Below are 288,358 nucleotides of genomic sequence, written 5' to 3' on the forward strand. Positions count from 1 at the left end.
TGAACGCCGTCTTCCATTCGTCCCCCTCCCTGATTCGGATGCGATAGTACGCCTCGCGCAGGTCCAATTTGGAAAAGACTTTGCCCGTGGACAGGTGGGCGAGCATGTCCTTCACCAGGGGTAAGGGGTATTTGTTGGACAGGGAAGCCGCGTTTAGGCCCCGGTAGTCGGTACAGAGCCGTAGGGTCCCGTCTTTCTTCTCCCGGAATAGGACGGGGGCTCCGACCGGAGAGCATGCTGGCTCTATAAATCCCCTGTCTAGGTTTTTATCGATGAACTCCCGGAGGGTTGCCATCTCCTTCGGGGTCATCGAATAGATCTTTGGTCTAGGTAGGGGGACGTCGGGCAGTAGGTCGATTCGGCAATCCGTCTTGCGGTGGGGGGGTAGTTGGTCTGCCTCTGCTTCTCCGAAGACCTCGGAGAAGTCGGCGTATTGTTCCGGTAGGTCTGCAGTGGTAGCGGCGTTGTCTTGTGTGGTCGCCTCCGCTCGTCCTACCGTGGGGTTGCTTTTGCCAGCTGGTACTGGTGCTCGATACTCGCCGTCGCCGAATGTGAAGGTGCGGGTCGCCCAGTTGATCCGCGGGTTGTTTTTCGCGAGCCATGGCATCCCCAGGACTGCAATGGGCCGTCCGATGGGCGTGACTACGAACGATGTGCGCTCGGTGTGAGTGCCCATTTGCAGGGTGACCGGCTCGGTTTGTAGCGTGGCTGGTTTCCCCCCCGCTGTGGAGCCGTCCAGCTGGTGGAATGCCAGCGGCGTGGGGAGGGGGAAGCAGCGGAGTTCGAGTTTGGCGACTAGGTCGGGGTGGATAAGGTTTTTTGAGCACCCCGAGTCCACTAGTGCCGCGGCCGTGGTGGCTCCGTTGCCGGCAGAGAGTTGAATTGCTGCCAATATTACGGAGCTTTTGTCGTTTCGTTGAGGTGGTTCGCGTTGCTGTCCCGCCGCCTGCCTCGCCACGCGTTTCAGGGCAAGCGGGGAGCATTTCCCGCCGGCTGGTCGGGGTCGGTATTGTCCTCTTCTCCCCAGTAAGCGTCCCAGCCCTCTTCCGGTGTCGCTGTGGCCACGGTCATTCGGCGGTGAGGGGGCGGCCCCGGGTTGGGTGGTTTGGGGCTAATTTTCGGGGCGGGCTTGGGCGCGCTGGTCGGCGGTCGGTTGGCGAAGCAGTCCGCCGTCTTGTGCCCTAATTTGCCACACCTCCCGCAGGGCTCCCGGTTGAACTTCTTTTTTGGGTATATGGGGCCGGCCATCCCCCCGTGTGGTGCGGGTACCTTTTTCCCGACGTAGTTTGTGTCTTCCGTGGTTGTCATAAGGAAGGTGCGGTGCGCGTGTTCGGCTTTCCCCGCGAGGTGGATCCACCCGTGTAACGTTTCTGGGTCGTCGCGGTAGAGGGCCCATTGGAGAACGTCGCGGTTGAGCCCCTTTTTGAAGATTTCCAGCAGGGTGGTCTCAGACCAGTCGCAGACCTTTCCCGCGAGGGCTTTGAACTCCAGGGCGTAGTCAGGGACCGTGCGTGCGCCCTGTTTAAGTCTCTGGAGTGCGCTTTTCGCCCGTACTTTAGCTAGGGGGTCTTCGAAATAGTTTTTCATCTCGTTGATGAAAGCAGGGAAGGTGGCGAGGGCGGGGGAGCTGGACTCGTACAGTTGGACGTACCAGTCCGCCGCCCTGTCTTGGAGTTTGATCGCCACGGCGCCGATCTTGTCGGCCTCGGAGTCATAGGAGTGTCCGTGCCTCCCCATGAACTCCCTAGCGTTGGTGACGAAAAACGAGAGTTTTGAGGGGGTCCCATCGAAGAAGATGGGGAAGTCCTTTGGGGCCCGGGCGTTTTGCGCGGCCCCGCCTCTCGCTTCCCGGGATGTGGTGTCGGCCGCCTGTGCCGTCTGCTGGCTCTCCGCTGGCTCGTGTGGGTTCGGTGCTTCGCTCGGGGTGTAGGCTTGTGCGGGGACGTCATTGGGTGGCGCGGGGGGCATAAGCGCCTGGAGCATGGTCCGGAGTTCCGTCAGCTGAGCCCGCATGGCCGCGAGTTCAGCTCGTGCCTCCTCGTCCACAGCCCGCACCGCCGCTGGGGCCGGTTCCGTTGGCGCGTCCTCGGGGGGGGGGGGTTCATCGTCCCTCCGCCGCGGGTCCGCTTCCTCCTCCGTCTGATGGGTGTCTCCGTCGTCCTCCTCCGTGTCGAGCACCGTGGGGCTGTCGCTCCACACCCGTTGCTGGGGTGCGATGTGGGGCGCGGGGTCCTCCGCTGGTTTCGGAAGTCGTGCTGCTCCCTCCCGCGGTCGGGTTGCCTCCGTCGCCATCTCCCCTTGGGGTTGGAGCTGAGGCTCGGGTCGGGTGGGGTGGGCGTCCATGGCTCCGGGAGTCCGCGGTGCCTCTGGCCTCGGTCGGTCCTCCTCTGTCTCTTGCCGCGCGGCTCGCCCTCCTTGCCCGCGCCGTTCCGGCCTCATCTTGCTGGTCTTCTCGCCGTCTACTCCTCCCGCGGCTCGTTGTCGTCCGGTGGGGCTCGGCGAGGCTGAGTTTATGACTCTCAGCTTTATGTCATGCGCTGCCTACCTCTGAATAACGTTCAGACACTGGGTTGCAAAGCAGGCTCTGGTTTATTTCAGGATAGGTACAACGTTGTTAGAAAAAAGCTGAGAGTGACAGGAGCGCGCCGGTGCGGGGTTTAAATACCCCGCGCCGGTCAGCGCCCCCTCGCTCTCGGTGACGTCACCCCCCTTTGTCCCATGCGTTGCCCTGCCATTGGTTGAGGGTTTCCAGGATCGCCCATCCTCAGGTTTTCATTCTTCTGCTGATTGCTTTCAGCTGGGCGATCCCCGTGGTATTGCTGCTGATGGCTTGGGTGGCTCCGTGATCCGTTTATCTATTGTTTGTTAGCCGTTAGTCGTTGTGGGTTGATGGCTACTTAACTTGTACCCCTTCACCTATTTCCTTGTCATTGTCATGAGTGCCATTGCGCTGATTACTTTAGCTCAACGGCACTCATGACACCAGGGCACATGCAGAGCTCAGAAGAATTCTGAATTTTATGCATGAGGTTTTGCTTTTCAGTATGCTAGTTTGGCATTAAAAAAAGAAGAAGAATTAGAAGATTGAAATAAAATAGATCGGGGTATTTAACTTAAGGGACACCATGGGAGGTGCACGTGAATTCAATGCTACTGACATGAGTTTTTGGTCTGATCTTCTTTTGCAGCTTAAGCTGCATTTTAAGACATTTGCAGCCATGTGGCTTTGCTAATAAAAAGTTTCTGAGATATGTCAGAGTCAGTAAATTTTCGGTGAATTACCAATATTTGATGCATTTAAAATCCTACAGGGACAGGATTTTCTGGGGAAGCCAAGGGTAACTCTGTACTTGATTATAACTCTAGCATCTGCTATAAAAATGTATATAATGTATAGTTTGGGTTGCAAGCCTAAAACCTCAAAAACTTCATACCATGAATAGATTTACTTTCTTCTTTCTTGCTAGCTTTTTTTTTCAATCTTTTTCTCTATATAATTTATGGAGAAGAGATCTGTTGAAACTTGTTTTTTTTTTCTGCTGACACCATTGTGGATTTAAAACAAAAAGATAACCACCATTCTTCACTATTTCTTAGCATAAAGGAAAGAGAATCCACTGAACCAAAAAATAGATCATTTTATAGCAGATAATTTATATACCATTGTTCTTCTCAAACAAGGCTGTGCTACCCACATTACAGTTGGTCAAAACTTGTTTGACACACTCTTTCCCTTTTCACGTGTCCTGCCTTTCAGGGATTATCTCAGAATGCTTCTTACAGGGCCTTTAATCTCCCTGAAGGGAATGCTAAGATAGCAGCTTTGAAAGATCCCACAGGTAAGTATCTTCCATGGCAGATGCTGTGCTTTGGATTTGCTTTCAGTTAATGGCATAGAGCTAAGCATTCCACTAAAGACTGTTTAAAACCAGTAGAGCTCAGGCACTATCTGGATAGAGATATACATATACATACTGCAGAGATATAGAGTTTGCAATGTGCTTTGTTTGCAGAGTAAATAGAGGAGAAGGCCTGACTTGATATGATGTCATTGGTTCCAGTCCTCTTGAAAGAAAAGACTGTTTTAATCTTTGGTGTGTATGGTTAGGGTATAAAATGGCTTTGAGGTGATTGGAATGCCCAAGGCACTTGATATATAAACTGCATATCATACAGCTGTTCTTATTTTTTACTTACTCTACTGTATTTGCCTGTTGATTTGATCCAGCTCAGGATCACTTCCACCCATTTTTATTCTTGAAACTTTTGCATATACTTGTTCATACAGGTGGGTGCAAGGTCTCCACTCCTCCACCAGAACAAAGGTCTGGGAGAAAAATTAGATCTTTGCCTGGATTGGGCCATCATATGCTTACAGTATACATTGCATTGTACTTGCTCACTGTGACCTTAGTGATGTCTCTTAATTAGGATTTTGATCTGATCACACCACTGTCTTGATTGTCAAATGAGATGTCTGGTAGCCAAGGCACAACACTTGTCCTCCCAGCTGTCTAAATTTATCAGCCATGTTTGATACTCTTGACCATCAGATATTTTTGTCCTGGTTGTGGTGTCTGGTTGTCACTGGTACAGCTTTCTCCAGTTCTCCCCCTTTTCTGTATTCTCATTCTTTTTCTCCTTCCTTTAACAACTGTGTTTCATATAGGTTCCCCCTCACTGTTGGTGCTTCCCAAGGTTCAGTCCTGGAGACTGTTCTCTTTATGCTTTATACTTTTCCCTTGGGTGACTTCATCTGTACCAGTGAGTTGATAATGGAATTCCACAAGTGGCTTTCTATAGCAAATGTCATCATCAATGATTGCCTACCACTTCAAACTCAACCTGAATAAAAACAGGTTTAGTGTTTCATTCTGTTTGCCCTTTTCCTCATCTTTCTGTCTTCTGTATCTGTTTCCAGGGTCATGAGATTGCCTGTATCTTGGATGCTAGGAATTTGGGCTTACAGGTGGATAACAGACTGTCCCTGCACTCATTCGTTGCAGCTACTGTGAGGGCCTGCTATTTTCATCTGCATAACATTGAACTGATTCACCAATTCTTGCCACCTGATACAGCAATGCTTCTTGTTCATGCTTTGGTTGTTTCATGTTTAGATTACCACAACAACTTACTGGCAGACTTCCCCTCTTCTAACCTTGCTTTGTTGATGTGGGATCAAAATACTGTGGTCCAGGTTATTTTGAAATTTCCCTCTTTTTCTCATGCTTCTATATAATATAGAGCCCTGCACTGCCTACTAATTAGGCCCAGATGCCACTATAAAATTTTAATATTAGCCTTTGGAGCACTGCAGTGTTACATTCCTTTTTATCATTCGTCATTATTGAGCAGGCACATGAGCACAACATCTATTCATTCAGCCTCTTTGGCATTTTTAGCTATTCCAGCTATTCAGACAGCAAATTCAAGATCGAGGGTCTTTTAGAACCTAGTCCCACAGCTTTGGAATCAACTCCCCCATACTGTTCAGATGACTGACAACTTTTTTATTTTTAAATCTGGGCTTAAAGCTTTCTTGTTTGACTCTGAGCAGTAGGGGTAGTCTTTTGATTGAGGCCTTGTGGCTTCTGAACTGGCCCCAGTGACAGTGTTCCTTGGCTTTTATGTTGCACATTGCTTATTTTATTGATTAGTTACATGTTGCTGATAGTATTATAGGGTTTAGTTTATTCTTTTTCTTGTAAAGTGGTTTCCGGTTTGGAATTCCACTATTTTGTTAGAGTTAGAGCTAGGTAAAGGTAAAGGTTTCCCTTGACGTAAAGTCCAGTTGTGTCCGACTCTAGGGGGCGGTGCTCATCTCTGTTTCAAAGCCAAAGAGCCGGCGTTTATCCGTTGACACTTCCATGGTCATGTGGCCGGCATGACTACATGGAATGCCGTTACCTGCCCGCCAAAGCGGTACCTATTAATCTACTCATATTTGCATGTTTTCGAACTGCTAGGTTGGCAGGAGCTGGGACTAGCAACGGGAGCTCACCCCGTCACGCAGATTCAAACCGCCGACCTCCCGATCGGCAGCTCAGCGGTTTAACTCGCAGCACCACCGCATCCCTTACCAGAGTTAGAGCCACATAGGTTTTAATTTTTAATTTTGTATATTCTAATTTAATTTCTTTATTTTTGTTTCATGCTTAGTTTATAAGTGTAATAATAAGAATAAGAATAAATAAGAATAAGAATAAATAATAATTAGAAATGTAGCTGCAAGATATGCATTTTAAGTATCACATAGTTTGTATACTGCTAGTAGTTTTATAGGGTCCAGTTTATTTATTTATTTTTTTGTATGGTAGTTTCCTGTTTGGTATTTCACTGTATCAGTTAGAGTTGGAGCTGCCTAGTTTTTAATGTTTCTGCTTTGTAATTTTGTATATTCTAATTTGACCTTCCTTTATTTCTGTTCCACACTTAGTTTTTTAGCACAATATAAATTGCTGCTGCTGCTGCTACTACTACTACAGTAAAATATAAAAGGATGTGTAGCTGCAAGATATACATTTTAAATATTACATACTTCTTCCTGTGATTTAGTTTTCCCCAGTCTTGCAAACTCAGATAATGGCATGGTGACTTCCTTTAACTATCCTCTGTTGTTTACCACAATAACAGTGTTTTGTATCTGCTAAATGCACAGTAGTCCTATTTATACTACTATAATAGTGGAGTGAGAGCATTTCTTAACTCATGGTGATAATATAACATCCTAGCCCACAATACTGGACCCATATAGTTGTGGTCTCCCCTTATATTCAGCAAGTCCATCTTTGGATTGTCTAACCAATAAGAGGCTGGTTACAAATATTATAAATAAAATAAATAATTCAACCCCTCAGAAGTGCAGTGGGCTATTGTACAAATATGTTTACATTTAGAATTTCCACAAACTGTATCCTTCTATTCTAATTTACATTTGAGGAATCCCTGCAGATCTGAAAACCTGAATACAGGAAATTTGACTAGTCATGTTTTTTGAGAAGAAACTGTTTTTGGAAAGGCTTCCATGTGAAGGAAATGTACAAGTGACTCATGCTGGAAACATGGGGTATTATTCAATAACATGGAGTACATATGATCGGATGTCAAATATTTTTGCCTATTAATTACTGATTCATTATATTGTTCCAAAAATACCCCTCGCATTTTGCGTTGCTTACCTTTTCACTTATCAGAAAAAGAAGCAACAATATAGAATAAACTGAACTCAAATTGTTAATTATATTATCTTAGCGGAATCAATGGAGCTTAATTTAGTAATGATCTACTTATTGCACTGATTTGAAAGAATTAATGGATGACTTATCTGTTCTGGATCCAAGTCTATTTTGTTCAAGGCCAGTACTTCAGTAAAGTACTGAATTTGGACTACGATCCATGTTCAACTTCACCTTCACCTGTGAAAACGTATTGGGTTCCTGGACAAGGTCCTGTAGTTTTCTTGGCAAGATATCAGAAGTGGTTTGGCCTTGCCTTCTTCCTAGGGCTGAGAGATAGCTACTGGCTCAAAGTCATCCAGATGGCTTCTTGCCCAGGGTGGGACTAGAACTCACAGTCTCCTGGTTTCTAGCCTGGTGCTTTAACCACTACACCACACTGGCTCTCTTAACCACTCCATCTATCATTTTATTTTATTGTATTCCATTGCATATTGGATTGGATTAACTTATCACATGTGGCATTCATAGTGACAAAGCATATTTAAAAAGTTAACTATTATTTTAGATTTTTAAACACTTTGGTCTGTAATACACAGTTTTGTTTGCCAATGGGTCATATAAAGCTTTGCATGGCATATTAAAGTCTGCATTCAAAAAGTGGATAGAACTAAAAATCTAACTGGACCTGAATTTTTTGAGGGTCAAGGGCTTTTGTGACATAACATGGATGTCTTAAATGTCTCTAAGGGATAAAATATCTACTTTGCCCCAAAATATGCAATACTGAACTAGACTGATTTTTTTTCTGTCATACCTACTCAGGTACTCAGGTTTCTCGGTAGCTGGCTCAGGTCGACTCAGCCTTCCATCCTTCCGAGGTCGGTAAAATGAGTACCCAGCTTTCTGGGGAAGGTGACAACTGGGGAAGGCAATGGCAAACCACTCCGCTATAGTCTTCCAAGGAAATGTTGCGAAAGTGGCATCCCCCTAAAGTGTCAGACATGACTCAGTGCTTGCACAGGGGACCTATCACACCTCACACCTACTCAGGAAAGGAAATCTTGGAGTCATAGATCATATCTTTTTGGACCCCTAATCTAAAACCTCTATAATAATTTAATGTCATTTAATGTATTCAAATAGCTTTTATATTTGGATTTCTTCATAGCTAGCACTTCACATAAAAAAATTTAAAAGATCAAAATACAAATAACAAATTCATTTTCCCACTATTTACAATACAGTATCATGGTTCTACTGTTTTTCTGCAATGAAATTTAGAAGGGCAGAGATGTTCATATATTTGATTCAATGGTGATGTGATCAAATTATCCCTTTGCATCAAATTTCTGAATTGATTTGATTTGTTGAATTGAGTGCTTTTGAGTTGATTTGACAACTGATCATAAGCTTGTGCATACAGAAAAAAAATACTTTTAATTGACATAGTTCAGACTGGATTTGGGGTATTTGCAGACCCATAAAAGCTTTTGAATGATTTTAAATAGAACAATTTCATTTATTTATAAGTTTTCTAATCCACTTTTCATGGAAAATAGTTCTATTTGTTTTATAATTGATAAATAACTTATAATAGGTTCTATCCTTAAATATATATTACTTTCTTATGAGAGAAAGGGGAATCCTCTTCCAAGAAGTGCATTATCATGACAATTTTTTTTTAAAGATTGTGTTTGCCCTTAAGAATTATGTTTTCCTTAACAAGCATTTTAATGGGGACCATATTTTTCATCAAAATAATCAAATAAGCCTTCTTAATTGGTTAGTTGCCCTAGAAATTAGTGATAAATTCCTTTTGGTCTGATTTGGAATCAGCTCAATAATTAGGAATTCCTTTCAGGCAGAGTGTTTTATTTCTTGGAGTTTTCAGTTGACTTTATTTCATGTATATAGATTGATATTATCACATAAAATATGTGTCTTATCATTCCACCTTCTTGGAGTTCCCAGGATTGACCACTTTGAAAACTACAACTCCTTCCTTTTCCCTAAAGGAAATCAAGAAAGGGCTATACTGTAGATAGGACAGGGAATGGCAACTATGGAAAACACTTGCCAGAAACAGTCATGAAAACCTCACCAGTAAAAATTATTTCTAATCTAACTTCCGTTTTTAAGCATATTAGGATGATACCTGCATACTCAAAAATATGCATTATTGTCAATATTAGGTAGGTGGAGTTCATTCTTTTACATATCTTGTAAATGACTCATATAAAGAAGCATTTAATGCTCCAAGGAGACTTTGGCAATATAAAATGCTGCCTAAAAGCTTAGGATAGTTGTTTGTTTATTTATATAAAATGTTGCATTTTATAGCAGCCTGTCTTAATTTAAAATGAAACATTTAACTGCAGAGTAATGAATTCCCTGCAGAGGTATGGTATAGTTCATTATTTAGGTAGTCCTCCATTTGTTGGCATGACCACGTCAGTCAGTGGGAATACAATGTGTCTTTAATGCTCCAACTTAAATAAAGCAGTCATCTATAATATTAAAAGCTAAATCCCAGCATCTTTTATCAGGGGCAAGAAGTGAAATAAAAGGTTATGCATTTCAAGAGGCAGCCCAGCGCAAGTAGAAGCTGGTTTGATTTTCAAAGCCTGGGTGCTCAGAGTATAAATGAGGACAAGAACTTTAGAACTTCTGCTAATGCAAATGAATGGCGGCAATTTATTGTTAACGTGAAAAATAGCGACGTTGTTTACACAAGAGGAAATCTGCCCCTATGCTCCTAACACTGCAGTATCCAGTCTCAACTAGTATAAATTCTATGGGCAAAAAAAATCAGTTATTTTGTAAACAGAGAACACTATTAGATGGAATTTTTCATTCGGTATATCATCAGCAGGTATTGGTGATCTTTTGTTATAACAAGTTCTGCTATCATATCAATGTTTAAATTTGAATTTGTTTTCATTCTGATGGCTTCAGTTTTTCATCATTTACTTCAGCTAAATTCCTCATAAAGTATAAAAGTTATCTTTTTACACAAACTTTGAACCAAGTATTTAAGACAGGGATAAATAGTAGCATTTGTTCTTTCTCTGGGTACACAATAGGCTCTTATACGGTATTAGTCTTGTTACTCACTCAAACATTTCCAGATCTGTTTTCCTTCTCTCCGTCATTTGAACTGCACGCCCTTTCAAACAGCGGGCAACATGACCCTGGGCAATTCACTTTCAATGGTATTCTAGCAGAAGGACAAATGTGATTGTGTTAAACAGAATAGATATTGTGAGAAATGCCAACCCTTGGAGAAAAGCAAGGATATAAACATGAATACAAACATTTTTAGCCATTTGACTTATGGCCAAATTAATAAGGAAGCTTGCCACATTTGTTCTTAAGTGAAAAACTTTACTATCATAAGCAGTTAAGATGAAGAGGCCTAGACTGGCTTTGGCTGTAATCGCAAAAGAAGGGGAATTTCTCTGGGGGCAGGACAAGTGTTCTTGCAATGACTGTATGGACGAGGAATTCTGCCTGGGATCACAGTGAGACAAGGCTTAAAACCTTTTTGCTATCAGCTTGCACGGAAAGAAAAACTACCTAAAAGTGCCTAGTTTTGCCTTGAAAGAACATTCATTCCCACAGCAGCCTGAAGAATGATTAAGTTTTGGCATGTTTTTGAACCACAATCCTATTAATAGATATAATTTAAAACTTGATATCTGAACTTTTATAAGGATCTTTTTAATGACTGCATAAATGTTATCCCACTATATATAGTAAAATGTCTAATGCGCTGAATATGAGCATTTTTATTAATTTTGTAAGGGGAAATCTCTGGAGGGATTTTCATGACATAATCAGTTCTTAATTTTATGTTGTATGGTTTTGCCTTAGCTTACTTTTCATTAGCATGACTTTAAAACTTTATACATCATAGAAAATTGCATGTTTGCATGTACTTCATTTTGGAAACTACAAAACCCCATAATGCATGCTCATAATGAATTTAGATATTTCGTATGTTAAATTCCTAAAACTTAATAGCTTTACCATGTTTTTATTTAACAACGTCAGTGTATAAAGATGAAACATCTTGAAGGGAGATATTCTAAGTTACCATTTTCCCATTTAGCCATTGAACTCCATGGACCTCTCGTTACAAACATTTGCCTCTATTCTGAAGAGTGAATATAATTCTAAAAAAATGTAATGGAGACAGAAGATTTAGAAGACTTACCCAGAATTTCCACACATCACTACAAGTTTACCTGGCAAATTAAAAGAATGATCCTCAAACACTAATAGATTATACTGTAGATAAATTTTCATACTGGGATATCCAAAGGACTTAAATTTCTGCTGTAGCTCAAATGAAGAAGGAATCAAAGCATTTGAAAGAGGTTGTCAGATTCTTCTGTGATAACTACAAGGATAACATCAGAAACAGAGTTCTTCTGCTATAATTTCTACCATCAAAATATATATAATTTGTTTAGTTTTATATAGTCAATTAGTTAATCAATGCAATAATAAAAATGAATTATTATTATTATCCCACCTTTTTATATATGACTCAAGGCGGTGAACATACCTAATACTCCTGCCTCCTATTTTCCCCACAACAAAATTTTATGTCAGCTGTAAACTCTGTTTATTTACTGATATTTTATTTCCTGTCCACTATGTCTTTTTTTTCATTTTCTTCTTTTTTCTTTTGTGTAGTGATTTACTTTTATTTTTGAAACGTATTATTTTTAAAAAATGGCACCAAGATCAGCAGAAATTTAGACTTGAAAACCATTTCCTTATCAAGGAATAGAATTATCAACAACCATACATCAATACTAATAACTATACAGCATCATGTGAATGCCTCAGGCAAGCCTCACCCCATAGTGATGTCATTTTCCTATAATCATTCGGAGGTTCAATATGAATCTCTGCAAACAAACCTTGCAGAGAAGACGCTTATGCATGTGTACATGGAAAGTGTTGTGACAATGTGCACATATATTAAAGAGATTGAGATCCAGGCAGTCAGAAATTGGTTCTGGGTGTTTGCATTATTTCACCCTGTAAGATGCAGAAATGTGCTGCACATTTTCATCTATTGTTCTCTGCTCTGCCTAGCCCATAGGTACTAGGCTTGCGTAAGATATCAGCAATCATATAATTAACAATGTAACAATGTAACAATGGTCCATGGGGTGTTTGATATACATATTTAGTAGCTGATAGTAAAGCTTACTATCATAATTTTTCATGAAGCTTACCTTTGAAATGGGCCTGGATAGCTAAATAGTAAAAATAAGAAGAAAGAATTATTTTCTTTCAGCACTTCCACTGTAATATCTTTACTACCTCTCATCTCCAAATGTGTTCTCCCCTTCCCCCTCCCTCCCTTCCTAATATCATTTGGTCTTTGAGTATAATTTTAACATGTCAGAAATGCAGATTACAATGTTAAAATGAGCTATTTATGCCACCAATTCCAACCCCATTTTCTTTGCTTACTGAGTCATTTAGTTTAGAGTTTCTTCAATTATAATTCAATTTAAAGCATTCCTATTTCAGTTTTTTTGGATGAAATATATATAAATGTTTATATAAATAAATAGATATAAAAAATGAAAAATGTTCATTTATTTAATTGCTTTGAACTTCCCAATAGCCAAAGCTCTTTGGGCAGTATATAATAAAACACATTAAAATATGCAATACGAGTAAAACATATCTTCTCAAATAAAATGCAAAAATGAAAGCACCATTTAATGAAACATTCTAGCAGTGTTCAGGCACAGTGGAACCAGAATGTTCACCATGTGACCTGCCTCCATCTGAGCTCATACAAATGACATCTACAGGATGAAAGCCTAGCAGATAGATATTTTGCAGATATCATAGGAATAGTGTTCGCAGGGGCAAGAGGGGTACGATGAGCAGTCCAGACCCTGGACATGTCAAACAGGGCTCTAGTGGAATCAGTACCTAACAGCAATCAGCCAAGGATCATATCTGCACTTGAAAATGTTACAGTGCTATTTGTGAGAATCAAGCCTGCCTCTGACTCAGAAATCGAAACTCCTTCTGAGTCAGAGGAGGAAATAGAAACTTACCAGGCTGAAACTGGGAAAGCAAAACTTGAAGATGAGTCAGCAGCACGGGAAGAACCTAAGGGTCTGATTGGCCAAGATTCGGTGGAAGATTTGAATCCTCCAATCAGCGCGCGCCAATGACAGGCAGAAAAGTGTGCAAAGGAGAAGGCAGCCCAGTTGGCTGCTGGAGGGTCCAGGCACATGAAGGTTTGGCATAAAAGGCAGATGTGCCAAGAGCAAGCTGCTGGAGACAACTGATCCTACAAGTCTGTACAGTCTGCAGAAGTGTCCTTACCAGCATCAGAGACAGCATCTGTTGCCAAAGAGGAATCAGTGCCTCTGCTGTCCACTGAAGAGGACTCAAATCTTACTCCTGCTGCTATCAAGGATCCTCTTATTGCTGAGCCCAGCAACCTTAATCTTGCATCCAGCCTTGGTTCTCCGCATTCATCTTGTGCACGTTCCAGCTGTGCTTCGTGCCCTGTTTTGGGATTTCAGCCGAGTCCAGGGTTTCCAGTTCAGCCTAGTGCTACATCCAGCCCACAGTTCCAACCCAAGGCTTCAGTGCAGCCTTGCAATATTTCCAGATTGTCGGTTAGTTCCCGTTCTTCCATGCAGCCTCAGTGTGCCTTCGATCTTCAGCCTTGCAGTGAATCTTCAGTCCAGTCTACCTGCCCTTCGGTTGTTCAACCTTGCTCAGGAGCTTCACATCTATCTTGTTGTGAAACCAAATTGCTGCCTAGTCCAGAGCTTCCAGCCACGTCTAGCCTTGCTCCAAGTTTCCAGCCTTGTTCCAAGTTCCTAGCCCAGAGAATCCAGTCTAGTCCAGAGCTTCCAGCTGAGTCTAGCCTTGCTCCGAGTCTCCAGCCTTGTTCCGAGTTCCTAGCCCAGAGAGTCCAGTCTAGTCCAGATCCTCCAGCCGAGTCCAGTCTCATTCCAAGTTCTCAGCCTGGCTTGGAATCTCCAGTTTCCAGTACCCAGTCCAGCTTGGGTCCTCCAGTTCAGTCCAGTTTGATCTGCAGTCCTCAGAAGAGTCCAAGGGGCTCTGGTCAGCCCCAGTCAGCATTCCAGCATCAGCTTAATTTGAGTTTTGTTCGAGATCTGTTATTCTCAGCTCCAGTAAATGATTGCACCCCAGCCCCTTCCAGTCTTCCAGTCTCCATTGGAGAGTTCTGCTCTGCTGCCTTGTTGCTGCTTCCTCCTGCATTCTTGCTGGTTGCCTTGTCACTGCCCAGTTGGTCTTGATTGAACTAAGTTCTTCCTTGATTCAAAGGACTTATTTATTGTAAATAGTTATTTAATAAAGAGTATTTTTGATATTTAATCTCCCAGGTCACCTCTAGTCAGAACAGGACACTATTTCAGTTTTCTGGTCTGTTCACCAGTGCTCAGATATGGAAAATAAACAAGTTAAGGAAGGCAATTATCATACTGTAGGTATAATGGAGTCATGCTGGGATCAATTTCAAATCTGGAATATTCTAATCAGGAAACTACTTAAATGTGGACTGGATGGCATGACAGTTAAGAGGCTAATAGCTGGCTGAAATATCATGCTCAAAAAGTATTCATCAATCATTTTTCATTTAACTGGCTAAATTATTGACAGGAGTGCCAAATGTTGAGCCTTGATCCTTTTGTTTTTCAATTATTTTATTAACTACTTGGATGAAAACTTGGAGGAATGCTTATCAAATATGCCGAAGATACACAGTAGAATGGGACAGAAATACAATACAAAATTATGTTGATGGTTAAGACAAATGGGCTGAAAAAATTAATGCAGAGAAATGAACAGTTATGCATTTAGGAAATAGAAACCAAATAGGCAAGTAATGGGGAATACCTGGCTTGGCAAGAGTACTTACAAAATTATCTTGGATCCGTAACTGATTGCCAACTGATTATGAGTCAGCAGTGCAATCTGGCTGTAAAAAAAAAGGCATATGCAATTTTAGACTGAATTGATAGTATAGTTCTGAAATCTCAGAAAATAATAGCTCTTATTTTATTTTGTATTAGTCTGACCACTTTAGGAAAAAGGCAAACTGGAACAGTTGAGAGTAGGGCAACAAAGATGATTAGGAAAAAAGACACAAAATTCTTTGAAGAGAGGTTTTAGGAACTGGAAATGTTAGGTTTTGAAAAAAAAGCCAGAGATACACAGATAGACAGACAGGCAGAGATAAGAAGGCCAAGACCTATTCTCTATCATTCCAAAGTGAGGGATTTAAGTTACAGGAAGACAGATTTTGATTGAAAGCTAGGAAAAATTTCCTAACAGTAAGAACAGAATAATTAGCTGGAGGAATGATTGGCTCCTTTTTTACTGGATGTGTTAACTGGGGGTACTTTAATTCACTGGGGACACTAATTTGAATTCCCACATTGAGCAATGAGCATCTTTTCACTCTATGATTCTAAGAAAAAATATTTTTCGTTAAAATGGGTTCAGCACTATATTTGTGTTGATAAGAGAGTTCTCTTTGAACTCTCTCTTAGAACTCTGTCAGCTAAGAGAGTTGCACTTAAAATACCATTTTAATGTAAACCAACAAATTATACAATTAAGGCTTAAAATATGATATTCGGATACACAGACACACAGACACACACACACACACAAAGTCATCTACAAAATTTTCTATAGACAGTAACTGGTTACATATTTCAAATGAAACTGTGAAACTCATGACCTTTCAAATACCTGAGAAACTGAATAAGCAGTGATTTCCAAATTCTGTTCCAAGGGACTTAGAATTCCTCTTTAAAAAAAAAAAAAAGCAATGGTTCACAGCAATGTCAGACATTCAAGACACATAAATTTCCCTGAAGGGTACTTTCCCCATCGTTAGCCCTATAATCTGTGGTTCTTGTGAGATAACAGTAGGGATCAAGAACCCTTAGTAACACTCCCCATATAAATGACGTATTCAGTTTAGAACATTCTCCCATCTCTGGAATCTTCTACAATGCACTGGGGAGCTATTTGATATGTTCAGGACTGGACAACAGACAAGTTGTTGTGAAAAAGATTATTTTAAACTGTGAAGTCGAAAACCATGAGAAAAAGAATTCCTAAATAACAAGCATTCATTTTAAACTTGTACAACAAAGGAAACATTATGCATAAGCATATGTCTTTAATGAAGGTATAGCATCTGGCATGCTACACATTTTTAGAATCTGAATTCACATTTCTAAGGATTCATTTTCTCTATATTGTTCTTTATGCAATATATAAGCATATATCCCACCATTGTACCATGGGTATACATATGTGATAATATATGTGCATTATTGTTTTCTCAGCTCAAAGATATTCTCTTTAAAAGAACTCTCTCATCCTGTTTTCACTGTTTTGAGGTGAAAAATATAATTTGTTGAAGGCCATTAGACTCAAACTTCATTCACTCAATAATGATTTTTGTAATTATGTCTAGAAAAGATTGCAAAACCCTTACAATGAACTGCTAATTATTCTGAGCCTTCAAAAAGAACAATAGGTTAAATAATTTGTCTTTTAAAGCTTACTGTGCTGTATGCAGGAGATATAATGCTTGATAAGGAAAATACTTTTAAAAGCAAAATCATGTAGTATTTAATGCTTCTTTGAAGATTGTTGTCTGCATGTTAATTAAAATGAATCTCTACAATGTGGATTATGTTAGAGAATTTCAAGGATGAATGTACTGAAAGCATACTGATACTATATAAGAATTAAATTATTATTATACAGTAAATGGTCAGTAGGGTTTGATTCATCTAACATTAACAATTCCCCAAAATTATATATATATTTATCTTTTGTCATAAGCATTAAAAGTTCTTTTTGAAACTTATTGTCATTTTTTAATGACAAAAATGGCAGCGTTCCCAAAATCTGAGATTTTCAAATGGATGTAGGAACATGCAATATATGCATTTCTTCCTTTTTAATATAGTAGGGGACGTGGTGGCGCTGCGGGTTAAACCGCTGAGCTGTCGATCGGAAGGTCGGCGGTTCGAAACCGCACGGCGGGGTGAGCTCCCGTTGTTAATCCCAGCTCCTGCTCACCTAGCAGTTCGAAAACATGCAAATGTGAGTAGATCAATAGGTACCGCTTCGGCGGGAAGGTAACGGCGTTCCGAGTCGTCATGCTGGCCACATGACCCGGAAGTGTCTATGACAACGCCGGCTCCAAGGCTTAGAAACGGAGATGAGCACCGCCCCCTAGAGTCGGATTCGACTGGACTTTACGTCAAGGGAAACCTTTACCTTTACTAATATAGTATTTACTAATCAATTGATAACTATAGCCACATTGCATTTTACAACTGAAAGTATTTTTGTCCTTACATTTTGACTTGTTACTATAGCTCTGCGTGACCAACAAAATCTGTAATGTTTCTTTTCAGTGATGTTGCCCACTTCCTTTATTTTCTGTATTTATTGAATGTTTAGATAATATTGAGGTTGCACAGCATATTGCAATGCAATAGATGAGAAAAGTTTAGTGGTAGTTAAAATTTCAAACTTCTTTTGTTCTTCATGAAGATGAAATAAAGCTCATCGTCACAGTTAGAGTATATTCCAAAGTTAAATCAGAACTATGAAATTGTAAAGTTTAGATTTGGAAGACATTAAAATAGTGAATATGATGTCTGTTGCCCTCTACTAGTTAATAATAATAATAATAATAATGTGCTTGTATCATTTCTACTTAATGAAATAATTATTTAATGTACCAATTTCAATTACATAAGCAAATGTTATTTTAAGCAGTATACTGATGAAACTTTAATTGCTTTAAAAGAATATTTATTGCCTTCTTTAAAATTGTCAACTATTGGACGTTTAAGAGGAGACATTCATGGAGAGTAAAATATAGTATACAATATTACAACATGTAATATGGCTGGACACTATGATATCTGGAAAATAAAAAGGCAAATGTTATCTTATGGTCCTATATAAATCAAAACAGTATAACTTTTGACATTGCTTTCAGAATAGCATTATTTGTCAGAGATTTAGAATATTATATAGTCAGTATATAATCACAGTCTGTTAAGAGTAGAAATTATGTTACCCAAACTGGTTATATTATCACAAAAAGATTTGGTCCTATGACTTTGTGTTTTTTTTTTAAAAAAGCTAATCACACTGGACATTGGAACACTCAGAATAATGGACTGCAAAACCCATTTTGCCCAAGCTGTGAAATAAGTATTTTGTTCCACACTTAGAGCACTCAACATGACTATCTGAGCTTCCAACAATGTTGTGTGTATCTCTAGTTTTGACTTCTGTAATATATATTTTATATATACTGTATACTGTGTATATATATCAATATATCAAGATCAAGATAGATAGATAGATAGATAGATAGATAGATAGATAGATAGATAGATAGATAGATAGATAGATAGCATTAAAATCCCATTGCTTCCTTGGGAACTAATATCACTTCCAGATGTCTGATAATTAGATCTGAGAAGCCAAAATACATGTAACCTATAACACTAACTGAATTTATGAAGGTGATGCAGGCACATGTTCATCAAGTTGTGGGATTGCTATATGCTGTTGAAAATGGACAGCTCTGAATTTAATAGAAATAGCACTGATTTAGTAAGAAATATCTTTTCTGAAATCCATAGGGGAAGATGTTTTCCTAATCTTATCTCTGTTGGGCCAAACTCCAAGTTTCCATACAGCAATCTTGGATTGTTTGCTAGTTTGCTTTTCAATTAATTTAAATTTTAAATGGCATCTGCAAACTCCAAGATCTGGTCTTTCTCTCTCCCTTTTGCGTTTGCCTCTTAGACCATTAATCTGATTTGCTGATATTGTTGATACACTACAGTGCAACGGAGGGAAATAAAAACAAAACCATATGCAATGCTTGATGGAATAATTCAGTGAGGTATAGAATTAGACTAAATGTCTTTCAGTGCCAGGGAAACACTTCTCGCAGAAGATCGGCTTTGTGCTACTTTTTCCATTCCTTCCCTTTAACTTTCTAATCACAGTTACAGAATGGAAGAGAGAAGATATGCCTCCCCCCACCCCCACCCCCAACCCCCACTAATCCAGGTTTTTTTTAATTATTATTTTCCTGCTACATAAATATTCATTTACAAATTGCTGTCTCTCTCTCTCTCTGTGTTCACTCTTCGAAACTTGCATAACATTTAGATGAGCCAACAGTGGAATCCGGACTATAGAGAGTTCTGTGTTGCTTTCAGCGCAGCAGAAAACAGATAGTATAGTATGACTTTCAATCCTTTTCATTTTTTATAGTATATTTAATTTGGAATGTATAAATGGACATTAAATTAACTATAGCCTACAGCAATAAGCATTTATTTTAATTTGTAAAGGCCCAGACAGTATTTGGCTGTCTTCTTAATACTAAGTTGCCTGATCATTTCATTACAAAAATATTGTTTGATTATGTTTTGTTACATTCCTCACAGTTCAATCCATTTCTCTGTCTCCTTTCTTGCTTCCCTTACTGTGCTTCAAGCCCTTCCTGAGTAAAAGAACAAGGTAGTAACAAACCTCATTCTCATTTGAAAATGTAATCTCTAAATCAAAGTTGACCAGTTTTATTTTATTTAACAAAAGTACTGCTACTCATTTGACTATTCAGCTTCCTTATGGTAAATCCTTTCCTCTCCTTTCTACTTTATTAGATCTGGCAAGTCTGATTTTAAGTTGTGGGGCATCTGATTGATATTCCACTTAAAATAACCAACAGCAAAGTAGTCATGATTTATCCAGTTTAGAACAGAAAGCAAATGTATTTGGCAATCCAAGAAACAGGGATCATGTTGTAAAGCTGTGAAGTTTTGCTCTTTCTATAGTTAATACATTTACCTAAGACTAGATACAGTATGGAATCTTAGCACTGAAAGGAGCCATTTCAGTCACCAAGTCTAACCGCTGCTCAGTGCAGGAATTCAAATTAAAGCATCTTCAGTAAGATGCTATCTGCTCTTACTGTGAGGAAGTTTTACCTAATATTTAATTGGATTTAAGTCACAAAAATCTGTGACTTAAATCCATTATACCATGCAATGTGCTCTGGAATGGTAGGAAACAGGTCTTGTGTGTCATGTTTCTTCAGATATTTGAACAGTCCTATTGACCTTCAATTTTTTTTCCTAGGAATTTGTTCTAGTCAACTCATCTTTTGCCCTTCTCCAAACCTGTATCAATTTCCCTCCATTCTTTTTAAAACAAGTCCATGATACTCAAGATAACCTAAAGCAGGACCAAGTGGAATGATTTGAAGTTATTTTCTAATTGGTGCAAAATTGGGTTTGCCTTTTGTGCAGCCACACCATGGTGCTGACTCATTTAGTATGCAGCCAACTACACTATTAGAACTTTTAAAAAAAAAACTTTTTTTGCATTTGTTTCTATTACATTTTATTTTATCAATCTTAGCCCATTTCTTTTTGTAACAAATTTTATTAGATTTAAGAAGAAAAATAAAAACTACAAAAACAAAACAAAAACTACAAAGAAGAAAAAACTTTAAAAAGTGCAAAAACACAAAAGAGAATTTTTTTTCTATTTTACAAAGATGTGGCTTCTGACTTTAAACAGCAAGGATATACAAACATTTCAGTTATCAATTTCTTACTCTATATTCAACCCAAAACACCACATTACTTCTATAAATCATTCCACTTTAACACTTAATAAAAATCACTAAGTACAGTTACTCCTCCCCGTTATATTAAATTAAATTTAAAAAATCATATAAACCTTAACCCTCTTTCTCCCCTCCAAAAAATAAAACATATTTAATTAATCAATTCCTACCACTATTCTACACATTTCTATCTACTATAATAAGAATCAAATTTAAAAGTTTAAGTTCTCATATTTAATACTGCATCAATTTTAATAATAATAGCCAAATAAACATTCTTTAACCCTAATACAACAGTTTTAGTAATTTTAATCTTGATAAACCCATAAAAAGCAATTCAAAACAGTAAATCTAAGTCTTTAAAGGCAAATAACATCAGTCAAATCCTTAAGGCAAACCAAATAAAAATTTTCCAACCGTTATCCCACTTCATAATAAACCAAAGCAATTACATATCTCCACAGTATGCACAAAACTTTCCTTTTAGAAGAATCAGCCAGTCCAACTGCCCCCCTCAAAAATTCACAGTTCTGTTCATGGCATTCCACCAGGAGATCAATTTTACATAAGGCTTGCAGATCACTCTCTCCTTTGGTTTTCTCCAAGTCCTTTATCCTGTCCTTATCTAGCATCTTGATAATAATTCCAATCTCAGTCTTAGAAAAAAACATTTCTATCACTCTTAAATTCTTCAATATCATCCACCACATCAGCAACCTGAAGGCACATTTTAGATCTCATATTTTCCACAATATTCTGGATGTCTTGCATAAAAGCACAGTAAAAGTCAGAAGAAATCTGCTTGAAGTCCTGGTGAAAATTAGAAAAGATCTGTTTGAAATCCTCCATGTTTCACACAGTAGATTCCCTAGAAGCTTAACCAGTGAGAGTTGAAAGTCAGCAGCTTGTTTACACAGAGTGGGAGTGAAATCTGAGATGCTTTCAAGGGAAAGTGAGCAGAAAACTGAAGGTTCAGATCAGCCAATTTAACATGTGAGTAAATGCTAATACCTTCAAATTTGACACAAAAATACTAACAGGAAGACAATTATTTGGTCTCAATCTTAATTTCCTTTGGAAGGAGAATAAAGTCCAAAACTTAAAATATTTTTTTTTATTAAGAAGTAAACCCAAAAATAATGTTAGGCACCAAGAGCGCCAGCTTCTCCTCACTGTAGAAAGCCTCTCTTGGGGTACATATGCTTAAACAAACAAACAAAAAAAAGCAAATTGGTGTTTAAGAAATGGGGTGGCTGGACTTAGTGTCTCTTTAAGGCTACAGTGCAGCTTGGAAAATGGTGAAATCCTGTGCCTCCCAGCTGATCTTACCAGGCAAACAAGAAGCTCAGTTTGCAATCTTCTGGCTACAGTCAGCCATTTTGGAAGACAGGTGGTATGATTCCTGGAATTCTCCTTGATCCGGAGAATGTTTTGGGGCTTCAGGGAAACCTGCCTGAGCCCAAAAAGTCACCGCAGTGTTAGTTCCACCTGCCAAACCAGCAGGTGCAGCTGTTCAGTCCACCATTCCCACTGGAAGCCCATTCTCAGCCCATTTCTCTTTGTTCTGAATTTTATTTCTTTGTTCTAGGGTTACATCCAGTTTTGTGTAATCAATACAGTAAGCATTCTTTGTTGATGACACCTTTTCATTTGTGTCAATAGTGATGATGATGATGAAGAAGAAGATATCTTTAAGATCTGTTATTTAATCTTCCCAGGTATTAGTGTCAGTTATATAATGTCACTGAGAGTTATTAGTTCCTTGGATCCTTCCTCCCGCCCCCCAATTTTTTGATAATTTGAGTCATTTCTCTTCCATTAACATTTCTCAAAGATATTACATAACGTTTTGGCCAAACCATTAGCTAATTCTTTCAGTACCCAAAGGGTAATTAATTTAAATTCATTCAGAATAAAGATATGTTGAAGTTTCTGTTAGTCTTGGATTTCAAGCTTGCCTTTTCACAGTTTTCTGATAGAACACATACTTTTGGTTGAACCAAAATAGGAATTAAGTGGCTTAGCCTTATTACACATTAGTATTTTGCCATCTTCACTGACAGTGGCATATCAACTGTTTTATTTCCTTTAATTTTTAACACATTTAATGGAACACGTATTGTTATTTTTAGCTTCCTCCACTAACCTCAATCTATTCTGAGGCAGAGTATTTTTTTCCCAACAGATGTTGCATATAATTAAAGTCACCCATTGCTATTGCCTCACATGTTTTTAAAAGATTCTCCATTTGCTTTTGGAAGGCATCATCTACATTTTCTTCTTGACTGAGCAGGCTATAGTATTCCCCCAACAACAGTATTGCTATTATTTGTCCCTCTACCTATTTTAATCTAGATGCTGTCTCTACTACTGCCATGTTCATTCACTTGGATTTTTGAGCAGAGTGGATACTTTCAACATACAGTGTAATTCCTCCTACCTTTCTATTTGTTCCTTTTGAACAAAATACCTTTCAATAGTCCAGTTACCTAATAATTCAGAAATGTCACAAACAAATAGCTTAAATGGATATGTGCCTTGCTTCAGGTTTATAGGTTTGATCCAGACATATATCACAACTGTTAGTAAGAAAATAATTGTGCTAAGTATTGCTAGCAGTGGTTATATCAAAATTGTTAATTCTCTGATCTCAAAGCAATACAGTTTGTAATGAATTCTTAAGGATAGAAAACCTGGAAATATTTTATAAAAAATAATCAGTTAATTGGGGACATAAATGAGAGACACAAAGAAGTCTGGGAAAGTGATGTTTAGAAAATGAATGAGCAATCTGCTTTAGTTCCTGTCTAAACAAACAAGATAATTGATATTACCGAGGCAAGATGATGAAATAATGTGAAATAAAATTGGAGTAGCAATGTCAAATTAAAAATGTTCAGAAGGGAGTGAAGAATTCGTAACAGATGTCAGAAAAGGCCATGCTGCAGTCACACAATCATTCCAGACAGTGCTATAAAGATGAAGCAGTTTCTGCAGAGCGTCCCTGTGAGGTTGTGACACATTTTTCTTTAAACATTTAAAAAACGGTCAAAAACTCCAGGGAAATCATTTTTTTTTAAAGTGAATTGGATTTTGTGGAGGGGAAAGAAAAACTCTAAGAAGATTTCATTTCTACATGTTGCTGTGGATCCACCAGATCCACTCGTGCATCTGCATTCATTAGGATCTATGGCAGAAGATTGTGTGAGCTTTTATCTGACCTCTTCCTTCTTCCCTCATTCATGAGCAGAAATGCTTTTTCCATTTATGCCTGGGTCAAGTTGGAACTCAGTATGAATATTTGAAAAACAACTTGTGTTTCTACCATGCATGATTTTCACGTGAATGTAAAATAAAATAATATAATTTCAGCCCCTAGAAAGCTCCACCATTCATATTATGTCATATTACTGTAACTGTGCAACCTCACATTTAGGTCACCCAATGTCTTCTTGGCTCTCTCTTCCCCATGGGTATAAGCATCTCGCTAGAGATGAGAATAAAACAGAAAAAGTGCTTTGTTCAGAATTTGGAACAAAGCAGTTCCATTTGGAATATTTTGTTGCATATCCCAAGAGCTCTCTGGACAGGGCAACGTCAAAACTCGGTGAGTGTTCTGTATTCTGATAGAATAAGAATTGAAACGTTCTGAAAGTTCTCTGTTCTGGCAGAAAAGCTGAGATAATTTGAGAGCTTTGCTATAGGGAAAAATGGGAGTGCGAAAGAAGTTCCTTGCTCCCTCTGCTTTTGTCCTATGGCTAAAAAATGTAGATGCAGTGCTTTTCAGTACCGGGCATCCAGCCTGAACATAAATTTTACATGGGATTATTTTTTAAAGCCCTTACAAATTATCAAAGCAAACAGTAGAACTGACAGTGAAATACATTGTTTTGCAGTGCAGAAATAGAGCTGAACCCAGCGAAGGAAGCGTTACCTAGACCTTTCCCCCGCCCCCATTGGCCAATTTGCCTGTTCAGCTTACAGAACAACACCCTTTTTGCACCTGCAACCTGAAAGCTGAATAGCACAACAACATCTGCAATGTATATGCATTGCACAGTGCACATTTTTGCATCTGGCCCCACTATTCTACTTAATTGCAGTCAATGGCAGCAAGTATGGTACCACTGTTTATTTTTCATTGGCTTCATGGTTTGGATGCATTTTTTTAAAAAATACCACATGCTGATTGTGGAATGTCAAAACACTCGAAACAATGCTGAAATAAAGTTTAGAACAAGCACAGACTCTTTTGTTTCATGCATGGGATAAAACATGAAACGTTCACCAAACATTCAAAGCAGCTATTTTAAGCTTGGAATGCTTAGCACAGGTATAGTATCCATCCTTGGAAAAGAATTAGGAGAAAAATCAAAATGTTAATCTTTCTTTGGGACTAGTATAAGGTGGAGAGCCAGTTTGGTGTAGTGGTTAAGGCACCAGGTTGGAAACCGAGAGACCGGGAGTTCCAGTCCTGCCCTAGGCACAAAGCCAGCTGGGTGACCTTGGGCCAGTCACTCTCTCTCAGCCCTGGGAAGGAGCCAATGGCAAACCACTTCTGAAAAACCTTGCCAAGAAAACTGCAGGGACTAGTCCAGGCAGTCTCCAGGAGTCAACACTGACCTGAAAGCACACACAAAAAAGTATTAAGTTGACTTAATACTCTCCCCTTGTTGGAGAGCTGATGTTAATACATCAAACTTTGTAGAAATAGTGATAGCTAACCATTTTGTTCTTTAGAATTCATCTGGCCAGTGTGTTATGGCACCACATAGCTCCAGTGGCATTTCATAGCCTTCAAACATTTCCCTTTTCATGATAAAATTGTTTTTTTTTCAGTGTTCTTATGCAGGGTGGGGCATATAATTGAAATACAACTGTACTGTGACAAATTTAATCATATGACAGAATTGTTGCAGAGCAGGAAATTGAAGCAAGTTGGTTTTTTTGGCAGGTCAGCTAATCAGGACAGATTTGACAGCCTAGCTATGACAGCACAGGTAATTTCATAGACTGGATATTAACCAATTTGGGAAAGTGGATGGCAGGAGCCAGTCTTTGTGATGCCACTCTAAGGCCACTGATCCTTAGGAATTCCCAGGGCAGAATCTCTTTGGCTCCACCTAATATAAAAACACAGAAGTGGTTACCTCCAGAGGTAGATGGCAGTCCACTATATAGAAATTACTCCTCTCTCCTCCACCCTGATGGAAGTTTGTTGTGCTTACCACTTAAACTAGGTAGACAATTAAAACATGTTAGAAAGACAGTAATATTTATTTCTTTATTCATTTCAATTTTTTATATCTTTTTCATTTTTTAAATAGTCCAGGCTGGATTGCCTCTGGTAATAAAAATGCTATATTCATTTAAGACATAATATATCTATCTTCTAGCATGCCTCTTTGTGCATGTTTGCTTGTTTGTTTGTTGGATTTATTCAGGCCAACCCAACTCCAAGAAGACTCTGGGCAGCATACAATAGGTCCAATACATATATTAAAAGCACATTAAAAACACATTAAAAACCACATAATTGCCCATATGTATTTGCCAAATGTATAGTCTTTTTTTTTATTGATTGATTGATTGATGAAGCTTCTTTCATGTTGAATAATTTCTCATCCAACAACATAACCTAGTATGCCTGTCCTTACCGTGAAGTAATTACTTCATTTTTTTAACACACACACATCAAGTCACATACTTCTTACAATGCACTAATCTATTGAGTTTGAGCAACTTGCAGTGTCTTCTTTTAAATCCTTATGAAACAGCTAATCATCCTCCCATACGAAATCCAATTCCAACTTTTCTGTCAGTGCCCAAAGCAGCAGGTCATCTTACATTAGGATCTAGATTTGATGCCATAAAGCTGACAAGAATTAGAGTATTGCTTCCTATTTATTTGCCAATAAACAATATCCATCTTCAATATCCAATATCCAGCTAGTCACATCTATTTGTAGATTTCATCTGCTTTAATTTTATGAATGGACCTCAAGCAACGTATTTATTCTATATATTGTACCTAGACTTGTATTGTCTAGCATATAGTTCATGTGAATTAAAATCTCTGCCATCTGTCTCTTCACCCCCCTGTATTCTCTGTTATTATCAGGATGAACAATTGGTTCATGTAGCTATGACTATAATTGCACATTAGAACTTCTTCTGTATCTTAGCAGCTAGCTGTCTGTTGATTTAATATTTGAGAGTAAGGTTGAATTTTGAAAGAGCTACATACTTGCATTCCAATCATAACATTGGTTCAGCTTGTTTTCATCACAGTAGATGCCAATTAAGTTACTGATTTCATAATTATAATTTAGCACATTAGAATTGATAATAAATGTCTCATCAAAGCTAAATAATTATTATATAGAAACACAGATCTTCTTTCTGTTGATGTATTAATTCAGGAGTTTGTAAATACTGTTTTAGCATTTTTTTAACCATTGTAGCAACTTGTTTTAATATGCTTCCAACCACTTACAGAATTCTTTGTGGATCAAATAAGCTAAAGAATGTTGGAATGTTTATTGTTTCTATTTCTGTCTTATCAAATACATAAACACCATACATGCACTAAAGGGTGAATGCTTCTGTCAGTTACTTCCTGCTTCAAAAGGGTGGTGCAGGGTCCTACAACTTTACTGCTAGTCTTCATTGATGCTTTAACTCATTAAACATTTTCCCTTTATAAATACCTAAATGTAATTAGTACTGTGTTCTCAAATTAGTGAGATGTTTAGTTTAATATGTAGTCAATGAAGATTCCAGGGATCCCATGAAGAATGAATAGCCACATGAGAGATTGGTGGGAAAGAGAGAAAAGATAAAGAAGAAAAATAAAATGGAGGCTGAGAAGTCAGTCTTTTAGGAAAAAAATGAGGGGAGAGAAGAAGTACTCTTTGTTGCAGTCTCCTAATTCTTGAGGACTGGTAGTAGACAGGGAAAGAAGGTGGGGGGCCCTATCAATAGCTGCTCAGCAGTGGGTTTTTGTTGGATCCAGTTAGCAAGCTCCTGAAGCCCAGGCCTCCTGGAGCTGGAAATTCACCAGTTCATAGAATGTGCATTGTATCCCCATTTCTGGCACCAGCTGGTTAAGTGAAGCTGGCTGGCTCCTCCAGACTGTGAAGCCCAAACCAGCAGAGGCTGCCACAGTGAATCAGGAAGGCTCTGCTTCTAAGATCTAAGGAGGTTACATGCTAGAATGGTTAATGCATTTCCTGGAAAGCCCAGTAATTTCCCTGGGACTGTAACTGCAAGTCCAGCTCAGTGCATGACCCTGATAGGCCTTGCCTGCCTCAGGTCCATTCTGTTAATGGGACCTGACCTCGAGTAGCTCAAAGCAGTTTTTCTGTAGAGCAAGCAAAGGCTTGCAGGGAGGAGGAATGCTCAGCTAATAAACTTTCCCATATTCATAAGTTTCTCAATGATTCAGTGATGAGCAAACATTTGCCTTCATACTCCCTAAAAATATAAAATCATACTGTACTTCCCAAATTTTGTTCTTTATCTAACTTTCAACTAGAATTCAAATACATACTCCAGCATACTTAATAAACTTAATCCCTTGTAGTTTTGACATTCTTGCTATCTTTTCCATTCTATGGGGAAGGGAAGCATTCTTCCAATCATCCGGCACAGATACTGTCTTCACACACATGTTGAACAAGATGCACAGCCATTCCACAGGCAAACTACATCGATATTTTAGCATTTCTCCAGTTAGCACTATCTACACTTTCAGCTTTATCATGTTTCAGCATTGTCACAGCATTTATCTGCCCTAAAGTCTTTGGAACTGGACATGATAGAAATAAATTTATTATTTTCTTTTCATTCTTCTTTTTTTTGGGGGGGAGGGGAGGAAGCTAACATCGATAGCATTTGTTTCAATTCTACTCCTCATCATATCACTATCATTAAATTACAAATCTCTAAAAAGTTCCTTCTGATGTTTCCCCACTTTTATTTCCATTTTTTACCAGGTCCATTTTTCTAAAGATTCACTATTAAAAGATTGGTCTATCCCACATTCAGAACCACTCGTTACTGCTATATCCTTCACTAATTCTTGTATTCTTCTACCATAAACAATCAAATCAATCATGCTTTTTATTCTTTATTTTCTCTGTATATGCATTCAAAACAAAGAGACCATTTTTTTAGCTGATCTCCACCAGTCACTATTCTCATTCACTGTTGTATCAGATCTCTCTCTCTCATCCCATTCCCACCCAGCTCTTCATGTCACCTAATGGAACAGTTTTCCCCTTGGATCTCATTAATTTAAAATGTTGCATCATTTTCCCCAAAGCTTATTAACATTCACTGGAGTGTAACACGCAGCAATCATCAAACTATGGACTCTTACTTTCATACACACCTGCAACAACCTAGATGATACCAGCTCATACTTTCAGACATACACTACATTTTAGCCTTTTCATTCATAATGAAACCCACACTTCACCGCATACATTCATCAACTCCATTCCACGAGATCAGAGTCTTATATTCCTCAATCCTTGGGATGCATTTCTTAGGCAGAGATTTTCCTATCAATGTAGACAGTTTTGATTGAATTACCCTGCATCTCAACTTAAAAGTAGAGCTATTTATTCATGTAGTTTGAGCTAAAAATATTCTTGAAAAGAGTTTCTTTAAAAAAAAAAATCCATCTACTTTTCATTTAGCTTAGTTTGCCTCTTAAATACTAAGTTCAAGATTTCATTGGAAGGAAACATTTGAGAAAAGCCTCTTTTGTAAAGCACTGATAATATTTTAAATGTAACGGCAGCCTTTTCAGAAGAAAGGATAATAAATGTGCAAGGCAAAGCATACTTTTAAAAAAAAAAAAAGAGTTTGTATTTTAGCAGCAACTCATTTTTACCTAATCACCATCCCCATTTTTAAACTAAAGGGGAAGAGCAGATTTTACACAAATTTCTGTACCAAAGCGCTGAAAGTGCTGAAATGAAGCATTTAGAAAAGGAAGACTGCTTATCCCTTAATTACTTCCCTCCCTGGTCCCTAGTTTGGCATTTCAAATACATGTGTACCAGAATGATGTTGCTGAGTAGTTGAAAGATATGCCTAAAATCTGAGACAAATTGAAGAGATTGTGCAATTTTTCAGAGGGATTTAAAAATAAGAACCAGTCACTTTAGCAGACTTACCCTGGATGCTATCTGCTGCTAATAGATTCTATAGTTTCTAATAGAAAAATTGTAATAGAAACTCCAAAGCAGGCTCATCATCATTCTAATTTTATACAATAGGAAACTTGAAGGCTGTTTTGTTGCAAAAATTCAAGAATAGAGATTGTTATAAAAGCTCCACCCTTTTGTACATACTGCTGATATCTACACATGTACAAAAGGGGTGGGAATTCAACCACAAGTCCACAACCACCAACTTGCCTCTTTTGACTCCAGTGGATGCCACTGCTAATCAGCCTTCCCAGGTCTGTGTGTCCTCCAGATGGGTGGACTTCAATTCCCAGGATTCTCAGCAATAGACATGCTGGTTGGGAAATCCGGGGAGGTGAAAGGTACATATTCCTTTCCTCCTTAACCAGCATATTAATGTAACATTTCTAAAATGGTTTATAAATTAGATTCCACATTCCATATTCACAATTTATAAAATACAATAAAATTAATGAACAACTATGTTTTAAACAAAGGATTAAAGGATCATTACCTTGTCGTGGTGCTGGAGCTTGAGCACCTCAATGATGCCATGAGCTAAACCGTGAAGGGCCACCCAAGACGGGAAGGTCATGACAGAGAGGTCAGACTAAATGCGATCCCTGGGGAAGGTAATGGCAACCCACCCCAATATTCTTGCCGTGAAAACTAAATGGATCGGTACAACCAGAGATATGTCAGTATACCATCAGAAGATGAGACCCCCAGGTCGGAAGATGGTCAAAATACTACTGGGGAGGAACAGAGGAGGAGTTCATCTAGCCCCAGATGTGATGACGCAGCTAGCTCAAAGCCGAAAGGACAGCTAGCGGCCAACGGTGCTGGTGGTGAACGGCGAATCTGATGTTCTAAGGATCAACACACCATTGGAACCTGGAATGTAAGATCTATGAGCCAGGGCAAATTGGATGTGGTTATTGGTGAGATGTCAAGATTAAAGATAGACATTTTGGGCGTCAGTGAACTGAAATGGACTGGAATGGGCCACTTCACATCAAATGACCACCAGATCTACTACTGTGGACAAGAGGACCACAGAAGAAATGGAGTAGCCTTCATAATTAATAGTAAAGTGGCTAAAGCAGTGCTTGGATACAATCCAAAAAACGATAGAATGATCTCAATTCGAATTCAGGGAAGCCATCTAACATCACAGTGATCCAAATATATGCCCCAACCACAGATGCTGAAGAAGCTGAAGTAGAACAGTTCTATGAGGATCTGCAGCACCTACTGGACAACACGCCTAAAAGAGATGTTATTTTCATCACAGGAGACTGGAATGCTAAGGTAGGCAGTCAAATGACACCTGGAATTACAGGTAAGCATGGCCTGGGAGAACAAAACGAAGCAGGACATAGGCTGATAGAATTTTGCCAAGACAACTCACTCTGCATAACAAACTCTCTCTTCCAACAACCTAAGAGACAGCTTTATACATCGACTTCCCCAGATGGACAACATCGAAATCAGATTGACTACATCCTTTGCAGCCAAAGGTGGCGGACATCTATACAGTTGGTAAAAACAAGACCTGGAGCTGACTGTAGTTCAGATCACGAACTTCTTCTTGCACAATTTAGGATCAGACTAAAGAGATTAGGGAAGACCCACAAATCAGCTAGATATGAGCTCGCTAATATTCCTAAGGAATATGCAGTGGAGGTGAAGAATCGATTTAAGGGACTGGACTTAGTAGATAGGGTCCCGGAAGAACTCTGGACAGACGTTTGCAACATTGTTCAGGAGGTGGCAACAAAATACATCCCAAAGAAAGAGAAAACCAAGAAGGCAAAATGACTGTCTGCTGAGACACTAGAAGTAGCCCAAGAAAGAAGGAAAGCAAAAGGCAACAGTGATAGGGGGAGATATGCCCAATTAAATGCAAAATTCCAGAGGTTAGCCAGAAGAGATAAGGAATTATTTTTAAACAAGCAATGCGCAGAAGTGGAAGAAGACAATAGAATAGGAAGGACAAGAGACCTCTTCCAGAAAATTAGAAACATTGGAGGTAAATTCCAGGCCAAAATGGGTATGATCAAAAACAAAGATGGCAAGGACCTAACAGAAGAAGAAGAGATCAAGAAAAGGTGGCAAGAATATACAGAAGACCTGTATAAGAAGAATAACAATATTGGGGATAGCTTTGACGGTGTGGTCAGTGAGCTAGAGCCAGACATCCTGAAGAATGAGGTTGAATGGGCCTTAAGAAGCATTGCTAATAACAAGGCAGCAGGAGATGACGGCATCCCAGCTGAACTGTTCAAAATCTTGCAAGATGATGCTGTCAAGGTAATGCATGCTATATGCCAGCAAATTTGGAAAACACAAGAATGGCCATCAGATTGGAAAAAATCAACTTATATCCCCATACCAAAAAAGGGAAACACTAAAGAATGTTCAAACTATCGAACAGTGGCACTCATTTCACATGCCAGTGAGGTAATGCTCAAGATCCTGCAAGGTAGACTTCAACAATTCATGGAGCGAGAATTGCCAGATGTACAAGCCGGGTTTAGAAAAGGCAGAGGAACTAGGGACCAAATTGCCAATATCCGCTGGATAATGGAAAAAGACAGGGAGTTTCAGAAAAACATATATTTCTGTTTTATTGATTATTCTAAAGCCTTTGACTGTGTGGACCATAACAAATTGTGGCAAGTTCTTAGCGATATGGGGATACCAAGTCATCTTGTATGCCTCCTGAAGAATCTGTATAACGACCAAGTAGCAACAGTAAGAACAGACCACAGAACAATGGACTGGTTTAAGATTGGGAAAGGAGTACGGCAGGGCTGTATACTCTCACCCTACCTATTCAACTTGTATGCAGAACACATCATGCGACATGCTGGGCTTGAGGAATCCAAGGCTGGAGTTAAAATCTCTGGAAGAAACATTAACAATCTCAGATATACAGATGATACCACTTTGATGGCTGAAAGCAAAGAGGAACTGAGGAGCCTTATGATGAAGGTGAAAGAAGAAAGTGCAAAAGCTGGCTTGCAGCTAAACCTCAAAAAAACCAAGATTATGGCAACCAGCTTGATTGATAACTGGCAAATAGAGGGAGAAAATGTAGAAGCAGTGAAAAACTTTGTATTCCTAGGTGCAAAGATTACTGCAGATGCTGACTGCAGTCAGGAAATCAGAAGACACTTAATCCTTGGGAGAAGAGCAATGACAATTCTCGATAAAATAGTTAAGAGCAGAGACATCACACTGACAACAAAGGCCCGCATAGTTAAAGCAATTGTGTTCCCCGCAGTAACATATGGCTGCGAGAGCTGGACCATAAGGAAGGCTGAACGAAGGAAGATAGATGCTTTTGAACTGTGGTGTTGGAGGAAAATCCTGAGAGTGCCTTGGACTGCAAGAAGATCAAACCAGTCCATCCTCCAGGAAATAAAGCCAGACTGCTCACTTGAGGGAATGATATTAAAGGCCAAACTGAAATACTTTGGCCACATAATGAGAAGACAGGACACCCTGGAGAAGATGCTGATGCTAGGGAGAGTGGAGGGCAAAAGAAAGAGGGGCCGACCAAGGGCAAGGTGGATGGATGATATTCTAGAGGTGACGGACTCGTCCCTGGGGGAGCTGGGGGTGTTGACGACTGACAGGAAGCTCTGGCATGGGCTGGTCCATGAAGTCACGAAGAGTCAGAAGCGACTAAACGAATAAACAACAACAACATGTTTTAAACTATGGAGTTTCTTTGTATGCTTTACATTTATAACTTCAATTAATGCATTAGTGTTAGTTTGGTTAGCATGCTTGATTTCATTATTTCAGTGTTTATATCATTATTAAAATAGTTTCTTTTACATTTATTGTAGCCTCAGTAGGATTTATTACTGTGTTGAGTAGCAGAGGACACTGATAATCGAAAGGGAATAAACTCTAACAGAAAAGGTGATAATAAGGAATCAGCAGGAGCAGCATCATATGGCAAAAAAAGGGAAACAGTAAGAACTTTAACAAGAACTTTAAATACAGTTGAAACAACAAAAACATCCAGGAAGTGATTGGGGCATTTAAATGAGAAGGGAGGGAAAGGGTTGCTGAGGAAGACTATAGGAACAGCAGAGAGAGAAAAAAAAGAATTATTTGCATCTCCCTTTAATTACAAAAACTATAAGGTACCCTAGCCTACATTAGGTATAAGCCTTTCTCAGAGGAGGAATCAGAACAACTAAAGGTAACAAGAGAAGATAGTCTAGAACAGTGATTCCCAACCAAAGCAACTTCCAGATCTGTGTACTTCAACTCCCACAGTTCTCAGCAACAGCCATGCTAGCTGGGGATTCTGGGAGTTCATTTCCACACATTTGGAAGTTGCTAAGCTTGGGAAATATTATTCCAGGATATCTTGAGCGTATGCAACAAATTACAGAGTCCTGGTGGTGTCCATTCAAGAATGTTTAAACAACTGAAATGTGAAATTGCTGTTCCCCTAGCAAAAATCTCGCTCCTCAAATAAGGCTCAGCGCTAGAAGACTGGAAAATAGCCAATATGACCCCAATTTTTAAAAAGGGACCCAAGGGAATCTGAGAAATTATAGTGTGGTCAGTTTAAAGTATTTTATGGAGAAATTGGTAGAAATGATAAAGAAATGAAACTAAGCATATAGTGATACAAGCCTTGCTGAAGGCAAATCTGCATAGATTCTGTGAAAGTGAGATTTGCCTTGCCAGTCTTCTGGAGCTAAAGTTTAGGAGATAAATTAGAGATTTTTCTCAATGGAAGAAAATAAGAAGTCCTTAAAGGATCTGAGTCAGGACTAATGCTTAATTTGTGCTTTTTCAATGTTTTAATAAATTATCTTGATCAGGTGGTAAGTAGTGAGCAGGCTAAATTTACAGATGATACCAGATCATTCAGAGTGGTAAAAACCAAATATGATTGTGAAGAGCTCTGAAAGGATTCTGGTGAATGGTCAGCTGAATGGCTAATCCAGTTCAGTGTAAGTATGTGTCAAGTGATGCAAACCCCATTTCACATGTATCTTGGTGGGATATGAGTTATCTTCCACTAATCTGGAAAAAGATCTTGAGTTTACGGTGGATAGCTCTATCAACCCAGTGTGCCACAGCTATGAAAAAGACAAATGCTAGAGATCAGTAGGAAAGGGATTGAAAATAAAACTGCAAACATTGCAATGCCTTTTTTGAAATGTATGGAATGGGCATATCTGGAAAACTGTACAGTTTTGGTCGCCACATATGAGAGAAGACGTAGTAGAGCCCAAAAAGTACAGAAGGGAGTAACCTAAGGGATCAGAGGGCTTGAATGCTTGTTTTATGAGAAAAGTCTAGAACATTTGGGATCTAGCTGAGCAAAAAGGCAACCAGTGGAGAACATGATGAAGATATGTAAAATCATGCATGGAGAAAGTGGATAGGGATGTATATAGGCTGGGATATTTGAAAATGCTAGTGGAAATAGTGGAAATGTTGCAGTAATATCTGACAATGATTTCATTATCTCCAGATGATCTTCTTCTGCCTCTTCCATTTTGAAAGAGATATCTTGAAACCACCATGTAAGGGTATCAGTAATGTCAGTAGTGGTGTGAAGAGAATGGGGTGAAGTAAAAGTAAGATAATCTGATGGTTAGCGCAGTGGTATCAATGGGGGCGTCAAAACAGGAAAGATGGCAAACTCCACCCTTTAGTACAGGTGTCCATCTTGTGCACATATGTAAAGGAGCAGGTCTTCATTAAGATGGCATGATTTACATCTTGCTTGTTTTGACCCTCTCTGCAGATGCCACTGGGTTAGAAATTCTAGTATGGATTGATCTTAAGTCCTATAGCTGCTGAACACTGATTCAAAGAGCCATTTTAGCCATATATCTAATACTTCTATCCTATTTGGATTTAATTATCCTGGATCTTGACCTTCTGCATATATTTAAAACATCATTATGAAAACAGTAACAGTCAAATTTTCAAAGTTGTTAGTTGAATATGGGCTGAATATCATCATAAATAGAATATTTTCTTTTAATTGAGTTTTTTTTTTAAAAAAAATCTGGTTCCCTCAGGTGCATGACTTTCTATTTGCATTGTAATCATGTCATTGTGGGTTTTGTTGTTGTTGTTGTTGTTGTTGTTGTAGAAGCACTCAATCTAAAACCACTAATATAATATTAGTAACAATTCTTTTCAGGAAGATGCAATTAAACACATATACTAAATACATTATATTTATCAGGAATAAGTTACCAGGAACCAGCTATTATAGACATGTCTTTAAGTTATAGACACCTGTTTAAGTATTATGTGTAATGTAGATAAAGCAGTTTAAACAAGTTGGGTCACCACAGATGAAAACAGAGGAATAGGTTTTAATGTTCTGTATTTCCTTCATCCGAACATCTATTTCCAAATTCACCCTGGAAAGTTTCTGCGCAAGGTATAGAACTTTCAGTATTATTATGACTCATACATACTTTCCTTTATGAATTGCATTTATTAGGGCTTTTCCAAGCTCTTGAAGGGACAATTCAAGGGAGTTCAGCAGACACTAGGTTTCAATGAAAAATGCATATTGGTTTAATGTTAAAATATAAGCAAATCGTTTTTTAAAAGAACAGCCCAATTTTTCAGACGTGGTATGGAGAAAATTATCAGTAATCTAATACTGTTTTTTAAAAAAATCCACTTAGCAATTTAGAAGCAGTCCACAGGAGTTGGGCGGCCAATAAATTTAAATAAATAATAATAATAAGCAGACAGCAAAGAATGGCATTATTAACTAAATACAGGTAGTCCTCAGTTAACATCCATAATTGGGACTGGCAACGCCATTGCTAAGCAATGTGGTCCTAAAGCAAAAAATCTCGTGACTGTGCTGACTTACAATGGCAGTTCCAGCAGTTCCAGTTGCAGTCGTTTCACACGATGTCATATGACCATGACTTGTGACTTCCTGCCAGCTTCCCCATTGGCTTTGCTTGTCAGAAGCTGGCAGTGAAGGTTGCAAATGGTGATCACATGACTGTGGGATGCTGTGACTGTCATAATTGCAAGCTAGTTGCCAAACACTCAAATCACGATCACGTGACTGCGGGGACACTAAGACGGCTGCAACTTCAAGGACTGGTCATAAGTCTCCTTGTTCAGTGCTGTCGTAACTTTGAATGGTCACTGAACAAGTGGTTGCTAAGTGAGGACTACCTATAATGATGATAGTTCCAATGAATTCTGTGGAACTTATATCTGAAGGAAGAAATATAAGATGATGTTATATTTAATGCTAAAGTGTTTACCTGGAGTGAGTTTAGTAGTAGCCACTCTGCATGTTTGTTTTGGTGTAAATCAGAAGAAATGTGCTCTACGTTTTCAACCCAGAAATAAACACATATGGGAATGGGTTTCAAGATCTAAGTATCTGTGAATATCCAAGTTGCCCAACAATTTTCATTCCTAGCTTTTGAAATCTCTGTCAAATCTGAATGAAATCAGGTAGTGGAATGAATCAGCTGTGATCTTCAATGCTGATAGGCTGTATGAAAAAAATCTCAACATTTGTTCAGTGCTGTGTATGTGCCTACTAAATTGTTCTTTGGAACTCTGTATGCAGTCTTCAATGCAGACCTCCACCTCTTGGAATGAAACTAATAACAGATTGCGGTACAGTACCAATTTATCATAAGGGGCAGAAACAGAGGTCTGGTCCACATAAGAATTCATTCAACTAAAGCAGTCCGTATGGCTGCAAACCTACTCCTGATGGTTTTTCAATTTTATTGTAGAATGAGATTTTATGTGGAATGTTTTATTCATTCTTTCATTTATTTGTTTGCTTATTGGATTTATTGCCTGCTGCAATCCCAGGACTCATGGTGGTTTACAGTAAAAAAGACATAAAGATAAAAGGTACATGGTAAAAATTAACATTACATCATTGTAAATCATAAAAGCATAGTTCTAATCCTCCATCCTAGAAGTCATGCATCATGGCCATCTGGAACAACTCTGTTTTCAATAGTTTCCAGAAGGCTAAAACTATAGGGGCTGGCCAAGCAAGAGGCCATTCCAGAGTATAGGCACTGCTATAGAAAAGTAGCACCTACAAGCCTCCATAGTAGGCTCATTGTGGAAGCTACCAGCAGATTCACCTGGGACAAATGAGTTGGGCAGAGGATGTCTTGGAGATGGTGTGATGCCAATCTATATTGTTAGACTTAAGAGACAAAATTAAACCAAGAATAAAGTCACAGAAGCTGAATGCTATCACCAAGTACATACAGTATCTGTAGCTCAGATATATGGTCAATGCATTTTCATTATTGTTATATATGTATGGAATTGCATTACTCAGAAGTACCTTTTTCCTCTTCTTTTCTACAGCCTTAAGAAGTCAGAACACAATTAAGAAGAAGTATCTATGTATCCTTTCTGTTTCTGGACACCCTTTAACACGTCACTGGTCCCTTACATAAATGCTGAAGGCTTTTAAGCACTGAAGACTTGGAGACATAAATTTTGCTTTGAATATTTGTGGTCAGAAGTAGATGTACCAGATCTTTTGGATGAGCAAAAGGATAAAAAGGTTAGTGATTCTTTGAAAGCCTACACTTTCAACTTTTTGTATTTCTGCACATAACTTCCCAGTACTTTCATGTACACTGTAACATTTTCTGAGCTGTAGGAAGGAAAACCCTGTAGTACCTGTTTTCCTTATTCTGGAATATCATGGAGGTAAATTTCCTGCTGGAAACACATCCAGTAATTTATTTTTATTTCATCTGTTTTTTTCATATCCTGAGCCTGATTGAATATGTGTTATAGGGGATGCTGGTCCACTTAGGAAAAAAAAAAATAGCTAATCCTCATACTGAATGTGAATATTTGATAACCGATTAGGAATTGCAGTATTTTGGTTAGAAATTATATTATTGAAGGAAAAAAAAATGGATGCAATATGAAAGGTCAGTGATTGGATCCCCCAGCTGCTTTTTTGACTATGCGTGTGGACGAATATATTGGGATCTGGCATTAAGTAAAAGGGGTTTAACCTTTTCCCTACTCCGTCTTACTTCCCTGATAAATATTTCACCCTATAAAATTGTTGTTAGTCACAGGAAGGAAAAAAAATTGGTTGCCTGATTGATTACATGGTAGATTGCTATGGCTATTTCCACTTCTGGACGAAGAAGCTACATTTCAGAAACATACTTTAACTTCTCACCCATCCATCCTTTGTTAATCTCTTGACATAACACCCAAATACAAAAGATTCAACCCAGTCTTTGGTTTTTTACATCATAAATAATTTTACCCTAAGAGGTTAATTATTGATTGTCATTTAAATTTATATGAGTACTATCAAAATCCTATCCTATCCTATCCTATTCCTGTGCTGCTGTGTTCCTGCAGACTCTGAGCAGCATACAATAGTCAGAAAAGAGATTTAAAACACCATAAAATTCCAGCCATGTAAACTAGCAGGAAAAAAAGCAGGACCATCCACCTGGATGGGTTAGAATCTGATTTAATGAGAAGAAGACTTGATCTCGGAGAGAGGAAAAGGCATTGAAGCAGCCTGCTGTCCTTGCAGTGCATTAATCTTATGGACTTTGCTTTTTTCCTAGCTCCTCCCTCCCTCCCTCCCTCCCTCCCTCCCTCCCTCCCTCCCTCCCTCCCTCTCAATGTTCTGTTTCCAGTCACTCTTTCCTTGTAGATCTTCCTATATTCCTTTACGCTGCCTGTATTTTTCAATTGAAAATTAGTATTTCAAGCACAAATAGGATGTTACCATGATGCTAAGTGTCTCCACTGCGTACAAAATTATTTAAGTTCAAGATTCACTTACCTGAAAAAGCTTATTTATCTGATTTTTTAAAAATTGCATTTGCACTTCAAGGTTTTTTTTTACACTGAAGCTTGTACTGAATAGTGACAATAATGATGAATGGATTTTAAAAAAAAACAAATCCTAAATCGCATCTGATTAACTTCTTTGTACACCAACCTGATCTAACTGAAGGAAGGCAAGGATTGAGAAGTGATAAGTCTATAAAGCAATAGATTGCAAATAGTAGTTTTGCAAATTATCATTTTGCCCATAAGAGTTAAACTGTGTGGTTTTCTCCACCTCTTTTTTAACTTTTAAAGTTTTATGTACAACTGTTCTTGGGCTTTAATAGTAGTTCATTAAATGGAAACACAACACAAGTGTGCCCATGCCTTCTTTGCTGGATCTGCTCCTATTTAAAACATTGCTTAATTCTTGTAAAGGGACATTGGATGATCAGGATCAGCAGAGATAAAGTAGCAAATAGAGGGAAGCAGTAAATGAAATTATGGAGGTTTCGTAATGAAATACAGTCTCCTAAGCTGGCTGTGCGGGGAGGCAGTGGTGTGGTAGCAGAGCCATTTTTCAGTCTATACATATTCATTTAAAGGTCTTTGCACAGACGGGTTTACATATCTTGGAGTCTTTTCTCATGTTACAAGGCATGCATATAGTGCAGAAATTATTTATGTGTTTTGCATACTGCTTTATATTATTTAAATTGGGGTGGGGACCCACAAAAGAGCAAAAAGTACTGAAAACTGATGATACACTAACACATATTAGGTAACCAAGAACAGTGAACATATGTTGATGATGTAGTGAATAAAGAGGCTGTCCTTGAAGGACAGAGGGAAGATCCGCTGCCAAGGCAATGATCAGATAAATGAAAGCTGAACTCAGGCCAAGAAAGTGGTTTGCAAAGATGCCTCAGACAACTCCCCCACCCCCAGTTCTCATGAAGATAAAAGAGGGAGGAAAGGAAACACATCAGATATGCAAGATTCTGTTACTAAAGCTGTTCTAATCAAAGTAGTGTTAGGTCTGCATGGTGTCTGTTTCTTACTCTGGTCTACCATATAGGGCTGACAGATGATCAATGGTTTATTTCAGAGTTTAGCTCTTCCACCCTGAGATTATGTCGGACATCTTTGGTCTACTCATAACCTCCATTTTAGAGTCAGAATCATCTGATTCAGCACTATAGGAACTGGGTTCCCTTTCTCTAAAGTTGCTTTGACCAATTCTCTGAAAGCAGTGTTTGAGAAACAAATGCACACTTAGAGAGATGTTTCCCTGGTTATTCCCCCTCTTTTGTGTGTGTATGAAGCACAATGGCTATCCATGCACACATCTGCAGAGACAGCTGGGAGCAGCTCACAAAAGCAGCTTGAAAAAAGATGTGGCTGCTTTATTGATTGGAAGATAAATGCTTCATATGCACTCTGGAGCTTTGCATAGAAATTCTTTAGGAGGATTTGCACAATTTTGAGAGCAGTAGATAATGCCTCTTCTGTTAAATGTTGTCCAAAGCATTTGCCAAAGGATGAACTGGGTGAAAGGAAAACTCAGTTCTCTTAGCAAATATTTGTTTTGCTTCTTTTTAACATAGAGGTGAAGAAAGCACTTCCTCAATTTAGTTTTTAATTTGGTTGTGGGAACATCTCAGGTATATTGGAAAGCCTTGGCCCTGAGCAGGAATCTATTGTATTGGGAGTTGAGAGTAAGTTCCATCACCGAATTGGCACACATAGGATTACTCAGCACACATTTATTATCAGTCACTGAACTACCTCTGCTGAAAAAGCATTGTGTATGAATGGTATGAAAGAACTGACAGGGGGTTTGAACCTGCAGTCTAACATACAATATGCAGTTTAACTTAACATATGTTAAACCACTACTTCCATTTATACTTTGCAAGCAATGAAAACATCATCTCTGCTTTTTAAAGTTACTAATAATTCTTATAAGATAGAGAATGGACCATGTGGAATATAGATTAAAAGCTAAACGAAGATGAAAAGTTGGAAAGCCTGCTGAATTGAAAATGTGCAACCTTTATTTTCAAATGCTCCCTGTCAGATTCCCCAATCAAAGGTTTCACAGAAACCCTTATCGGGGCATCTCCCATCGTTTCCTTCTCCCATGTTGCCAGATGGGAGGGGTGTGTGAAGTTGGAGTGTAAAGTGGTTTATTATGGCTATGGAGCACATCAAGGACGCGAGGTTGAGATATGCCAGGAATACCATCTGGATGGGAGGGGGAGTGACATGGTTTCATGGGAAAGGGGACTAACTAAGTGAATGTAGTTTTTAAGTTAGGTTTGAGCGGGAAATCTTTATTCGCAGCTTGCCTTCTGTACCGTTCATTATGCTTCATTAAAACAGTTAAAGGAATCCCAGCCTCCTGACTGTGATTGTGTGAATGCTCAAATCATCAGGTGCTGACATTAAGCTGTGAATCCATAATTTCAAAAACTCTTCCTAAGCAAGTAATCAGCTGAAAGTTGACGAACCATGCCTAAACACGGAGAGTCCCGGGCTAAGCAGCCATCGCTTCTACCGTCATCAGAGAGGACCATGCTATAGGCCAAAGTGGAAGAAGAAAAAATTGAGATGGAGGAGAGCTCAGGGAGTGGAGACAGTGAGTGCTAGATGGAACCCTGGCTCAACACGACGGAGTTGGAAAGTGCCCTCCACTCCCTCAATTTCACGAGAGAGCCTCAAACGCCGAGCATTATTATCGAAGAACCACAGATGGGTCCTTCCCAGATCAGTGCCAGAGAAGAAGAGGGGAGGGCCCCTCCACCCATGGAGGCATAAGTAAGGGTGCAGAGTCCGGGGTCACATGGGACCATTCCAGACCCCAATGGAACTCTGCAAGAAATGTGGAATTTGGAGGCAAGGATGTCTGCCATGGAAGTGGTGTTGCAGCAGGTATCGAGAACCCTGGAGACCATGGTGTACCCCTTGGCAGAAATCTCAACTCAGCTATCCAGGGTGGCGTCGCCAGACTCACGAGGAAGGCGGCATACCCTAAACCCAACCCGGAATTTTGAATCCCCAGTGAGGCGCCGGCGGAGTGGAGGCCACCCAGAGAGCCAAGGTGACTGGGGGAAAGCTCTGCCCAGCAGGGTGACACAGGGTGCAACCCCAAAGGACATACAAGTTAAGTTTGATGAAGACCCACGACGGTTGGCATTCTTCTTGACAAACGTGTCCATATACATGAAGGAATATGGATCTTGCTTCCCCACTGAGTACAAGAAAGTGAGCCAGATCGGTGCCAGACTCCAGGGACCTGCTGCTGAGTGGTTTGTGCAATTGCACGATGCCATGGCTCCAGAGCTGGGCAGCCTGTGCAAATTCATGAGGGCACTGAGAGACCAGTTCGAGGACCCACTGGACAAGATGAGAGCAAAGACAGGTATCCAGCAACTTAGGCAAGGGGGAAGAACTGTGTCAGAGTATGCCATGGAGTTCAAGGCTCTTGCCGGAAAAGTTATGGACTGGTCAGAAACCACTAAGATTGATTACTTCAAAGGGGGATTGCAGCCAGAAATTCTGAGATGGGCACTCTGCTGCAGAGATCTCCCCCTCTGAAGGACTGGATCTGCCTTGTAGGGGAGGTAGAGAATACCCAGTACCAGTTCCATCGGCAGCTCCGAGCACAAACGATGGGAAGAAATACAGTAGCCCCAAGTCAATTTCCCTTCACCCAACAAAGACAATTGCCTGACAAGGATGATTGGAAAGAATGGCCAGGGAAAAAAGCCAGCTGTTTCAAATGCGAGGACACCCACAGAGCAGCAGAATGCCCAGAAGCACTGAAAGGAGCAACCAAATCCCGCCGACCAGATGCAAGGCAGCAGCTGCATCAGTGCTGGCCTAAAAGGATCCAGACGTGAAGTCTCTAATTGACTCCAGCAAAGACTCCAAACAGGAGGAACTGGAGCCAGTGGGAAACAAATTTCACCTGTTCTAAATTGCACCCACGAGCAGGTGGAAACTCCAGGGTGCAACATGCCTTTGGACATAGACGACAAAGAAGACCCTTTTGTGAGTGATGATTGCCCCACCTTGCGTAGAATTAAAAAACTTAAGGACCCGGCACAAAGCCATTTTGACAGCAATGTTAGACTCAGGGTACACAAAATGCTTAATACACCCTGCCCTCATTGACACACTGAGCCTTAAAACCAAGAGACTTAAAAATCCCATTATTTTCACTCAGATGGATGGCTCAGTCACCCATGGGGGTCCCATGGAATTCTGGACTGAGACTTTGGCCATGAGGTTGGGAGGGCATAAAGAAACCTTGCAATTTATTGTAGCCCCTATTGCCAACTATTCTATCATCCTGGGACTCCTGTGGCTAAAGAGTAGAAAGCCACAGATCGATTGGGACTCAGGTGCCTTATTGTTTAACAATAGAGTTGGCAACCTCTTTACTGTACTATAACCAGGGGGGAAGGTAGCTGGCACCCTCCTCAACCACACCCCTGTGGTGAAACCTTTGGCACAACCCGACATTCCACCTGAATATACAGACTTTCTTGATGTCTTCGATGAGAAAGAGTGCGACCAGTTGCCTCCTCTCAGAAAAACAGACTGTGCCATTGAAATAGACCCGAAGGCTAAACTACCTAAGCCTAAAATGTATGCCATGTCAGAAACTGAGAAACAAGTTCTCAGAGAATTTATTGACAAAAACTTATCGCGGGGGTTCATTGCGCCTGCCAATTCACCTTTGGCAGCCCCGGTGCTCTTCTGGGCAAATAAAGATGGGTCTCTGAGACTCTGCACAGATTACCGTGGAATAAATGCCATCTCAATAAACAATCAGTACCCTCTTCCCTTAATGAAAGACATGCTATCACACCTATTGAAGGGAAAGGTGTTTACCAAACTTGACCTCAAAGAAGCCTACTTTAGGATTTGAATTCGGGAGTGGGTTGAATGGAAAACAGCATTTAACTGCCCTCTCAGTTCCTATCAGTACAAAGTCCTTCTGTTTGGGTTGGCAGGGGCCCCTGGAGTGTTCATGCAATATATCAATGAGGTCCTCCATGAGCATTTGTACAAAGGGGTCCTGGTTTACTTAGATGACATTTTAATTTATTCTGACAACTTCAAAGACCACGTTCACCTTGTCAAAAAAGTCTTATGCAAGCTGAGAAATACTAAACTGTATGCCAAGTTCTCTAAATGCAAGTTCCACAAGTCTCAGCTGGACTATTTGGGCTATCGTATTTCCTCTAAGGGGGTGGAAATGGATCCTGCCAAAGTATAAGACATCATGGTGTGGGAACCCCCTCACACCAGATGCCAACTTCAAAGTTTTCTAGGTTTCACGAATTTTTACAGAAATTTCATACCCCAATTTGCTCAAATTGCTTTGCCTCTCACTGACTTGTTAAAAACTAGAGGGAGGGGGGAAACCCAGAAAGTTGCCTCCCCTGGGGCCAAACTTGCCTGGACGTCTGAATGTCAAGCAGCTTTTGACAGTTTAAAACTGCTTTTTACTAGGGAACCCATTCTAACCCACCCAGGCCCAACTCGCCCCTTTATTGTACAAGCAGATGCTTCTGACTCAGCTGTGGGGGCAGTTTCAGTTCAAAAGGATGAAACAGGTTTCCCCCGCCCCTGCGCTTACCTCTCCTGCAAGTTTTCTGACTCTGAGCGCAACTGGCCCATTTGGGAAAAAGAGGCTTTTGCTGTAAAAACTGCTCTCACACACTGGAGGCATTTACTTGAGGGTGCTCTCTACCCCTTTGAGGTTTGGACTGATCATAAAAACCTCCAAGCTTTGCAAACTCCCAGGAAACTGAATGGCAAACAAATTCGTTGGGCTCAATTTTTTTAACCGTTTTAATTTTACCCTTAACTTCCTTCCGGGAAAGAGGAATTTTCTTGCTGATGCGCTTTCTCGCCTCCCGCAGTATCACACTGCCCAAACTCAAATTGTAGACACAGTTTTCTCTCAGAAGCAGCTTGGAATGGCTTGCGTAATGCGCAAACAAGCAGTAGCCAGGAAAGTGAAAGTGCAGGCTGATCTAAAAGAGGAACTGCTTCAGGTGTTGCCTAACATTCCTGGCTACAATGTAGCAAAGCCCAATTAACTGAAATTGACAATGTCTGGTATTGTAACAAAATCTACGTGCCTGAGTCTTTTTGCCAGATGATTTTGCACCATTCCCATGATATTAAATCTGCAGGTCATTTTGCCTTCATAAAAACTCTCCACTTGGTGAGGCGCCAATTTTGGTGGCCCTCCCTTCGTGCTGATGTACAGTCCTACGTCACATCATGCCACGTCTGTGCCCAAGCAAAGAGGAAGGGGGGGGGGAACCGCAAGGACTTTTACAAGCCGTAGCCTCCCCCAAGGCTCCATGGAAGGAAATAGCCATGGATGTTATTGTCGATTTACCTGAGAGTAAAAACAAGACTGTAATTTGGACTGTCATTGACTTGTTTTCCAAGCAGGCTCCTTTTATACCTTGTACTAAAATCCCAACTGCTCAGCAATTAGCCAAGCTCTTTCTCACGCATATCTATAAAATTCTAACCGTTTATTTTAGGGAGTCCTGCTAGAAGTGCACTTTGAAAACAGCGGGTGTGAAATAACAATTGGAGAATTGTTTCTTGTGAAAGTTTTTATACCATGATGATAAGGTTGGAGTGATCAATAAAGACAGAACTCAAGTTAGTAAGCTCCACTTTCTAATTTGCAAATGACACCACACAAATCCCTCAGCATTGCCATCATTCCACCTGGTAATCCATCTGTCTTCCTTTTAGTAGGTTTGTAGCTCATTGTAGCCTTTCTCCAGCTACCAATAATAAGCAAGAGGAAGAAATCATGGGGAAAAGACATATATCCCAGTGGCACCAATTAGCTATTACAAGTAGAAGAAAAACACTTTTTTTAAGGAATATGAGCATTAGGAAAAGAATGAAGCATCATTGTTCACAAAACAAGTAAGAATGTGTCAGTGTTTGGGGTTGGTCTCTATTTGAGCCACAGTATTAGATCTCCTAATCAATTCCAATTTAAACTGTTTTGGAATGAAACCAGGATTTCTCCTGTTCAAAGATGGTCACTTTGTTCAAAGATGGTCACATACATCACAAAAGGCTTTGGATGAACAAAAATATCCCTAGCCCACAATCACTTCTCTTTTCATTTGTAGAGTTAGTTTCATTTCTGTGCCCAGTGCTGCCAAATAAACTTTATATTATTTGATAAATACTTCTATATCTGTAGAGGTATACTGTTTTACACACTACAGTTTTGAGGATTTGTTGAAGTGGCTATTATCTGCTGTCCAAATCCTGTAAATTGTTATAATGCAAGCTCTCTTTTTTCTTCAGAAAATATATGTTGGCTATTGAATTCATTGCAGATCTATAGAAGTAAGTATAAAGACTATATTTTCTGTACAAGACACAATTCCGATGGGGCAAAACTTTGACTGGGCTCAGAAGCTAAGGGTTGTTCCTGGTTAGTATTTGGATAGGATATCACTAGGGAATCCCAAGGCTATAAGGTAGCACAGGAAGTCAAAACTCACATCCCCGAGAAAGCAGTATCAAATTATGTCTGTCTCTTCCAAGAAAACTACATGATTATGTGCATGTAGTCAGGAAGATTTGAACTGAACTTGAAAACATCTTCACCTTTGTCTTCTATTGATAATGGCACTTATGTATTACTCTTTACCTATTTTATTATCTGTAAAAGAAAATATGCAGGATTCTCTTTGTGCATGTATTGTTTGTCTTCTTACCATGTTATAAATTAACCAAAAAGTTGTCTTAGGTGGCATATCATATTTAAAGGATGCCTTGTTATGGGACTAGTTCGTAAAGAAAAGTTTAGAAGTCAGAAAAAATAATCTGAACTAGGCCTAGTGAACTTCCAACCACAGATTATTAACCATAGTTTAGGGATTGGTTGACATAGCAAAATAATAAACCAGGACTCTAGAACATGGGTTACATAGGCTTCATAGTTTCATTAACAAGTTCAAGGATCCAGCTGAATCCTTGACCTGTTTAATTTTTTAAATCTTATCCTGACTGGAGCATTAACATAATTGGCATGTGACTGTAGATCACATGGCTCTTTAGCTGCTTTCCAGGTTGGGCAACCTTCCAATGGTTCAGAGACCTGGATGCATTACATGAACAGCTCTTTGCATTTCACTGTCCAGTTGCATATGGGTTATTTATTTATCACAGAAGCTTTGTATTTTTCCATTCAACATTCCTTCCTATAAGGCAAGGGTTTTTTAAATTCATGTACAGTAGGCTATTTATTTACTTATTTTTCAAATTTTATTATCAACCATCTCCCCCAAAAGAGGGACTCTGGGCAGCTATTTAGTGAGGTAACAAAACCTAAGTTTAAAAAATGTGGATTTCTCTCTTTAAATAATTGACACATTTATCTACAAAAATAACTTCTTAAGTAGGTCCAGAGCCAAAGGAAATTATCTCATGCTTCAAATGCTATTTGGTAGCACTTCAAATATATGTTATCAGTTCCAATACAGTAAAATCATCGCACTGTTTCTTAAAGGTGTTTAATTGCAAATGCTTTTAAATTAATAATTCAATGAGAAATTATTAAAATAATGACAATCACATTCTATTTTCCCTTACCTCTGTTGATGGATAATACTAGTTCAAGTGGAAATTATCACTTTGGCTGAAATAGTTGGTGAATTTCTCTGCAAATGAATATGCATAGATATAGATAATGCTGGACCTACAAGATAATTCCTGATGAACAGATTATGTGTAGTTTAGCAATTCTGCACTAAAACTGTCCTCCTGCCAAAACATCCATTGCTCTCTCTTAAAAGGGCATATGAATTATTCTTCATGTTGTCAGAGCCTGAGTTATATTTTGTCCATATTTTGTTTAAGGACATCATTGGTTTTCTCTTTCATAGCTGCTGTTACTTCTCTGCTTTTATTAATAAATAAAAGTTTTGCTGTCTCTCCTTTATGCACACAAGTGGTCGCTATAGAACATTATTCCTTTATTTATTTATTTGTTTGCTTATATATTTCAGTCATCAGCCAGGTATACATTGTGCTAGAATACAGCCCAGTTCACAGAATCCACTCACCTGCCATCTTGCCAATTTTGACCCCCTTCCATGGAAACCTATGAATCTATCTGCATTTCCTTGTCAAGTAGCTTTTCCTAGGTCCTGAAAAAGTTTACTAGGTTCTTGAAAGCAGGAAAGAACATTGGATTTCTCCATGGTAGGCACAGATGTGATCCCGTTTTATCATAGTGCTTGAATGTGTTACTATACAGTAGACTTAAAGTACACTGAGTATGAAGCCATATAGGGATTGCCATCCCATATGTCCTGAGTTGTAAACTAGAAGGACAGAAATTAGGTGATTGGGCCAGCATACTTCATTTGTACATAATTTCTCTTTTGTAAGGAACACTGGGACAGTTGGAGTAATCTTCTAAATACATAAAGAAATATATACCCCAATGCTGAGTTCATTTATCTGCACCATATTTCTTTTGATTATACATTTGCATGATATAACTATATATAAGTTGTATTTTTAAGCAAGATTTTTGCTAAAATGGGGCAAGTTATGTTTAGTATCTCACCAGGAGGCAGTATCTGGCCAATCTTGGCTACACTTGGAAGCTAAGTAAGATTGTATCCGATTAGAATTTGAATGGGAGATTATCAGTGAATATCAAGATTGTAGACTAGAGTGGGAAGTTGAAAAAAACATCCTGGAAGGAAGCAATGGAAACCTTCGTCTTTTGTCTAGGAAATGCCAATAGCCATGGCATTTTCTCTGTAAAGGACACTTACATGATATAATTACCTCTTAGTCAGTAGAATGGATACTTGCTTTCACAAAGGTTAGACTCAAAGAGAGCTAACAGGCTATATACACTGATTCAAGTATGCATGAACTTGGGTGTGATTTTTTTCCCCTTAAATTATACAGTTTTACGCTGGGTTGTGCCAAGTATGGCAGCAAAAGAGTTGTTGCAGTCTTTTTAACCAATCGTTTAGCCACATGCTTGTCACAATTTTCTCCTGGACTCAACACAGGCATTCAGTTTTATTTGTTAACGTAGCAGAACGTTATTTATTAATGAGTTCTTCATGCTTTATTAAGTCTAATGTCAAAATACCTCTGTGGGACTGTAGTCATGTTCTGTCTCTCTCTCTAAAGCCTTCTCAAGAAAATGAAAAATTACACAGTAAAGCTGCACCCAGTAGATATCGGTTCAATTACTTCTGATCCTGGCAGATGATGTTTCTGAGTAGTCTTGAAAGAGCTACATCAGATAATATAAGCTGTCTGAAATGAAAGAATTCTGAACTCGCAAATGTGCATAATTAGGAAGGCTTAGAAACTTAACAAAGCCATTCTGTTCCCAAATGCTGAGTGGTATATTCAGCTGTTGAGAACTGACAAGTTCAGTAAGGAAATACAATGCTTGCCTAGTTTCATTTATTTTTTTATTCAGATCTTTTATGTTGGGGAGGGAAGCCTCTATTTCAGAACATTAAAATGATGGAGTGTTTCAATACTCCAGGGATTAACTGAAGTTTTCTTAATTCAATACAATTAATTCTGTTTGGGAAGCCAATATTGGAGTTCAATAATTTTTTCCTGTCTCTTTCCTTGCTTCCTCTATAGCATTATTCTGGAATCTCAAATCTCTAGTACTGACATGCAAATTACATTTATTTTAGGGACTGTCTGGTATTCTGAAGTTTGTCCAGTTCTGCTTATGCTTTTTATAAGAGAAACATCATTCAGTATTGGCTGAGTAGATTACATCTTAAACAAACACACACACACACTCATGCACAGACTGGAAAGGTGAGTTCTCAGGCTGATAAGGGTTCAGGCGATGGTGTTGTGAATAGATACCTACATTCTTACCAGTTCACAGAAAAGCCATTAGAAAGAAATTCACCCTAATGTTTTAGGAAATAAATTAGTCATAAGTGGGAAATAGTTCAGTTGCCGAAATTCTTGCAATCCTATCCCTTTCACTTCAATAAATCTTATTAAGAAAACTCTGTCATTCATACTATGAACAGGACTATTTTTGGAGCCTGACACATACATAGACATTGCTATAAAGAATTTTACCAAGGGCCAGTGAAGGAAAATATAAAACACTTAAGCAACTTTTATAAATTGATTTTTGGGGAGGGATGGCTTTGAATCAGTTTTTGACTCCTGGCATTTGCCTGGATACATCCCTGCAGTTTTCTTGGCAAGGTTTTTCAGAAATGGTTTGCCATTGCCTCCTTCCTAAGGCTGAGAGAGAGTGACTGGCCCAGGGTCACCCAGCTGGCTTTGTACCTAAGACAGGACTAGAACTTACAGATTCCCAGTTTTTAGGCTGGTGCCTTAAAGCACTACCCAAAACTGGTTCTTGTAAACTAATATCTAGCTAGTTTCAATTAAATGTAATAATTCAGCATGATCTTACATCCCACATCAACATATAAAATATATATGCCAGTTCAGACATTTTTACCCTCATACACAGACTGGAAGAGTCAGGGCAATTATTTATTGTCACATCCATTTCAACTACAGGTATTATTTTCCTCAAAGTATAATAAATATTTACCTATGTACAGTGATTGTTACACTTGTATATATGAATGTGTCCTCAGACATGTAGCTCCCATGCTTTTTGCAGCATCTTTTAAAAATAATTTATTACAAGATTTTGTATGATGCCCTTCAAAACCAATTTTTCCCAGAGGAATTTTCATATCTTGATCATTGTTTGTGCATGCTTATGCCTTTGTGGGGTCAGCTCCACAAAAGCAGTACTTTAAAAGAATAGTGTATGTAGCAAGGAATAGGAGGTCTGCAGATAGCTGTAACCACTTGGTATCACTTCATTATGGCATTCGTCTGAATAGATATGCTTTATGTGTTAGGCTTTATCATGGCAGGCTTTGGGGCACCCAGCTTTGAAGAGAGCCAGTTTGGTCTAGGGGTTAAGGCACCAGGCTAGAAACCAGGAGATGGAGAGTTCTAGTCCCGCCTTAGGCACGAAGGCTGGCTGGTTGACCTTGGGCCAGTCACTCTCTCTCAGCCCAACTCACCTCACAGGGTTGTTATTGTGGGGAAAATAGGAGGAGGAAGGAGTAATACGTATGTTCGCCGCCTTGAATTATTTATAAAAATAATAAAGGCATGATTAAAATAAAATAAATAAATAAAATAAAATAAAATAAAATGCCAGCATTCTGGCTGGGGACTTCTGGGAGTTGAAGTCCACACATCTGAAAGTTGCCAAGTTGGAAAAACACTGGCTTAGAGTAATCAGAAATATAGTTTATTACAGAAACATAAGAATTAAATATTTATATGTGAAGTATTTGAATGGAACAACATATTTTTGGTTAAATCAATAGAGATTTAGAGATGATGTGAGACCATGAGAAAGAAGAGCAAAATGGAATTAACAGGACATTAAGGCAAAGTGACCACATAACATTGGAACTGAGCATAGTCAAACACTTACCTTTGTCTTCAAAAAAGAAGATTTTAATAAATTCAGAGCAATGATGAATAGCTGCCTGGAGCAACTAAAGGCAGAAGGAGCTGAAGATGACTAAAGAAGTACCTAAAGAGAATAAAAGCATAGTTGCAATGACAAGACAAGACAAGCTATACAGTCTCGCCATAGTCATATCACTATATTACAATCATAGACCAGCTCAAAAAAGAAACAGTTGCAAACAATTCCAATGGGAAGAAAAAATGGAGGAAGAAGCCCTTTGTTGTTGCTAAACAAAAGGTTTAGTGATAGTCTGACAACAAAAAAAGGACACAAACAGGAAAAGAAAAGAGGCCCCAGTCACAAAGGAGTATGAATGAAAATCTTTATTGTGGTCAAAAACCAGTACATAATAAAACTACATAGCCTGAAAAAAGGATACACATATATGGAAAGGTACAAATCATAAAATTAAGTGGACATATCAGTCAATCAACTGCACATTTTGCATATAACATAACAGAATTTAGCTATACTTAGCATGATAAGGGAATGCATATCTGAGAGTAAAAAGGAGAAGGAGGAGTCCATAAGTGTAAACCAGAACTGAAGAGCAGATGTCAGGAAAGGGAAAGCTCAGGATGCAATGAGATTAGCAAAGGATCCCAAGATCGATTGCAAATTGAACAGAGCCTACAGTACGATGAGGGTCCCGAAAATGTTCTGAAAGTCAAAGGCAGTTTTAGGCTATGTCAACAGAAGCATAATTTCCAAATCATGGAAGTTGTTCCACTCTATTCTGCATTGATCAGACCCCAACGGTAGTACTGTTTTCAGCGCTGGGTACCTCACTTTAAGAATGATTCTGAGAAATTAAAACGGGGTCAGAGAAAAGCAAAAATGATGACAGACAAACTAGAAGCTATGCCCTCTGGAGAGATTTTGAAGGACTGCATATATTCAGCCTTGAGAAAAGATTACTGCAGAGGTGATATGATAACAGCCTTCAAATACCAGAAAGGGTGTCATATAGATAAAAGGTCTGCGCTCTCTGTTCCAGAGTACATGCAGGGAGTAAGGGAAATGACCTCGTCAGAAATATGCAAGAACCATTATATAAGCAAAGAAGGCTAAAGCCTTATTTAAGTCCAGAGAAGCAAAGTAGTATTCAGAAGTGACTCAGGCAGACTCCTCTTTGATTCATTGGGGTATAAGAAGATTGCAAGATTCTGTTAGTATACCCTGTCTCAATAAAGTATAGTTCTAGTCTTCCTGTGGAGTTGATTTTCTGGTCTGGTTTACTTAGAGGGGCTAACAGTCCAAGACATGAAATAATGACAAACAAAGGCAAATTTTATTTTAATGTTAGGATTTTTTTTCCTAACAGTGAGCCATTCAACAGTTGAACCAATTGTACAGAGAGGTGGTAGACTCCTATTTGTTGGATGTGTTCATATTGAAGCTAGACAGCTATCTATTGGGAATGCTTTGATATGGATTCCTGTACTGAGCAAGAGATTGAACTTGATGATATCAATAGCTCCCTTCTAAATTTGAATCTGTGATTGTTCCTTATGGATTAAATTTTATTTTGAAACTCAACTTTGAGATAACAGAATTATCTTTTGATAAAAGAAACAACAGCAGCTAAGATAGGAACCAGTGGTAGGTGATACTCCTTGTAAATGACTCTGAACTCCTCAGAGCATTTAATTTAAAACCAAATAAAAGGCTAGGTTCTCCTTCATCTCTCCATGCATATTGTGGCAAAAAGAAAAATGTAGACAAAGAAATCACACAGAGATGGATTAGGCAAATGATAGATGTTGTGTACCCATTGGTGCAAAGTGCAAAAGAAAGATGTGTATATGTTTTGAGGACAGACTCTAACTGGGATAGATACAAATGTGTGATGATGGACAACTGTTAATCTATAATGCTTTTCCTACATGGACTGGGCTGGGCTGTTGAAAGTCAATTTGTTTATCAAGACTGCATTAAGAATCTGGAAAAGGATAAATCAGATAGGTGTAGCTGTAGGTGTAGGTATACATACAGAGAGAGAGAGAGAGAGAGAGAAACTCATACCCAACAGAGAAGCATATTAACTGAAAACAGCTATTTTGCTTTTTTATTCCACATACTGTAGTCTGCCCTTCCAACTAAAATGAAAAGCAATATTATAATGGCAGAGAGGTTACTTCCTATTAGATTACTCTGGATCTGTATTATTGCCCAGACTTCTTTCCATGTTGGATAAGGAGCCAGTCATTTATTCTTCAGATGTTCAGTAGCAGTTTTGTTGGTAAGTGGTAGCAATCTCTTTGCCCCACAGTTGACCCTATGCTGCATTTTAGAGAGGTTCCTGCTTTATTCATTCTACTCCTTTAGAGAAAGAGAGTTTTCAGCTCTGAAAGGTACAAAACTGTAGAAGAAATATTATCACTTTAGAAAAGTGATGTCCTCTTATCAATTCCTTTGGCTATATGAGTCTGATGGAAAACCTCTTCACAATCTCATCAAATAGCACCTACTGTGTTTTTCATAATGACTTGTACCATGAACAGCTCATTCCAGTTGCATTATCAAGATCATATTATCGGTCTATAAAAATATTCTGTTTGTATCGAGATAAAAAGAAAGTAGAGAATCATTTCCTTCTGGAGTTTGGGAGGATAAATTATGTGGTACTGGATTTGCTACTTGTAATTTAATAGGCTCCTTCATATGGACTCAAAACATCAGATGGGAGAGCTGGAGTGTCAAATATGACATGTCAACATTGTGTCAGTTTGGCCTTTCCAATCCCATCCATATCTCACAGTGGCTTACCCAGTTATAATTTCCTTATATTCTGCCACTCTGTAAGTTTTATACATAACTCAAAATTTGCTATGATTATTTCCTATTTTTAGTAGGTTTTTTAAAAAGTTAACTGGAAATTAAGTGGAATGTTGGAACACAGGCACAGCCACTGAGTCCCTCATAAGCATAAGCAACATTTTCACACTTCTGATGTCCAGTCAAGGACCAAATATGCACATAGACATTTTCACATCCTTTCATCTTATCCTTTCATCTCCCATTGATTTTCTGAGTGGAAAACAGAAGGGAGGAAGAGGGGGATTTCCCAGTCCCAATGATCCTGTTTAAAATCTCTGCTTCTCATTTGATGCTGTCAAGGTAAATTTGTGCTGTATCATTACCCCTGTTCATTTAATAATTTTTGAATATTAGTGTTATTAGTTAATATTTTATTCCAAGTCTTTTATGATTTTCTTTCATCTCAAGCCTTTTCTCTGAGACATTTATGCAGTTGACCAAGCAAAGGCATAACTACCCTGTAAAGTTTCTATCTTACAATAAACTTCAATGGCCATATCCCAGCTAAATAGATCATAATTAGACTGTTGAGTATGCTGTTTATCAGGGTAGCTTGGAAATAAATTAACTGATAGTATTATATCAGCTTGAACCCTGCTAAACATGGGTAAATATGAATCTTCTCCTTCAAGACAGCTTACCTAGTGTTGATATAAAAATGTGTACAGGAATGACTTGTACTATCCATTTCCAACTGTAGATTAAAGGCATAAATTTTATTCTTTCAATGCTAGTTATGTGTGTACAACCAGTATACCTATGAGGCTTTTTGAGCAACCTTGTTCCTTCACCACCTGCTTCTGTTTTTCAATAAGTTAAAATTAAATGTTAATGTTATGAAGTCTAGATAAAACAGGAAATTAATCTATGGTGGAATTGCAGAAAAATATGGATTTTATTTTAGCCATGGTCACTTTGGACTTTGAAGAAGCAAGGTAGGAAGAGTATTGGCACCTTGGAACTTTGGTGTTGGAGAAAACTTCTGAGAATACCATGTACAGCCAAGAAAACAAACTGATGAATCATCGAACAAATCAACCCAGAGTTGTTCCTCAATGCACAAATGACCAGGCTCAAATTATCCTACTTTGGACACATTATGCAAATACCCAGCTCTCTGGAGAAGGTTCTAATGGTGGGGAAAGTGGGAAAGAAAAGAAGAGGATGATCAGCAGCAAAGTGGATGGACTGAGTTACAGTAGCAATGAGTGTACCAGTGGAAAATCTGAAAGAATAGGTTAGGGATAGATTGGCATGGAGAAAATCTATATATGTGGTTGCTAGGAGTTGAAAAGAACTTGATGGCACATAATCAATCAATCATGGTCACTTTCTGTGATATTTATTCTGGTCATGTCCCACACATATGTACCCTTTACTTTTCCAAAGTTGAATACTTGAGATTCTTACTTGCTTGCTTTGACATTGGGCAAGAAAAGTTAACTTTCTTTAGTTTTAACTTCCTTTATTTTTGATTAGTTTGATAATCAAGACTTTTTGATATTATCATGCCTTTTTCAGGAGTGCACTATTATTTTTTTGTTAATTGCCTCATCTTACAAATATGGTTGTGTAGCTTCTGAAAGGAAAGCAAACTCCTCTAGAAACTCAAGAATTACAACAATTTCACTTCAGCATTTCACTTCAGCTAAAGGAGAGTTACAAGAGTTGTGAAGATTTAATAAAATATCCAGAATGAAAAAGTCAAGGAGGAGAGAAAGTCACTAAGTCAGCTTTTGATCTAACTGGTATTGGCTGATCTCAAAAAACTAAACCCACCTGCTGAGAGACCAATAGGAAATGAAGGCTGACTGCTAGATTTTGAAGTTGAAAAAATAGGCCTGAAGAAGGCAATGGCAAACCACTGCTATAATGTTGTCAAGAAAATTTAATGACGTTACTAGGAGATTTCAACTCAAAAGATACTCTAACATTTTGCCTCTTGGCTGAGTATCCCTGCCATCTTAAACAGAAAGGTTTGCCAATATTTCAAAGGTCTATCCATTATAGGGTCAGTGGCCAAAGGCAAAGCATTTTAATTCTGTCCTCTGAATTTGATTGAAATACTATTGGCTAGAACATATCTCTGCCTGGTTGTGATTATTCCGCTGCTATTGCAGTGTAAAACATAAAATTTATTTCTCACTTGCAACCTTGAAAACAATTTTCTGTTCTTCCCAAGCAAAATGGTAGGCAAAAGCTGTGACCAACTCTATGATTAAAATTTGATAGAAGCATTGCAGGGAGATACAATTGCTTTAGCATTCAGGTCCACATCATAAGTTATTCTGTTTTGTATCTGAAGACATTTCACTTTAAAATCATAGGTGGCCATGCCATATAAGCCTAGAGACTCCGAACTGGGCTGGTTTCTTTCATTTAATTACTATTTGCTAGGGCTCAGTACAGGGCCCGATTAGGGCCAACTGACGTCCTAAGCACAGCCCAACAATGGTGTCCCTTGGCTCTTCCACTGCTTAATTGACAAGACATTAAGACTCAATAAGTGCTGAAAACTAGAGTGTGGCAGTGAACGAGTTGAAGGAATGAAAGGGGGAAAAAACTCTGTGGTGCCCAAAGCACATGCTTCTTTTTCAATGGTTAATCCAGAGCTTGCTCAGTAGCATGAAATATTTCCCAGACTTACAGATACCTTGGATGTGAGTCCTTATGATTCTCATAAAGCAGTTAAGAAAATTAAACTGTCCTTAGTTCCTCTTTGTCATATTTTTTTCTTTAAATACTGAAAGAGCTTTCCACAGTGTCATAATTATTAAAGTGCTTGTTTGCTGTATAAACTTCCTCAAGATAAAGGGCCAATTCATGCCTGATTAGCCCCTCTGGCTAATTTGACTTTGTTAAGTATCAGTTGAAACTGTAGGGCTCTGGAAGCCAGAGCCAGGAATATTACAGTGTTCGGTTTTCAGTTGAATACTCTTTAACCAGTGTTTTTTCATCACTCTATCTACTGTGTGGTTATTCATCTTCTGACCTTCAGACTTCTTCGCCTGCCCTTCTTGGTATACACTGGGGACTGTTGGTCCTGCTTCAACTCCCTTTTGCTTGCTAACCTTTGGCATGGCTACTGGACTTCTTGATTGGCTATTACTATGTCATGGGACACTCAATACTGTTTCTTGACAAAGTCTTTGTGCTTACTAGCCTGAACTGCTTTAGAACAGGATGCAGTCTCAATTATGGTTCTGCAGTGCCTCTCCAATTATTGCCTTGCTATAATGACTTTTACATTTCTTTTGAAAATAAACTTCTTTTTTCCCCTCCTACCTTCCAATACACTTTATTGAATGTTGTCCTACAGAGTGGAGTAACTACTTCGTTGTGAGTAGTGCAGTACTTAATAGTTAATTAAAATCCCCACTGAATTTGCTCAGTGGGTTCAGGAACTTTAAAAGATTGTGTGTGTCTGTGTGTGTGCATTATTTAAATATACACACACATACTGAAGGGCTGAACAGTTTAGTCATTAATGATGCACTCTTCAAAAGTGCTTTAGAAAATGCAATCTCATTAGAAGAGGAAAAAAACCCAGGAAATTGTTTTGAAAATACTGTATTCTTTCTTCTATAACTCTGTTCTTTTTCCTTCTTCTGCATTATTCACTCCAAACCTTAAACTTCACATGGGTTTTGCCCTAATTTGTTAGGTTCTTTATTAAGACTTTATATAGCAGTAAATGCTGAAAGTAGCATCTAGGAGAATAAGCTTCTTTTTTTTTTTTACAAATGACAACATTGACATGTTTTTTATTATTGAAAAATCATGTGGCAATCATTCATGTCAAGCAGAAACCTTCTGGATTATGCAAAAGAAGGTACAATTAGGCATATAAGAAGGAGAGAAAATGTGTAGGAGAGAAAGTCCAAGATCAGAGCCCACAGGTAGAAAAGCAGATGTGGAAGCCCATCTATAAAATAGGTAGCCTGAGTAAGAAAGATTAAAATAGGTTAAGTGGCCAAAGTCTAATAAAGTGATGTTATTTGGACAGCCACAGAAGAGTAATTTTAATTGCCAAGGATACTAGATGTAACAGTTTTCTGGTTTATCACAGAACCAAGCTATATGATCAGAAGTAAGCGGTACTTTTTGCCTATCTTCTCCCTAACAAGCTAGAAATACATATTCAATTGGGTTTTTTTTAATGTCCACCTAATGTCTCAGAGATAGCTTTTTATCTGGTCAGATTATTTATCCATCTATCTTAGAATCCTTTGATCTGACTGGTAGCAGCTTTCCTGACATACAGTTTAAAGTGAAGATACTAGGGACTGCTCCTATTACCCTCATTATGGGAATCTTATTCTCTATTTTTATTTTTTTATTTTATCCTGCCTTTATTATTTTTTTTAATAACTCAAGGCAAGGAACATACCTAATACTCCTTCCTCCTCCTATTTTCCCCAGAACAACAACCCTGTGAGATGAGTTGGGCTGAGAGAGAGTGACTGGCCCAAGATCACCCAGCCGGCTTTCATGCCTAAGGTGGGACTAGAACTCACAGTCTCCTGGTTTTTAGCCTGGGGCTTCAACCATTAGACCAAACTGGCATGCTATCATCCTTCTTCCTTCCTAATAATCTTCACTGATGCAGTCCAGCGGGACATGGGTCATGGCATGGCTACTAGTAATAATTATGAAATACATAGTAATCAGACCTAGCATGATGTACTATAGACAATACTGTAGCAGGGGTTTTCTTCTATATGCCCCTGAGAATTTATTTAGTTGTGATGAACATTCTTATTCTATATGTTGACATATTCTATCTTCAGAATCAGTCAGATCAGGATAATATGTTTAAATAAATAAATATTTGAATGAAAGTAGTCATCCAATAAAATGTTTGCATGAATCCTTGTTGTCCACAAAAAGGAACGATACTGGATAATTTGACAGATGTGGAGGATATTTAGTAGCAAATGCTCTATAACTATACTATTATGTCATGGCTTTTCCTATATTTCAAATGATTCTGTAAAATAATGTAAGGAAATCTATAGTTGTCCTTTCTCAGTTTTATCAAATGTTGCTATTTATATACATACATACATACATACATACATACATACATACTAATCATTACACTATCCAGCCACTCGGAGGCAAGGAAGACAGCAACATCCTGAAGAGACAGCTCAATGGGAAGAACAAGATTCATGCCATCAACACATATGCCCTGCCAGTCATCAGATACTTGCCGGTATAGTGAGCTGGCCAAAGGCAGATATGGAGGATGCCAATGTGAAGACCCAGAGGCTCCTCACAATGTACGGAGGTTTCCATCCCAAGTCCAACACCCAGAGACTGTACACCAGCCAGAAAGAGGGCGGGTGGGGCCTGGTGAGTGTCAAAGCCACTGTCCTGGATGAGACCAGAGCATCCAGGAGTACATCAGTAAGATGGCACCCAAAGATGAGCTGCTGAGAGAATGCCCAAGGCAGCAGCAGACACAGGAGGAAGATCAAGCAGAAGTGCCATGGCAAGACAAGACCCTGCAAGGGATGTACCATCAACAGATAGCTGAGGTGGCTGATACAGGGAAATCCTACCAGTGGCTGCAAAGGGCTGGACTAAAAGACAGCACTGAGGTACTGATCATAGCAGCACAAGCACGGCACTAAGCACCAGATACTGTATATAGAAGCAGGGGTCTACCACACAAGACAGGACCTGAGGTGCAGACTGTGCAGAGAGGCCTCAGAGACAGGCCAACACATAGAGGCTGGGTGCAAGATGCAGGCAGGAACAGCATACATTGAATGGCACAACCAAGTAGCTGGCATTGTGTACAGGAACATCTGCACAGTGTATGGGCTAGACCCTCCCAAGTCCAGATGGGAGATTCCACAGAAGGTCATGGAGAACGACAGGGCTAAGATCCTGTGGGACTTCCAGATCCAGACGGACAGGCAGGTACTGGACAATCAACCAGACATTGTGGTAGTAGACAAGGACCAGAAAACAGCAGTGGTAATAGATATAGCGGTGCCACGTGACAGCAACATCAAGAAGAAGGGGTATGAGAAGTTGGAGAAGAAAGAGGAAATAGAGAGGATGTAGAAAGAAAAGGCCAAAGTGGTCCTAGTGGTGGTAGGATCCTCAGGCTGTGACTCCTAAGCTGGGTGTAATGATTGCCTACTCTAATAGACTCAGACTCACAAGCAGGAACTTAATGATATCAGAGCTCTCTGTCTGGAAGAGTGTAATGCTAGGAACAGCTAAGATCCTGCACAGAACCCTAAAACTCCCAGGCCTCTGGTGGAGGACACAAGGTTGAGGAAGAGACATACCACCCATAGCAGTGAGAAGGGAAATATATATATATATATATATATATATATATATATATATATATATATATATATATATATTGTGTGTGTGTGTGTGTGTGTATTGTTTACATATATTGCATAAAAAGTATAATTCCATTGATGTTAGGCAGAGACACTCTGGATAAGGGCAGAAAGAATCTGAATTATAAAAATGCAATTTAATGAAAAAAAAGTTTTGAATTATTAAAATACCATCAAATTTCTTAGTTGGCCTATACTATACATTTCTGGACCGTTTTTTAAAGTAATATCATAATTTCAGTTCTATATCAAAATGTGTGATATATTTCAGAAGACATAAGAGGTCAAAATAATTATAACCATGGAAAAGTGGCCACAACATGATGGGGTCCAGGAGATGATCTGGAAAAGTCAACAAAGCTGCTTCATATTCCTTCTTGCAAAGCTGTTAAAACTGTCCTACAAATCAGGTTTAAGTTGTCAACAGAATTATGTTTATCTAAATCTTTATTTATTTATCTCTCTGGACATGTACATAAAGGAAGTATTTCCCAGAATGCTCCTCAACCGAATTCCTATCCTTGCCAGCCCCAACCCCCCTTGGGAGTGATTCTAGTCAAGAGCTAGAAAGTGTAGTTAAGAGATAAACTTCTTAACATATAAAAATAATGCCCAAGTCCTCCTTATTTCATGCATTGCAAATCTTTTCTGATATGTATTATTAAATACTCCATGCAGCTCTATACTGGAGGCTTAATCGTTATAAAGCAAGACAGCCTTTTATTTCCAATATCTAACTGCAGCTTGGATTTCTCTCTTTTTTTCTTCCTTCTTCCTCTAACAAATCATTTCAGCACCCATGGGTGTCATTTGTCAGAATTGGCTGCACTGGATGAGTCTAATGTGGCCAAATATGCTCCAATGAGCTTTTTGCTTTCCCTGACCTTTCTTGAGCACTGCTATGAAAGTGCCTGGAGACCTCCAAGCTGGATCTATTATTTACCGCAGGTGGCTTTGAAAACCACCAAAGTTCAGGCGCCTTTTTCAGCTTCACCAAAATGAGGGAATGCACCTTTCAAGCAGTTCTAGTATTGGAGGCCAACATGATAAAGGAACTACATGAGATCAGAGAATTTGGTTACCAGAACAAGAACTTAGCTTAACTTAATTAAGTCAAGACACAGCGGGGATTATTTTAGTAGCACAGATATTGCCGTGCTTAGCAAAACAGACTGTTAATTCACCTGTCAGTGTTAAACATGTATATTGTTTATCATTTGATATGATTTAATGTAATTATATGCACAGACTACAAGTCACTACATTAAATATATACTTATATTTAATTCTCAAATATTTATAATGAAAGCATCTTAAAATAGCTGATGTTAAAAAGGGGGGAACAAGAAATGTATGTATCAGTAATATAGGTGTCTGATACATGACATCAGGCCAGACTGGATAAAATACAGGTTAACAAAGGAGAAGTAAAAATGGCCAGGTTTAGTGGTGTATGACTGTACCATCATTCCATAAGTATATCAGTGGAAATAGAGGGCTACCAGAGCACTAGAGGCAACTGAGTCCTAACAGTTGTCAGCAGAGGATAAACTCATGTATTGTCATGGTAAAGGTGTTGGACTAGGAGCATGGAGAGCAGATTCAAGTCCACCTTTAGTACGGAAACTTATTGGGTGTCTTGGGACCAATTGCTAACTCTCTGTACAACCTACCTCACAAGATTGATGCTGGGGTAGTAAAATAAAAGGACTCAATAAAATTCTGACTCATGCATCCAGATGAAATGCAGATTTCAGATTTATTGATGATGTGTACAGATGTTAAGCAAAAAGCCACGACTAAAAAACTTCTCACACAGCTACCTGATAAAAGACACATAGGCACATCAAAACCTCTTCCACACTCCCCCCATTTTCCCTTAACAGTCCAGCATTCCACTCCTGGCTGGCTGGTACAACCTTGGGTCTCTTCTCACTCTCAACAACTCCCCCACTCCCCAATCCCCAATCCGGAGCTTGAGATTTGTTGCTTCAATGGCAGTGAACACAATCAACAGATCTAACAACTCTTTGATTGTGGGTTCTGACACCATGTAAGCTACTTTGAGCTCCTGAAGGAAAGATGGGATATAAATCTAATAACTAGATACATAAATGCAAATATGTTATATTCAGCTATAAATCTGCTTTTCTCTCTTCTGCCTTTATTACAGATGAGGTAAGTAAAAATGGTATGTCTGTGCATATTATCAAAAGTACACAAATGTATTTTCTCTTCATATCCTTTTAAAGTACAGGTAGTCCTTGACCTACAACCATTCAGTCAGTGACCAATCCAAGTTATGACAGTGCTGAATAAATGGTGCTTACAACTGGTCTTTGGAGTTCTGCCCATCCCATTACCCCCACAGTTATGTGATTGTGATCTGGGTGCCTGGCAACCCATTTACACTTACAACTGGTTGCCAAGTACCCCACAATCACGTGATCGCCATTTGCAACCTTCCCTGCTAGCTTCCCCAGAAAGTCAGTGGGGAAGCTGGCAGGAAAGGCCACAAGTTGCTGGGGTAAGTCTCCCCCACACACACACCATCCCCAAGCCACTCTGACCTTGCGCTGCACTGGCCACTCATGCACCCTTGCGCACCCTCACTGACCCAAACAGTGCCTCTCACACACCCTTGCATACCCTCCTGTGTCTGGAATAGTGTCTCTATTTTGTGTTTACATCTTTTATATATATATTTTGCTTGTAACTCCTGTAACAGCAAACTCAGTTGATAAGTACTAGCAAAGTTGAAGTCAATAGAAAGGAAGAGGGAAATAATGGGGGCAGTGTTTTCTGAACTCATATAGTGTGTCCTAATTGGAAAACAGACGGTTTTTAAAAAGGGTTGGAGGGGAACAGCATTTGTCACTTGACTCCCAGTGACTCTGAGTGGTTCACAAGTAAAAAATAAAAATAAAAAAACACACAACAAAACAATACAAGAATGAAAAAGAATGAAAGATGGCATGATGGCAAAACTGGACAGGAGCAAAAAAAATTGGACCTGCACAACCCAAAACATGGCTTCTTCTTCAAGGCCAGTCTAGTCTCACCAACTTTCCAGGTTTTGGGAGAGTGACAACAAACTTGTAGACATGGGCATACTTGAAATGTCAAAATGCCCTTGACAAAGTCACTACCTTAGCTAAGCAGTCCTGGGATAAGGGAATACGGGCCCTCATAGATTGGTAACTGGTTGAAGAAGAGAAAGCAGAGAGTAAGAATAAAGACAGAATTTTCACATTAGGAAAACATTTCTGGGTAATCCCCCAGAAATCAGTGTTGGGATTAGTACTTTTAAATTTGTTTATAAATAATCTGTGGTTAGGAATTGGCAATGATATAACCAAGTGTACCGATAATATTAAATTCAGACTAATAAAATAAAAAAGGATTGGAAAATGCTCCAAAGGTATTCTTCCAAACTGGGCAAATGCAGACTACCCAAAAATGCAAATACAGCTCACTGTCAAGTAAGTAGAAACCCAAGCCCAAATTATATTAATAAAACCTGAACCCAAAGTTCAGGAAAGGAACTGGTGCCATAGTACATAGCCTAAAAAAGCTTCAATCCACTGTGTTCCTGCTAAGAAAAAAAGCAAATCCCATAATAGGAACAAAATGGAAAATAAAATTGCCCATACACCTATATTCTTGCCTCAGTCTAAAATGCCTTTGGATCTGAAGTGCAGCGTACGTTTTTGAACACTGTTCTCAAAAAAAGATATTGAAGTCCTGAAAAAGTTGTAGCAAAGGGCACACAAATGATTAGGAGGCCATAGCAGCTGCCTAAGAGGAAAGGTTACAACATTCAAGTCTACTTAGTTTGAATGATGGCAGATTAGGGATGACATGAAAGAGGTAAGAAAAATCAAGCACAGTCTGGAAAATGTAGCCAAAGCCATATTATTCTTCCTCTCTTGTTCAAGTGACTGACAGAATATGTTTTTGCACAAGAGATAGTTAAACAATGAAGTTTGCTGCTAAGAAATGTGGTGATGGCCATCAATTTAGATGGTTTTGAAAGGGGTTGTGCAGCCAATAGCAACAAGTAGAAAACAGCTTGTCTTTTGTACTTCTGTATGTGCTTGTATATGTCCCAAGAGTAGTGGTGGTCACTGTGGAACTGAATGCTGGCCTAGATGGGGTCTTTGTCTGATTCAGAAGGCCTTTTCTTCTTATGTTCCTAACACCAAGAATTACGGAGATGCAAAAATAAATAATGAGGTTTATTCCATTGAATTTGAAATAGCAAAGTTGGTTGATGGTCCTAATGAATTTCTGGGTCATTTACTCAGTCAGTATTCAATGTCTGGCTGTCACTGCTCAGTTCTGGTGGCACCGGGCCCCCATCAGATGATTGTCCCATATCTAAAGTAGGAACTGGCTACAGTTGCAGACAAACATAATAAAAGAGATCATGAAGGCAGAATCCTATTTACTGGAGAACTCTTTCTCTCTTCTCTGCAATAATATATAATCAGAGTACTGGACTTGTAATAATTCAATGTCTCTAGGAGGAGTTGATGCCATTAAGTCCTCCCAGGGATATGAGCAGCTCCATTTTCTAAGTGTACAATAGATAGATTACTGGAGGCACACTTAATGAAGCTACAACTTTAATTTTTTAAAAAAGAAAAACAAACCTTGGACTACTTCTTAATACAAATCAGATATATTAATTACCCTCCTGAAAAGTTTTGTGTTTCCTGCTTTAGAAGAAAGCTATGTAGAAGTATGGCTCTAGATTGGCCTTAACATGGTTCTTCTCTTGCTGAAATTTTCAAAGTAAAATTCTCTGCTTTTATACCAAAGCCAAAGAGAATACTCCTTTTCCTGAAATTTCTAATTAGAAATAACATTAAAGGGCCATCTGTTAAATTTTCAGATTTTACACAGATTAATTTTAGATGTAAACTGAGTAGTAAATCTGTGCTCACATAAAATTGAATGTCAGAATAAAGCTGTCCATCATAAGTGAAATAAGCTTGAAATAGATGTTCACTGTGGGAAGTATCTAAACAAGGTTTGTTTCAAAACAAATAATTTCTCCTGGAATTGTCCTCCTTTGAATCATTTTGAAAGGGAGGGAAAACCAAGAATGAGCCTTTGTTAATCTTAAAGGCTTTGTCTGATACATAGAGAGAAAGAAACACAGGCATGTGCGCACATATACACACTGTATGAGCAAGTGGGGGGCAAGACAGTTAAAAGATGCTGGAGGGAAATGAAATATAGGGAGCCCATACAGTGAAAAGTACAGATATGGATTCTGTCTATTTACAGAATAGTTATTGGCTGTTGATTAACACATGCACTCTGACTAATCCATATGAATTAGTGTTAAATCTAATGAACTTTTAGAGAGAATCTAGGGAACATAGTTGTTAAATTGTTGTCATTGTTTATTTGCTCTGTACTTTTTTCAGAATTGATGTCTGGCATTTAATATCATTCAGAGAATCATACAACGTAAGAGTTAGAAGGAACCTTTGTTTATTTTTGCAACTTCGGCATCAGACCATGCACTGTACACAGCAAATATTTTGAGTTTTGTTTTACTTTAACATTCCATTTGTAAATCCTATGAGAGAGAGAGAGAGAGAGAAAGAGAGAGAGAGATGGATTCCAACTTCTGGGCAATATCCAGATTAGAGAAGGCTATTGTATAGGATTACACTGCTTTGCTTCAATCCTACATTTATCTGTAGGGTATCAGTTTTATGTTCAGACGAATAGCAATTTTTTTGCGGTGCAGGGAGGGGGAAAAAAAGGCAAATTCATGAAAGCCATTAGTCATTCCCCTCTTCCCAAGGCAAATAAACATGTTCATCATAATTTCCCAGCTGCAGTCAAGCAGAGTCCTGCAAACGTTAGAAAGGTCTTTTGTAAAGTGGAATTTACTTATGAGAAACCAGGGGTCAGATCCCATTGTGTCATTAAGATGGTAGAAACCACTCCATCTGCAAAGCAAATCCGTCATCTTCTCCTCACATGCATCTCAACTTGCTCCAGAGATTTGGGGCTAATATGTGTCACCTAGAGGAGGTTGCAAAATCACTCTTTATTTTAAGAATATATATGAAGAATTCAAATTACAAAAGGGATGTTTTCATGAATGGAAGGTATCCTTTCTGAACAAAATTATTGGAAGCATTCCTCTTCGGGCAATATTCTTTCCATTAGCTCTATAACTGAGGGATAAAACCCAAAATGGTGCTTTTAGGGGTGGTAGGATTTGTGATTAAGCAGACTTATATCTTCAGTATAAACTGTTCCTCTTTTTACGGAAGTTTGTTTGTTTGTTTGTTTTTAAAGAATTTAGATGGCCACACAACTCAAACAATGCAACTCTGGGTGACTTACCCAGAAAAACAATGTAACTCTGGGTGACTTACCCCACCCCACCCAAAAAGACCAACCAAAATAAAACCACAAAAAATAAGAATAATAATCACTACTACACAAGCTGGTTCACATTGCTACCCTCTTCCAATGAGAACTTACTCATCCTGGACCCGATACTTGGGGAAACAATCACTTTTTAAAGTGTTCCTAAAGCCAGCAGGATGGTGGTGGGATATCATCTCAAAAGGCAGCCATACTACTCAAAAGGCACACCACCTGGGTCCCATCAGATGGCACTGTTTCCAGAAGAGGACCCAAAGTGTGCCTGCCCTGTTATAGTGAGTAGGACAGGCAGATGCCCTTAGGCAGTGACGGTCCTGCAAAACCTGGTCCTGTGGTATGTTGTACTGTATATCATATTGTATTTAATACACAGCTTGTTGAAAGAAAGAAATAGCTACTGTGAAATTTTAAAAAATTATTTTGAGGCACATAAACATACAAAGTTCTAAAACTTTACAGCATTTCATAATCAGGACATTCCAGGGTTTTTTTTCCCCTTTGGCTTTTTGGATTGTGATCTAAGACTGCACATTAGACATCACTTTTGATTTTGTTTTGTTTTATTCAGCAACCAAAGCACACAAGCCTTTAGTTTTGATTCTGGGCAGCATTCTTTTTTCCTTGCTCTCCTGTTTCTTTCCTGATAAGCTGCAGGAAAATGGTCCTAAAGTCTTCAAGCCTAGTGAAATCAGCAGAGGCAGGGCTGATATATAGCTATCATATATTCTTAGTTTACATTTCTAAACTAAGTACTTCGCTACTAGCTAAGTAAAGTCAACCTTGTAAAGTTTACCTCTTCCTAGTAAAGTCTATCTTGTGTGTGAGCTAAATTATTTTCTATACCTACTTCTTTCTTAGAGACATAACTGGAATTATTTCATGGACTCTCCCTTTCCCCTCAGTTGTCCCCACAGTGACCATCTGCATGGGGTTGAATTGTCCTACAGAAGCCCCTCCTCTTCTTCAATGTTCTTCTCTGGATCACACCCAACTTTACTTCTCAGAATTTTGCCCAAACCAGCAACAAACCTTCAACACCAGCACTACCTATCTCCATCTTGGTTTGCTAGCTGTTACATCTCCATCTTTCCTCCCTTCTTCCTCCAAGAGTCCTTTTTGCTTTAGGTTTCTCTCTCTTCCTTGCCAGCTTGGCATAGCCCACCCACCCCCTTTCCTATAGGAAAATAAGCTGTCTATTCTACCCTCAGAGGGCTGTTATCATGAAGATCTATATATTTATTTGGGTGCTTGGGTATATACATAACAGGATGCTAATGAGCCATGGCCAACTATAGACTATCACATAAGAACATGTTTCATTGTGCATAAGTATCTGTTTTCATTGGTAGTCATAATGTCTACTAGACTTGTATTTCAGATTTAACCAAATATGGATAAATGGATCAAGGTTAAACTGTGGATCTTAACATTAGAATAATTGGTGATTTTAAAATATTATACATTCTGGTTCTACATGTGACAGAAAGAAATAGGAAAGCATTTCCTTTCCTTTGGTCTTGTTACTTTTATTGCATCATGCCAGTCTAGGCAAAATCCTTGTTAGCATTCACAGGGCAAAGATATGCTCTTGCTGGTGATGTCAATGCCTGGACTGGAGAGGGAAGGGATTCCAGACATTTGTTCCATTTTCCTAATAGATGGTCAGCGTTTCCAAGGTTGACTATGCTAATGACACATCAGAGAGAGAGAGAGAATTGTTCCTGCAGAGCAGCAGGTGCAAGTATGTGTCTACAGGCAAGGATTTCTGGATCAGAACTGCTGTAAAAATCAACAGCCTTTGATTGTTGTCTGTTATGGAAATTGAAAAGATTTCCTTTTGTACTTATTAAGCCATAAGGAGATAGCTATTACACCTTGTTCCTTCCACAAATTATTTTTTCTTCCAGTTAAGCCTTAGTTATATGAATAAAAATGCATTTAAAAATTATCATCATGGTCTTTATATAAGCTATTAGCAAAAAAATGTGGTAATTCTGATTTCAGGAATCAACCTGGAGGTTGCTGATTTCACAACCAGGGTCATCACTTTTCATACTGTCATTATTATTGTTATACTATTTTCTACACAAAAGCATTTCAGATCAGTATATTATTGTTATTGTTATTGTTGTTGTTGTTATTATTATTATTATTTTATACCACTTCATATGCAAAAGCATCTTAAAGCAGTTTACCAAATACAAAATACACAATAAAACAAGAAATTAAAAACTGTATGAAAATTATACAGTAAAAAAGAGTGGAGAAGAAAACAAAAACAGAAACCAAAACCATTCATCTAACACTGATGCAGAGAAGACCTGGGGGAAGAGATGGAACTTTTTTATGCCTTTGAAAAATAGTAGGGAACTCACACATGAAAGAACCATCTCTGTCCAGGAAAAGGGATAGTTGATATATCAGGTAAGGCTGTTAATAGGTGTTACCTAATCATTTTCAGGTCACTTGAGCTCCAATGACTACAGTGATTTTAGGACCATCCCCAACTACATGAATACCTCAGAATTATCTACATTAACATCAGCATTCAAGCTAGCATAAAGACAAATGACTTTATTCTCAAAATGACTCACACATTTGTCGCAGTCAGCTTTTTTGAGGTTCCAGTATTGGGTTATCTGCAGCAGATTAGGAATCCTATATGACCCTAAAGTTCTGCTAGATGGCTACTATAGAATGCAGTGGAAGCCACAAATTAAGACTTCTTCCCCGCTTTTATTGCTATGTGGTAGGCATGATTATTAATGGATGCAAACATTGGAACAGGCAGGCACATGGCACAAGACCGAACAGCATTTCGTTCTGTTATACACAGGGTCGCCATGAGTCGTAAACGACTCGACGGCAACTAACAAGAACAACAAGCAGGATTATAGGCACTAAGATGTTTCTGGTCTTTCTAAATGCAAGTTGTGCTCCAGCATTGCCTTTGTATGTTTCATCATCCAGAGCTCCACAGAAAAAGAGGGAGAAGCCCAGGGTCCACACCCTTAAAGACAGCACTTACGACAATCATGTCATGACCTGTTTTGTTTCTATATTCTATAAGTTAATCAAGGCATCAACACGATCACCATCTCTGGCTTCCACAAAATCCTCAAGAATCAGTCAGATTCTGTAAGTATCCATGGGCAAACCATCTTAATGGCCCCCCTTATCTGCTGAATAATAATGCCATGGGACCAAATTCCACTAGATGGTGCTTTGATCATGACAACAGAATAACTGCAAATTCCCTCATTATCCAGGCCACCCCTCTCTTGACCCAAGCAAAAACAAAATCAAGGATGTGTCTTACACTATCCATTAGGATAACCTAAGGTCAATTTGAGGCAGATCAATAGCTAATATGGAGGCTGTGAAATCCCTGAGTATCTCTGCTAACATAACTTGAATATGAATCCCCTATGACTTCTATTCTGGTGATCTTCACACTGGAGGTTAATAGCCAATTCATTTAAAGAGGACATTGCACAGAAAATTGAGTGGCACACCAACAGTATCCCTAATCCATCTGATTGACACAGTACCATCTAAAGGCCTTTATAGCCAGCCCTAGTTTGGAGCTGTTTTCCAGAGAGAGGGAAGGTATTCTTTCGAACCGCCACAAGTGCCACCCCTCCCATTCCCACAGACTTGGCTGACGCTAAATTTAGTACAGTAGACTCTCAGTTAACCAGAACTCAAGCAACAGGCACTCTCAAGCAACCGGCAAAAAAATCTGTATCTCTCTGCTGCCATCTAGTGGGTATTAGGGTTTAATAGTAACTCTCAAGCAACCAGAAACTACATTTATCCAGCATCTACCAATCCCCATGGGTGCTGGTTAACTGAGAGTCTACTGTAACTAGGACAGCAGAGCTGGGTCAAGTCCTTATCATCCGACTCAGTTACCCAGACTTCAGTAATACATATCAACTTATCTCTTCCACCCACGATCAAGTCATAAATGAATAAGGGTTAATGTCAGACTGATCCAACATATAACAGCAACACCACCGGAGATAACAGAGCTAAATCATCCTATGGTTTCTTCTTTTATTCCCTCCTTTGCTCAATTTTTTTTTCCTATTCTCAGGACTGCTAGAAAAACCTTTATTAGATTGAATATGATTATATGGCTATCTATAATCCAGGAGAACATGCAGGTTTCCTAATAAAGTCATGCTTCTGTTGGGACCTGGTCTTGTTTTCAGGTCATTGCTGCACACTTGCTCACTGGAGGCATTGTCGGGGATCCCAGACATGACACATTATTTCTGTAATTTATGAATTAAATTAATTAAACGTATAACACAAATAATTGTTGCTGTATGAGACTGTTTTCATTTAGACCTATATGGGTTCATACGGAATTATTATGAATGCTAAATATCCTTATTTCCTCCCTGATATTATTACTTTAATTTCTGGCTTCAGACCTGCTTGCATCTTTTGGCTTTACCAAAGTTTTTACATGCAACTTTAGATCCTCTGCATTTCTGTACAGTGAGTTACTGTTAAATCTGTTTTTGAATGGTCATAATTATGTACAATAATATTGATTTGTCTCTGGGGGAACATCCAAGCTGATTATCATTATATTTTAGAAGTAGATGCTTTGATACCTAATTTTTTTTAAATAAAAAAAAACATGACTGCATAATGTAGTGGAGTTCTGTAGAATATAGTGTTTTACAGTTTTATATTTTGATTTATGTTTTATTGTAAACCACCCAGAGTCCCTTTTGGGAGATGGGCAGTGATAAAGTTGATCAGTAAAATAAAATAAATAAATAAATATCCCTTCTCATTCATGAAGCTCTCAGTGACTGAATAGGGAGACAAAATATGATGACCTGAGCTCCATGGAGCACAGATGGATAACTTGTGGTTTGTGGGCAATATCAGTGTGAACCATTCTGGTCTCTCAGTCCTGGTTTCATAATCTTCCAGACAATCCTACCACCCTTAAAACCACCATTCTGGGGATTGTCCATCAACAAGTAACCTCATGGAAGAAACATTGCACAAACTGGGGCAGGAGAATGTCTAGATACAAAATGCGTCTTTCATTTCTGTTTCTGATTTAAGCAAATAAATAAGCACTGAATCCATAATTCTGCCTGTTGTAGACAGACGCAGTTTTGGTTCTGGAAGCAGCCATTCTGGAATGCAGAAACCAACATTTTTTTCTGGCTGAAGTTAATGTGGACTTCAACAAGAAAGCATTAACTCTTACCCATCTTAGAGGAGAATAGGATGGTAAAAAATATAAATAAAACTTTCTTTTCAAAGTGAGCTAGTTGGTTAGATTATGCATTTTACCTATGAGGCTTTTAATTGCTTATAATAGCACACTGCCAATTATATGATTTTATTTGTATATTAATCTCATCAGTGCTTTTGCAACATAAACTCCAATTAGTGTTGCTTCACAGAGGCAATATGGCAAAAGATGTTCTTTGTTCTGCCACAAAGCCAAAATGATTTAGTTTGAGATTCTGAGATCTGAGAGATAAACTGTTTGAATTGCTCCATATTATACATTTTTCATACATCATTAAAATGGTAGTAAATTCCTGCAGCAACTTTCACAATTACATATATATGAAAAACTCATTGATTCACAGCAGTTCATAGTTGGTTTTCCTGTATCTATTCCACATATAAATAACATTCCAAGGAGAAGCTAATTCAGAAGTCTAATCAGCTGTCAGAAACCAATGAAATTCGGAAGTCAGCAGTGTGCTAAAAACAACAATTATGTAGAAATGAAATTAAATATTTCTTCTTTTGCTGGGTTTCAACAAATATTGCAAAACTGTTGCCATTTCAAAATTTTTGATGGAGCCTCAATCAATCAGCCTGCAGCTGATATTCCCTAGATGTATTGAATTCCAGCCCGTATGGTCAATAGTTGAGAATTCTAGAAGTTGTAGTTCCATTATATCTGGAAGAACCCAGGCTGGGAAAGCCTGGTTTAAATGTACATCTTTGCAGGCCTCCTAGTATCTATAAATAAGGACCCAAATAAAAATGGTTGGTGCTAGGCATGACAGACAACAATACTGGTTAATACCACCTTACTTATTTACAAATAAAATAGGGTAGGATGTAGGTGGGGAAAAACTAAATCCTTTTTCTTTGTGGCCTCCTTATATTTGATCTTGGATTTCTCACATCTTAGTTTAGTTATTTAATGATGCTAGAAAAAGGAGGGATTTCACTACCCTTGCCTGTATGTTCTATAAACCCTCATCCTTTTTATTTGTGAACATATATACAAACACAAGAGTAAACATCCTTGGATTCCCGTCCTGTCTCATATAGCTATGTGAGTTATAAATTAGATATGTTCACATGTAAGGCTGAGTACTGGCCAGTCATCAAATCTGATCAAATGTATTTGAAGGTGCTTCTTTAGAAGCTAGTCCTGTCCACTTTGATGGACTTTATTGTCAAATAAGAGAGTTTAAGATTATAGTGGAGAATTATATTAAGTTGATCATTAGAATGCAGGAAACTTTAGTGGAGGCAAAATTGTTTTGGCAAATTCCAAAGCTGTAAGCCCTAACACTGGAAAAAACAGATATTGACAACCAGAGGTTAACAGTTTCATCTTGATCTCTATCTTTTATATGTTATTTTACACAAGGTAACCTATGTAGAAAGCACATATATGGTCATAGCTTAAACTTATAGTGAAAAACCATGGTTTCCAGCTATGTCTAAGCTGTCTTCCAAACCTGAGTATCTGTCGTAGTGAGCTCAGACAAGGAGACCAACAATGAACAGCCTGCTCCAAAGTTACAAGATGAACCACTGCCTGAGGACCTGCAGGCAGCTGAGGTGGGTCCATCTGGTAATCCACAGGAGCAGCTGCCATCGGTCTCTGAAGATGAAGAGTCTGAGCTGCTGCTTCCCCCCAGGGAAGGGCTCACCACCACCACATGGAAAAGGGAGCAGAGCAACGGCGCACTGCAAGGCTCCTCACAAGAAAGGAGCTGCACCCACCTCTAACCCAAGCAGCAAATCCAAGTCTCTCCATTAGAAACAACCCTTCACTAACCCAGACGCTCTGTGCCTCGAATCTTGACTTTTGAATCCCATGACTTTGACAGGACCCCCGACCAGCTGCCAAACCTTCTGTGATCCTTTGACCCTCGGACCTCATGCTGACTACTCTTTCACTGCTGCTTTGGACTTGGTAACTTTGGGGCTCTATTAAGGCAAGCTTGCTTGACTTTTGGAATTTCTAGAGGACAGTATCCATACATGCTTAATGTCAGGTATAAAGTGATAGGCTTTCGCTTCCACAAAATCACAATAACTATTTCCTATCATGGAAAGATCAAATCAAGGCTAGTCTAGTGACATCAATTTATCTTGAAAGTTCATAGGGACTTACTTATTTATTTACTTTCTGTCTCATCTTGACCAGCCAATGGACATTACTTTTTTTCTAAAATGCCTGAATGAAATACTGTTATGAAGTAGTAGGGAAGAGATCCAAGAATGTCCATTGAGGGGAGCTCTACCAAACTAAAAATGGCTTGAAGTATAGTCCCAAACCAGCCAATATTAAATAGTGACACCTCTAAGTCTTTAATCCCAAACACAAGAAAAAGCCTTCTCACAAATAAGTGACACATTGGAGAGTGGAGGTTGTATCAGCTCTAGAAACCCTACTGAGTATTTCTGAATAAAAAGGAAATAAATAGCGCAGCACCACAGTAACATTGTTGTTTTAATATTACAGTTTGTAAAATTGTATAAAAATCACCAGCTATCATCAGGCTGTCAGGTCAGTTTCTAAAACAGTTGAAGATCAAAGCTGTAAATATTGTTTAGATGTCGTTTCTTAAATAATGTTCAGTAACTGGTAATAAACAGAAGCCACACAAGGTAATTATGTTAAAATTAAACATAAGCAAAGTTAGCTAAAATAACTGTTTTCATTGGCTATATGACTCTAGAAGCAGTCAGCCACAAAAAGTAGTAGGAACTAGGATGACATTAATCATGTTTAGGTCACCTTGGTAGCAGATGCATAATGAATCTTGGTGCAAAATCAAAATAGTTAATGTTAAGTGTCAATCAGCAAAGTAAAATTATTACTTTGCTGATACTTTGCTCATATGTTTGGGCAGTTTGTTGATGAAATTCTGCCAACTGTGGTAGGTATATTCTCACAGTATTCATAAAAGCCAAAATGGAAGGCCACATTCCTGTTTGTTCCAAGTGTATATAGGCTTTCAGCTCAGTGGAAGATTGCACGCTTCACATGCATAAGATCTCAGGTCCAATCCCTGGCAACTGAAGGGTGAAAAAAAAATGATTTGGGAGATGATACTCTAGTCACTGTCAGTACTGAGCTAAACAGACCCACTGGTTTTAGATGATATAAAGCACCTTCTCATATTCTTTCCATCTAATATGCAAAGTTTATAATGGAGCTATATGAGACATTGGGAGTACAGCCAGTGAATGTAGGCCCACTGTCCTTCAATATTTTCTTTAACATGTAGGAAGTAACTTCAGAAAGCCTTCTTGGATGGTTTTGAAAGGGATTTGTCAAACTCACAACAGTTTCTGATGGCATTTAGAAAGGGAATATGATAGAACTCTTCATGCAGAAGAAGGACAAGGCATGTTCTCCACTGTTCCAGAATTGAAAACATGGGATAATGGATTTAAGCTATAGGAAACCAGATTTAATTAAATGTTAGGGGGGGAACCCCGCATTATAATATTAAGAGCAGCTTAGCAGTGGAACCCATTACCCAAGGAAGTAGTAGTTTTTCATACATTGGATAAGTTCAAGCAGAGGCTAGACAGCCATTCATTGGAGATAACGTTAATTTGGTTTTCTGTACTAAGCATAACTTAACTCAGTGGCTGAACTGATCTCTACCTACTTGGATTCTACAATTCTGTGATCAACAGCTATTAACCATTCATTAGCAGCATATCACCTGATGAAAAAGTTAGTGGAATATGATGAATCTTTGATATGAGTTTTTTATGGTCTTATGAGTCATGCTAATCCCAGCTCCTCCATGCCAAAATACCTTGTCTCTTCTGTACTGATGCAGTCCTGTTACAGCCAGGCCTTCAGCAGAATCTCTTTCTTTCTCATATATGTTCACAACTGAAAGGCAAGACATAGAATGCATTAATTGGATTATCCAGCATATTATTCATCTCCAAACTCCTGGTGTGCTAATTACTTTCCCCAGATAAAGCAGTTAAGTTACATATAAATTCCAGCAGGGAATAGTCCTATATTATATTCCAGAACAAAACAAAAACAGCCCCTTCTGTTTAAAGAGCCTTGCTGTTAGGAAGCATAAAAACCATAAAGTCAGCAGTCTTTGACATTACATTGAAAATGATATATGAATCCAGTATATTTAAAATCTTGTGACTTTTTTCAGAAGAATTAGCTTACTCCATTCAGGGATTCTGTGAGAGATTAAAGAAGAATCTCACCGGGCATTACAGGGTGGAAAGGAAGCATTTCCTAATACTTTGGAGGGTTTTGCTAAAATCCCTAAAAGTTTGACTGTTGGAAGAGAAGAAAAAGAGAGCAAGATTTAGCCTTGAAACTTACTTGGTCCCAATTAGCCTGAGTAAAATATAGAGAACTAAGCAATTATATTAATTGAAGGATGACCCTTCTACATGGATATCTCATGTTTATTGTACTCTAGCTATGACACTCTACTGATTATTTTTCCTCCAAAATAAGTTTAAGGTATTGTGTATAAAATATTTATGTGAAAAAAAACAGTGAAAATGCATCAATGGGCTGTTTTCATGAAAATTAAGAAAAGAAGAACAACAAGCACGATAGTACTGTTAAGAAATGTATGTGAAAGAGTCATTTAGATTAATTGTTTTTGCAACAATGATAAATCAATCAATCAATCAATCAATCAATCAGTGTTTTAGCCTTCTAAAATTCAGAATTATAAGAAACCTCAATCTTCCAGAAATCTTGATGCAGCTTTTGCTTTAACAATAATACTATCAATATATTTACCTTTTCTATGTAACACAAGGAAGACTTGTGTTTAAAAACATGGAATAATGCAATTTTTTGAAAATCTTTTCTATCTGACATTTGTATTGATCAACTCTGCAGCTGAAATAACAGTAATGGCTTTGATTTAGGTTGCTCTTTTTCTTTATTTGAGGGAGCAAATTCCTACCAATTCTCCCTTCCTAGCCTGTTCCATACAGATTTCAGCAGTATCAGCTGGGCTTCTCTTCAGTGAGTCAATTCAGGTTGAAACTGGTCAAATGAGACATTAGGCTTTGTCAGATCAAAGAAGACAAAGCCTGGTCAAATGTAGTTGCTTAAAACAGTTGCCAGGGAAATCAAGCCCCTGGACTCCACAGATGTGCTGTGAAGTTCAACTACAAAATAACTTTCTATAAGCTGGTTCTCTCTGGAATTTTGGAAGAGAACTTTTTTACAATGACTATTGTACCCAGCCATCATGATGAAGATGTTGGACATCAGGTTGGAGAAGGATGTTGTAAGGTCTACAGCTGCACTGGGTGCAGAAAACGCCCAGAAAGAGGGTGGGGGGCTCTGCTTATTTACTGCACTCTGCCTGTTTTTTGAAAAGTGAAAGTCAGGTTTTAGAATCATTGTGATTTCCAAGGAAATCTTTGTTGTTGTTCAGCTGTTAAGTCATGTCTGACCCTTTGTGACCCCATGGACCATAGCACGCCAGGCCTTCCTGTCCTCCATTGTCCCCCAGAGTTTACTCAGATTCATGTTCATTGCATCAATGATGCTATCTAACCTTCTCATCCTCTGCCGTCCCCTTCTCCTTTTGCCTTCAGTCTTTCCTAGCATCACAGTCTTTTCCAGTGAGTCCTCTCTTCACATTAGGTGGCCAAAGTATTTGAGCTTCAGCTTCAGTATCTGCCCTTCCAATGAGCAGTCAGGGTTGATTATCCTGTAGGATTGACTGATTCGACCTCCTTGCATCCAAGGGACTCTTAAGATTCTTCTCCAGCACCACAGTTTGAAAGCATCAACCTTAGGCCTCCCTATACACCTCCAAACCTTTCTTAGCAAATAAAAACTAGTGAACTGCAGGCCCCTGCTTTGTTTGGAAATGTTCTTACAGTATGTGCCCAGAAAAAGAAGATAAAAGGATGGTAGGGAAATTCCTGAGCAGCTAGAGAGTCACAGAGAACATTTTTAATGGTTTTCCTTCAGATAAAGGGGGCCTTTATGGTTAACCAACTTGCTAGTTAACGGCAAGGTCTCCTCATTACAGCCACCTCTACAGGACATTTCAAATGTGCCTACTGGCCCCCAAACATTGGACATCCAACCCTAAACATTTTGAAGCCATATTTTAAAAATCATAAATGTGTGTTTTTTAATCACTCAGTGTAGTTTAATCAGAAGAATCAATATTTTAACTTGCCATTCATGGAAAGTGCATTCTTGTCACTATAAATATAGTCACTCTCTGCTTTTATTCCTGTGCACGTGAAACATGATACTGTATGAACATTCTTAATCTTGGAAGTACTTCACGAGAGAGGAACTTAAACCACCTCACCTCTCTAATACGCAAACTTAGTCCATTTATTCTGTTTTAGCTGCTCCTCCACATTTTTGTACACTATTTAACACAACACTTTCCTAATACACTCATCCATGTCGATAATTCATCAGATTTACTACTTTTGAAACTGGAGATGTACTTATGCAACAGATCCAAATCATGAGCCAATTTGCTCTGATGTGTAGCATTTTTAGTTTTGCAGCCATTAAGGTTGTTTTTTTTCCACTTGTTATTTTTCCTCTATGCTTTTTGAGATGTGCACTCAAAGATTCTTTCTTCTTCCCCTGATTTATCTATCAAGCATTCTGAAGGCCTCCACTGAGAAGGACAAACGACAGCAGCATTTTTTCCTTCTTGTTTGCAGGGCAGTCAACCTGGAAAATCTGTTCCGCATGCTCATTTCCCATCGTTCATGCCTTTTCATGGACAGATGAGCATAAACAAATTATATAATTCCATTGTTCCTGCTGCACTTTTAAAATTTCATCAGTCTGTTGCTGATGAAGGAACAATGAAAGCTGTATTTAATAGGGAAAGCATGCAGAATGTGGCTTCTGGGATTCTTTTCAACCCCTTTACCAACAGGACCCATAGGAGGCTTCTGTATTTTTTACAGTATAATGAAGTCACAGGTATTGTGTATGTGTATGTGTGTGTGCATGTGTGGGTCTGTTTTCGTCTCGTGTTGTGTCTCTGGGGTTTCTAGGCATTGGGAAGACCAGGACGAGCTGCATGCATCCTGCTCTGGGTCACGTGGCCAGAAGGAAAAGAACCTGGACTGGAGGTATTGGCAGCATTCTGAATTGCTGCCCCGCTGTCTCTCCCAGAGTGATGTGTTGGGGAATTTTTTTCTGGAATGTTTTCTTCTGCAGCCCTGCTGTGACTCAGCCATTTTAAAGCTCGTCTTTCTTTTGCTGATTTCTCCTCCCATACCAAAATGGTTCTCATTCTGTTCAGCTTTCAGAGACCAATCCTGTGGATAGGCAGACAGAGTTCTGAGACCCTTCCCCTAATTTTTTATTTTTCTGGGTTGGAATGGATGAAAAGGAAATGTAACTATATTATTTACATGACATCTTTATATGTTGCCCCTCCAACCAGTAGGTGCCTAAAGAGTACAAAATCCAGATTAAAAATGAAACAAGAACAGCATTAAAAGCATAATGGAACAATGTAGCTTTTAAACAGCATCTAAAGAATAATAAAAGGGGGGTCTTTTGGCATAATCTAGATACAGCAATTGTGAGGGGCATTTTTTCAATCTCATAGGTGGTGGATCTATAATGGAAAGTCCCATTGCAAATTACAGGTAGGTACATTTAGGAGGGAGCAGGCTTTAAGATATCCTTGCCCCTAAACTATTCACAGAATTTTAAGAAAAGCGAGCAGTTTGAATTGTTCTTGAAAGCAAACGCAAAGCCAGTAAATCTGATCCAGGACCTCTGTTGCATGGAATGCAAATTCACCCTGGTCAGTTTGGAATATTGCCTTACAGATGTGAGCAAATATCAAATATCAAACACAATACATGGAAATATGGCATAAAAAGATCCCAGACACATTTTTTTAAAAATAGGGTATATACTGTATATGTTTTCAAGTCAGTCTTGACTCCTGAGGACTGTCTCTATAGATTTGCTGGCAACTTTTTTCAGAAGTGGTTTGCCCTTGCCTCCTTCTTCCTAGGGCAGAGAGTGACTGGCCCAAGGTCACCCAGCTGGCTTTGTCCCCATGGCAGAACTAGAACTCATGGTCACCCAGTGACCTAGAACTCATGGTCACCCAGTAAAGGCCTGATGCCTTTAACCACTACATGAAACTGGCTCCCAACAATAGGATTATAAAATGTGGAATACAAACATCCCCTAAAAAAGCAAGAGGACTTTGTCTTGTTTTCTATGTTATGCAGGTTCAACATACTAGAACATATGTTTCATATGCAGTAATGAAGGTAAAAATCCCCATCACCCCTATATCTCCTTGGGGTCATGGAGATATGATGAGTCATCAGTATGTTAGCATTTCCTCATCCTGGTGCAGTTCATTCATTGACTGCTGACTGGAGAGACAAAGAAATGCTAATACAGGTAATCCTCACTTACCAATGGTAATTGGGACTGGGAACTCCGTTGCTAAGCAACGTGGTCATAAAGTGCAACATCACGTGACCACGCTGACTTACGATGGCAGTTCCGGCAGTCCCAGTTGCCATCGTTAGGTGAATCTGGTGCAGTCACAGCATCCCACAGTCACATGATTGCCATTTGCAACCTCCTGCCAGCTTACCCATTGACTTTGCTTGTGGGAAGCCAGCAATGAAGGTCGCAAGTGGCAATCACGTGACCACGGGATGCTGCAGCATTGTAGTTGTAAGCCAGTTGCCAAGCGCCCAAACTGAGATCACATGACTGTGGGGACGCTGCAACAGCCACAATTACAGGGACCATTTATAATTCCCCTTCATTCAGCACCATTGTAACTTCACATGGTCACTGAACGAGTGGTCATTTATTGAAACTATCTGTAGAACAGTATAATATGTAACACTAATAATAATAATAATAATGAAAATAAGGTTAAAGAGTGGAAATACTATACCTTCCCATAGTAAACCTTTCTTTCTACATTTCTTGTATTCTTTTACCATTGATCATCATCCAGAATCCTTTTATTCCTAATAAATCCATAAGCATCATATTCACTCTGAGGATAAAACACAGACTTTCATAATTGATTGTTTCCTGACAATTTTTTTTTTGGTGGTTCCAGACTTTCTTCTCTACCCCTCCTTTTCTAATTGTCAGCTTGAATTCTACAGCTTTTCTTTTATAGCAAGGTTAATATAGGCCCTTTGATCTACCACAGCTCTGTTGGATTGTGTGAGTTCTAGTCGGTTTCCAACTTTGCAGAGTTTTTTTAAGAAAATGGTCTAAGCTGAAGCAGTCGTTAAGCATATGCTCCAGTGATTACCAAAATGACAACCCTGTCATACAAGAAAGTGAGCAACAATAGTTGCTATGGATTTCCTAGCTCACCTAATAGCATTTCTTCAGAGCCTATATAATTATTGTCATTAGGCTGAGCTTCAATAGCATGACAGATTTATTTAAAAGCTAAAAATAATGTCCAACAACAGATCATTCTCCTTCATTCTCCTTTTATTTTGCTCCCACCTACCCCCCTTTTCAAAATATCTGTACAGAGGGACTGAGGGAGCCTCACTGTAAAATTGTTCAGAAATCAGTATAGTATTTTGGAAACAAGCTGGATGACCTACTTTTGAATTTCAGCAAAGATAAGAGAGCTTGCTAAGGGAGTATGCAGGGCACCACCTTCTTTTGCAATTGTTTTACTGATATTCCTTGAGAAACATGGTAAACAGGGGGCAAGCATTTTATTTATTCCTGTGCAATTAAATCAGCATTTAATCAACAATTTTGTTGGTGAAATACATTTAATATGTGAATGCCATATTATTTATTCATGAACTAGACCTAGCCCAGAATATCCCAGTATAAAATATTCCCTTCTGTATTAAAGTATGGACTTTGCTGCCAAATAAAGATTTTTAAAAACTAGATATTGTTTTTTGTACTCCAGAATTTGCTTTCAAAGGGATGTGGGAATTCTGAATAATTCGTTTACAAAACAACGGCAAACAACTATGTGTATAATCCTATGCATATTTTTTGGGAAATACGTATTTGCCAGTAAAAATGGACAGGATCAGTGAACAGAACTGCACATCCCCAGGAAACTTCAGGCAGAGCAAAAGGAAAGTGGGAGCTGTTTTGCATACAACCCAACCACAGACATCAGACCCTATCATAGTCAGCAGGTCAGATTGGAGGGGCAGATGGAGTGGATCGACCTGATAATGTGGTGATATATTAACAAGTCTACAATGCAGCTTGAAGCCATTTACCAAATGAACACTCATTTGCTTGTCTGATACTTTTCGTATTCCTGTTCTATTTGGGAAGGAAATTAAGAATGCAGCCAAGAATTACGATGCCCTCTCCACCTGCTACATGTTGCAAAGCCATGTTTGTGTATTGGACAATCTTTGCAGCAGACATTAATATACTTGGTTTCATATCCATAAGGGAAGCGAAAAGAGCTCCCTCCATTAATCAGTTGACAGCATGGCAGGGTACTTTCCAGTGCACCAAGTCTTGGCTTCCTCCTGTTGCACTGTTGAGATCTTGTGCAAGGGAAAGAAGATGGAACTTGGAGTAATAGAAAGCACCCAGGGGCACTTTTGACTGAATGGTGAGAAACACATTTTGCATCCCAGATAGACTTGAAGCCACATTTGATAACACACATATGTGTTATCCCTGAGAACAAAACAAAAAGAGGAGAACATTGGCTCTATGATCATCCCAAATATTGGGTCATCAAACAGAAAATTGAATAGGAGTCATAGAAGGAGACTGCTGTGACTCAGCTGTCCTGAAGAGAGACAAGTACTGTGTCCCTCAGAAAGGCCTGGGGGCATTCTAAGATGGATGGGATCTCAAGGAAGTTGTGCAGGTGGTGATGTGGGTTTATAGACAACAGGCAGCCAGAAAAAGAGAGTGTATCTTGTAGTTTGCTAGAGCCTGGAAAAAGGCATGCAATAATGAAAGGGAACTAATGGGGAATGTGAAGGATTCCAGTATCCACTAAGCCATGGTAACCTGAGCAGGGTTTGAAAAACCATTGATTTGGTTTATTTTCATTCAGAGATAAACTGTTGGGAGATGGGAAATGTAAAAAGACTCAGAAGCAGCTCCTTGAATTTCTAGTTCTTTATTCACGTTCTTTATTTTAATAGAAACGTAATTCTCAATACACCTTTCTTCTCACTAGTCTGCTTGCTTTTCTTTCTAAGCTCCATGGATTCATATTGTCAGTGCCCACTTGCCTACGATTGCTAGGCATCAGCTCTATGCAATGCAGTAACGTTGCTTCAAATACCTATGTCCTTGATATTTATACAGACAGAGTATCAAAAGAGGTTATAAAACAAACAAGCAAACAAAAATCCACTTAATATAATTGTTCGGTGCTGTCTTTGTTATGGCTCCTTACCCCCTTCATTTCATAGACGCTTTGCTTGTTTTCAGTGGAAAATGCATTCTCGTTCTCAGTTCCGGACAGTCACCACTTTATAACCGAACAGTGTTATTTGCAGTAAGTATGAGTAGAAACCTCAGTTGCTTCCATTTTTTTTTCAGAAAGGGGGATCTTCTTATATTCTGTGGATTTAAATGGAACATCATAAAACTTCAATGATAATTTATAGTGTCAGTCCATTAAGTAGATTTAATGACAGGAACACAACCAGTGGCTATTTGTGTAAAGCTTAAAGACTACTTTAGATTCCATGAAAACTATGTTGATACCTGCCCTCTTTAACGACTGACCTTGAGCAAGGTTCACTTTGGAAATTTATGGCAATACCGTCTGAGAAGACCTGTTTGCAAGATTCACTGTCATTTAGTGTTAAACGATTGTTCCTGACTCCAAAGACAATCTAAGTTCCTGACAGGACAATCCAACAAAAAATATTGCCTGATTGCCCAGGTGTCCTCTCCAATTACCTGGGATAGAAATTAATACATTTAAAAGCTGCTAGTTTTTGAAAGGTTATTACAATTTATACCAATGCATTCTTTTGCACATTATGATGAACGGGGTTATTACACTGCTGTTTTCCATGTCAGCTTTTTAGGAGATTGAGCTGTAAGTTGACACATTAGAGTGAATAGCAAACATAGTATCTTACAGTTGAGTAATATATTACTTCTTGAAAAGTGTGTTTTGTTTTTAATAACAGGTAATTTTATTATCTTTTAGCACTGATATGAATCTTTATTTTAATATACTAAAGATAGGAGAACTTTAAGTTGTAAACAATCACTTTGATGAATTCTTGAACTAGATCCTACAAATTATTATAGCTCGATGTAGCATAATAACAAACTTTCAACATTCTGAATTATTTATTCTGTATTAATTTAGTACCTGTTGCAGTTCCAGAATTCATGAAAAACAGTCCACTTTTAAAAAATTCAAGTTCAAGAGAGAAAGTGTGCTCTGGTAGGATGTTTGAAATGGTAACTCATTGGCATCATAAAAATTGCTAGCAGATAATGCGTTCACGTGATGGATTAATTCATCTGTTAAAATCACCATGTTATGTTGACACAATGCTCATATAAAGTTTTGTTATGAAAAGGATATATATTTTTATGCTAAAAAAGATAATACAAACTAGCTTGAACACAAAAGTATTAATACTACTGTCTTTAGCTGAAGGGAAGAATTGCTTTTCTTCAGATAATTTACCTTTAAAATGAAAGGTCATCTTAAATTTGCTAAGAGTATGATAATGGAGGCAGATGAGTTTGTCTAATCTTCCATTCTTGGCAGAGAATCATCCTAAATTCAGTGTTGTTTTCTTTCTAGGATAAATACTGTATATTTTGATCACGTCAATCCCTGTGAATGTTCCTAGCTTTTTGGAGAGAATACTTGTTTATTTATATACTTCTGTTGTTGCAGATAAACCTTATTAATACAGATATTATAAAGATAGATTCAGTTATCCATCATATAATTCTCTACAGAGCAAATGACTGGGTATAATAAATTTTAACTACCTTTTACACATAATTTTATTTATTTATTTAGTTATTATCCCGCCTTTATTATTTTTATAAATAACTCAAGGTGGTGAGCATGCCTAATACTCCTTCCTCCTCCTATTTTTCCCCACCACAGCAACCCTGTGAGGTGAGTTCGGCTGAGAGGGAGTGACCGACCCAAGGTCACCCAGCTGGCTTTCAGGCCTAAGGCGGGACTAGAACTCTCAGACTATGCTAATGCTAATGCTATGCTAATGCTAAATTCATAATGGTTATCATTTCTGTCCCCTGAATATGGTACCCCTCTCCAAGTTGCACTGTACAAAGCCAACCTAGGGAACAAAATCCTGCAACTGCCCCCATTCGTTGGCAATAAATTACCATTCAGAATACTAAAAACTGTGTGCCTTGAACTAGCATAATGATGGACCAGTTCTGCTAACCAAAATCATAAAGCAGAACCTAATTAATATTCCTCCAAGTGCAACTTTGCCCATTGCTATGACTGATTCTGCTATAAGAGGTAGACATTTACCGGGAATAACTAATTATGATTTGCAGCATTTATAGAATAGGGGGAAAAAATGTTCAGCCTGTTACCTGAATGTAGCCCTCCAGGCTTCCACACCTAGACATTTGGATTCCTTAATTGAGGTTCCTAATCAATAAATTTGGGTTCCCTAACTGGAAGTAAGAGAGAGGCTGGAGAAAGTCCAAGACGAAAGAAAGGATGTAAATTTTTTAGAGAAAATGTCATCTTGAAAAATGTAGTAATTTTCAAATGAAAATCTAATGGGCTGCAAGACTGGTAGGTGTGGAGGGCTGATGAGAGGGAGGGAATGAAGTGTTGCAAAATTCAGTGGGGGTGAGGCAGAAGGATCAAGAATTTGTGGGCTGATGGGAAGATTGCTAGCAGATTGCTCAGAAGATGAAGGGCAGTATGTACTTTTACATGTGTGCAAAATGGCAGACGAAGTTAATAGACATTTGGGTTGCGAGGTGTAAGAAGTTCTAAAAAATTAGGAAGGGGATATGATGATCAAAGGTTTGGGAATCCCTAGTCTAGAATCAATCTCCTCTCTTCCACAAGTCCACAAGTCCCCTACCCACAATAAGCTCTTATTTGTGCAGAAAAAGACAGCTAGAGAAAATCAATCCCTTCTTCTATACTCAGAAGGAAGCTTGGAACTAGCAGTCAAGGAGCTGGGAATGATTGCCAGAGGCAGAATGGGAGGGGCTTACTCCCTACGCCATCCAAACTGCAGTGTACCTATGTAAGGCAGTGTGGAAAATTTGGCTTTCGAGTCAGATTGAGCTCTGAGGTCAATGGATGGATGAAAGAAATAGGAAGGAAGGAAGGAAGGAAGGAAGGAAGGAAGGAAGGAAGGAAGGAAGGAAGGAAGGAAGGAAGGAAGGAAGGAAGGAAGGAAGGAAGGAGTTACTTGTGATTCTCAACTCTGCCTTTAACAAAATGCAGAGTGATGGCATACATCAAATTCAGACCAAAAGCAATGAAAATATGCACTACTTCCAAATGATCAACTCTTGTAATAGAGTGATTTAAAAAACAACAACTACTTGAATGTTTAAGTCAAAATTATACTACTCTTCTACTGAAGATTTCTTGTACAGATAATTGTTCTATTGAAAGTCTTTCAGATTAATATTTGTACATTGCAGAACTGTGCATTATATAAATAACTTGAAAGACAGAGTTAGTATGAAGTCTATTAATTACTTATTTAAAGGCTTTGCAACAGTGAATAACAATAAATAATTCAAGAAGCACCTCTAATCTTGTTTTCTTTCTTCTTAATTGGTTTTATAGCATTGTTTTGGCATTTAGCCTTGATTTTTGGAAAAAAAAATACTTAACATGGAAGAAAATGCATGCTTTGTATTACTACACTTGACAAATAACTATTTGTATATAGGAACTTCAGAAGGCAAGAATTCCAGTCTGAATTCATGGCTGCCATTGCTGAGAAATTATATGAAATGTTATAGATTTATCACTTTGCATAATGTAAGAAACCAATGTACATATGTTCAAGATTTTTAAAAAATTGATTCATAAAGATACAATCCCTAGCTTGGGAAAGTAAAACGTAAGGAATAATTATAACAAAGTTCTTCCTTTCATATGCATGAAGGAAAGGAAGAGACATCAAGGGCAGTATTTAAATGTGTCAGCATAAGAACAGATCTTCAGATATAAATAACTTTAGGCCACAGGAGAAAGACCTACACAGCATCCTTTCCATATTCACTATTAATGGCTTTGACAGCGATGCACTAAAAAGACAGTACAGTGACATAGCAGATGTCTAGAATTAAGAGCTACTGATACACATTTGTCGTATGCATGTATCAGATGCTGAGGTGTTTTGAGACTCAACATGTTTTTCTTCAGTGATTCACATAAACATAAAAATAATTTCTTCTTAGTGGCACTAATTTTTACAAATTAGAATAATTGTTATAAAATAAGAATATACTACTATTTCCAAAAAGACAATGTTCTGTGGGTATTCATTTAAAAATGTCTAGAATTATAGAAGAAGCCATGTAGGCTGTCAAGCCTGTAGTCAATGTAGGCAACCCTGTAGTCAATGCATTCAAATTAAAGCATTCTTCCAGTAGATAGCTGTCTAATCTTTAGTTGAATATATCCTGCAGAGGGAAGCCCTCATCTCATAAGATAATTGGTTCCACAACTGAACTGCTTATAACTTTGGAAAGTTTTCCCAGTGTGCCACCAGAATGCCATGTTATAGCCCATGCAATTTATTCTGGGATGATAGATAACAGGTCATTGTTTTCTTCCAACTTGAATAGTGCTATCAGTGTTGAATACTGCTGTCATTCATATGCCTTAGTTGCTCCTTGACTGGATTATTGCAACATGCTCTACATGGGACTGCCTTTGAAGAACACTTTTAAGCTTCAACGGATGCAGAACACAGTGTGCATACCATATTGGGTGTTCCAGAGTTTGCCTGTACAACATCACTGAAGCACGGTATGAGCTGCACTGGTTTCCAATATGCTTCCAGGTGCAACTCAATAGGCTGGTTATCACCTTTAAAGCCTTGAATGCTTTCTGCCTGTTCCACCAGATCTGACAGGTGGGGTGTTCCAGATCCCCTCTATTAAATAGTGTTAACTTGCAGAACAGAGAAGGCATGCTTTGTCTGTTGCGGTACCCACTCTATGGAGCAGCTTCTTTCCTGAGATTTGGAGGGTCCTGACCCTCTTGGCCTTCCAGGAGGCTGTTAAGACCTGTTTTTTTCCCCAGCTGTTAGGACATGGATGTTAGAGAAGCCCAACCTGTGTATGCTTGTCTTGGGAGTTTGTTATATGATGTCTTAACTTTCTTTTGTATTGGATTATTTTTAACTGTATCAGTTTGTTTATCGTGTCTGTGTATGTGCGTGTGTTTGTGGGTGTGTGTGTATTTGTAAACTGGCCAATAGCTACCCAACATTATGTATTTAAGATGGTCATATGAATTTTCTAAATAAATTTTATTTACTTTCTCAGTCACTCTCCCTCAGCCCACAACATCAGGCTCGGGTGACAAGCCGGTTTATCAGTTCCTGTCACAACCAACCGATCAACATTTGGTTGATCCAAAAAGTGGACCCTGCACCTGTGTGAAAATGCTAGGAAGAATATATATATATATATTCACACACACACAAATATGTATGTATGTATGTATGTATGTATATACACACACACATACATACACACATACACATACACTTTTTTTTTTTTGCCATTCAATCATGTCCGATCCTTGGTGACTTCCTGGACTGGTCCCTGCAGTTTTCTTGGCAAGATTTCAGAAGTGGTTTGCCATTGCCTTCTTCCTAGGGCTGAGAGAGAGTGGCTGGCCCAAAGTCACCCAGCCTGTTTTCATGCCTAAGGTGGGACTAGAACTCACCGCCTCCTGGTTTCTAACCCACTGCTTTAACCACTAGACCAAACTGGCTCTCTCAAACACACATATATTCTAAATAAATAAACTATACCCTTAGTCTTCTGTTCTCTTTCCTTAATATCTCCTTATAGGACATATTTTATAATCCACTGATCATGATCCTTTTTCCCTTGTTTGACCCATTCCAGTTTCTCTGAATCTTTCTTAAAGTTGAAAGCTCAGAACTGGACATAATATTTGAGATGAAAAGTGATCAGCAGAAAATAGAGAAGTATTATTTCCAATAATTTAGCACCGGTGCTTCTACTGATGTCACCTAAAGTTCCATTTGCCTTTTTTTTTTCAGCCATTGCTGGGTCATATTCAGCCTACATCATCTACAATTCCAATATCCTTTTCATATACATTATGTGAAACTTTTGCTAAGAATTTGTTGAGTGACTGTTTCCTATGTATCTACTGTATCTCTCTTAGCTTTTATTGCACTATTTTCAGCCCATATCCCTAATCTATCAGGACATCTTAAATTCAGTTTCTGTCTTCTGGAATATTAACTTTACCATTCAATTTGTACCATTTGCAAATCCAATAATTATTCCATCTCATCATCCAAGTCATTATTAAAAATACTGAATGGCACTGGACCGAGATTGAACCATGTGTAATCTCATTTCGTAATTTGATCCCCAGTTTGGTGAGGAAATGTTGCTAAGAATTTGTTGAGTATTGTTTTCAAGCTAGTTGAATCTGTCAAATAACCATGACATCAAGTTCATTCAACATGTTTGCTAATCCGAATGACATGAACTACATCATTAAATTTGGATATATTACATCTGTAGCATTCCTACAATTTATACAGAAGATAACCATGAAATCTGGGAAGTTATCAGTTACAAAATAAAGTAAGGCTTAACCTATAGTTTTGTCTAATGAGTATCACTTTCTAATTCATCTTGTGAAGATTTCAGTGGGCAAAATGCAAGTTTAATCTTTATTTATTTATTTATGTATTTATGTATCATTTTTTTATCACCACCCATCTCCCCCCACAAGGAGGGAATCTTATGTAATTGTTGTAACTTCAAGCCAGTGTTGACTCCTGGCACCTTCTTGGAGAAGTCCCTGCAGTTTTGTTGGCAAGGGTTTTTTTTTTTTTTTTCGGAAATGGTTTGGCATTGCCTCCTTCCTAGAGCTGAGAAAGATTGACTAGCCCAAGGTCACCCAGCTGGCTTTGTGCCTAAGGCAGGACTAGAGCTTACAGATTCCCAGTTTTTAGGCTGGTGCCTTAAAGCACTACCCTAAACTGGCTCTTATATAAATTAATACACACCATGAAATCAATGTGACAACACAGTCATGACTAACTGGGTTAGTCTTTGGGTTTCAGTGTGTCTCTCCTAAATGCAAACAAGTCTGGATCTGGATCTGGATCACGGTGTAAGATTTATCAATGCACCTTATTATAAATAAATGCAATAAAGTTTATTGCACATTAACAGAGATATAATACAGCAAAAGTTCCTTTATTTTAAGATGATCTCTCTCTCTCTCTCTCTCTCTCTCTTTTTTTCATTTTTGTCTGGGGAGGGGAGGAAGCTTGAGAATTTCCAGTTTGGAAAAGCAGGAGACATACAATTATATTAGCATGTTTAAGGAAAAATGTGTTGTTTCTAATTAATATATGTAAAATACATTTTTTAAAAAATATAAAACATTGCACACTGAGAAGTTGCATCCTTTTTAACCTAGTTTAGACTGCATTTAAGTTTTAACCTAGTTTAGACTGCATTTAAGTTTTAACCTAGTTTCGACTGCATTCATTCAGTGCCATTGAATGAAGGGCTGCTGCTAGTGAGATAAGCTCATTAATTTAATTATCCTACTAGCATGTTTGTTTTAGTTGGTTAGGCAATCTGTTATGAAACATTTGGATGTATTTATACCCTAAAGGACAAAACAGTCAAACAGTATTGATCTATTTGCCCTTGCTGGTCAACTCCCTTTTCTAAGGAACCAAATCCTGCAAGAAGGCTGGCAGTTCTAGACAGAAGGCTGTCCCATGATAACATATAGTAGAACTATATAGTCACTGATCTCTTTATTATACACAAATATACTTTGACCTCCAATTGATTTTGGAACTTGTAAGATAAAGAGTAGGGTTTTGTAATCAAGACTATTGCCTATTTTCAGAGGACTGGAGTCACACTTTCATACACTGTAGACTGGAACCATTGAGTTGTAATAGATGTAAAACACAACTCAGGTTGAAAACATTAAATTATGTTCTTTGGAATATCACATATAGGTCCTAAGGTGGTATTTGTTAAGTAAGTACAACCAATAACTTTTTTTAAAATTGTGATGGATTTTTAAATAGAGAGTATTTTAAATCAACTTTAAAGAAAATAGGTGTATTTTCTTTGTGTTATTTAATGCTTAAGACATTAAAGCATTCCTAATGCACAGTAATTATAACATAGTAGGGCAGCAGAAATTCAGAACAAATATTCTGCAAGTTACAGCATTAAAAACTATTCTTCGCACATATATTTAGGAACATTGTATGTAAGTGAACTCATTTTCTATATGAAGGATTCTATTTTCACTACTTCTGCAGTGAGATGGAGAATTTTTCTATAGATTAAATTTTAATTTAGCATTAAATTTTATTCATAACTAATTATGTGATTCAGAGAAAGAAAGTTGTTTGACTTCACTGGATCTGTTACTGATGAAAAATAAGATAAATAATATAGGGAAAACAAATTTGGTTCACACGTATATTTCAAGTGTAATGATTAACAAAGTCTGTAAAATAATTTCATATTTACCTGATTTTAAAACATAAAGGATGGATTATGTGTAAAACAAAGCAAACTAGGATGTCAGAATAGCCCAAGCTCTGCTTTAGACAAGAACCTCAAAGAGGATATGCAAAGACCTCTAATCCAGGACAAAGTTAGAATCAAGAGGAGAATACTGAGCAGAGAATGTAAAGACATTCTTAACAACATGCCTGGTTGACCTTTTTTCAGGAAGTAGAACCACCAATTTTCCTGAAGTTTTATTTCAGTGACATCGGGCTGTTTCTACTACAGGTAGTCCTCAGGTTATGATGGCAATTGGGACCAGAATTTCCATCACTAAGCGATGCAGTCGTAAAATGCGATGTCACATGACTGTATCACTTAGTGATGGCAATCCTGGCAATCCCCATTGCCATCATTAAGCAAGAACCATGCAGGTTGTTAAGTGAGGACCTCACATGACTGCAACATGGGAAGAGGTGGGAATCCAGAAGTGCTTGCTTATGCCACTAAAACTGCATCCCAGGCAAGCAGGCTGGCAGGTGAGAGCGACAGGCGGGCAGGTACTACAGAGTATGGGTGGGTAGGTGGGGGCTGTGGGCAGGCACTACAGAGTACGGGTGCATGTTATGGAATACAAGTTCCCCATGGCACCCAAGGGCTCCTCGGGAAAACAGCAGTGGTAGCAGGAGTGACTTGCATGAGTGACTTGCGACCTCCTGCTGGTTTCCCCATAGACTTTGCTTGTGAGAAGCCAGCAGGGAAGGTTGCAAATGGCGATCACATGACCATGGGACACTGAAATTGTCATAAATACAAGTCAGTTGCCAAGTGGTGAAATCACAATGAGGTGACCACAGGGACACTGTGATGGCTGCAACTTCAAGCACTGCTCATAAATCCCCCTCATTCAGTGCCATCGTAATATTGAATGTCGCTGAATGAGTGGCTGCTAAGCAAGGGCTACCTGTATTTGCTTTTAATGCTGCCATTTTATATTTATTTATTTATTTATTGGTAAACATAACAACCAGAGAATATGCTAAAGTGCAGCCAAAAATATAGTAACAATGCCATCTTTGAAGGTCCCAGATGATCACTCAGTTTGTACGAGTATATTGCCTTGCCAAAGCAGAATGGGGAAAGAGAAGGAGTCCATATCACAGTCCTGGAAGAAGGATCAATTTTTGCAAAATAAACATTTCTAACCTAAGGGGGGAAAAGTGGTATTTCACCTTAAAAGAGAGACAGTTTGGTGTAGTGGTGAAGGCATCAGGCTAGAAACCAGCAGAGAGTGAGTTCTAGTCCTGCCTTAGGCACATAGCCAGCTGGATGGCCTCAGTCACCCATTCTCTCTCTCAGCCAGTCTCTCTCTCAGCCCTAGGAAGGAGGAAATGGCAAACCACTTCTGAAGAACCTTGCCAAGAAAACTGCAGGGACTTTTCCAGGCAGTCACCAGAAGTCAAAAACTGACTCAAAGACACATGCACACACACACAAAAAATCCCCTTTGAAAAGTAGCCTTAAACAAGAGTAAAAGTTATTACTATATAGTTAGGGATTTATGATTAATCACTGAAATGAAGTGAGGAAACACTGCTGAGTTTAAAAATGAGGAGAGGCTGAACACAGCAGCAGAGCGATTAAAATGAGCTGATGTATTAACAGAGCCCAGCTGCAGATCAGGTCAGATAGAAGGAGAATATCAGCTTACAGGCCAGTTTAATAGGAGGTAATTAAAGCAATTATTGCTACATTCTTAATGCTACCCCAATCAATTAAGAATCCTACCAAGATCACCACTGCAAAAGTTAATACGTTCGTGTTAGTTTGCACAAATATGCCAGTATTTGGTCAATGCACAGAATTCTGTAATTATTCATAAGTCCACCAAAGCCACTGTACTGTATGTCCTTTAATTAAAATATATAGTTTTGTTATTTCTATGAGTAAACAAAATTCTGGACCAGCTGGTTCTGAATTTGGGGACTTAGAGGAATCTATGATTTTCAAAACTAAAGAAGTGATAACTCTTGAAAGAAGAAATTCAGAATAACATTCAGAATATGGAGTATTATGTATTCTTTACATAATACTCCATATTCCATACACTTAGCTATAGACAAATACAAAAAATCCATAACCTTAGATTCTAATATTAAATGTAGCCTTAGATTTCTTCAGTTATTATTCTTTTCACTGATGCAATATATTTGTGCCATAGCAAGCAAACAAATGTATCAGATATGTAATATAAACAGTTCTTGAGTACCATCTATAGCTTGCTGTATTACATTAATTTCCCCCCTCTAAAAGTAGGTACAAGGTTTGTAGAAATAATTTTTGCCAACATTTAATCTTTCCAGAAAACACAATTAAAAATTGTGCCAACATTTAATCTTCCAAGAACTCTAAGCATATTAATTTTAAAAAGGTACAGGTAGTCCTCGTTTAGTGGCCACAAGTGGGACCAGCAACTCGGTCACTAAGCGAAGTAGTCGCTAAGTGGAACTGCAACTGCGCTTATGATCTTACTTCAGCTTTCCTTTGCTTGACAGACCTGCGAAGGTCATAAATGTGAGGATTAGTCATAAAGTTACTTTTTCTCACGGTTGTAACTGTGAACAGTCACTAAACGAGGCAGTTGCTAAGCAAGAACTACCTGTATTTTAAGTATCTCACAAATAACAAACTCTAGTGTCATGATAATAAACACTACAGTCATAATCATTGTTGCAGGCTTACTGTTATCCAGCTTATTTCTGAAAACCCTTCAATCCTGTTTCTTCCTTTGATACTTTAATAAATAATGGCAACATTAATTAATTCTACAGAAATAATAACTTCAATATTACATACTTAAGAAAGCCATGTCCCAGAACTAGCATTCACTGTAGTGAAACACAGAACCCATAGTTGGGATTTTTCCCTAATGCTATTAGTCTTTTGTTATAGGTAATAGGTTTGTTTTAGTATTTACTATTATAAATGTTATACTATTCCATATAATGACATGAATAAATCTTACACTAGCTGCACAGATTTAGTGAATGTTAGTGAATGTTACCACTGAGTCAGGGGAATTGTGCCAAAAAATGTTCTTCAGATCCCTGCAGCACTATGACACAAGTGTTTTTTGCTTTGATGTTAATCACATAACTTTTAAAACTATAAAAGATTGAACGCCAAAATACTTGGATCTGATTTTGGAAGTGGTTTGTGACTGCCTCCTCCCTAAGGCTGAGAGAGAGGGACTGGCCCAAGGTCCCCCAGCTGGCTTTGTGCCTGTGATGGTTGCCTTATTCAAAAAAAACACAGACTCACCAGCCAGGGCTAAGGATATCTGGTTTATTAAGAATAGAATGCAGACACGGAGAAAGACAGGAATGAGCACATGGCGTGCGAGGTAGCCGGTAAATACCCGCGGTGCGGACCTGATCCTTCCCCACCCCCCATTGTCCCAAAGTCCTGACCGACAGTGAACCCGGAGTCTCGATGGGCGATCAGGGGGCGATTCCGGAGTCTCGATGGGTGATCAGGGGGATTAGCACTGATTACCTCTGTCCTCTTCCTGTGTCCGGAGCAGGTGTGTCCCCCGTGGTAATGCAGAGATGTCAGGGAGATAGGATGATGGCTTCCCGGGTCAGGGCAAAGGTATGGCTCCTTTGTCCTTTATCTGTATTGTCCCATAGCGCTTATGGGATTAGCACTGATTCTTTCCTCCCCTCTCCCCTTTCACCGGAAAGGCATGTTCCCCATTGTGATGTATGTATACATCGCAACGGGGGACATGACAGTGCCTAAGCCGGGATGAGAACTCAGTCTTCCAGTTTCTAGCCTGATGCCTTCACCACTACACCAAACTGGCTTTCATGCATGGTTGTGCAAATTATGTTTATAGTTCAGGAAAAAACTGATTTTAGTTTACAATTATGTTACTTTTTTTTTTTTGAGAAAGCAACTGGATTAGGGTAAGAAACAAATATTAAAAATTAATATTTCACTGTAATAGGGATAATTTTTTTGTTCATCCCCAATAGTCACTGCAGAACAGTGGTCTTCTCGCATAGGGCATATAGCCATCTAGGCACTGCACGTCTTAGTATAGCCTTCCCCGATCTAGTTTCCTCCATATGTGCTGGAATATGGAGATTCTTGGTGGGAGATTCTAGGAGTCGTAATTCTAGGAGCTGTAATTCTCAGCATCTACATGGGGTCTTTGAAGAACTGAAAGAAGATGCCATACTATGTCTGGAATAGTTGCCCATATCTGCTCTGTAATAAGGCCAGCAGGAGAGGGGAAGGGAGGGGAAGGGAGGGGCCTTTCATACTGAGATGGAAAGTACAACATTAAGTATATTTCTTTTTGGATCAAAATAATTTTTTGCAAGTATTATTATTGCTTCTAGCATTTCACTGCCTGAAAATTGAATACAGGCTGATGAAACAAGTAAAAGGAGAAAAAAATAATTCTGCATAGGCCATATGGGTCCCCCCCCATTCCGAGATGATCTAGACAGATCAAGGGTATCCAACCTTTTTGGGCTGGTGAGGATATTTGGAACGTTGAGTACATATTGGAGAAGATGCTGATGCTAGGGAGAGGGGAGGGCAAAAGGAAGAGGGGCTGACCAAGGGCAAGGTGGATGGATGGTATTCTAGAGGTGACGAACTCGTCCCTGGGGGAGCTGGGGGTGTTGACAACTGACAGGAAGCTCTGGCGTGGGCTGGTCCATGAAGTCATGAAGAGTCGGAAGCGACTGAACGAATAAACAACAACTTACCAAATGATGGCTACGTGGGAGATTCATCCATTCAGAAACAGCTTTGATGAATAATATTACCTGTTACAAAATCCCTATTTACCCATCCCATTTTATTCTTGTTCTAGACAGGTGAGTACTTTCTTCAGCAACAGATTGGTCTGCAGCTATTCATAATTTTTATTTATTTGATTTTCCAAGCAAGCTTGTAAGGCCTCTTTTAAAGCCTAGAAGCACTCATGAAAATAAAATAAAGCTGGAGACTGATTATTTGCTTTGGAGCATGCTAGCTTCACATAGATTCAAATATATCTATTTTAAAAGTAAAAAGTCATATGAGAAAGGTAATCTGGTCCCTTTATCCCCTGTATGTATACAGAACAACTTTCTCATATGCCTCACAATAATTATATATGCTACTTTGAAGAAGGAAAACTTTTGATTTTGCACAGTGATCTGGAACCTGTTCTGTATAATAGTCTCTTTTGGGACTACTGGCAATCATGTATGAATAAACTGTACCTAACCTTTGAAACAATTAATTAACAAGTATGCTAGCAACAGAATAGTTTGCAAGTACATCTGTTTGCCTTAAAGAAAATAGCTTCCCCTTAGAAGGGTGGCAAACTTATAACAGGTAATATGTTTCAAAGCAACAGTGTAGAACTGGATAAAAATAAAGATTATTTTGATTATTTGAATATTTTATTATATTTTCTACTAAAACATTCCATTTGATTATATTTCACTATATTTCTGAAAGGATCTTAATTATGTAACTATTAGTAATTTACACAATTACAAATACTTTAATACTTCAAAATAACAATACCATCACTTTAAAAAAAAATTATAGGAATTTATAGCCTACCTTTCTGCCAAAGATAGTGCTCAAGGCAGCTAGCAAAATAATCCAAGAGTGTATTTCAGACTTTCCCAACCTTGGAGAAAGGGAAATATAACACCAGAAAACCCCTGCCCTCCCTGCAGACCTTCAGACACTGTTTTTTTTTTTTTTTTTCCAATTTCCAGTGTTGGGGAAAACCAAATAGGAATGCTGGTAGAAGGGTGTGGATCCACTGGATCTAATACTCCACTAAGCTCTGAAGGTGTGTGTACAGTATGGGGTGGGTGAATAGAGCTGTCTTCCATCCTACTGGGTTTGCAGAAGCAGGGATTTGACTTCTGTGAGAGTTCTGTGTTGGCACTCTCAGAGTTCAGGATTTTCCTGTTGATCTGATCCATTCCGTGGAAAATACAAAAATAGGACCAACTTCACTGAAACCAAGGGAAAGTTCATGAGATGATGGCTATTCATTCATTTAAACTACTTACATCTTGCTCGTCATACAATGCATTTCTATGTAGTGTTCCATTAAAAAAATTAATAACATTCAGTTATATTAAAGGGCCTAAAGTAATATAAGAATAGCCATTAATCCAGCTGTAGCTTCAGGAGAGCTCATATGTGAAGGTGAATCAAAATATTTTTCATATGTGTCTAAATTGTAAAAAACAAAGCAAAAAGTCAGTGCAGGCTTTATTTTTAGGGGGAGAGTATTCTAAAGAAGACATGCCACAATGAAAAAGTCTTTTTTCTAGATGTAAAAGATTGATGTAAAAATTCACAAGAAATGGCATAACATGGGGAGCTCTGATGATTACTGAAATTGTTGCATACATATAGCAAAGAATTATAAACTTGGAAGCAAATGAATTTCTATATCGTAACTTGCACCTATAGTAAATAAACTGTGCATGTTAACAGACATTGGACTAGAATACTTACAATTATGCTTTACTTGCTTTTCATTTTATTTACAGATGTAATTATCTATATCCTTTGCCTTTAAAGTGGGAAAGGGTTGCTTGAAACCCTACAGATGTTGCTGAACAGGACTAGTGGTCAAGAAGGTTAAGATACCTACCCCTTCTATCATGTGACATTGCATACAAATACTCCATTATATATACAGTATGTTATATTATGGTGTGGGATTAAAGAAGCTGGGCTTTTGAAAAGTATTAAGCAGTTTTACAGAATTAATGGTCGGGAGTCTCTTAGTTGTGAAAAGCAATTTGAAAATAAGATAACTTTAAACTTCAGAAAACTATTTTCCAAAGTACATTTTACTTCCAAATAATTCATGTGTCTTTTGTGGCTTCAGTCTTCTCCCCCTTCCCCTCCTCCTTCTCCTCTAAGGATTGAAAGAATTCCAATAAGAAAATATAACAAATTAAAAGTAAAAAGAAAGATTTGATACAGAACTTCAAAGGAGGTTTTGTTTTTTAATGAAATGCTCTGCTGCTGCTGCAAATCAAAGGCAGGCCCTTCATTTGTTATTTCAGAAGTATTGCTTTTATTTGAACTACATACTGTAACTATTTGAAACTCTGATGAGAATTATAATAGGCAATAATATGTTAGGAAATGTGCAAAGTATTCAATTTTCTAAGTATATGAGTAACATTTTACACTCAACAGCACTTATCACCTTTATTTAACTACACATTTCCTTTTAAAGAATCAATAAGAGCACCTTGTATGCATAACATTCAGAGGTATGGAATGTGGTTTATAGATGCGTTTCAAATTGATTGTCTATTCTTTGCACCTACATTAAAGCCTCATGATAGCAAGAGTCTACAAAAAATATACCAATTTGTTGATATTGCTTTCCAGATTTTTGGTTCTGATTTCTATATACTGAATTGGGAAAACATATTATTTTAATTCAGAGCTTGAGAGATCAGCATCATAAGTCAAAAAAATACAACATCATGCTGCAGATATAAAGTTTTATTCTTCTCAGAAGGTTAACATTAGTTGAAATGGTAGGGATTTAACCCTACTGAACTGCAATATTCTTGATGGTTCTTCCAGTTCTTCAGGACAGTCCAAAGGTACAATGTAATAGTCCAAGGCAGAAGAAATAAATATCACTTCATCTCCCATTTGGCCAGTTAAAAAACCCAGCTGAGTTAGATGCCTTCCCACAGATAGAATGTGTTCTTCTTTCTTCAAGAGTTGTTCCTTCATCTTACTAAATATTACCTGTTAAAGCCTTATAATGTCAACCTCTCTCTTAGCTAGTAGCTTAATTTGCATTATCCAAAGTGTCATACCGTGACTTATTTATCATCGGTCCATCACTTGTCTTATTTACATAGATAGCAACTCTATCACATCTATGACTCTGCTATAGATTCTGTTCACTGATTGTTTTATGGATGAATCCAAAATATGCAGGATTTTTTTCACAGCATCCCTATTTATGCTACCCTGTTCACCAAAAGAAAAGGTGATTTTTCCACCCAATAATCTCCCCCTCCCTTCAAGATGTGGGGGTATCTCCTGAAGAACTGTGGCATCTGCCATTTATAGGGACCAGGTGTGCTTCTGCCTGCTTGTGATTGAAAAAGGCACACTGAGTCCATAGATAGCCTTTCTCAACCATTTGACCCTGGAGGAACCCTTGAAATATTTTTCAGGCCTTGGGGAATCCCTGTACATTGAGGCTCAAATATAGTCCAGGAGTTACAAATTTATTTATGTTTCAAATTTTGTCACCGCCCATCTCCCTCAGAAGAGGGAGTCTTTATTATTATATTTGTTTCAAGTATAGGCCTGTATATATGCATTAACAGTGTTCTTAAACTAAAAATAAAGAATGAAACTTACCTCTTTAATGTGAAGTTGCCCAAATTTGAAATAATTGTTTAAATAAATTGTGATCTCCCAGGGAACCCCTAGTGACCTTTCGCGGAACCCTAGGGCTCCATGGAACCATGAAAGATTGCCTGCCCACTGCCTTCCTTCAGTGAACACCCACTGGTGAAATGTTCTCCTTTCACCAGTATGAGCTTTTGCTCATAGGAGGCCTTCCATTCATTGAAAAGTAATTCAGAATCCAGTCCTTGGTTAAGAAGACAAAATAACAAAAGGCCCATTTCTAATGGTAGTCTCCTTGCAGACTCCACATATCAAGGCTTCCGGCCATTTTGTACTGATGGGTACATTTGAGATTTTCAAAAAAACATTGGAGGCCTCCTGCAAAATGTCTTTTGGGAGGCCTTGTTCATGAAGGATATAACCTGACACAAAGCCCAGATTTAACAGCACTTTACTTGCAATTATGTCTGGGCATCGTTACGGGCAAAGTAGTGGGCTACAGACACTCATCAAGCTTATGGGAGCCCTTCTGGGAGCCCAGGGCCATTATTAAGATAAAAGTGACACTGGAAGCTGGCAGTTTACTTTGCAGCATGTCAGCTTCTCCATGGCCATATATGTTTCACACAAGTAGACTCCTGGATCTTTTCCTTCCAGGGATCTTCAGAAAAAATTGTAGAGTGGTAAGATTTATTTCTATAAAGAAAGGAGCATTATGTTTAGAGAACAGTCTTGACATTATCCAGAATAGCTGGAGACATTTGCCAAGAGCATTATCTTGTAGTTTATAGAGCTAAAATGAGTCAGAGCAAATAAAAGCATTTATGTCCCCATGTAGAGAATAATGAATCGTGCTTTAGGTGCTGTATCCTCCTCTCAGATAAAAGCAAAACCTTTTGTCCAGAATTATAATGAGTTCTTTTTGTACCAGTTTTTTCTCTATTTCTAAACATTCCTATATGGGGTTAAATGAGGAAGAAGCAGGTGCATGGTTAATTCTTTCAAATCACATTTTTACATGACTAAAATTCAGACTGTATCACACAAACATAATGGTGGGAACAGTGTGTGTTGCACTGTCTGTGCCAACCAAACAATAATGTTGCCGTAACATACTCCTGTGCTACATGACACCTTCCTGCTCAGACTCTCTTGGTATCAGATTTTAGGTAAAACGTGTAGAGAAACTCAGAATTTCAGGAATCCATCCTTCTAATTTCACCCAGCCATTGGCTTGAAAAAAATTGCAACTTTTTAAGGTGGTGATTGCAGCAAACACACACTAGGTAAAATGCAGATAGATGTACATCCAGACTGCTTAATGAATGAATTAATCAGATTGATTAAAATCCTGGCTCAATCAAAACACTGGCCATGATTAATTAAGCCACACACAAAGCTGTGCAAATTCTGCAACCAAACCACAGAAGTAAGGTTAGCAAAAACCTGTCAGTTAGATGGTTTTCCTCTCTCTCTCTTTCTCTGTGCATCCATTACCTTCCGTTTGTTTTGGTGTGGCTTTGTAGCATGTTTTTTTTTAGCCTTCAGAAATGTATGTCCTAATGAAAAATCGCAAACCAAACTTTCCTATGTCTCTCCATTCCGAAAATGAAACTCATGCATCAGTCTTTCCTAAATAAAGTGCTGGAACGTAACTAAGCCAGGTCACATGTTCACTCAAATCCTTGTCCTACATCATAGAACATTATTTAGTACCTTACATCATGGAAACAAAAGTGCAGTGCTAATTAATTCTAATGTAAAATTAGAAGAAGACACAGTGCTGGTAACTACTCATTTCAAAGCAAGATAATACTTTAGAATTTTATTTAAGTATGAGAAATCAGGAAAAAAATATCATTAGAATTAGAGAGATGGACAGATTCCATTGAAATTAAAGTAACTTGTCTTCCTTTCTCTTTGTTTCTAAACCTGATGCTGTTTTTTATTTTATGGATTAAGGACCTAGCATACTATGTGCATTTTCTATATATTGAGGACTATTTTTAAAATATTTCTAGGCTTTCATTTCTAACAAACAGGCTGACAATACTTTTTTCCCTTGCTGCACAAGTCATATGTTAGAGGTAAAATTATAATATGAAATAGTAGGAGTGAAATGCTAATCATCAAAAACTATTTAAACTGACAACGGTTTAAGGAATAGACTTCCATGGGATCCAATAGATCTCTACTTGGAACTGATTTGTCATTACCATCACCGTAGTGCCATCAATCCACAATTTCCATAGATCCCAAAAGCTAAATAAAAAGCACTAAAAATGAAAGCAAGGACAGCAGGAGGAAGAAAAAATAAGATGCTTCTTCTGCTAAAAGTTTTTTGACCATGTAGTATCACTCAGAGCCTTGACACACTCACAAAAACATAATAGTTTTATCTGTTTGTTTGCATCTGACTCTCGAAGACTTTATAGATTAGCTCTCTCCACTTTCCCCAGTGTTTTACAACTTAATTTTATTTGTTTAATATATTTAGATGGCTGCGCATATTACTGAATGTGACCCTGGGTGGTGTACAACCAACAATTAAAACAACACAGCTGTTTAAAAAAAACTTAAAAATATAAATAAAAGCAAGATTGTGGGAGAAGAACATTAATCGAAACACAATGTAACCATCGTGCAGGCTCCCCATGGGATCCCCAAGGCTTTTGGAAAAGCCACATTTTCAGGGCCTTTTGAAAGGCTGACAGGGATGGGGCTAACCTGGCCTGTAATGCTCCAGAGGGCAGGAGTCATAACAGAAAAGGCACACCATCTGGGTCCTGTCAGATGAAACTCTTTAGCGGATGGGACTCGCAACATACCTCTCCCGCTGGACCTGATGGGATGGGTAGATGTGATCAGGAGGTGATCCCTCACATAGACTGGACCCATGCCATGTAAGGCTTTAAAGGTCAAAACCAGCACCTTGAATTGCACCTGGAAGCAAACCAGCAGCCAATACAGCTCACAGAACAGAGATGTAACATGTGCTATCCTGGGGGCACACATAATTGTCTGCACAGCCACATTCTGCACCAGTTCAAGCTTCTGGATACTCTTCAAGGGTAGCCCCACATAGAGCACATTACAGTAATCCACTCTGGAGGTGACCGGTGCATGAGTGACTGTGAGTAGAGCCTCACAATCCAGGAAAGGGCACAACTTGTGTACAACATGAAGCTGTGCAAAGGTCCTGCTAGCCATGACTGCCACATGCTCCTCAAGCAGGAGTCATGAGTCTAGAAGGACCCCTAGATTGTGCACCAGGTCTGTCTGGGGTTTGCCACCCCATCCAGTACCAAAGATGGTAAAGTCCCAGATCCAGAATGCCCAAAAACCCAGAGCCACTCAGTCTTGCCAGGGTTCAGTTGAAGCCTGTTGTTCCCTATCCAGATGCCCACAGCCTCCAGGCACCAGGACAAGACATCAATAGCTTCGCTTAGTTCGTCAGGGGTGGAGATACAGTATATAATTGGCTATTATCAGCATACTGATGATACCTCACCCCATGGCAATGAATGATCTCACCCAGCAATTTCATGTAGATGTTAAAAAGGAGTGGAGACAGTACTGAACTCTATGGCACCCCACATATAAGGGCCATGGGTGGGATGTCTCACTCCCAATCAACACCGACTGGTACCAGCCCCATAGGAAGGAAGAGAACCAGCCTAATACTTTGCTGCCCACTCCCAACTCACGGAGTTGATCCAGAAGGATACCATGGTCGATGGTATCAAAGGCTACCGAGAGGTCACCATCTGCTGTATAATCTGCTGAATTTGCAGCTCCTGCTACAGAAGCAGGTAGAGACCACCATAGCCAGAACAGGTTTGGTGACCTTTTCTTGGTATACTGACTCATGACCTTTTCATCTTCCAGTTAGACTACTGCAAGTCACTTTACATGAGGCTGCCTTTGAGGATGACTTGGAAGCTATACATGGCACAGACTGCAGTTAACCACCTGCTGACTGGCGAAATCTGTATAGAAGAATGACACGTATACTGTAGGAGCTGCATTCCAGCTGGGCCCAATTTAGATCAGAAATTCACAAAGCTGCACTTTTTAGAATATGTTTCAAAAGTTGAAAATGCAGTCATAAGTTATTTCCTCTATTCTGGCCTTTATTCATTACACTGGACTAGTAAACAGGGGTGATATATTATAATAGGAGATGCAGCTGCAATATTATGCATTTGATCCTAGTGCAGTGACAATCAATTTATCACATATTGCATACATAAAAGGCCTAGCTTCATCTATGTGAAGAAAAGGAATATCATTTTCTGCTAAATAAATGGGCATAATATGCAGGATTTTTTTCCCCATCAAAATATAAGCCTTTATGGTAGATATGGTAATGTTATCTTTAATTTATTCTGTGACAGATGAAGGTATTAGAAATTACTGTTTCTAAGAAGGTGCTTGAAATACTGTCTTCTGAACTGTCCAAAGCACTGATTGCCCAGGCATGGAAGGTTGACTGCAGGTGCTTAATCCAAAGGTAGGCATACCGTGAAGCTTTTAAGAGCTTTAAAAGAGCTTTTGTCTCAGTATTAGTCACAAATATTAGTTCCACAAAAGCCACAAATATTAGTTCCACAAAATGAAATCAATTAGACCAGTGTTTCTCAGCCTTGGCAACTTTAAGATGTGTGGCTGGCTGGGGAATTCTGGGAGTTGAAGTCCATACACCTTAAAGTTGCCAAGATTGAGAAACACTGTGTTAGACCAAGAATCTGAAGTGAGTGCAGTTCACCGAATTATTTTCATATATACTCATCTAAAGAAGGATATTGTGCAGCCATGAAGCTCCAGTTTAGAACAAGTTCAACAGAATTTGCAAGATTAGTGAATCTGTTGTTGAATAGGCATGAATATGATTTTAAAAAAAATTCTAGAGAAGAAGCTTCCCTCTGCAGCGCAGAGATGCAGCAAATCAACAAGTGTCCATATGTAGTCACAATTTTATATTTATGTATTCCAGCTCTATTAGCCCTGTGCAAGATTGTTTCTTCCCAGCTGTGAGCTGACATTTTCCTGAACTGTTGCACTGAATACACTTTTCTTGTTAACAGCACTAAACCAAAGGCAAGGATTTCAAAATGCATTTGGATGCTGGCTATCAGTTTATGTACTGTGTAGAATTTTCCCCTGTACCTGTGATTATCAGGATAAGACAAGGTTTATAAACTGTCCTGAGATATGGTTTTGGACATGAACTTTGTTTGTATGATCAGGAAGACAGCATAACCTTCTGGCTATTTCAGAAAGCTAAGCAGGGTCAGAGCTGACTACTATTTGGATAAGAAACCACCAGAAAATGCCAGAGGACCCTACCACAAGCAGGATAGGACACAATTATACATAACTGTAAGGATATAAACTAGACAGAAGGCAATGGCAAATCACTTCTGAACTGTTGTTAAGAAAACTACAAATACATGTTCATATAGTCATCAGAGGTTAAGCCCAATTCAAGAAAGTCCTTAGCCTTAGGTACTACAGGTAGTCCTTGACTTACAACCGTTCGTTTAACCATGGTCTGAAGTTACGATGGCCTCAGAATGGGTGCTTTGCGGCCTGTAAAGCACTTCCAAGCATTGCAAAGCATCGCATTCCCCCCCACCCCACAGTCACATGATAGCATTTCGGGTGCTTGGCAACCAGTTCGCATTTATGACGAGTTGCAATGCCCATTGGGGAAGCTGGATTTGCTTAATGACTGCAGCAATTCGCTTAACAACCCATGATTCATTTAACGACCACCATAAAAAATAGTTGTAAAATCCAATCATATGGTGATTTGACTTACAACCACAATGACTTACGATGGAATTGTGGCTGTAAATCAAGAATACCTGTATTATTTGGCTCTCTTGGGGCAGTTCTGTACTGCAGCTTAATCTGCTTGTTTCCCAGCCTTGAAAGAAACTGAAAGGTTGCCCCCTGGGAGATATAAGGGTTGAATGGAGAATGAGCTTCTAGAGCTGTGGATAGTACATTGACTGAATGGGTCTTCACGGGATCATTAAAAAAAATGCAGAGAACGTAACAGCCCTGCAGCCCAAGACAAATGGCTACTCAGGGCAGAGACCAGCCACGCACTGCAGCCAATTAGCACTGGGTCTTCCACTAGAACAGAACAAAGTCCCTAAGACCATCCATTCTGAAGAACATAAGATGGCTGAGTTCAGAAAACAGAAGTTTTGAACTGAAGCTGGAAACATGGGCACAGGGTACATTTGCAAAGGACTGGAAGTGGGAAGAGGATGATGTCATCCATTCCTGCACCCAGGAAGCAGTGAGTGCCCATATTATTAATGTACAGATCTGCCCTTGGAGTGGCAAAAGCTTTATGAACCTTCCCCCACACTTCTGCAATTTCAGGACATCAACAGCAGGTATTTTTCTGCAACGATTCCTTCATACTGAAACGTTGGTGCAGCTTAGTCTTTCTCTTGCCCTGATTATCCAAATTTTCCAATTTAATGCCATCCAAGTATGTTGGATTGCAACTGCCAGAATTTTCACCCAGTGGTGGCAATATTCATGCAGACTAAACATTCTGGTGTTTGTTTGTTTATTTAATTTATTTATTTTTTATCCCGCCTTTGTTATTTTTATAAATAACTCAAGATGGTGAACATACCTAATACTCCTTCCTCCTCCTAATTATAGTCCCACATACTGGAGAACAAACCTAGCTGGTAACTGAGGCTAAAATGTACTTCTGTACATGTACAGTTCATATCTCTAAAGTCTCATTCCAATCTTGCTTACTTAGAAATTACAGGTCCTGCAAAGTGATAAATTGCCAACTGAGGTATGCCAAATCTAAAGGTCTCTCCTAGGCATTTGGAACTCAGGGATCCCTGTGGTGTTCAAAGGAGCAGAGGCTGAATATGCATGAGGGAAGCAGGTTTGAGACATAAATATTGGAAATAATAAACCTTTTCCCCTAGCCACTAATGGGGAAAAAGGAAATTGGGGGTGGGGGGGTGTAATGGTTGCCTATCCTAGATTATACTCAGACTCACAAGCAAGAGCTTGAATCAAATCTGGTTTATTTAAGAATAGTATGCAAGTACATTTGATGGCTGAAAGTGAAGAGGAACTGAGGAGCCTTATGATGAAGGTGAAAGAAGAAAGTGGAAAAGCTGGCTTGCAGCTAAACCTGAAAAAAACCAAGATTATGGCAACCAGCTTGATTGATAACTAGCAAATAGAGGGAGAAAATGTAGAAGCAGTGAAAGACTTTGTATTTCTAGGTGCGAAGATTACTGCAGGTGCTGACTGCAGTCAGGAAATCAGAAGACGCTTAATCCTTGGGAGAAGAGCAATGACCAATCTCGATAAAATAGTTAAGAGCAGAGACATCACACTGACAACAAAGGCCCGCACAGTTAAAGCAATGGTGTTCCCCATAGTAACATATGGCTGCGAGAGCTGGACCATAAGGAAGGCTGAGAGAAGGAAGATGGATGCTTTGGAACTGTGGTGTTGGAGGAAAATTCTGAGAGTGCCTTGGACTGCAAGAAGATCAAACCAGTCCATCCTCCAGGAAATAAAGCCAGACTGCTCACTTGAGGGAATGATATTAAAGGCAAGACTGAAATACTTTGGCCACGTAATGAGAAGACAGGACACCCTGGAGAAGATGCTGATGCTAGGGAGAGTGGAGGGCAAAAGGAAGAGGGGCCGACCAAGGGCAAGATGGATAGATGATATTCTAGAGGTGACGGACTCGTCCCTGGGGGAGCTGGGGGTGTCGACGACCGACAGGAAGCTCTGGCGTGGGCTGGTCCATGAAGTCACGAAGAGTCGGAAGCGACTAAACAAATAAACAACAACATGCAAGTACAAAGAAAGCTGAGAATGAGCAAAAGCGTGCCAAATACAAACTAAAAACCCTCGGTGCGAATGTAAGCCCTCCCCCCGTACAACCGTTTCGAATTCCCCATCCCAGGTGCTCCTAACGAGTTCTGCTAATCAACGGGTAAAAAGGACCTTGAACACAAACGATAACCCAAACACATTCCATCCCCATGAAAACAGATAGAAAGCCTGGTACAAGGTCTCCCAGCAGCTCCCTCCCAACTGGAACGTGCGTCAGCACCATGGCATGCGAAACGTTATGATGGACATTAACCATTGCAATGGCAAACATGACATACTGCACCCCCAAAAGAAAGAAAACCTGAATAAGATGAATAGTAAAAGGAACAGTCAAGCCGCAGGCTTCAAAGGATAAGCTAGGTGAAAGCGGTGAATTAAATCAGGAGCATTGACGTAGCGAGCAGGCACCCACTCAGGGTGGGGAAAGTGCTTCTAGCGAACTAGGTACTGCAGGGAGTTGCGAAGCTTGCAGGAGTCGACGACCTCCTTGATTTCAAAGTGTTGCTGGCCATCGATCATGATCGGAGCAGGCGGAGGAGGTTGGGGGTACCAGTGAGTGGAGGGGTGCAATGGAAAACAGGGTGTAAACATTTTAAATTGTGGGGCAACTCGAGCTTGACAGTAACAGGATTGATAAGAGCAACAATGGGGAATGGCCCGATGAATTTGGGGGCAAGCTTCTTTGAAGGTTGAGGGGATTTTATGAACTTAGTGGAAAGATAAACCTGATCCCCAATTTTGAAGGTGTGTTGTGGAGAACGGTGTTTGTCAGCGTGGCGTTTGTAGGTAGCCGGGGCATCGCTCAGAGCCTGCCGAATGATCGGCCAGGAGTCGGCCAGCTGCGCAGCCCAATCGTAAGCCTAGCAGGGGGTAGACGGGGGCTGGGGCAATTCAGGGATGGGGACAAAGTCCTGGCCAAAAACAACCCGGAAAGGGGTCTGCCCAGTACTCTGGTGAACAGCGTTGCTGTAAGCCACTTCGGCAAAGGGCAGGAGCTCGACCCAATTGTCCTAATGGTAGTTGGTGTAGGAGCGAAGAAATTGCTCCAGGGTGGAGTTAAGAATCTCAGTAGATCCATCCATCTCCGGATACGATGCCATTGACAATGCTTGGTCGGTGCCAATTAGTTTCAAAAAAGACTGCCAAAATTGGGAGGTAAATTGTGTGCGGTGGTCAGTCACCAAACGGGAGGGGCAGCCATGGAGACGGTAGATGTGGCATAAAAAGAGGCGAGCCAGCTGCTGAGCAGACGGCAAGGAGGTGCACGGAATAAAATGGGCTTGTTTGGAGAAGAAGTCCTTTACAACCCAAATGACAGTTTTCTTCTGACTGGGTGGGAGGTCAACGATAAAGTCCATAGAGATCTCGGCCCAGGGATGAGATGGGTTGGCAACAGGTTGGAGAAGCCCTTGTGGTTTCCCCACTTTTCGTTTTGACATGGCACAGACAGGGTAAGAGGCAACATAGTCTTTGACATCCCGCCTCAGTGAGGGCCACCAAAATTGGCAGTGGACCAAATGCAGGGTTTTGACGAAACCGAAATGGCCCGCCAATTTATCGTCATGGGAGCGGTGCAACACCGAAGTACGTAAAGTTTCAGGCACATAAAGGTGGTGGCCGACCCAAGCAAGATCATCCTTGAAGGAAACTTTGTCTCGATTAGCCAGCAACCAAGTGTCAGATTTCACTGCCTGGAGAAAGTCGGATTGTAACTGACAAGGGAGCGGCTGTCTGCGGGTCTGGGGGGAGGTGGCGCCCTGTGCTGGCGGAGCGCGGGTTTGGCTTCAGGTGACAGCAGCCAGTCCCAATTGTGGTAAAAAGAGAACAGTACCAACCACTTGAGGGGTTTGGTCAAAGTCTTGAGGCAAGCAGGACAAAGTGTCTGCGAGAAAGTTTTTCTTGCCGGGTATGAACTTCAGTTGGAAGTTAAACCGACTGAAAAATTGAGCCCAGCGAATTTGTTTGGGGCTCAGGTGGCGGGGGGTGTGGAGAGCCTCCAAATTCCTGTGATCCGTCCAAACCTCGAACGGGTAGGCAGCCCCCTCAAGGAGGTGGCGCCAAGTTTCTAAAGCAGCTTTGACAGCAAAAGCCTTCTTTTCCCAAACATGCCACCGGCGCTCAGTCTCAGAAAATTTCCTGGACAGATAAGCGCAGGGTTTCAGGATGTTGTCAGAGTCTTTTTGCAACAATATAGCCCCAAGAGAAAAGTCAGAGGCGTCTACTTGGACAAGGAAGGGGCGTTCAGGATCAGGGTGCCGCAAAATGGGTTCTGCAGTAAAGAAAGTCTTTAGTTTCTCAAATGCAGCCTGGCATTCTGGAGTCCAATTCAACACTGCCCCGGGGTGTTTTACCTTGTGTGTTTCCCCCAACCCTTTTGTGTGAAGCAGGTCTGTGAGGGGCAAGGCAATTTCAGCGAACCCCTGGATGAACTGGCGGTAATAGTTGCTGAACCCCAGAAAACTTTGCAGGTGCCGTTGGGTGCGAGGGTGTTCCCAAGTTAAGATGGCCCTAATTTTCTCAGGGTCCATCTCGATCCCCTTATCAGAGACTCAATAGCCCAAATAGTCCAGTTGGGTTTTGTGAAATTCACATTTGGACAGTTTGGCATACAGCTTGGCTGCCCTTAGTTTTTCCAGCACCTGCTTAAGAAGGCGTTCATGCTCCTCCTCGGTTTCAGAGTAGATAAGTACATCGTCCAAATAGACCAAGACCCCTTTAAATAAGTGATCATGTAACACTTCATTAATCAATTGCATGAACACTCCAGGCGTGCCGGCTAAGCCAAACGGGAGGACTTTGTATTGGAAGGAGCCCAAGGGGCAATTAAAAGCGGTTTTCCACTCGTCTCCAGCCCGTATGCGTATGCGAAAGTAGGCTTCGCGGAGGTCAAGCTTAGAGAAAATTTTCCCTTTTGATAGGTGGGCTAACATGTCTTTCATTAGAGGCAAAGGATATTTGTTACATAGGGAGACTGAATTTAACCCCTGATAGTCCGTACAAAGTCTGAGTGTGCCATCTTTCTTTTCCCGGAAGAGCACAGGCGCTCCAACTGGGGAATTGGCAGTTTCAATGAACCCCTGTGCCAGGTTTTTGTCAATGAACTCATGCAATGCCTCTAGTTCTTTCTTAGTCATTGGGTAAATTTTCGGTTTGGGCAGTTGCGCATTGGGGAGCAACTCAATTGCACAGTCAGTTTTGCGATGGGGTGGCAGCTGGTCTGCCTCCATTTCCCCAAATAAGTCTCTGTAGCGGCCGGCAGCCCTTCCAGCTGCGGTAGGTTGGGGTGTGGTGCTGCAATTGTAGCGCTGCCCCCCCCACACTTAAGGGTCTCCCCACTGGAGGGGCTTGGTAAAACCCGTTCGCTAAAGGTAAGGGTTCGGTGTTGCCAGTTTATATAGGGGTTTCTCCAAGTTAACCAAGAGATCCCTAGAATTACCACAGGATCGCCAACAGGTGCAACCATGAATTTTAAAGCCTCTTTGTGGCTGCCCATTTGCATTGCTACAGTCCCAGTGAAATGAGTTGCTGGACCCACCCCTGCTGTTGACCCATCTAGCTGGGTAAAGATCAAAGACTGCTGGAGAGAGAAACTAGGCAGGTCTAGTGCAGTCACTAGATCTGGGTGGATGAGGCACCTCGAACACCCAGAGTCGACCAGAGCCCAAACTTCCGTGGTTCAGGTGCAGGAGCCCAGCTTCACTTTCACTGCCAGGGTGGGGCAATCAGCACTCACCATAGCATCCTCACGCCCATCTTCCTCCACCTGCCCCAGGGCGCAGTTCAGGGCAGGTGGCTGGCATTTCCCGCTGGCTCTTTTGCAGCATCCTCAACCTCTGCGTAGAGATATAGGTCTTCTTCCAGGTCAGTAGCACCTTTGGCCGTGGTCGTTCGGCATGACACCTGGGGCGACTTAGCCGGGGCTTTCGTCGCTTGATCTCCAGACTTGAGTTTCGGGCACTCGGTGGCTCGATGGCCTCCTTTCCCACAACGGAGGCCCTGCCCTCGTGCATAGCGGCAATCCTTCTCCTTGTCTCCTGTTCGGTGGCTCAGTGGGGCAGCTGTTGTTCTGCTTCGGGGTTCCCGCGTCAGGGTTGTTGTTTTCTCAGTTCATCGGGTCTGCATGTAGGTGCGCTGGGCATGCTCAGCCTTTCTGGCCAAACACTCGTACAATGACTCCGGGTCATCCCTGCCCAGCGCCCATCTGAGGACATCTCGGTTTAGTCCTTCTTTAAACCTCTCGATGAGTGTTGATTGGAACCAGTCGGGAACCTTGCCCGCCAAAGCTTTAAATTCTAGGGCATAGTCGGCTACCGACCTGGGTCCTTGGGTGAGTTCCTTGAGCGCCTCCTTAGCCCTGGCTTTGGCTAGGGGGTCCTCAAAAAACAGCTTCAAGGCAAACATGAAGTCGTTGAACGACCCGAGTTCAGGAGCATCAGCTTCCGTCATTGGACATACCAGTCCGCTGCTCTGCCTTTCAGCTTAGGGGTAATGGCCAATATCTTAGCCTCCTCAGAGGTGAAACACAACCCATATTGCTTCATGTAGTTCTTTGCGTTGGTCATGAAAAAGGAAAGTTTGGTGGGGTCCCCATCGAATTTGACAGCAAAGTCCTTCACCACCTTCCCAGTTGGAGGGGAACCAGCTGTGGGTTGAGTGGTAGGGCCCCAGGACACCCCAGAGGACCCTCTTCGTGGTGAGGCTCCGTCATGATGTCGTCTCCAGCCTCGGACCACCTGTGGTCCACTAGGAGGAGGGGGAGAGGGCTGCGGGGAGCGAGGACTCTTGTTGCGGCTTCCCTGGTCACCCATTGCGATCGACAGGGTTTTCAACAGGTCCTCCATCGACTCCACCTTCGCCTCCAACCTACTCATCCTCTCAAGGGTCACCAATTCTTCCCCTTGTCGGGTGTCAGGTCATTTCTCTGGTGCCACTTTGGTCGATTCCCCCTCAGGGGTCAAGGGGAACTGATACTTCCAGGAAGTCCCAGCCACCTCTTCCTTAGGTTGTCCCTCATCGCTGGATCCCCCCATCTCAGGGCTTGAGCTGGAGCCCCTGGGGTAGAACGAAAGGTCGGGGGGAAGGGGGCTCTTCGGCGCTGGATCAACTTGCGGTTCCAGCCCTCCGGATGTTGGTCTTGGTTCGGTCATCGTTAACTATTTTCCTCACAAGGAATATACTTGGAAGGAGTTAATGGGAATCACAAAGATTCTCAGCTTTATGTAATGGTTGCCTATCCTAGATTATACTCAGACTCACAAGCAAGAGCTTGAATCAAATCTGGTTTATTTAAGAATAGTGTGCAAGTACAAAGAAAGCTGAGAATGAGCAAAAGCGTGCCAAATACAAACTAAAAACCCTCGGTGCGAATGTAAGCCCTCCCCCCGTACAACCGTTTCGAATTCCCCATCCCAGGTGCTCCTAACGAGTTCTGCTAATCAATGGGTAAAAAGGACCTTGAACACAAATGATAATCAAAACACATTCCATCCCCATGAAAACAGATAGACAGCCTGATACAAGGTCTCCCAGCAGCTCCCTCCCAACCAGAACGCACGTCAGCACCATGGCATGTGAAACGTTATGATGGACATTAACCACTGCAATGGTGAACATGACAGGGGGCGAGTGAAATATTTTCTAAAATAGTTTAAATATAAAATGCATATCAGATTTCATCAAAACTTGAGCTGAATTTTTTGGACTGAATTTCTGGCTTGCTGGGTGAAACAGGATCACTCCAAGTGGTTGAGGTATAATCAGAATTGTCATGATTCAGCACCTGAGCATTTTGTGGAAGACAAATGACTCTTCAATTTCTTTCCTAATGATGTGAACAGCGTTTGAAAGCAGTGCTTCACAATGCCCAGGTCGTCTTTAAAGCAGCTGTGTCTGCCAGAAAGCTTGCAAGGCTATCTCTGATGGTCTATGCTTCCACTGGGACCACCATCTAACTCAGTCAGCATGGCTGGCTGGGGAATTCTGAGAGTTGAAGTCCACCCAGCCTGAAGTTGCCAAGGTTGAGAAACACTGATCTAAGTGAAGCAGCTGTGCTGCACATCCAAGTACAGACAGCCAGGGACAGGCTTCAAAACAGGCACACAAGTCATACAAATAAATATGTCTGTCTTCCAGATCACACAGCTGCTGGAAAGCTTTCAGGAGTGGTGCTTTGCTTATGATAAGACATTTCTGCAACGCAACTTTTACTGTTTTACACATCTGCATTCATTTCACGTTGACATTCCTGGGTGTCTCAACAAACTTTAATACACACCCAGGGATTTTTGATAAACTCAGTGGAAATGTTTTCACTTTGTTTCTTTTTTTTCTTTCGAGCAGCAGCCATGGCTCACTGTTGAGGACACTCAGTGCAGGCAGAAAGTCTGAGTTCTGTCCCAGCCTCTCTCAAGGAACACAAGAAACAAGACATTGTTAGGCATATGGAAGCCAGATAAATAACAGGAAAGCTTCATTATCATTGTAGTTGGGTTCCTCTTTTCTCAGCTGGTTTCACTTTTTCCGTGAAGTATAAATAATTTGGAAGTGGAATCTGGGTGAGGAACCCAGCTGTAAAGATAAAAGGCCAAGGTGAAAGACTTTCATTCTGGCCCATCTCAGACAACAAAGCTGCTATTATTGCTTCCATAATAGCATAGTTTTTATACCTTTTAATTTATCAATATAGTGAATGCTACTATGCTGTCTGCTGATACACTATATTTCATATTATTAAACTAGTAAAGACAGTTATTAAGGGAAAATGCAGAATGTTATGGAGGATCGCAGTTGCCACATAAAGCACTTTCGGATAAGGGCTGCTTCATACAACCACGAGGCATATGGCCATTCCTTGAAAATCCAGGCCCTTTGCAGAAGCAGCAATATCAACAATTAAGCACCATTCGTAAAGGTGCCTTTCCAAATTTATGACTTTTTTATTTTAATTTCTATTAAAGATTTTAAGTACAACAGTAAAAGCAAATACAAAGTAAACTCAGAAAAAGAAAAAAGAGAAAGAATTTAAAAGTGCAAAGAAAGAAAAAGAAAAAAAGCAGAAGAAAAAGAAAAGAAATATGTAAAGAAGTGATTTCCTTAATCCTTGGAAGAAGAGCAATGACAAATCTCGATAAAATAGTTAAGAGCAGAGACATCACACTGACAACAAAGGCCCGCATAGTTAAAGCAATGGTGTTCCCTGTAGTAACATATGGCTGCGAGAGCTGGACCATAAGGAAGGCTGAGCGAAGGAAGATTGATGCTTTTGAACTGTGGTGTTGGAGGAAAATTCTGAGAGTGCCTTGGACTGCAAGAAGATCCAACCAGTCCATCCTCGAGGAAATAAAGCCAGACTGCTCACTTGAGGGAATGATATTAAAGGCAAAACTGAAATACTTTGGCCACATAATGAGAAGACAGGACACCCTGGAGAAGATGCTGATGCTAGGGAGAGTGGAAGGCAAAAGGAAGAGGGGCCGACCAAGGGCAAGATGGATGGATGATATTCTAGAGGTGACGGACTCATCCCTGGGGGAGCTGAGGGTGTTGACGACCGACAGGAAGCTCTGGCGTGGGCTGGTCCATGAAGTCACGAAGAGTCGGAAGCGACTAAACGAATAAACAACAACAACAAAAGAAGTGATTTCCGCTCTTCATCACAAGTAAAAACAAATTTGGTAACTCATCACCCCCTATAAAGTTACAAACAAATATCTCTTTTTCCCATAATCCTTCCCTTCTATATGCAAAACCATAAATCATCAAATTTTCAGTCCTGGTGTCAGCAAAAAGTCCATAAAGAGCTTTACAAAAACATGTCTTATTATAACCTTGTTCAAACAAACCAACTTTATATTCATTTCTTTTACTTCTAACAATCTTAATCTTTAATTCATTCAAATCTTGTCTTTTTCCCATTGCAGAGGCTTCTTCAAGGCTTTAATTTAGTAAATCCAGTGGAAAGTCATTTTCTAGATCATTGTCTTGGTTTGTCTTTTGTATTTCCCCTTTGATTTTCAAAGCCTTAACCAGCTTCTTTTGTGCATCCAGTAAAAAGTACTTAATAAGGTCATTCTCCTGGCTCTTCTCTAACTTGTAATCCACACTTTTTCCTGTCATTTGTATTTCCAGTTCAAATGCCTTGTCTGTTTTGTAATGCACACTTTCTTTTTCCCAATATTTCTGATTCCACTATTTCTGCATTAAGCAAAATTTGTTTCACATCTGACATTCCTTCATTAACATCTTGTAGATGTAGTCTATCCATAGAAGCAGACATCGTTACTGATATTGTTGATATTGTGGCTACTAATTACTGGTCCCATTCTTCAAAGATCTCCTTTAATATTTCAAACGCTATAGTATTTTGTGTCATTTTGTAAATCCCAGTCCTAAAAGCAAGGGTTTATTTTTCCTTTTTTGCCTGGACTTTAGTCCCCTCTAGTGTCCAATTTAAATCATAAGGCATCTTATCTCTGTTATAACTTGCGGTAGTCAAAATGATTCTGGTTCTCACAAAAAAGCTGTTTATTTTATATAGTTAATTGCAAGATCTTATAGTAAAAATTTCAATATTCCAAATTTGTCTGGACCCTTAATTCCTTTATAACTTTCTTAGTTCAAAATCTTGTTTAGCCTTTTGCCATTTATTTAAAGTTCTTTAATTTCTTAAACTTATAGTTAATTCTCCTTTTGTTCAGGAATAAAGATACACTCACCAGGTGACTTTTCAGACTTGTCATTCTGAAGACCTATAATAGCCTTAAGATATTTAAATAAGCAATTTCTAGAAGTGATTAGAAGTGAGATTAGCTAACTTAGTGTCCTTTAAAAGGCAGCAGCTGCAGTTGTGAGCTTGATGATAAATCCCTTCATCTCCTGGCACTCGGACCCACTAGAGACTGCTATCCTGCAGTGGCCTTGCGAGAAGCAGCCATCCAGAGCACATGTGGGCAATCTCCCATCCTCTCCTTGTCTGGAGAGGTTCTGAAGAACTGGTCTACTCACCAGTTCTTTGGTCTTTGCCATGGTCATCATTTCCACTCTCTACAGAGACGTGTTTAGCTCACCCACCGTAATTTTATTGCACTTTTAAGAAAGAAATCCAGAGGAAACAGAAATTGAGACAAATAAAAGAAAAACAATAATAGATACACACCCAACAAATTAATTAGTTATGAAGTTGCAATACCTAACCAAACAAAAAGAATATAAAAAGAATAAAATGAACAAATAGGAAAAAAGTGACTTTGAACAGTCACTCATGCCCTTGTTATCTCCCATATAGACTACTGCAATGCGCTCTACATGGGGCTACCCTTGAAGAGTATCCAGAAGCTTCAGCTGGTCCAGAATGTGGCCGCGTGGGCTATTTTTGGTGCCCCTAGAAGGGTGCACATAACATCTTTGCTACACGAGCTGCATTGGACACCAGTCTGCTTCTGGGTCCAATTCAAGGTGTTGGTTATCAACTATAAAGCCCTACATGGCATGGGGCCAGGTTACCTGAGGGACCGCCTCTTCCCTGCTTCATCCGCCCGTCCCACCCGATCATGCAGAGAGGGCATGCTGCAGACCCTGTCGATAAGAGAATTCCATCTGGCGGGGTCCAGGAGGCGGGCCTTCTCTGCAGTAGCACCTGCTCTTTCTAACGTCTTGCCCCCGGAGGTGAAATTAGCCCCATCACTCCTAGCCTTCCGGAGGAATTTGAAGACCTGGCTCTGCCACCGGGCTTGGGGCAGGGAGGAGAATAGTCATACTTGGGGCTGGCTAGTGCTTTGAAGTGCCCCTCCTATGCAATGACTGAATGAGACCACAGCCATCTGGATTTTATTATATTTGGTAAAAGGTAAAGGTAAAGGTTTCCCTTGACGTAAAGTCCAGTCGAATCCGACTCTAGGGGGCGGTGCTCATCTCCGTTTCTAAGCCTTGGAGCCGGCGTTGTCATAGACACTTCCGGGTCATGTGGCCAGCATGACGACTCGGAACGCCGTTACCTTCCCGCCGAAGCGGTACCAATTCATCTACTCACATTTGCATGTTTTCGAACTGCTTGGTAGTTATATTATATTTGGTAGCTCTGTGAAATTGTTTTATAATGAGTTTTATATTGAAATTTTACTATATATTTATTGTTTTATATTGTAAACCGCCCAGAGTCCCTCCAGTCGGAGGAGATAGGCGGTGACAAATTTGATAAATAAATAAATAAAATAAAAAGACCCTTGAAATTAACATACTGAATTGATAAAAATCACCTAAATATAAGATATTCATTTAAACATTTAATAACAATGCATCAATTTAGACATAAAAATTATTGATGCTTGTAAGCTCTTATGAAATCTATGCCAAAAGGAAACATATTGTATCATTTTTTGATTAGTAGGAAAAATTGCTTTGTCAAAAATGTATAAATTATACCTTTTGATACTCAGGGTAATAGTACTTTTCCAGAATTTCCAGTACTTTTCCAATGGGATTCTCTTAGCTATTCTCCATACCTGATATAACAAAAATGATCAAACTCCACAACTGTGGGATTTAATCCAAAATATAATTGAAAAAAAAGTGTCACTGATTAATTCTTTATGGCCAAGCAGCATCAGGTAAAGTCTGTAAAGAAGCATGAATATGGAGCCATAGCATTTTAGTGCCCACACAGGCATGTAACTAGATCACTCTGGAAACCTCACATTTGCTAGAGGATAAGCTGTGGCTTGGTAGACAGGACATATCATGGAACACAATGCAGCCTTAGGTTTGCCAATGTATCCTAGTAGGAAGCCCCTTCAACATGCTAGTCTTATAGTGAGACCTGTGTAAATGAGCGGGCTTCAACTTCAACAGCAGACTTGTAAGACCTGTGCAAAGCTTTCCCAAGGTTGCACATTATTTATTCTAATAAAGAACATGGAGAGCTGCTGGAGATTTCAAGGGATGGACGGTGCATGGGGAAAAAATGAATAAGGCCATAGCTCAGTATATGAAAACTAATGGTGGCCAGGCTGTGCATGATCTTGGCATATAACTAAGCCTTTGAAATACTGTATTCCTGGAAATTGGGCAAGACTGGTTGTTCCCCCCCCCCCCCAAGATATTCAGGGATTGTTGCTAGATTAACTGCTGAAGGTTTAGGTCTGACAACGATCTGGACCATTCATGTGGCCCAAGTCTTGTGGTGTTTGTAGCTTTGAGCCAGAGCTACTATTTGGATAAACTTGTGACACCATAAGGTCCCACAGGGAAGGCTCAGCAGAGCACAAATGTTCTCAAGCTGGTCTCCCCTTCACCAGTGGAATAAAAGCATGTGATCAGTTTCACTGAGGTAAAGCACAGTCCCTGTCGTTCTCAGAGGTTTTCCAGCCAGTTGATTGGGCAGAGTTAAGCAGAAAACAAGTAGGCTGGCTATACATGACATTTGAATCCTGAACTTTTAGTGTTAAAACGCATTAAAAAATCTATATCCAGGAAAGCCATTCAAACATGCTATCAAGTGTCCTTTGTGTGTAATCCCTTCTTCCCTCTCATGTGCATTTGATGCAGCTGGTCCAAGGGTTAGCAGTGGCACACCCCCACCTGATTGCAGTTACTAAGTCAGCACATTTTCGAGCTGTTTTACTGCTCTAACCATGTGCTTAGTAATGGTGTGAATTGTCCTTAAGTATAAAATCAATTGACTGTAAGCAATGGCCAAGTAAGCCTCATGTGATTAATGCAATAACTCAAATTCTTCCAAACATTCACAGGACAAATGGCAAAGAAACTTCCTTCCTAAGAATCACAATGTGTTAATGGTGGGTAACCTGCCTGTATCTTGATAGGAAAAAACAAGCCACTCAAGCCAAATCAGTCTTTTACATAGAACAAACTACTTGAACAGTGTTAAAAGCTGGATATTGATCTGTGCCCCACTGAAAGTCATGTGCTGATGTAAATGAAAATGTGTCAAGAGTCAATATTGATTTTTTTTAAAGCATGGTTGTCCCCTGGGAAATACTGCCAGACTACTGCTGTGCTTGTCAGCAAGTGAAATAAGACTCTTTTTCCACAAGGCTACACATGTCCAGGCATCACATTTCCTCCTTTTACTGTAGTAAAAGGGACACAATGCCTAGCACATCTGATGTCAGTGACTTCTTCATGAGAATCAATTTCTGAAGGGCATAAAGTGCAAAGTGAGATTTAAAATCTGAATGCTTTCCTGTAATGTATATTAAATTTCAGCTTGGTTTTACAGAAAATAGTGATGCTTCAGAGCTACCAGAAGTTATTTTAAAAAAAAACTTTTGAGGCATAAAGAAAGAATAGACTAGGGACCGAGGTATCCAGCCTAGAAAGCAAAACTGTCCAATGATCAACCCCAGGTAGCTCTTGTTATTCACTGGGATTCCCATTCTGGCCTAAAGATCACAGATAAGGAAGTCGTGGGAAATGAGACCTTGAAAAAAAAAATACTTCACATATACAGAAAAGCTTGTCTGCCATTTTGCACATATGCAAAATATACAAAAAGATTCTGAACATTCTTGAAACAGTACCATGCACCAGAAACCACTGAGGTGTGAAACTCAAATTTTGCAAAACTGTGACCCTCTAAAATGATAAATGAATTTGTGCAATCCCCCTACAATAAAACTCATGATTCATTAAGGTTAGGGAGGGATAAATATACCATTTACTTTTAATAATTAAATTAACTTCATAAATCAAATGAAACAATGATAGAACCTTACACTTTTTTTTTATAACTTGTTTCCAGATGATGTTCAATGTGCTTAGTTTCATACCGTCAGTGCATGGTGTTTTCTGACAACTAATGAACTAAGGCATTTCTTTCCCAGCAATAGAAACACTTCTGAAAACAAAAGAATTGTAACTTCTATCATACTTCCTTCACCTAGCCATATTTTTAACAATACTGGTAGAATGATTATCTTTAGCTTTTCTTTGAACACCCAACAACTTTTTCCCATGTTGAAAGGCTGGAATTTTAAAATAAAGGATAGAATGATAAAAATACTGAACTTCACCAAAATGTACATTTCTGTGAACTGTCTAAGAATGGTAGCTATACAACTACACTTCATGCCAGTGGAGATTTCAGACACACAAATATTTCTGAGAGAAGCCAAACCCAATTGTCAATGGCCAATGTCCATAGATCACTAATACCTGATCATTTGTCAGCTGTTATACACTGCAAAAATTAGTTTGGGCCCTGGAATTCATCCTACTTTAAACTTTGAGAAAGTGTGGGAAGGAAGTGGAGAAGTGCAGTATAGGTGAAAAGAGGCAACAGAATCCAAAGTAAGAGCTTTGGGAAGCAAATGTTTCTCTCCTTAATCAACTCACTGTGAGTCTGGCTGGGAACTGACTCTTCCTGTTTTCAAGATTACGTTTTTACCCCAGACTGGCATTAAAGAAATTCATGTAGTTCTTGCTTCTTTGGTTTGCCAGTCATGTGAGGTTTGCCATACATCAAATTACAAATCTTTATAGACTTTTTGATGGAAGGCAATGGATAAATTTAAACATTTTATATGATAATGTTCTGCAACGTACGTAATTTAAAGAAAACCATTGTTGGCAGTTGTGTCTTTACTAAGAAAATGAAGCAGGTGGGAAATCAGTTGGTAAACTTATTAATACTCAAAGGGTATTACTGGGGAGTGTGTGTGTGTGTGTATGTGTAGTGGCCCCTCTTCTGAACTGTTTCTGACTCCCACACACACGGGTGGGGGACAACCCACAGTTTGAAAAACATTCCATATTGTGAGTTCCACAGACAGGGACAACCACAGAAAACATTTGATACCAAATGCCAGTCTGATGGGCTGGCTGCTGTTGGAGGCAAGCTTTTCCAAATTATCCTAGTGGGCAGTGGGAATTTTACAGGAAGATGCATTCTCTCAGATGTCCTGGGCCAAGCATTTAAGGCTTTAAAATAATAAATAACACCTCATTACAGTACCTGGAAACAAACTGGCAGCCTTTTGCAACTGGTCTAATATGGCCCCTAGGATACTTTGTATTGCCTGTTGACAGTGCCACAGAGAAGTGGACTTCAGGGCCATCAGTGTATTGAGAACGCTTAGCTCCAAATGTCTTGAGGACCTCTTCTAATGGTTTCATGTACAAGTTAGAAAGTATTGGGAATAAAATGGAGTCTTGACAGATCCCACAGATCAGATCCCTCTTTTTGGAGTGGTAGTCCCCTATTCAAAATATCCTGAAACTTTCTGATAGATAGGAGTGGAAGCAATGCAACACAGTGTCCCCATTTCCCAAGACTGCCAATCAATCCAGAAGAAACCCATCCTCATTGGCATCAAAAGCTCTGAGAGATTTAGAACCAACAGTTCCGCCTCTCCACCTCTCTCTCTTCAAATGAAGATAATCCGTGAGGCTGATCAAGGCAGTCTCTACTCCATAGTCTGTCCTAAAGCCAGTTGGAAATGAATCCAGATAATCTATTTAATCTAAGACTGTCTGAAGCTGAGAAACTACTGCCTTCTTGATTGTCATGCCCAACATGGAAGGTTAGAACTGGCATGCAATTGTCCATGTTGGAGGGATCAAGGGAGGACTTTGTAAGAAATGGTCGAAAGACAACTTCCCTTCCCTCAGAGAGGAATAAATAACATTTACCAGGCAGCTCCCAGAGCTTCCCAGCAGGAGGATACAAGCCATGTTGCATAAAGATTAAGGGGCCAGGTGATTGATTGTACCACTCCAAACAGTTGAAACTGATCCAATTTAACTTCATAAGGAATGCCTTGATACCTCCATCTCTCAACCCAACCAGCAGCAGATCTGTTTGAATTTGAGAGAATTTATTGCCAGGGAGCTCCCTGAAAGGATCACAATGGGCTGCAGAAGGTTCTGATCCCAAGTTCAGAGACTGAGGAAAAGATGTTACTTCTAGCACAGCCCAAATCCTGAAACCTGCAGATTTCTGCAGAAAATAGCTCTTTTCTATACTTATCTGCACAGTACAGGCACTCAAATTAGTTCTATGTTATGCCTTATCTAAGTTAAATTAGTCTTCTGCCACCTACCCTCTCACTGTCTTCCTTGCTGCTTTGGCTCAAAGAGTTCTTCCAGATAACTAAAGGCTGATTTCAAAGTGGTTTGGAGCCAAATCTATCTACCACCCTAATGAGTTCTCTCCTCCAGGACTGAACCCAGAACATTGACAGAATCACTTGTAGGACCAACAATCAGGTTCCTGGGAACCCCATTGGATGCAACAGTATCTTTGGGTAGATCAGCCAAGCCAGTCCTCCACCCTTGTGGAGTTGAAGAATGGTTATCAGATCAACCTTGACTATGGAAGTAAGTAAATCCTCTCCTCACCTTTTGCCATCACCAGCATATTTAAACCACATGGATATATGCAGTGATTATAAACATGCATGTTGCCCAAAATTCACCCCACCCCCTTCCAGTGTGCCCTAAGAATCTGTCTGAGAAGTAAAAGATCTCTCCTGCAGCAGACGTGATAATTTATGCTTGCTGCAATTGAAGAGACTCATGGTAGTTCACAATATATCGATAAGCAATACAATAAAATGACTGTGGTATAATAAATAAAAATGACAATGGCAATGCAAGTAACACAGTAAAATATCCATAATACAAAATGAACAGTGTTTGTCAGCATATTTTAGTCAGCAGCTAAAATATAAACAATTACAGAACAATAAAATACATAGTGAAACTTCTTTCCCTAAATGCAGTGCAATCCAGAAATTCCATTTTAATAGCTTGCAGAAATACTACTACTAATAATAATAATTTTACAAGCCTTTACCAAGGCAAGATACCAGCCCCTCCCAAAATAAATAGATAAATAAATAAATAACTATAGATCAATGCAATAAAATTAGCATGAAACTTAACAGCAACCCATAAATAAACATAAACACTAAACCAACATAATAATATATTTTTTAAAAACTTCACTGTACCAACTTAAGAAGAGTGAAGGAAGAAGCCTTGTGGGTAGCCAGAAAGGCATCTTTGAGCATGGGCTGTATTTTAGGAACCCTAGGAGTAGAACTTTTGAAAATTGGGCTTTGTATATATGAAGTGATTTGGAGCTGTTTAACGGCTAATACAATTTCAAAGTAAAGGCTGAACATGAATGTGATAATACTTCATCTCATTTTATTTCAACTGAACTGCTCAAGAGATCTTGAAAATGTAATAATATATAAAGCTGTCTAGATTATGTAGACAGTTCTCAAAAATAAGGAATACTTTACTGAGCTGTATTGCTAATCAAACACATTTGCTTCTAAAGTATCGTTGCTTAAAAAGTTGTAACTGTTATATGTCAAGTCCCTTTGTTTACTAAATAGTATTTAAAAGAGGGGAAAAAACTTCAGTAGGGAAAACATATGGAACATGATTCTGAAATAGGAATATTTTACATGTTTGCAGGTTTTTGAGGGTGAGGGTAGAAAAATTCTATTTTTTTTTTACAGTGTTTAAGATACTCTACAACTATTGGTCATGGTTGTTCCAAAAGATTAATTTAACTAACTCTGAAAACCATCCCTTCTGCACACATGCATATGGCTGCTACTTTTAAAGTAAGCTAGGCGATACGCTCAGTGGGTTGGGCTGTCAGAAAGAGGCAGAAGAACATTAAGCAGAGCTGAGAAGTATATTCACGTAAAGAGCTGTAGCACTGACTCTCTCCTCGGGAACACAATAGCTTCTTATTGGACTGCATTGCTCTAATGGGGCAATTAATTCAAATACTCAGCAACTCTGATCTGCAGAATCGTGTTTTATGATTACAGTGATGAGGTAAAGATTAACACTTCTGGGTGTAACAGGACTGATGAGATATACCATATTAATCCTCTAAGAAAAGCTTAATTGGACACTGGGGTAACCTTGCTCCATTGTCACACACCACTGAATCCCTTGGAGAGAGAAGTAGTTGGGGTATATGGTAACAACGTAATTGTAATTAAGCAGACAAAGACTAATAATTTAGAAAAAGCATATGTCATTTTCTTCAGCTGTCACCCAATATTTTGAATTAACTGTGGAATCCTTGGTGCTCTCTGAGCTTGGTTGTTTGCTTGCAAATGTTTCATTACCTAACTAGGTGGTATCATCATCATCATCATCATCATCATATTTTGAATTAAGCTAAAACAAATTTGAGTAGTTATTAAGTACAGCAAGAGAGGAAGGCTGTTCGTGAAAAGTTGTTTCTTATTTCAATAACGAATTCACACAAGTCATGTGCTGAAGATGGAGAGAAAGGTTTTCAGAACTCAGTCCAGACATCTCACTTCTTACTCCATTAATAATATATCCAAATGTTAATGAAGATAGACTCATACAACTGAAACCAGGAAAAAAAAATTACATTGGTGACATCAAACCCCAAAAAGAAGATCACATATATTGTCTAAATATTCAGTGAGATGCTGGTGTGGCTGTAAATCAAAGGGAACTTTTTTTCATCTTTGATGGGAATGCAACTAAGTATCAGATTTTTGGGATAATGTGTTTAATTAAAAGTCATATATAGCTAAAACAAATATTGAATTCTCTCCAAATCTAAGTTTGTTGTACATATTTGATGGCCAGAATAAGAAATTGCAAAGTAAAAAACTCATTAACATTTCTAGCAACCAATCAGCCATTGCTAAACAATGGAAATATCTACATAATATCTCAAAGGATAGATGGCATGGTAAGATCTGGTCTAATAGCTTTGCTTGAAAAAGTTTCAGATAAAATCCATTGTAGCTAAAGGAATGAATCACTGTTTTACAATAATGGGATTTCATTATCTAAATAAGAGATAGACATCCTGGTAATACCTTGTATCAAAAATTATGGACATGCTAAAATGTACCAGCACTGTGTACAGTTTTGAAATAAAAAAAATATATGGAAAATTGCTCTGGCTAAAAGAAAAATTGACACCACGTAAGAGATTTGAAAAACATTGAAAAGAAAGATAAACCCATATCTGGCTGTATTATTGGCGGTGTTAATACCTGTTGTTCTGGACAGAAATATTAAAATGGCTGTTTAACAAGTTTGTATTTCTCCTTAGAGAGCCAGTTTGGTGTAGGCATCAGACTAGAAGCCAGGAGACCATGAGTGCTAGTCCCACCTTAGGCACGAAGCCAGCTGAGTGACCTTGGCCAGTCACTCCCTCTCAGCCTTGGGGAAGCAGGCAACGGCAAACCACTTTCGAAAAACCTTGCCAAGAAAACTGCAGGGACTAGTCCAGGCAGTTGCCAGGAGTCAGCACTGACTCAAAGGCACACAAACAAAAGAAGACATAGATAGTTGGCCTTAACTACACCTCTCCAATAATTCTGTCCACATCTTCAGGATACAGAAATTGAAATGAATTCAACTTAATTGAATAAGCAGGTGCCAAAGTTTAACTAATGGTATTCTTCTAATTTCAGTATCCAAATGCTGAACAGCTTGGTTATGAACAAGTTATTTGGTTACCAATAAGGTATTTGTGATTAGCCACCAAGCAGTTCAATTTCTTACCATGAGAAAGGAAGGGAGGGAGGACAGAAGACCTATCATCCATCCATCCATCCATCCATCCATCTCCCTCTCTCTCGATCTATCATCTTATCTTACTACCTGAAATAGCTCTGCTGGCTGGTTTGGCACATGCAGAGGTAGAGGCAAAGGAGGCTAAAGTAATTGGGGAAGAAAATCTAGTCTAAAGCAATTGTTAAAGGGTCAGACAACATATATTTCCTTCTTGTGAATTACTGAATCTGTCCTCATACATGGAAAACTGTTCAGTTAGTAGCATTGGCTGGCAGAAAGCGGCAAAAGTGATCGATTCTTTGTAGTGAGTTGGCAGTCTTATCCCTGAAGAGTAAAAGGCAATTGCAACTGAACAGTTCTGAGCTGCCCAGCTGAATATGCAGTCTATAATTCAAAAAATCATAAGCAAGAGAGGCCCAGCTGGGTCTCCCTCTCTCTTTTAACCTCACACTGATTTAGGTAGTATGTGCCCAAAGGAGTATAAATCTATAGGAATACATATTCAAATAATAGATCATCTGTACACTGGAACTGGATAAGCTCACTGATCCATATTTTAGGTCTAAAGTGTTAAAGATCCCCATGGAGTGATCTTATTCTCCACTCAGTTTCATTATCTTCCTTTTATTCAAAGGATGAGCTTAATGGCTGCTCTTCTTGTGTAACTTTACATCCAATTTCTTGCACAAGACAAAAACAAAGAAAATAATAACAATTTCACATGAATTGCCTTTTTCTTAAAGCTGCACAGGACAATAATTCTAAGAGGTACATAAATAAAAATGCAAGTGTGTCTGTGTGTGTAGAGCAAAACAATTTAGATACATGTTTTGAAATCAGAAAAGGCTTATTAGTATGGTATGCTTATCTTTATTTTTGTCAAAAGCTTTAATTAATTAATTAATTGGATCATTGTTCATTAAGTGTCAGAAAATAAAAACTTTAAATGGGCATTTGTTAATATTTAATTAAAAATGACATATCCAATAAATACTGATATTGTTCTGAAGTATTATTATGAATGGTTCATATTTGTCTCCTGACTCAGACAATGACCCCATCCACAGTTAAGAGTGCAATTATATACTTATTTATAAGGAGAATAAGTCCACTAAACTCAATGGGAGTTCCTTAACAGGAGATACATATGGGATTGTATGGTAATTAATATAGCAAAAACTGGATAGCTGTTAAAACTGAGATCATAATAGCTACCAAATAATAAAACAGAAATTGTTTTTGATGGGGTTCTTTTGGTAATCCTTTTGTATTGTATTTCTGCATGATGAATTAAGTAATTTAACCATGAGATATCTTCAGTTTACAATGCTTCATATTTATTTTAATTAGTGTGAAACAGCAAAGAGACAACCAAAACCTGTAATTGGTTGGCAATTCTACTTTGTTACTGAGTACTTATGGACAATAGATGGGTGATGACACCCATAGTATTTAGGCATACACCTGAAACCACAATTTTTCTTATTAGGTATAATCCCATAAAGAATCAACAAGAAACACTACAATTTAATGAGATACATGCTCATGGCAGTGGGAATAAATTTTGCCCAATGCTCAAAGAAAGCTCCAATTCCAACAAATTGGGAACTTAAACTTGGAGAATATGCAACAATGGGAAAATTAACAGCATATATTCACAACAGAATTTTAAGCAAATTTAAGCAAGAATGGTTCCCATATATACAACACATTAGCATGGCAAATATAAACATTTACAGTTTGGCTTTTAAAGCGCCCCAAATGTTTATAAATATTGTTAATTAGCAGAAGCGAGGAACGGGGAAGTTAGAAACTGAGTAGCCTTTTTCTTTTCTTTTTCTTTTTTAATTGTTGCCAACTTTGCTTTGTCTTTTTTTCCAACATGCACAAATAATAATAAGCAACAATACAGTGGAGGCCTTAATACTAAGTGATCAGCTTAAGACAGAAATCCTTATTGTACAGCAAATATTTTGATGCAATCTGTAGCGGTTTTTTAATGTTATATTCAATTCTGAACAAAAAAGCTAAATAATCTTATGTTTATTAACTTTGGCATTTTAAATCATAGTTAATACTGATATAATATTTCTCATTTTTTCTATCATCAATAGTCTAAGTTACCTAAACATTAGAGTGTTAATACCCTTAAGTCAATACTGTACAAATACCACTGTATCAAAATAATGTAATGTATTATGTATGTTTTATAATAATATAATAATAATAAAATGCTTTGCAAAACAAAAAAATATTGAGGAATATAGGGACTTCTCTGAGCGTTGGACACTATTGAATGGATGATAAAAAAAAAACTTCTAAGAGATTTTCTACCAGGAGCTTCCAATACAGAATTAAACTATCATTAAAAAGAAAAAGGCTGGAGTTAAAATCGCTGGAAGAAACATTAACAATCTCAGATATGCAGATGATACCACTTTGATGGCTGAAAGCAAAGAGGAACTGAGGAGCCTTATGATGAAGGTGAAAGAAGAAAGTGCAAAAGCTGGCTTGCAGCTAAACCTGAAAAAAACCAAGATTATGGCAACCAGCTTGATTGATAACTGGCAAATAGAGGGAGAAAATGTAGAAGCAGTGAAAGACTTTGTATTTCTCAGTGCGAAGATTACTGCAGATGCTGACTGCAGTCAGGAAAGCAGAAGACGCTTAATCCTTGGGAGAAGAGCAATGCCAAATCTCGATAAAATAGTTAAGAGCAGAGACATCACACTGACAACAAAGGTCCGCATAGTTAAAGCAATGGTGTTCCCCATAGTAACATATGGCTGCGAGAGCTGGACCATAAGGAAGGCTGAGAGAAGGAAGTTAGATGCTTTGGAACTGTGGTGTTGGAGGAAAATCCTGAGAGTGCCTTGGACTGCAAGAAGATCAAACCAGTCCATCCTCCAGGAAATAAAGCCAGACTGCTCACTTGAGGGAACAATATTAAAGGCAAAACTGAAATACTTTGGCCACATAATGAGAAGACAGGACACCCTGGAGAAGATGCTGATGCTAGGGAGAGTGGGAGGCAAAAGGAAGAGGGGCTGACCAAGGGCAAGGTGGATGGATGATATTCTAGAGGTGAAAGACTCGTCCCTGGGGGAGCTGGGGGTGTTGACGACTGACAGGAAGCTCTGACGTGGGGTGGTCCATGAAGTCACGAAGAGTCGGAAGCGACTAAACAAATAAACAACAACAAAAAGAAAAAAAAGATACTTGCTCTGACAGCTGAAATTTCTTAAAGATTGTTAGTATATGTAGAATATTCCCTTCTGGTCATATCCCCCCACTCCACCCAACTCCACATTAGTGTCTTCTCCATATTCACTCACAATTAAGAAGCAACCAGGCATCCTCTTGGAGCAGCTTCTGTTCATGGTTACCATCATTATCAATGGGGAAGAAAGATGTAAAAGAAATGCTGTTCATTACTAGTAACAATTTTCATTACTAAAGACTTCATCAGTTTCAATAAATATTTTCAATGTTTTGCTTAATATACACTATATATATACACACACACACACATACAGTATGTGTGTATAAATAAATATTTTTTTTCATGTCATTTGTAGCTGCTGTTTTAATTGGAGCTGATTTTACCTAAGTAACTAAAAAAAAGATTTTACCTTTAAAACAGTTGTTTTAAAGTTGATTATTTTAATGGCCTGAATATTGCATTACTCTGATGATGTGGGTGAGTGTGGGTTATGGTATCCTCTTTGGTAGTCTTTTAAAAAAATAATAATAATTTCCACCTCTTCCAAAATGCTCTAGAACACAGGGGATCCAATATAAAATTTATAAAATGATAGGAGCTAAGAGTCATCCACCAAAATAGATTCTGCTTCCACCAAAGTAAACTGAACCCATGTCATGCGCTGCCTGCCTCTGAATAATACTCAGACACTGGTTCGTGGATTAGGCTCTGATTTATTCACAGCGCAGTTACAGCGTCGGAAGAAAAAAGCTGAGAGTGACAGGAGCGCGCCGGTGCGGGGTTTAAATACCCCGCGCCGGTCAGCGCCCCCTCACTCGCGGTCACGTCACCCCCCTTTGTCCAATACGTTGCCCTGCCGGTGGGTGAGGGGTTGCAAGGCCCCGCTGGCGTTCCGGGATCGCCCATCATTGGGTTTTCTATTCATCCGATGATTGCTGTCAGCTGGGCGATCTCCGTTGTATTGGCGCTGATGGCTTGGGTGTGCTCCGTGATCCGTTTAGTTATTGTTTGTTGGCCGTTAGTCGTTGTGGGTTGATGGCTACTTATCTTGAGCCCCTTCACCTATTTCCTTGCTATTGTCATGTGTGCCATTGCGCTGATGACTTCAGCTCAACGGCACTCATGACAACCCATCCATAAGTGACAGATAAATGTATTTAAATGAAATAAAAACAAGATCTATGTCCTGATCTGCTATTGACATCATTAATTTCATAATGATGAAAACTGAATTAAGTCGAATTCAACTTTGGGTTCAGTTTTTGCTTTGTTGTGAAATGAATTCATGCATTTAACTAGAAAATGCTTGTATATAAGAGTGCATCAGGAGAGTTAAACAAATGTCAATAAATGTCACCCCAGCACAGCTAATTGGAAGCATATCATCATCAGCTACCAGGAAGCATAAACATACTGTATATGGATGAAACTGTTATCTCTAACCCTTAGTATAAATTCATGTACTGAGATCTTTAGGATCTTAGAATTTGGTATTTAACCTTCATATCTTTCAGAAGTGCAAACATCATTTTGGTTAAGGATAATTTCAGTAAATATTGTTCACATTACTCATCATTTTAAGCCAGTATATCCTGTGGTTTCTAAACAAAACAACTACAATGATCTTTTTGAATGTACGTTCAATTTGTTGGTCACTTGTCCAACTTACACAGACATAGAATTAACCTCCCATGTAAGACCAAGTTTCAGTAATGAGATGTTAATGTTTTCTTGGCAATCTCCTGTCTTTTCATTTTTCAGCTCTTTGACAATGGATTGTAATGAGGGAAATGCACTTTGCACAAACTTAAATACATTAATTCATATGCCCAATGAGGCCTAATAATCAAAACACTCAATATCTGATTCTGTTTCAGTTAAGTTTCCAGTTAAGCATCCATGATTTCTTATAGCAACATTGAAATTTAACTAGTTTTAAATGCTACTGAGATATATTAGTGATTCCTCCCTTATGACACTGTATTTAAAAAACACAAAATTACTTTTATATATAGCAAATGTTTCCTAAATCTTTTTATTATTATTATTATTATTATTATCCTCCTTCCTTCCTTCCTTCCTTCCTTCCTTTCCCATATCCAATTACTCAGAGATACTTTAATTGTGGGTTGAGCACCTAAGTTGGCATGTATAAAGAAGACCTTCCTACCTTCCCTCCCTCCCTCCTGCATTCAGGGCCGCAACTAGGAGGGGGCAAGTGGGGCATGTGCCCCGGGCACCACAATGGGGGGTGCCAAAATGAGTGCTGGGGGGATGCCAAAATGGGTGCAGAATCCACGTTTGCCCCAGGTGACACAGACCCTAGTTGCAGGCCTGCCTGCATTCTGTATAAAATGAAAACTAATAACTCAAGCCAGGGAAAGGGTATGAGACAGTGCATTCTTTGACCTGAATATTAATAGAGATATTTATTTATTTATTTCCCCACCTTTATTATTTTTATAAATAACTCAAGGCGGCGAGTATACCTAATATTCCTTCCTCCTCCTATTTTCTTTCAGACTGGTAACCTAGAAAGGTTCTGTACTTCATTAGCAATTCCCTAAGGATCAGATTTCTCAACACAAATTGAGTATCATTCAGTTCTTTGTAGCTCCATGTAACCTCATGACATTATTCACAAGAGTAAATGCTATTCATTGAACATAAAAATTTGAAGACATGGTCAAAATGTGCTGGAGCGATCATTTCTAAGAACACGGAATAACACTTAGGAACTAATACAAAGGGGAAAAAAAGGCTTAAATTGAATAAAGCTTTGTGGGCTGCTGTTTGAGAGAATAGATTGTCCAGGTCTATCTCCACTAAATTTTGGATGCTAATCCCTTCCCCCCAGCAGTCTTCTCTCATCACATGTTGTTTAGGAAACCCTGGAACCTAAATAGAGACTTTTCAGGGGTTGAGGGCTACAGGAAAACATGGGGTTCTTTCCTTCCATGCATTCTCACAAGTTGTGAACGGGAGCAAAAAAGTCAGGATGGTGGGCTGTGAGCACACAATCAAAGCCCTTTTTATGTGTGTTGTGTCCTTGATGCAAATAAAAAAAGTGGGCAGGGCTTCAATTGCACAATCATAACCACCATATTGACTTTTTTGGCCTCTCTCCCACAAATGGCCTGAGATGTGGAAAAACCAAGGTTTTCTTTTCTCAGCTGCAACTTCATTGCTAAACCAAGATGAATTTTCCAAACCTGAACTGATAAATAACATTTTAAATTGTGGTGAAACAATTGGATTGCCAAGCAAATACAAAACTGTACTTGGTCTACTAAGGAAAAAGGCATTAACTTTGTTATAGCTAACTATAGTATCACAAAATAGTGAGCCAACTTTTTAGTTTTTTAAGAACTTTTACTTAAACAAAGGATCAAATAAAATAGGAGCAGGAGAAAAACTGGAAGTGTGGTAGTTATTCCCACAAAATGTATAAAAGTCTCATGCTTGAATGTAGGAAGCATTTTTCCAAATACAGATTGATCAGTTCCTTGCTATGAGATCAGGGGGCAAATGACAAAAAAATAATGTTTTTCTTCAGCCTCTAGAAGAGGTTGGATACTACTCACAGATATTTCTCCATATTTCTCTATTGAGTCCCATTTTATTACACTTTTCAAGTCCATTATCACATTCAGTCACTCATTCAGAACACTTACCATCTCTTCTGGATTTGATATCTCTTGATGGCTTCAACCATTTGTTTCCTGTATATGCTGATCAATCTGGAACACAGTTTCCCAAAGCCATGTCAAAATTTCCCTGTGCCACCTTCTGGAATCAACAAATTAAAAAGGAGAACTACTATTAAGTAGCACCTCCATCTTTTAGTTTAGATAGCCATTTCTGGACAATGTTATGTCAGTGATATCAAAAATCACTGAGAGTCACAAGAGGCAACAAACATTTTACAGGGATTACATGGAATTTCAGTTCCAAAGCCAAGACTGAACCTAGAATGATTTTTTTATTGAAATATGACTGGATTTGGTCAAGAGTCAACACCTTGTCCAGAAAATGGAAGTTAGCAAGTATCAATTATTCTTTTCATTCCAGGCTCCAATTGTTCCCTCTTTTAAAGAGGCTGGGATTACCATCTGTCAGCCCCACCAGGTAGACTAGACCAAGAAATCAACTCCATGGGATGACTAAAACTACTTTCATTAAGAATGGTTATAACAACAGAATCTTACAAGTAATTGTGCTATATCTCCTCCCCTTCTTACACTTAAATGAATTAGGTAGGTGTCTGTCTGAGCCACTTAGGAACGCTAGCTGTCTGTTGTGGACTTAAAATATTTTTCACACCTGATCACACCTAGCAACAGATATTATATATCTCTGTCAAGGTCATCTTCCTGACTTTCTGTCCATCTCTCTCATAGTAGAATTTAGAACCTCCTAAAACTAGAATGATATTCTGTCTGTTACCACATGCCTTCTTTCATATAAGCACACAAAGTAGCATTTGTATAAATATCTAACAAACACAGAAATAAAAGGATGAGTCCCAGAATGTGGCATAACACAGAAAATACTGTGTTGTACTCCAACATAAAGAGAAATAGTTTTAAAAAGAGCATGTACCATGTTTATCTCTGAGGTGATGGAGTGCATGCAATAGTAGGTAGCCTCTAGAATAGAGGTCCTAGCTTGCATAGACTAGAGCAAGCAGGCTTAATTTAATGCTGGGTTTTTCTTGCACTTACAGACCATTGGCCTAAATGTGCCAAACTGGTTGTTACTGTCCTTAAGCATTAGTGGGACTGCTGCATGAGGCATGGGTATGACTAAGACTAGTTATTTAGTATACCTTCTGTCAGTAGTTATCTGAAATCCTAAAGTGACCAAAGCTGTTATGGGCAGCAGAGCGTACAAGAAGAGTAAGTGATAAAGAGTAGGATTAACAAATTGAAGAAAGAAAAACAGATATGTTATATACCTGTGAAACTAAAAGAAAGAAAAAGGAAAAAAAATGTGCAAAATTCACAATAAATACAGCTGGGGGGATTGATTGTAAAATATTTTGTAAGATGACATGGATGGATGTGTGACAATAAGAGAAAAGACTATAGAAAAAGTGATTGGAGCATTTGGAGACCCAAGAACGAATGACAATTGTTACTGGTATCTTCTTAGAAAAAAATGTCTATTTTGAATGCATAATTTAAGCATAAATCTATTTTTATGGATGCTTGGGGAAGGAAGGAAGGAAGGAAGGAAGGAAGGAAGGAAGGAAGGAAGGAAGGAAGGAAGGAAGGAAGGAAGGAAGGAAGGAAGGAAGGAAGGTCATGATGTACTGAGAGAAGTAATGGGGAATACAAGGGTGATGAGACATCCTGAAGGTGAGACAGCATATTTTTTGGTAGTGTCAAGAGTGGATCTTGAGGGGAAAAAATTGACATAAAGGAGAAGTGGAAGAAACCAGAGTGATAGTGATATGTGCAGGAAGTGGAAGCATGAACTTTGTATTATAAAGTGTTAGAAGTCATTACTTCCTCAACAGAATGAATGGAAATATTGCCATCTGTGGGAGGGATAGAACATATATTGAAGCATCATAACATAAACTCTGCCCCTTTTGTACTTGTGTTGTGATGTCATGATGCACATTTTGACAATCTGATAAAATTTCCAGTTGCTGCCGATGCCCACAAATGAAAAATGGTCATAAAGAGTATGTGAAAGCTATTTGGAACAGAGTGAAAAGAATTATGTCAGCATCATGTAGCATATGAATTACAACCATATGCTAATGGGAAGCATGAAATAGGATGCTTGGTAGAATGATGGAATGAAAGAGTCTGCAAATGAGAAAAAAATGCATATAAGAGAATGATTGCTGCAAAAGCTAAGGATGAAAGATAGATATTGTGTAATGTATATAAAGAATAAAAATATAGCTGCAAATAATATAGTCAAAGAGAGCAAGGAAAAGTTAAGATTAAAAGAGAAGGAAAAAAATGCAGAGCATTTTTTATGGAAATAAAACAAAGTTTTGAAAGTAGATAAAGAGGGGTAAAAAGGAACTTTCAGAAGAATGAATGGAATTAAACATAAAAATACTGAAGTGATTTGGAATGCAACTGAAGTAAAGGAATGTTGGAAGGGGTATTTTAAAGATTTTAATGGAAATGTTAGTGATATCGCAAAGAATGAAACGAATTCTAGATTTGTCAGTGACAAGAAAAAAATGATGAAAAGAAATCATAAATGCTGTGAGAATGTTGAAAAATGTAAGGCTGCAGGTATAGATGGTGTAACTGGTGAAAAGTACAGATATGGGTGGAGTCTTTTACGGAGCAGCTGTGCAATTTGATTAACATGTCTGAGGGCTGCGCACTGATGATTGGAAGAATTCTTTCTTGTTCACCTTTACAAAACTACTGGGGAGCTGAGTTTGTTAAGTGTGCTGGGGGCAGGGGGGGAATGTTCTGACGGAGAGGATTCAAGAGGTGATAATGGGCAAATTTGTTTAGTTCAGTATGGCTTTATGCTGAAAAGGGGGCATACAGATCATATTTTTTACCTATCATTGACCTATGATTGTGTGAAAGAAAATGTCTTGGAGTTTTGTTGATTTAGAGAATGTGTATGATATGATGGAATTGGATTATAGGATGTTTTGCATGAAAATGGAGTTGAAGGTTGGCTGGTGAATACGATAAGAGAATTGTATGAAAATAAGTGGAATGGTTCAACATTTATCAAGGAGTAAGGCAGGGAAGTTTGAAGTTCCCTTGCTGTATAACATAATTACGGATTTTGTATAAGGAATTATTCTGGTGAGGGAATAGTGTGATAGATATATTGTAAATTCATAAATGGCACAGGTTTCCTGTGAGTCTATAGGCTTTTTTAAATTGCAAAATTAAATTTAGAATTACTATAACTTAATATCTTCTTGGAACCTAATTACTCCAATATATGGAAATATAAGAGGCTGCATGTGACAAAAACCCTAAGAGAACCTCAGAATAATACCCCAACCCACTACTTGTCTCCCAACTGCATAAACTATTAGACTGAGCAACTGATAGTGAATGGCATCCCTTCCCATAAAACACAGAACCCTAGCTAAAAAAGGTAGAGCTATCTACAAATTAGTATAAGGTTCTGCCACAGTTTGAAACTATGAAGTCAGCCAGGAATACATTGGCTCAATCACCTGATTGTTATAGAAGTCTTAACTATCTTAGAAAGCCTTGATATTAACATTGAAGCAATGGGAAAATCTCTGCCTGAGACCCTGAAATCAGTATCAGTAACAGTTCACAATACTTGGCCTGGTGTTAGACAATTTTCATGCTCAGTTCAATTCCAAGGTCTGCTTTTGAGGTATTTAGGCCAAGATCAACCACAGATTATCCCGTCTTTCACATTCTAAACCATCTTTCAAGCCCCTAGAAATGAGCTCCTAGAAATTCTCTTATATTAGATAAGAGAAACCATTAATGTATCACATAGTAGCTGTCTTTTGGAGGGGAGTAAACAGAAAAAGAAAATTAATACAGTTGTGAACTATGAACTGGAATGAAACTCCCTTGATACAAATGCTAGTCTTTGGGTATGGGGAGGAAAAAACCTTCAGAGGCTTTTTGGTAGCTAGTGCTTACTTCAGTGTCAGTGACACAGCAGGACAAGGAGTAGAAGAAAAAGGAAGCAGGTAGGAATGGCAAAAGAGGAAGAAAAAAAAAAGCAGGATTTCCAAGTTTACAGGTTTTGGTTACAGGTTATACCAAAAGTCAGGCCTATAGAGCAATCACAATACGTTTTATTAATTTTATTAATTATTTAACAGACAATGTTACTGCACATTTGTTTAACGTACACGTGTCAAACAAAGAAGAAATGTTTAAAAGAAAATGGCAACCAATTTGAACACTTAACGTAATTTATACAGTATAATGCATTATCTATGGGGCCTAACTTTTGGTACATCCTGTATATTATATTTCTTGGGAAAGAAATGTTTAGATAATGCTTCACAACTGTTAAGTGAAGCCATTGAAACAGGTCCATTTGCATACTTCAGTGGAGCCATTGAAGGAAAATGTCTTCTGTTAGCAGGGCCTACTCAGAATATGAGAGCACCAGGGTATTAATCAAATGGGCTCTAATGGCAATTTTACGCTGCGCATGAGAGAAGTTGTTGTTTATTCGTTTAGTCGCTTCCGACTCTTCGTGACTTCATGGACCAGCATGAGAGAAGAGGAACCTTTTATTCTACTTTTAACAGAAAAAGGCCTTTTTTTTCCTTATATAAATCTCCTGTTACATATTCCACTGAACTTGCTAGATTAAAAAAATCATTACAATTCTGGATCACGATACAGTACTGTTCTCTTATCTCAATCATTAACAGTCTTAAATGAGAGAGCTTAAAGAGGCAAAATTAAGTGGGTTTCTGTCAAGTTTGGTAATTGCAAATGCAAAATGAACATAATTCTTCCAACATGGTACCATAGGAGATCACAAACTCATGTAAGATTGGCGTGCTATCCTAAATAATGTATGCATAACATCAGAAGCTGGATGAGAAACAAAGATGAAGATCCCATTTCAAAATCTGGAATTTATTCACAGCATTTCCTATGATGATTCTCAAGAGGATGAATACATATCAATAATCAGCTCTATAACAGTGTATAATGTATAAACTTGCACTCTTTTTACTCAATGCAAAAAAGGAAACATATGAAAGAAACAGAAGACACTGGAAACCAGTTGATAAAATGGAATGTGATTATTTCTTTCCACTTGAACTAGTTTATTCCTACAGGGATTTCTTATCTCTTTAAAATCAGAAATGGGCAAAACAGAAAACTGATTTTCCCTTTTAAGTTTTTTGTTAGTAGTACTATGTTGTTAGTACAATGGTATTATTTAAATCATTCTTCAGCATTAAATTGTATTCCAGTGGTTAATATACTGAAATTGGATATTTAGCCTTTGTAAGGAATAGGAAGTGGATAAATTTTAAAAAATAATATTCCTAATAAGATTATAGGAAATTGTATTTTTGACTGAAATTAAATTCAAATTGTGATAGCAAATTTAGTATCTGCACTGCACTTACTCATATTCAGACCATATTCTTCCAATCCGTAATCTCCCACTCTTAAACATTCACATACTGTATATTAGGAACACTCCTATTTACAGTCCATTCTTCTACAGCACAAACGCACAGCAAATAATCATTTCAGTCTGTTATTTATCTGTAGTTCTACATGTTTGCTGAGCAGGAACACAGACATCCGTTGTCCATAACTGTAGTTGTTAGAACCTTCTTTAGCATTCCATGGTCTCAGGGCAGCTTAGCCCGTGGCTGATCAGGCTGAAATTCATTTTAATAATACAAGCCAGAGTTTGTGCCCTTTGGGACTACAATGGAGGTGTCAAAGGCAAGAGGTGTTAAAGGCTATAGGCAACATATCTCTGGTTGTGGTCTCTTTATTTTGATTAATTTGCCAAACTTGCAAAAACACTTTTTTTACAGATCATTCTGTCTTATGCTTTAATCTCATCCTTATCTAGTCACCTGCCTAGAACTATCAATGTCCCTAGAGGTACTTATTTGAAAAGATGATAATTACCATCCAGTGAAGCCAGAGTTTGCAGCTTCAAACCAGGGAATAAATATTTAAAAGTTTCATTCCATCAGTGTAACAGGAACAGTTCTTGCATTTGCTTTATTTCTCAGGGTACAGAGAACTCATTGGTGGCTTAGCTCTTGCCAGGGCAATGTTGCTGCTGTAGAGCCTGCTGGTGACTACACTGTTAACCATCCTGCCTCCTAGATCTTGCTACTCTCTGGCATTGCTTTTATCTCTTTCATACTGACACCTTTAACTCCAGCTGCTACTCCATCTCTTCTTGCCATCCTTACAGATAATGGGGACCTTGGGGGGGGGGGGGGGAACAGCCTTTTCTATCTGATGTCTTCAAATTGCTTACAAATAATGCAAACATTATTTTGAACAGTAGTGGTCTAAAATAATTATGAAAAGGAACACAATTACAAGCAAAATTCCAATAAAAACAATATATTCTGCCTATTGTAGTCTGCAGTTAAGAGCAGAGACATCACACTGACAACAAAGGCCCGCATAGTTAAAGCAATGGTGTTCCCCGTAGTAACATATGGCTGCGAGAGCTGGACCATAAGGAAGGCTGAGAGAAGGAAGATCGATGCTTTGGAACTGTGGTGTTGGAGGAAAATTCTGAGAGTGCCTTGGACTGCCAGAAGATCAAACCAGTCCATCCTCCAGGAAATAAAGCCAGACTGCTCACTTGAGGGAATGATATTCAAGGCAAAACTGAAATACTTTGGCCACATAATGAGAAGACAGGACACCCTGGAGAAGATGCTGATGCTAGGGAGAGTGGAGGGCAAAAGGAAGAGGGGCCGACCAAGGGCAAGGTGGATGGATGATATTCTAGAGGTGACGGACTTGTCCCTGGGGGAGCTGGGGGTGTTGACGACCGACAGGAAGCTCTGACGTGGGCTGGTCCATGAAGTCACGAAGAGTCGGAAGCGACTAAATGAATAAGCAACAACATTGTAGTCTGCATTCCAAAAGTGCATTACAAACAAAAAGTAGCCCAAGCTCCATATTTTAAAATATTTACAAGGACAAAGCTGATTGCAGCCTGCTTGCTTGAAAAGTAAAATACCCTAACAGTTTACTTTGCGAAGCATGGAACAGATTTCTTGCAACTTTGTACTATCTTTGCAGAATCATTTCAAACATGCCTCGTGCCAGAGTATTTTGTTTCTCTGATATCACTCCTCAACTGTGAAGAGCTTTTCTTTCACAGTTAATAGTGGTCCCCTCTATTGGCATTTTGAAAAAAAGTTAAGTAAATGGCATTTCTGGCATTTGTCTTTAAAAACTGTTAGTAAACAATGTGTGTTAAGGGCCCCATGTCTTGGCTATACTAACATCTATGGCATTTGTTTACTTGGTGACCATATATATATTTATTGGTATTGTTTTAATTGTTGTAATTGCTTTATTTATTTATTTATTTATTTATTTATTTATTTATTTATGAATGAATGAATGAATGAATGAATGAATGAATGATTGTACGCCACCCAGAGTCACCTGTTGAGATGGGTGGCTATAGAAATCAAACAAACAAACAAACAGGATTTCGTACTAATGTGAGGGGGGGTTGCCTTTTTTGTTTTTAATGAAATACTGAACACTATTTTGCTGCAGTTTGTTGAAAGATGGTATGTAAATACCATAAGTGAATGGTAAACAAATAAATATCATGCTGCCCTTTACCCTACACTCGCTTTGATTTGCTGTACCACAGATCAATAATGGACTTTCTTAAAGAAAAAGAGAACACGGCAAAATAAAGGCAGCCTAATAAAAAGAACTATCTACGTTAGCAGTTCTCCCTTTAAACTGTTCCTGTCAATAAGCACCCAACAGTGTTTATCTGAAACCATCACCATCATCATCATCATCATCATCATCATCATCATCTTAAAAAGCACTTCTATCAAGGGAACTTTATTCTGAAATACAGGAGCAGTTTCTCCTTTGTTGCTATTATTGTGTTGTACTATTGTTTTATACCAGCCCAGGTTTTTTGGATGGATTCAAGAAGTTGTAGAAGTTGTAGGAGAGAAGCAGATTTTACGTTGATCACAACATAAACACAGTTGGCTACAGGGAACCCTATTCAGTAAGGAGCTGACTGACTCAAGGGAATGTCCCATCACACAGCTGTGCTGTTGAAAATAGCAGAGTTTGACTCATGGACCTCTGAGAACCTGATACAGAAACTTTTGTACAGGCCAGGATGGGCCACAGGAGGCTGTTAAAGGATGCTCTGGCATCACTCTCTGTGGGGAGATATTGTACACCTTCTAGGATAATGAAGAGAGCAAGGGGCCCTGAAAGTTAAACCACTTCTATCCTCACCCTTAAATGTTTCCTAGATCTTCCAGAATGGCCAGAAACTGTGCCATCAAACTTTGATCATTTTGCTACTGTGTTTTGGCAATGCACTCTGGTAATATTAGGAGGAGCACAGTAAGTTGCTGAGGTGGTTCAGATGGGACCCACAGACCACAGTGACCTACCTATTTCAAAACATATATGTGAAATGAAAGTCAATATCTTTGCTGTTAAAATCAGGCCTAGTACCACTGAAATCGATTTCATTTTCAGATTTTACTCCACAGGTTCTCTACCGAGAAATGTGATGGTTTCCAAACTTTGAAATACAAACTTTGAAAACACTCATAAACTCCTGACTAAGCACAGGAAAATTACAATTCCAGTAAATAAATACATTAGAGTTTGGTTCATCTGAATGTAGATAATTAGTCAATACTCCTTTTGGAAAGGTTACCATAAACATTCTTCTGCTGTGTTTTCTTCCACACACTTAAGATGCTTAAACAAATACATTTGTAATTCTGGGGAAGCATCTTTTGTGATTAAGTTGTTCTGGCACAACTTTATTCTAATGTTTAATCATGCTGCCATATAGTAAATTGTATTTGACCATTTGTCTCCTTTGACTGAGGGTGACCTTCTAGGACCTTCAAGTGGGTATGTTTTCAACTTCACTATCTGCCTTGAACTGGCAATCATATGCATAAAATTTGTCTTTCCCTGAGAACTACAGAACTTTCTCAAACTTTCTGTGGCAAGTGTGACATTATCTCATGACAGTACAATTTGAATTTATGGCCTCAAAACCAACAAGGCTGTGCCACGTAAATGACTAAGGCATATTTCCTGAAGAATAGCACATTTCTGGAAATAGTCTAGTAAAGAAGTCTGACCTACAGGAACTTCAACCAAGAGACCCAAAAATAGAACCTCCCTGGAAGACTAATGAAACCGAAAGTGATTCAGAGCAGAGGAAGACAGCTTGCTCACTTCTGTTCTGGGGTGTGGGTGAAATTTGCTTGAGGGAAGATCCATTAAAATGTAGATGTAAAGGCACTTTTCTAATCACTCAAGAAAGTGATTAGAAAAGGAAGTATGCAGACCCAGTGTTGTTTGAAAAGGCACCGACTGCGGTTTGAAGAAGATGGCTTTCCCTCGTCTCCCAGAGCTCTAATCCTACTGGAGACCACTGTCTGTAGTCTCCTCATAAGGAGCAACTGTCTGGAGCATTTGCGGGCAATCTCAAGTCCTCTCCTTGTCTGGAGAAGATTTACAAAGAGCCGATATTCTCACCGGTTCTTTATTCCACCACAGTCATCGGCTCTGTTTTTCATGGAGCCGTCTTCAGTTCAACGTTTCTTCCCCCAAAGTCATGACAAGTACAACACAGAGACAGGCATTGTAGGATTGACATGGATCGCTCTCTGGTGCTTATATGTGTCCCTCGCCTTGTTTAAGTATTATGCTTGAACAAGTCTTCACAGATTGTCCTTTGTGAAATCAGGAAAGAATTTGCACAGATGAAATCCACCATAGATCTTGAGAGTCCCTTCCTGTGTGCTTACTGATTTTTCTTTAATATAAGCTAGTTGTTCTAAGATCAGTTTTCCTGATCACTGTGGTATCAGTTGTGTGGGATTTCAGTTTGCAGCTTCAGCTTTTCTGCATTAGTAGTTATTTCATGTAATGTTCCTCTTATCAGAACATAATTTATATTTCAGAGGCTGCAGGGAGTTTATTAATCCTTAAAAAAACCCTCCTTTTCAAAGTTATATGCACAGTTAGAACTGTTTTTCCTCCTTTGTATTATGTGGTATATGTGTACTGGCAAAACAGAAGCAGGAAATCTCCAGTTATTGCTGCAATTGTAATGTAATATTAAAACACATTTCCAGCATGAATGATTTTATTGTTAGCTTCCTCCTCAGTGATTTTAACATACATTGTCATTTTCAAGTCTTACTCAACACAGCATGTATGGTTTTTTTTTCTTTAATGATACTTTCCTAATGTATAGGAGAAAAATGGAATTGAAATGGCTCTCAGATTTTATTTAATCTGAAGCTATCTAACTGCCTGATTCAATGAGACATGTTCATTTCTAAGAAGGAAGGATGGATAGAAGATGTGTCAATATTTGCATTCACATCTTCTATCCATTCTTCCTTCTTATGGCATCTTGGCCCAATTTGAATGTAATTATTGACACATCTTCCATCTTCTATGTTGCAAATGTTATTTCATCTACCATAGCCATCTATTGCTAAAGGAGATGCAATAACATAATAATTTTAAAAAATGGAAAAGAGTCACATACATGTGATAGTAAACATAATTAAATATAATTGTGTGCATAACTATGTGCATGCAGTATTGCACAGCCTTTAAGTAGCCATACTTTCTTTGGACAGCCTGACTACTGGCATTCAAAAGAAAAGCTTTACCAAAAAAGTACATTATCTTTCTTCTGGGTATAAGGCTACCAGACCTGGGCTGCAAAAATCTGAATGACCACTAGGTTGGGATTTCTGAATATTTTTGCTGCTCTCTAGGGCTCATCCAGTTTTCTTGCAGCCCAGATCTAATAGCCATAATGGGGTGCTCAAAATACTGTAAGACACAATGGTATTAATGTAGCAGCTGAAGAATTAAGGAGAGACAGAGAAATGCAAAGAGTTCTTGTTTTTCTCTTGGACGTAGCTCTTGTTTATCTTTGAATCTGTCATGCTCCCCTTTAAAATAGTTGATAAGGACCACCAAATGAAATACAGCAGAGAGATTCTTGTAATTAGCTTAGACTACACGCATGTTCAAAGTCCATGAATCTTCCTTTTGGGTTTTTTGGGAGGAGGTGAAATTCCAGTTATTTACAGTAAATGCTCTTCTTCAAACAGGTTTAAAGAGAGAGTGGGTATACTGGAAACCAGTGGTTCAAGGGATCAGCATTACCATAAGGAAGACTTGGGTTTCAGTGAACTACAGTACAGGTCACTCCAGACAGAGATGGCCCTTCTATTTTACCTGGCCTTAGGATATACTGTAGCTCTCAGATTCAAGAGATGACCTCCCTAAAGAAAAACAACCTCTATTCCTCAACATTACAGGTAGTCCTTGCTTAATGAGCACAACTGGGACCAGAATTTTGGTTGCTAAGCAAAGTGGTCATTAAGCAAATCTGACCTGATTTTACAACCTTTTTTGAGGCGGTTGTTAAGTGAATCAATCGCCTCAAAAAAGGTTGTAAAATCAGGTCAGATTTGCTTAATGACCGCTTCACTTAGCAATCAAAATACTGGTCCCAATTGTGCTCATTAAGTGAGGACTTTGAGGTGGTTGTTAAGTGAATCAATAGGGGGCCGCAGTGGCTCATTGGTTAAGACACTGAGTCAGAGGACCATTAAGGTCGGCAGCTCCGCAGTTCAAAACCCGAGAGCGCAAGCTGCAGGACAGCGTGAGCTCCCATCAACTAGTCCCAGCTCCTGCTAACCTAACAGTTCAAAAGCATGCAAATGCAAGTAGATAAATAGGTACCACTTCAGAGGGAAAATAACAGGGACATGAAAGGAGCCCCCTCGGGGGTCCCCCAGGCAACAGTGACATCACCAGCAAATCCTTTCAATACAGAAGCGCCTTGGTAGGTGCTTCTGACACAAACACACACAAAAAAGTGAATCAATGTGGGTGTTAAGTGAACCACGTGGTCATTAAGTGAATCACGCAGTTCCCCATTGATTTTGCTTGCCAGAAGCCAGCCTGGAAGGTCGAAAATGGTGATCACATGACTACAGGATGCTGCAATGGTCATAAATGCGAACTGGTTGCCAAGCACCCAAATCGTGATCACGTGACCACAGGGATGCTGCAACAGTTGTAAGTGTGAGGACTGGTTATAAGTCATTTTTTCAGCATTGTCGTAAGTCTGAACCATCACTAAACAAATGGTTGTTAAGTGAGGACTACCTGAATAGAAATAACCATAGGCCCTTTAAAAAATGCAGACACCATGTCCTGACTAGCAGGAACCATGCCGAGATGAGGAATAAGTCTCTAGTGTTTTATTACTGCTACAGTAGACAGAAAATCCTACCAAACTGAAGAAGCATGGGAAAACCCAGACAGATAAACCCCAAAAGTCAAGGCGGGTCTGTTCTGGTTCTCTTTGAATGACTACTATGTATGCATTTTCCCCCCTGGATAGGGGCCCCTTCCTGCTCACCATCTGTACTCATGACATACCATCCAGTAAGAGTAGGGTCCCTAAAAAACCACCATCTGCCCACCCTCTTAAAGACTCAGTTTCCTACAGGACACTGTTATTTCAGCCAATAACTCCTCCATATTGTGAAGCAGAATTCTCTATGCTCTGTGCTTAATTCATTTTGTGAATAGACTAAATTAAGCTCTAATTAAGCCAAGAATTAAGCTTTAATAAAGCCAAGAATTAAACCGCTCTAATTAAGCCAAGAAATCCCATAGCTGGACTCCTACAATGTTGAACCAAAACCAGAGAAAACCTGGCTTTTCCCTTGGGCATTGGGCCAGGGTGTTTGTTGTTGTTGTTGTTGTTCATTAAGTCATGACTGACCCTTCGTGACCCCATGGACCACAGCACGCCAGGCCTTCCTGTCCTCCACTGTCTCCCGGAGTTTACTCAAATTCATGTTCATTGCATCAGTGATGCTATCTAACCATCTCACCCTCTGCCATCCCCTTCTCCTTTTGCCTGCAGTCTTTCCCAGCATCTGTTTTAGCCCAATTGTAAGCTGCCCAAGGCTACAGTTTGAGAGCTGGACAAACATATACAGTAAACTGATTAAACAAACAAATAGTTAAACAAATGTACATTATTGTTAGCTTCCTAGAGGAAAAATGGGATATGAATGCACTATATAAATGCCTTCAACATAGGGCTGCCCTTGAAGAGCATCTGGAAGCTTCCACTGGTACAGAATGCAGCGGCGCAGGCAGTTATGGGTGCTTCCAGAACAGCACATGTTACCCCTCTGCTCTGCGAGCTGCATCGGTTGCCAGTTTGCTTCTGGGTCCAATTCAAGGTTCTGGTTTTCACCTTTAAAGCATTTCATGGCATGGGACCGGGTTATCTGAAGGACCGCCTCTCCCGGATTATATCTGCCCATCCCACCGGATCTAGTAGAGAAGGCATGCTGTGGGTCTCGTCTGCTAGTGATCTACACTTGCCGGATCCCAGGAAACAGGCCTTCTCTGCCATGGCACCCACCTTATGGAACATTCTCCCCCTGAAGTGAGGTTAGTTTCATCCCTGTTAATGTTCCAGAAGTCCCTCAAGACCTGGCTGTGTCATCAGGCCTGGGGGTCCCAGGGCAGTGGTGAAACCTTGAGATGGCTCCATCACTGTGGCTGATATTCACTCTCCCCTGTGCCGTGTGGTTTTTATATTTTAATAATGGTTGTCTTATATTTTTAATAATGACTGTTTTTATATATTTATTGTTGTACCCCACCCAGAGTCACTTTTTGTGAGATGGGCAGCCATATAAATTTGATAAAACAAACAAACAAATGCCCATCAGGGCCTTAGAGCTGAGCTACCTAATAAAATGTTTATGTGCCTAATGGTATCAGCACTGGTGTGACAATGTTCCTGTGATAGGATTCTTCTGCATTATAATTCCTGTACAAGGGGAAAACGGTTCTTCCACAAAACATTTCAGCTGGGCCTCAAACTTACTTCTAATAAGCACATTGGGGAATGTTGGAAAAAAATGGTTATGCCACTAGTGGAGTTTGCTTTGAGGACTGGCCCACTAAGGGTACAACCACACACACTATTTCCACTCCCAATCCTTCCAAATCCGTGTGAAGCAGACTTGCCAGTCTCAGAACGCTGAACACACAATGCACCAGCCATTTGTCTCCCTCCTGGTGACAAACGGCCTGGAAATAAGCCAATCATTCAGTGCCTTACCCAAGCAAATCTACTCCCAGAACAACAACAAAATCCCCCCATCAATACTTCATACCAAAAAGTAAATTAAATAAAGTGCGAGCCATATTCGTTTCCCCTCATCCCTTATTTTCAGCACATGCTATGTGCATTTGGCAGTTTGCAAAAGATCTGCAATTTCAGCAGGGTGGGGATGTCTGGCTACCAAGCCGTTGTTCCTCCTGTTAATACACTAAGAAATGTCATGACATGACATGACATTATTAATTTTGTAATCAGGCAAGGCTACAATTGTGGCTGAAATGGGAAAGAGGGGGAGATACTGTAGGTTCTAAGAAAATGCATACTTTTCCAGCTGCTGGGACACATCCACTTTGCTGGAATAATAAAAATTCTCCCTCCTCACCCCACAGAAAAGGAGTGTGTGAAAAGGAAATGAAAACGCACAAAAACTCTTGCAAAAGACGAAGGAAACAAACAGAATTCTTACCTATTTCACTTCTGCTACTCTAAGGCTGTGCTGAGCCAGCTGATTCTCCGGAGTAGGGGTGAGCAAGGGTTCCCTCTAATGGGGAAATGGATTGCCCGCAATCTCTGCTGTGGTTCACCTTGCAAAAAATGAGTTCATTTCTGCAGCTGAGCCAGAAACAAATGAGCTTGGTGGCTGAAGTCAGTCAATGTTGTAGGAGCACAAAGGTCTGGACTTGAGCTGGTGCAGAATTCTTCATGTTCAAATGCCCTAAAAAAAAAAAAAGGAGATTCCTAGGTTAGTGTTCCTTGAGAACAAATATACAGTAAAGGATTATGGTTAGAAATACATGCTTCTGAGACATCAAGATGCTGTTCTGTGGTCCCACTGCACTTTCAATCAGTAGCACTTTAAAGAAGGCTGAGGAAAGATATTTCCTATGATGGCTAATTTTTAGTTTATTGCTTATTACGGTTAATGGCCAGTCAGTAAAATAGAAAAATACAAGACACTCAGTCATAGACTAAGTAAAGTAGAAGAGATAATCAAAATAGAAAGTGTGAGATCTATGGGAATATTTAAAATATGTCATCTGTCTGAGACCTGAAATCAAATAAAATTGTTGTTAGTTGTCATAAAACATAGTAGAGAAAAATGTTGACAACTGAGGACACGCATAGATATACTTGGGTAATCAAAAATGAATACAATTATTTTTTATATTACAGAGGGAACAGAATTGGAGGAGGTTGCGATGGATTTGGTAGGCATCCTCGTGTATCAGATATGAGCTGAGATCAAATTTTCATAGCTGCAGGGCAAAATTTAGTTATTGAGTGAATAATATTAGTCCAGCAATATGAGAAGAAAAGTGAGATGTATACTTATCTTCTCTACTTGGTACATCCTTTCAGAAAGGCAGGATTAGCTTAGCTCATGCGTCCCTGTAAAAGTTCCATTATTTATTTATTTATTCATTTATTTATAACATCTGTATGGCTGCCAATTCAGCTAAAACTACTCTGAATGGCTTACAGAAAATTAAGTACAACATAACAGAAAGAATACAAAATCACAGTACATAAACTGATAATAATAAAATAATAAAAGGCGATCCCAAATAAAATGACACCATCATCCAATAAGGGATACAACACAACACAACCCAAACACCCAGGGAAAGAGGTGGTCTTTGACAGCTTTTCTAAAGGCAAGCAGGGTCAGGGCCAACCCTATCTCAGGAGGAAGTTCATTCCCTAAGATAGGGGCCACCACTAAGAAGGCATGCCTCTGGGTCTCACAAGATGGCATTGTTTCAGTGTAGGGATCCAGACTGTGCCCTCCCTATCTGAGCATGGAGGGGAATTCTGGGAGTTGAAGTCCACAAATCTTAAAGTTGCTAAGGTTGAGAAACATTGCTTTAGTGAGCCAGGGAGATGGCTTTGAAGCAAATATTTAGAAAACCATTATGTAAGCAAAGAGGAGAGAAGCATTCCTTAAGTCCTGGGAAGGCATAGAGTATTAAGAAGGGACTCAAGCTGACTCCTTCCTGATTCACTGGGGTATAAGAGGGAGAGGAGAAGAAACAATGGCCCTAACAGGATTGTTACCACCCTTTGAGGTAGACCAGATCTGCAGGAAGACTAGAACTAAGCTCTGTTGAGATAAGCTATATTAACAGAATCTTGCAAGTTTGACTGTGTTTCTCCTCCCCTCTCTCATACTCCAGTGTATTTTGTCACCCACAAAAGAAAATTTCTTTTTGCCATTTTAATCCCCTGTCTCTTTCTTAATAAAAATAATTAGCACATAACTTTTCAGATTTGTATATTTCTTTTTCTTAATTGCATTTGTGCCAGATATAGTACTTTAAAATCACAGCTGTAATATATCTTTACTACTTGAACTCTACAGCTTAAAAAAAAACTACCTATTGGATTTAAGAAAAATGTATATTAAGTGAAATAAAAATAGAAGATTATTTTATGGCTGATGCTCAGACCTAGAGCACTTGTGAACTTAAGTTCAGATCCTAGCTTTGCTTAAAGCATATTGTACATATGTTTGTAAATCCCTTAAATCTTTGCCACTTGGATTTTCATCTGCACTTAATTTAGGGGGGAAAATTAAGCTACATTTTTTTAATCTGTGAATCTCTGAAGATAGCCTTTGTTATATCACAATGGAACCCTTTCCTGAGTCAGAACTGATTATAAAAACAAAAGAAAACTATAATATTTTAAATCAAAATAATGGTTGGAAATGTGGCTCTGCAGTTTAAAAGTGTCAAAGCAAAATTAAATCAACCATTCTATTTTAGTTAGTTTGTAGAAGTTAGTTCATTAGAAGCAGGAATTTAAAACTCTGAATGACCCATTTACCTGAAATGACCATCTCCTATCTTCAGGATGATTGGTAACACCTACTGGAGTCATTATTCCCAATCTATGTGGACAACCAGGTGTATAAAGACAAGTTACACAGTGGAGAATGACTGTTCATTTCAGTCATTAAGGCATACTTGTGCTACCTCTTGACCACCAAGCACAAATATGCTTGTGTGTAATGTCTGCATTATCTCACATAATACATAATCTCTACCAACCTTTTAAAGTTGTTTTATCCTATGCTATATCCCTGTTCTAAAATTAACTCGTTCTTTGAGTTGGCAGGACCCTTCGTATATGTTATAGCCAGCTAGCTAAGGATCAAACCAGTCCTTACAATGACAGGCACATCGATTAGTAGTGACTTACTAATAAATTAGTATGTAGGTAAGAGACAAAGCAGAATGGAAAGGACATCATGGATGGTTTGGAGGAATGTTAAACCAAGCTCTGGTAAATGAGGGTTTGGCAGTAGAAAGGAGAAAAGATATTTGAATAAAGCAGTGATAAGTAAAAGCCCTGTGATCCAGGAGTTTTTGCTTATCCATACTGGATTTTAAATCATCCCACAAGTCCCACATTGTAATAATTTGACCTGACCCACATACAAGTAATTTTGCCACCAAAACACCTAATGTGTTCCCACTGAAACAAAAGCTGCAACAATTTTTTTACATTTTTCTGTGGCCCTTATCTGCCTTCTCTTAATACGTTGATGTCAGAAAAATGCAGGTGGAATTTTTTGCTCAGAAATGTTAACAGAAGAGGTGAAATTGATGTATCTACTGACCTTACTAGAACCCCTATTACGGACTTTATCCAAGAACCTTCTGAATTTGGTAGTGCTAAAATCTGGCAGGACTATCCATTAATTATGGGATTCATAATTCACGGATTTTAGAAAATTCTTAGCTTGATTCTACATGGAAGTAGAGACTGTTTGACCATCTGTTAATAAACATGGGTCTGTATGTTGCCTCTTGCTCATGAGTGGTCTATATCTTTTGGTGTCTGCAGACTGAAGAAGTCCTGAAGATTGATGGAGGGCCATGCTATTCAAACAGCAGGCGTTGCTGAGACAGAAGCTCCTTGTGCTGGGCAGCCTTGCTATTGGAAGCCTTCTATATCTAGTTGCCAGAGTTGGGAGCTTGGATAGGTAAGTCATTAAATTAGCATGTACCGATGACACTGATCATTATAAATGGCTGTGCGTGCTTTCCCCGCCCCGCCCCACCCCAATTTCCTCTTAAGCTTTGAATATAATTGGATAGGTTTTTAGCTCTTTGTCTTGCTGCTAACATCTAAAAAGACAATCTGCTGTAGTATTGATTTTCATTGTTCATTTCCTTCTGTTTAAAGACAGTGGAAGGCACAGGGAAACTGGAAGAGCATTCGCTTGCTGAACCAATACATTGGTGCCTGTCCATTCATATTCCACGTGCATTGGCAGCTGTTTTCAGAAGGAAAGTAAATCGGCATACAGTAAAAATGGTAGCTCAGCTTTTGTGTGCAATTGCAGGCTGACCTCAACTTTCAATAAACAGTAATGTTTGTACATTTTCTTGTCTGAAATTTGTGCGTGGGCAATTAATATGGTACAGTGGTAGTTAAACTTGTGCACAAGCCTGCAGAGTTTGCTTGTCAGTCTTGGATCCTATTGCACTGGAATGATTGCTGAAGGATACAGATGATTTTTTTTAAACTATGTTAATTAGATTTTGGTGGGTTTTTTACTTTGTTACTTTTATTTTTTTCTTGAGTTGGATATAGTGAATGAAAAGATCTTGCTGGAAACAATAATTTTCAAGCAACGAGGCAATTGTGGATATAAAACTAGGCACATTTTTGTTTATAACAGTTCCTGTTAATGCCCATAACTGTTGGCTTTGAATTACAGGAAACAATTATTTTCCATTTCATATATAGTATGGAACTAAGACCCAACTACCAAATCCTTTTTTTCTATTTTATGACAGTTAAGTTGCTCCAAGAAATGGAAAAATTAGAAAAAAAAATCTATTTGATGAAAGATTTATGTACTGAACTTGCTTTCTGAAATCCTTTTGCAGGCAATTAGTATCCTAAAATAGTAACTAAAATTGTGTACGATATTGTAAAACCTCCATTCAGGACAGCATACCAGGCTGAGACCATATTTAGATGATAAAGGAGCAAACAGAAGCATTACATCTATTTGGTCAGTTATTGGTGCGTTCCTTCTTAGATTCAGCTGTATTAATGCCCAATTCACATAAGTTGTATGAATACTCAAGTCACTGGTTGAAAAAACAAAAACAAAGCCCAAGCTGAGTAACTATTTATACTTACTTAGTACATTTAGAACTTATCTTTCTTCATCACAGAATTCAAGTCAGCTTATATAAGAGTTCCAGATGGGTTCCCGTTTGGGCACTGGGTACAGGAAGAGCTGCTTAGCTTTATCTAAGTCATTATACCTGTGCCACCAAATCATGTTGTGAGACCCAGCACATGAGCTCCATCACCCTACAGCTCATACAGTTTGAAAACCATGTCCAAGGTTTATAAAACAAAACAAATAAGACATTTCAGTATCTCCAACACTTTATGAACATTAGGAAAAGTGACATATAGATTAAGGTGGTCATGTAGTCCCTTCCAGTTACTTTAGTTTTGTGTAGTTTAAGATCCAGTGTTTGTTCTTTTGGTTGACCATCTTCTTCTTTTTATAAGCAGTTTTCCTTTTTTATTTATAAGCTGCTGCCCAGAGACATAGAGAAGTCAGGCTCAAAATTTAAATAAATAAATACTGCATGAAGCACATTCTTGCTTATTACTGGTTGTTGTATTGTTCCAGAAAAGGCATGAGCCTCGATATGCAAAGTTTAAACCTCTTCTTTTCATGCTGGTTCCTGCCAGAGACTTGCACCAGTAGCTGCTGTTTGACCCCAAATGTGCTGCACATGGAAAACACAGTTTTATGTGAATTATCTTGATATATGAATTAGGTTGCATATATTTGTGCATGTAAAAAATCATGTAGAAATGTTCAGCTGTGTTTTGCCTGGGCAATAACATTACATTCCCTTTGGTTTCTGTGGCATCTGTATTTTCCCCTCTATTTAGGATAAAACTGATTTTTTAAAAGAGGTTATATGAGCCTGCTAACCAGGAAAGAGAGAGAGGGAGATTGACAGAGATTGAGATGTTTTGAACAATTGAGAACACACTTTTTTCCAGGTGAGTTATCAGCTTTGTTAAAAAAATTATGACTTGTTTGTTTGTTTGCTATTTATGATCTTTGCTTTTCAACAGCTGAATGACACTAAACTAAATATGCAACTAGGTAACACTAAAGATTAATCTTAAACTTCAATGAGAGGTATTCCAATTCTTCATATTCACAAGGACATGCCTACCCTAGCATGCTTCCTACCATCATCTACCATTAAAATCCCACATTTTGAAGATACGTGAAATGGTCCTAGGCAATTATGTAGTTACATATAGTGAGTAGAAATTCCTTCTTGTCTCATGCTGGAATTTGGCCTATGACCTGAGGCATGAAATTTAATTAACCTTTTCCCCAATCTAAGCTTGCCTAGCTACAAATGTTATTAATGGTCATAAAATTATCCAGACATAGTACTTGACTCTTGAACTCCTCCAATGATGACTTCCAGAGGATCCATATATAATATTGCTAATGGGGAAAAGGGTTGATTTTTTTTTTCTCTTATTGTGCATGATGGATTTGTACTCGTCAGTGAATCCTATCCTGATGGTCCAGAAATCTAGATATTCTATCTCGGTGATATTTCTTTTCAGTCCCATAGAAACAGATCTTTGGGCACATTAATGGCATTACTTCTCTTTCCTTCCTCCTGGAGCTATACAACTCAGTGCATATGTTGTGGCATGAGCACTGATCAATCAGCAGAAAGCAACAGTGACAGAAGAACTAAGAACAGTGTTAGAGGGTTAGATCTGAACAATAAAGCCAGAAACTGAAGCCAAGGAATACCCAAATCTCACTCTCCCTCCTATTTAAGTTCCCTTCTTACATAAGTCCCCATCCTCTGTAAGGCCCAAATTTGATAACTCTTCACTGCTGAGGCTGATTGCTCTAAATCAGGTAGGTAGGGAGCTCCCAAATTTCTCTGTGGTTCTCAAAGCCCCTCTCTACCACAATTGCCAAAAATGGGTGGAATGGTTTCTTGCTATTTTGAGGCTAGAACATACTGGATAAAAACTGTAGTAAAAGTTTCCAAATAGGCTTAACACGGTTTTAGAAAAACAAAGAAAACCCTCAAACTCTTCCCCCAAACCAGGAAAAAGAAAAAAAGAAAAATCTGGCCCTGGCATTGCATGAACCAGCTCCACCCAATTTCTGTTATCAGCCTACTTACTGCAGCCCTCAAGTCACCAGAACCTTGAGCATCCCTGCTCTAAATTACAGCTTGGTGGTGTATTGCACAGAATAGCGAATTCCTTTCTTGACATGCTCACCACATGCTGAGCTGCTTTTCACGAAGCTGCATCGCTCATCCACATGTTTTCATCATTTTATTTCTGGCCAAAATAGGCGTTAAAAATATGAGGTCATCACACAGAATTCTAATTCACTAGGATAAAACAGGTATTCCAAATTCTGTAGCTCCTTAGCACTAATTACTTCCCCTAGGCCCAATGCATATCAAGTGAGAAGTCCACAGAAAGTATATTAGTGGACAAAACACAATTAGGAAAATATACAAGTGGTGAGAATCAGCAACATTTCTCTATTTAAACAGATATGCCCACCATGGCTATTACGCCAGAATCTACAGCAAGCTACAGTAACGTCATGATGCAAATGCTGCCTCTGTCTAGTTGGGTACAGAACGTTGCAGTGTTTGTGCCATGACATCGTGACACACATTTCATCACTTACCTCCCTTGCTCCCCCTTGGATGCCCATAGTTGGCTGTGAGATCTATGGTCCCAAGATAATTATATTTTTAAGCTAAACTTATAAAATGCTTTCCATGTAAACTCTGTATTGTGAGAATATATTAATCAGACAATGCTGGTACTGAATACAGAATGTGCTGCCTATGAAAGCTAGGCTTTTCTAGTCATAGAAACCTTTGGAGTAGAATATTCTCATTGACACACTGAGGAAGGAAGCCATATTTTCCATTTGCCATAGCTACTGCTCCACCAAGTAGTCCCTGAAGGGTTGTAGCGGGGGGGGGAGGGGGGTTCCTTTGGCAAATGGAGGATATGCCCTTTACAGCTGGGAGTAGGGCAAAATCATCAAATGCTTAGCATAGCATTAGCAAGCCCTCAGCATGTTTGGACTCCCCTAGTCCTAAAGTAACAAACAGAAGGAGTGCCATGAGTAAATTCTGACCATTTCACACAAATATATATGTTTTAGATTGACATATTAATGTTTAAAGTATATGAATTCAGTGCATATGATGAACACAGTTTAAAACATGTGTATCATACAGAGTGTGACATAGTTCCTCCCTGTATGTTTATTTATGGACTGGGGCATGATCTTCTTATGCCACAGAATATGAAACAACACTAACAATATCAAGGTTTTATATTTGATTAAATCCTAACTGTTGTGCAATAAGTAAAAGGTTAACTTTTTATTTCCATTGTTCAGCAATGTGTGTATGTGTATGTGTGTGTGTGTGTGTTTCCTGGTTAACAAGTTCATGCAGCCTCTCTTAAACATTGTTTTCTAATTCAGTTTTATCCTAAATCTGTCTGTGTGGAAAACAAAAGTAATCTTAAAAGGCAAAAGGACATTAAGTTTCTAGAAAATGAACTGTTTTTCCCCCAGGAAATTAAGTTGTGAACAACTTGTGCCTTGCAATAAAATTTGTTCTCAAGTTATTAAACATTTGTTTTAGGATTAAACTACACAATACAGTACAATACTCTTCACCACATTTTAAAAATAGTGTGTGGAAGACATTGCGCAATTCTGAATTTCTGACCAAGTCCCTACCAAGAATGAAAACTTTTTTTCAAATGTTTTTTCAATCAAACTTTTTTCTTTGAAAATGCCCTCATCTCAAGTAGCAAAAATACTTTCTATAAGAAATGGGATAGTAGATAGCCGCTTCAAAGGTAGTTAGTTTCAATAAGAAAATGCACAAGGAGTTAAGGTGAAATCTATTTTATACCTGCACTGCAGTTTGATCTGGACTGCAGTTTCTTTTTATTAATCGTTTCAATCGTTTGCACTATCTGTGCCTCCTTCAAATTTATTCTGGATGTTCCCCAGTCCTTTTGAGCATATTTCGAAGGTGTGTGAGGAGTTGCAGAGCACTCCATCCTGACAAAAGTTTCTGTTCCACTGGCTGACTATCCACTGTGAACATAGACATAATAATGACATTCACTCTATTTTCAATTCTTCGTACGATTAGTAAGTATAATTTCCTTTATGAAGTAGGAGTTTTGATTGGATTTGACTAAACCTAAATCAGAGAAAAAGTGAGAGGATTTGGACTGAACCTGCTATCCCCAGAAAGGAAGCAGGACTGCCTTGAATTGGCTCTGGTCCAGTTCAGAACCTCAGCAAAGTTCCAGCCCTGGCCTTCATCTTTGATTATACAGAGTGCTATTAAAAGAGGCAATGCTTTTTTAATGGGAGGGGGGAGGGGAGGGGGGATAGCTTTCATTTCATGCCATGGTAGAGAGGGAAGAGGAGAGGGAGCAGTGGAGATTACTGGATTTTCTTGATGGACAGCTCTTACCTTCAAAAGAGTGATCTAAGTGATCAGGCCACCAGAACCACCTAAATCACAGTGACTTGAGGGTGAAAGTTTGATTCATTTATAATGATTTGCTTCAGTGTAAATGGATATTACTACACTTTAGTTACTATCTGATTGCTTTCTAAAATTTTATTAATTACTTGATAATTTATACAGTTCTCTGTAAGCAAATAATTTACTAGAAGTTTAACTAGCAAGTGAATTTTTAAACTTCCATCCCAACATCCCCCAAAATCAGTCCTACTGCATTCAGATTTCTGAAGGAGTATTTTTCCCTACAATGTTCTTCCCTTTTCACAAAATACTTTTGCCAGTATATCTGAAGGATGACATGTCATTCACCACTGAAATACATCTATTTCTACACATTTCATCAAAGTTTATCCTGAAGGAATCAAAGTTCAGGCATTTTTTTAAAACATCAGAACTTAAATAAAAGTCACTTTACTTGAAAATTCTAATTCTCCTTCTATGAAATTTCAGGGAAATTTGATAGGCTTGGACCCAGGTCCAGGAAGCATGTAGGCCCTGAATTGTTCCAAATTAAATCAAGGGATATCTGAGGCAAGCTTCCAGATGTGAGTCTGTGTATACCTGTCCTATAAAGTATAGGTATAAAGGTGTGTGTGTTTCTGTCTGTGTGTGCGTGTGTGTGTAGTATAACTTAGTCAACATTTCAGAATGTTGTTTACACATATAAATGCCAAAAACATGTTCGTCTTACAAAATGTACTGAAAACAGATTAGTGTGCTACTTTCTGAGAATAGATGAAGTACATAATCTAATGTTTTCTATGCTAGTTTATAAGCGAGCAGACAAATTTTATATTGTCTATTCAATTCTGCCATGAAAATAGACACCAACATCTTGCCTTGTTCATAGGACTATGTGAATCATCTCAACATTCATTATAAATTAATAATTTATTGTTAATATCATCAATTATTTTTACCACCCCAAATCTATCTATTGCAGGATGAAGGTTTGTTGAAGGTTATGGACCATAATCTACCATGCTGGTACAGTGTGGATTGATGGATAAATAAATACATGCACACACATTATGTCTACTCTCACTTGAATGCTATGTGGCCCATTGTCACTTATATGGCATTAATTTTATTGAACTGAATAGAGCTTCTGATGGGACATGTATAAAAGTTCAGTGTTAATAATGTAAACTACTGTTTCTCCTTTTTTTCTCTCTCTCAATTGCAGACTACAACCCATTTGCCCTATTGAAGGCCGATTTGGACTCCATGGGCAAGATGAAATCCCACTCAGAGCTCTACAGTTTAAGCGTGGGTTGTTACATGAATTCCGAAAGGGAAATGCCAGCAAAGAGCAAATTCGACTTCACAGTTTGGTCCAGCAAATCCCCAAGGCCATAATAATTGGAGTGAGGAAAGGAGGAACACGGGCACTACTAGAAATGTTAAATCTTCATCCAGCAGTGGTCAAAGCTTCTCAAGAAATACACTTCTTTGACAATGATGAGAACTATGCCAAGGGCATTGAGTGGTATAGGAAAAAAATGCCATTTTCATATCCTCATCAAATAACAATTGAGAAAAGCCCTGCATACTTTATCACAGAGGAGGTACCTGAAAGGATTTATAAAATGAACTCATCCATCAAATTACTTATCATTGTCAGGGAACCCACAACAAGAGCTATTTCTGATTACACTCAGGTGCTGGAGGGAAAGGAAAGGAAGAATAAAACTTACCACAAATTTGAAAAGTTGGCCATTGATCCTAATACCTGTGAGGTGAACACTAAATACAAGGCAGTAAGAACCAGCATCTACACAAAACATCTGGAGAGATGGTTAAAATACTTTCCCATAGAGCAGTTTCATATTGTTGATGGTGATCGTCTCATTACAGAACCCCTGCCAGAACTCCAGCTGGTAGAAAAGTTCTTAAATCTTCCTCCAAGGATAAGTCAATATAATTTGTATTTCAATGCCACCAGAGGGTTTTACTGCTTGCGATTTAACATTGTCTTTAACAAGTGCCTGGCGGGAAGCAAGGGACGCATTCATCCAGAGGTAGATTCCTCTGTCATTACCAAATTGCGCAAATTCTTTCACCCTTTTAATCAGAAATTTTACCAGATCACAGGGAGGACATTTAACTGGCCCTAAAATAAACTTCCTACAACACTGTGTGTTGCACCTGGAGATATGCAACCATATCTCTATTAGAGTATAAAAAATATGCACTTTTCATACACTCAGCTATAAAAGTAATCTTTTTTCATGCATACTTGTACATATGCAGTGTGTGACCAAATATAAGATGGGATCAATTTTTCTGCAGAACAGTGCATAACATAAAATTTACTCTCTGCATAATTGCATCATTTTATGCTGTACAATTAAATGAGAAAATGTCATTTAAAGAAATTAACTCAGCTGCTCAGTTCAAAGGGTCAGCACTCTATTTGCTCCATAAAATTTAATATTAAACATATCTAGAGAGAGGCAGGATATTGCTTTAAAATTCATTGCAATTCTAATTCACTGCAATTAGAATTCATTTTTGGAAAATCTGCAATGGAATAATATGGAAACATATTTCTAAAAGAATATTGGCCCTTTTAAAGGAATACATTTATGCTTCAGGCTTATACTGGCTTAGCAGTGCTCCCTAGGAAATCCAATGTGCTCTACTTCAATAACAAGAAGGAGCTAACACAATTTTCTTAATGAATAATTCTCACTGAACACAATTTCCATGAATTGGGGTGGGGGGCAATTATGCCAATTAAATGGATGAAAAGCCAATATGAGTTTGCTGTATGATTATACCCTATATGATGCTAAGTTCTTTTGAAAAATCTTTTCCTAGTGTTGAAAAGAAATTTTCTCATGCAATCAACATAGTTTCAAATTTCCTGTGGTGAGTTTGCACTATTGTTTTTATTGTATGGATCATCTTGGCACTTAGAGCATGTCAATCATGTGTCAAAAAGGAAGTCTTTTCTTTTCCCTTCTATGCTTGTATGTTGACAAAAATTTGATGTACATATTGTATATTGTTTGTAAATACTGGTTTCACACTAAGTAATTCTATTTTGTAAACTAAATATGGCTATTTAATTTATTGTGAAAATTAAATTTATTGTGGTATTTAAAATGGAATGGATTAAAATTGCTATATGTGCAATTTGCTTTTTGTTTTTCTTCAGTGAATGTTTGATGATCCTATGATATCTCATTATCTCAAGCAGCAAGCTTTTCATGGAGGCAATTCACAAGTTCAGATGAGAGTCAAAGTCTGATTGAGTAACATTCAAGGATATGCAAATCCACCATTCAGTTGGTAATCCATAATGATTGCATTGTCTTCAGGTATATTTTTAGCTGGTTCTGTATAAATAAGACTGTATGCTATGCAAAAGCATCAAGCTAGTATCATTAGTTCTGAAACTGTAGGAGTATTACAAATGGGAGGCTACCAAATATGCTTTAAAACTCCTGTTATTATTACCTATAATAAGGTGATGGTGCTTACATGGAACTTTTCTGCTTCCGTGAATCACATTCCTCAGTTAAATTAGACACTTAAGGTAAAGGCAATTTATCATGAGAAGTTAAGAAACAATGGGTTTTCAAGCTGCATAAGAACACTACACGGGATGAATTCGGAATCTCACTGCTATCACTGAAGCTCAGGGTTTCCGCATTAAACTTCAAACCAAATTCATTCCAATTCATTATGGTTTTTCATTGATTTCACTGAAAAGTAGGCTGATTTTTGAAATATATTTACAATGAAGTAAAGATGATTACTAGGACATCACTAGGACATAAGGTCTATGATACAAAAAAGTGCCCATTTGGGTTTTTCAGTTTCTATGGGAATGGAGAAAGAGAAGAATCTGATTCACTTAAAGCAGTGTTTCCCAACCTCAGCAACCTTAAGATGCGTGGACTTCAACTTAACCTTAAAGTTGCTGAGGTTGAGAAACACTGACTTAAAGGAATGGAAACCTCACAGGGTAATAGTTGCAAAGGAACAGGAACCCCATTTGGCATGGCTGCATGTTAAAAATAACAGCCTTTTACGTTTGTGTGTATGCCTCACAAGGGCATAAGCTGTCTAAATACATAGAAGTTCCAAAAGTAGCTGATAACTGCTGCATAGAAGAGGGAAATAGCATTTCAAGAATACTTGAGCTGTCTGCATTTCTTTGGGTGTCACCATTGTGTTCGTAACATCAAGAATGGTCAAAAATCTAAAGGCAAATTAAATTCAGTTTAACTGATTTGTAGAGTATATAGTATCTCAGAGAAAGTAATAGATAATTTTCTACTTGTCTATATGCATCTGATCTCTCGGTAGTGTGAAACTAATGAAAGTTTTTCTTTTAATCTAAAATTTGATGTAACGTACATGTTAAAATACATTTTAATTCAAATTAATCAATTCAGTTAATGAACTGAATCGTCATCTCAGTTAATTCACAGAGAGTCACATGCAACTAAGGATTTTAGTTCTTTGCTGATGTTCTCTAATTACGTTTTAATTTTTGTGATTTAATACGGTTTCAGTAGGTTTTTAGCCTAATATGGTCATATGTCTATGGAAAAGACAGGTAATCCTTGGTTAACAACTGCTTCATTCACCAACCATTCAAACATATGACAGTGCTGATATAGTGGATTTATGACTGGTTCTCAAACTTACGGCCGTTGCAGTGTCCCCCTGGTCATGTGATCACAATTCAGGGGCTTTGCAACCAGTAAGCATTTACAATGGTTGCAGCATCCCCCTGTCCTGTGATCGCCATTTGAGACCTTCACAGCCAGATTCTCAGTGGAGAAGCCAGCAGGAAGTCACAAGTCGCTGTCATGTGACATCACACTTAACGACCATGGGTGATTCACTTAATGACGGCAGTGGAACTGATGTCACAAGACAGGCACGGCCACATGATGTTTCACTTGATGACTGCATCACTTAGTGACAGAATTGACAGTCCCAATTGCAGCTGTTAAGCGAGGACTACCTGTATTTTGTAAAAATAAATAAAAAAAGAAATAAGTAGAAAATTGTTTATGCATAGAGATATATTCCAGTAGATGTAGAGTTTCTTTTAGCATTCCTACTTCCTACTAGTGATGAACCACCACCAATTACCCCCTCCTCCCAAAAGATGAATAGAATAAAATATGGTAGAAGGTGATGATGCTTAAGAAAGAAAACAGCTTGGTTTCTCTTATTGTACATAATAAATTTACCAGCACTAAATAAAAATAAGTATAGAATTATTACATTACATTGAGCGAGTTTGGTGTAGTGGTTAAGGCATCATGCTAGAAACCAGGAGATAGTGAATTCTAGTCCCACCATAGATACTAAGCCAGCTGGGTGACCTTGGGCCAGTCACTCTCTCTCAGCCCTAGGAAGAAGCCAATGGCAAACCACTTCTGAAAAACCTTGCCAAGAAAACCGCAGGGACTTGTCCAGGCAGTCTCCGAGAATCAGACACTATTGAATGGATTAAAAGAAATTATTATATTATATTGTATTATATTATTCACACAAACACATCCAATTAAAAGTTGCTGTGTCCATGAAAATAGAGAGCAATATACCACTGATATTTTAGAAAGTATACAAATGATTCTATAGTACTATATAATGTCAGAAGGAGGGGTGCAGGGATTCATCTATCACGTGAATACATATGCTGCCTGTGATAGGTATAAGAACCACTCCATGTAAGTCCATCTAAATGCAAATTTTTGAATCAAGACAAGCCTTTTCTCTGCATACTGAAATCATGCCATCTATAATACATAGATCCACAAGTCTTCTGAATGTGTACTGAATGAAAAAGCATAGGACATAATCACATACTGTCTTTTGCCTGTTGTTCATGTGAATCTTTTTTATATGTGTGCCCTCTTGTGGTCATACAGTATTTAATCTTCCAGTGAGGAATCTTTAACAAATGGCTTTTTTCAGACAGTAAGGACATAGATATAAGAAAGCTTCTTAAAAAATGTTTCTATAGTCTCACTTGTGCACAAGTCATTCAGAAGATTCTATGCTTCAGATGTTGTATAGAGATTGAAGTCATGCAATCCTTAAACTGCCTACTCAGGAGTAATGCCACTGAAAATCAAGAAAACTAATTCTGAGTTTCTGATCTGAAAACTACCATCAGGATTAAAGTATTAGAATAAAACCTAGTAATAACTGTAATTCTATCAATCTCTTTAAAATCCCAACACTTCCTGTTAAAACTCAGTGCTCAGCCATGGTTTGGAGAGGCTTGTACTTCAATATTCAAAAATGAGCATAAACAACTTTTGAGCTTTTAACATTTAAATTTTATTGTAAACCTCCCAGAGTCCCCCATTGGGGGAGATGGGCGGTGACATAAATTTAATAAATAAATAAATAAATAAATAAATAAATAAATGTAAATCTTAAGAGTAATGTAAATAATTTATTTCAGCTAATTCAATAAGTTTCAAAAATGAATGAATTTATTTTGTTTTCAATCAAATTTGTCATCGCCATGTAATACTGCAACCATTACATTTTTTGCTTTAGTAGTTCTCCCAGAAAAACAGTATAAGATATTGAAAATACGATGCCATCTACATAATGAGAGAATAACATACTTTGGTGACAGAGCACATGTCTGGCACAAATAAGTTCTTAAAAAGAAAGCTAAACTCATTTAAAAACGAAGTAGTATTGAGTTAAATGAAGTTAAAGGATTTTGATGAAATTAGATTGACCAATAATCTATGTCAGTATAAAGCAGTTCTATAAACTTCATTATTTAACTGCTGAGCACAGATCAATTTAAAAGATCACTGACTGACAATCTGTTGTGGTATACTGACTACAGAGTTTGACTTGGAACAGGAAAAATGAGATATTTCCTCATCTCCTTTAGTGCATCTAAGATTCAGATGATTGAATTAATCAATTAATTAGGCAGAAGTTGAATTAAAACAAGAGACCTCATAACAATAAATATATAATCTTCTTCTTAGCTAATACCCTTTAGGGATGTCTGCTCACATGAAATTCCATCAAGGTTCCAGTCAAGAGATAAGAACCTGAATGCCTTAATTTTAATCTAGGGAACCTGTTTCCCTGATCAGGCACATAGTCGGCTTTGGTGCAAACTCAGAAAACAAAACAAACAAAAAAGGATGGGAACCAGATACTGTGCTGGTTATCTTACTCCTACCATTCTTTGTGCCTGATCTAATGTAAGTAATCTCAAGTTTAATACTGTAAACCAGAAGGTTTGTAATTTGTGGAGTTTTAATATTCATACAGTACAGAGCTTTCTTGACAGGAACAACTAAAGAATATAGGCCTTCCCTGTAAAGTATTGGCCTGTCACAGTACATACCTAACTCAACTCCTCCATTAGCAAGTAACCTTGGTTTGTTTTTCTGGACTAGAGTAGGCAACAGTGATGTTGTAGACACCATGAATAATTCTTTGGCTCTGATACACATTATCTGATGTCAAAATCTCCCATCCCCGCATAGCTGGCTTTGTGCAAGCTGCTGTGGAGTAGTGAAGGGATGAATGGCTGAAAACTTCATCCCTGCAATGTGCAGGCCTTCTGGAAATGTCACCCAATGTTCAGGAAGCAGTGGAAGATTGAAGAGGGTCAATCAGGTTCCAGGGAATAAAAGCAATACAGGCTCATGAAAACAAGGGATGTGCAGGTGGCTGGGATATACCGATGTAAGATACCCTTTGATTCAGGAAGTGAAAGATAAAGTAAAGGGAGAAATAGCACGGGCACAGCCCAGTTGAGGGACTGATTAACTAGTTTCCCCTGCCTGTGTGGCATGATCAAAGCACACGCTCAACTCACAGGATGATAAAGCATAAAAACTTCTACTCCCTGGAGGCTATCCAACACATGGCCGCAAGAGCTTTTCTGCAGCGATTAGCCTAGGAAAAATGCAAACAATGATCTGGACACTATCTTGCACAAAATCATTTGTAAAACGGTAACTAATAAGACTAAGATCATTTTTCTTAGTTTTTCTCGCAGCTAAGTAGTCTTATAATACTTTTTTTCCTGTTTTAACAGATCGACATTTTTTAAAAATATGTGTTTCTTGTAAGCAAACTATCAGTATTTAGTTTTCTGAGTTTACTAAAGTTTCTTTTTTTCTCTTATCTAGTGAATTTAATCCATTTACATTCAGTGAAATCAGTTGTCTTCATTTTGGGTTTAGTTCAGTGCTGCTGCTATTCCTAGTTGTCCTTCTTTGTCTACAGCAGTGTTGCTCTATGCTGGCAACTTTAAGATGTGTGGACTTCAACTCCCAAAATTCCCCAGCTAGCTGGCTGGGGAATTCTGGGAGCTGAAGTCCACACATCTTAAAGTTGCCAAGGTTGAGCAACACTGGTCTACAGTATCCTGTTCAATAGCAAGAGGTTCCTTCTCCAGAGGGTCCTGAGCAGTTAATTCTTTATACAGAGGGAAAGCTTCTAAGGTTGTCATCATAATTACCATTTTGTTTCCAGGAAGACCTCCAGTTCAAATGGATTTCTTCATCTGGAACTTAGTTGTTTATTTCTTAAAATAGTTGTCAGAGATGCAAATTCTTTCAACATTCTTGGGGATACATCTTGAAATATTTGGAGTTGCTTCCCTTTTCTAATCAAAGGTATCCCATCTGCTGCTTTAGAATAACATCTCTTTTTCTTTTGGGTAGAAACATGAGATAGCGGAGGCATTTTTCTTCTTTGTGTATATTTTGAGTTTATCCTGAAGATGTGCTCAATATCTGGAAAAGCTCCATCTATTTTCAAAAGATCTTGTATAAAAATTTTAAACTTTCCTCCTTAGTCTTCCTTCCCAAAGTCTTCAGGGATATCTCTAAATCTTCAATTTCATTGTCTTTGCTGGAATTCCAATGCATCTAAAGTTCTTTCCATTTCTCAGCTTTGTGATTCTTGAGCCCCCTGACCTTGTTTCAGACTGGAAGTTTTATGTTCCTAATCTAATGTTTTTCTCCACTGCAGTCCAAACTGATAAGAGTTCATCTCACAAGATCAGTTCTGCTGCTTTTAGGTTCTCTCTTTAGTTCTGTTTTCTTCTGGTTGCACTCCAAGATTTCTATATCCAGCATGGGTAAGCAATTTGTAAATCCGATATAAAAATGCAGTTTGTAAATCTGGACAAATGAGTAGTGTTGCGCAGGTGCTTTTAACTCTTCAGCCAGCCATGGGGGCGGGGGAGGGCTTAAAGCAACTGTAGGCAATGTGGGCTGTCGGCTTACAAAGCAGCTTCTGCGCTGGATGCTAAAGTTGAAAAATGCAGCCTAGTGGCCCTAGTCCCCTCCACATTTTCTTAGCTTAGCTCCTCACTTGAATGCCTAGGAACTTATATATATATATATATATATATATATATATATATATATATATATATATATATAGTAAAGGTAAAGGTTTCCCTTGACGTAAAGTCCAGTCGAATCTGACTCTAGGGGGCGGTGCTCATCTCCGTTTCTATGCCTTGGAGCCGGCGTTGTCATAGACACTTCCGGGTCATGTGGCCAGCATGACGACTCGGAACGCCGTTACCTTCCCGCCGAAGCGGTACCTATTGATCTACTCACATTTGCATGTTTTCGAACTGCTAGGTGAGCAGGAGCTGGGATTAACAACGGGAGCTCACCCCGCCGCGCGGTTTCGAACCGCCGACCTTCCGATCGACAGCTCAGCGGTTTAACCCGCAGCGCCACCGCGTCCCTGCGAGATAGATAGATATATATATAGATATATAGATATATAGATATATAGATATATACATACAAACATACATACATATACATATACATATACATACATACACATACACACACACATACATACATACATACACACACATACATACATACACATACATACATACATACATACATACCACAGAATGGGAAAGAAAAAGTTCCAGTTGGCAGCCGACATTGCCCCACATCCCAGTGCCCCTGATAATGCAAAATTTTCTCTGAACCTGATCCAGACTGCTCTCAATCCAATTTGGTGCCCAGAACTGGACCCAGTATTCAAGGTGGAGTCTGATAAATATGGAATATTGTAGAAGTATTATTACTGCCCATGATTTAAAAATGTGTATATTGCTAATGATGAAACCTAAGAATGTGTTTCTCTTTTTGCAACCTCATCACATTGCTGACTTACACTGAGATTGTAATCGACAAACACAACTATCAGACCAGGCAATCCCCTACCTACACATTGGATTTCAGATTTCTAAATGAAACACTTCGTATTTGTCTTAATTTAAGTTCATTCTGTTATTTTCAGCTCCTTTCTCTTTCAATATGGTTTTAAATATTAACTCACTATTTTATGTTATTAGCTATTCCTATCCAATTTTATGTAATACTCAGATTTCATAAATAGAGGTAGTCCTCAAGTTATGATGGCAATTGGGACCAGAATTTCCATTGGTAAGCTATGCAGTCATAAAGCGCAATGTCACATGACCGCATCACTTAGGGACAGCAACCCTTGCAGTCCCCGTTGCTGTCATTAAGCAAAAACCATGGGTCATTAAGTGAGCACCTCCTTGCAACTTCCTGCCAGCTCCCAACAACCGAAGTCAGTGGGGAAGCCGGCAGGAAGTTGCAAGTCTCAGGCAGGTCGCAAGCAGGCCAGCAGGCAGGTACGTGGCTCTGCTGGGTGGGAGAGGGAGCAAGGGTGCGTGTGGGTGGTCTGGGAGGAATAGCACAAGTGTGGTGGGGCTTGGGGTGACTGCTACCTTGTGGGAGAGGCTGTGAGAGGCTGCGCACGGCAAGGGAAGTGCGGTGTGAGCACAGTGGGGCTTGGGGTAGCTGCTGTTGGATGGGGAGGCTGCGCAAGGGTGTGCAGATGGTGGGGAGGCGTGGCATGAGCCTGAGCGCAGCAGGACTTGAGGTGACTACTGCTGGGTGGAGGAAACTGCGCAAGGGTATGTGAGTTGGGACCGGCAGCTCTGTTGCTAAGCAACAGTCATTAAGTGCAGTGTCACGTGACCACAACTTGTGACTTACTGCTGGCTTCCTGATTGATTTTGCTTGTGAGAAGCTGGCAGAGAAGGTCACAAATCGCAATTATGTGACCGCAGGACGCTGCAACTGTTGTAAGTGTGAGCCGATTGCCAAGCACCCAGACTGTGATCACGTTACCATGGGGGTGCTGGGATGGCCAGAACATCGAGGACTGGTCATAACCACTACTCATTCAGCACTGTCGTAACTTCAAACAGTCACTGAAGGAGTGATCCTTAATTGAGGACTATCCGTATTCCCTTTAGTTAGGCTGACCATACATACCATTTTGAACGAGACAGTCCAGTTTCTTTAACATTTCCTGACCATCGCGTTGTTTTAATATAAATGTCAATTTTGTCCTGTTTTTTAAAAAATGAAGCCATTTTTGGGAAAAGCGGGAAAAAATTGAAATTGAAATTGAAAAACTGCAGCAGATCTCAGTCCAGCAGGAAACCTAGAGCGGAACCGCAGGAACAGCTGATTGGCAGTGAGCAAGAGGAAGAGTTGTTGCCACCAATCAGTGCAGTGGAAAGACGGTCGGAAAAGTGCGCCCAGCAGAAAAGAAGCTGATTGGCTCTCAGGCCAAAACGGCAGGGAGAAAATAAAGTAAAAGGGTGCACCAGAGAAGAACAGGTTGTCGGGGACAACCATTCACTAGGCTCCTCCATTCCTGTTCTTCTGCCCCAGCTCACCGCCACCTTCAGCCCTCCTGCACTTCTCCAGCCTGCTGCCACCTCTGTTCCTGTCCTCCTGTCCCAGCTTGCTGCCGCCCTCAGCCCTCCTGCAACCTCTCCGCCCAACACCACCCCTGCACCAGCCTCTCTGGACCCAACCACTGCCACACCTCCCCCTCCTGCACCTTCCCAGCTTACTGTCTTACTGTCGCCTCCAAATCTGCCTCGCCCTTCCAGCCTCTGTCAACCTTCATTCCAACTGCTGTCCTGTTTTGCCATCCCAATGTCCCCTTTTTGTCTCAAGGAAATATGGTCAGCCTACCTTTAGTTCTTTATCCAAATCATTAATAAAAATATTGAAGAGTATAGAACTTGAAGCGCAAACTATTTCTTAGATTTTTTTTTAAAAAAATCTTGTTTTAGAAATGCTTTAAAAACACTGAACTCTTTCTGATGGGTTTGCAGAGAAAGAGATTGTGCAGACTGGAAGGTAACGAAAAATGCAGCTTCAGACTCTGAGTTCTAAGCCCTATATTTTATAGCTATAGAGACAGGAATAAAGAATGTGATGGAAGGGTTAGGCAAATCAAAAGAGCTGCCTTCACACCAGAGGTGCTGGGGGGGGGGGGGAAGGGGGGCAGAATGACAAAAGCAGCATTGGACTGTTGTGTCACAAGTGCAATGTGATATTGCACACATATACAAAAATGGTAGAGTTTGGGGTGCAATAGCACCGTAATATTTTGCAGTTGCCCATACTTCGTACTGTTAATTCAAGTGTGCACAGAATATGACCCAGCCTGGTTTTCTTCTGCCTTTGCTTAGTTTAATTAGTCTGTTTACTGATATTATTTGCCTAATCTGCACCATTTGTTTCTGAGTTTTTATTTGCCTGAGTATTATTTACATAAAACTACCTCTTTTGAATGGGGAATGGTTTGTAAATTTGCCATGATGTCAGCCTACCAGAAAGATAGCTAGGTCAATTCAGGGCAGTCTTTAAAATCTTATCAAAATGAGAACATTTAAATGGTTGCCAATAATGTGTGTGTGTGTATGTATAAAATTTATTAAACTTGTATGCTGCCCGACTCCCCCAGATGATCTGTCCTATTTAATTATCATTTTACATTCCCATTCCATCAAACATTTTTTTAAAATGGTTGACAGGTGCTTTTTAAAATTCTCAAATGTCTCTTGGAATCAAATGTCAGAGAGCATTAGTATTAATAATTTATCCTACTGTTTTTCCATTTCTGGGCTACAACTTCTTTGGAAGTTAGTACTTAATGCCATTTAATCAAACTGTTGATGAAATTATGTATGGTGAAAAACTCTATTTTCAGAACATGGGAAAATGTGAGTCATTTCTCTTGCAAAGAAAAATAGCCTTGTCAAAATCCATTATACTCTAATCAAATTATCCTAAACAGACTAGGCATGCCAATAAATTATCTATTTCTGGGGGGAGGGGGAAGGGGAACAAATAAAATTAGCTCAATAGACTTCTGCACTTTTAGGAATAAGACAAATATATGTGTTATTGCATTACTGCCAATTTCAGGAGTAAATTTATACAATCAAATTTATATAAGGAAATGTAATACAAGTTTCAAATAGTTGCATTAATTATGGTTGTATCTGACAATCACTATGTTTGGGAACACGGAGCTTTAAGAGAATTACAAAAATAAGTTTTCCTATTTGGATAATTATTTGTAAACTACCAATCTATACATGACACAGAATAAGCTTAAAGAATTATGACTAAGTGGGAAAGAATTATATTTTTTAAATAAGAGTAAAAATAGAGTAAAAATATAGAGACAGGATTTAAATAAATCTCCTACATGGAATAAATTAGTACGTCAGAGAAAAAAAACAGTCTCTTAACCTTGCTGTGCTGGTTAAGGGAACTTTAAGGGAACTACGTCCAGGGAACTTTTTACAAAAGTGGTCACTCATAGGTATGAAATTCCATCTGTAGTTTAAAGTTATGCAGTCCAAAATGTTTACTCTAGTTTTGTGGTATAATTAAATGGCTTTCACTTAATAAATTAGTACAAGCTTCTTTCATTCTTGCATTTTTTTTGGTCAGTAAAAATACATGTTTATACAAGTTCATTACATACATCTTCCATAAAACTGATATAATATTGAAAATTTTTATTTGAAAATTTTTATTATAACAGTAAAAGTAAATACAAACTAAACTTAGAGAAAGAAAGAGAAATAGAAAGAATAAAAAGTACAAAGAAAAAGAAGAAAAGAAAAAAAGCAAGATAAAAAGAAAAAGAAATATATAAAGAAGTGACTTCCAGTCATCACCACAAAAAGTATAAACAAATTTGATAACTCTTCTCCCCTTACAAGCAAACCTCTCTTCTTCCCATAATCCATCACTTATCTATATGCAAATCCATAAATCATCAACCTTTTGAGTCCTGGTATCAGCAAAAAGTCCAAAAAGGGTAACCCAAGCTTTGTAGAAACACGTCTTATTTTAATCTTGGTCAAACAAACCAACTTTATATTCCTTCCTTTTACTTCAAACAATCTTGATCTTTATTTCATTCAGATGTTGTCTTGGAGTTTGGTCTCCCTTCAGTTTTTCTTTTCCCCATCCCAAAGGCTTCTTTGAGGCGTTAGCAAACTTCTTTTGTAAATCCAGTAAAAAGTCATTATCCAGGTCATTCTTTGGGTTTATCATTTGTACTTCCACTTTGATTTTCAAAGCTTTAACCATCATCTAGGTCCCTTCTGCCCACAAACACCAAGACAGGAGCTTAGCAGCATCAATTGGAGGGCTCAGAACACAAATGTATAACTGGGGATCACCAGCATACCTGATCCTGTGCCAACAGATGCCCTCATCCAGGGATCTCATATAGGTGTTAATGGGAGTGGGGAGAGAACTGAGCCCTGCAGCATCCTGCTGGATCTCTTCCCTCCATTAATAGTAACTGGACCAGCCCAAAAGGAAGGAATACAGCCACCACAGCATTGTTCCTCCCATTGCCAAACACCTGAGCTGGTCTAGAAGGATACCAATGGTATCAGTGGTATTGAAGGCTACAGAGAGATCAAGAATAGCCAGGGTTGATGCATTACCTCAGGTCCCAAGTCATCAACAAGTATGATTAATGCAATTTCTTTACTCAGCCCAGGTCTGAAACCTGACTGAAACAGATCCAGATAATCTGCCTCATCCAGAGCCCTTTGAAGCTGTAGTCCAACCTCTTTTTCAACAATCTTCCTTAGAAAGGGTAAGCTTGAGACAGGCCCAAAACCATCTAGCAGTCAGGTCCAGCAATGAAGTCTTCAGGAGGGGATGGAACAACACCTCCTTCAGCACAGGTGGGATCATCCCCTCTATCATGGATAAATTCACCATCCAAATACTCAACCACCCGCTACCTCCCTAAAGATGGTATCTTGGCATATCTGACGATACTGATGGTTAGTATGGGTATTAAATTGCTAAACTGTTCTGAGGACTCACATCCAACACAGGAATTCTTATGTTCAAGCTTAAGCCAGGAGTCTCGATACTTGATAGGGAGCTTGACTGGTTTATTATATTTATATCTACTTTTCTTCCAAGTAGTTCATGGTGACTTAGAGCTTTTCTTTCAAGTGGCTCATGTTTCCCTTCCCTCCCTCTTTCTGTCTTGTACATTTCATAGTCACAATAATCCTGTACAAGTAGGTTAAGTTGATAAGAAGTGACTGGATGAACCAATGAGAATTATGACTAGGTATGGATTTCATATCCATGCCCTTGGAAAATGGGTGGCCATAAACATCAAATAGATAGATAGATAGATAGATAGATAGATAGATAGATAGATAGATAGATAGATAGATAGATAGATAGATAGATAAATGTCTAGTCTGCCTGCTTCTAGTCTGACAATTCCAACCACTGCATAATTTATTTTAAAAGCCTACCTCAGTTTCTTTGGAGCTTTAGATGATAGCATCCTTTTAGGGAAAGCTTCTCTTAATTGCTCAGTTTCTGTTTCCATGCTTTTCCTGCATGGCCTTTGAGACGCTTAGACTACTAGACTTAATCTTGTTCATGGGAAGAATCCAGAGCCTTCCTTTGGGTTCTATGGTCCCAACTCTCAAAATACAAGATCAGGCTATTGGCCAGGTGTAGAATAACAGTAATTTTTTTTCAGTTGTGCCCAATCAATTTCATGGGATTGTTCTTTGGGAGATAAAATAAAGGAAGACACTATTCTGAGCTCTCAAAAGGAAAGGTATATGTAAATGCAAAAATAAATAATAAAATTATTAGAACTGACTCTCCATCATTTGGATTTTTGTCCTAGTTTTGTTTGTCCTGGGGGGACAGAGCATTTGTATTTAACTGTTGCCTCACTATAGAATTCTATTGGGAATGGGAGTGAATAATTCAAAAATATATTTGGAACACATTCTGGATATTAATAATCTGAGCTGGAATCCCACTGAGGTGGATTTTTTTTATTACTATTCTCAGAGAAAAGCAATGTATTTTAAAAACTAAAAAGTGAAGTGAGATTTAAAAAAAAAAATTGGAATAAATTTGTTTTCCAGTAATCCATCTCTGGTATTTTAATGGCAGAACTAGTCAGTAAATTACTCATACCTTTTCTGCTATCAAAGAGAAATTACATGCTCGCTCTCTCTCACTCTCTCACACTCATACACATGCCAGATAGAAAATTACCATATATTTAGGATTTGTGCTTGGATAGAAAATAGTATATACTTAGGAAAGTAAAAACACAATGTATGCACCTGAGGGAGTAAAGAATGCTCCTAAGTTCCCTTTCTTGCACAACCTCAGTTGGAAAGTGAATCAGAAAATTTTCAACCCTTAATTGTTGCCAACTTTAGACACACAAAGACAGGAATATATAGAAAAAAGCTTTATTTAGGAATGCATATGGGGCGAATGGACAACCTGTAGCCTAACATATGAGCACATATTTATAGTTTTTAACCTATGTAGAATCAAAAGGGAACACAGAAGTCTCTTCCAGGATGCACAGAATCCCTTTTCACTTTCAGAAGCATTAGCCATTACAGGGTTTCTTCACCTACAACACCATTTCTCACATGGACATTCTGACTGTTCTGAATACACTTCTAATTGCATTATATCATCAAAATGGATGGAAAAAACTACTCAAGACACCGTGCTCCCTGCAAAACACAAATATTACATATAATCATGCAGTGTCCATGTTGTAAAATCTATATGGGTAAAACAAAGGCATTAAAGAGCGAGATAGGAGTATATTTAGGCAACACAATCCATCAGAGGTTTTTTTATTTTTTTTAAGAAACAAGCTGCAAGATTTAAGATTTGGTCCTATGAAGTAGGTTAACAGGCAGAATGATGGAAAAGGTTAAGGGACAGAATGAGAAATCTTTACTGAGAAAATGCATTTCTGAAGCTGCACACTTTAACAAGGTGGTACAATATTTACTGTAGATATGGTAAACAGAAAATATAATGAATGTTAATTTACCATCTGCACACTTTCTTCTGTAATATATAAAAGACTGTAGGAATCAGTTTTTATAAGGAAAATTACAAAAAAAAAAAAGGTGATGGTTTGGGGAACAAAATTGATATGATTATAAAAGCTGTCAGATCCAACGGTGAGTACATTAGTCTAGATTAATGTTTCTCAACCTTGGCAACTTGAAGATGTGTGGACTTCAATTCCCAAAATTCTGGGAGTTGACGTCCACACATTTTCAAGCTGCCAAGGTTGAGAAACACTGGTCGAGACTGACAGAAACTTAATCAGGATCACTTTTATATGACACATTATGATGGGTGTTTCACTGTAGAGAGTGAAGAACAGCCACTCATGTAAGTAGCTTGCTAAGCACATTGAGGTTAGCTGGTATATCGGGAATTCTCTTCAGTTCTGGCCAACTTGAAGGCAGCCCTATAGCTATAAGGTGAAAGAATCAAAGAGATACTTTGGTTTCCAGATCTTACAGAGTGTTTTTTCCCCTTGCATGGAGTAGCTTGGAAAGAAGTAATGTGTCATTATTTCCTTTGCAGTGGGAACAAGGCATTCAGTTTTGTTTTTCACTTGAGAATATAAACAAAGCTAAAGATTCTGCTGGAGAAAAAAAAGCAGCCAGCAGGTAAAAGCAATGAAAAGAGATCTGCTAGTTCTCAAAGAATGTGATTTTGAAAGGGAAGCCCACAGACTGGAAATGGGTTGGTTTAAGGTTATAATTAACAGATGTCCAGAAGGATCTACAGTGGTTTATAGACCAGTTAGTTTAAGTTCAATTTCACAGAAAAGCTCAGGCACTATTTTTAGGTATCAGTTGGGAACACTAAAGAAAGAGCGTGCCTTGATTAAGAATGGGCAGCCTATGGCTGAGAGGGCCTGGTCATGTTTCACTAACCGAGCTAATAAAAAATGTCATTTGGAGATATTAAAGCAGAGGGATACAAAGGAATGGAGCTAGCATTCTAATTAAATTTTCAGGACCACTGTGGGGAACTTTTACTATATAGCGATGGTCCAAAGGGAATTTCAGTGAAATGGAAGAAATGTGTCTTCTGCTGAATACCATATATTAACATGCAGGGGCAGCAACAAATGTCTGAGCACAGAAAGATTTGTTTGAAGCCTGGGAAATTATCATCCAGCAGGAGACAGAATGTATTATTTCAGAGACAACAATCTGGTCAACCAGGATGATCTGGTTTTGAGCCTGGGGAAACCAAAGCTATGAATGGAGATGTAGAATATATAAATAACAGCACTATACTATTTTCAGTCAGATCAACATCCAGATGGTGGTTTGGCTGTTTTCCACCAGGACAAGCTTATCTAGGAACTATCCAGAGCAACTCAAGAAAGGAACTCTTGCTGGTAATGGAAAGGAAGGGCATTCTCTTGCTTACATGTTCCAAAGGAATTATATTCTGCACCTCTTTTATATTATGAATATGGACAAATCAGAACAAAAATATGTTTTCAAGTGAGTGATTGCCATCATACATCTGTATGCCCATACACATAAGCCCCACTAGTTTACATCAGATGGACCTTTCTTTCTCTGGAAAGAGAAAGAGAGGATGTTCAGATTTGGCTTAGGATACCTACCAAATCAATTTATAGAGAAAATTCTAGTGAAACAAGCCATGGCTGAGCAGGATGTAAGAACACATCAGAGAGCAAGGACTACATGTTATTAACTTATCTCAGGGGATCAGCCATAGTAGAAATGCTGTGCAGGCCTTCCTAGTATTAGTTAAACAAGAGATGCCTAACCTAGGCCTAACGGCAGCCCATGGCTGTCCCTGCTTTTCTGTCACACCTCTGCCATAATGCTGTGGTATAATGCCTGACATAATGACTCCTCAGTAAGAAAAGCAGGGGCAAAGTATCAGCTATTCTGAGCCAATCTGAAGAGCCTATGCTATGCTGCCTTCACTGTAGCCCATCCCAGAGTCAAAGGATGGATGTGGAACAGGAAGACTTGCCTTCCTTCTTAGTCTTGGGACACAGATGCACTTGCACATCCACATGCAAACCATCTCTGTTGTGAGCTATCAGTGATCCATTACCATCTTATCTGCTACAAGTGCTATATGCCAAAGATTAGGAGGGGCAACAGAATCTAGCTTCTTCAGGACAAAAATGTTTAATCTATGTGAATGGAACACTGGTGCCTGTAGTTAGGAAGAAAGAAGACTCTAATAATGAGTTTTCTTTGATATTCCCAATGTGCTTCTGAAAGAACTCATCTGTAATGGTATGTCGATAAGAAAATCAGAAGTACATACAAACATACAGTATAATAATCATTCTCAGCAGAATAACCAGATCCAGGACCAACGTTCTTTCGGTACTCTCATGATAGATTTTAAAGGTTTTCTGAAATGAAAAAAGAACAAAATGTAATTTGAAAAAAAAATACATATTTCAGAATTAGCAAGATTGCATTTTCAGCAAAACGTGACCTCTTAGAAAGTTCAGAATCTTCAGCTCACCCATTTGTATGACCTAACTGAATTTTGCCCCCTGCAAATAAAGCGATTAAATTATAATTCAGCTAAAATATCCTAGAAAATCAGACAACCATCTCCATTATTGACTTAGCCTATTTGTGGTACCAGTGATTCTAATGGATTCCATTTTCTCTTAATGTGATATTCAATTAAGTTGATATTCCCTTTAACCTCACTAATTCCAAATACATCAGGCAATGTAGTGGGATTCTCATAAAACAAAGGCCCCATCAGTTTAAGAATCCTGAAGATCAGCAAGACAGATAGGTGACCCAGAGTAGCTGAAGTACAGTTTTTTCAGAAAGCACAGTAATTCTTGCTGATTTAAGACAAGCAAAGATGTGGGAAAAGATCAGCCAGCTTCTAAAGGTTGGTATATAGAAGATCTATGATCCTTCCTAGGAAAAAAGCATCACCTGAATGAGAGAACAAAGCAAAGTATATAGATCTCTGTCACAACTGTTTCCTTAAGGGGCAGGTGGTTTTATGATGCCAAGTTAGGTGATGGGTGAAAAAGATATTGTGTGTGATGTCTGCTTATTTATAAATATACATGTTATGAATGAAGAAAGCGTAAAGGACTTCTGCAGATAGTGCTAATCTTTAAAGAAGCATTAGCTGCTCCAATAGCAAAGGAATATCTTCATCCTAAAAGGCAGAAGGCGGATTTGAAAGTATTGTGTTAGAAATAAAACAAAAGAATGCACCGCTGTAAGAAGATGAAGTTAGCATCATAAAGGATGAGAGAATTCATATATAATCAGGTGCTCCATCTTTTTCTGGCAGCTTATTCAAACAATTGATCATAAAAAGTTTGTTCTGGAAATGAACTTGTTTACATACAGTAAAACACTCAGCATACAGAAAACAAATGTATACATTTAATATACTGTAATAAATTAAGAAATAACTACATATGAGGAAACTAAGTTCAGTAAGAAGAAGTCCCAAGGAAGGAAGGAAGGAAGGAAGGAAGGAAGGAAGGAAGGAAGGAAGGAAGGAAGGAAGGAAGGAAGGAAGGAAGGAAGGAAGGAAAAGAGCTGATGGTATAAATTAACATTGGTTTGTTCTTAGCCCTAGTAATAGAAAATTCTTTACCCTTTATTACAGTTCAGTGGATTAATACCCAAAATTGTAATCTGAAGCTCAAACTGGTCATTAGAAGGAGCATGGCTGCCAACAAAGAGAGCATGAAATGGAATGAATGAATGAACGAATGAGTGTGTGTGTGTGTGTGTGTGTGTGCGCACACACGCACGCACACGCACACACACATTCATTCCATTTCATGCATACTCCTACTGGAGGTAAGAGCAAGTGAATCTGAGATATTTGTATTAAAAGCCTGAGGTCTAACACAGGAAACCGTCTCTTCTCCTGTTTTGTCTTATGGACAGAAAACGTGATCACCGACTGCTCTCTCTGTTGGCAGCCACGCCTCTCATACATATATCAAGCCCAGAATAAACCATGGCATTCTGGAAATTCTGCTGAACAATTATCAGCTACTATTTGGCAAAAACAAAACCCAGAACATTTTCAATATTTTGGGTTTCAGATGAAGCAGTATTTGAAGGATATCGAAGTGATTTCACAGAGAAACTAGGCAAGTCTGATGTGCATCATGCCCTCTTTTCTCTCCTTTCCTCGGCAGCTCCCATCACAGCACATCCCACTGACCCCCGACCCTCCCAGTGCCTTCCTTCTCCTCCCTGCTCCGCTCACCCCATTAGCTGCCAATATCCTTGGCTTTGTCCTGCTCTTATATCCCTCAAATCATTTATGCCCAGTACAACTGCATTTAAGCTCCTATCCAGAACAAAACATCCCTCCTTTGCTCTGTGTATGGACTAAGAGATCCAAAACACACTTGTTTTGATTTGGGCATGGATTATCATAAAGCAGCTGTTCCCTAGGAGGAACAGTTTGTACACTGAACATTTTGCACATCCCAGTGTCCAGATAGGACTGGGAAAGAAGCTGGCCAGAAAATCTGGCTCACAGAATCAGAATTATGCTAGATCAGCGTTTCTCGATCTTAGCCACTTTAAGACGTGTGGCTAAGATTAGAGCAGAGTTAGACACTACTAACTTTCCAATAACATTATAGTTTATTTTAAAAAGCGTGGTATGTTTTCTATAGCTTTCTCTCAGTCAATTTAACTAAGAATTCATGGTATGAACAATAGCTCCCTCTCAAGGGCTAAATTAAAGGTTCAGCCAACAATATCATAAAAGTAGCTGTCCCACAATTAAATCAGAAATTCAGCATATGCTTACTGAAATGCATTTTATCAGTGTAGAATGTATATAGGTTCTATATTCATGCAGAAATACAAGGGACTCTTCATTTAAAACATTATAAAATAAGTATCTTGTGGAATAGAAATAAAAGCAACCTATTGGGTCATTTCAGCTGCTTCTTACTGGTTTGCAATGTGCAAAATTATTTTTGCCGATTTAGCCTCATTCATTTCAGTGTAATGGGCTTACCTACTTTATTTAAAGCTCAGTCTCAAACCTACAACCAACCAACATTTTTCCAAAATGTCTTACTCAAAAATAACTGTGCAGGACTGTAAGTTTCATTCCCACTTACATGTGAAAAAAGAGGGGGGAAAAGAGGAAAGTCCTTCACTTAGAGAGGGAAAGCTTGTGAAACTTTTGCAGTTACTGTTTCTGTTACTGTTTGTTATGGCACATGCAGTACTTGATTTATATGCTTCCTTTCTGTTCAAAAAGGATGTTTAAAGACAGCTTATAACTAACAATAGCATTCATAGGAAAGTCAAAATTTAAATTTTAAATAAGTAAATGCAAACATGATTTTTAAAAAAATAATTATTCAAGGTCAAGAAAGGGATGTGTCTTTATTGATCTCCAAAGGCTGAGAGAATAAGTATCAAATGCAACTCTTGAGATCTGAGAGTAACACAAAGGAAGTTCCACTCCCACATGTCTGTTAAACAGGCCTCTGAAAGTGCAGATGCCTTCAGAAGAGCCTCTCCTGAAGATCTTCAAGTCCCAATAGATGTGTAACTGAAGAAAGTATCCTCAGTTAGGACTCAACCATTTAGGGCTTTAAGATTGGTTGGAAGATCTATGCATTGCCTTCTTGCAGTAGGGCTACCAGATCTGAGCTGAAAACTATAGATGATCGCTAGATGGCAGATCAGAGTTAGAGTTTCTGTGTCTAGCTCTAGCTGCATCTTCTCTGTTAGCTACTGTTCACTAAGAGTATTTTTTTTAATTGGTTCAATTATGTCTGATTCTCAGAGACTGCCTGGACAAGTCCCTGGCAAGGTTTCTCAGAAGTGGTTTGCCATTGCCTCCTTCCCAGGGCTGAGAGAAAGTGACCGGCCCAAGGTCACACAGCTGGCTTTGTGCCTAAGGCAGGACTAGAACTCACACTCTCCCAGTTTCTAGTCCAGTGCTTTCACCACTACACCAAACTGGCTCTTAATCTTACAAAGATTGAGGCACAGAACACCCCAAACATATAAACCCCTGGCACCCAAGGATAAATAATAACCCCACTCAACAACACACACACACCCCAATCAATAACAACACATTTTAACATCTAGGATACCTGTAGCATTCCTAGGCAGATCTGGTTTGGCAAGTTACCCAAACTTGATCACATCCCACTTTGATTAATTTGCTCTACTACCTGGGACTATCCTAAAATGTTCAAGGAGCTGTAATTGATGTAAAATGCTAACTGGTACTCTCTTCTGAAAATCTGCATGGTTGCCAATTGCTTTCCAGGCACAATTTTGTGGAAATAGCTATATGTAGCAGAATGTGTGGGAAGAGAGAAAAATTAAAATAATGCAACTCACAAAAGAGTTTCTGGAGACTGGTGCTTATCTTGAATAGGAAATTACATTTAGATAGAAAACTTAAATATCTGATCTAGCTGCATTCTAAGTTAAAGAATAAAACGCCATGTGGTCCCCTAGATCACATGGGGCCTGGCACAGTGACTGCTCCATTACCAGAGAAGAAAAGGGGGAAAGTGTGGGGAGAAGAATCAGGAGCTGGTAGTGATCGTAGCTCTGGGAACATCAGCCTAAGCAACTAGAGGCATGCTTTCTAGTATCAAAGAGAATGTAATTAAGTCAAGGGAATCCCTATACTAGCTGTGGTCATTTCCCCACAAATAACCTTTATGATGGCACCCCACTCCAAAGTCCCTCAAGATCTCTTCAGCTGGTTACATGTAGATGTTGAACAGCAAAGGGGCAAGATGGAGCTACCTGTTCCCACGGTAATTCATCGTAAGTGCAAACCTGCTGCATGATGTTGAAACAACCAAGAAAGAAGATTATTTCTTTTTCTGTTTGCACTGAAGGGCTGTTTTAATATAGGCAGGCTTTTGCACAATTACATGCATGATCTTTTTTAAAAAAAATTAAGTGGCTTAGGATAAATTAGCAGATTCAGAATGGGGACAGAATTCTAAAATTGTGTTTCCTAGAAAGCCTGGGAAATCCAACAAGTTACTAGATATGTACTAGGTATGCACTAGAAAGCATTTAATTTTAGTTAAATATCAGTATTTTTTAAAAAATACACTTGAACAAGCATTTGGCCTAAACTAAAAGACTATTTAAAAAATAAACACGTTGACAGACTGTGAAATAAAACAGTCGTACCTTCCAGCACAGTGAAACTATTGGCTTCAAATTCTGAGTGGGCCAAAAGGGTAGCAAATAATTAGTTGTTATGTTATATTTTTGCTGCCAGGAAAGAGAAATGTTTGTAGTATTTTTCTGGCTCATATACCAAAATACTCTCACTAGCTTGTTTACTATATATCAGCATCTCAAATTCCAATTGTCATGAAGACTAGTTCATTAGCCAAGGACGATAACATTGAAGCCTCCTCACTACATTGACAGAGACATCACTAATGAGTCCAAAAGGAAGCAAATGAAGAGCATCACAGTATGCCATTAAAAATACATTTATTAAATTTTAAAAATCTAACCTTACCCTACAGTAGCTACACATACTATATAATTAGTATTAATATAACTGTATTACCAGTTTCCTTCCAGGTTCAATTCAAGGTGTTGGTCATCATCTTTAAAGCCCTACATGGCATGGGGCCAGGCTACCTGAGGGACCGCCTCTTCCCCATTATGTCAACCCATCCTACCCAATCATGCAGAGAGGGCATGTTGCAGACCCCATCGGTAAGAGAATTCCAGCTGGCAGGGTCCAGGGTACTGCCTTCTCTGCAGTAGCTCCCGCCCTCTGGAACATCCTGCCCCTGGAGGTTAGGTTAGCCCCATCGCTCCTGGCCTTGCGGAGGAATTTGAAGACCTGGCTCTGCCACCTGGCTTGGGGTGGGGCGGGGAGTCATCATGTTTGGGAATGGCTAGTGCCCTAGAGCACTCGTTGCATACAAGGACTGAGTTACTATCTGCCATTTGGGATTCTATTTTCATCTATGATTGTTGTTTACTTGTAATTGTATATACAGCATATTTTTATATATTGTAATTTTATTTTATATTTATTGTCTTATTGATGATTGTTGTAAACTGCCCAAAGTCCCCCTGGTGGGTGGAGATGGGCGGTGACAAATTTGATAAATAAATAAATAAAATATATGAAATCAGTTCTGAACTAGCTAGCGATCCCATATATTTATTTAAATTTCATCTCTTGACAAATTCTAACATTCAGAAACAGTACATGTTAATGTACTAAACAACACATACTTTATAACTAGATATATGCGCAAAGATGAGATTAGGGAAATTAGGAACCTAAACACAAAGAGACTTTGCTATACTTTTCTGCACTTCATCACCTTACTTTTCACCACCAATTTTAAGGAAGATTTTTTGGAACAGGCAGCTGTTACTTTCAAGGGATTTCCCTACTTCATGCTGAGGAAAACATACTCCTATGCCCAAACAGGGCCTTTTGAACACATGGACATTTCCTTACTGAAAGATAACTAGCTGTGAGAGGTTGCCAACTAAGTTTTAAGTAAAGTCTTTGATTAACTCTGGGGAATTTAGTAATGACTACACATTTAGAAATAGCTTAAGTTAGGCACAATGATATAGTAGCAGAAGCATTACTATTGCATTACTATTACACACACTCCCCATGACACTTACAAATGGCCTCCTTTATTATCGGTTCTAATTCTTTCTAAGTATTGGTCAATAATTAAAGGGATCCTTTTTTAAAATTTTCTTGAACAAGGCAACACCATTTGCTCTTCTCCAAGCTTATGCAATCTATATCAAAGATAATTGACAGAGGTCCCAACAGCTCTTTAGCCAGTTCTTTCAGTAGTCTAAAATACATTTCATCAGGTCCTGGAGACTTGGAAGTGCTCACATTTGCTGTAAGTTCCTTTATCATATCCTTACTGACTTGCATCCCTCTTACTGTAGTTGTGTTTGTTCCTAATCCCTGCTATTCAAATTACTATGCCTTTTGATATAAAGCCAGAAGCGGAATAGGATTATGGTTCTGCTGCTTTTTCTTGGCTGTCTGTTAAATTTTCTCCATTTGGAGTAAGCAATGAGCCCACCACATTCTTTGTCTTCTTATTACTGTTGATATATTTGAAGAAACTCTTCTTGCTGCATTTTCTGCCTTTCGTTCCTGATCTCATTCTTACATTTCTAAGGTTAACTTTTGTAGATGTCCTTGTACTTAGCCCTTCCCTCCATTTTCAATAAGCATCTTCTTTAGTCTCTGTTGTGAGTTGCCTACTCAGTCATGTTGGCCTTTTAGATGTCCTACTTTTCTTCTTCACTGCTATCCTTAATTTCCTTTTCAAGAAGTTCCATCTGGCTACAACACCTTTACTTGTAAGCTTCTGTCCCCCATGGTATCTTCCTTAGTTTATTAAAATTGAACTTTCTAAAATCTATAGGTTGTGTTTGACTATACGTTAAAATCAAGAACTCAAACAATGCAGTTACTTACACCCAAAGTTTCCACCACGTTAATATTTTAATAAGCTCCTCCCTGTTAGTCAGAATCAAATCCACAGTTGCAGATCCCCTAGTGCCCATCTCAGTCTTTTGAAAGAGAAAATTATGACCATCCCAATCAAGAATTTATCTGACATCTTGTGTTTGGCAGACTTAGACTTCTAGCAAATGTCTGAATACTTTAAAGTTCCAGTCATAACTACTACATAGTTTTTGAGGCTTCATTTATCTGCTTTAATAAGCCTTCATCTACCTCTTCTGACTAATTTGGTGATGTGTAGAAGACTCCTGGCCCCAAGATCCTTCAACCTTTTCCCCAAAGCTATGAAATCACTTTTGATATACTGAAGGTGCTGCCTTGCGCTATAATTTATGCCCATATGAATGAGTAGGATGGGTGGTTAGCACATTCAATAAGCCTTGTCAGTCTTTCCATGTCAGAGTTTGGCATCTGAGAGACAGCATTCATGTCAAAATGGAGGATCTGGACAATAAATGGGAGCTTCTGTATTTGTCAAGAGGGAGTCATGTACAATCACAGCCTTCATGTTCTCCTTCTTGGTGACTGGCCATGGATAATTTCCACTTGGAGCAGGTAACAGGGTTTCAACTCTTCTGCCAGCCCCACTAGGTAGACCAGACCAGGAAATCAACTCCACAGGAAGGCTAAACTGCTTTTATTGAGAGTGGCTATAATAACATAATCTTGCAAGTCTGGTTGTATTTTCCTCCTCCTTATAGTTCAGTGAATTAGGGAAGTGTCTATCTGAGCCTCTTCCAAATATTTTCTGTCTATTGTGGACTTAATATATGTTTCTCCCTTCATTGTTTTGGTAACAGAGCATATCTCTGTCAAGGTCATCTTCCTTTCTCTCTACATGATGCTTGCAGAGGTTTCCTCAGAGTCAAGAGATTTGAATCAGTTTTCAAGGTAGGGGAATGGTGTTTTGTTTCTGATGGTGACATGTTGGCAGTTGCCTTCATTCTCATCCTTTGGTGAAGTTGTAAACCTCACATTAATCTCCTTCTTTGGTAAGCAATAGCATCCATGCTACTATTCAAGAAGTCTCCCTCTTGACAAATGAGATGTAGGGATGATGCTTTGGCCTCCAGTTCACCAATCCTTGCTTTCAAAATTTCTACTAGCTGACTCTTTATATTAATGAAGTCCACTGTATCTTCTGGGAGAATAGCAACACAGCACTTTTGTTGTAGCTGACTGTCAGAACTGCACATCTGGCAATAAAGTTTCCTATATATAGTCTTTTCAATGTATTGGTAAAGTGTAGGGCTGCATGGGCTGATCTAGCATCATTTTTAAAAAATAATCTAGCATCCTAACTGATAGGAGCCAATACTAAGTCAACTGGGGAAAAAGCACTGGAATAAAAGCTGCAGTTTTATGGCTTCTCATCTGAGTTTTCTTTTGCACTGAGTTTTGACTATGCTGGAAGATCCACTAAATAGCAGATCTGGGAACTAGATCCACAAAGAGACAGATGCCAAATTTCCAATTGTCTACAGTGTGTGTGTGTGTGTGTGTGTGTGTGAAATATTTAATACATTTATTCCTGTTGGTTACCTCTCCCAAACTGTAACAGAAACATACTATCTGGCTTTTATTTTGGCCAATTAAATGCCTTACCATCAGCAAAGCTGCCCATCATCAGATATCCGAATATCCTGTTCAACCAACATTTCAGCCCATGTGAGAAAGGAAACATGCAACAATGACTCATGTCCATTTGCAGTGTTGATTTTGCAGTTGGCCATGCAATGCTGATTTAATCTTTTTTTATTAATCTTTTAATTAGGGAGACAGAAGGTAATATAAAACCATCAGACCCAAACCTGAGCATTTTTAAAGAGCAACACATTTTGTTTGAGGTCTATTCCATTCACAAATGACTGGATAATAAGTAATAAGAAATAATACTCCTACTTCTGGTGAAATAGCACAATTTTTAAAGATGTAAAGATGCTATATATAATTATTATGTTATATCATGTGAATCCTGGTTGCAGTAAGGCATTCTGTTTCTGTTCTGCAAATCTGAACTCATAGAAATCTTAGACCATATCTAAATATGGAAAAACATGGCAGTAATTTCAGGGTTTCTGGTCCTGCAGGTAATCGTTCAACTAGTGTGCATACTTCCTGCTCCTTAGTAATACAAAGTACAACAGAACTACTTATGGAATGTTACATGAAAATAAATTCCACTGTATAATGAACTGTTCTTCTGCAGAGATGGACAATTTATAGTCCTGGGAACAGATATGATACCCATGTCCCTTTAAACTGCATTAATATACTTTGCTTCCCTGGTATTTTAAGGTAGAAAATGCAGTGTAAACCTAAAATAAGCTTAGCACTTCTTAAAATAAAAAGTAAATACACATAACCACAAAACCAGAAAATCTTCATCCTGCTTATGAGTGTAGGGCCGGGTCACCCACTATTCATCATCATTTGGCCAACTGTGACCCTCCGACACCATTAATGGAGCCACCAGCTGCCAAAGATTTTTCATCCCTATTCTATAGGATTGCAGCAAACAGCATCTGTTTACCATTGAGGATGCCACAAGTCCTAAGGTTAATGCCACTAGCTGTTTTTTTATTTGATTTTATATATTTTTTTATATGAATTCCCTGGAACAAAAAGTCAGATGGTAACAAACATAGCCTAACATAACAATTAAATAAGTCTGTGAAGTCACTTATGAAATAATGAAAAATATTCATTTTGTTGACCAGACTAGAAATGACACCCAACAATATAGTTCTTAGGATATTGCTTATACTTTCACCTATTTACACATGGCTCAGTGGCAGACATTTTGCAGTCTTAGCTCTGTCATCCTTGGCACTAAAAGTGTATCTACACAAAAATATCTAACCTGAGTTAGTTTGATTCTGCAGGTCCACATTTTTAGTGTAGATGCCAAGCCTTAGAGAATAATATCTATTTTGGCATGATGATTCCATTGGATCCATCTTAAAGTTGTTCTTTACCAACTGAAAAGCTTTAGTGATGTCCTGATAAATTGGCAGGCAACAGTAAACAATTTCTCTGCTGAAGACCATATATTTAAATATCATCTACCAATCCACATCCAGAAGCCAGAGTTGTTTCAATCTGGTGGATTTTTTTTTAATGATCTCTGGTTGGATAACCCTTTCTTCCTCCTTTGTGTATGTAAAAATAAAAAGTTATTGCCACCTGTGTGTAATTTCAGTTCTATCAAATAAAATATGCCTGTTTGATATTGGAAGCATTTGCATTTTATATACTTCAGTGACCATCTGCTAATTGCCATTTAATCATTCAATAAATCAAACAAATAAGAGCAGAAACTAACGACATAAGAGATAATTTCTTAAAAACAATGTTTTTTTTTTAGAAAACCACAGCTATACCTAACAATATCACTATGAGTAATAGCAATATAATCTATTAAAACAAAATGTCAACATTTTGGCAAGTTAGGCGACTGGCGAGGACTAAATTTCCTGAATACAAGTCATTAGTTAGCAGACAGCAAAGCTTATTTGAGGAAGGTCTACAGTGACAATACAGAACAGCACTTCCTGATTGTGAACTTTGTGAGCTGCCCTCTCCATACAGAAGAAACGTTTGCCACTGAGTTTGTATCGGCTGCCTGATGATTCTTTGTTTCCTGTTTGTTCTGCAGTTGAGGCCAGTGATGGCAATCCACACTGTGGGGATTGTCATGTGGAGTGGTGGCTATCTGCAGTCCTGGGAAAAAGTCCTCTGCAAGCAATCTGTTTGGGTCTTTGGCAAGAGCAAGGTCTCGATAGCTTGCCATGTGGCGAGGGAAACACACACAAAGCCCCCAGACAAAAGGTTGCCAGGAAGCAGAACAATGGAAGGAAAGAGATAGCAGATTTAAAGAAGTATCAGAAACAGAGAAAAGGGCAACCCTGTTTTTTTTTGCTTTGGCCCTGCCCTCTGCTTGCTTAAGACTCGCTCACTGTTGATATACAGCCCCCTATAGCAGTGTTTCTCAACCTTGGCAACTTTTAAGATGTGTGGACTTCAACTCCCAGAATTCCCCAGCTAGCCATGGGAAGCCCTGCTCATGTCACTCATGCTTTAGTCACCTCCCAAATGGACTATTGCAATGCACTCTACGTGGGGCTGCCCTTGAAGAGCATCTGGAAGCTACAGCTGGTACAGGATGCAGTGGCAAAGGCAGTTACTGTATGTGTGCTCCTTGATCAGCACATTACACCTCTGCTCCCCGGGCTCCACTGACAGCCAGTTTCCTCCTGGGTTAAATTCAAGGTCCTAGTTGTAACTTACAAACCTCTTCATGGCATGGGGCTGGGTTATTTGAGGGACCACCTCTCCCCAATTATGTCTGCCGGTCCCATTAGGTCTGGCAGAAGAGGCATCTGGCAAGGCCAAGGAAGAGACCTTTTCTGTCGTGGTGCCTGTGCTCTGGAATACCTTTCCCCAAGAGATCAGATTGGCCCTGATGCTGTTGGCCTTTCATAAGGCCTTAAAGACTTGGTTTTGTAAGTGGGCTGAGGAGATAGGGCTGAGCCCTTATATTGGTTATGTTGGCTTGTGATTGATAGTGCTGCTTTTACGCTGGCTACTATTTCTATGTGTTGTTGTTTTTATGTTTCTGGGTTTTCTATGCTTAAATTTTCTTTTAACACTGTTAGCTGACCAGAGTCATGAATTTGAGATGGGTGAACATATAAATTTGAATGAATGAATGAATGAATGAATGAATGAATGAATGAATGAATTGGTGGAGCCCCAGAGATAGAGGACATAGCTCATATATTATCTGAATGCCAACTGTATAGTACAGAGAAAAATCAATATCTTGAATCACACATTAGTTGAGCAGTTGGTGTCTATACCTAACTGTGCAAAGTCACTTCTTGCCACAGCCTCCATCTGGAAGTCCAGGGGCAACCAAGGTCAAAGAGTACCTTCAGTTTGCAGACCTGCTCTTTCAGGGAGAGTATAGCTCATTTTAGAACTGGCTGACCCTCCATCCCTGAATCAATTTGCCAAAAGCTATTCCATCTTCTCTGGATTTAATTTCAGTTTATTTTTTCTCATCCAGCCTGTTATTTATCTTTGGCAACATTCAAGAGTACTGCTTCCTTAGAATTGAATAAGGAGTTTTAGAAGGTATTAATGCCACCCCACTCCGATCTCAGGATTACCTAATTGAAAGGTTTCATGTAGCTATTGATCGGGATGGGGAACAAGATAGAACCCTGTGGAAAACGAACAAACATTCAACATGCAAAAGACCTTCTTGTGAATGTTTTTCTTCTTTTATTTGTAGCATAAGCAACTTGTTAGTTTCATTTTCAGTTAAAGCAGTTAAACAAGCATTTCTCACACTCCTGACTTCCTACAGGTTTTGTGATAAGTGAGCAGTAAAAGAGTGATTTGATTTATATGTGCCTGCTCAAGCATTTCTAAATTAACTATTCCTGTGCTTGTAATGTGATTAACTTAAGCCTGTATGTCTGTATATCTGTCTTGTGGTCATTAGGAGTCAAAAACAACTAGATGGCACATAATCAATTCAATCAATCAAAAAAAAATCTGCTATTTCTACCACCCCTCCCCTCATAGAATTAAGCAAGGATCATTAATTACACTTGGGTGGCAACCTCTTCAGCTGGCAGGATGTTATCTTCCTTGACCTTCCTTTGTAACATGATCCCATATACAGTAGGATGATCTCTGCCCCTCTGGATCAGTTTGCACAACACGCTGATCTTTCTTTCTTTCTTTAGTTGTCTTTGGGTAAGGTTACCAGACATCCGGCAAAAGGAAGACATGTCTTCCCTTTTGTTCTCATGTCCTCCATCTGGCAGGCATAACCATAAAATCAAATATTGCCCAGCTTTTTGGACAATAACAAGCTCTCATTCCTGAGCAGCTTTTCTCCATGGCGCAGCGCTTCCCTGATAAGTGCTAACTGCAAGTTAACAAGCGCACCTCTGTGACCATAATTAGTTGATTAGTACCCTCGGCCAGTTTGGTGTAGTAGTTAGTTAGTCCTAGAGCCAGTCTGGTATAGCAGTTAAGGCACCAGGCTAGAGACTGGGAGACCATAAATTCTAGTCCTGTCTGAGGCACAAATCCAGCTGGGTGACCCTGGGCCAGTCACACTCTCTCACACTCTCTCAGCCCTAGGAAGGAGGCAATGGCAAACCACTTCTGAAATCTTGCCAAGAAAACTGCAGAGACTAGTCCAGGCAGTTGCCAAGAATCAAAAAACTGACTGGAAGGCACAGAGATAGAGTACCCTGGGCAGCTTGCCCTGCTGCCTGAAACTGACAAGTCCTTAATCAGTTACATGAAGGATTTTTTCCTCTTAACCAGCTCTAGCACTTTTCCTGCCATTGAAAAACCAGTCTTTCTGATGACAGAAAAAATAATTTCATATACATGAAGGCCTAAGTACTTTTTTTTTTTGCAGTTTTTCATTGTAATTTTTGTTGCAGATGTGAAGATGGTTAAACAGTTAGTTTAACCCACACATTTGATCCCCTTTCCAATTGTCCGTGTCCTCCTTTGCCTCCTCAGATGTCTGGTAACCTGTCAGCCTCACAGGGTAAACCAGATAGGAATCACAACCAGTTGAGCTAACTCTACTTTACTGTAAAGCTACAGTGACAGAATCTTTCAAGTCTGAAATTTCAATTCCTCTCCCCACCTTTTATAGCCCAAGAAACTAGGAAAGGTCTCTTCTGAGCCTCTTGCCTCACCCAGGGCTATGCTGCCTCTTATCTGACCATTCCCTAGGCCGTGTCTCTCCCAAGGTCTTTCCCACATACCATTACATCACCCTTCCCTTCAGACTCATCCTCCCTGCTCCTGAGTTCACAGGGGAAACTGGTTGTGGGCTGTTCTTCATGGCCAGTTCCATATAAATGGATTATGGAATATTTCTAATAATTTATTTTTAAATTATATGTAAAATAGTTAATAAAAATATTCACATATTACTTACCCAACCTTGACTTCCAAAAATAATTTCTAAAAATGATGTAATAGGAAGATGTCAATATATTTAAAATATATTTCTTGTACACAGAGCACAAGTATGCAGTACAACTTTTAAATGTAAAGACACAAATGTGTGTGTGTGCACGTGCACGTGTTTTTTTTTTTCCTCTAGGATGCACTGACACTTTCAGAAAAGAAGGAATTCAGTCCTTCTTTGCTCATGAGCTTGATTCTATTTGTTGACTTCTCATCTAGAAATTTCTGGATGTGTTCCTGGCTACCACTAAGCCTCAAAGCTGTGGAAGTAGGGTAGACAAATGGACAGTAGCATCTATCTATTTATTAATATCTGTAAAGGGGGCTAAACAGGCATATATTTCCAATTGCCTAGAATTTTGGGTTTTCCAAATTCAGCAATGCAGCTACTAAATATTATGAAACATATATCAAAGGTACCTCTAAAATTTGAAAACAAAATACACACAATTATTTTCCTGTGCCTGATACAATATTCAAAATGGAAATGAAATCCCTGTGCAGAAATTAATAACGACATCCTGGAAAATCTGACTTCGATAGAGTGAGACAGTCTTATGCAACTATACTAGGATAGTGGTATGAAGCAGGACTTTTCCTCAGCATACCTTGAGTGGCTTTTGACTAAAGCTGCTTCAGCATATCCAGCACCAAGGAGTAAGACAGTAAAATCTTTGATGTTTTTCTTCACAGCCAACCTCCCCAGAGGTAGATTGTAGTGCTTATTGCACTGAAGACCAAATACTGGAATAAACTTTATAATGTATTGCATCTCTAATTGCTGGAATCTGATATCATGATTACACGATAAATGTGAAGGAATTTGTTTCTTAATTGTGTACCAACATAAAGTGCTATAATACACAGTCCATGTTGTTGTTTTTTCACCATGGTGGCTCTAACATTGTATTGACATTTAGGAATCAGTTGTTCCCATTCACCTATATAGGAAAAATTAAAAGAATGCAGTCACATACAATTGAGGATAGAATGAACCCTATTCTTCCCACTAAAATGCTGTTTCTTGGAGTGTTTTCAATAGAATGGAATGGTTCTCCAGAAAATGTGATATTTTGACATTTATGTTTTATAGCTTTTTTTTATTTGTTATGAAGTATATAGGGTTTTCATTCTGTAAGCTACCCACAGCCCCTTGAGTGGGCACTATTGAAATTGTGTATAAATAAATAAGTAAATAACATTACCTATCAATACAGCTATGTCATTTTTCACTTCACAGATTTATGTATTTTATTTTTTTACCCACCATAATCAAAAACAGTTGGCTTACTGAATGCTCCTAAGAGCCAACCCAAACAGCTTGCAAGACGGGCTTTTTGAAAACAAGAATTTGGCATATATTATTTCTTCCTACTAACCTCAACTTGTCTCAATGGGGGTGTGGAGGCTAAACTTTAAAAGAGGGAGTGAAGCCACTATTTCTGCAATTAGGGCTGTAGTGGGGTGTAGAGCCCTTCACAGTCTGGCAAATTAGTCCCTTCCCCTTGGTTCCCTGGACTGCCACTTTTTCTTTCCTCAGCCAACTATCACTTTTTCTGTCCTCAGCCAAGTAACAGAGTAGGCAGCATTCCCCACCCGTAAGCTGCTGCCACCACCTGTTTTGAGATGAGAGGCATTCTTATTTATAGGGCAAAAGCAGGAAAGCTCATTTTATTCAAAGGTTTACGGTCAATTTGGATGTACATAGACCAGACCTTACTGGGCCTGGTTTGTAAGGGACTAGCTCTCAATAAGCAGTTTCAAAGAGACTTAGACTGAGACTTTAAGAGAATGCGAATATGAAGTCAATAAATGGATTTTTTAAAAAAAACATAAGCAAAGATGCATGCCTCGAAACTTTTATTTTTTTCCGTCAGAGCTGAAGCATAAAAGGCCAACCAATTCTTACTCTCTTTTAGCTGGGAACAGAATCTTCCTTTTTTTTATCTGATGAGCAGGGAAAAGATTAACTTTTTATTTACTACAGGGCCCGAAGTATTCTTACCACCCAAAGAAACGTTTGCGCATGCGCCTCATAAGCGTTCTGTTTAAAATGGGCAGAGCGAGGAGAGCGGTCTGCTTCTTTACGCAGACCATACTAATATATCTAGGTTGAGAAGGGGGGGATTAGCCTACGGTTTTTCTTCTGCTAGGTCTAAGTCTTCCCATCACATTTTCTTAGCGCTCAGAAAATAATGTGAGCGAGTACATGTGTACTGTGAAGTCAAGCAGAACCTTATTTTTATAAAACTGCGATGCGAAATGAGTCCAAAGCTTTTTTGTCCCCTCTTCCTTAATAGTACCGCCGGCTGACACTAGTCGAGGCTTGAGGAGGCGGGGCCCCAGGTCCCTTACGCTGTCTCCGGCTCCGGCATCCGTCTTGCGGTGCTGTCGCTGCTTTTCCAGGTAGTTCAGCTTGGTCCACTCCAGTCGAATCCACCCTCGGAGCCTCCTTCAGACGGCTTCATGGCGTATAGTCAGGGAGGCGGCAAGAAGAAAGTCTGTTACTACTATGACGGTGAGAGAAGAGCTGAGTGGGCGAGGCTGCACGGGGAGGGGGTATAATACGTCTAAGGGCGGCTGTTCTTCTGTCTGTCCACTTGACCCCCCCCCACCAATTTTATCGTTGAGGGTATTCGTTGGCTGCGCGCCTCACGCCGCCCCTCCCCTACCCTCTGTCCTCGCGCGCCTTCTTTTTCCGGCGCCCGCGCCGCAGGCAGCCCCTCCCCCTCCAGTTTGTCTGCTGCTGTTGCTTCTACCTATTGTGTCTGCATAGCATGCATTTGGATGGGACGGGATGCTCGTCTCGTTTGAGATTTCTACCCCACCCACCCCCCTTTCATCCTTGCATTCTTCCTTCAAATCCGCACCTTACAGTTATTTTGTAAAGGGATGTCCGTGCATACCTGTATGGGAAGCTGGTGGTTCTTTTGCCCTCCCTCTTTCTCCTACCGATCCCCATTTTGTGGTTGGGAATCGGATTTAGCCATAACTCAGAAATCAACCCATTCACTACAATGGGAGTTGTACTCAGTAGTGTATGGGACTGAGAATTCAAGGCTATGGGATCCGTAGAAATAATTCATAGTAAAACACAGAGCTTTATACTCAGAACCACCCTGAAAGAGTTTTGTTTTCCTGTTACTTACGCTCCCCTCCCAATAGAATGGAAAATAAATATCACTGGCTAGGAGAATTGCTTTAATTACTGGCTATTTTCCTGGTCATTAAATAACAATATTTAATGTCTGGGCAGCTAAAAAATGATACAAAATCTAGGGGTTTTCATACTGTTTTTGAAAGGAAGGTAGAGATTTTAATTTGAATTAAATTGAAATGTAAGATTGTCTCCCCCATCAAAAAGTGCAAGAGAGAGCATCGGAGTCAGTCCATTAATACAAGACAAAGCATTTATGAAACTCAAAAATTAAAATGGTGTGCTTCAGATATTTTTATGTTAATACAGATACTCAAAGCTTGCTTTTGATAAATTGTTTAAAAATAGAATATATAATAGGACATCTGAGCTAATCAGTAGAAGATCAAATATTTCTGTTCAAATTTGTACCAATAACTATTTTTTTCTCAGATGAATTTTTCTAGCCTCACAAACTAAGTAAAAGTGTAGTAAAACTTTATCTGCTTGAAAAGGTCCCAAGAATGAGCAGAAAGTGTTATATTTTGTATGAGGAAATTACTGAGAAATTGTCTGTTTAGAAAATATTCCCAAAGTAGCATGGGAATACTATATTCCCAAACATGGATATAGTAGCTGGTTTTTGAACAATGGGGAGGGGAGGGCACAAATTAAATATGGGTGGTTCCTAATGATTATGGTAAGATGCTATCCTCCAGTCCTTGAGTCTGCAGAAAAGTACCTTGGCATAAACTGTTGTCCTGACTGCTGACTCTTATTCTGCCTCAGGAACAAAACTGGCAAGTGGTGCTGTCCTTACATTTTTAAGGAAATAAAATGGTAGATTCTCTTGGCTTTGTTTTTCCTCTCACTGAGTCTCAGCTGTTAGTGGGAAAATTTACCTTAATGTGTGGTGGGGCAGGGCTGAATAAGTGTAGGTGGGTACCTGGGATGTAGGGTTTAGCTACCTTTCACGTTGCCTGAGTTGTAGGTTCTTCATGGCTGTGACTGGGTAGCCTGGCTAGTTCTGAACATGGGTCTAGCAGTCTTCTGAAAGAGCACTAGACCTATGTCTAAAAATAACCCAGCTACCAGGTCTCAAGATTCACGTTTCTTTTGTGCTCACTCTTACTCTCTCTCCTTGTCTCTCTTTGTGTTGTTTCGTTGCTACTTGCTCATTTCGTATAATGCTTTTTCTCTGTCACTCAAAAGTGAGTAAAAGAGTAAACAAAGGTCTAATATTCTTTCAGAAATGCAGTTTAGCATACTGGTCCATAAAGGAGCCTACATAAAACTTGAAAAGCACTTCACAAAGCACCAGTTGGAGATACCAGAGGCAGCTGCTCTGCACAACCCAGATGCCTATCCTGCAGCCAAAGCCAAAATAGCTATGTGGCCAGTCGGTAGGAGGCACGCCTGCAGCAGCCTAAAAAAGGCTAATAGGAGCTGAGCCGATCATAACCCTTGGCTGCATCATCAATCACACTGTTAGTGAAGTGTGGTAGATTATGTCCACAGTGAAAATTGCATCAGCAGAAGAGGCAAACACTACTTTAAAACTGAGGCAGCTAAAGCAGACTGGGCTAGGGGTGAGATACATGCAATGTCATGAGAGCATATCATTTAACAATATTCACTGAGCCATGTTCAGGCCATGGTTAGGGGGACATGAGGATTAGCTCTATGGCTGCTTTTTAGAGTAAATGAAATCCTGCAGGTTGTGGCTGATCTGTTTGGACAACTTGTTGGAAGCTGACATATGTAAACTTTTTTTAGTCATCTTGTGCTCAAATCACTATGGAAAGAAATCAGAATTTTGGGGCAGAAATGCCTTGTATGGTTTCATGAGTAAATAATATCAATTTTCCCAGAACCCCAAAGAGAAAGGGTTCATTTTAAAAATTCTGAGTATAATGTGTCAATATTAAAATCATTAATGTAAAAAAGTAAAATGTATTTTCCTGTTTAGATCTTGTTGAGGGGAAAAAGGCTTAGATTAATGCAGAGGCTTCCAAACTTTCTCAATTCACAATACCCTTAGTGTCTCAGTAATGTTTTCATGGTACCCCTAGCAGTTCCCAAACTGTGTGGTGTGGTGCCTCAGGGAAAGTTAGGACAGTTCCATTTATTAGGTAGTAAGTTTGCTGAGGCACCATAGTGCAGTTTGGGAACCACAGGATTAATGGTTTCTTAGTATTTTAGCTAAGAAACTAGATCTAATCAGAAGTGTGGTATAATCTTGAACATATACTCACCATTTTCAAGAAGATGTGGGATCGCTTTGAAGCCTTGAATCTCACTGATGTCTACAAAAATATGGTAAGCAACAGAAGATCAGTAAACAATGCCAGCAAATCTGGAGAGTGACACAGCAGCCAACAGATTGAAAGAGGTCAGTCTACATACCAATATCAAAAAAAAGGAGATTTAACCAAGTCCTGTATGCTAACAATATTTAGGATCATCCAATACAGATTAGAGCCCTACATGGAAAGGGAGATGCCAGAATTTCAAGCTCATTTTGAAAGAGGCAGAGGAACAAAAGACATTATTGCTGATGCACACTGGATAATCGAGAAAGCCAAAAAATACCATAAAGAACTCAATACATGCTTAATTGATTATAGAAAGGCCTTTGATTGTGTCAACCATGTCAGGCTTTACAGTGTGCTTATGAAATGGGAATCCCAGAACAATGGATTGCCCTCATGCAAAATCTGTATGCAAGTCTGAACAAAACATGAGAAGACAGACCGGCTCCAAGTTGGCAAAGGAGTGAGATAAGGCTGTGTACTCTCTCCTTACTTATTCAATCTATATGCTATATTGAGGGAAGTTGGATTGGAAAAAGATGAGTATAGTTTAAAAATCAATAATCTCAGCTATGTTGATAACTCTGTTAGCTGAAAATGCAAATTTTGATCTGAAAGCTCTAGTAAGAGAAAGAGTGAAAAAAATGGATTAAGATTAAATATAAAGAAGACCAAACTAATGACAGCAGGTTCAGCAACCAGCTTTAGAATTGACAGTGAAAATATTGAAGTGATGGATAACTTCTGCTTTTAAGGATCAACTAGCAATAGTAAAGAAGCCAGCAGTAAAGAAATAGGTACTTGCACTTGCTATAACAAAAATGAAGGACCTGGAAAAGAGATTCAGATGCCATGACATGTCTATATCTACAAAGATCAGAACTGTACAGACAGTGGTTTTCTCTGGGACACCATACAGAAGCAAAACTTGGACTTCGGAGAAGCAGAATAGAAAGAGTATTGACACTTTTGAACTTTGGTATTGGAGAAGACTCTTGAGAATACCATGAATAGTCAAGAAAACAAACAAATGGGTCATAGAACAAATCAGCCTAGAGTGCTTACTTGAGGCACAAATGACTACAAATTATTATTTCTGAACACTTAACTATTTTATTGCTCTCTTCATTTTCAGAATCACTGTTTTTGTTTGAAGAGCTTAGAATGAATGGATTATATTGGCTTCACATTTAAGTAAAAGCTTGGTAGACATTTAAAACCAAGAATTCCATGCAGATCACTGAGCAAAAATGTAGACATACAGTAACATGCTAGAGAAGAGATGCTTTTCCTCCACATCCAGCATAAATATTCAGCTCTCTATCCTTTCTCTGCCAGCAGACTAGTAAAAATATTTGCAGCTGGTTTTGTTGTTTATTCGTTTAGTCGCTTCCGACTCTTCGTGACTTCATGGACCAGCCCACGCCAGAGCTTCCTGTCGGTCGTCAACACCCCCAGCTCCCCCAGGGACGAGTCCGTCACCTCTAGAATATCATCCATCCATCTTGCCCTTGGTCGGCCCCTCTTCCTTTTGCCTTCCACTCTCCCTAGCATCAGCATCTTCTCCAGGGTGTCCTGTCTTCTCATTATGTGGCCAAAGTATTTCAGTTTTGCCTTTAATATCATTCCCTCAAGTGAGCAGTCTGGCTTTATTTCCTGGAGGATGGACTGGTTTGATCTTCTTGCAGTCCAAGGCACTCTCAGGATTTTCCTCCAACACCACAGTTCAAAAGCATCGATCTTCCTTCGCTCAGCCTTCCTTATGGTCCAGCTCTGGCAGCCATATGTTACTACAGGGAACACCATTGCTTTAACTATGCGGGCCTTTGTTGTCAGTGTGATGTCTCTGCTCTTAACTATTTTATCGAGATTGGTCATTGCTCTTCTCCCAAGGATTAAGCGTCTTCTGATTTCCTGACTGCACTCAGCATCTGCAGTAATCTTTCCCCCAGGAATACAAAGTCTTTCACTGCTTCTACATTTTCTCCCTCTATTTGCCAGTTATCAATCAAGCTGGTTGCCATAATCTTGGTTTTTTTGAGGTTTAGCTGCAAACCAGCGTTTGCACTTTCTTCTTTCACCTTCATCATAAGGCTCCTCAGTTCCTCTTCACTTTCAGCCATCAAAGTGGTATCATCTGCATATCTGAGATTAATGTTTCTTCCAGAGATTTTAACTCTAGCCTTGGATTCCTCAAGCCCAGCTTGTCGCATGATGTGTTCTGCATACAAGTTGAATAGGTAGGGTGAGAGTATACAGCCCTGCCGTACTCCTTTCCCAATCTTAAACCAGTCCGTTGTTCCGTGGTCTGTTCTTACTGTTGCTACTTGGTCGTTATACAGATTCTTCAGGAGGCATACAAGATGACTTGGTATCCCCATACCACTAAGAACTTGCCACAATTTGTTATGGTCCACACAGTCAAAGGCTTTAGAATAGTCAATAAAACAGAAATAGATGTTTTTCTGAAACTCCCTGGCTTTTTCCATTATCCAGCGGATATTGGCAATTTGGTCTCTAGTTCCTCTGCCTTTTCTAAAGCCAGCTTGTACATCTGGCAATTCTCGCTCCATGAACTGCTGAAGTCTACCTTGCAGGATCTTGAGCATTACCTTACTGGCATGTGAAATGAGTGCCACTGTTCGATAATTTGAACATTCTTTAGTGTTTCCCTTTTTTGGTATGGGGATATAAGTTGATTTTTTCTAATCTGATGGCCATTCTTGTGTTTTCCAAATTTGCTGGCATATAGCATGCATTACCTTGACAGCATCATCTTGCAAGATTTTGAACAGTTCAGCTGGGATGCCGTCGTCTCCTGCTGCCTTGTTATTAGTAATGCTTCTTAAGGCCCACTCAACCTCACTCTTCAGGATGTCTGGCTCTAGCTCACTGACCACACCATCAAAGCTATCCCCGATATTGTTATCCTTCCTATACAGGTCTTCTGTATATTCTTGCCACCTTTTCTTGATCTCTTCTTCTGTTAGGTCCTTGCCATCTTTGTTTTTGATCATACCCATTTTTGCCTGGAATTTACCTCCAATGTTTCTAATTTTCTGGAAGAGGTCTCTTGTCCTTCCTATTCTATTGTCTTCTTCCACTTCCGTGCATTGCTTGTTTAAAAATAATTCCTTATCTCTTCTGGCTAACCTCTGGAATTTTGCATTTAATTGGGCATATCTCCCCCTATCACTGTTGCCTTTTGCTTTCCTTCTTTCTTGGGCTACTTCTAGTGTCTCAGCAGACAGCCATTTTGCCTTCGTGGTTTTCTCTTTCTTTGGGATGTATTTTGTTGCCGCCTCCTGAACAATGCTGCCAACTTCTGTCCAGACTTCTTCCGGGACCCTATCTACTAAGTCCAGTCCCTTAAATCTATTCTTCACCTCCACTGCATATTCCTTAGGAATATTAGTGAGCTCATATCTAGCTGATCTGTGGGTCTTCCCTAATCTCTTTAGTCTGATCCTAAATTGTGCAAGAAGAAGTTCATGATCTGAACTACAGTCACCTCCAGGCCTTGTTTTTACCGACTGTACAGATGTCCGCCACCTTTGGCTGCAAAGGATGTAATCAATCTGATTTCGGTGTTGTCCATCTGGTGAAGTCCATGTATAAAGCCGTCTCTTAGGTTGTTGGAAGAGAGTGTTTGTTATGCAGAGTGAATTGTCTTGGCAAAATTCTATCAGCCTATGTCCTGCTTCGTTTTGTTCTCCCAGGCCATACTTACCTGTAATTCGAGGTGTCATTTGACTGCCCACCTTAGCATTCCAGTCTCCTGTGGTGAAAATAACATCTCTTTTAGGCGTGTTGTCCAGTAGGTGCTGCAGATCCTCATAGAACTGCTCTACTTCAGCTTCTTCAGCATTTGTGGTTGGGGCATATACTTGGATCACTGTGATGTTAGATGGCTTGCCCTGAATTCGAATTGAGATCATTCTGTCATTTTTGGGGTTGTATCCAAGCACTGCTTTAGCCACTTTACTATTAATTATGAAGGCTACTCCATTTCTTCTGTGGTCCTCTTGTCCACAGTAGTAGATCTGTTGGTCATTTGATGTGAAGTGGCCCATTCCAGTCCATTTCAGTTCACTGATGCCCAGAATGTCTATCTTTAATCTTGGCATCTCACCAATAACCATATCCAATTTGCCCTGGCTCATAGATCTTACATTCCAAGTTCCAATGGTGTGTTGATCCTTAGAACATCGGATTCGCCGTTCACCACCAGCACCGTCGGCCGCTAGCCGTCCTTTCGGCTTTGAGCTAGCTGCGTCATCACGTCTGGGGCTAGTTGAGCTCATCCTCTGTTCCTCCCCAGTAGCATTTTGACCATCTTCCGACCTGGGGGTCTCATCTTCCAATGGTATACCGACATATCTCTGGTTGTACTGATCCATTTAGTTTTCACGGCAAGAATACTGGGGTGGGTTGCCATTACCTTCCCCAGGGATCGCATTTAGTCTGACCTCTCTGTCATGACCTTCCCGTCTTGGGTGGCCCTTCATGGTTTAGCTCATGGCATCATTGAGGTGCTCAAGCTCCAGCACCATGACAAGGTAACGATCCTTTGCTGAAGTTGCAGCTGGTTACTTCTAGAAAAATTATTGAGAAGCCTGAAATGTATGTAATATGTCATAAGATTCATATTCTTAAATACTGTTTTTGGAGAGAGTTAAATGAATATTCTCAAGTGTTTTGTGCTACCAATATTTTATATATATAGTTTAGAGTAGCTAATAAATAATTATGTTTTTACTATGTGCTAAGATGAACAGTACAGTGTATAATTTGTAGCACAGAAAAGTATTGCAGCTTAGTATAGAATTCCGAAATGTTGCCAGAAAAGGCAGACTGGCTGTTACATCTTTCTTCTTTGAGTATTTAGTTTTCATAGATTAGCTTTTCTGGAGAAAGTACATCCCTAGAAATGAAGGTTACATGTTGAAATTTGTTTTTGTGAAATAGTCTAGTATTGTTAAAATTTAGATGCATTTTGTAAAACAAAAAATAAAATATTGAACATTGTCAGAAATATACCGTATGTTGCTAATATTTAATTGAAATGAAATATTTCTTTATAAGATTTATAAACCTCTTCACTCCACAGGCTCTTAAGTGTTGTACAAATAGGATCATAATACAATACAGTAATTATAAAATAAAATGCAAATAAGCATGACAAAACAATAAGAATGGCAATAATACTCTCACCACTGGTGCAAACCTACAAGCTCAGAGTAACTCCTAACAAGACAGAAATGTTTATCTGTAAACATGTAGATTTTTCAGGAACAGCATTGCTGGTAATTGCTCTAGATGGAGTTTTATTTCCCCTGAAAGAGCAGTCTTTGGCTTGGGAGTTCTGTTGGACTTGAGTTCCTGCTGAAACAGCTGGTGGAGGCCATGGCCGGTGTGTGCATGTGCACACTTTGACTATTGCGCTAGTTATAACCTGTCAGACTTCCCTTTTTGCAGACTGAACTGAAAGCAATTAATTCAAGGAAAGAGAATCCAAGATGCTTGATTAATAGTATTTTTTAGAAGGAAGGTAAAAGTTACAACACAATTCTGGGGTGTATTCTATTTTCAAATGAAGCCCCTATATATAGACAATTTTAAGGTGGCAAAACTCTTGTCCATTTCCTCTTCCACAGGGCATCACTGAATTATATGGGGGAATTCCATATCCAGTGTTATTCTGCCTGCGCTGTATGCACATCTAGGGGAGGCATAGTAAAGATTCTGTACCCATGAGAGACTGGGGTATAGGCCAGAAAGCAGGCCTTCTCTCTGGTGGCTCCCACTTTGTGGAATAGGCTGCCCACTGAGGTTGTAGTAATAAACAAGCCAATAAACAAAGAGTGCCTGGGAACTAACTAATAAACAAATGTGAATTGTATCCTCCCTCTATGTAACCCTTTTCTGAAATATAAAGTTGAGTGTGATTGTGATCTTTCTCCCTTTGTATTCTTTAAAGCTGTAGCTTTCCCAAGCATGTTTGCAATTGGGATATTTATTACTGCCTCCCTGCAAAGTAGGAAAGTGAGTTAAACTATCAAGAGGATTATTAATACTCTAGCACATCCCTCCATTTCAAAGAAAACCAAGTAACTGTCTTCCCAGGATGTGATGAGACCCTGACTGTTGTTCTTCATCCTAGGTGCAGGAGTACAGTGACTCACTAGAGCTTGCTTTAGGATAATAAAATAATTATTTGGATCCACTCAGTTACTGGTTTTCCTTGGGTAAGATTCCTCTACCATAAGGTGTGCCTGGCCCTTGCATTTCTGACATTCTGTAAGGCTCTGAAAACCTATTTAAGTGGGCATTTGACACTAGCAATGATTTTTGGGCAACCTTAGTATTTTTAGAGAATAGGTAGTTTTAGTTGGTTTTATGGAGTGGAAACTGATCATTTGAATTCTTTATTTTATATTGTGTACACTGGTTTCAATCTTTTAAGAGGGTTATATAAAACTTCATGTTTAAATATTAAGATTGGGACCTACTTATTCCTGACATAAGACACTGAGCAGTCTAAATATATTTAGACACTAACAAGAGCATTTTTACCTAAATAGAGTCGATAGTAAAGCCATTGATATGGCATTGATGTTAGATCCTGGTGGTATTTTTTTTAAAGTTGATCATTGTTGATCTCGGCCTATCTGAAAAGTTCTGTACAATTTTTCTTTTATTGAGTGAATTTTAGCAGACAAAAATAATAAGAAATCTATAAGTTGCTGCAAATTGAATGTTTATACTGAATATACTTTATATTTCTACGTACTTTATATTTTTGTGCTGAACATACTTTCTATATACTGTATACTTACTAGTACCTCCAAGAATATGTGGTTTAATTTTATAGTTCAAATATGAAATGTTTGCTATAGCCACAATTATTTCATGCAAAGGATTAAGCATTTAACAAAATGTTACATGGAATAGCAAGTAATTTGGCGCTGAAAGCTTCTGTTTTTAGGGGAAAACATATTTGTATGGAGACAATTTCAAGTAGATAGATGCTGAAGAAAGGAGGGTGTTTAACTCTTCCTTCCACCTTTCTGTGTTTCCAAACATGCTTCACTAAATTGCTTTTCACTAAGTCAAATAGCGAGCCTCTTGTCAGTAAAATGAGTACCTGACTTGCTGGGGAAGGTGATGACCGGGGAAGGCAATGGCAAACCACCCCGCTATAGTCTGCCAAGAAAACGTCGCGGAAGTGACGTCCCCCCAGAGGGTCAGACATGACTCGGTGCTTGCACAGGGGACCTTTCACCTTTCACAACTCAAGTAGCAACAAAGTACAGGTAGTCCTTTTAACAATAGCACCTGGGACTGGTTGCTGTCATTAAGCAAATCACTGCAGGTTGTTAAGTGAGGACATCACATGGTCCCATTTGTGACCTCCTGCCAGCTTCCTGATTAACTTTGCTTGTCAGAAGCCAGCAAAGATGGTCACAAATGACGACCACAGGATGCTGCAAGAGCTGGAACTCCAAGGACCGATCATAAGTACCAATAGTGCAGCACTTCACAAGTTTGAACAGTCGTTGAACAAGTGGTCAATAATTGAGGACCACCTGTATGTATATTTTTGTAAGCTTTTATTTAGGATCCCATTCAAGATTCTAGAGATCGTATAGTGGATATAGACCATTTCAGTGATTTTAAATTGGCTTTCAGAAGTGTAACTTGAAAGTTAGGGCTTGCATACTTTTTCATATATTGATTAAGTCTTAAGAGAAGAAGGACATAATGTATTTCATCAATCTACATTTTCATTTAATAAATATGATTGTTGAAGTAACTAAATACAGTTAACAGCTTTTCTTAAGCATAAATGCTTTGAATATGAGATGAGAATAATATCACCAGGATTAACCATCATATCTGCCTTAGGTTCAAATAATATTTTGCAGATACAGATCACACAGCTCATTTATCAGCTTTCCACTAGAGAGGGAGTACTCTGGGCATTTTCAGAATGTGGAAAGAAGTATGATTCTTTGGGAATGTCAAGAACATGTTGTATAAGTTTTGTTGTAGCTTTAGTCTGCATTAAGTTGGTGGTGGCAGCAAGTAGTAACATATCATATACCATAATCTTGTTTCAAATACTGTAAAGCCATCAGTTATTTGTAGCTATCACTAACTGTTTCTTCCAGTGTCCACCGGAGTGCCCAGAATATGCAAATAAGTTGCAGTGTTTGCAATGCTGTATAGGTTCTGAGGGCTTCCAAATCCCAGTGGGAATTAAGTTTTTGGTTTTGGTTTTTTAAAGGCATGTTCACTTACAAAATGATACTCAAGAGGTAACCAGTGATTGTATCATGAAAGTAAAGCTAGGAAAAGTAATAAATAGGACTCTTTTGTTTGGTTCTAGGTGATATTGGAAACTATTACTATGGCCAGGGACATCCAATGAAGCCTCACAGAATCCGTATGACACACAATTTATTGCTAAATTATGGCTTGTACAGAAAAATGGAAATCTATGTGAGTATGCATTTATTACTATCACTTAAAAGTCCTTGACCAGTGAAAAGAATATAGCCTTACAAATAATATGTTGTACACATCTTAGAATTTTAAACTCCATGCAACATTATATTTTATTGTGAAGACACTAAGACTTATTTTAGAATGATATCAGTAGGTCAGAATGAGGAATCTGTGGTCTTTTGGCCCACAGATTCCAAACTCAAGTGATCTCTCCTGCCACAATTACGTTGTAAGTGTTCCAGGTGAGCATCTGTAGGTCCAAGTCCATCTCAGCTGCCCTGCACCCTCTCTGACAGGGAAAGAAAAGAGGCACCTAAGTTTGTTGGAACTGTGCATGTAGGGGTTCATTTAAAAGGCCTTCAAAAGCAGCTGTATTTGGGTATTTGATTTTTTTTTTATGGGGCAGTGGAGCTGAAGGTGTTCCATGTTGAATGAGTCAGAATGGGGTTGGAAAAAGGACTCCCTATATCACCTTGAAAAGGCAAAAGCATCCCATGCCAGGCAATGCAGGAGCTGATGGCTGCCCACTAAATTGAGTAATTTGCTTCCTGCTGGAGGATATAGAGCGATACTTTCCTATGGACCTCCTGGCCTTGTTCTCTTCATCTTGATATCATCCACATCACACTTGAAATTCATTAAGTTCACCATACATGCTGTAGAACTTTTTTAAAAAATTATTTAATATATACTTGATGCAACATATATTTTCATTTATGATTAAAAATATTTTGTATTTAGTCCTTATATGGCCTATATTTGGTTTCTACTTTATTATAAAATATATGCAGGAACTATTGTACTTATATGGCAAACCCAAAATTGAAATTCTTTATTTACTTCGTATCAATTTAATGTGTCTGGTGAAATTTGTCTTTACTTAAAATACTGTTAGTTCTTTTCCTGTAGTACAGCCATGTCAATCTTTTTGCTTATTAGCGCCCCCACAAAGCTACAGCAGAAGAAATGACTAAATACCACAGCGATGAATACATCAAATTTCTTCGTTCAATAAGACCTGACAATATGTCTGAATATAGCAAACAAATGCAGAGATGTAAGTCTCCTGTTGATTTTAAAATAAAATAAATTGTTAACCTTTGAGAGCCCTTTTCTAGCATAAGAGATGCTGCGATCTTGCATACAAAGAAAATCTAAGCACCGCTTCTATAGCAGTGAATTTTTCCTCCGTGTTGTCTTAAGGACTTGATTTAAGGAAGAAATTTATAAAATATTGTAATTATTTTATTACTTTCTTGTTGAATTTTGGTGTGGTTGTTAGCATTTTCAGTAGTTTATTCTTTAATTGCCTGTTATATGGAGAATAATCAAAACTTTGTTCAAACAAAATGCTGCTCGATTACCAGATTGTAGTTTAAGGGCTGAAAGTGCTCAGCTGTTCCTTTTTGTTGGGATTCAGATTAAAATGAGCCTTCTCTCTGGTTAAAATGAGCTGTGATGCAGCAGTACATCTCCATCAGAATAACCATATTGCTTCTAATCATGGTTAACATATCAGAGGCAGAAAGCAATGATTGCCTTTAATCATGTGGTTGCTTATCTTAACACCAATATGAGCAGGGAAGGATGTAACTAAAGGGCAATAGCGTAGTTTGGGGATTTGGCAGCATTATGTTGAATCTTACTTTTATAATGAGGAAGTTTCAAATATATGAAACTAAACTTTTGTAAATCAAAGCTTTCCACTCTACAATTTAGGATTATTATATGCTTTAGAGGAGGAAAGCTGCAGTTCTTTAATTTCTGAATGTATTATTCAGTTTGCTACAGCAAGGTAATCATCAACAGTGCAACATCTATGGTAATGGAGTAAAATTGTGAAACAATAAAATTAACTTCTAAAATAAACTGATACCATTGATGTGACCTCATTTGGAATACTACTGCAATAGTGTCATTTTTAATTTTGTTAACTTCAAGAATTATTAGCATAACAAACTTAAAAAATACTGTACATGTACTTTGAAACAGAACTTTAGAGGATTAATGAAACTATCCTTTTTAGTTAATGTTGGGGAAGACTGTCCTGTCTTTGATGGACTGTTTGAGTTCTGTCAGCTGTCAACAGGAGGCTCTGTAGGTGAGTGTATTCTCCTAAGGTATTTTTCTTAGTTATTGATTTTTCAGGTTGTCAATTAAGTAGCAGTAATAAGGTTACTTTAGGTACCCTTTCATGTTCTATGTTGGGTAACAGTAGAAGTGGCACATTTTTTTATCTTGTTCATTTTTATTTATTTATTGCTGATGGAATGATAACATCCTAATAAACAGAAATATTTCACCCCCTTTAATTTTACTTGCTTGCTTGCTTATTTATTTATTTTGCCATTTTGCCATTTTTGTAATGTTAAGCTCCTAAGGTACCTTATTTCTTTTGTCTTCTGTGGGGAATTACATTGCTAGAGTTTGGTAACTTGGCCAGCACATTCTAGCTGCACAATCTTGCAGAACTCTGAGGTCCATAAAATTGGACTTGAGTATCACATGCAGCCCATGTGTTGGTCACTTCTGTTCGCATGGAGGTATTTTCACATTGAACTTTGGCAAAAGTATAGGTAATAGGAATGGTGCTTTTATTGCAGTGTGAGGGGAAAAAATGAATAGGAATTGAAAATAAGACAATTAATAGAATAAATAGGGGAATCATCATTAAAAGTGACGTATTCAATATATTACAGGTAGTCCTCACTTAATGTCCATTCATTCAGCAACTGTTCAGAGTTACAACAGTGCTGAAAAAATGGGCTTAAGTCCAGTCCTCGAATTTATGACTGTCATAGTACAGCCATGTCACATGATAAAAATTTGGGCTTGCCCACATTTATGACTGCCCCCCCTCACTGTCACCCCCAGCTGACCTTTGTCCCTGTCCTCAGTGTGATTGTTGTGCTCTTGCCCTGCAGCAATGGGGCTTCATGGTGAGGCAATGGGGTGGCTGGCCACAGCGCTAGGGCAGTTGGCCAGACTGGCATTGGGGCTTCGCGTTGCAGTGCAGCAATGGGGCTTCACACAGTGGCAGTGGGTTTTGCAGCACAGGGCTTGAGGCAGCACTCTTTGGTGGTGGTGCTGGGGCTGAAGTAGAGGCCTGGGGCAGTAGTGACAGGCTGAGACTGTCCCAGCACCATGCCACTGAGTAGTCACTCTTCAGGGCAGCCAAAAGGGCAGAGAGGGGAGGGAGATAGGCAGGTTGGAGAGAGTTGAAGAGAAGGCAGTCCCTTACCTTAGAAGAACCCAAGGCTCAGGGCTGGAAGAGACAAAGCAGGGAATGGCTTGGATCAGGGTGGGTCCTCACCTAACAACCGCGTGGGATTTGCTTAACGACAGCAACAGGGACTACCAGAACTGCCATCGCTAAGTGTAGCAATTGCGTGATGTCTCTTTTAACAACTTCATCGCTTAGCAATGGAGTTGCTGGTCCCAATTTTGGTCGTTAAGTGAGGACTATCTGTATGTGATTTATAGCACATCATACCCAGGAGCAGAAGTGCTTAAAAAACCTGTTAAAATTCAAACCAGAACAGATGTGCTAAGTGAAACTGTTATTTTTCTTGCTAGATACTATATCTTGTCTTCATTACTGCGAAAGATTTTTAACTACATTTTCTCATAATATTTCTTTAGCTGGAGCAGTAAAATTAAATAGACAACAAACAGATATGGCTGTTAATTGGGCAGGAGGACTTCATCATGCTAAGAAATCAGAGGCATCTGGTTTCTGTTATGTCAATGATATTGTGCTTGCCATTCTTGAGTTATTGAAGTAAGTTCCTGGTACATTTATATACATAACATTTCCTATAAATAAGTTGAAAACATGAGTGTTGGACTGAAAGTGAGTTTTTTATTTATTTATTTTCTATCCCGCCTTTATTATTTTTTTATAAATAACTCAAGGCGGCGAACATACCTCATACTCCTTCCTCCTCCTATTTTCCCCACAACAACAACCCTGTGAGGTGGGTTGGACTGAGAGAGAGTGACTGGCCCAAGGTTACCCAGCCGGCTTTCCTGCCTAAGGCAGGATTAGAACTCTCAGTCTCCTGATTTCTAGCCCGTTGCCTAAATAGCAGAGCTAGGAAAGGGTTTTTTGGTAGTTTGGAATTCTCCTTTTTGCATCCTGACAGATAACATAATTGAAATTATAAATCATTCTTTCTAAATAATTTAATTTAAAAGGGTTATGTTGTGCTCCAAAACTATCCTGACTATATTCTTGCCATTAGAAATGAAAGAACAGCTATAAGAAGCTGTTATTCCAAATCATGTAATAGCTTTACTATTTTACAGTAGATAATAGTTATTGATGCCCTGGTTGTCATGAATGCTTTGCTGTCTTCTTAAAGTATAGATAATCATTATATTTGTAGACCAATCTATTATGGGTAATAGATAAATTAGCACTTCAGATATTTCTTGCTTGCCTGTCTGTAAAGTCTTTCAGTGTATCTGTGGACTTGGTATTCTCCTTTTCATTAATCATTTCTTGATGAGTTTGTAACACAAAATTGGGTAAGTCTGTTTATTTCAGTTAATTTCAGTCTCATGTAAAAGTGCAAAATTATGTTAGTATAAGATAAAGCTATTAGTTAGTACAAAGATAGTTATTTTTTCCCTGTTTTGGGTTAGCAAGTACAAGTGGAAAAAGTCCAGTTCCTTTAAAGCTATGATTATGAACATTATTATCATAAGTGTAAGAAGTACGGCAATCATAAAGATGAGATTTACACATTATCCAGTATAGTATCAGCCTATATTTAACTCTTACCAAAGTTACACATGGACATAAACACAGATGTTTAACCAGTACCTTTTCAGGATCTTAAATTACATTCATGGGCATCACTTACATCAAGAGGAAATTCGCCACCAGAAATTGAAGCTTAAAGAGTTTCTATGTATATGTGTACATGCACACTCTCTCTTCCAAAAAAGATAGGTTAATTAGTATTGTTACTTAATTAAAAAGTCAACAGTTCCACATTAAAGTAGCAGCTTATTTGGGAAGCATCATAGCAACAGGACTAAATTTTAAGGTCAAATGATGCAAAAATGCGTACATATACTGTACATTTAAACAGAAAATATAAGAGCGACTAGGAAAATTATGAGATTCACAAAAGACCTAATTGCACAAATGACCTAATTGCAGCAGGCAAATTCAAGGTGCAGAAGAGAGAAAGAAAATACAAGAGAAAGCAAAAATACAAGAAAGCAGAGGGTCAGGAAATAGAAGTGTATACATATACAGGGCTTAGCGTACCTTATTTTCACTGTCACTTTTACAACCTCTTGCAAAATTCATGCCATTGAAAATCGCTGTTTTGCTGTCAACTGTTGGGTGTGATTAGGATGAAAAAGTGTGGAGTGTCTGCAGAAAAGGGCTGCATAATTTAAATTAATTAAATTTTAAAAACTAAGCAATTTGCAGAATGTTTATAGGTATCAAAGTTGTGTGGCTTGGGAATATGTTACAAGGAGGGGCAACAAATCTGGTAAGATTTATCATAGGTACATGCAGAAATAACATGAGTATGCCTTTTTGTTATATGTAGCATTTTTAACTGTTTTGTGAAAAATTCAGGAAAGTGGTTTCCACCTTAAGAATAAAAAAATAATCAAGTAGTGAATTAATGTTAGAATGTAATGCTACATCTTGAATTACACACACAGACACACTTATAAAACCTTATGGAAGGAGAATTTCTTACCCTGTGTCCCCTTCCAAGCTTCTTAGAAAAGCCTTCTTCACAGGAACAACTTGTCAAACCTGGACAGATAGGCTTCCAAAGCTTTTTATTTAATTAACATATCAAAAAAACACCAGCAATAAATTGCATTATAAGAAAGAAAAAATACATGGGCGTATGTACAGTGCCAGACAGACTTTATTGAAGTCATTGACCAGTGTTCCATTAAAAGTAAAGTAAAATACAAAGTAAAATATTTTTTTTAAAAAACTAAAATAACATACATGGTCAGTGTGACTCAGTCAAAATGAATTTTAGAAATAATAAAATAGAATTTGGCCACATTCAAAGTAATTGGGTCATATTGGTTAGCTAACAGCAGCTATACACAGAATGCATTTCAATGGCCTGAAAAATTAATTTATTTAATTTTTATCCCGCTGATTATTTTTATAAATAACTCAAGGTGGTGAACATACCTAATACTCCTTCCTCCTCCTATTTTCCCCACAACAACAACTCTGTGAGGTGAGTTGGGCTGAGAGAGAGGGATTGGCCCAAGGTCACCCAGCCGGCTTTCATGCCTAAGAGGCAGGACTAGAACTCACAGACTCCTGGTTCCTAACCCAGCACCTTAACCACTAGACCATACTGGCTCTCTATATATTATAAAGGAAGTTTTAAAAGATAGCTGTGGGACTTTATAAAATGGACAGCGCAGCAAAACATTGGCCATATTTTCATTTGCCTTTCACAACAGGTACAGAATCATTTAATTTTCTGAATTTCCCCTTGAGCAGTTATTGGGAATACATCAAAATGAGCTAGGTTAATGCTCTTCTGAACTTAGTTATGGTTATTCGATTTAAATATTTTGCTGGTCTTATAAAGGGGGAGTGGCTACTCAGGAACACATCTCTAAGGCAAACGGATTGAATTGCCCTTCTCTGTTCATAACATTTTAAGGCCTGATAAGCCTGCTTGTAAAAATGTGTCTTGTGAGAAGCAACTTCTGTTAAAGCAATCTTGTCCAAGTCAATTCAAAATTATTAACCAAGTTCAGAGGTCCTAGACTAAGAGTAAAAAATAGTAGTTGTAACCAGTTTGAAACAATACGTAGGCATGCACTGGTCTCCACTCAGATCATGCCAGACCCATAGAGCAAACATATATCTAAAGTAGAGTTTTTAATTTGCACTACAACTTAAGATGTGGAAATAAAATCAAATGCAAACTTAAAATCAATAGAAGCAATGTATAGTGCAGATCTTGGCTTAGCAGTATACTTTTCCAGTTAGTGCTGTAAAGTCAGAGTATGATCTATAACCTCTAAAACTTGCATATTCTTCAGCCAGTATATGTTCTGAATTGGCCCAGTCAGAGGCTTTATTTTATAGATGCTTAGCATAAAGCTTGCTCATTGTGTTTAAGATACTGATGGGCCAATAATTAGCAGGCAATCCCGATTACCTATAAAGCTGAGACCCACTCTCTTGGATTCAGTGCAGTGGGGTCTATAAACCTAAATAAGGAGGCTAATACAGATTATCCACCATTTCAAATTACGTACTACAGATGGCTTAGTAATGATAAGATCAAGTAATAAAGTCATTACTTGGAGCTTTATCGGGCTTAAGATCTTAGGAAAAGAAGAAAAGCACACATTTGGGAGTATATATCAGGACAATTTTTAGTTTTAAGTTGGGAATAAGAGAGGGCTATGTTTTGACTGGAATGCAAAGTTTATTCAGTAATACTTAATACTAGGGGATGAGGGGGGAAAATCATTTCCTAGAGTAACAAGAGGCTTTCCACCATGACCATTGCTGGTGGTTGTAAATTGGTAACAAGTATCACTGCAGATGACCCGAAGCCCTTGATTCTTTCTTTTCTAACCCTTGGAGGCCCCTCTCACAAGGATTGCCAAAAATTGATAGCACTGCTTCCTTCAACCTTAAAATGGAAACATAAAAATGGTAGTATAAACCTAAAATAGGCATATCAGTTAAAATAAGAATATTACATGATTGTATGTTTGTTAACTTAATGTGCAGCTGTGGAGTCCTTGGTGCTCTCTGAGCCTTGTTGTTTTCTTGCAGACGTTTCATTGCCAGAGTAGGCAGTATCTTCAGTGCAAAGAGGGAGTGGGCCTTGCTCTCAGTTTATATACCGTGGCTTGCCCTGCCTGGCAATGAAATGTCTGCAGGAAAACAACAAGGCTCAGAGAGCACCAAGGACTCCACAGTTCAACCCTGAGCTACAAATACTCGCTTTGATTAATATGCAGCTGTCAGTGTGGTTATGCATTATCTCCCTGTTGTATATTGAATATGTAATATAATGTTGTATATGCAGAACTTTATTCTGCACCATCATCTAGGCTAATATTGGGGAATGTTCTGATAATATTGGAATCACATGAAGGATAGATATGATTGTATTGTGGAACTTAAATCTGCATATTAGAGATAAAGCTATTTTATATAACTGATTTAGTTTGGGGGAGAAAGCAAAATCAAGGATTAATCTAGCAATATTTTCCTCTAAAGAAGAGTCATGAGGTTTATTGTATTGCTTTACTAAAGTTTTTTCTTTTGTGTCCAGATACCATCAAAGAGTCCTTTACATTGATATTGATATCCATCATGGTGATGGTGTTGAAGAAGCTTTTTATACCACAGATCGAGTTATGACAGTATCATTCCATAAATATGGTGAATATTTCCCTGGAACAGGAGATTTAAGGGTGAGTTCAGTTATAAACTTATCGTTTAATAATGATAGCATTTTAGAAGTGCTATTCTTAAGCCTCATTCTCAAGTTAAATTAGTTCTTAGTTTCTGTCCATCTTTTCCATTAAGTTTATTTAAAATTGATCAGGGTTTACATTAACATGATAACATTTCACCTTAGTGTAAGTCCAGATCCATATTTTAATATATTTCTGGGAGAAGTGCTGTAATGTTTTGAAAGTAATTTCACCATTATATTAGATGTGGTACCTGGATAGTACTAAAGTTTTGAATAAATGTAATTTTAGCATCTAGGGTGATTACAAAGTTCTTCCAACTTGATCTCTGGACTCCATTTTCAGTTGCAAGATAGATATCCAGAGAACCTCAAAGTGGTTGATCAAAACTAATAAGACACCAAAATGCCATTAAGATTTGCCAGTAGTTATAATTGAACTATAAAAACAGCAGCATTACTTCATTTACAAGGACTAGTATGACAGCAAACAAAATATTTAGCATCAAAAGATTATATTCCAATATTTTTTTTTCCTGTAAATGCTGTGAAAATCAACGTTGTTATTTTAACATGAATGTTGTATAATGGGTAACATTTTATTGGAGATAATGCTACATTATGCAGCAGCAGTTACTTATAAAGGAACAACAGAAACTTGAGTTCACAGACAAGGCAGTATATAGGAAAAAATAAAGGTTTGTTATTAATCGAGATAATCCAGTGTCGGATCACAGTTTAATTCATAATTATTTAAGATTTTATCCATGACAGATGTCACTGCATCACTAGAATCCATTAGATACATTTGAGTCCAAAGGCCAATGCTTGGCTGTAATGTTTATTTAGTATCCTAGCTGTATCTGAAAAACTGAATTCTCCTTTAGAAGTGTACTGCTGTTAAAAAAACTTTAAAAGAATAAGCAGTACAACATACTTCATAAAAAAATTAAGACATTGTACTAAATCATGGTTTAAGCATTGTTTTGTTGAACAAACTACAGTGGCCTTGTTCTTATATAATGCTGTACTACACATAACATTGGGCCAGTGTAGTGTTTAAGTTGTTGGACTTGCACTAAGAAGATCTCAGTTCAAATCCCCATTTGACCAGAAAGCTCACTAGCTCAGTTTAAGGGGCATTATATTAGGGGGAGACCCCATGGACACAGTCATAAAATCTCAGAAGAAAGTCAGAATATAAATGCAGTAGACGTAATAAATCAGGTTCCTGTAAAGCTTTGTGAGCAGAGTCGCTAGCTGTAATAACATGTATACGAGTGCATAATCTTGTTCCTCTGAACTATAATAGTCAGGAAAGCAGAGATAATTTATATTGCCTCAGAGCTTCTTGGTAGTTAATGAATACATTTTAAGAAGCTTTGAAAAAGTTTGTTGTTGTTGTTTATTTGTTTAGTCGTTTCCGACTCTTCGTGACTTCATGGACCAGCCCACGCCAGAGCTTCCTGTCGGTCGTCAACATCCCCAGCTCCCCCAGGGACGAGTCCATCACCTCTAGAATATCATCCACCCACCTTGCCCTTGGTCGGCCCCTCTTCCATTTGCCCTCCACTCTCCCTAGCATCAGCATCTTCTCCAGGGTGTCCTGTCTTCTCATTATGTGGCCAAAGTATTTCGGTTTTCCCTTTAATATCATTCCCTCAAGTGAGCAGTCTGGCTTTATTTCCTGGAGGATGGACTGGTTTGATCTTCTTGCAGTCCAAGGCACTCTCAGAATTTTCCTCCAACACCACAGTTCCAAAGCATCGATCTTCCTTCTCTCAGCCTTCCTTATGGTCCAGCTCTCGCAGCCATATGTTACTATGGGGAACACCATTGCTTTAACTATGCGGGCCTTTGTTGTCAGTGTGATGTCTCTGCTCTTAACTATTTTATCGAGATTGGTCATTGCTTTTCTCCCAAGGATTAAGCGTCTTCTGACTTCCTGACTGCAGTCAGCATCTGCAGTAATCTTCGCACCTAGAAATACAAAGTCTTTCACTGCCTCTACATTTTCTCCCTCTATTTGCCAGTTATCAATCAAGCTGGTTGCCTTGGTTTTTTTGAGGTTTAGCTGCAAGCCAGCTTTTGCACTTTCTTCTTTCACCTTCATCATAAGGCTCCTCAGTTCCTCTTTGCTTTCAGCCATCAAAGTGGTATCATCTGCATATCTGAGATTGTTAATGTTTCTTCCAGCGATTTTAACTCCAGCCTTGGATTCCTCAAGCCCAGCATGTCACATGATGTGTTCTGCGTACAAGTTGAAAAGGTATGGTGAGAGTATACAGGCCTGCCGTACTCCTTTCCCAATCTTAAACCAGTCCATTCTGTGGTCTGTTCTTACTGTTGCTACTTGGTCGTTATACGGATTCTTCAGGAGGCATACAAGATGACTTGGTATCCCCATACCACTAAGAACTTGCCACAGTTTGTTATGGTCCACACAGTCAAAGGCTTTAGAATAGTCAATAAAACAGAAATAGATGTTTTTCTGAAACTCCCTGGCTTTTTCCATTATCCAGCGGATATTGGCAATTTAGTCCCGAGTTCCTCTGCCTTTTCTAAACCCAGCTTGTACATCTGGCAATTCTCGCTCCATGAATTGCTGAAGTCTACCTTGCAGGATCTTGAGCATTACCTTACTGGCATGTGAAATGAGTGCCACTGTTCGATAGTTTGAACATTCTTTAGTGTTTCCCTTTTTTGGTATGGGGTTATAAGTTGATGTTTTCCAGTCTGATGGCCATTCTTGTGTTTTCCAAATTTGCTGGCATATAGCATGCATTACCTTTACAGCATCATCTTGCAAGATTTTGAACAGTTCAACTGGGATGCCGTCATCTCCTGCTGCCTTGTTATTAGCAATGCTTCTTAAGGCCCATTCAACCTCACTCTTCAGGATGTCTGGCTCTAGCTCACTGACCACACCGTCAAAGCTATCCCCGATATTGTTATCCTTCTTATACAGGTCTTCTGTATATTCTTGCCACCTTTTCTTGATCTCTTCTTCTTCTGTTAGGTCCTTGCCATCTTTGTTTTTGATCATACCCATTTTTGCCTGGAATTTACCTCCAATGTTTCTAATTTTCTGGAAGAGGTCTCTTGTCCTTCCTATTCTATTTTCTTCTTCCACTTCCACACATTGTTTAAAAATAATTCCTTATCTCTTCTGACTAACCTCTGGAATTTTGCATTTAATTGGGCATATCTCCCCCTATCACTGTTGCCTTTTGCTTTCCTTCTTTCTTGGGCTACTTCTAGTGTCTCAGCAGACAGCCATTTTGCCTTCTTGGTTTTCTCTTTCTTTGGGATGTATTTTGTTGCTGCCTCCTGAACAATGTTGCGAACTTCTGTCCATAGTTCTTCCGGGACCCTATCTACTAAGTCCAGTCCCTTAAATCGATTCTTCACCTCCACTGCATATTCCTTAGGGATATTAGTGAGCTCATAGCTAGCTGATCTGTGGGTCTTCCCTAATCTCTTTAGTCTGATCCTAAATTGTGCAATAAGAAGTTCATGATCTGAACTACAGTCACCTCCAGGTCTTGTTTTTACCGACTGTACAGATGTCCGCCACCTTTGGCTGCAAAGGATGTAGTCAGTCTGATTTCGGTGTTGTCCATCTGGTGAAGTCCATGTATAAAGCCATCTCTTAGGTTGTTGGAAGAGAGTGTTTGTTATGCAGAGTGAGTTGTCTTGGCCAAATTCTATCAGCCTATGTCCTGCTTCATTTTGTTCTCCCAGGCCATGCTTACCTGTAATTCCAGGTGTCATTTGACTGCCCACCTTAGCATTCCAGTCTCCTGTGATGAAAATAACATCTCTTTTAGGTGTGTTGTCCAGTAGGTGCTGCAGATCCGCATAGAACTGCTCTACCTCAGCTTCTTCAGCATCTGTGGTTGGGGCATATATTTGGATCACTGTGATGTTAGATGGCTTGCCCTGAATTCGAATTGAGATCATTCTGTCGTTTTTTGGATTGTATCCAAGCACTGCTTTAGCCACTTTACTATTAATTATGAAGGCTACTCCATTTCTTCTGTGGTCCTCTTGTCCACAGTAGTAGATCTGTTGGTCATTTGATGTGAAGTGGCCCATTCCAGTCCATTTCAGTTCACTGACGCCCAAAATGTCTATCTTTAATCTTGACATCTCACCAATAACCACATCCAATTTGCCCTGGCTCATAGATCTTACATTCCATATTCCAATGGTGTGTTGATCCTTAGAACATAGGATTCGCCGTTCACCACCAGCACCGTCGGCCGCTAGCCATCCTTTCGGCTTTGAGCTAGCTGCGTCATCACATCTGGGGCTAGTTGAACTCCTCCTCTGTCCCTCCCCAGTAGCATTTTGACCATCTTCCGACCTGGGAGTCTCATCTTCCGATGGTATACCGACATATCTCTGGTTGTACTGATCCATTTAGTTTTCACGGCAAGAATACTGGGGTGGGTTGCCATTACCTTCCCCAGGGATCGCATTTAGTCTGACCTCTCTGTCATGACCTTCCCGTCTTGGGTGGCCCTTCACGGTTTAGCTCATGGCATCATTGAGGTGCTCAAGCTCCAGCACCACAACAAGGTAACGATCCTTTGCTGAAGTTGAAAAAGTTTAGAGCATCCTTATTTTGCCAATTTCAGGTTGCCTGTGTTTTTAGTATCAATAGAGCTATGTTCTGAGGTTAGAGAAACCAGGTGATTTTTAATCTCATTAGATGTTAAGACTAATGATGGCCTAAATCCCTGTCCCAGCCTTGATGTTTACACTTAAAACAATGTATCTTTTTAAATGTGGAATTCCTTTCCTTTTACCTTTCAATAGGAGTTAAATCCAGTAGTTTAGAAAGCTTTTCTCAACCTGTCTGACCACAAGATGGTACTATTGCTTCATGTTAAATAGAGGTGAAACTTATTTTTTTCTGGTCTGTAAAAACATTGATCTAAAACCGTCTTTTGCCTGTGAAGTACATTTAAGGATCATTTTTTATTGAAAGTGAATTTCCTCTCCAGAAGGCAGAGTCAGCTAAGTTTTAACATAGCTTTTTTTCATAGCACTCAGGCTTTATTTTATTAATTCATTTTTATTATTTAGTTACCTTTGAGCATGACAGACTCCTGCAACCACACCAGTGTGTAATAATATACTAATGTATATTATTGTATAATCTATACAATAGCTTTTCTTGAGAAGGATTCACATGATTAAGAATGTAGCACTATTGAAGGCCTACCCACAAAAGGGTTAGTTGATGGTATGAAACACCACTGAGAAGTCTAACAAGACCTGAGAGGTTGCACTTCCCCCGTCTATTTCACAGCAAACGTCAGCCACCAAAGCAGCCAGTGCCATTTTCATCTCTGGTCGTGGCCTGAATCCAGACTGGAAGGAGTCCAAATAATCTGTTTCCTCTAGGGGGCACTCCGCCACTTTTTCAATAGCCTACCTTAAAAAGGATAGGAAAGGTTGGAGGTGGGACAATAATTTTCTAAAACAGCTTTTTGAGACGTGCCACTGCCTTCTTTGTTAACCATTCTGAGGGCACATACAGTTGTTTCTGTATCATAGGCTCCCTGCTGTAAATAAAGAGCAACTTCATTCTGGTGAATATAAAGAGTAACCCATTGTTTAAAGGAATGCAGCTGTTAAAATTAATGAAGGGTTTTGAATTTATATAAGAATACTAGAGGATGAGCATTAAGGAATGTGGTTTTTGTGTCTTTTGCTTAGTGAAATGTGGAACATTTCTTGTAGATAAAATAGCATGTGACTTTACGGATCTGACAGAGCAGACCCATGCCATTACTCCCAATCCCCAGGTAATTGGTTGTTTTATAAAATCTAACATGCCTATATATCTGTATTTTATGCCATCCTCATTCTTGGTGAAAGACACTGTAGTTTTCCTTGTACAGTGACTCCAAATCATGCTTTGCTGAGATAAATCACATCCTAATTATGCTTCTGGGTCTGATTCTTCTGTATTGTCACATGTCTATAGCCTGTTTCTCTGAAACACATTTCTTTGTACATTTTTCTACTGCACAAATCAAATGCTTTATACTGTATGAAAAACTTAATCTGAAGTGTATCTGATACCTCTGGTATATACATTGTATTTATTTTGTATTTCTCATATGCTGCAGTATAGAAGAATATTTTTAAGTCACTGTAATGGCCAAAGTTGATCTGGAATTAAACACAACATACCATCCCCTTGGCTATCGGTGTGTGATGTCTTCTATTCATCCTTTCCTTATAGGACATAGGGGCTGGAAAAGGGAAATATTATGCAGTTAACTTTCCAATGAGAGATGGAATAGATGATGAGTCATATGGACAAATATTTAAACCAGTGAGTATATTCTACATAGCTTTTAAAAATTGATATTGTAGTATTGAATAGAAGGTTTACTGTCATTCCTGCATTTTTTATAGATTATATCCAAAGTGATGGAAATGTACCAACCTAGTGCTGTGGTGTTGCAGTGTGGGGCAGATTCACTCTCTGGCGATAGACTGGGATGTTTTAATCTTACTGTTAAAGGTAAGGGAACAAAACGTTACAGAAGTATCACAGCTGCGTATTCTCTGAAACCATTGTTAGAAAGTTTTTGGTGAAAGTGTTTTATGAACTTTAATTCTCTAAAGAATTCAGTGTTATGACTTAACAATGGGTTTTCAATTCTAAACAATCCCAAACATTTTTCCTTCATTTTAGCTGTATTCCCTAATACTTATGTGGCAGTTTATTTATAGCCATTGAGTTTTGGTGGGATAATTTCAAAGTACTTATTCATTCATACCTAAGTAAAAATAGTAATTAAATAACTTCAAGCTTAAATTGTGTTTTGTTTGAATGAATGGGTCACCCAAGATAGATAATTTGTATCACCTGCTGAAACTTCAAATGCTTATTACTGGCATTTGTTTGTATATTCAGATTCTTTTATACATCATGCAGTTAAAGGAATAACTTAAAAAGATGTTCTATTTTGGCATCTTCACGTATAATGGACTGATGTAGGCCTTGTTTGCCAAATGGCATGTGAAGAAACACACATACATAAACATGCACAAGAATCTTTTCTTAAAACATAAATCATGTGAATATATCGTTGCTAGTACTTAACAAGTTTTTCTGTTAACGAAACGTAGCTCTTACAGAATCATTTCATTAATTAGAGTTAATTGTGGGCAGTTCTGTGCCTTTTTTGTAACCTGGAAGAAAATTTGCATACAGGCAGCTCAGTGTCATAAGCGCAAAACATTTTAAAGCATTTTGGTTAATCATAATAACAGTATTGCTCAACTGTGAATTTTGGATTATTTTCCTTAAGACCAATAAATTACCTGTATTTTAACATTTTAAAACTGAAGTGCTATATGCTTCATAGCATCTTATTCTTCTTGTATCACTTTAGTTATACTCTGTTTAGTCATGAATTTCCAATATAGGAAATCCTTATTGGATAATCTTCGTATTAAAAATGTGTGCCTTTTATAACTGCATGTGTTCTCTGGCAGGTCATGCCAAATGTGTGGAAGTTGTGAAGACTTTCAACTTGCCTCTTTTGATGCTTGGAGGAGGTGGATACACCATACGCAATGTTGCTCGATGTTGGACCTACGAGACTGCTGTTGCCTTAGACTGCGAAATTCCTAATGGTAAATACTTTGAGAGGTACCACAGCTTATATTTAAAAGTGAAGATTGCCTAATAATGTAAGTTATAACAAACATAAGTCACTTAGACCTTTTTCTGCCTTAATTAACAAATTCCTGATTCCAGCATCTCCATATAATATCTCATATTACTCTCACTTTAGTTAGTATGGATGCAGGTGAAGTACTTAGTTTTTGAAATTTTCCTTGTGCCATTCAAATCTTAGTGTTGGTGCTGTCTATAATAAATCCCAACAGTATCACTTTTATTTCTCTTCCTCTTATTCTTACCCAATCTCTTTCAATGGGATTTCCGTGTTCCAGTTCATGAATTTCTATGCAGGTATATTTTTCAGCATTCCCACTCTTTTGATTGCATCTGTTTCTTAATTAAGTTGTAGCCTTCCAGTGCTGTGTATCAGTTAATAGTATCATGCCACCATGTTTCACTATTCCTATCATATTTTCCTTCCTGAGATATGATTTCTAGAACTCCCAGTTTATTTCCCTGTACAGAAACATCTGAGGTTTTGAGTGGCACTACCACAAGCCCTACAGTTCTAATTTCCTGCAAAACTCTTCAGTCCCTGTCCTGGCCCCCTGCTTCTCCCTCTCTGTTCTGCTTTCTTGGCTCCAGAATGTGGTTACATGCTTGATTCTTGCTTTTTGCTACACTCATCACCTTGGTTTTAGTTAATGCTGCCCTGATGAGACTGGCAAAGTACCTGCCAAATGTACCCTTCCAATAATTTCCTACATTTTTATAAGATGTAGCTCATTTCTTCCCCTGAGTCCTTCATGAAAGTAACAGACCATTATTGTAGAATCCAAAGCTTTTTCAGTAACACCATCTCCATAGCTAGTTATTGACTTCCAGGATCTTGTTCTCTTCTTGAGCCATGACCCTCAACTGGAAATACTGACAAAAAAATAATACTTATACTCCCAGTTCCTTTATCTTCTTGCTGAAGGCTTTGTAATCTCCAAAGATTCTTTCAAGATCTCTTCTGGCCATACCATTTGTCCCTACATGAATCAAGAGGAATGAATAGTTGGTGGGTTTGAATAATTTTGGTAATGTCTCGTAGAGGGTAGAGGGAATGGCTTTGAAGGACAAGAGGAAGAGTTGCTGAATTATTTAAACAGTCTTTTTCTAGGCCTATTTAGTGTCTTCACACATATATGTAGGTATAGAAACTTTGCTTATTTTTTTCCAGCTTTAGCAGTTCAAAAGAGGTGTTTCTATATGTTTGGAAGCATCTCTTTTGAAGAACTTTCCTATCCTACTTTATATTATATTTACATAGCTTTAAATGAATACATGTTCTGATTGTTTAAATGAATAAATTCCAAAATTCTAGGTGTCAAACATATTGAAACACAAAACATGACAGAAGGAAGTCACTTTCTCATGTGACATTGCAGACCCTATTTTTCTTTTGCAGAATATAAGCATTCTGCATATGTATAGCAGGTTTTTTAATTGTATTCTGGATCAAACCATAATTTTGAACCATAATATCTTTTACTTATATCTCTCCTAGAATAAATCATTGCATTTATTATTTCGATAACTGAAAAGTTTTTAACAGCAATGTTGTCAAACTAGTATGATCTGTACGTCTCTTATGGAATTCAGCAGCAAAGATGTCTAAGAAGTTATCTCAATTTTATTTTAACAGAATTGCCATATAATGATTACTTTGAATACTTTGGACCAGATTTCAAACTGCATATTAGCCCATCAAATATGACAAATCAGAACACTCCAGAATATATGGAAAAGATTAAGTAAGTTAAATATAATATAATGCTGTGAATATTTGTAAATGTTTTATTTAGTGATCAGTAATAATAGGAAGTAAGGAAAGGAAGAGCTAATTATATCAGGACTCGTAGATGGTATAGGAGATGAAAACTGATAGTTTATCCATTTAGTAACTTGGAAGAAATTTCACTTTTCCTTTTCTAAACTGTGGTCTACCTATATTAAAATCCTTTTTGCTTAGAAAGTAAACGCTGCAGTAAGTCTCAGAAACCATTTTTACCATTACATTCATAGCTTGCATATTACTTGAAAAATGGTAGACTTTCAATAAGTCTACACTGAACACTGAAAATAGTATAATGGTTCAAAGCTTGTATTAAAATTGTGTGAACACTTACGCATGTGTATCTCTGATCACAGAAGGCCCCTCTGTTACATATTTTTCTGTGAATTTCTGTTGGCCATAGTCTCATTGCCATATAAGCTTACTTTCCTGTGGCAGTTTCTAGTACCTAGACAGCTAATATTGTTGATACTTAAAAACTTCAAAGAGATGAATAAAGTTGCATCATAATAAATCATGTTTCTCTTGCAGGCAGCGTTTATTTGAGAATTTGCGCATGCTGCCCCATGCTCCTGGTGTACAGATGCAAGCTATTCCAGAAGATGCTGTTCATGAAGACAGCGGTGATGAAGATGGTGAAGATCCAGACAAACGTATTTCTAGTAAGATGATTTTATATGTAATCTAAGCAGTTTGCTAAAAATATTGGCCTTTAATTTCTGAGTTTTGGTTCTAGTTTTTGAAGAGAAAATAATTAGACAACAAGCCCAATGCAGTTGTCCTTTTGAAGGAAAAATTACCATGCTTCTTTGTAATTGCTTGTGAATGGATATAAATAAATAATTGCTTCTTCTGTGCCTTGTTGTACATAGGAATTGCATGTTATTTTTTTCTTCTCGACTCTTAATGAGAGGTCACAGAAATGGTTTAAATGTATTCTCATGATGACTTTGTTTCCTACATATTATTGGATTACGGCCATGTTATTCTGTGGTAATCAAAAATCAGAGAGTTTGATAGCACTTTTTAAGACCAATAAATTTTATTATAAGACATAAGCTTTTGTGAGTTGCAGCTCATTTCATCATATGCATGGGGTGGCTTAACTGATGTAAGATTTAAATATGTAGGGATGGGGGAGTGGCTATGCAAATGAGGGTTTCATTGAGAAACAGATTATAAGTACCTTATCAATTAATAATTGTAATGTGTTAAAAATTCACTGTTTGTTCAGACCTTCTGAGATAGCCTGAACACAAAAACTATAACAGCACCATTGAGAACAAGACAGCTGAATTTATCTACATAAATAGGTATCAGGTTACCAGACTCCTTCTGATTTTTTAAAAATACTGTATCATAGAATGTCTTGCTGAACAGCCGTTATGTCATCAGGTAACATTTTCAAGAAATAGGAAAGATCTTGGAAGAATCTCTTTTTTAAATTTCCATTTTAATTTTAGTTCGTGCTTCTGATAAGAGGATAGCCTGCGATGAAGAATTTTCTGATTCTGAAGATGAAGGAGAAGGTGGACGCAGAAACGTTACAGATCATAAGAAAGGAGCAAAGAAGGCACGCTTAGAAGAAGACAAAAAAGAGGTGGAAGACAAAAAAGCAGGTAAGAAGTAAATGCTAAATTAATTGTATTTTTTGTTAAGCTAAGCGTACCATTTTCACTTGTAAGTAAATTCTGTAATCTGTTTTGCATTTAATTATAGTCCCTTTCAAGTGTCCAACTGAATGAATAAAAGCTAGAGAATTGGACTAGGCACAGAGCCACATTATTTATTCTCTTAAACTACCACACATTCAGACTGAGATGTAAAGAACTATGCTCATATTTGCAAGAACGAGAGTTCACTTTCAGTATGATCTTGGATCCTGCTTTACTTGCCTCCTGGGAAGCTGTCTCGTATGGAAAGCTGAACTAAAGTTAAAGCAAATACGAGCACAGCTATCCTTCAGTCCCCCAGCCCTATTTACTTACTGAGAGTCCTGTTAAACTAAGTGGAGATAATTTCTTCATCGTATAACTGTATTGTTTTTGCAAGTTGCTGCTATTTTTTATTTCTAGATATTAAAGAAGAAGATAAATCTAAAGATAATAATAGTGAGAAAGTAGATACCAAAGGGTAAGTAAATTCCATCTGTAAAGTGTGTACCTGCTTTTAAAATGTTATAGAAATGTTGATTATCTACTTACTGTCCATTATAAATGGCAATAATTCCGCATTGGTAACGGTTACACTTGTTTATAATGTATGCTTGAGTAGGTGGGGCCAGGTCCATTCCCATTTTGAGGGAATTTCCAGAATTTTTTAAAGGTGAAATGGATTCCTTAAATATCTGTCAAGCTTAAAGCACTCACTTTGGCCCGTAAGAGTTCCCCAAAAGCAAAAAAAAAGGCCCAACTTTTAGCCCAAGCCACTTGTGGGTCTCTTGAGAGCACAGAAGGGATGCTTATAAGCTACATTCAGACTCTGGACTTCACTTTTTCCATAATAAGTGAACGCAGTGCAATATTAACATGTGACCTATGCTAATAACTGTCTTTTTCTCTCTGCCCCCAGCACAAAGTCAGAACAGCTAAGCAATCCTTGAACATAAAGCCTTATGTCAATCAAAGGACCCAAAACTATAATGAAAAAAATACTAAGAGAAGCTTTTCGTACTGGAAGAGACTTTTTATTTTCATTTAGTAGAATTTGGCATGGAGCATATTTATTTTCAAACAACTGTGTTTTGATTTTTGGCAACTTGTATTGTGAATTCCCCAATTATGATACAAAATTTGTTCCTTCCACCAGGCTTTATGTAATACTATTTAAAATGGATGTGAGTTAAGATGTAGTTAAACGTCTAAACTGATCTATTAAAATTTCCCTTTTCCTGGATTGATTTTATCCCTTTTTTGTAATTATATCTTTATTAAAAAACAAACAAACTGTACTTGGCTGATTTGTCTGTCATTACCTAGTATATACACATGCATATATCATACTATTGTTATGAAATAATCTGGTTAATCTTGAAATTGATTTATTTTGGACAGTTCATAAAGGGTTCAGATTTACAGATAGCTGAATTCTGGGATAAACAACCAATGTTTCATTAAATGTTACAGCAATGTCATTTTCATAGTATTATCAAATAAGCTTCAGTTCTGTTCAATAATTCAGTGGCAGGAATATCCTTATCAAAATAATACCCTGACATATTTCTGAAAACTTTGTATTTTGGCCAGAATATGTCCTATCCTATATAGCTGTAAATTTGCTATCATCTGATCCCTCTGATTCACCTATCTGTAGAATATTTATCTATTTGTTTTATATGATTATTTATAGACCACCCACTTCCAAAAAGACTCAAGATGGATTAAATAATATTCTAAGTGGAATACATCCTGATGCCAATAATCACAGACAAGAAATTTAGAACTCTGTTCTTACAGGCAAGGAAACATCTTTGGACCTTGGTTGGGTTTGTAATAAGCTTTGTGGTTCATAGAATGTATGGGCTTTTGTTAAGCAAAACAGTAGAGCCCTTCTCCAATTAGATCCTTTGCATTGCTGCAAGATTTTCAAACTTCATCCTTTTAAAATCTGATTTTTTAATGTCCATATCTATGTTGATCTGGTAGAGACTTAAATTTGCAGCAGTTACAGACCCTGCACTGTGTCCATTTCATATGAAAGGATGGTGTGGAGAATTATACAGGTGATTGGAAGGAATGAGGTCTTTTCACATAATGGAACTTATTGTTCGATATTGAAACAAGGAATAATAAAGGATTCAGTCACAACTAAAGCTGACACAACTCTGTATGATATAAAATTAAACACAACAGCTTTCTGCAAATTTGAATCTGAAGCTTGAAAGAGGTTGGCTATTTCAGCAAGACTGATCTGAATCATACCTCCAAAATCAACAATGAACTACTCAGGAAAGAGAGATAAAGATTTTGGAATGATCTTCCATTATTCCCAGGCTTGAATATTATTGAAAATCAATGGAGAGATCTCAGATATGCAGTGCATGAACACCTAAGAATATTTCTGAGTTAGAAGTGTTCAGGGAAGTGTAGAAAAAGTCCCCAAAGCAAGAACAGAAAGACTCTTAGCTGGCTACAGAGATCATCTGGAAGCTAAAATTTCTGCTAGAGATGTTACTGACTGAAAGAATGTCCAATTCATTGCACCTGCCAAATGCATTGTTTCCTATTTTGAATCAGCACATAATAGTAAGCATACCTTCAAATCTGCCAAAAGATGTCACATTTAATATTTTATCATGCAGAGGTTATGTCAGCTTCCCTTTATTTAGGTAGTCACTGAAACACAGCTTGACTAGGAGTGCCTAAACATCTGCATGTACTGAGTATTAGTCATTAATCAGGTCAGCTTCCTTATGCAGTTCCTAAAACATGCACAATGCTTCTTGTTAAACTGGTAAAGAATGGGATGGAATAAACAGTAAAACTAAGGTTCTCTCTCATCCTGTGATACTTGTGGCTGGGGCACCTATCATTTGATAAAAACGATCATTTTCATGTGAAGGCAGACCCATTGGTCACTGAATTGAAACATTCTCCCTCCTTTCTCTTCCCATCTTGTTTTACATAAATCATAGAAAGAGTTTTTCCCCCCATTTTGGCAAAGCCTCAAAAGCCTCACTGCTGAAGCTCCAGACAAAAGGATCTGACTAAACTTGCTTCATGATCTGATTCAAACCATACTTCAAAATTTGGTCATTTTTGATGGAATAATTATCTACACATTCATACAATCATATTTTTTTAAAAAAGAGTCCATATGACTGTGTTAATAGTTGTACTGGTATTCCTAGAAGAAAGGAAAGCAGATTATAAACTTTGCTCATGGTAAGAACAATGGGATTGGGGAGGAGTTGTAATAAGCAATTCTTAACCTGACAAAATATGTCATTCTTTAAGACAAAGATTAGGGTTATTAGAACAGAAATTTTTACTTGGGCTACAAATAGTCTTGAGTTTGGTAAAAATATTTGGATTATGCCCCAGCTTTAAAATAATTGCCATTGGGTAAAACTGCTTAGATCCAAAGATCCATGAATATACAGTAATTTGTGAAATTCTGTTCATCCATCTGTTAGTAGGAAAGATTCTTTTTTGTTTCCTATTTCCCTGAATCAATGCAGTCTTTGCTTATGTGGAAGCCTACACTGTACAGCTGTACACAAGTAGTCTTTCTTTCTGCAGACAATCGCACTGACTACTTGTGGGGGAGGCAGATCAGGTGAGCATTCCAGATATAACAACATCTACACATGGCATGTGCCATGGTCCTTTTACAAACCAAAAGTAGCATCTCTATTAATAAGAGGATTGTTTGAGGCATAATTGAGAATGGCATATTTTTATTTCTGCACAAAAACAATAGTTGAGCAAATCACAATGAAATCCATTGTTCTGGTTCCTCTTCCCAGGCTAGCGAAATATGAGCTGAACAGTTCCTTTAACAGTTTGTTGAACTGTAAAGGTATGTATGTATGTATGTATGTATTTAAAAGTGATTTCAATATGGAGAAGAGAAAGTACAGTGAATCCTCATTTTAGCACATCAGTGGGAGAGTGGATTATTATTCCTGAATGTCTGTTATATACAAAAATGTATCCTCACATTTTAGGACATTTGCTTCATGGTCCAAGCTGAATCATCTCTGTGGTTTGCATTATGATGTCACTGCACAAATGACATAAATCACAGTCACCATCAAATTAAGATAAAACTGATATTAATTTAAATGCCTCATCCAGACTACTTCAGATGCAACAAATATACCTGTTATTTTGGGGGAATCCAGATGGAACTTTGGTTTGTTGCATCTGAAGTTCACTAAATCGGGTCCATTAAATCAAGGTTTCATTGTGTGTTACTAATAGAAAAGAAATGGCTGCATTAAGATGATGCAGACAAGTGTTTTTTTGAACTCCTATGTCCTCCAAAGCAATTTTTGGAGATCAATTCAAAAAGCTGCACAGCCCTATTGCAGAAGCACTGTTGTGAGTCTCATTGAGGCACAGGAATAGTACGATTTGCCTCAGAAAGACAATTTGCATTGCCCTGATAGCTTCTTCCAACGCCTCCAATAGTTTGATTTTTCATTCCCTGCTGCCATTCCTTTTGAAAACCAGCCCATCGTAATGGCTTGGAAATCTCCGTTTCCAACACCTTTGGAAGGCACTGGGCTCAGAAATGTATTCCTGCAAATGGTACTATAACATAAGGATTCACAATTTACTATTAAGCTTTGTAACCATTTTCAAGCAACCAGACTTCAAACTCTCACTAAGATATTCCAACAAAATATACATCAGTGCAGATACCAGTTGCATCAGCAATTAGAATAAAAATGTGGGATTATCTACCTTTCTCTGGCTAACTTTAGTCTTTTTATGACAGCTTCTTCCTGAAGGCAAGTGCTTGTGGTTAACCATACTAATACACTATTTGTACAGTACTGTATGTCAAGTGTTTTTAGAGGTTTATTTTTAAAACATAATACTGAAGCATTTCCTATGACTTGCATGGCAATAGTTTTTTTATTTAAACAGACTAATGTAGGCACAGTTGTTGATGTTAAGTATCCCTCTAATATTTTGCAATACTTAAATTTCTGTTTATAGGAAATTCTTTGCATCAGTCTGCTCAACTTCATTGGCACATACTCCAGCACAGATGGTACAAAAATATACAGTGGCCAACATTAACATTTGGCTGTTCACCATCTTCAGGAGTTTTTGGCTACAGTACTTGATGTTCTGGGTTCTAAATAATGCATTAATGCTGAGTGTATATCCTATGGATGCCAAGAACAGGACATCTGAGCTGGCAATGGGCAGAGAGAAATAAGTGTGACCTAATAGCTTTCATTGATGTACAGTGCCAATATTTTCCTCCAGATTTTATTGCCAGGACTAGCACCCAAATGAGTTAAGCTGCAGGCAAATGTTCATTTATCTTGTCAGCCTCTGACCAAACTCCAAGCAAATGTGAGCGATTTTATCTGCAAAGAATCTTAAAAAAGGGTCACAGCATCCTTTGGATAGATCTTCCATCTCTTTACCCAGAAGAGTATGGATGTAGAGGAGTACAGAGATAGCCTAGAAGAAGGCATTCGATAGCCATGAGGTAAATTCCAGCTTAGCCCTGAAAGGAGGAGGAAACTGCCCTGCCTTGGTTCTTTCAGTATAAAGAAGGGGGAGAGTGTCAGGCTTTCAAGGTTTTCAGTAAGTGTGGAGAAATAAATGTTCCACTACTGTTATCACCAAGGAACACTCCCAAACATGATTACACAGTCGTGTTTGGTTGCATTCTAGCTTTGTTTTTTTGCTACCGTTGCTCTAGGCATCTTTTGACTATCATTTCCTGTAACTTCTCAGAAAAAAACAGCAACCCCTAAGATCTGAGGCCCAAGAGAGGCCACTTGGAGATAATCTTTTCTAACCCTCTAATTACCTTGAGTATTTAGCACCTTGTTCAAATTCAGTCACCTCAAAATTCCAGAGATCAACCAGTGTGTTTAATTCAAAGTAATATAAGATTTACCTTTCAAAAGATATACCTAATGTATGGAGCAGATGTAATTTGTGGGAGCAGTGGACTCATCTTCTGATTCTTATTTCCTTGTATAATATTCAGACTTCTAAAAATTCTCCAGTGGTATCAATGGCAGTCTTTCAAAAACCTAACTGTCAGGGAACATTTTCAGGTTGATCACTACTTGTGAGAAAAGCCTGCTTTATCCATGTTCTAATCTAACAAAAATCTTCCATGTAGCATGAGCTTTTAAAAGTCTCAGTAAGATTTGGGAGCAGTTGCAATGGGAAAGATATACTTGATTTTCTCCTCTTGTATACAGCCACTTGGCTTTTTAAAAAATTTTAATAGTATCAGCAGGTGCTTTTTAAAAAGCTTAAAAACTAGAAAGAGAAGAGGAAAAATATAGGGGAAAGTGAATGGGGAAATTTCAGTTTTGAGTAACATTTATATGATTAATTGTGGTATATTAGGAAGATTTATCCTCTATATTCTGTACAGTATAGGATACAACCTTCATGATTCATCATGATGTAGGCTCTGTTTCCACAATAGTCTCTTATACAGGTAGTCCTTGCTTAATGACCGGTTTCTTAACGACCATTCAAAGTTACAACAGCCTTGGAAAGGGTGCTTGATGGCCTGTAAAGCACTTCCGGACGTTGTGAAACGTGCCACCCCGACCCCCACGGTCACATGACTGCATTTCAGGCGCCTGGCAACCGGCTTGCATGTACAACTGTTTGCCAAGCGCACCGTGATCATGTGATTGCCATTTGCAATCTTCTCTGCTGGCTTCCCCAGAAAGTCAATGGGGATGCCAGCAGGGAAGGTTGCAAGGGGAGGGGAGGGAGGGGAGGGGAAACTCTTCGCCAGGCTGAAGGAACAGAGCTTGAATCCTGAAGATTACTGCTTTGTTCCGGCAGCCACATGAAGGATTTTCCCTCCGCGCATGGAGGGGAGGGGAAACCCTTCAGCAGGCAATTCTTTCGCTCCATCCACTTAACGACCCGGGAGATCACTTAATTACCTCAACTGGGAGTACTGGGATTGTGGTCATTGAGCGAAGCAGTCACATGGGCATCTCACTTAACGACCAATTCGCTCAACGACCAAGATTCTGGTCCCAGTTGTGGTAGTTAATCAAGGACTACCTGTAGTTAACTTGGTTAACACAGTTAACCTGTTTTCTCTGGGTTTGCATAACACGCTAAACAAAAATTAACCAGTCTTGGTCCACACAACATACTGAAATGGCCAAAAAGGGGTTGTCTGAGGCTTATAGGTAGTGAAAGAAAGATTGTGCTTTGGGCAGATCATACCAGCTGTAATGTGCATATATCCTGAATGCAACTGGACAGCCTTAAATATTAATTAAGCAAATATCCAAGATAACAGCAAACAAGCAGGCATTGTCAGTCTAATGTATGGAAAAGAATGGCTGTACTAAGAGCTAATGAACAATTAATTCTGAATGAGACATGCCACTAGATCTCTCCAGAGGTAGTTGGTGGGGAAAGAGCAATAAGAAAGCAGCAACCGGGGCATAAAACTGGCCAGCGGAAGACCTGAGACCAGTCACTAGAGCAGTCAATGAGAAGAAAAGAGAGAGAAAAGCAGGCCAAGAGGATAGGCGCTCATACTTCTACAAAAAGTTTAGGAACTGGTGAAATTTTATCACAAGAAGATGATAAAATCTGAGGAGGACAAGAGTGTCAGAGGAAGCTCTAAGCAGGCAAGACAGTTCCACTATGTTGCACTGCTGCTCCACTGGAGGAACTTTGCTGATACCTGCTTGAATCCTATCACCTCTTAATGAGTAAATATCATTAAGGAAGAGAAATGCATGGGATTGTGCTGTGAGAAGATAGTGCATCTTTCCAAATGTCAGATGGCTTGTTTTGGGGTGGCCTTGCCCCAGATGATTGCTAATGTATTTATACTTTTGTAAAAAATACATACCAGCTTGTTGCTCTGAAGGTACAGGATGGGAACAGCATACTGAAGAACATACAAATAAAAACTGGCTCTTTGTAACAAGGTAGATTAAAACTACCTTTGAAGTTCTCAAATGGATTTCATACTGCACAGAAAACAAGGTACTTTCAGTTAAATGGTGCTATAGCAATATTGACTTTGAAACATAAAGCATCGTGCTAGCCCTTCAATAAAAATGTGAGTACATATGGTTAAGAAGTTAGCAATCAATGCAAGGTTCTACTCATTAAAAAAAAAACTGGGGGAGACGGTCTCAGGCATCAGTAAAAACGTTTTTGTTGAATGCAAGTCCAATGCTTTTCTGAAAATTCCTTTAACAAGGAAATTTCAAAACAAAAACATACGAACTAGTACAATTCTCTCAGTTTTAAAAACATTTCACATGTAAGACAAGTGCCAACATTTAACGCCTTATATTGTTTTGAAGTTAAAACAAGAAATATATTTTAAAATAATAAATATTTTTAAAATTACATTTATTTTGTCTCTTACTAAAATCAAATTATAACCTTGAAGCTATGAAAAAAAGAAGAAGCACTCAGGAAGATGAAAGAGCTACATTTTGGAGAAGACTTGATTGATTGAATCCATGTTTAAAATAATCTGTTAATTATTGTACTCATGCTTTCAGTTGCCAATTCTGTGGGGGAAAGAATGATTTCGTTTTGCACCACTGACTTTTTCTCCCTTCTGTGAATTTTTCAAGGTTTTTTCATACTAGAGCTTATTTTCTTCAGTCTTTCAGAAAAATCTGTTTTTTCTTGCCAATGTCCATTATTTTTAGAACTTACTCATCCACCTAAGTAAGTGAAATGTCTCCTCTGCAGTGATCGGCATTACCCCTGCACACTTAGAATTTAAGTCTGGAAATACATGACTGTGCCTTTGTGCTGTTAGTATCTGACACTTAGGAATGCAAAGAAACTGAATGGTGACAATATTTCAGTCTTACAAAAGTCATGGGTAATGCCTCAAGGGTGAGAGATTTGTTTTAGCTAATCCACAGTTTTGCTACTCATTGCAGTTGTTTGTGATTGTATTTATTTAGTAGCTTCTCCTTCCAGAATTCCCATCCATCCTGCTCGCCCCACTTAATGCAGTCCACCAGATAATCCTGTCTAGTATTTTACTGAACCAGTGAAATCCAAGACTCATTTTTTTTTACTTTGTTCATCTTTGTTTTTCTAGGCATTCAAGAATTTAAGCTTTATATGGATCATTTTATCTTTCCTTCTTTTTCTATCAAGTCTTTCCAGGAAGAATGAGTTGATTCTCAACCTGTTCCATTTGGTTGGAATTAATTGATTAATTATGTCCCATCAAGTTGTTATCAATTCTTAGCAGCCACATAGATATTCTCAATGACAATCTGTTTCCCACCTGGTCTTTCAGGTCTTTCAACAGCATCAACGTGAGTCCATCCATCTTGCTGGTTTTCCTCTTTTTCTCTTTCCTTCTACCTTTCCCAACATCAGAGCCTTCTCCAGAGAGCTAGGTCTTTCCATAACATGGTTAAAGTATGGTAATTTGAGCCTGGTCATTTGTGCCTTGCATTGAGAACTCTGGGCTGATTAGTTCGATGATCCATTTGTTTGTTTACTTGGCTGTCCACAGTATTCTCAGAAGACTTCTCCAACACCAACATTCCAAAGCATCAATACTTTTTCTATCTTGAGTCTTCGAAGTCCAACTTTAGGTTCCATAGAGTGTCACAGGGACTAATATTGCCTGCACTATTCTGATCTTTGTAGGTACAGACACATCACAGAAGTCTAAAATTGACTTGGAACTGCATCAGGAAATCCTAGAATTATTTTACAAAGAGACAACAGCACTTTGAAGACATAGATGTTCTTCCTGTTACTTTGTATTCTCAACTGCATTCTGGGATTTCATTTATTATCTGTGGAAAAATGAAACTTTGTTTTTCTTACTTTTGTTGCTACTCAAACAATATATCAGTGTTATGGTTGCTTTAGGCCCTGGGATTCACCAAATACTGCAATCTGAGCGAGTGTCATGTCCCCCGTTGCAAGGCATCCATGCATCACAACGGGGAACATGCCTTTCAGGAAAAGGGAAGGAAGGAGGAAGGAATCATCCTAATCCCTTAAACACTCAAACACTAACGCAATCACAAGGACAAAGGAGACATACCTTTGCCCTGACCAGAGAAGCCATCATCATATCACTCGGACATCTCTGCATTACCCCGGGGGACACACCTGCGCCGGACACGGGAAGGAGACAGAGGAGACCAGCGATAATCATCCTGATCGCCCATCAAGACCCCGGTATCGCACCCAGATCACCCATCAAGAATCCGGATCCGGACTGTGGGACAATGGGGGGTGGAGAAGGGCCAGGTCCGCACCACGGGTATTTACTGGGTACCCCGCACGCCATGTGCTCATTCCCGTCTTTTTGCGTGTATGCACTCTGTTCTCATTAAACCGGAAATCCTTAGCCAATCTAAGTGAGTCCATGTCTTTTTGGGAGCAAGGCAACCATTACAGTGAGTGATATACACGTTCTATGGAGCTTTGGGAGAAGAGAAGGCTAAATGTGAAATATACATACTATGAGGCTTTGGGAGAGGAGAAGGTAGAATCATCTAGATTTCCAAGACTAAATCTTTTAAAATAGTTTTAATAGAATGAAAGTCTGGTAATGGAATAAATAGTACAAGATAAAAAGCACAACTGAAGCTTGCTTGTGGATGTTATATATTAATTGCTTCAGGTATCATTCACCAATTATTTCTAAAATCAGAATCTTCTGGAGCTGGAAGGGAATTCACCTGTGCTTCATTCAACATCTCTTTTTTCTGGATAGCTCTAGCAAATCCAGGCTTTTCTTCCTCACTTGCTAGATCATTCCGTAGTCTAAACAAAGGATATTCCCAGACATACCCAGACCAAACATTACTTGAATCCATATCACAGGCTATTTACTGATGACTTAGGGTTATGTTAAATAAACAAATAGCATAGAATTTATCTAGAATTCCTGATCACATCATTCAAAGGATTGATGGGCAATTTATTTTTCTTCCTGGAAGCTATTCCCAACCCTTAGAACCCCCTACCCCAGTGGGTGAAATTTCTTTGTCTTCAAGCAGCTGGCAAAGAATTAGGACAGGTCTCCTGTGGTATCCAGGGAATTGTCCTGTATGTAGCCTCAAAGAGGAAGGTTCCTGATAAGATTGGGCAGCTTTGATAATTCTGTTTTTGTTTTATTTTCAATAGCAACTTGTCATTTAATAAATACACTGAATTGGAAATAATATAAATACGCTGAATTGGAGGTTATTTAAGCTTTTTGCCCTGCCTCAGGAATGGTCTTGGTCAAGTTCCAGGCTGCTGGATATTCATGCTTATTTGAGTCTTCAGGAAAGGAAAATGAAGCTCAGCATAAGGGGGGCATTCTTCCCTGTAAGAGCAACCCATCGATACAACTTCTTATGTCTTCAAGCTGAGGTTCATTAATTGTTGTAAGTCACAAAAGTGATATTAATTTCTTATAGATTTATTGGTTTCAATACTGTTAAAGGTTTATAATGAATCATTTAAATTGGGTAAATTGCCTATATCTTTTTATGAGGGTTATATAACATTGATTTTATAACCAGGAGAAGAACTTAAACCTTTGCAAGTTATTGACCCATCTTGTTAATTAATATAGATACTAAGATATTGACCTCTTTGTTCACTCAGGGATTGCAGAAAGTCTTATCATGTATCATTCACCCATCTCAGTCTGGATTTATCATGCTGTGATTTTTCAGTATGCCTTAGACACCTCAAAGAAGCCTGAGTTGCTATCATTTTTTATTAATACCATAATACCATAAATATTGGTATTTATGACTTCAGGAATAAAGAGTTGCAATGCAGAATAATTGGACAACAATGGATCCAAGTTTTAAAAATGTTAAGTTTGCTTCTTTAGACCTGAAGTTGAAATAAATCCATCAAAAAAGTTTTATTCTGAGTTTATTGGACTTCTCTAAGAATTTATCAGAAAAGAGGGATTTTCTCTGTTGGCAATGGAAGACTTCTGAAGGTAAATTAACTGATATGATACGGCATTTAATTTTGGTTTCTTTTTGGAAGAATATTGTGACATAAGTAGATGATAAATGCTTTCAACTTAAAACATTATTTTGAACTGTATTCCAAAATTATAGAACTTGATTGATTTTGAGAAATATTGGTTAAAACAGGCATGGGGAATAGCCAAGAGGATTATATTGAGAGATACTACTACTCTGGATATCAAAGACTGGAATCAAGAAATGTATAATTTATCCATTTTTGAAAAAACTATTTTTTCTACTAATTGAAAAATGTCACAATAAGTTTCCCTTTGGCATAGACGTATTGGGCTTGATGAATCCAAGGCTGGGGTTAAAATCACTGGAAGAAACATTAACAATCTCAGATATGCAGATGATACCACTTTGATGGCTGAAAGTGAGGAGGAACTGAGGAGCCTTATGATGAAGGTGAAAGAAGAAAGTGCAAAAGCTGGCTTGCAGCTAAACCTCAAAAAAACCAAGATTATGGCAACCAGCTTGATTGATAACTGGCAAATAGAGGGAGAAAATGTAGAAGCAGTGAAAGACTTTGTATTCCTAGGTGCAAAGATTTCTGCAGACAGGAAATCAGAAGACATTTAATTCTTGGGAGGAGAGCAATGACAAATCTTGATAAAATAGTTAAGAGCAGAGATATCACATTGACAACAGAGGTCTGCATAGTTAAAGCAATGGTATTCCCAGTAGTAACATATGGCTGCGAGAGCTGGACCATAAGGAAGGCTGAGAGAAGGAAGATAGATGCTTTTGAACTGTGGTGTTGGAGGAAAATTCTGAGAGCGCCTTGGACTGCAGGAAGATCAAACCAGTCCATCCTCCAGGAAATAAAGCCAGACTGCTCACTTGAGGGAATGATATTAAAGGCAAAACTGAAGTACTTTGGCCACATAATGAGAAGACAGGACACCCTGGAGAAGATGCTGATGCTAGGGGGAGTAGAAGGCAAATGGAAGAGGGGCCGACCAAGGGCAAGATGGATGAATGATATTCTAGAGGTGACAGACTTGACCTTGGGGGAGCTGAGGGTGGCAACAACCAACAGGAAGCTCTGGCGTGGGCTGGTCCATGAAGTCACGATGAGTCGGAAGTGACTGAACGAATAAACAACAACAAAACAAGATTTGTCCAGCAAACCAAACTTGTATTTGTCCAATGAAAGTGCAAGGCCGTTTACTAAACTGAATGAGGGTATCAGTTTTAACCCTAACATAATCTGTCTTCTACAAAGAGAAAATTATTCTGATCTTTAAAAAGAAAAAAAGGGAGAGAAAACTAAGTGTGTCAGCCCTTGGTAAATGTCTCAGCTCAAAGCATATATAATAGTTTAAACATAATAAATCAGTATCTTGTTCATTATTGTTTGTTCAATATTTGTCTAAATCCAGCAGTATGTTAAAAACCTCTCTCTTTTTTCATTCCTTTAAAAAATCCCTGGGGGAATGCCAAAATGATGATATAATGGATATCAAAGGGGCTGAGTTGGGTGGGACACACAAAAGTCAGGCAATAGAAAAGAATTACAGCCTTTGCTTTTTGATTTGTTCTTTGCTTTTTCTTCCTTTGTTCCTATATCTTTTTAGATATAACCCTTCAGGAAAATGAACCATTTTGCTGATTATTTCTGCAATCTCAGAACTTTGAATAGCTTTAAAAATGACTTTTTTTTTTCAACTAGCTCTTTCTTAACTTGAGATAAAAAGGAAATGAAACTGCTGTCTTAAGGACTGCTTTGATTATTTTCCTGAATATGTTCCTCTAATATACACATTTTATAGATAGACCCTTTGGAAGAAGAATAGGCTACTAATTATTTTGCTGACTATACACTTACTGAGAGAGAAGCTGTCATTGTTAGCAAGGTTTCTATGAGCGTACACATGTTGAAATACATTTGTGTGAATGTTTGCATGTGATTAAGCCCACATGTGTAGTTATTTTTCCACAACTGTATTTATTATTTATGCAGGGAAAAATCTGAGTCATTTCTAAAATGACATAGGCAACTTGGCTGGAACATTACTGATAGAACCATGAAGCACTAACCAAATCTTTGTACTAGAAGTTGTTGACATGAGTCACCTTACCTGACAAATACATTTTGGATGCCTTGGTGATTGGAATATGGAACAAAATTTTATATGAAAAAATATATCATGAATCATTTGAAGTTAGTTTTTTTTTTTTTTAAAGAATTACTTCAAAGAGGCTAACAAAAATAAACTGGTACAACATTTTAAAACAGTGATAATATTTAAAAGCAATGGTAATCCAACAGAATAGTCAGAAGTTTATTAAATAAAACCAGCAGAGGCAGTGGAAAGGTGTCATGTGGTTGCCTTTCATTTAAAAACTGCACATTTAAAGCCAAATCTAAGTTTGGGCAGCAAGGGTTCTTTCCCATGTGGCCACTGGCCTAGCTCAGAAAGAGGAATCATCCAGAGGAAAGCCTGTGTACCTGTTCCAGTGTTTCTCAACCTTGGCAACTTGAAGATGTGTGGACTTCAACTCCCAGAATTCCCCAGCCAGCATGCTTGATATTTTAAGAAATTATGTCATTTCTCTCATGTGATGCACCATCCCCGTTCATTGAATGAAAAGCATCTTCTACATGCAGCGCTGTATCTTTGAATGTAACTCTATATTCTTTAAGCACCTTATATTTTCTGTTTTTATTACATCTTAAGCTTCTTCTTTCCTTCCCTTCCCTTTTTTAATCTTTTAAGTTACAGCATAAGCTCATTGGAAAGGAGTTACAAAGTTCCAACAAACCCTGGTTTCTTTCTACGACGTGGAACCATCCCCTCTTGTCCCAAAAAGTTTCTGTGGACCCACAGTGGAACGAAGTAGCAACTTTTCCCTTTGCTTTAAACATAGTGTATTGAAGCAACAATGCTACAGGAAAGAAGGAGGGAAGGGGAAGGAGGGAAATGCTGACGCTTGCCAGTACTGTGTACTGTGGTATATATTATTTTCTCTTGCTTTGTAAGGGCTAATATCTAAATTGGCTTTGGGTGACAAATCTTTTTTCTGCCATGAACTCACTTACAGGGAAATTACTTGTCACTGAGGCACATTACTTTGCCTTCATTGCAATGGCTGCTGTTATCTATGGATTTTCAGCTCAGTTCAAAAGAACAACTTGGGGCAGTTATCTTGCTTGTGATGGTTGCCTACTCTTGCTGAAGAATAATATTTCAAATTTCTACATTTTTGCTGCCAAATTGTGGCAATGTATTATGCAGGGCTCTGGGACTATAAGAAGGAAGGCTGGGGACCACATGTAATCTTTGGCCCAGAAGTTATCCTTTATTGCTATTAAAGAGCAATATAAACAAGAGGCTTGTTTAATACTGGAGAAAGTGTATCACCTATTAAACTGTGTAGTTTGGCATGCCCAATAAAAGTCCCACATATCTCAGTGGTTGAATCACATCAACGGCCTGTGGAGGAATCAGTATTCCTTAAGTTGGGGGAAAAGAAATCTAAGTGTAGAGATGAGTCTCTGTCTCTCTCTGTCTCTATCTATCTATCTATCTATCTATCTATCTATCTATCATCTATCATCTATCTATTTTTGTGGCTTTGAGTTGACTCCTTCCTGGTGACTGCCTGGACTAGTCCCTGCAGTTTTCTTGGCAAGGTTTTTTAGAAGTGGTTTGCTCTTGCCTGCTTCCTAGGGCTGAGAGAGAGTGACTGGCCCAAGGTCACCCAGCTGGCTTCATGGCTAGGGTGGGACTAGAACACACGCACTCCCAGTTTCTAGTCTGGCGCCTTAACCACTATACCAAACTGGCTCAAAAACACACACACACACAAATGAGGTTTATTAAAATTAAAATGTGAATTAAATAAGTGCTTCTTCTATATTTATCAAAAAGAGGCCATGGGAACCCAAGATCTGTATATCGTCTCTTTTCTGTAGTCTCCTCAAAACTATTCCGAAGGAGAAACACTGTATGAATGTAATGGGAGTTCATTCTTCAGTAAGTCTCAGAAACAATACCACAAGAACCATAATGAGAGACTAGGCAGAACACCTAACTTCTGCAGATAAACAGGTTCATAAAATGCCATGAGACGTATGGACAAACAAACTGTACTAAACTATCCAAGGAGCAGATTCAGAACACAAAGTGATAGTGAAAAGTGATTTGTTAACTATTCAAAACAGCTATGGAAATCTGCTTGTACACATGTGTGTTCTCTCTCTATATATATATGTATATATATATTTCAAATTTCTGTCACTGCCCATCTCCCCCAAAGGGGGACTCTGGGTGGTTTACAACACAATAAACAAATTAAAACCATAAAACATAGATTGCAATACAAAATATCATTATAAATAGATAAATATAGGAGCCATGTGGCGAAAAGCTCTCATTCAACGGGGAGGGCACTACGGCACCAACCATCCCCAGGAAGAGCTATTGCCCTTCCCATCCCAAGCAAGGCAGTAGAACCAGGTTTTTAAATTCTTCCGGAAGTCTGGGAACGAAGGTGTCTGCCTCACCTCCGGGGGCAAGATATTCCAAAGGGTGGGCACCCTTTATATATATATTCCAGAAATATTGGAGCAAGCATCCATTTTCTTGTGTCATCATGCACAAATACATAAATAGGTAGGTTGTTGCCCAAACTCCATATGAAAGACCTCAGAAAGGAAGCCAGTTTGTGCTTTCTGCCATAGATTGCTGAAATTTGCCAAGATACATTAAACCTCACTTCTTAACAATATCTACAGCTACAGTAAAGCCTAATTTTATTAGACCTTGCTGCAATGCAATGGACCAAATTTCTGTTGTGCTTTATGCAATTTGCATAATGACATAATTGTCATGCCTGCAATGCTGCACTTGTCAATTGAAAGGCCATTCCTGAATGGACATCCCTTCCCTGATGTTAGATCTTCAAAATGAAGCTTTGCCGTACTTTCATTCTCATCCCTGTCTGCAGTCAGCATCTGCAGTAATCTTTGCACCTAGAAATACAAAGTCTTTCACTGCCTCTATGTTTTCTCCCTCTATTTGCCAGTTATCAATCAAGCCGGTTGCCATAATCTTGGTAGAGGAGATTTGCTACCTCATTTAGGAGATTATCTTGCAATCCAAGGCACTCTCAGGATTTTCCTCCAACACCACACTTCAAAAGCATCGATCTTCCTTCTCTCAGCCTTCCTTATGGTCCAGCTCTCGCAGCCATATGTTACTACGGGGAACATCATTGCTTTAACTATGCGGACCTTTGTTGTCAGTGTGATGTCTCTGCTCTTAACCATTTTATCGAGATTTGTCATTGCTCTTCTCCCAAGGATTAAGCGTCTTCTGATTTCCTGACTGCAGTCAGCATCTGCAGTAATCTTTGCACCCAGAAATACAAGGTCTTTCACTGCCTCTACATTTTCTCCCTCTATTTGCCAGTTATCAATCAAGCTGGTTGCCATAATCTTGGTTTTTTTGAGGTTTAGCTGCAAGCCAGCTTTTGCACTTTCTTCTTTCACCTTCATCATAAGGCTCCTCAGTTCCTCTTCGCTTTCAGCCATCAAAGTGGTATCATCTGCACATCTGAGATGGTTAATGTTTCTTCCAGCAATTTTAACCCCAGCCTTGGATTCCTCAAGCCCAGCATGAATGAATAACTTTATTGATCTTGTAGTGTGATAAAATAAATCACAAACTGGGGTTTAGTGATAAAATTATTGCCCTGAACTTTTTACCGATGGGCAAGCTGGTTGGCTGCTGCATGAGACATCTGATCACCTAAGCAGCAAGGGTTCCATAGTTAGGTCTAAGGTGTTTCCTGCTGAAAAGATCTGCTAATGCAGAACAAACACGTGCCATTTTTCAGACAGCAGCTTTTGCTGAATCAGGAAATTAATTCAACCATCTGAAAAATTATAGTGTTACTTTGCCAGTGAGATTTAGATGTATATAAATCCAAGCAGTTACACACACACACACACACACACACACACACACACTTTATTATGGAGTTTCCTAGCGTGTGATGTATTATTTATGACTTTATTGTTACTGTTGTATAATTTTCCACTTGTTCTTCTTTTCCTTTGCTTTAAATTCTTTGATCTTCTATTTAGAAATTCTTTTGTCAATATTATGTCATGAAATTATTGCTAATCTTGAGACATCACTAAAAAGAAAAGGCTCTGTTGGTCACAGTAAGGCAATATTGCATTTATTTCAAAGATAACAGGATTCTGTTCATACTTATTTTTTTAAAGAAGGTTCTAGGGATCATCATCAATTTAATATTTCACTTTCAAAGAATTAGAGTTATGGTTGTGGAGATGAAGACATATGATAAGGTTTTGTAGAACTATCCATACAATTTAGCCCTACAGAATTATCATTATCCAACCATCATTCAGAAATCACTATAAGCTGAAATCTAAAAAGCAATTTTCTTCTGTCTGGTGTTCACCAGATAAGTGGGGCACTGCAGTCCCTGAATCCCTGGCCAGCATGGCTGTTTACAAACACAACATGCCCATTTACTTACTCAATAGGCCAATAGGCTGTCTTTAGATTTAGTTCTATTCTCAAGACAGGTTTTGATCACATTGCTTTCTTTACATTTAGAAGTTCTTACAAACAATGCACGTTTCAAGCCGTGCTTCATGGAAATACATCAGTGTCTAAATGTTACCTTCCAGGTTCACATAAATATTAAGCAAATCTTTGCCAGCATATTGTGAGCAGCAGGAGATGCCCTGAAGTAGCAGAAGGTCTAAGTTATGAAGTCAGAGGTCAGTTTTCTGTTTCTTTTATGATTCAAGTGATTGTAGGGAGCTCATGTAGCAATGCTGAGTAGGAAAAGACAACCTGATGTCAAGCAATGTGTATACACTGATGCTACCAGCTGAGCACAGACCTATTGAGTAGGTAGCAGCAATCCATGGAGACCCAAGGTTGGAGGCCCAAGCACCAAACCTGTATCTCCAAGTTCTGAGAGAGCTCCCCATTGACTTCACTGCTGCTGGGCAATGCCTTCTAGGAGGGATAGCAGTTCCCCCTTCCCCAGGTCCATCCATGCTAAGCCATATTTTGTTGGATCATCAGTTTAATCAGTGGCCAAGTTCAAACAGAATCTTGAGCCCAAACCAAAGCAACCATTTGTTGGCTTTGCAAGATATGGAACTCCCAGGCTTCAAAGACCTGCAGCAAGTCTTTGAAACGATGGATATAGTTCATCAAAAGTGAGTTAAGTTCCACTAAAATCAGTGGATTTAAAGTGCAGCCTTAAAAAGGAAAGACTTAATTCCCACTGATTTGAAGGGCCCAGAGGGTCCCCAAAACTTGGGCAGCCCAAATTAATCCCTCTACACCATACTAGAAAGTTAATGTTATTATTGTCTCCCCACTTTAGTGACTCAGCTATTTTTATTTCTGGTGTTATTCTCATGTTTAATTTTCTAGGTTGTTTTTGTTGTTATTGGGTATGCTATATGTGACTGGTCAATGGCTATAAACAAACTTTACTTAGTTACACTGATTTGAATGGAATATTAGACAACTTTACTTGTGCCTGTAGTTTGCTTCTTCTGATGGAAGAACCCTGCTTAGGCTGTGATAGGAGTATGGAAGTTTCCTGCTGGCATTACATCTCATCTGTGATGTCTCCTTTTACACACAACAGCTGCAATATCTCTGGGATGTGTATCAGTCTTACTACATGTTAAATAACTTTCTGAACTGTGTTCCGTGAGAGAATGTAACAGAGAGTGGTAAAGGCAATGTTTTTAACTATCTTGCCTAAAGAAGAATTTATAACTGAATAGCTTGCAACTATTATATAGTTCTGAGTGGCCTAATGAAAGTATTGCTTCTGTGGATTGTCAATAAGAGAATATGTTATTGAGAAAACCTAGAAAGTACTTTCCATACCAGCTTATTATTTTCGTGTTTTTCCAGCTGAAGCATAACCTCTGCAGTAATGTATTGGCATCATAAACCCAGGAAATGGGAATCCCCCAGTAATGCAACACAGTGGCCTCTTGGTGGCACCAGAGAGCTATCTGTGTAACACGTGTCTGCCCCCCCCCCCCCGCATTGTTTCTGTATAAAGATTTAATCTAATAAAAAATGTATTTACCCAGCCATTACTGAATCCTGCTTTCTGAAAAGCTAGCAGTATTGTAAATAAAATCTACAATATAAATTTAATTTACATATGTAGAAAACTGAAAATATCCCTCTTGGGGCAATTCTGTTTATTTTCCATAGAAAAAATACGTGTAGAGATACATGCACACAAAATACTACAGTATAATGCAAAATTCATGTAAATTTCCAGAACAGATCTATGAACGACTCAAATCTACAACAGTTTGTTGTGTTCCCAATGTGATACATTTTATGACCGCAGCAATGTCAACCAAGAACTTTACAAGGGAAACAACCTTCAGATACGGGCTGCAGTGCAAGTTAGTGTCCTTTGAATTAGTCTTGTCTCAGTTTTGTTCTATCTCAGGTTTTACATGTGAATTGACTCATTCCAGAATGCATAAGGTTTAAGAGCAAGCATAACTTGCTCATTATGTGTGACTTGCCATTAACCCTTCACATATACAAGCAGAGTAAACAGGGGTGGCTCACTCCCCTCTAAAATTCAGATTTGTACTGACAGCTTTTTCCATAGTTCAGTAACCTGAGCGCAACCCAAAATGATAACTATGTGGCTCCCCTGGCCATTCAATAGCATGGAAGAAATTGTGAAGATTTGACTAGAGGAAGACAGAGAAGGAAGAACTGGAGTCTGCAGGAGCAAGCTGGAAAGTAAGCAGAATAGTGGGTCATTCATTGTATTCCTTAATAGTAAACAACAAAGTATGTACTATGAATATATTCAACTTGTAATGTGGTTTCTCCACCCAAACCCTATTAGGTCTTCCATAAATGGCTAGCCACCTAAAAAAAAGCATTATGAATCTTTAAAAACATTATTTAATACCTTAGAAAAAACTCTGGTCTGTTTTTCTAATTCAAAGGGAAACACATTCTGCTTTCAAGTACTCTGTTGAGTTTGAGTAAATTACCAATGGCATTTTAAAGATCATACACTGAAAGATTTTTTTAGTTATACAATGAAGCTGAACTCTTCTATCCAGTTTTCTTGAAATTATAGGTGATTTCTATCTTCTTCATTTTCAACAGCAAGCTTGGAAGGACTATAATAGAAAACAAATACAAGCATGCATGGAATAATCAAAGTGTATTTTGGTAAAGACCAAAAGGCCACTCCAGTTAGGAATACTGTAATGAGAGATGTGGTCACCATCTTGGGCGAGGAAGGTCTAAACTATTTGCACATGAAAGATAATAGCAAGCCATAAGTGACTGACGTGCTTGTGCTTGTACAGTTGTCTAAAATCATTAATTTCAACTGTGAGAAATTATGGGTCAGTCTTTCAAAAGTAGAGGACTGAATCCTGGCATTTTTCCCACTTTTCAATTCCATTGAACTGAAATACAGAAAGGATTAAACATCTATATAATTCTTTCATTTAAATCAGGAAGGGTTTCAGGCATAAAATCTAAAAGACATCACATACAAGGAACAGGAAATGGGGAGGAAGGGAAGAAAATGCCATATCAGGACCAGTTCTGACTTAAATAATGCTCTTACAATTCAGGCAATCAATAACTAATTGGGAGATGGGGAGCCAAATGGTGTTTCTTTACTGCTATTTTGACATTATGCTATTTTCACATTTTTCAACTTGAATTATGCCCTGCAATGGGATTGCTTTGGTAAACAAGGCTAAAAATTCTAACTTTCAGCATATGTCATAGGCACTCTCATGGGACAGGCTGCCATAGTGGGTGTGGCCAATCACAAAATATCCATTTATCAGAAGGCAACATGGTGAGATTACTCCATTCCCTCCCTTTTAGCTCCTAAGATTCTCTTGACCATCTCAGCTTCTCTTTGTTCTGTTTTTTCTGGGCAGATGGGCACATCTCTAGGTGAAGCATGGAGCTGAAGTCACCCCCACCCCCATTTTAATTATTAAAACAATCTAATGAAATAAAATCACATGGGGCATGGAGCTGATAAGGGTCAGGACAACCATCAACAAGAACTTTGGTGTCCATGGGTTCCGTGTTGGGAAGTGAAGCTCCAGGGATTTTGTACGCTGCCCAGAGTCCATCAAAGTTGGGCAGCTATAACACATTTGGATAAATAAATAATAAATAGTGGAATTATCTATGTTAGAAAGAAGATCAGTCCTTTCCTACTCTATTTAGATTTTTCTTCACAGCCATTACATAGAAAGATCCAGACCAAAATTAATGCAGAATCCAAACCAAATTAATTTTATGAGTGATTATATCTCCAAATATATCATTGAGCCCAACAGGATCTTCTGTTTCCTCCAGAGGCAGTAGATAATAACCATTTCATCACTGGAACAACTCTGTCGGATGACACTGAACTGATAAAATTGTGGTGGAAAAGTCAACTCTTTCGTCATTTTTCCTGTAGAAGAGGAACCAAATTTGCTCTCACCTGAGTTCAGTCAGCTTCAGTCTGAGTTTACCTGCTCTCTCTTGCTCTCTCACTATTGTCTCTGCAGCTTCATCACTTCAAGCTAATAGTAGTAGCACTACTAATAATAAGCAAGTACAGTGAATTCCAGTCAGCAAGAGAAGGTACTTCAGAGCCATTAAGATATCAGCCATGGATCTTAAATACTGATTAGCTCTCTGTAGTATCCAAAAGCAAGAACAAATAAAAATAGTTCAGCAAAGGTCTGGGTGGAAGAAAAGCAGACCTTTGGCTCTGATCAAACAAAATCAGTAGCCCGTGTATTTCCAAGGATTTCTGAAGGTGTACATCAACATTAAGATTTATAAATGCATACCAATGTTTTTGTGTTGATATTTTAAAAGTCCACTTCCATTAAATCCTCTTCTTTTAACTTTCTTTACTTCATTTTCTCATCAAGCAACAGTAACTTGGGTTTCTTTTTCAGCTTTAGAGGAAGAAATAGTAAAAAAAAAATGCACATCACACTACATACACAGCAAGTTAGTTCTTCAATTGGAGTCAATACGTACTCTTACTAAAATATAAACCTTGCTTATCACTTAAAGAATTCTGAGGCATGTGGATAACAAATTCATATTTGCTACTTACATTATTTCAGTTACATCGATTACTGGCAATTTATTTCTACATTTTCCTTTGTAATTATATACAAGTATTATTATTTTGTCACTCAAGAGTAACTATCATTATAGCTATATAGTATTTTCTCTATATACTCTCTCCAGAAAAAGTTACATAAAAACAATTATTTGCAACACTATGCATCAGGAAAAAATAGTGTTTCTAAAAACTTTATCAAAATGCTTTATTTCTTTAGCATATTTCAACCTTGAACCAACCAATTAAAAGCCCTTCCTTTAACATATTCAGGGTGTTTTCTAAAATGAACAAGTGTCCATTATCATCTGCTATGCAGTGTTTGGAAAAGCTTAAAGTCTTGAAAACACTTTCAAAATCCCATTTACCAAATATTGCAGGTATTACTCAGTATAGAACCTTTTGAAATTTTTAGAGATACATGGAAATTCCCATTATCACTCATAGCTGGCACAGAGAGCCTTAATTAGTCACTGCATATTCTGATTATTAACTACCCAGAGATGTTGGGAGTCAGGTGGCATATAAGTTTAAATCATCATCATCATCATCATCATTTTTGATATCTATCTATCTATTTTTATTTAAAAGTTTTGTATGGCTGCCCATCTTTGAACACAAGTCTGGGCAGCTCACAACAATAAAACCAACAAACAATGACAACCATAAAAATAAAACCCCAGCACCTCAGTCATCCTTCTTGGATGCCTCCAACAAAACAGGCTTCCATCCCACCCTCTCTCAGTGCCTGGGGGAAGAGCCAACTCTTTATGGCCTTTTCAGAATAGATGATGAAGTCTAACATGTTTATGAGGTTTCTAATACTTTTCTCATTATTTCTGTCTCCACAAACTGTAGATTTCCCATCTTGAGTGTTTTTATAGCCCTTGACTATATTGTTGCCCCAAGAGCTGATCCTTAACTTATTATTGATACTTAATACTGAAACTGTTATTCCAGATAAGTTAGGGAAATAGTTTAGCAGTTAAGATGTTCAAAAGTTGTAATGAAGACATCTTGTTAAAATATTCTATATACTTTGCATCTACACATATATTTAAACATACACATATGTGCCACTTGTACAGCACAGAACCTGCTATTGGCCTGCCCCATCCAAAAATATTAACAAGTGCTTCATTTTTTAGAAGCCACAGAGATTTTGATTTTAGTCTGTTAGCTTAAAAGTATTAAGAAAATCATGAAAAGCAGTGGTTTCACTACCAAAGTAACAATGTTCCATTTTAAAATGGGGTAAGATTATTACATTTTGCAATGAATCTTTCTTGAATAGCCTAGATCAGCTGTATAGAGGCAACATGGTATTTCCTAGCATTCTTACAATCCTACCCATCCTTCACCACTGGCCATGCTGGGTAAGTTCAAGCCTGAAACATTAGGTGATCACTAGGTTGCTTATCCCTGCAGCAATTTCACAGTACTGCTATTAGAGTTCATAGCCCTTTCAGAAATCACTGCAAATCACTTGATTTCTTAACATCCACAATCAAGATGTCTTTTTTAAAAAAAAAGTCTAACTAAAATAGCTACTATGATTGTGCTTTTTAAACTTAAAAAAAATGATTTGACCTGCAAACTGCTCTAAAGTTACACATTTTTATTAACTCCATTATAATCTTGCTGTTATTGGCAGTTGTCGTCAGCAACTTCTGTAACCTTAAATAAACTTACATGGAAATCCCACTGAAATGAGTAAAACAACTATCTGTGTAAATACTCCTGGAACTGAGAAGTAAACTAAAAACCCAAATTGAGTTACCCACAGATGGAACTTCCATGTAAATATTCTTTGAATTATAAATTCACTCCTTAATTTCTTTGAAAAATGGAAGTTCATGGTATTCAAAACACCCTTAAAAATGTTAAATGAACAGGACTACTTCAAGAGAACAGTACAGAAGATGGCAAATGGCTTTGGTCAATGTATAGCTCAAACTGATTAAAGGATCAATCCTTATTTAAGCTATTTGACAATAAGAGTTTGTATTAAGCTGTTCATATTATTCCACTGAATGTTATCTCAACATGCATCACATTGTCTATTGGATTCATAGTAGATAATGAAACACTTTTTGATGCATACCGGTTTATCGTGTGCTGGCAAAATTAAAACTGGTTTCCAACACTAAAATAAATTATCCAGCCTCAGTATTGACTGGAGTCATTGTGTAAGAAAAGCTTTACTATATTAGATTTACTTTAATTCCTACTGGTGAGCCTGATGTATTGGTGGAAATAAAGCAGTGCATTCATTACATGGCTTTGCATAAACTACTTTCTGGATTATGTAGGCACTTAATCTATAACCCTCCAAAAAAGATGTGCAAAGCAAATTAGCATAATTTGGGGAGGTTATAAGAATTTGGCACAATAGCAATAAGCATGTTTAAGAGAAAAGACACTATGGCTTGCACTCGGCTCTAAGAATTTTAAGACCACATATTCTATAAAGACAAATCCAAGTCTACCACTAGATGTTACTCTACAGAAAGGAGAGAACCCCAGAATTTGCAGTGCACAAACCAGCCTATGTCCTACTTTGGCCCAGCTGAAACAACTTGGGTAGAGAAATAAAAGAAAAGATAAATTCCATTTAAATCACTCTGTATGCAGATGTAAATGACAGCTAGTTTTATTATTTTTTTAATGACTTAAAAACACATGATGATGGGCCAAGAGTCACAGATCAGGTGTACAACCACATCAATACTTATCAAGAATTACGATTAGAAAGTGTCTCACAGATGGAGTCCAAAAATGACACTGGCATGGAAGATTTTACATCCATTTATTTCATCCCATGGCCATTTAAAGCATAATAGTCAATACATTTCTAACACTACAGAGAAATACCAGGGTGACCAGAGTATATATACAAGCCAAAAATAAAAAAAAAATATGGATAGCTGAGTAAGAGTATGTATTCAGAATGGAATCCATTGAACCTCATTCAGCTCAGATTTTGTTCTTCAGGGAACAAGGTGCTAATGTGCCACTCGCTCATAAAATAAGTGTAATTGCTTCTAAAGCAAGTTATACAGCTGAAAACAGAGGGAAGCAAGTTAAATGTAACACTAAATTTCACCTATAAACCTAGGAACAATGCTTCTTTGAATCAATTTCCATCCTCCAACAACATCAATACTCTGTTATTTGTTTTTACAAAAGCCCACTGTTTTATTAAGGCCTATTTTGCCCTGAGCAGCAAGGTGGAAATTAGCCCAAATGTCTAAACAGTTAAAAGGCAAGCACCAAGTGACTTTTATAGACAAATATAGCAATTATTGTTAACTTATGTATAGCTGGGAGTAATATACAAAAAGTATTGCTCATTCATTTGGTAGAACAAACACTTTTTTTTTTTTACTCTAGCCCAAACTTCCAGACAGATTGTGTAAAGTTAGGCACTGAAGTAATGTTGAAAACGGTTAAGAACTTGCATGTAAGATTGGACCTTTTGCTGTCTTGACACCTGAATTCCGGTGTCCCTGTTGGAAAACTCAGGCTTAGGCCCAAGACATTCCAAACAACCACAGCTAAAGTGTCAAGTCAACTCAAGCTAAGAAATAACAATCTAATATACTATAAGGCGATCCTCAAGGATTTGATTACATACATACCCATTCTAGCTGAAGTCAACTGGTGCAAACATGTTGTGAACACATTCTGGTCTCTCTTAATCCAGTTTCTCCCCAGAACTCAGTATTAGCCAATCAGGTGTCCACAGTGGCATGGCCAGTTTAAAATCCAATTCACATCTCTATTTAGAAGGCCTTAAAGATCTTCTTTCTACAGATAAAAGTTTTAATAGGGCCAGGAGACCATGCAATCTATACTACAGAAATTGAGAGTAATGTTGTGGCAAACAAGTGCCTTCTTTACACAAATTTAAACAATACAAATAATTGACTAAGCTATCAAGAGTATCCAGAAAAAGAAACACAGCCAAATTCTACATTTTATTCACATTTATTTTTTTGCTTTTAGTGTGCTCACAGAAAATTAGAACACCTTAAGCAGGAATTTAATAGCAATTTTGTAAGCAAAGTTACATTCCATCTCTAAGTCAAATTGGTCAAAGCTTCTCCAGTATTTACAAAAAACATGATAGACATGATGCTACACAAAAACCATTGCATCTGAAATTGTTTTTTTCTTTTTATTTTCAAAGACAACTGGAAAAAGAAAGCATTGTCTGCTGTCATCAAAAACATACCACAGTATAAACAGTAACCATTCCACTTATCACAGCTTGGTTGAGTTTAAAATAGTGTGTGGTTTTTGTTTCGTTTTGTTTTTTTGTTTTAAAGGTCCAAGATTACTGCAATTTTACAAAAAATGGGCAGGGTGGAAAAAGTTGCAAACTTAATGTGCTTCTGGATATCAAGATTTGTTTTTATACAATAGTCACAGTTAAAAACACCCTGCTGGTAATACATAATTACACTTTATTAAGGTCATAAACCAGCAATAAACAATAAAGCCTATACAACTTGTATTTCTACTTAATCACTGACTGGTACAGCTAACATGAGATAAGTGAAAGTTCCTATGGTTTAAATGAATTTCCTAAGACTATGATTTTTTTTTTTAAATCTGAGTATTGGATTTTTTTTCTTCTTTCTTAATCAAGACGTGTAGTGTTGTAAACCTTATAGAACATCTGCCTCACAAAATACATTGTAATAACTTTCTTTTTTTAAAAAAAGACTAACCCCTTATTTCCTGTGGCACATTTTCTTGGCAAATTATCTGCACCACTAATTCCCCATTGTGACCCCTATCACTTCATTTGCTATCCCTTATTGACTCCTCCATCTCCTTCATATATGGGCATGTCCATAGATTGACAGAGAAAAGAAAGTTTACATTTTGAATAAAGATGCGAAGTATGCAATAAACATTAATACTGATGTAAAAAAAGAGGAACAAGGCAAAGGGAGGCATTTAGTCTCTCCTCTACCAAGTTGGAATGGTGGTAACAGAATGATCTGAGATGGGATCTGTGGGTAGAGACAAAAAAAAGAGAGACATCTTTTAAATCAATCCCTGGTTGTAGACAAGTTCTCCAAAACCAGTACCTGGCACCACTCCAAACGAACAAACAGGGGGGAAGAAAAGTTCAATCATCTCAAAATCGCCATTTTTTGCGCTTCCTTTTTTACTCTGCCGACTCAGTGGGCGGAGCTTCCGGACTAGACTCGGAGGCAGCTTCCTGTGAAGGAGCCGCCGGCGCTGCTGCCACCGCTGCTGGCTCCTCTGCCTTGGCTGCCTCTGGGTTGGTTGAGGTGGCTTCGGGGGCAGCACTGGGGGCAGAAGCCGCTGGCGCCTCTTCGGCCTTCTCCTCGGGCTTCTGTTCTTCAGCAGCCGCGGCCTCCTCTCCTGCAGGCTTCTCTGGGGCAGTCTCTTCCAACGGGGCCTCCTGGGAGCCTCCGGTCTCCTCCTTGGTGTCCTCTGTGCTGCTCCCAGCGGCAGAGGCGGAAGGCGACCCCTCCGGGGCAGGCTTGGTCTCCTCCTGGCCCGCGGGCTCTGTGTCGGCCGCCGCGTCAACTTTCCCCCCTTCCGAAGCAGCCGCACCTTCATTCTCCACTCCTTCCCCAGACTCCTTTTTATTCTTTTTAAAAGAAAAGCCACTTAGCTTAAAAGATTTCTTGAAGGAAAAGCGCTTCTTTTTTTTTTTCGGGGTCTCATTACTGGACGATGGGGTGGCTCCCTCCTCAGTCTTGGAGGAGGACTCCCCTTCAGCGGGCGAGGCGGGCTCTGTGCTTTCCGGTTCGGCAGTCTCCTTTTCAGAAGCCGGCTCAGATGGGCTCTGCTCCTCCCTGACCGACTCCTCTGCTGGCGCACTGCCATTTGCCTGGACCTCCTCCTTGCTGGCCTCTGCAGCTGCTGGGGAGGCATCGCCATTCACCTTCACGTGGCCGTTCTCCTGGAAGATGAAAATGACTGCGTTATTGGGGGGTGCAAGCTCTCTTGGGCCTAGCACAAGGCAGCCTCCAGCTGGACTTCATCTCCCAGAAGCACATCTCCCCACTGGGGGATTCTGGGAGTTGAACTCCAATCCGGAAGGCACCAAGGGGAAAACACTGCCCACCACTTCTCCATAGCAGAAGTGGAGCAGCTCGGTCCTGGAACCCTGTCCCCAGTAGCCTCACTGTGATGTAGTGGTTAAGGCACCATGGAGACCCTAGGCACAAAGCCAGCTGGGTGACCTTGGGCCAGTCCCTCTCTCTCAGCCCTAGGAAGGAAACAATGGCAAGCCACTTCTGAAAAACCTTGCCAAGAAAACTGCAGGGACTTGGCCAGGCAGTCACTAGGAGTCAAGGATGACTCGAAGCCACCCCCCCCAAAAAAAACAACAACAACCAAGGATTGCAAGCTGTTAAGAGAGGCAGGGCAAGACCAAGTCAAATTCGTTGTTTGTAGCAGCACGCTGCCACAGACCTTCCCGCTGCTTTCACGGAGGAAAGCGCGTGACGTGTCGCCAAGGCTATGAAGGGAGAACACGCCACCCAGAGCCGAACCGAGCCGAGCCACGCCTCCAGCTCATCTCTTAAGTGGGCTACGCGGCGGGAAGACCGCGTCATCTCGAGACACATCGCACGGCCCTCGTCCGCGCTCCCCTTCCGCGACCGACCGCAGCCGCTACCAGCGAGCGTCCGCCTCTAGAGGGCACTGTGGCTCCGCCTTGCACAGCTCGAGGCCGACGGTGGGACAGCTCTGGAACAACGCTGAGGGAGGAGCGAGAAGAGCAAGCAAGGCGTCGCTCGCGCCTCGGCCACGATCGGCTCCAATGAGCGAACAAAGCTGCCCGTCGCTTCTCCCAAGCCCGCTTTCCTTTCTCCTATCACCTTCCTCAGTTCCAAAGCAGAAAACGGACAACCTCCTTTCCGCCTAGGTTTAATCAAGGCAAGAGGCGCTGCCGCCACTCACGGTCCCATCTGTTGCTCGCTCTGTCTCTGGGCTGAACGCGCCTCAAAGGTTCTTTCTGCAGCAACTACAGGGTGGCATATTGCGGCCAAGATGGCACTGGCCGAGAGCACGGGTGGGACAAGCCTAATGCCCCAGAGACACTGGAAGGAGCCCAAAGCGCCTGGACGCGGGGCTGGTCACAACACCCACGCAGGCACCAAAGCTGTCCCAGGTTCATCCCGTGACGAAGGACACACGCGAATCAGTTCCCCAGGAACTGCGCCAATTTACATTCGCACACGCAGCGCCTCTCCGCATTCTCATCCTAAACTCGCCGAATTCCAGAAAAGCAGCCGCGTTAAACTGGCTACAGCGAAAGGGAATTAAGAAGAGGCCACCAGAGTCCAAGCTTAAGCTATGAGCAAAGCCAGCCAGCAAGATGGAGAAGGACAGTTTACGCACGACAGCCCCTTCCTCGATACGCGGACAACTCTCCAGCGCCCTAACCTCAGTCTTGCTTTCAGGTATCTCCGGCTGTTCCATCAAGATCCAGTAGATCTCCCTCACGCGCCAAAGGCGGGGATGGGGGCAACAGCTTGTTAAAGTACTGGAAACCACGGGAGAGCACATTCAATCCTGCCATCAAAGCACATACATGCATACCCCCCCAAAAGGGGGGGGGGGATAAAGCATTCCTGCGGAGACCAGCTAGCAAAAGAGGATATCCTACAGTAGGCAAGCATCTTGCATTGTCCTCCTTCCCACTGCATTACACATACAACTGGTTCAAAAGAAAATCCCACATAGACACGGTGCCATAAAAAGCCACTCCTATTTGTTTTAAAGAGGGAGTTGTGATCAGTTGAACAGCCACGCGCCCCCTCCCCGAAAGAGAAAGGGGAAAGCAGAATAAACACTGCACTCAGCCCAGAAACCGGTAAGGATCCATTAGCCGCTCCTCTTCTTACCTGTCCGTTCGCCTTTGAGGGAGATGCAGCTACCGCTTCTCCGGGTTTTTCAGCAGCAGTAGTTTCGCCTTTTGCAGCGTTCTTAGAGAATTGGGCACCCATGCTGGTTTATTCAACAAAGAAACTCGGCAGATCCAAAAGAAGGCAAACAAAGAACAGTAGGTTCGTTCGTATAAGTGCTGGGTGACCAGCAGCCTGAAGAGCAGCGATACACACACACGCGCGCGCGCACACACACACACCAGTGGGGGAGGAGGGGGAAAAAGAGAAGAGAGCCGAATATGTTTAAATATATGCACTCCTTTTTTTAATAAAGCCGGAGAGGTCAAAAAAGGCAGCAGCAGAGGAAGAAAGGGGGGATAAAAAGGCAGGAAAATAGTCGAGCAAAAATATTAGAAGCCCAAGTTTAGTACAAAAAAAAGGAGAAGTAATAAAAAAAATCCCAGATTTGTAGCCGTACTGTAGACAAGGGGAAAATGGAGAAATCTCCCTGGTCGCTAATAAGATGCGGAGTCCAACGCCCAAGTGCACAGATGAATGGGCTTCCCAAGCACTGACGGCAGCCCCCACCCGCCGTCCACCAATCAACGCGCCGCCAGACAAAAGAGAGGGCGGGGCCTCCAATTGGAGCGAACAATGGAGCTGCGATTGCAATAATTTGAAATCGGCCTTGGACTGATAATTAATACTCCGAAGAACATAAATAAATTAGTGGCACTAAGACTTGTACTCTGATTTTTTGCTAAAAAGAAAAATCGAAGAATACACGGCGTTTACTGCCCCTACGGTAGTGATGATCAAACGCTTAGAAAAAAAAAGGGGGGGGGGAGGATTTTGACTTGCAGGGCTGGTAGCCTCTGTTTGGTGTCTTGAGTCTCTCCCCCTCCCCACCCCTGTTAAGTTAGAGACAATGGTTTGACTTGTGTGCGTTTGTGATTTCATTTTCTCGCCCCCGCTGCCGCCCCTTCTATTCCTCCTCCTGCCCGCTCCAGCTTCTCCAGGAAAAAAAAATCAACAGATAGGGAGGGTTGGTCCTTTCCCCCCTTTAATTCGTTGCAATTGTTGAATTCTCCCAATTTGGAAGGTATTTAAACCACGTAGATCGAGTTTCGCTAAGGGAGATCATGAGTTGAAAATTATGAGGTCTGTAGGCCAGATGTGAAAAATGCTTAAAGCAGCTGCTGCTGCTGTTACCTTGGCGGTAGAACGCATAATCCCTTCCCCCAACAATACGGAGTGGGAAAAAAATGTCAGGAGCCTACGGCTCTAATTAAATTTCGCTGCCTGATTAGTTTTGATTTCAATCTTTTTGGAAACTGCCGAGAATGCGAAACCATTTTTTTTAAGATGAGGAAGCTAGTACCGTAGGAATGTCCGTTTCTCTGTGTGTGCCTAAATAGCATCCACGTGTAACTGAGAATGCTTCCAGCTCAATGGAGCTCAAATCTAAATCGTTTTGTATGTTGCTTGTCGGAGCCATGATGGTTTGTATGGCAATTCCAAGATTCTGGATTTCGAAAGAAAAGGGCGGCTCATCTTAAGCAAGAGGCAGCCGGATCCTATCAAGAGTTTCTCATTTCCCCACAGCCGTGCGAGCAGATGCGCTTAACTGCCTAAGAGTTCATCTCCAGCTTAATCCTTGCTGAATTGCTTCTTCTATCCCTTGGGTTTAAATCACGACAGTGGAGCCATAGGAAATGTCGGGAAAAAAATATATCTCTCCTCGTTGCTTGCAAAGCACATACCGGGGGGCGGGGGGGGGGTCGAGCGAACTACACATATTCCCCCGGAAACGTTATTAAGAAGCCGATGGGATGTTGGTTTGAAAAAAGCAGAGATGAAGAATTCAAGATTAACGGCATATACTTCTTCTCTCCCCTCCCCCCCTTTCATTGTGTGATGAGTGCAGATTTATGCATTTACCGCTATTTCAGACCCCCCCTACCCGGTACGGCCAACATTCTAGTATTTTTAGCAAGATGGCACTCAGTCAAGGAATATTTAATTTCTTGCGGGCAAAATACACCACAAGGCATTTGTTTTTTACATCAAACTCCTCCTTCCTTCCTCATTGCCATTTCTCCCCCGCAGTATTCTTTCAAATACAATTCCTTCCTCCAGTTTAATCTACTCCGGGAATATGGATCTCCTGATGGAAAACCATTCGTGCAAAACGCGTTTCTTGTGTTCTCATCTTCATTTCTCTCTCTTTTGGAAAGGGGAGGGAACACGCTGCTTCAATTCGATGAATTATTCACTCTCTATATTCCCCTAAAGCTTTTTTTTTTTTTTGGCAGACATGCATAGTGCCAACAAGCATAGCTTATCGTCCTTTAGGGAACCCGGGCAGGCAGTCGGCAGAGCTAGTGGAAGAAAACCGACCCCTTTTGTGAACATGTGGCACTCCCGAACCGAAACGTAATCTGGATAAATCCATTAACATCCAGGCGCTTGTAAAATGCACTTTGGAGCCTGTTGATTTTCTTCACTAGGGAAAAAAAAAGCGCGGTTACGTTCCATCTGCATTATCTGGTATCTCTTGGTTTAAATTGCTGCGAATTCTGTCTAGGAGGCGGCGAGAGGCATCTCTTCCAGCATCTGCATCAAAGGGGGTGGAGAGGATAAACTGAGCTAGTCTGCCCCCCCCCCTTTCTCCCCCCTTTCTCTTAGTCTCATTCGAGAAGCTCGGCTCCTTTATTGCTTCTTTGTTACCGGCTGCATTGCTTTTTCAGGGTGCCTATTTACACGCTATCGGCTAGTTTCCTAGGTGACGGCCAGGGAAGATTCGCAAGGGAGGGGCGCGCGTGAGCAAGGCACTGGAGGAGAGAGTCGCTGAAAAGCCCAACAGATGGACCCTAAAGGGGAGGGCGGGCGCGCGGAGGAAGATGGGCTGACCCCAGGCGGCGGGGAGACTCCGAGTGGGACCGGTTGCGAGCCGAAGGAGCACTTGATCCAAGTCCTATGAGCTGAGTTCTTCGGTTGCTCGATCGGGTCTCCTCGGCTTTCTCGGAAGCACACATTGCGAGGGGTTCCGAAGGAATATGGTCCTGGAAGGCTGTTGCTGTTAGAGAAGACGCGGTTGGCAGGACTTGGGACACGAACCGGCATCATTTATCTAGGCCTAGAAACAAAGCCAATAAATGAAGGGAAAAATGGCGGGAGGTGGAAGAGAGAAAAACTGGGGAAGGAGAAGATGAAACCATGCATGTGAGGGAGCGAGTGTAAAGGACAGTCTTCCACCAACCTCGTGCTTTCCAGACGTGCATCTCCTTTTTGGAAGTTATGTGAATTCATGGCCTCAGACACCTGGCCGGTTAGTGCACAGTTTCTGCTGTTGTGGCAAGCAGGAGGTCGTTTTAGATAAACTTGGGAAGAATTGCTGCCTTTTCTTTCTGTTACAATTCTGTGGCTGCTCTTGAGAAGCAGAATTTGCCAAGTCTGGAATTTCGTGACAGGCGTGCCATCTCTACATCTTCTGCCTGCTGCTTGGAAATGGAGAGGATTTCGTTGTTTTAAAAAAACCATACAAGTATTCTACTATTCCTGTGAAAACATAGAGGCAGTTTACACTCCTAGTTTTGTTATCATCATCATCATCATCATCATCATCATCACCATGACAACCCTGAGAGAGAGTGGGACTGACCAAAAATCACTCAGTCAGCTTCCTGGCTGAGCAAAGATTTGAATCTGAATCTACAATTAAAGTGATTTCATAACATCCTTACCTGTTACCTGTAACCATGTTTTCCTGAATTGGTCCAATGGCCTGCGCCTGCTCAACATACTGAATCACTAGATAACCATGCTTGGCTGGATCCACACAACAGGCTGAGTCACAAACTAACCAAGTTTTAGTCTAAGTTGTATGAATCCAGCCAAAGGCTCTTAAGTGTTTTACCACGTTGCTCTTATAGTCATACATTTTTAGTAATGTTTAGGTTAGAACAATTGCTTGTGGAAGGGGATGTTGGCTAATACCTTCAAAGGCAATGTGAATTCAGCAGTCACATTGCTTCACTCCAAGGCCTCCATTGGTCCCTATAAACAAGAGAGCCAGCTTGATTTATATCCTGCCTTACATTTAGGAGGCATTCATACTGATCTTTTCTCCACAACAACAACTCTATGAGAAAAGTGGCTGACAGTGGCTGACCCAAACCTCCGGGTGCGCTTCCTGTTCTTAAGCTAGACTTAAACCCAGTCCTCCCTGCCCTAGTCCAACACCTTAACCATTGCACCGCTCTGGCTGTCAAGTTATATTTTCCCAGCGGAAAATACTGTTAACATTTTTACCAGTCAAACCAGCTCCTAAATCTATTTTAGGTTTGTAGTCTTATGCACACTTATTTGCAGCAAGTGAAATCAGCCCTGAAACAAGTGACTAAATGTAGGTTTTGCTAAACATCAGGAAAAGATATGTGTGTTTATACCTTTTTTCTTTAAAGGTTGGGAATCAGAATAATATAACAAATTGGGTGGAAATAATTTGAAATGGAAAGAAGGCAAAAGAAAGAAAGATCGTTTAAACATTAATTTAACGGTCATGCCACAAATCTCCAATAAATGTGGTATAAGCACCAGCCATCAATGTATCATGCCTTGCTCCCTAAGGATTTTACAGTGCTTAATTAATTGAGATATAAATATAAGATATACACAGAGGGAACACGTAAGATTCCCAGCAGCAAGTAGATACTATTTGGAAAATTTATTTTCTGATCCTGCATGCATTATGGGGAAATAAGTACCAATGTTTTTGGAATTTGCTTTGCATAATTCTGTTCATCCAGTTTGTATCCTTTTTTCTTTGAGGAGCTCTAGAAAAGTATCTGCAGTGCCACTTTGTTGCATAAGACTGGGAGATGTTATGTAAGTCAGTCAGCTTCAGAGCGCGTCAGCCACAACACTCCTAGCCCTCACACAAAGGTAGGCAAAGCCCGAAACTAACACTCGTGTTGCTGCATTTTCAGATGACCTTATAATTAGCTTTTTAAAAGACTTGGAAATAATGCTTCACCCTATAAGATATAATTTCATACATATGATCTTAAGTGGATAGACATGGAACTATGCTTGGGGTGGGTAAGAAGAAAGAAAAGGCACTTCCATTTCATTTTTTGTTACTTATTAGTGTATGTACTTCAATATTATCTCTGCATGGATATGGCAAGTCTACAGGTTGTGTGAGATCCCCAAGCTACCTCCCCACCAAGTTCCCCAAATATAGTGCTGTCATATTTCCGTGGAAAACAGCCAGATTACAGCTATGCTATTACAGCTATGCTATTATTGGTTTGGGATGCGGTGGCGCTGCGGGTTAAACCGCTGAGCTGCCGATCGGAAGATCAGCGGTTCGAAACCGCGCGGCGGGGTGAGCTCCCGTTGCTCGTCCCAGCTCCTGTACACCAAGCAGTTCGAAAACATGCAAATGTGAGTAGATTAATTGGTACCGCTTCGGCGGGAAGGTAACGGCGTTCCGAGTCGTCATGCTGGCCACATGACCCGGAAGTGTTCTATGGACAACGCCGGCTCCAAGGCTTTGAAACGGAGATGAGCACCGCCCCCTAGAGTCGGACACGACTGGACTTTACGTCAAGGGAAACCTTTACCTTTACCTATTATCTGTTGAAAGAATAGGCATGTTAAGCTTCTGAGCTGCCTACCTCACTTATTAGTGTAAAAAATAACTCTCTTAAATCACAGTCCCATGCAAAACGTAGGGTGGAAATTGTAACCTTGTCCCTGTGGTCTCATGGACATCTGAAGTTTTCTATGATTTGCAACTAGGTGTACTTGGATGCAAAATGGTTGCCCACTTCTCATCTCTGTTCACTGTTCACTGACTGAGAGTAGTTTCCCATGGCTTCAGATGAGTCTTCCCCAACACTAGCGAAGTAAGGAACAGGCGATACTAGTGACTGAATTGCTAGATTCCTTCATGTAAATCATGTGCTCTGTCATTAGCCCATACTCAAGCTGGGGTTAAGCCTTGTGGTAAGCAATGTTTTGAACATGTTTTATTGATTCAGTTACAATTAGCAGGGCTGTAGTTTATGGTTTACAGCTCAGTACGCTGTATGAACCTAATCTAAGTCCCCACATTGGTTCTTCCATAATTTGTAAGGACCAGGACACTGGACATTCAGAATTGCTTACATTGGTGCAGTCATACTGCTTGAAGGACTATATAATCAAACTTCTTCATTACGGATAAGAAAAAGAAAGGAGAATTATGTGCTTAGCTGCAGTAGAAGTTATCAGGCATGGATCACCCTTACAACACTCATCAGTGTTGTCTGTGGATAGAGTGGTATCTGCTAATTCTTCCTGGTTTTAAAGGAATCAAACAGAGGGAGACATGTTTGGCCAATTGTAACTGATTTACCTCAGTAGTGTTGCATAGGCCGGCCAGGCAAAGTGGTAAAATTGATGGCATTCTAGCATTCAAGCTTCCAAATTCAGAGTTCAGATGTCATCTGGTGACTCTGGGTGGCTTTACTGTGTTTCCCATCTGTAAAAATAGCCTTGGAATTTTAGCATGCTGTTGTGTGTGGGCAAAAATGCAGATAGAGATAATAAACCAGTTTGGTACGTTGCAAAGTGCTATACATGTGATTAATTATTATGCCAAGTTTTAAGTCTTATATTCCAAGGGGAGTATATCATATAAAATATGCTATAAATATCAATGTTCACAGTTCTTAGTGCTGTGAGCCAGGTTCAACATTTTTATTTTGCAGAAAAGGGACTCAGGTTCTTAAATGGGTTGCTGGGACCAAATAATTAACACACACACAAAAGACACATTAAGAGCCATAACCTCCCATTTGAAGCTTTTAAATGTCACTCCTCAGATCAAGAACACACAGAAGCATACTATACTTTAAAGCAATATGCTGTTGTTTATGATGTTAAGTTTAAAGTGAGCTTCTTGTAAAGAAGGGCATATTAGAAAGCAGTTTTGTTCTGGTCATCAGATACTCCAGAAAGAACAAAAGACCTGGGGGAAAAGTTAACACCTTATATATTAAGAGGCAGTCAAGTCCACTTGACTATTGTATGTAAAGTGTTTCAGAGACCTTGCAACTTAAGAGACACAGGGCAAGCAAGAGTAATGAAATTGCCTTCATTAAAGGATGCTCTGTGACTGGGACTCATTTGGATAAGTAGCAACAAGATTGCTTTGGCTTCCATAGAAATAAAATGCAGAAGATAGGTGATTTGAATTTAGAACAACTGCTTGTCTTGAGTTCCAATAGCAGAAGTATAGAAGTATAAAGAACCTTGTACCTGACATTAAAATTTACATTGATTTTGTATTTAAAAAAACTGATTCTAGAAAGCGATGCTGTGTTAATTGTGATGCTGTGTTCAGGCATTGTGCTGAGCCAAAAATGTGATCATGGTTTAGTGGGTTGCATGAGCATAGTTGATGAGGCTTATTCAACAAACTGTAGCTGAGACACTGGTAGTCTCCATCCATGACCTTCCTAAGCAGGATTGGCCAATGTGCAAATGTTTTCCCTGCTGCTCCCGAGAGCTAGGGAATGATAAGGAAGGGGGACTGTAGAAAGGCCATGTGGTTGGCCAGTGTAGGGGCAGAAAAATTTGGGCTCCAGCCACTGCCCTGCCTCATAATTGTTTTGTTTTATTGCTTTTGCAGGAATGGAAAAAAAACCCAAAATAACACTGATGATTGTGTAGGGAAAGTGGCATGGCTGCTTCTTGATTCATACCTGAAGAGCTGCACTTTGGCTTCTGGAGGGAAACTTATTTATTTACATATATAAAAATTCCCTTCTCACCCCTATGGGTGGTATGTGTCTTCCTCAACCTCAGGTCCTCTACCAGAGGCCTGGGAGTTTGAGGGTTCTGCACAGGATCTTAGCTATTCCTAGCACTGCACTCTTCTAGATAGAGAGCTCTGGTGTTGCTCCTGGGATCTGTTGGAGCCACTCTCCCAGCTTAGGAGTCACAGCCCTGAGTGCTCCTACCACCACTGGGACCACTTTGGCCTTCACTTTTCACATCCTCTCTAGTTCTTCTTTCAGACCGCTTCCATTTCTCCAGTGTTTCATACTCCTTCTTCCTGATGTTGCTGTCACTTGGCACCACTACATCTATCACCGCTGCTGTCTTCTGGTCTTTGTCTACTACCATGATGTCTGATTGATTGGCCAGTACATGCCTGTCTGTCTGGAACTTGAAGTCCCTCAGGATCTTAGCCCTTTTATCCTCCATGACCTTCTGTGGAATCTCCCATCTGGACTTGGAAGGGTCTAGCCCATACACTGTATACAATGCCAGCTACTTGGTTATGCCATTCAGGGTATGTTGTTCCTACCTGTATCTCACACCCTGCCACTATGGTTGGACTGTCTCTGAGGCCTCCCTGCACAGTCTGCACAATGGGTCCTGTCTATTGTGGTAGACCCCTGCTTTTATGGATCTGGTGCTTAGTGCCTGTTCTTGTGCTGCTATGATCAGTGCCTCTGTGCTGTCTTTTAGTCTAGCCCTTTCCAGCCACTGGTGGGATTTCCCAATGTCAGCCACCTCAGCTATCTGTCGATGGTACATCCCATGCAGGGTCTTATCTTGCCCTGGTACTTCCTCTGCTTGATCTTCCTTCCATGTCTGCAGCTGCCTCAGGCATTCTCTCAGCAGCTCATCTTTAGAGGCCATCTTACTGATGCACTGGGTCTCATTCAGGACAGTGGCTTTGACACTCACCAGACTCTACCTGCCCTCTTTCCAGCTGGTGTATGGTCTCCAGGTATTGGACTTGGGGTGGAAGCCTCCATACATTGTGAGGAGCCTCTGGGTCTTCACATTGGCAGCCTCCATGTCTGCCTTTGGCCAGCTCACAATACCATCTGATGACTGGCAGGGCATATCTGTTGATGGTGTGGATCTTGTTCTTCCCATTGAGCTGTCTCTTCAGAACCTGTCTTATCCTTTGGTGGTATTTGGATATTGCTGTCTTCCTTGCCTCCTCCTCATGGTTCCCATGTGACTGTGGGATACCAAGGTACTTGTAGTTGTCAGAGTGCTAGAAAGCGTTTGGCCCGAGAGATCAGAAAAATCACACACCAGGCATTTCTATACAAATAAATTTATTTACAGAAAACACAAAGACGTATTTTCAAACTCAGAGAGGACTGGGAAGAGAGACTGTGCTGGAAAGCTGCAAAGTGAAACTAAAACAAGTCCAGGCAAGTTCCTCCCCCAGACAATGCAGCTTTTAACACCCAAACTGAGGACAATTAAGTTCTTCACCCTGCCGATACTTAAGAAAGTACTCAATTACCATGGTAATCTAGTGGCTTGGTCCATGCAAAGTCAAAGAAATGCCAACAGTAGCTGGTCTGTATGTCTGCTATGGGGCCTGCTGGTAGTTCCACCCCATCAGTCTTGACTACCTTCCCTCTGTTTACTATCATCCAGCCACATGTCTCTAGTCCAAATGACATCCCAATATCCTCACTGTAGATCTGTGTCAGGTGGATCAGGGAGTCAATGTCTCATTCACTCTTAGCATTCAGCTTGATTTCATCCATGTAAAGGAGGTGGCTGATGGTAGTTCCACTCTTGAAGTTGTATCCATATCCAGACCTTGTGATTATCTGGCTGAGGGGTTCAAGCCAAAAAGAACACCAGTGGGGACAGTGCATCACCTTAGTATATGCTGCACTTGATGGCCACTTGTGTGAGCTGTCTTGAGTTGACTTCCAGTGTTGTCTTCCACGGTCCCATTGAGTTCTTGAGGAAGGTCCTTAGTGTCCTGTTGACTTTATATAGTACCAGGCATTCAAAGATCCATGTGTGGGGGATTGAATCGTAGGCTTTCCTGTAGTCAATCCAGTCTGTGCTCAGATTGGTCTGTCACCTTGAGTCTTGGGGGACTGTTTTGAGCCTTTGGTGTTGTTCCTAATGCCCCACTGAGCTGTGCTCAGTACTGACCCATATGGTCCTGCAGCTTGGTGGCTATGACGCCTGATAGGACTTTCCATGTTTTGGGGAGGCAGGTTATTGGCTGGTAGTTGGATGGTGCTGTTCCCTTGTGGGGGTCTTTCATGATTAGCTGTCATGAGTACTGATGGTGAGCAGGAGGGGGCCCCTATCCAGGGGGGAAAACGCATGCGTAGTACTGAGGAATTAAGCAGCCATTCAAAGAGACACAGATCAGACCCGCCTTAACTTTCAGGTTTTATCTGTCTGGGTTTTTCCCACGCTTCTTCAGTTTGTTAGGATTTTCTGTCTAATGTAGCAGTAATAAACACTAGAGACCTACTCCTCGTCTCAGCATGATTTCTGACTGTTAGGACATTAGCACTATCCTTCCTTGTGTTAGCCAGTCTGGGTGGGAGCCTGCTGCTAGCAGCTGGTTGTGAGAGTGGCTTCCTCTTCACTATGTTGAAGCATTGGGTAACTAGCTGTTTCTCAGTTAGTGTGGCTGTAGGTCTTCTATCCATCTATAGTTCCCTCATATGTTTCATATATCCCCTCTCATTAGGTCTACTGTTGTAGTAGCATTCCATCAATTCCATGTATGGTTTGTTCCAATAGCCCATTTATCATCAGATTTTCCTGGTTCCCCAACATCTGGTGCAGACCTTGTTAATCTGGGTGATGTCTGAGTTGGCATGACTCTCTTAGTTCATGTCACTTTCATATCCGAGGTAGGCAGGTGAAGTGTTAGAAGGTCTTTGCCTAAGGACCCCTACTGGTAGGGTGGGTACCAGCTGGGATTTGAACCCTGGTCTCTCGTGTCAAAGTGTGGTGCTCTGACCACTACAGTATCCAGCCACTACATATATCCACCCATCTTGCTAAATACAACTCTGGGAGGCTAACAAAAATTAATAACAATTATTTTTGTTACAATAAAAAGGAACAACCAGAGCAAAAAACATAACATGGCCATCAAGGAAACCACGCAACCAACAAATGTGGGCTCAACTACTCTGCTGACCCCCATGGTAGGTCTTAAGGCCTTCCTGAAAGGCCAGCAGAAAGTGAAATTACCAACTTAACCTCTGTGGTATGGTGTTCCAAAGGACGGGTGCCGCATCAGAAAATATTCTTTTGCTATGGAGGTTTTTGTAAAGCAGGAGTCCTCCCACAGCTCCAGAGGGAATACTTCCAACCTATCTATCTTCTGTGCAGCAGTTTCCCAAGAACTGTGCCATACCTACAGTATGATGGTGACACAGTGTAGTGCTGGTCTAAGGCTGATGCAGCCCTTACATTTGGAAGACTCTTAGTGTCTGTTTCCAATCTGGAAGAGATTCAGGGAATATCTTTCTGCACATGCAGAGCAGCATCTGAAATTGTCCAAATTGATTCAGAAACATTTCATTTCTTAATTCAACTCAACTTTCCAATTTAATTTGGCAAGTTAATTTGAATCAGAGCTTTGACTCCTTACACAGAATAGCTGCATAGCCATAATGGTCTCTGATGAAACACAGCATGTCCAAAACATATATTAGAAGGTTGTAAAGGGAAAACTTTCTCAAGAGTTTGGATCACATCAGCTATTTGGTACAGATAATAGGTTCTTTATATAACTGAGTTCCCAAAATAAAATTCCAAAAGTTCCATGTCATTTTCCCTCATAAAGTTATTTCTTTTTCTCTTCCAGCATTGTATAGTACAGTTCAAAGCATTAAATCTTGTTATCTATTACAGTATATTAAAACTTAGGCTGAGCCATTTACCAACATTTACCTTTATAAAATAAGTTCAACATGGTTTCCCAAGGCAGCTCTGCATTGTTTGTATGTGTCATATAATAATAAGATGACCATTCAAGACAACATAGCAAGGTTTACATTACATCTGTTGGCTTAAGGAAAAGAATGCTCATAGGAGATATGGCAGTCATTGCTGTGAATATGAACTTTTTCACTCAGATTTCCCTTGACCTGTTAACTTCCATGTGCGTTGGGAATCTCAACCATATCTAGTCATGTTGGTTGGGAATTTTAGGAGTTCTAATCCCACTATATTTGGAAAACACCCAGTTGAAGAAGCTTGCCTTAACACTGAACAGTATTTCTGTGTAGGAAAAAATGTGATCACCACAAGTGGTTATGCCTGTCATGCATCCCATGCCTGTTGGAAAAAGACATTGGCTGTGTTCAAAGTTCATGCAAAGCCACAGTATTTTTTGTTTAGTTTTTGCATAGCATGTTGTGAAAAGCCAGGCATCATGGTATGGGTTATAGCTTAATGCACTGCCTGAACCTAGCCATGGTGGCTTTTAAAACAAGTCCGGCTTAAAACAAACTGTGGCTTAGCATAATGTATAAACCCAACTATTGCCTAGGTCTCCACGCAGAGATCCACTTATTGGTTAAGATTGCAATTCTGCATGCACTTTTGTGGAATGAAATCCCTTTCAAATTCAGTGGGAGGGCTGGCCATCCACCATTCTATTGTTCTTACTTACAAGGAAAACATTTGTAAGGAATATTCATTTGGCATGAGTTGCTCTTAGGAAATAAAAAGAAATGGCCAAGTAGTTGTTGAGCTTTGTAGAACTCTTGAACCACTGAAAAAGAACATACAGAGATCAAGATGTGGGGCATATATAAATGTAACCTGACTTGAATTCTTTCAGAATGCTTGTCATTTAATATGATTTTTATTGGGCCAAAGGTCTATAACAGTGTATCTCAACCATGGCAATTTCCAGGCGTGTGGACTTCAACTCCCGGAATTTCACAAACAGGATGCTCTTAATTAGAATTGTGGGAGTTAAAGTCCACACACCTGAGAGTTGCCAAGGTTGGGAAACACTGGTATAATTAATTGGTGTAAATTAATACAGGACACCTGCAACAGAACATGTTCAGAATTTGGCTGTTTAGCTAATGCAGTAAAATACTTCATAATCATGTTGACATATAGGCTTTGGCTGGAAAGTATAAAAATATATCAAAATATATTCAACTAGTGCTAATGGGACTGAAACCACAACTCACTTGGAAATGAAGAGGTGGCTGAAGGTATAAACATGACAGGAAATCCATAGGACCATGACTACTACTTCACCATAGCTAAGAGCACTTTTCCCCAAAGGACAGTCTCACACACATTCCTTGAATATGGTGTGGTAAGTGTGAACCATCTCTGTTGTGAATAAATGAATAACTATTGTTTAGTTACTTGGCAAATGATATGTGATTAGAAAATGGAGTGTTCTGTAATGACTGCTGAGTTCAGAATGTGACACCCAGAGAGACAGATAACTAGGAGCAGAAAGCTGGACTTGGATAAATTTTTAGGTTTCCATTGTTTTGTGGGAAAGAGTCTGATTTAGGAATATGTTTGTTTCTCATATGCTTTCTTGTACATTTGTAAATAAATTGAAAACAAACAATTTATTCCCAGCGATCATTCTCATCCAGACAAAACCTAGCTATGTAGTACTACCCCTGGACTTCCCACCAGTCAGGGGAAAAAAAGGGTAATCATATCTTTTAAGAGATTTCCAGTATTGAAAATTTGTGGAAAGTCTTCTAATTCCCCAACATTGTATGCAATAGGAGTGAACTCATTTACCACAAATTGCCAGTTTTTATTGATAAGGCCCATTACTTGTGAAGCAAATAATTTACATGTGTAAAGGAATTTAGACCTGACATTGAGAAGGTATGAGAGAGCCATTAAGGAAGGACTTGGATATGCCAGAGATAGAGGCAAGTGTGAGAAAGAAACTCAAAATAACCCCACCTTGATTTTGTTTAGTATAAGATTGGACAGGCTTTCAAGATTCTTTTAATATATCCACAGTAAAGGAGCATTCCTATAATCCCTGCAGTGTATGTTTCTTGACATGGCTTATCTTGAAAAGGCTGGTAACATGTAAAAATGTAATAAAAGTAATTGTGTCATTATATTCCATCAGGCTTGCCCAACTTGAGGTACTAGAGTCAAGAGTTCATGCACTCCTGATGGGCTTTCCTCTCTGGTGACCTTCCTTTAGAGGCCAGAGTACAATCTCTCATGGACACTGGAACTCTTGACTTCTTTCTTCAAGCACAGGGTTGGACTAGACAGATTGCAATACTCTTCAAATTTTTGTTATATTCTAGAAAACAGAAATTAAATGAATTAGTTGAAAGTACCCAAATTGAAGAAATCTGTATAAATGTCATCCCTTTAAAAAATTCAAATATACATCCAGATCTATCTGGTATACAGGAATGTTCTTCCAAGGTACACTATAATCTATAAAATGGAAAGTCTACCAGAATCCAATGGAGCATTACAAGCTTCTCACCAAAGAAGCATGTATGGTAATTGGGGATACTGAAAGAAACAGTGACTACTGAGAAGCATAAATCAAAATAGTTCCCCACCCCCTTTCTTAGATGATCCTTACAAACTCACCATCTTTTCCTCATGCTGAAGGCAAAGCTCCCATCTTACCCACTGGACTGCAGATGGATTGCATCAATCCTCAAGCAATACATGTGGTTTCCCTTCTGACAAAAGCAGATGGCTATTCCCTTTAGTCAGTTTCTGTGCTCTTGTTAGCAGATGGCACACAAAACGTTTGATATTCCAATGCAGAATGATCCAAATCTCCTTACAAGGCTCATCCATGCCCCTGAGTATCTAACTGTTCATCATTCTCATCCATCATATAAATAATACAACTTGGATAATTTATTATGGAATGTATGATGTTAATTTCTATGTTTTATTTCCTTTAAAAGACCAGCACAATAAACTTTCTCACCATTATGAAACCCAAGATGTGTTTAAAATCTGAATTTATCTTTAGAAATTTTAAAATACACAAATATTTGCTAAACCTGGCACATTTACCTGCATTTACAAGCAATGGCACAAACCTGATGACTGGAAATGCCCACATTTTGGTCTGACAGCAAATAAAACACATTTGAACTCAGCGTGGCAAACATTGTGACAAAAGTGTAGTAAGAGTGACACAAGTACCTTCATGAAAGGGACAGTATAAGAAGACATGACACTGCTTCCATGTCTTCTTACAAGGTCAAAGGCATAGGATATTTGGATATCTGCCCATCAATAGTGCTGAAGGAAGGAGGTTGAAGGTCAATATGAAAGACAAAATTTAAGCATTATAGTAGGAGAAAGGTAGGAGGCAGCTGAAACGTAGAGACCTTAGAGATCTCTGGCTATGAATAGTTACAGGACAAATGTGTGTCTGTAACTCCATGTCCCAACTGTTTAATAATTCTTTCAGTGTGATAAAGGCTCATGAAATAACAAAAGAAAAAAAAAATCAGTAACATGGATGTCTCATCAGAATCTTCCTCCAGATAGAATTAAGAATGTGTCTTCCAGAATTAATAGGGTCAAAAGCAAGTGATGCAGAACCAAGTTGTAGCCTTGGATTGAGAAAGAGGAACCAAGTGTGTAGCTTCATTAAAATCTAGTCATTCCTGTCTGGTCTAAATAAATTAAATCTCAGTATTTTAAACATTTTGCAGACTTCTCAAGCTTCATTTGGTATAGTTAATGTGAACTGATACACCAAATTCAGTTTTGGTTGCTTTGTGTGTTAGAGGATGAGAGAGAGAGAGAGAGAGATTGAGATTCCATTAATGGAACAGGAGGATTTCTTCCTATCTAGAGCATGCACTAGTTAGCTTGGGTGGGCATCCAGGGCCTGAAGGAATTTTACATGAAACTTTTTCATATATTCTTCTGAACAAATGACAGCTATTGTGGGGAGTGGGATGGAGGTATGCAAATTGGCCCTGCCCATAAGCATCTGGAACAAACTGCAATGAAAATATAATAAAATGTGCAATTCCTGCCCTTTTGTATTTGTGTTTCAGTGTTAGATGCAAGTACTTAAAATCATGGAACTTGTGCTGTGATGTCACAATGAGTATTTTGTCATTTGTTCTTCACCCACCCGCCCTCGATGGATGCCTGTGATCCCATTTCCTATGTGTAACTTCTCTACTTCTTCCTTTTCCAACCTAATTTCAAGATCTGTAATAATGAGGAACACCTGGGATTTCCATTTCATTTCAGGAATTCAGAGACTTTTGCAATGCTGAGTATGGATGAACAGGAGGAATAAAGGCTATGGACAGTAATACATTACTCAAGTATATGATGTTTTAAGCACAGAACAGAGAATTGCAGTTCATAGATCTTGTGCAACCCATGTTACAGATAGCAACCTGAAGTGGAAATATTTTCCATGACATTGTGTAGTTTGGCAAAGACTGGAATGAAATTCTTTTAGGTTCAATATAACCCTATCAATTGGCATCAGAAATCACAATTCTAACTGCTTGAACAAGACATTCTGTTATTTGTTCTTCACCAACTTTTGGAAAGCATATCTTCTGGTTACAAGAGTTCAAAGTTCAATTGATTATTGCAATACAAGAGCATGTTTGTGCATGTACCCACCTGCCTTTGGTTTTAATGAGGTTTTATACAGGAGAACATCCCAGTGGATGGCTTACCTTGGAAGCATGTATGTTTGCAGGCACATGTAGAATTTAGATTTTTCTTCTTGGGCCCTAGAAACATTGGAACCAATGCTGATGAACAAATAAATTAAGAAAACAAACATCAGTAGCAACCAACCGAGTTAGAATGCTTTGAATTTTTCTATGGTGTGGTGATGTTCCTTGTTTTTGTTTTTAATTCTAATCTTCCAACATTATTTGTTATTACATATTATGTAACAGTCACTATAAGGAATTCCTCAAGAATGCCATATACCCTGGAAACGGTGAGAATTCCATCTGTTCAGCAAACTCATCTCCTCCAGCAGACTAACAGCACACTATCACTGAGAGATGTTCTCTGGAGCTGTAGTCCTTAATTAATTTCATTTTTAAATTAATGGGCTATGGATTAACTGAGAGCTATGCCAGCTCAGCTCAGAAACATAAGAATGAGGCAAAGGTAGAAAATGAGTTAAGGCTGGCAAGGAAAGTCAAAATCCAGTAAGAAGTATTTCTTCAAAATATATCAACAGCAAGAGGAAAACAAAGGGGGTAAGCCACAACTCTGTCTCTTGTAGCAGTGGATTCCTTAGCTGAAAAGTCTCCAAAGGATTCCTGATTTTTTTTTTTTTTTTTTGCTTAGTTTTTCATTTCATTAGGTATATAGCAATAAAGAGCATAAATGCTCTTAGGTGCACTTTCACCATGCATCTTGCTTTGGCTTCATATCTCTGGTGGCATTCTGAATTCTGAATGAAATGGCAGCTGTTTGAGCCACAGAAACCGACTCTTACAGTATCGTAATATGTCCTGTGGAATCCTGCCCGGCTGCAGAACCATCTGCAAGACTAGTGGATCCTCTGCCAGTCTCTCTCTTCCCCATTCTAGCTCTACTGTACATCCCAAAACCTCCCTAGTCCTGGATTCAGAACTAGCATAGTATTTCCATCACACCACAGTAAAGCCTTTCCATTTTCCTTCTGCTAATAAAGGCACATTTACAACCCCTGGGCTTTGGGAAATCCAGCTTGTTCTATTAGCAATTTTCCGTCTTTGCCTTGGGCTATGCGGATCCAAAATCTTGACTTGACATACTTGCAAGCTGTCTTCGTTTACTAAAAATAGTCACTTGGTTCCGTTCCTCTTCCTTCTCAAAGGCTGTTCCTCTTTTGTTCCCATGTTTGCTTTTGGGGAATCCCTTGTTAAAATATTGGTACCAGGACTTGCTAGATGTGCCCTTCGCTGGAACACAGCATATCCATGCTCTTTGGGCAGCACCCAAGCAGCTATTTAACTGGCTGGCAATGCTCATTTTCACTTGTCGCAGAGAAGCTGGGAGTGAGGTTGTTGGTGTTTATGTGTATTTAAAACACCTTTTAAAACTGTATAGGACAGACTGTTGCTGAGTGGAAAAAAATAAATAAATGCATTTTGGTAGAGTAGAAGTTTTAATAGTAATAGGATGGTAGGAGTGCTCCTGTCCTGAGAACAGGAGTATTACAAACATTTTATCTAATATGTATTTCATCTGCAGGTTCACTGAGGAAGGAGCTAGAAGGTTTAAAATGTGTCTTTTATAAAGCCAGCACTGGAGGAGATGTTGCTAAATCCCTGTGACTGGATATGTGTGCCATTTATATATATCATCCACCACAGATAAGTCTGGTTAAGTGCATTCTTGGTAACAGCCTATAAATATTTATTGGATTAGCCCGCCCTTTCCTTTAATTAAACCAGAAAATGTTTTAATGTTTTAGAAGTTCATAAAAAGGTATGAAAAAGAGGTGCTTATCATAATTTCACTATTAAAACTTCCTGCTGATAATTTAGATTCTGCAGAACAATAAAGGCAAGTCTTCATAAAGATGAGTTAGTGTTCTGCTTCTAATAAAGTTTAGCATTGTAGGTCACTTTGGAACCAAACTAGGATAACAATTCAATGTAAGCTGCCAGTCAATGGATTTAAGGTCAAAGCATACTTATTAGAGAATAAGGCATATTGTATCACTGAAGAACATTGATATGAAGCTTTTTTTTTTAAAAAAAAAAAGGTAACTGTGCTCTCCTATGCAGAAGTAGTATTCCAGAGGACTGCTTAAAATTGTAGTTAATACTCAGATAGCACATCTATGGGTAGTGGAGGAAAATATGTCACACTTGACCACTCAGTTTAGATAACTTGACACTCCTACAATTACAACACCAAAGAACATAACAAAAGGAAGATGATTGGTTTTTATCCATTAGTCATGATTTGAATAGATACACTGAGACTGATAGGACAATTTAGTCATGACCAATTTGAGTCTCAGTAGACTTCCTCCAAGGCTCCATCCTACATTTTTTCCCTCCCTGGTAGGAAATACCTCTGAAGATATGCTGAAACCCTCTAACTCATTTTGATTTGCAGCTTTGAAAGTTGCTCAATCCAGACTAGGTCATCCTAGAGGTTGCCTGATTTAATTCAATGCTCAGATCTGAATCCATAACCACATCTGCAATGAGATTGCAAAGCCTGGGGAGATGTCAGCCTTCCCAGGTAGACCAGACAGGAAACACGACCAAATGAGCTAATTCTGCTTTATTGTAAGGCTACATTAACAGAATCTTGCAAGTCTGAAAATACAGATCTCCTGCCCTCTCTTTTTACAGCCCTATAAGTTAGGAAGAATCCTTTCTGAGTTTCTTTCTCTGCCCATTAAACAGCTGTGGGCTCCCCCACCCTTTTATCTGATTGTTCCTTAGGCAGCATCTCTTCCACCTGTCTCCCAAGGTCATTCCCACATTCCATTACAGGAGAGCTGCTGCCATGCACCTGAGGAGATAGTACAATACCAGCATCACCAGTTTGTTCCTCTGATCCAGCTTGACAAATATGGCCTCACACTTGGAAATCTGTGAAACATTATTCATCCTAACTTCTAAGGTCTTCCAGTATGCAACAGCCTCTCCACCTGCCCTACTCCAGGATCACATCCAATGTATAACCCAAGACTCAGCCAGCCATATTTCATTATAGCAATGGCTGACTGACCTAAGTATTGCAGGCTGGCCTGGCATTCAGCAACATAAGCCTGAATCCAAAGTACCAATGCTTATGGGTTGAAATTATATTAGAGGATCTCTCTGGTATAATCACTGGGCCCTGTGGATTTCCAGGTAAACAAGCTGTTTGTTCTCCCAGAGCTGCTAATTGTTGTTTCTTCTTTTCTGTAGAACCTGAAATAATAGTTTACCATGTTCTCTGAATCCAACCAGTATCTTTTGTAGCTTAGTGCGGGGTATTAGTGCAAATTATTTGCTTTACTCAGAAAATCCTGATTGAGCAAATCCTGATTTAGCATGATGTATGCCAAGGGTCTTACACTCAAATGAATATGTGGCCACATTACAAAAAATGAGCTAATTGGTGGCCCACATTCTCTCTCTCTCTCACACACACACACAAATACAACAAATTTTAAACCTGAATAGTTATTATTTATTAATACATACAGTACATTAAATTAATAAAATAATTAAAATCAAAGTGATGTATTATTTATAATTAATAATAATTTAAAAATTAAAATGAGTTTATTGCTGGTTAATAAAAACAAACATATGCTGTCTGCTGTAAAAGAGTAAAATACTGTATCTCTGTGGCTGTAATCTCACTCCTGCATTGTTCTGTGCACCCCCCTGGCATCAACTACCATGGATAAATGGTGACATCACCAGCCTTGTTCCCTCCGAGGGCCTGCATGGCCATCACGTGCTGGCTCAATACCTATGCATGAGGCAAGACAGCAGGGCAGGACAGCAATGGTGGAAAGCAGGAGACCACAGAGCTGCCCCAGCAGGATTTGGGCTCTGGCCGTGCCTTAAATTTTTCAGACACTGTGTGCTGCAGAAAAGAACTCAGCAGGACACATGTGTCCTGTGGGCCATGTGTTTGACACCCTTGATGCGTGCTCTCCTGTCAACAGTTGCTCCGGAGTGAGTTTCATTATCCCACATAAGTACGCATTGACTGCAAGAGTAATTACAGATTCAAATGTAGATATAGAAGTAGAGTCTAAGTAGAATTCCTACTGAGAAATGTAATGCCTTTAGTACATCATAGCATTTTTTAAAGTTCTACTAGGAGCAAAATAAAAACAAAAATAAAAATCTGGATTCCCAATTTAATCTGCTAGATTTTTCAAGGTTTGCCTGCTGAGGGAAAGTTAACAAAAAAAAAAAAAAACCCAGCAGCATAGATGAGATCTCAAGGATATCTTAGAAAAATGAATGGCCTGTTACCAACTATAACAGATATACCACATAAAACTGAAACTTCTCTTACTGAATGGCCTTGTTTTCCTTAAAATAATTTATAATGTATAAGTATAGTTTCAAACAAAATATGTAGGCTAAAATGAGTTTGGCCATGGCTTTTTGCAGCATGGAAGACATATTTTTGGTCTTAAGTCAGCCACTTATTTATTTATTTATTTTTTTCATATCTATTTTTTATCCAGTCAGCCGTGTCTGATTCTCAGAGACTGCCTGGACAAGTCCCTGCAGTTTTCTTGGCAAGTTTTTTCAGAAGTGGTTTGCCCTTTCCTTCTTCTTAAAGCTGAGAGAAAGTGACCGGCTCAAGGCCACCCACCTGGCTTTGTGCCTCAGGTGGGACTAGAACTCACAGTCTCCTGGTTTCTAGCCCGGCGCTTTAACCACCACACCAAACTGGCTCTCATTTCATATGTAAGGCTGCCCTAAACCATAGAAACTTTGAACAGCGAGGCAGTGCAAGGGTTTGAATTAATCACAATTGTACTGTATTATAAAAATAGTACTGTATTGTAAAAAATCACATGTGATTTTTTTTTTTTTAATCTCAACCATATTTATATGATTTCACTTACATGGGGCATGCAGTGTTGCTGAACTCTAAGCCTTATGATGTTTGGATGGTCCCCTTTTCTGAAGATCCTTCACCAGTCTGTTAAAGACAGTTTTTTATTCCAGCATCCTTTTTCCTTGCCAAAGAGCTGATTTATGTAAATATATATGCTATGTGATATCTGTGGCCTCTGGCACTTTTGTATTTTTATTGAACATATTGTTTTGAGAATTTAAACTCTTGGAATACTTAATAGGTTAGTGAGATATGTTGGAACATCTGTCTGAGAATTCTAAGACATGAGAATTCTAATGCTAATACACCTGGAGGGCACCAAGTTGTGGAAGACTGAAATAAGCAATATCAAGCGGGATAGAAAGTACTAAATACAAATTCTAAATGCAACATATACAGTATATGGATTATACCACATGAGAAAACGCTTTTTGACTAGACTAGTACCAGCAACAATGTATTGAAAATATTTTAAAGATGCCCTTGAGTCAAACACAACTGTTTCCCTTTTTATTTTAATGTGCTGTTTGGGATAAATTCATGAATTTGGGCTTCTTATGAGCATTTGGAGTATGAAAAGGAGAATAAATCAATTGAGCCTGAGTAAAGAAAAGAACCTGTGCTCTTTTTAATGCAGCAGGTACCAAAAGTACCATTAACTCTGCATACTGTCTGTCTCGTTCACACAGAAATGCATACATAAAAGGTAATATTTATAGTATTTATTTATATGATGCATTTATTATATTTATTATATGATTTATTTAGATGCATTGCATCTTAAAACCCTACAGTCCAGGTTACTTGAGGAACTCCAGATTTCTTTTCTAAACGGTTTAAAATTATGGCTTGTTCTAAACTTTTAACCATAGTTCTGGATGAAATGAGAAACTATGATTAACTGGAGACATCTGGTTTCTCTGTACCACTAAAAAAGAAGGGAAGGGCCTGCATCTAAGCCAAAGGCTCATGAATATATTAGCTAATTAAGCAAATATGCCACTGGCTTAGCTAGGTCAAAGAAGGAAAAGAAAAATTATTCAAATGTTTAATAAGATGTCTCCGTACATAGAACAAATTTCACCAAGTACATAATGTTCCCTGTCCATTACCATTTGGAAACAATGAATCTGTCACCATAAATGTGCTAGTGATGACAGTTGTCCCAGGTAGATGAAATATTGTTATGACATTGCATCTTATTTCCCGAAGAGCTCCATGCCCATATTTCTAACATTTAAAGAAAAGTATTAGTGACGAAGGCAGGCAGTCCCATCTAAACTATTAAACTTTGCCAACATTTACTATCAGACCCTTAAAGCTGATTACAGACTCCCATGTGATAAAATACAGATCATCACTCTGCAAATGGAAGAGAAGCACATAAACTGGTTGTAAATGTAAAAGCAAGTTAGAACTCTAAAGAAAAGACTTTGGCGAGACTATACATAGGTCAATCTTAACTCACATAGTCAGGATGGAAGCAAGACATTTATTTAAGAACAATGACAACAAAAGTCGGGATGGTTTGCATTTTATTTAATTTCAGCTGGAAGGATGCATAAAAGAGCCATTCAGCACTGAATGAGTGGGATGTAAACTACTGGCTTACCCGTTATACAACATTCAGTAAATAGGTGATCCAGATGAATTGACATTAGTACTCACATTACAATTGCTAATTTGATACTCTTGTATCCAGACAGAAGTGAATTAACTGCGTACTACTTTTTAAGTACAACCCATTTTCCCCCTCCCTATCTTGTCTCCCCTCCTATTTTCCTATCATTTAATGCCTTCAGGCAGAGACAGGGCATATGCATATCTGCTATGTTACCAACCAATATGCAGAGCTGCTATTTAATAGTCATTACTCAACAAGGAATAAAAACCAAAATTAAATCTGGTACTAAGAAGTCAGCCTCAGGGATCAAGGGGCATGGGAAGAAAAAGCCCTTTGTTTTCTGAAGAGAAATCTAATATAATCTAGCACTTTTTGGCAGGTCTGGAAAGAGAGTCCAGCAAATTTGGGCAGCTGGATAGGATGAAAGCCCTGTGGTCTGGGGTGAATCTGTGAGCATGCCAAGTGCAAAAGTTGCCTATTCATTTAAGGTAGAGAAAGCTTTGAAAAGGTTGAGAGGAAATATGGCTTTTCAAAGCTGCAAGGATAGAGCAAACACAAATAGCCATGCTCAAGGGTTTTTGTTGTTGTTGCTTTTGGTTAGACAGGATAATTGACATGGAAAAGTTGAGAAAGAACAAGGACTTTTTTTGGTTCTTTTACATAGCAATTTTGACAAAATTGTTTTGTACAAAAGGAAGCGCTTAGCATTCCTGGTTATAGAGAATGTGCAATGTGGTATACCAATGATCCAAGAAAAACTGCATTTCAGGCAAACATATATACAATTCATTATATCTACCTATATATACCTACACATCTTCTAAGTACTGTGGTTGTACATGTGTGTATATATTTATGTTTCTATACAGATACAGTACATGCAAAGCTAACTTTGTATGAATATTTATATAGGCTTATGCTCATCGAAGTGTTCGTTTTTTGCCCTTTAAATTTCTCCTGCATAAGTTTCGCAGTTTCAATATTAACTTTTATTTCATTGCAAGAATTGTGAAGGAGTGGTTTGGCACTGACATAGCTTGATTTTGTTAGGCATCAAGCCTGCAGTTTTCCTAAGCTGTGACCTATCAAACATTAAATATGGCTGCATGTTATTTATCAAATATTAGTTCTTACATATGACCTTAAAGTTCCATTGCATATCAGTTGCCAAATACTATCACATACCCATTTTCACAGTTAAGTGATATAAAAAGAGAAATGGCAAGCCTCCTGAGTGCATCAACTAGTAAGTGATATTCCCCCATTGATCATAGTGAAAAAGAGGAAGTTGCTTAGTTCAGTGGTAGAGTATCCCAGAATCTGTCAGGTGGGATAGTGAAAAGCTCCTATAAAATCACTGCCAGCCAGTATAGACAGTAGTGAGCTAAATGAAGCAATACTCTGAAAAATAAGTTCTTATGAAAAATAGAAGGATAATTCAGCAGCATTCTCAAGAGAATCTTCAAACATTGGATGCCAGTGTAGATATCTAGTGAATGTGCAGTCAAAATCCAACATTAGAATGTGTGAAGAAGTATTCTGAAACCAGCTTATACAAACGAGTTCATTATAGTTCTTCCCTGAATATGTTTTCTATAGCATCTAATCCCTTGGTGCTCATTCTAAAAGTTGTGTTTCTTAGATCAGTTTCTAAAATATAGTGATGCCTTGGTATGTCACATAGCTTGCTGATGAGCTGTCAGAATCACTCACTCTATGTGCGCTGATACCTAACTTTACTTTGTCACCTCTTTTTGTCGAAAATATTAATACAACTGTAGCTGAAATGCCATGATGCTTTTTAGCATATGCCACCATATTCTAAAATTATTAGCTCAGATGTACTAAATTTGCACTATATTAAAATTTAAGGCCAAATTTAAAATTTGGAAATGAGGTCTCGTTTGTGTGTGTGTGTATATGAATGTTTATGGAAATCACAACTAAATGACATTTCTTGCTGAATTACTTCCTTAGCAAACAAATGCACTGGTGTCTCTTTTCCTCATCCGTATATACAGTATAACTCATGATCAAAGAAGGCATCAAATAATTGATACTAAATGGTATCTTTTTTAGAGGAGCACATATATAAGCACAATACACTTGTCTCACATCTGTTCTGAATAATCCATGTGCAATCTTGAAATTTTTCTCAGCAAATTTTTATGGAAAATATTGCAGCCTGCCTACTCTTCCATGTGATGATTATCCAGAAGTATCTCAAAACAGTCATGGCTTAGATCATTATCTAAACACAATCCACACTTTGCTGCTCAAGATATGATGAAGTCATTAATAATAAGACTACGGATTGGAATGCTAAGCTTCATATATTTTATATATATGGTGTTCTGTGTATCATATATATGCTCTTTTTATATGACTGCAATGTAGTGTGAAGTGAATGAGAAGAAACACTGTAGGAAACCTGCTTATTTCTGCCTTCTCTGTCCTGGTTCCTTATAGAGGAAGTCAGAAACTTCTACATTTCTCTAATCACAGATTGTCATGTCTAAATCTAAAATTGCAGGAGATATTAATTAAGGTTAGCTTAAATAAGTTAGCTACAGTCTCAGTGTTTTAAACCTGGCTTGTTTTAAAATGAAGCATATGAAATATTTACTGCAGCTTGTTGGTCTGGATAATGTGATAATTTGCAATAAAGCAAAGGCAGAATTTTCTGAAATATCCCATCTGGCCATGAGGGAAGGAGACAAGGGAGAAAGAGAACCTACATTTCTTTCTAGTGGATGGATGGATTTTGTGCCAGTGGAAGACAGAGTCAAATGTAGCAGTAGATGAGACAAAATCCCATCTTGGTGTTGGAATTATCAGGGATCAACTCAGCATTGTCTCATAAGCATAAGGGGATCACTCTAGTAAACACATCTCTGTTGTGCTTGTGGGATGTCACATGGCTCACCTGATTTCCACTTCCTTCTTCTTCTTGGGCTTGGGGATTAACAATCTCCATTACCCTTCTGGCAGACAGGCAAGCAGGAGGTGCTGCTGTGTGCAGCTCCTCCCCCTACCATCTCGCTTGCATGCAGACTTTCTATTCCACACAGAAAGTGTCTACAAAGAACCAGTGATTATTAAGTGCTTTCTACTATGAATCTACCTGTATCCAGATCTACTGAATAAAAGTAAGCTATCTCTATTTTTCTTCATCTAACTACAGTGTGAAGACTGGATTTATTTCTGAATGTAATTAAACTTAATGTGCAAGTTCCTTTTTTGGTTCATGCTTCTACTCTGCAAGATTGCTGTTAGCTGCTTGGAGTTCTTTTATTAACCTTTAAAAACTCCATCATTTGGCACCCTCTTCTCTCTTTCTCTTTCTGCCACTTCTCTTTCACTTTCTGAATATACCCATTCTATGCCTGGTTGTAAGGGACGCGGTGGCGCTGCGGGTTAAACCGCTGAGCTGTCAATCGGAAGGTCGGCGGTTCGAAACCGCACGGCGGGGTGAGCTCCCGTTGCTCGTCCCAGCTTCTGCACACCAAGCAGTTCGAAAACATGCAAATGTGAGTAGATTAATTGGTACCGCTTCGGCGGGAAGGTAACGGCGTTCCGTGAGTCATGCTGGCCACATGACCCGGAAGTGTCCTATGGACAACGCCGGCTCCAAGGCTTTGAAACGGAGATGAGCACCGCCCCCTAGAGTCGGACACGACTGGACTTTACGTCAAGGGAAACCTTTACCTTTACCTTATGCCTGGTTGTGCCTATGAAACTTGGAGACATTTTTGGCTGTCAAAAGGAAGGTTAGAGAAGTGACCTGTTTGGGCTCAATTTTCCCTGAAATTATGCTTTCACTTTTAATTCATTCCTTGAAGTGGAGTTCTAAAGTCATTTGCTTCATCAATCCACAGGCCTCCAAAACTAATTCTCAGGATCATAAAAAAATTAGAACTCCCAGGTGTTTTTCTTGAAGCTAGTGTTATACTAGTTTCAAGGCAGTTAAGTTTTTATTGGTTTAGAGAAGCATAAATTGGAAGAAGCCAAATAGGCCACTGAGCCCAACCCTCTGCTCACTACAGGAATCCAAATTAAAGCATCTCTGACAAATGTCTATCGAGTCTCTGCATGAAGATGTTCAGTGAAGGAGAACCCAATACCTCCCTTGTGAAAAATGCAGCATTGCTTTTAGGACCTGGTGCAGTCAGATTAAAAAAAGGGGAAATAGTGGGAAACTCTCATAGATTTAACAAAAATTTAAAATTTAAAGAACACTATAGGAGACATAATCATAGCTATACCCCCATTTTGTAATCCTAAAGATCTCTTTTGCTAACAAGATCCTCATAATTTACTGAGCATATTTGATACACAGAAAGACTATGGAGGCCAACCACTGAAAAGAAAAATGAGTAGACATCTGCAGGAATCCCTCCTACTTCTCATATACCATGACTCTTAGATATCTGCTTCACAAACTCTGTTGTTGCATACAACAGGAACGTTGCTGCATGTGCTCACAATAAATATATACATGCAGCCACATATATTTAAGATCTAAGGCTGACCACGGTGGCGGTGGCGCTGCGGGTTAAACCGCTGAGCTGTCGATCGGAAGGTCGGCGGTTCGAAACCGCGCGGCGGGGTGAGCTCCCGTTGTTAATCCCAGCTCCTGCTCACCTAGCAGTTCGAAAACATGCAAATGTGAGTAGATCAATAGGTACCGCTTCGGCGGGAAGGTAACGGCGTTCCGAGTCGTCATGCTGGCCACATGACCCGGAAGTGTCTATGACAACGCCGGCTCCAAGGCTTAGAAACGGAGATGAGCACCGCCCCCTAGAGTCGGATTCGACTGGACTTTACGTCAAGGGAAACCTTTACCTTTACCTTAAGGCTGACCACAGTTATACATCACAAATAGTATGCTTAGCTATTTTGTGTAACACACACATCTCTATACTGCTTTTTCCATAGATCTGTGTTTAACAAGATATCTTCTAAGTTTTTGAAGGTCAAGTAATTTCTGGTACCTCACAGTACTATATCAGCTATGCTGAGATTCTATGAATCTATATTTCCATGACAGAAAGGAAAAAAAAATATGCCATACACTCCCGTATTTACCGTTTGTCAACAGAAAATGAAATAAACTCTTGCTGTTAATTCAGACAAATAGTCAGCTGTTGTAGAATACTTTCCATGTGAATTTTTTTTGGTTTCTTGGTTAAATTGTCTTGCAGTACACATACATATATACATACACACACACATGAACACATACCCCAATGGGGAAATTACAAATTTTTAAAAATCATTATTCCATACATATTGATATTATAAACTCTAAAGGAATCCATCCCCATTAAAAAAGGTACAGTGGTTTAAAAGTAAAACATATCGCTTCCTTCAGTATGCCAAATAATAAAGAGGAACAGAATTGAGAGGATTGTTGTTGTTTTATATTTATTTTTATTGAAAGTTTTTACATAATTAAAAGAGATAAACAAGAGTATATAAAAGGAAAGAAAAAAGAAAAAAGAAAAAGTTAGAAATAGTAGATACAGAAAAAAAGGAAAAAGAAAGTCAAAGACTCAGCTTCCAATCTTCTTTGCAACAGATACAAACACACAAGCAAACTTTTCATCATTTCTTCCCCTTTAGAATTACATTATCTAGTTCCCTTCTTCCCATATTCAACCCTTTTTAATCAGCAAATCCAGAAATCCCAGTTCATTTTTGTTCATTTTCAGCAAAAAGTCCATAAAAGGTTTCCAATCCTTTATAAAAGTACTTATTGTTTTGTCCCTAATCAAACAAGTCAATTTTGCCATTTCTGCCAATTCTGCCATCTTCACAGTCCACTCCTCCATTGTAGGTACCTCTGCATTTTTCCATCATTGTGCATATAATAACCTTGCTGCAGTTACCATATACAGAACTGAGAGGATTGCTAAGTGAGTTGCCACAGAACTGCTGTGATTGATTTCGGCAAAGCGTGCAAGGACTAATTTCTGTGATGATTACTGCTAACCTCAATATGGTTGCAGGATTGCCGTAGAGAGACAGTAAATTAGCACTGAAGTATTAAGGCCACATCTCCACTACTGGTTTAAAAACCCCTCACTCTGTCTGCAAAACCACCACTGTCATATATTTGGTTCTCTGAACTGGCAACTCCATCCTGGCTCTGTAAGGTTGGTAGTGGCTCACTGCCAACTTCTGCATCCTTAATGATGGGTAGACCAAATACATCCCCTTCCTCAGGTCACCTCTCCTGTTATGCTGTCCCCTTCCTCTTTGTCAATATCACTGCAGACAAAACAAAACAAAACAAACATGCATAAATCAACAATTTAACAAGAGAGAGTAATGCTCCATTCAGGGGTCCACACTGATGACATTGCTGATCTGTGCCGTTTCACTTTTGCACCATTTTGTGCGTGTGCGTGTGCGTGTGCGTGTCTTCAAGTCAGTGTTGACTCCTGGCAACTGCCTGGGCAGTCCCTGCAGTTTTCTTGGCAAGGTTTTTCGGAATGCTCTGACCCATTCCTTGGGATCTGGCTTCACAAATGAAGACTCATGCACTTGACTTGCCTAGATTAGTTACTACTGCAGACTAGAATGAAACCATTTACAACAGAAAAGCCAGATACTGAGATGCACAGCAATTAAAGCCTCTCTCTCTCTGCTCCAGAGTTTTATTTCTACCCTCCTTCTTTCCACCATTTCCAAGGCAATGGCTATTTCCTTGATGTCTCCAAGAGTGGGGTGGAGGGCAGCTGAGGTGTATTCATATAATGGTTCTCTCCAGCCCTGGAAATGCTGTTTTCCCTCTTACAAACTTCACTCTGAACAGTAACACCCACACAAGTATTTTTATAGTACCATATATGCCCCTAAGAGCATATGAAGGGTTTGCAGCAACCCCAACATTTGGAGGGCAATTACAGCAATATAAATTTTTTTCAAGATGTTATTATTTTAAAGACCAAATAATAGATGGTTTTGTACCTTTTTTTCCCCTTAAAGCAAGAAGAAAAGAAAACCTTTGCAGCAGAGGCCCCTTGAACTGAGTATAAAACCTATTTCTTTTGCTATTCAAGAAAAAGAAGGGCAAGATCTTCTGTTACCATATTTTAAATAATGATAATCACCTCTTTCTAAGTATTAAAATTAATCGAGTTTTGGATAGCCCTTGTAGATTATTTTAAACTCCAAGGGTCATTTTTATCCCACTCCAGCTCTTAAATGTGATGAAAAGGTCTGGGTGGAATACTCAGTCATTGGGGGAAGAGTTCACAAGTCTTGGTCCTCAAGCCACTGGTGCCTTGCTTTTCCCTTTCTTAGTCTGAAGGTGGGTACAGTCCTTCAGAGCTGATGATATAATACGTGTATTCTTTTTTATGATGCCATAGGCTCTTCGTTATAAATCTTGTTTCATTATTTTTATTAAATGTGCCACTTTAAATTAAATACAGAAAAGGTACACATATGTTGGCAGTCTTGGCAATATATTTATGCAAGAGGATAGATTCATCCCAAGGAGGTGATTCATGTACAACATTCCATTTCAGCCTTACTCAAGACAAACATATGGTACTTATATTAACTTTAAAAAATGGTACGTGCTGATGATTTGGCCAGTGCTTTAGCATCTGTGTTAGTTCTGCCAACATCTGTTGAAAACTTAGTTTTCAGGCCAAAGAATCATTTAAGAAAGGTAAGCCGAGGGACTGAAATTAACCTCAGACTACTACAAGCTGGCTGGTGAGCAAAACCTCTTGTAGCTCTGCTGTAAGAACTAGGTGAGTTTCAACGCAAAAACAAGCACACCCTAAAAATGTGTGGCATAAATGCTAAGACCAGCTACAACATCTACAAGAGGAAGTGAAAGCTAGCTGAATGTTACAAGCAGCCTTCTCAACCTCAACCTCTTCAGACTACAATAGCTGTCATGAGTGCTGATGGCGAGCTGGTTGTTGTAACTGCTGTAGCATGGCAGCTTGTAATGTGTTGATCTGGAGATCTACTTGTTGTTGATGTTGTTGCAGGGCTGCTGCCAATTGTTGGATGGCCTGCCGAATTTCCTGGTTTTCCGAAGACATTTTCCAAATGTCTCTCTCTTATTTTTCTTTGTTCCTCCCTCTTTCGATGGGAGTAGGAGTTCGTTAGGATTGA

The 288,358-nt window shown here is 39.0% G+C and overlaps 3 protein-coding genes and 1 long non-coding RNA gene across 4 annotated transcripts; 3 read left to right on the forward strand and 1 right to left on the reverse strand.

Moving 5' to 3' along the window:
* Positions 1–38,494: 38,494 nt before the first annotated feature.
* Positions 38,495–161,848, forward strand: HS3ST5 (heparan sulfate-glucosamine 3-sulfotransferase 5). Its single transcript, XM_063290920.1, has 3 exons — positions 38,495–38,688; positions 153,008–153,146; positions 159,974–161,848. The coding sequence occupies exons 2-3, from the start codon at positions 153,040–153,042 to the stop codon at positions 160,902–160,904; spliced, it is 1,038 nt and encodes a 345-aa protein (XP_063146990.1). The 5' UTR covers positions 38,495–38,688; positions 153,008–153,039; the 3' UTR covers positions 160,905–161,848.
* Positions 161,849–194,913: 33,065 nt separating this feature from the next.
* On the forward strand, positions 194,914–227,434 carry HDAC2 (histone deacetylase 2). The gene is made up of 14 exons (XM_063310949.1): positions 194,914–195,090; positions 206,413–206,525; positions 207,471–207,588; positions 208,558–208,632; positions 210,174–210,312; positions 214,844–214,985; positions 221,250–221,342; positions 221,426–221,534; positions 222,515–222,655; positions 224,335–224,443; positions 225,016–225,146; positions 225,948–226,103; positions 226,560–226,617; positions 227,056–227,434. Exons 1-14 carry the CDS (start codon positions 195,039–195,041, stop codon positions 227,084–227,086), a joined length of 1,467 nt encoding a protein of 488 aa, XP_063167019.1. The 5' UTR covers positions 194,914–195,038; the 3' UTR covers positions 227,087–227,434.
* Positions 227,435–244,678: 17,244 nt separating this feature from the next.
* LOC134488474 (uncharacterized) lies at positions 244,679–246,281 on the forward strand. The gene is made up of 2 exons (XR_010066973.1): positions 244,679–244,815; positions 245,979–246,281. It is a non-coding gene; the product is annotated as an uncharacterized LOC134488474 (long non-coding RNA).
* A 5,842-nt stretch (positions 246,282–252,123) lies between these two features.
* Positions 252,124–257,784, reverse strand: MARCKS (myristoylated alanine rich protein kinase C substrate). Its single transcript, XM_063310961.1, has 2 exons — positions 257,233–257,784; positions 252,124–255,281 (listed from the first exon to the last, which is right to left on the reverse strand). The coding sequence occupies exons 1-2, from the start codon at positions 257,332–257,334 to the stop codon at positions 254,514–254,516; spliced, it is 870 nt and encodes a 289-aa protein (XP_063167031.1). The 5' UTR covers positions 257,335–257,784; the 3' UTR covers positions 252,124–254,513.
* Between the last annotated feature and the right edge of the window lie 30,574 nt (positions 257,785–288,358).

The sequence above is a fragment of the Candoia aspera genome, chromosome 1, assembly GCF_035149785.1.
Source record: "Candoia aspera isolate rCanAsp1 chromosome 1, rCanAsp1.hap2, whole genome shotgun sequence".
In the NCBI taxonomy this organism is placed as follows: Eukaryota; Metazoa; Chordata; class Lepidosauria; order Squamata; family Boidae; genus Candoia; species Candoia aspera.

Coding starts and splice junctions, on each gene's coding strand:
- HS3ST5 (XM_063290920.1), top strand. CDS start 153,040: ATGCTATTCAAACAGCAGGCGTTGCTGAGACAGAAGCTCCTTGTGCTG. Junction 153,147..159,973: donor AGAGTTGGGAGCTTGGATAG/GTAAGTCATTAA, acceptor TCTCAATTGCAG/ACTACAACCCATTTGCCCTA.
- HDAC2 (XM_063310949.1), top strand. CDS start 195,039: ATGGCGTATAGTCAGGGAGGCGGCAAGAAGAAAGTCTGTTACTACTAT. Junction 210,313..214,843: donor GCCATTCTTGAGTTATTGAA/GTAAGTTCCTGG, acceptor TTTTGTGTCCAG/ATACCATCAAAGAGTCCTTT. Junction 214,986..221,249: donor CTGGAACAGGAGATTTAAGG/GTGAGTTCAGTT, acceptor CTTTCCTTATAG/GACATAGGGGCTGGAAAAGG.
- MARCKS (XM_063310961.1), bottom strand. CDS start 257,334: ATGGGTGCCCAATTCTCTAAGAACGCTGCAAAAGGCGAAACTACTGCT. Junction 255,282..257,232: donor CCTCAAAGGCGAACGGACAG/GTAAGAAGAGGA, acceptor TTCATCTTCCAG/GAGAACGGCCACGTGAAGGT.